Source organism: Motacilla alba, chromosome 1, assembly GCF_015832195.1.
Source record: "Motacilla alba alba isolate MOTALB_02 chromosome 1, Motacilla_alba_V1.0_pri, whole genome shotgun sequence".
Taxonomy (NCBI): Eukaryota; Metazoa; Chordata; class Aves; order Passeriformes; family Motacillidae; genus Motacilla; species Motacilla alba.
The window spans coordinates 85,368,997-85,583,108 of NC_052016.1; the positions used below are offsets into that span (position 1 = coordinate 85,368,997).

General features: G+C 41.1%; 2 protein-coding genes and 1 long non-coding RNA gene across 3 annotated transcripts; all 3 read left to right on the top strand.

Moving 5' to 3' along the window:
- Positions 1-418: 418 nt before the first annotated feature.
- Positions 419-31,653, top strand: TM9SF2 (transmembrane 9 superfamily member 2). The gene is made up of 17 exons (XM_038139705.1): positions 419-1,465; positions 6,249-6,316; positions 7,347-7,440; positions 8,135-8,262; positions 14,188-14,317; positions 15,857-15,981; positions 16,823-16,934; positions 18,820-18,899; positions 18,992-19,100; positions 19,223-19,355; positions 19,626-19,745; positions 21,910-21,967; positions 22,614-22,773; positions 24,235-24,386; positions 25,416-25,527; positions 26,135-26,306; positions 30,293-31,653. The coding sequence occupies exons 1-17, from the start codon at positions 836-838 to the stop codon at positions 30,358-30,360; spliced, it is 2,451 nt and encodes an 816-aa protein (XP_037995633.1). The 5' UTR covers positions 419-835; the 3' UTR covers positions 30,361-31,653.
- A 15,607-nt stretch (positions 31,654-47,260) lies between these two features.
- On the top strand, positions 47,261-213,899 carry CLYBL (citramalyl-CoA lyase). Its single transcript, XM_038129558.1, has 9 exons — positions 47,261-47,351; positions 135,477-135,666; positions 185,626-185,814; positions 189,362-189,463; positions 191,213-191,306; positions 192,680-192,847; positions 197,884-198,008; positions 213,241-213,340; positions 213,470-213,899. The coding sequence occupies exons 1-8, from the start codon at positions 47,299-47,301 to the stop codon at positions 213,334-213,336; spliced, it is 1,017 nt and encodes a 338-aa protein (XP_037985486.1). The 5' UTR covers positions 47,261-47,298; the 3' UTR covers positions 213,337-213,340; positions 213,470-213,899.
- LOC119698087 lies at positions 47,604-53,793 on the top strand. Its single transcript, XR_005256058.1, has 4 exons — positions 47,604-47,729; positions 48,256-48,450; positions 49,555-49,733; positions 50,490-53,793. It is a non-coding gene; the product is annotated as an uncharacterized LOC119698087 (long non-coding RNA).
- Positions 213,900-214,112: the final 213 nt, after the last annotated feature.

Here is a 214,112-nt window from a genome sequence, read left to right on the forward strand (position 1 = left end):
ATTTTTTTCATATTTTTGTTAAAAAAAAGCCTTGCCCCCCTCCTTCCCAATAACAACCATATTCTACTGCATCTAGAAGAAGCTCCTGTTTTTAAAGTGCTTTGAAGTTAACTTTATATTCTAATAACCCCTTCCTCACTTAGGAGCTCTTGAACTGAAAATGATTGGGAATTTAAGAGTGTTGGTACAGGGGGCTGGGCATGGCAGTTCCCTCTTCCCAGTGAAACCCTTGAGAAGTAAGAAAAACCACCAAAAACAAACAAACAAAAAAAACCAAACCAAACAAAACAAAACAAAAACCCAAAAAAAAAAAAACCAGACAAAATTTATTTTTAAAAAAAGTTTTAATCTATTTTTAAAAAGACAAAAATTATTGTTAAAAAGCAAGGACTGCAGGACAGGCATGAAGGCAGTGCAGCCTGACCGGGATCAGTGGACCCAGGCTTTGCTGGGTTTGACTCCCCAGGTGCGGGGGTCCCACATGCCAGCTGAGCACCATTCCTGTCTATCACCTGTGGACAATCACTGAATGCGACAGGTTGCAAGGGACCACAGTGGGACAATCTGGTCCAACCAGGGTCATCCCAGAGCACACCGCACAGGACTGTGTCCAGGCAGTTCTTGGGTATCTCCGGTGAGGCAGAGTCCACAGCCTGTCTGGGCAGCCTGTTCCAGTGCTCAGTCACTCGCACAGTAAAGAAGTTCATCCTCGCGTTCAGGTGGAACTTCCTGTGCATCAGTCTCTGCCCGATTCCTCTCGTCCTATTGCTCGGCACCACCGAGCAGAGCCCGGCTCCATCCTTTGGCACCCTCCCTTCGACACTGATAAACACTGATGAGGTCCCGTCTCGGCCGTCTCCTCCCCAGGCTGAGCAGGCCCAGCTCTCTTAGCCTGTCCTGGGAAGAGAGGTGTTCCAGCTCCTGGATCATCTTTGTCTCTTCCCGCGCTGACCCCCTCCAGGAGCGCCTTTCTCTCTCGTACGGAGGAGGCCAGACCCGGACACAGCGGAAGGCCAGGGCGGGCTCCCCTCACGCGCTCCCCGCTCGCTGCCGAGGCTCCGCTCCGGGCGGGGCCGCGCTGCCATGGCAACGGGGGCGCGAGACACCCCGGAAGCGAACGCGCGCGCCGGCCCCGCCCCCCCCTCGGCGCTCGGTCTGGCGGCCCCGCGCGCGGCGGGTGACGACGTGTCGCGCGCGCGCGCGAGGGGGGAGCCGGAAGCGGCGCGGCCGCGTCAGGGCGGGCGCGGGGGGGCGAGAGACGGAGCCGCGACCCCGCCGCCGCCCAGCGACCCCCGGCCCCGCCGCACCCTGCCCCGTCGTCCTCGGGCCGGACATGGCTCTGCGGCGGCTTCTCCTCATCGCCGCCGCGCTGGCGGCCGCCACCGCGCCCGCCGCCGCCTTCTACCTGCCGGGCCTGGCGCCCGTCAACTTCTGCGAGGCCGGCAAGGAGAAGCCCGAGTGCAAGGTGAGCCCGGCGGGCGCTGAGGGGAGCCCCCTGAGGCCGCCCGGGTGCGGCGCGGCCTGGGTGTAGTCCCCCTGCCGCGGGGGCTGCCTGGGGGAGTTTGTCCGGAGGGATTGGAGCCGCCCCGCCGTGCCGTACCGGGGCTGCCGGCGGCGCGGGGGCTGTGGCTGCGGGGCTGGTTCGGTTCCCGCTGTGCTCAGGTTGCTCCCAGAATTGTTGGGGTTGGAAGGGACCTCTGGAGAGACCTGGTCCAACCCCCCCTGCCGAGGCAGGGTAGCCGGGAGTAGGTGACACGGAAGGCGTATGAATGTCTCCAGAGGGGGAGACTCCGTGACCCTCTGGGCAGCCCGTTCCAGTGCTCTGTCACCCTCAGCGTAAAGAAGTTCCTCCTCGTGTTGAGGTGAAACTTTTTGTGATTTAGTTTATGACCATTGCTCCTTGAAAAGGAAATTGTTGAGAGAGAGGAGCCAGGGGAATGGCAGAGGTGCTTGCCTGGCTCAGCTCTGGCCCGCCTGGGAAGTGACCACGATCCCTCCGAGGGAAGGAGAGAGCTGTCGGCTCGTCCTGTGAGATACGGCCACGTCAGGGAAGTAGGAAGCTCCGGCCGGTTATCTCTTGGGTCCTTTCAAATCCCGGCAGGAAAGCTGCAGCAAGTAAGGATGGCAGTGACAGGTGATGCCGAAGGGTGTGTGTGTGATTCTTGGCAGGAGCGAGCAGCTGGTGGCTGGAGCAGGTATCAGAGTAACCATCCGGAAACACTCTCCTTGCTGCGTCTTCCTGGCTGCAGGAATCTGAAGTGTAGGGGCTTCTAGGCCCCGGAATGTCAAGTGAAGCTTAAGCTTACCTTCCTGTCTGCAGAAGGGACAAGCAAAGTTTGCATAACCAAGTAACTCATTTGTAAGGGTATTGGTGGGGAGCATTAATGTAAATCTCTGATGAAAAATCATCTTTGCTCCTTTGGGGCACCTTTTGAAGTTGTTTCCTGCTGCTGCGATGGAAATTACATCAGACTGTGCTTTAATACTTGAATGAGAAAGTTCAAGACTAATCAGTTTTATGATCCATGGTCTTACTATTGTAGAAAGCAGCTGTCTTGCACTTTCTGAGCTCTCAGCTTCTGCCTTGCATGAAACACTGGTTCATAATTCTTCAGAATAAGAGCCTGCTTAAAACAGTGTGCTTTTGGTAAATACCATGTGCTGACTTTATCCTTCTGCTGTCCTGAATCAGCAGAGCTGGGAATAAGCCAAGCACACAATGCAGGCAGTTCAGTTCAGTAGTAGTAAAATATCCTGGGGACATTCTTTTATAGGACCACAGAAATGATGTTTGGAAGTGACCTCAACAGGTCACATACTGCAGTCTCTTGAGTGTGGAGCATGAGAGGACAGAAAGCACCACTACACTACACTGCTGTTGTCAACTCTACATCAAAGCTCTACCTTTGTTTAAGCAAGCTTTGGAAACATCCAAGCACGGAGTAGCCATCTCCTCCCTGGGTGACCTGTTAGAGTGCTGCACCACCCTCTTAAGGAATGGGGTTTTTTCAGGCTAAAGCTAAATACAGGCTAAAGCTTTCAAGCTGCAATTTGTGTTTTTTCACAACATCCCTGGAAAACATTGCTGCGTTTGGATTATTCCTGTTTTAAGCTTGTAGAAGGCAGATTTATTTTTTATGTCAGGTGGACCACACAGTCTACTACCTTTTGTGTCCAACCTGAGACGCTTATGGGGTGGTCTTTCTCAGATCCTGAGACACTTATGGGGTGATCTTTCTCAGATCCTGAGACACTTATGGGGTGATCTTTCTCAGATGTCTCTGCATTTTTATTCCTCATAAAACACATACAAAATGTTTGTCTTCTCCTGAGATTTTATCATTTAATAAATGTGACACCAGCTACTTGAGTAATGTAAATGTACCACCAGCAGGCAGCTGAACACCTCAACAGCTGTAGTAATGCAAAAATTCTTTCTGCAGTTAGCCACCTCTTAGCAATTTCCATATTAGACAGAGGCATATGGAGAAGTCTAAAGCACTCTTCACATCTAATTCTCTCCATGTAGTCTGCAGCTGAATGTACTCTGGTTCCTGGTAAGGAGAAACAATATATGATTGGATTATTGCTGTATCATATTTATGTAAGTGGATAAAATTAAGCTTCCTTGGACAGGCTTCATTTCTCACAGGTTTCTTGCAGTCATCACTGTTAATTGCAATGTCAGTAATAGTGCATTTTCCTCTGCCTGAGGATTTCGATCCACATGCCAGATCTCAATACCTACTATTTGTCTGTTACGATCCCTGTGATCTCCTGTCCTGTTTTGGTGAGACGGGATGAGATGTTGTTAATGGGGCATGTAGCTAAGAGCAGTAAGACCTGTGGCTTTCCCCCTTTCTCCAAGTTTCCTGCTAATCTGCTTGGGCAAGCTCAGTTTGGCTGCTTCTTCTGGTTTTGGTTAGAATATCATCAGAAATGGAATGCGGTCTATGCAGACTTAAATAGTAATTCTTGCCTAAAGATTAAGAATCCTTACTCAGTTTTGAAAAATCCTGATTGCTCTAAAAAGGGTTTGGTGTTGTGTGGGAAATGGTTTATCAAATATGCTGATCTGCAGTAGTGTATATAATTCTTAGGAAAAATTGCAGCATTCATGTAAATCTCCTCAGATGAAAGTAACTAATTTCAGGCCATGGTCCTGTGGCCAGCTGAGGCAGTCTAATTCCCTGCTGCTGCGAGTGAGGGATTTCATTGCTGTCTTCTCCTGGGCAATGTGTTCCTGTCCTCTGCATTGACTCAGCTCTGTTACTTGTTGTGGTTTTGAGCTTAACGTGGTAGAAAACTATCCAACTTTTTCCCAGTCTAGTTTCCTGCTGTGTTAGGGAGTTGAAGTGCCTTACAGGATTATGGCAAGCATACGCTACTACCCAGAGGTGAGCAGCAGGTCTGCATGGCTTAGGGCAGGGGAAAGATGAGCCTGGAGGTGTGTCTACACTTAGTGGGTCATGCTAACAGCTCACAGAACTTCCCGTGTCTCCCAGGACTGCATCCTGACTTGCACATGGACAGCTAAGTTATATCAGTAAAACACAGTACCCAGCTGAAGTATTTGAGCTACAGATACACGTGAACATTTCCGTCTTTTCTTTTCCTCCAGAATTTCTTGGTTTGGCTAAACTAAAGAGTGAATTTTCATAGGGAGGAAATGCTCTTCTGTTGGTAAGAAAATAGATGGCTTGCTGTTGAAAGGGAGAGGGTTTGTTCTTGAAGGCATTTGCCTTTGTTTTGCTCTTCAGCTCTTGTCTGATTACACAGTAAGACAGCTCAGTTTGTGTTGTGGTTTAACCCTAGCTGGCAACTAAGAACCACACAGCTCTTTGTTCCCTGCTGACCCCAGTGAGATGGTGAGGAGAAATGGGGGAAAAGTAACTTGTGGGTTGGAATAAGAACAGTTTAATTGGAAAAAAGTAAATATACTCATACTACTAATGATAGTAACAATAATAATATTTTTAATGAAGGGGGGGAGGGCATGAAACCCAGGCAAAACAAGTTGCATAATACAATTGGTCACCACCCACTGATGGACGCCCAGCCCATCTCAGAGCAGTGATTGTCCCCTTCCAGCCAACTCTCCCCGTTTATATGTTGAGTGTGGCATTCCATGGTGTGCAGTGGCCCTTTGGCCACTTCACATCAGCTTCTCTTGGCCGTGTTCCCTTCCAGCTTCTTGTGTACCTCTGTGCTGGCAGAGCATGGGAAATTGAAAAGTCCTTGACTCAGGGTAAGCACTACCTAGCCACAACTTAAACTTCAGTGTGTTATCACATTATTGACTCATTGAATATAAAACACAGCAATGTACCAGCTACTAAGAAGAAAATTCTATCCCAGCTGAAGTGAGGACAGCCTGCTGTGATACTAAGAGCTGCTCTTCAGCATTTTTTGTATAAGTCTTTTGCTGTTTAAGCCCATTGGATTGGTTTACTGTGCAAGCAGATAACTGCCAAAAGCAGTTATAAGTGTAAGGCTAACACTTGAAATTTATTGCAAGACTAGAATAAGGGATTTTGAGACTAAGAGGGAAGAGTGAGAGACGTCTCCCTTTCCATAGGAGCGGAGTAGCCCATCTGTAATTAAAGTGTGTAGATCAAACTAGTCTGAAACCACAGCAGACTGAATTTCAGGTTCTTACTCAAGAGTTGATAGTAAGTGGAAAAACTTCTACAGGAAGGTAAATATGGGTATCCTTGCCTTCTCTTTGAAAAGATGTTCTGTTCAAACTTAAAATGTATCAGTCTGAATGCATTGTTGACATTACCATAGTTCAGTTTATAGTTACTACACATGTAAAATTATGGAGCATCCTTAATTACAGGGAGAAATACTGGTCTCATCTGCACTTTCCTTTATGTTCTTTTAAGACTAATTACACAAAAGTTGTGGTGGTGACTAATATGACTCTAACTTGGTACATTAAACTCAAACACTGGCAACTGTGCTAAGGATATTATTTTTGTGCATGATTTTCTGTTATCTTGTAGTTGGAATGGTTATGTTAGCCTTTAAGTGTTTTTGTCATGTGGTCACTGCTTTTGTGATGGTTAGATAGGGCTTTACTTGTGCTCCCAGCAGATATAGTTCATTACACATCAAGATGTACATTACACAAATCTTACATTTCCAGCTTTCCTTAACCTTATTCATACAAATCTATTTTTATATATCCATGGGAATTGAAGGAGTGCTTTAAATGTAACTGCTGATTATCTCTGCTCTTTCAGTCTGGAATCGAGCTGTTTGTGAACAGGCTTGACTCAGTAGAGTCTGTCCTCCCCTACGAATACACTGCGTAAGTATATGATGCCATTTTAATTGTCAGGTTTTCCTAAAAGATGGATTTAATTTACCTTATAGTATTATCTACTTCTTGTTACAGCAGTGTGCCACTCAGGCATGGCTATTTATTTTACTAACATAAGTTTACATATACTGAATTTTCGATGAGCAGATGGATGCCTACATTGCTTCCTTTGTCTCAGTTGTCTTTGCTCATACTTCAGTGCATGGATTTATCGGCCCTCATGCGGGTTGAATCGCTGTTGTAGTGTAACTTAGAGTTAAAAATATATGGTACTTTACTGCATCAGTTGTCACTGTAGATCAAAGTATTACCTCTGTCTTTAGTAGCCGGTGCCAGATGAGTTAAAGTGGTAATGAGGTGCGAACATCCCATCAATTATCTTAATGAGGTGTTAAATGTTTTCTTTGAACACATCATAGGAGTGCACAAAATGTATCAGTGCCTGGTACAACTATGTAAAGTTTTTGCTATAAAGAATATTTTGACTGTTAATATTGAAGAACATAAGCATCAGTTATGTCCACACTTTAAAGAGCACAAATGTGCTATATTTAAAAATAGACTGGAAAAACGTGGAGGATGTGCTGTTAAATGTGTTGGTGAATAAAACTGTAATAACCTGTTTAAAAGTGTTTCTTGCAAGGGAGCTGTCTCTGTTTTTATTTCCCCTCAAATTCCAGAATCTGGCCTGCATGCGTTTTTCTCAGAGTCATTATTAAACTCTAGATGAAGATTTAATTCTTGTCTAAAATCCCTGTTCAAATAGGAAACTTCTAATTATTCAAAGAAACTTATGCTACAATGTTCTGAAATAGCTAATGAAGAGACTTGAATCTGTTTCGTCTGGTTTATTCTCAAACCAGGATAGTGAATTTTGCACTTCACGGGTTAGATGAAGAAACTGTTGTCTACAGGGAGAGCTGTATAGCTCCTTCACTTGTGATGAACATGTTGATTTGGGAAGATTATTTGCAGCTGATAATATTGTATTCATTTTGGTAACTTTTCTCTAATTCAGGTTCGATTTTTGTCAAGCAGAAGGAAAGAAGCGTCCATCTGAAAACCTTGGCCAAGTCTTGTTTGGAGAGAGGATAGAACCGTCTCCTTACAGGGTTTGTTCTCTGACAGTAATGTGTGCATTCAAATGTAACCAAAGGAGATCAGAATCTTGAAGATGATTTTCACAAGGGCTTTATCTGAGAAAGCTTCAGCATCTGAAATTCCACACGATAAAAATCTGTCAGTTTAACCTAATTGTAACTGTGTGTTTTGCATTTTGGGGCTGTAGTCTGAAATGCTGTGCAGGTTATCTTCTCCCTTTGGGATCTGACAAAACGTGATTTTTGCTGCTCAGCACTCTTGTTTCTTAGAACCAGTTCTGAAAATATTGCAGCCATGAAACAGAAGAATTATAGATGGTGTTAGCTTGCTGGTCTTTCCTGCTGACTGAACTCTCACATTCTCTTCTACAGTGGTAGTAGGAGAGAAAGTTACCAATTGAAGCTGCCTGTGACAGAATGGCTGCTGTGAGGTCAAATGACTTATCTGGTAAATCATGGCAGAAAATGTGTGTTAGTCAGTAACACGCTCTTGCTGTAGGGCTTCTACAGTGAACACAGGAGGAGTTGATAGCACACACCAGTATAAAAACCTCCTCTGGAGGGTTGATGTACCTAGTCTCAGTAATTTGTTAGGTGTTTTCATTATAATAGTATGGGCAATGAAATGTGTAGGATAAATTGTTATGTAGTGAAAGAAGACAGTTTGTTACAACTTTTTTGCTCACGAGTCTTTCATTTTTCTTAGTTCACATTCAACAAGAAGGAGACATGTAAATCTGTTTGTACAAAAACATATGATACCACAAAGCCAGAAGACAAACAGAAATTAGATTTTTTGAAAAAAAGTATGCTACTGAATTATCAACATCACTGGTAAGTTGGTAAGTCTAAAATTCATAGATTGGTTAGTGTAGTGTGTTGGTGATAATTTAGTTTATACTTTTGTATTTGCAAGGTAATAGATGGAACAATAGGTATGTGCACTTAATTTCTTCCCCTTCTGTTTTTGCATAAAATGTTATATTGTTTGTCGTCTTCATTAAAAAAATTCCTTCACTTGAAGGATAATCGCTAGCAGCAATGGAAATGAATCTGCTTCTAAACACAAAGCTTTGTGCTTACTGTAAAATACTGCTGATTTTTTTTTCACCTGTAAATGTAGAAGTTAGTCCTGCCTTAGCTTGAGAAAAGTCTTACAGGGCCTTTGTTCTGTTGCTATGTTATCTTTGTTTTCCTTGAGAGCCCTTGCACTCACCTTCATATGCTGTGTCCAGGAGACAGGATCAACAGTTCTGAAAGACTTTTGTGCAATGTTTGTTTCTCTTCTGTGGAAAGAAGAGAAACATATGTGGAAGGGAAAGGTGGCCAATGAGAACTAATTAATTAAATAATTTTGGGGAATGCATAAAGGCTTGGTCCTTTCCTATTCTTTGGGCCTCCCCGTAACCATCTGATAGACCTTGGAGCATGCTGGAGCTCTGTTTAAGCTCAGACATTGAATCCTCATCAGATGGGCCTTAAGGGTGGGGCAAGGCTGAATGTGTGTGCTGAATCTCAGAGAGATATTCAGTTTCCCAACACTGCACCCACATCCAAGAGCTGTGAAATGTTTATCAGTAGGCTCAGTCTTGACACTGGAAATGTCCCAGCCATGTTATCAGTGTTTATTTAGTGCTTGACGTGTTGGCATGCTCTGCCAACAGCAGCTTTCAGGTGCAAGAACAGAAGGAACAACTTAGGCATGAGTTTCTGAGGCATGTCTTTGCAAGAAATGCATGAGCATCATTAATTGATGTCGCTCATAGTTATGCCCTAATTCCAAATATGGGCCTTCTGCTTTATGGGAACAAATGTGTTGGTCTTCATGTAATTGGACTTAAAGTTTTTGGGTAGTTTAGTAAAAATGCAGGTTGAATGTTGCCACTGTCATTAACTGTTTTTCTGTAATGTCACATTCCATTCCTTCAATTTTGAAACAGCTAGAAAGGCAACCAAGTGCATTTTCTACTGCTCTCAAGAACTGATATGGGATATCCCTTCGTGGGGATAAAGGTTTCTGGAAACCTTTTGAAAATGAGTATAGTAGGAATTTGATAGGTTATGTCAGAAGGGTTCACAGGCAGTAGACATATATTCAGGTAGGTGAACAAGGAAGCCATAAAGAAACTCTGAAATGTACAGCTACTTTTGCAGGGATTTGAAGTGTGTATGCCTAATGCTAAAACAAGTGAAACTTCAAACATGCTGGATTTGATTATATTCCTCTTAAATACTGCATATGTTTGTAATGTTTGCACTACTTTGAATTTCAGTAATGCATGTGAGTCTGGCATAAAAGACTCAGCTATAAAAGGTTGTGTATGTTTTGGTGTGTAACTTAAAAATAGCTTCTCATGACTACGAAGCTTGAAAGAAGTGGTTTTTTTTTTAGGAAAGCCCATAACTTAAGCTGATAGAAGCTGAAACAGAGCTGTGTAAAATTAATCATACAAAAAAGTACTTCAGACTGGTTTGTTGGGTTTTTTTTCCTGTAGAATAAATTGTTTAAAAAATATACGTAGTGTATTCAAGTAGACTTTTATTTTTAACCAGTGTCGCTAACTTAATAAGGCTATTGAGGCTTAAGTAAGATATAATTTTGTCTTTCAGTGTGAGAACTTCCCATGAAATTTGGGTTTTTTCTTAATTCTTTTAATGGCATTTTTTACTTTTATTTTTCTCTGCTCACTGCCCTAAGACCTAGGAACCAGTGAAAAATCCCTGGTTATGTCTGTATGTCCTCCTTAGCCACAGCTTCACAAAGTGGCTGTGCCTGGATTTTGTGATTAATGATGCATACTCCAGGAGTATGGCACAGAGGTATGTTGTACAGGGATGAACAAGGCATCATAAGGGAGGATTCAGTAGAGGGTTATTATCCAGCTTCAATTTATCATGAAATTCCTGGGGAACACAGATGGTGCAAAATACTTCCAAGGTTTCAAAAGCCACTTAATAAGATTAGGAATTGACATACTGAATTGGACTCAACAGCTATACTGATATCTTGGCTGACAATGTTCATCACCAGATGTTCTTGAGAGACATATAAGAGCACTGTTGAATAGCATATTTGCTCCACATGTATAATCTCTTCAAGTCATTTTAAATTTGAAGATTAGCTGTGAAAAATGATTTGCTACTTAAACTACCAATTTGTTCTGGCATTGCTGCTGCTGCTTGAAGGCAGCTCAGTATGTCTTTGCTGCATAGATGCAAAGGAAAGCCTTTATCTAAACCATGCTTACTTGCAATATGTTAATGTTCCCTTGTTTTGATTAGGAGATGAAAACAGTAACAAAAGCAAGCAATCTCTCTAGCATGTTATGGAGATAAAATTTCAAATATACAAGCACAGAATTGAGTTGGAAAAGTTCTCTAAGATCATTGAGTTCAGTGGTGGATTGACCCTGGCTGGACACCAGGTGCCCACCAAAGCTGCTTTGTCACTCCCCTCCTCAAGAGGACAGGGGAGGGAAAATGTAGTGGAAAGGTCAAGATAAGGGTAGGGAGAGATCACTCATCAACTACTGTAATGGGCAAAACAGACTCAAATTGGGGAATTTAATTTAATTTATTACCAGTCAAATCAGAGAAGGGTAATGGGAAATAAATCCGAATCTTAAAACTCCTTCTCCGTACCACTCTCTTCTTCCCAGGCTCAGCTTCACTTCCAGTTTTCACCACCTCCTTTGCACAGGGAATGAGGATTGTGGTCAGTTCATCACACATTGTCTCTGCCACTCCTTTCTCCTCAGGGTCAGGACTCTCCACACTCTGCTTTGCTCCAGAGTGGGGTTGCTCCCATGGAAGAGTTTTTAATGAACTTCCCCAATACAAATCCTTCCCATGGGCTACAGCTCTTCAGGAACTGCTCCAGTGTGAGTCCCTTCCATGGGGTGCAGTCCTTCAAGAAGAGTCTGCTCCAGGTGTGGGTCTCTGATGGGTTCACAAGTCCTGGCAAACGTCCTGCAGAGGGGGCTCATCTTTCCATGGGGCCACAGGTCTTGCTAGGAGCCTGGTCTAGTGTGACTTTCCCATGGGGATCACAGCCTTCTTCAGGGTACATCCACCTGTTCTGATGTGGGGTCCTCCGTGGGCTGCAAGCAGATATTTGCTGCTCTGTGGTCCTCCATGGGCTGCTGGGGAATATCTGCTGGGGAATATCTGTGCCTGGAGCATTTCTTCCCCATCCTTCTCCACTGACCTTGGTGTCTTCAGAGTTGTACATATTCCCACTCCTCTCTCTAGCTGCAGCTGCTGTTGTGAAGGGTTTTTTCTCCCTTTCCTTAATCTGTTTCTCAGAGGTGCTGCCTCTGATCACTTACGGGCTTGGCTTTGGCCAGCAGGGAGTCTGTGTTGGAGCCCGCTGTCACTGGCTCTCTCAGACATAGGATTTCTTACAAAAACCTCTGGCGGTTCTTACAAAAACCTCTGTATCCCCCTGCCAACCAAGACCTTGCCACATAAACCAATACAAATGTTAACCTAACACTGCCAATTCCACCACTACCATGTCCCTATGTGCCATATCTAGGCTTTTAAATGCTTCCGAGGTTGATGACTCCATCACTTCCCTGGACAGCCTGTTCCAATGGCTGACCACCCTTTCAGTGAAGAATTTTTTTCTAATATCCAACCTGAATCTGCCCTGGCACAACCTGGGGCCATTTCCTCTCTTCCTATTGCTAGTTGCCTGGGAAAAGTGGCTGACCTCCGCCTTGAACATCAGTAAGGTCTCTCTTGAGTCTCCTTTTCTCCAGACTAAACAACCCCAGCTCCCTCAGCCACTCATCTTAAGGCCCTTCCCCAGTTCTGTTGCCCTTCTCTGAACACGTTCCAGCACCTCAGTGTCTTTCTGGTTGTGAGTGGCCCAGACTTGGACACTGGATTTGAGGTGTGGCCTCTCCAGTGTTGAGTACAGGGGACGATCACTGTCCTGGTCCTGCTGGCCACACTATTGCTGATACAGGCCAAGATGACATTGGCCTTCTTGGCCACCTGGGCTCACTGCCAGCTCATGTTCAACAGCTCTGGACCAGCACCCCAGGTCGTTTTCTGCTCTGCAGTTCTTCAGCAACTCTTGTCCCAGCCTGTAGTGCTACATGGGGCTTTTGTGAGCCACGTGCAGAACCCAGCACTTGGCCTTGTTGAACCTCGTGCCATTGGCCTTATGTAATATGGTCAAAGTGTAAGGAATCTAAATCTGGAATAGCTCCTAATTTGGACCATCATTGTACCCTGTAGTAGCATGGTGAAGTGAGTAGGAATTGGTTGGTGCTGTTGCTGCTTGCAACTGCGATGGTCTTTGGATCTCCTGAAAATCTGGCAACTCTTGTTTTTGTAGGGCCTGTGTTCACCTCTTCTATTGTGTCAATATAAACCAAGAATACTGCAGTTTATTTCTGCTGGGTGGCTACTGGTAGGGATTATGCAGCTCTCTCCATGTTGTGTGGATAAAGGCAGCACATGCCACTCTCTTCTCCCCCATCTGCTGATGAGCTGTGAAACGTGGTGCTAATCGAAAGGCTGTTCCAATATGCAGCAGATTAAATAGTGCTTTGATTTTGTTACCTGAAGTCATAATTCCTGTTTAGTTAAGTATTTAAAAGTATCTTTAAGACATTTAATTGTAAAGACATTCAGGAACTTGGTAAATTGTACTAAATTTGTGTTAACTTTCAGTGTTAAATTGTGTTTACTTTCAGTGGGATGTCCTTTTTCTGGTTTAGTGATGCACAAAATGTGGCAGTTGTCTAATGTCTTCATATATGAAGTTTATTAGTATACCTTTGAAAATATACCTTGGGCAATTAGTGCTGGCAGATACTGAATTTTAAGTCTTCTTTATGTGACATATTTTGGGGATTAATCTTTTAGCTGTTTAAAACACTTCATAAAACACAAATTGGTTTAGGGCCTTCTAGTAGTTCCTTTTATGAAGGGACAGAATCCTTTCTCTATGCTTAAAAGTATGGTTTTTTGTTTTGACATTTGTATTGTTAGTTGCATGTTAAATACAGTTTGTATGTTACTGTCTTGTAACTTTCTGCAGCTCATCATGGGAGTGTGCATATCCACAAAATTTTAATTGAAACTGACCTATAAACCCCCTGGTTTTAGGTAATATGAGTATAAATCTTGTGAGGCAATAATATAAAAGCAGCAGGTTTGAAAATTATTATTTCCCCAGTTTTGGGGCTCGCAATTTTTTGGTAATGCAAATCATCTAATTAAAATGTTGCATACTCTTTGGTAGCTATAAATGAGGTTAATTATTAGGAATTCACTTAATAGCAAAAAAAATGTTTTAAGAGTGCTATGAAAACTGTATTTTGCAATGAGGAAGCTGGAGAATTAATAATATGTGATGTAGGCTTTTAATTTTTTTTTGTTTTGTCTTAAACTTGAAATTGTCAATTTTAGCTAGTTTAGCAAATTTTATTATTTTGGCCATTATTTAAAGACAAAATAATAAGTTAAATTGTTACAAATTTGGACTGGGTGAGTTTTCAGCTTTGGGCTGTTTTTGTATGGGGACTTCATGAAACAGTGCAGTGAATAGAGTGGTTTCAGTTGAAGAGCTGTAACTAGTTTGGAACTTGGATTGGCAATCAGTGCAATTCCATGGGTAGTATTATTTCTTTAGCTAATATTCCAGTAATGAATGTAGCAAAAGTAGATTAATGTTAATCTGGTTTTGTCTCCATTACACTGTGTATTTTGAAAAATTGTGAAGTGTCGCTATGTCATTTACAGGATTGTGGACAACATGCCTGTGACGTGGTGTTATGATGTGGAAGATGGCCAGAGGTTCTGTAATCCTGGTTTTCCTATTGGCTGTTATATCACAGAAGATGGCCGTCCAAAAGATGCCTGTGTTATTAATGTATGTTTATGCAATTATATATTTTTTAATATCCCCTTCTTACTAATTTAGAGACCAGCATTTCTCCTGTGTCATGTTTCTATGGTGAGCCCATGCTATTTTAAGAACACATGTTGCCTAAAAATAGGCAAGTGTTTTGGTCTCTGCAAGTACCTCAGTTTGAAAGCTTGATGAAAGCCTAAGAACCTTGTCTCTTATGCTGCATAGTGCAGAAGAGCTCTAAAAAGATTAAGGGGTGAACATGCCTAACATTCAGTACATGTGGAGGGTAAAGGTGAAGGAAAGCATGTCATCCTTCATTGCCTAAGAAATGGAAATGTTTAAAGGCTTGGACTTGACATTTTTGTGGGATAGAAGTGTTTTCATGGAAGCAGATTTGCATAGGTGTGTTTGTACCTCTGCGTACTTTTGGAAGGTTTGCTTTCCCTAAAACTGGGAGCTGATGGAAAAAGAGACAAGATTTCTGCATGATCAGAGATTCTCTTGTGATACATGATATAGTGGTGGAGATCCAGATAAGTGCACTGAAAGCATTATGGAATAAGAAAGAATACAACAGAAAGGCCGGAAAGTCTTTAGACTACCATGACCTCTTCCATGGCAAGGTCACTGAGAACTTGGTTTTTCAAAATGGTTGGTTTTATTTAAGAGATCTTACCAAAGGTAATTGTTTCTGTGGTTGCCAGTTTTGTTTACTTGCCTCCATAATGAGTTGGTGTCAGAGTCTCCATATGAATGGATACATTTATGATCAAATCTGTAATCTGACAATATAATTTTAATTTTATTTTAATACTTGCTTTAAATAAAAGGAAAGTAACCTTTGAAGAAATAATTGATGTACTGTAGAAGAACATTTATTTATGTAACTACTCTTATAAGTGGGGGGTGCCTTATAGAAAGGGTGAGGAAAGAACCCTTAAGAGGTTCTAACTGAACTTCAGTAGACATAGCTGTTAAATTACTTGTGAGTTTAACAACCTCTTTAACGAACTAAATTCCAAGGTGATGTTTCCCTTCACCTGAAGTTTGCATTCAGTATTCTTTGCTGCTGCTTGCTGTTCATCCCTGTGCATCTTTGGTTTCAAAGGTTGCTCTGTCACAGAGAGCATTTATTTGCATTGTCTTGGGAGGTTCTGTTTAATTTCTGGAAAATATACTGAATGTTTTAAAATAGCTGATGCTTATGAAATGCTTCTAATAACAAAACTTGTCCCATAGTTATCTATTCAGTTTGCTACTTAAATAAAATAGGATGTCTTCAGTTAAATTGATTAATAAATATATATATTAAATATTTTAAATAATTTCTCTACTTTTCAATTTTACTAGACTGTTCTTAGCATTAACTTTTCTAACTTGTTTTTAATGCAAGAAGGCACTTTCTGTCTTTATAATTTCCAGTATCTCACATTCATGTTTAAAACTTCTTGACAGAAAAACTATATGCAGTCTAAAATTCTGTTATGCAGACTTCTGTCTAAGGCTTTGTGATGTCTATATTTTTTATTTGTTTAATATAACCTTTTTTCATTGCAGTCAGAATTTCATGAAAAGGATACCTTTTATATTTTCAACCATGTTGACATAAAAATTTATTACCATGTTGTGGAAAATGAAGCTCTGGGAGCAAGACTAGTTGCTGCTAAACTTGAACCAAAAAGGTTAGTAGTTGAAAGTAACTTGTCATCAAAAAGTGATCCATCCCAAGACACTTGCTTTGATCTGGGAACCTGCTGCTAGTGAGAAATGCTTTCAGATATGTGACCTGTAGATTACCTCTCCTGTTGATTGATGTAGTGTAGTTAGGACAGTCTAATGTAATTTTGTTCTGAATTTGATGGACCTTGGTTAACTTTTTCCTACTTGGACCAAGAAAAGATAAATAAAACCTGTAAGTGTTTGTGGGATGTGTGTGTGCATGCATGTAGAACCCTAATTTCCCTACCAGGGAACATTCTGTCTTGTATCAGAACAGGACACCAGTGTCTGCTGCAGCCTTGACTGGAGTGCAAGATTTGATCTCTTCAGCAATCAGGATTTGTATAGAAAGATTTCACTGATACACTCATCAGTTGTCCTCGTAGCTTTTGCACAATTGTTGTGTTATTTCTTAGCATCTTGTCTTTCATGGTATAACTGAGCTTGTTGCATTGTTGATTCAGTTGAAAGTATTTTTTCCTGAGAGAAGTTAGTAATTCTGGTGGTGTAACTTTTTAAATGTTTTGGAGGTTCATAGCAATACTAAGGCTTCTTTCATTTTTGGTACTCTGCTTTAGAGACTGCTCTTTTTTAGAAGAGACAAATCTTGTTCAAGAAATTCAAGTTTCAAAAATTCCTGAGCTTAGGATATGTTCCTTATAAGTTCTGAAATTTATTAGACATTAAGTACAATTCTTATATTTAAGGGAAGAATCCTTGGTATGCTTTTCTAAGATGAATGAATTCTTTCTTAAGAAGGTTGTCAGTGAAGTGGCTTTCATTCTGTGTCTTGTCTTCCTGCAGTTACAAGCATACTCATCCAGACAACCCCGATTGCTCAGGAGTACCCATGGATATAAGTAATAAGGCCAGTGGAGAAGTCAAAATTGCATACACATACTCAGTTACTTTTCATGTGAGTATTAAGATTTCTGTGGTAGTTACCTCTCAAAATCTTGCATTAGTACTCTGAATTATAAAGATGGACAATTAAAATTGGCTCAGAATAGTAAATTTGTAGTTTTAAAGCTTTATTTGAACTGGAATGTCAGAGGTGGCTTGGGATTTAACCACATACATTACAGTTTTGCATACCAACGTGCAGAGAGTAGATGTGAAACACCGATGTGGTTTTTAAGAGTCACACTTTCCACATCTGCCTAGGTTGTCTGGTAGATTATTTTTCAATCCAATTTCTTAAGTCTGAGAAATTGTGTGTTACATGTAGGTAGGTTGAAGCTGATAGTTTTCTGCCCTCCTGCTGCAAAAGCTGCCTTCTCTTCAAGGTCTTCCTCCCCTGGAATCCTTCAAAACATTAGGAAGCTGGTAGTCTTTGTTCTACTACTCTCTATTTAAAAGCAGAGGAGCAGTATGTCAGGCAACTGCAGGCAGCAGTGGTAGCTGAATATTTCTCATTCTGCTGACAAACAAGAGAGGGAGGTTTTGATTTTGTTTTCATTTTCTGTAGATGGAGATTGCTGGACAAACTGTTTATCAAAGTTCCCTACTCTTTCTCAAACTGTTTCTACTCTGAGTTCAAAATAAAATAAATAGTATAAGAAGTATACTCAGGAGGGATTATATTATGTATATTGTATATAATGATATTTTGAGAAATTATATCAGTTGTGGTGCTGAAATGAATTTGTATACTGAAAAGCAAGTATTTCTGGAAACCTGTGAGAAGTTAGTAATTAAGAGTGACCTCAGCTTCATATTATTTTATTGTTTGTCCTTAAAAATGGCATGCCTAGCTGTGTGTGTGCGATTGTCTTGTGCACAGTGTTACATCAATTGGAAGTAATCTTTTGAATTTGTATTGGGTTGGCAGACCAGGTCATCTCGGGAAGACAAAGGAAAAGGCAGTTTAGGTATAAGGAAAAATGCAGTTCTGTCTTAGAGTCATTGATACTGGGTTAGAAATTTGTTGCTTCCTTTGAGACATGGTTTTATTGTCTCAGTGAACTATATATATGATCTTGACTACATTTTTTACCCCAATGGGTTTTTTTTCAAAATCTGGCTTTACTGGAAAGTACTCTTGCTCTTGTATGTTAAAAATTGCTGAAATAACAGCCTGTCAGACACCTAGCCAGTTTTGTTAATTGGTTTGTGTAATAGCCATCTTCACCTTGAATAGCACGGTCTATTCCTTTTTTTTTCTGTTTACTCTGCAAAATGAAACAAAGAAATGTTCTTCTAGAAGTGTTTTTGATCAATGAATGTTCATTTTGAATAAGTTTAATCTGTTGAAATGCCTGGAGGAATAATTTGCTTCCCTCTACTAGCAGTGTAAGTTCTGTAGTATTGTCTCCCCACCTGTCCCGCAGTAAAAGCTGTTTGGGATTGGTATGTGGTATTAAAATGAGGTTGTGTGAAAGCAAAGGATAATTTGGACAGGGCATGATCTAGAGAGTGAAGTATCATGCTGGAGACTATATAGCATAGCTTAGTTTCTTGATATATGGACTTACATGTGCTAAAAAATGTATGTTCTTTCATTATTCTGCTAGTACATTCCAGATGAACCAATACAGTTCTTGAAGGGAGGATGCACAGTTAAATTAATTTGGTAAGCCTTATTGTCTTAAGACAGGTGCTCAGAAAATATTTTGGTTTAGATTCTATGGTCAAATCTTAGGTTTGCTCTAGGTAGCTGTTATTAAACTGTTCCCTGTAAGGCATGGAACTTGAAATTTCAGTTAGTCACGAGATTTAAGATTGCTTTTCTCAAATATCAACTTCTAAATGTACGAGTTGGATACTGACTGTATCTGATGTTCATGTGTTTACTCTTTCAGGAAGAAAAAAATATCAGGTGGGCATCAAGATGGGATTATATTTTGGAATCCATGCCTCACACTAACATCCAGTGGTTTAGGTAAGGAGGAAGTTTATTGTACTGAAGTGTTTACATTGCAGTTTGAATGAGGGTTTTCATTAATTTTCTTTTTTTTTTTCTTTTCTTTTCAGTATTATGAATTCCCTGGTGATTGTCCTCTTTCTGTCTGGAATGGTAGCTATGATTATGTTGAGGACGCTCCATAAAGATATTGCAAGATACAATCAAATGGATTCCACTGTAAGTCTAAAATGTAGCTCCTAAAATTATTTTGAATGTCATTTTTCTGGTTAAATATGTGGCTGTAACAGGCTATTTAAGTTGCAATCTACTGTATTAAAATAGATGTATTTCTTTTACAGGAAGATGCTCAAGAAGAATTTGGCTGGAAACTGGTTCATGGTGATATTTTCAGGCCCCCAAGAAAAGGAATGCTGTTGTCAGTTTTTCTAGGCTCTGGCACACAAATCTTAATAATGACTTTTGTTACCCTGTGTAAGTAAAGTGGGGAGGATTTAGTTGATTGTACATGATTTGTCACTGCTAACTGCATGGTGCTGGTAAAAATAGCAGTATCATTTTGTCTAGAAATTTCATTAAAGTCATTAGAAACAGCTGAGCTGATATAGTAAACATGAGCTGATATAGTAAACATGCAACTTAGTATGCACAGATTATAAGGTAATTGATGTACTGGCTTTAAGTCAAACATATAGGCTAAGGTTTCTAACATCATTTCTAAAATTGTGCATCTCTGCTTCACAGTTTTTGCTTGCCTGGGATTTTTGTCACCTGCTAACAGGGGAGCTCTAATGACCTGTGCTGTAGTTTTGTGGGTACTGCTTGGAACTCCAGCCGGTTATGTTGCTGCCAGATTCTACAAATGTGAGTAATAGTTACTGAAAATGACAAGGCTTAAGTTCATTAACATAAATTATCATTACAGTACTGATTTTTATTTTGCTGCACTGTTTGTAGCTTCCATCAGGACAACTTGGGGAAATGTATTTACCTTAACAACAGAAAATGTATAGAGCACTTAACATAGTTACACTGGTTTTGATGTAATCATGCCTAAAGATCCTGAATTGCTCTTGCTGCTGTGTATTTGTGAAATTAAATAATATTAGTACTAAGGTCATTACATCTTTACATCAGACTGTTTTGTGCTTCTGTTTCCTATCACTGTGGGGACTGTGTAAACCTGCATTGAGTTTTAGCTGTGGAGATTGCTTGGTAACACACACCTGCACCCCCAAATCGTGAACCTCAGTTCTTGCATGCCTGAGATTTGTGACCTATTTTTAGCTAGCTCCCAGGTAGTTTTGAGAATAATGCTTATTGCACTGTGGCTGGAGCACGGGGAGAAGGGCTGTTAGGTGTTCTGTAGCTGTAGAAATCAACCCTGTGGTGTCTGGGCCCCTGACAGGAGTTAGTTGATACTGTTCTCCCTCACTGATCCCAGCTATTGTTTCAAGACCTGTCTGTCTGCCAGCCTCAGATGGTTTACCCTTGTATCCTCTGATTTATTTTAAGGTGAAGCATGGCATTCTGCATACAGCTTGTTTTAATTACCTTACTCAAGGTGAAAGTTTTTTTTGACTGAGAGAAATGGATCTTTCGAACTAGTTGTGAATATATGGGGCTAGAGGAGAAGTTTATTTCAGAACTTCAGCCTGGCAGTAGATATTGGAGATCTTTCTTCCTACCGTTTTGTCATTTTCATGTGGGGAAAACCAGTTGGAAAAGTGAGTTTGTATCTTGTAGGGAGTTTTTTGCATAGTGGTGGTGACATGAAAGTGAAGTATTCCTGATATCCAAGCCAGTTAGACTTAAACAGAAGGAAATTTTAGTACTAAGAGCATAATTAAGGATAGAATTATTCTTTATATTATGGTGTATATTGTGTGTTTTGAAGGATATTTTGAAGTGTATTGATGGTAAATTGAATCCTATGTCTTTGGTGGAAATGTAGTTATTAAGGATAACATTTAATATTTTACTGATTTGTAATCACTTAGTTGATACTTTAATGTTGTGTACAATTACTAAGATAGTGAATGACTGATCCAGAGATATTTTTATTATAACAAGAAGTGGTTTATACCCTGTATTAGAGCATGTAAATATGAATGGGTTTTTTTTTTATATAGTATACAAATAATGTGACACATAAAACAAAATGCAACTGAAATGGATATCCAGTTTTAAAAGTTGGGTTTTTTTTTTCAAAATTGCATTTAAAAAGTGAAACCTGAGCTGAAATTAAATGGTTAATCTTAATAACTGCTGTCACGTTCTACCAAGTTTTTATGAAGAAATAGAAACTTAATTAAAATCACTCTAACCATAATCACTTCTGACTCTTGAAATAAAGAAGCATGTCATTATGGCAGTGCTCAGATGAAATTATCAGCTTCACTGCACTCCAGCAGGATATTTTCATTTGAAAGTATTTTGACTAGAATTTTTATCAGCATAGTGCAAATTCATAAAGATTTTCTTAAAAAAGCTATCTTTGGTCTTTTGGTATCACCACTGCTTAATGCTGTTAAGTCTCAAGAAAACATCACTACTTCTGTAAGCGTGTTAGTTCTGACTCTCCTGTAAGATTCATAGGCAAGAATTATTTCAAGAAAAACTGTTAAGCTTGGTTTTCATGTATTTATGTATCTTTACCTACTGAAACCTGCAGTCAAATGCTAGAAAGCTTAAATTTCTTAATCACTCCAGGTTTAAAACATTTTTTAAAGATTTAGAAATACTGCAAATCTGCTCCCTCCTTTTAGTAGATAAAGTCGTCAGAAACACAGTTTTAGTTGGATACCTTTCCTGACCTTGGTCCGAGACGTTTTGCTTTGAAGTTCTGTGGTTAAGCAATAGGATAAGGAAATCTAATTTTATTACTGAATATTTAGTTTACTGGTTTTGGGCATGATAGCACATTATTTGAGTATTTGCAAGCTAAGTATAACAGGTAAATGGACTGGAAAATTAATAGTTGAGCTTAATGCATGTTTTAATGTCTGTCAAATGTTTTAATATGCAGCATTTGGAGGTGAGAAATGGAAAACAAATGTCCTGCTGACATCATTCCTTTGTCCTGGGTAAGTTGAGAATATTGTCATGATTAAGAGAATTAAATTGCTTCTCTGATGTGCATAGCTAATTTTTTAGGTTTCAGCTATATAAGTAAATCTTACATTGTCCCTTTATTCTGGGAGCTACAAGAGTATCATGGTGCTTTTGACAAAGATGAGTATGTTAGTGCCATATCATCCTTAGATATTTTTTTTGTAACTATTTGTTTACTCTCTCCACATGAAAAGTTTGATTAGGAAAAAGCATTATGATAGCAGTACGTTTTAGCCCCACTTTTTCATTGTTTTCTTTTATTGTCTGGACTGCACTATTCTGACCACGCTGTAGTCAGTCTTCTATAGTGTCATATGATGTATAACCACTCTGATAATTTTTTCCACTTAATCACAGCAAGCAGTCTTACCCTGAAGTGTAGTTAAGACAAGCATATATTTGAAATAGCTTAGTTGGAACGTCAGTGCCTGCTGGAGTTCAGTCCCACTAGATTAACAAAGAATTGCTTGTCTGATCTCTTTGTTTTCATATTTTGTGCGTGTCATTTGGTTTTAGCAGAGATTCGTGCTAAAATCTCAAAACAGTGCCATTGTTTTGTCAAGGTTACTAAATGTTCAGAAGTATTTCTGTGCTCTAAGTGTGCTCTGTGTTTTTCAGAATTGTATTTGCGGATTTTTTTATCATGAACCTCATTCTCTGGGGAGAAGGCTCTTCAGCAGCTATTCCATTCGGTACCTTGGTTGCTATTTTGGCACTCTGGTTTTGCATATCTGTACCACTGACGTTTATTGGTGCCTATTTTGGGTTTAAGAAAAATGTAAGTGTTTCTGAGAAGTTGTTTTTGTAAGTGTATACATACAAAAACACACACAAATATTTTTCTCTGTATAGGCCATGTCTGAGGTAGCACCTAAGCTCATTGCACTGTTGGCTTCAATTCATGCAGTTCTAAAGCAACTGAACTTAGATAACCAGTCTTGGTATTCCAAGGCTGTGACACATGGTTGGTGGCAGTGATACTTCTCTGCAGCGATTTGGGTTGTCATTGTATTTAATTGACTGACTGCTACAGGTAAATCAGTGATTTGAGCATTTTTATTTTAATTAGCATCTTTTTCATATGCTAAAACAAGTACTTGACCCAGCAAGCATGAGGGAAAGCAAATTATGCATTTCTGGGTTTCATCATATATCTCTTGTTCCTGTCTGCCCTCACCACTGAGGATGTTTCCTGGTCAAATTGCTAGAGTTCTGTGAAATCTGTTTGCATAAGTGTTCTGTAAATGGCTATCTCTGCTTGACAGACATTAATTGTAATTTGCTTCTAAACCAATCAATTTGACATATTTTTATGTGGGCTCTTTGTGACCAAACATTTAATAATTTGGTGACTAAATCATTAAATAATGAGATTTGGTTTTTTTTTCTTTTTTTTTTTTTCTTAAAAAACTGTTTACTGTCCCTCACAAATAAATTTCTATAAGTGCAGATACATTTGTGGGTTTTCTCCTGCATAGGAAGCCAGGATTCTGCTGTCTGTAGATCTCCTGTAATACCTTCAGAGACTGTTGTTCTAGTAGTCACCTTTTAATTCAGTGGTTTTTTTCTGATAACCATATTGAAATTCCATCAAGTTTCCCTGCATTGTACAGGTGTGTACATCTTCTTTTAAGGAAGGAAGATTTGATAAGCTAATAAGGCAATGTTGTAGGTGTCACAAAAACTTGAAAATCTAATCAGAAAGGAAGCGTCTATTGATGATTTTGATGTAATCTTTATGAAAGGCAAAAGATGCAAAGTATGCAGGTATCTCACAATGCCTTACATTGTTTTCTCCCACCATGCTGATCCATGTGTCTTGAATTAGGATTAAATTGCCAGATTGAGTCCTTTCAGTGAGCTTATCCTAGTGTGATTTTGAAGTAAATCCTGAAAGACAACATGTAGGAATTTTTAGAAGGTGAAAGCAGGAATCTGCACCACCACTACCCCAGCTGAAATATGGTAAATCATCTCAGGCTCTGTAACAGATGATAGATAGGCAAACATTGAAAGGGAAGTCCAAAATATCTGTCACTATGTTTTCAGTAAGAGCTGTCTTTTAGCAAGTTGGCCAAGCAAGTGTTGGTAACTGAGCTGGAGCAAAAGCAAATGCAGTGTAGCTGGGCGTGCACTTGCCCAAAATAAAGAGTAGGCTTTTTGCCACCACTCATTACAAAAAGAAAGCAAAAAGGTTTGATATTTTATTTATTTAACTGTTTGTTATTTTCGTTTGAAGGCTATTGAACACCCTGTTCGCACAAATCAAATTCCACGGCAGATTCCTGAGCAGTCGTTCTATACAAAGCCATTACCTGGTATTATCATGGGAGGGATTCTTCCTTTTGGATGTATCTTTATACAGTTGTTCTTCATTCTCAATAGTATTTGGTAAGTTCATTATAAATTGAATTTTCTCTGTCATAAAAAGTGGTAATTTCTTTGTGAAAGTTTTTCTTCAAGATGCTTTCCCTGATTATTTGAGGATGCAGTGTTACCATAATACTGGTTCAATAAAATTTAAATGTTAATATCTTTTTAATATTTTGTTATTTCAAAGATACTCGGTGCCTGTTGTGCTTGTTGGGGTGTACAGAGAGGTGGCTGTGATATGCTTAGCAATTTACAGCTGACCTACCTTCAGATAGTTTGTTGTTTTCTCATGCTACTCTTGTGACTTCATGTGGAAGTGGCTCTGAAGCTGATATGTGGCATATAACTTGACAGCAGTAAAGTTAATTAAAGTAAACTTGAGATTTTTTGGTAGCTATTATTAGGCTAGAAAAGTATTACTACTCTTGGGAGGAAAAAAAAGAACCAAGAACAAATTCTTGTGAAATCTTTATTAAAAAAAGAGTGTTTATTTTTCAAAAGAAAGCCCCATAAACTAGTCCAGTATAAGTGAATTTTGATGTGAGCTCACTGACAAACTAATCTACTGTGAGGAATTTGTCTTCCTTCTGGCATAATTTAGTTACTGGATCTTGTTAAACTGTTTCTGAACCTTGAATAGGTGCCTCTACCCAACACAGACTGCTACAGCGTTTGACATTTCTTGTTATTTTGGAGCTTTGCCCCTTTGATTGAAATGTGAGGTGAAATCCAGGTTCTTCTGAAGTCAGTGGAAGAGGTCACGCTGACTTCACTGGAACTGTGATTTTGCCATTATGTTTAGTAATTTCTTTCTATAAAATCTCAACCGGGGCATGCTTTGGGCCTTGGTTTCTCAGTATTCTCAGACTGAGCTGCCAAGGTTCCTATTCTTCAGTTAGAAAATAAATTAGTCAATTGTATGGCTGCACAATTGACAGTATTTCAATAGGAAGGGGAAATACTTAAGATGAAGGTGATGTTACTACCCATGAAGAAATAATAATAACACAATGGCCATTTTATTTTTTTTTTAACTCCCTTTTATAGGTCCCACCAGATGTATTACATGTTTGGCTTCCTATTTCTGGTATTCATTATTTTGGTTATTACATGTTCTGAGGCTACAATATTGCTCTGCTACTTCCATCTATGTGCAGAGGTAGGAAATATTTCCTCTGTTTTCAAACCTGATAATGTTCTAAGAATGCTTCAAAAATTTTAATGCTTTTGTAATTGAAAATAAGTATTCCAGAATTCAACATGAACACTAGGGCTAGATGAGATGTACTTAAACAACGTCTTTAAAAAGTGAGACAAGCTACTTTTGGCAAAACTTGTAAGAAATATTAAAACCTTGCACTGGGTATTGCTGAGTCAGATATCACATCTTTAGATACTCACTCCCTATTTTCTGAAGGTGCTAAATTAATCCATTAATTTTGTTCAATCAGAGTGCATTTTGGACATGCCTAACCTTGGGAAAAAAAATTTCTATGGCGGGAATTAAGTACGTCTGGCTTATTTGGGGTTTTAGTATTTTGGTTATTTGCTATTGATATTTAGGTTACTTATCTCTAATTTTGAATGGTGTAATTAAAGCAGTATTGATTATATAAAGTTCTTCTCCCTCTAGATAAAAACTCTACAAAAACTTAGTTTTGGATAAAGTCATAAAAGAGAAAGCAGCTCTGCATTCACTAGTAGGGTCAGTGGGCTAGAGGCGTACACAATATTTCTCACACATTTGTATTTTTTCTCACTCCTAGGATTATCACTGGCAGTGGCGTTCATTTCTCACTAGTGGCTTCACTGCAGTTTATTTCCTAATATATGCAATACATTATTTCTTTTCTAAACTGCAAATCACAGGAACAGCTAGCACCATTTTATACTTCGGTTATACCATGATTATGGTTTTGATCTTCTTCCTTTTCACAGGTAAGTGTACTGAAGCTGAATTTTAAATTTTGAATCTGCCTTTAGTTTTGCACAGTAGAATCTTTGGCAAAACTGATCTTGATACAGAATTATAAATTTATGTATGCCTTTGATTTTTTTCAGGTGTAGCATATTGCAACTATGTGATTACAAACTTTAATAAAAGAAATAAGTGAGGATGAGGCAAAACTACTGCTAACCTGAGGTGTGGCCTACAATTAGGTCTACAAATATGTGATAAATGTTTTTCCAGACTTTATTTTTATGATAGTCATATGACAAACTCAGTTTTTAAAAATTAGATGTCTTCAGAGAAAGACACTTCAAATCACACACAATTGAGTATAAAGTCACAGTGTCAAGATAAAAACTGCAGATTCTGTGGAATAGCTGGAAGGAAGAGAGAGGAGTAAAGGTTCACAAAGAATGCCCTTTTTTAAAATTTGCTCTCTTCCAGAATGTATTTACTTTTATCCCAATTGCATTGAAGTGGCGTGGGAGGCAGACAGAATTTCTCTAACATTTTTTTTATCAGTCTTGTCAGAACCTTGTATTCTTCATTGTGAGCATTTGGAAAATACATCTGTCTTAGGTGCTGCATTTCAATTTCCTCTTCAGTAATTGAGATGAGGTCACAGAATTTTCCATTGTAGTCTTCATTTAGACAGAAATAGCCCGTGTTTAGGGTGGAAAAATGGCAGTGGAAAATGCAAGAAGTCTCCTTTCAAACTGATGGAAGAAGGCAGCAACCGCCAACTCCTCAAAAAAATCTGAAAAAGTCTCTGTTCTGCTCCAGCAGAATGCAGTCCATCCTTGTATACTCTGCCTTACAGAGCAGTACTTCTGAGACTACTTTGACCCGATCAATGGTTTAAATAATTTCAGGCTTCATGTTGATGATGACTTTTAATGATTCCAAAGGCTTGGATATGTATCTGTGTATATACACTATCTTTTGAGGCCTCCTAGACTACAAATGGCTTGTCATCAGAGCTTTTAATACAAATCTCACTATGACTATTAAGGAGAATTTTCATTTCCACTTAACCTAGGAAAACAAAAATAGTGAAAGAAAAAAGAACTAAGAATGGTGTTCATTTTAAGTGTAACTGAATATTTCAAAGACATGTCCACTTCAGCTAAGGAAATATTGAAGCTGTTTGTGGACTGGATGCAGATGATGAATGGGAGCAATGGCCTGCAAGAATTTTGGGTCATTGCCTGTTAAAAGGAAGAAATGAGACTTGAGTGCATTATATAATCTCATTGAAAAGTGATCAAGCTGTGTCCCAGAAGTAGTCAGTTTTATCTTCCATCCTTCATTTTAAGTCAGTCCAATGTATTTTGGCATTGCTTGCTGATTGTTTGTAATTTCTACATCTCTACTTTTATTCACATTTCTGTAGCAGTTTGCAAGTCATTCTCAATGCATAGATCAGACATTCTGCCTTCCTTGCTCAGGTTTTCTTCTTTCTCACCCTGCTTATCTCTTAACCTTTACTTCTGGTCTGGGTGTACTGATGGTTTCATCACACTAAAAAATCCTAGGATGTGTGGTTGTTCAACTAGAAATGAATGTGTACTGCTGTATGCAGATCAATTTTAAATGCAGTGCAAACTTACAAAGTAGTGTGAAAAATAGTAATGCCTTATATAAGTGTAAGGTCAATTCATTTAGTTTCACCAGCTTTTCCAACAGATGTTCAGCAAGTCTGCCTGTAAACAGTTTTGCCCAAAACCAGATTTGTGTTTACCCTGTCTCCTTTGTTCACTCTCTTCACTTTGCATGCATGCACTAATTCTGGAGCAGATTCATTGAAGATAAAGGGGATTTACAATAATTTTCTATGCTGAGACATGGTTTAGCTGCCTTTTGCATCTCAGATACCCACATAATTTCTGTCTTTTGCCCTTATTCTTTCGAGTCAGTCATGTCACATGACATTGTCTACAGGCATTAAGATGTGTCCACTGCATCCCCTTTTTCCTTTGCTCACATGTTCACTTTCAGTTAACCAAGTGGCTGTGCAGCACCTGCCAGGAAATTTTTAGGGTAGGTTCCCAAGCATGCAAAGATGAGGTGGTTTATTCTCAGCCCCTTTCAGCTGCTTTTTGTGGCAGTCATTTGTTTGTAATTGGGAGAATGGAAATGCAAGTCATCCTGTGCAACTAGAAATAAGTTTTCAGAGTCTGTATGCTCTTGGATTTTTAAATTTTCAATTTCTATGTTGAAATCAGGGGAGGATACCCTTGAGGTAATTAATTACACAGAATTGTAAAACACTGTGCTTAACAATTTTTTTATCTTCTTCCCTCAAGATTATGTGCAAATTACCTTTTAATTTGGGGAAATAATCCTCTTTCTTGAGATTTGAGAAGAATTTTGTCCATTTAGGTTGATATGAATGTAAAAGCAGATTACGTTCAGTTCTCTGAAATTTACTGAAGTGCTCTGAGATAAGGATTTACAGAAGAAATCAGAGGTAGGGTAAAGGTACAGGCAATTCTCCATTTTTTCAAATAAAAGAACATATTAGCAATTTAGCAAAAACTGCTCCCAAAGGCAACTGACTTCCCATGTCAGGATGATAAAAAAGCTAAAAAGAAAAAGTCGTAATTATGGTATGAAAACTATTCTGCTGCTGCTTACTCATCTGTGAAAAATTGTCAGGATCGGGAGGAAGGGCTTTGATGATGCCCTGCTGCTATGTCAGTGTAACACATGCTTCAGGCACTTGCATCCATACTGCATTCCAGGTCATTGATCAGACTCAGCAGGCAGAATACCGGGAGCTACATGACAAATCTTTGATTCACAGCTGGGATCACAACTACGTATCATAGTAAATGAATCACTTAAACATCAGTAGTTTAGCAAGCGTAAAGTGAAAAAAAAGGACCATGATATCATTCATGGTTCCTTTCAAGCTTTTATAGACAACAAGTTACCACACAACTTTGGTTGCCTCTCTTACTGGATCTAAAACAAAGGAAGTTTTTTTTCCTCTAAAGAAATTTCTTGACGCTTGTATAAGTTAAGGATATAATTTTAGAAGAAGTACTTAGGTAAAAATCAGATAATCTTCAGGGCTTTTTTCCTGTCCTAGTTTTTGTGGGAAATTAAGGTTCCTGTAACAGGTGTTCTGAGCTGCTGTTTAATACAGTATCATTCTGATTGAGACTGAGTTTTGATGTAATCCAGTTAGATTAACAAAGCCCAACTATATTAACTATTTCACATTCAAAATAATATTTTTTTAAAAAGTTCTTTTGGAGTTACAGAAAAAGAAGGGATGAAGCCACTGTTTTTATTCTGCTAGAAGGATAATAAGTTATCAGAGAAATGGTCTTCATCCTCCAATTTTAGTTCAAATCTGTGTGTACCTTTTGACTGTCGTAAGTGTTTCAGAAGTGTTTATTTTTAAGGTATGTAACACATGTTTTCAGTAGGTCTACAAGTTGTGTAGTAACTACACTATGGTTTGAAATTTGTATTAACTCAGTCTATGGAGAAATAAAGGTAGTGCTCTAGTTTTCCAAGATCTTAAAGTATTGCTAAGTAATGGGAACTCTGATAATGTTTTTATGTTTAATAAAGATAATAACAACGTTCTGACAGCTGAGCAGATCAGATAAAGTATGTGTGAGTAGTCACTGAGAAAGGGTGAAATGGAGCAGTGTGAAGGAGTGGGACTGCAGCATACTGGAACAGCAAGGGCAAAAAAGTAAACAGAAATATCTTTCTACTAGAGTGTTCCACATGATCTATTCTATGCTTCTGAAAATAATGAGAGGTTACAGAGTAGTTGATGCCTTTAAAGTCTGGGTACTGTCTGTAATGTTCCATTATCTGATCTGATTGATGTACTGAAGGCTGAGGACAGCACATCACATGTACATACATCCTGACGTATAAATTACGGATAGAATTTAATGTCTCCTGTGTCAGTGTTCTAACATGTCATTTTCTTTTTTCTCTCCTTTAGGGACAATTGGATTCTTTGCATGCTTTTGGTTTGTAACCAAAATATACAGCGTAGTGAAAGTCGACTGAAGAAACCAATGTAAAGAGTTAACACAGAAGAGGTTTAATCTTCATTAACGTAACTTAAAAACCTGGTCTCGTTGATGAACTTGAGCTTTATCAGAAGTATTGGCTTCCTGTTCTGTGAGAATGATACTGAAATGCACCTACTTTTCCACTAACACGTTTGTATTGTGACTTAACAATTCGTTTTCATTCAAACCTTAATGAAGATCAGAGTTACAATATTTATGCATTTGTAAATACAACTATACTTTAAAAGAAGTGTTAAATTCTAATGGCAGAATAGAAGTGGCTGTATTACACAAGTTAATGATACTTCTGATCAAAGTACAACTGTAAATAGGTTTTTCTAGCTTGGTAGGTGGGATGATTTATTTTTCTTTGAGGGAAATGAGAACTTTTTATTATGCTAACTTTGAAGGATGACCTCTTAAGAAGTGTTGCTTTTAGTCTGGATGTGATTTTTATTTTTTACTGGTGTTACGTTCATAAATATTCTGATTTCTGTGACTTAATTAGTTTTGGTGTTCTTGGCCTTTTAAACTATGTGCCTCTGAGTCCTTGAATTTATAAATTCATAATCCAATAAACATCGTAAAAATGTCTTCATTGACTTATTATATATTAGAAGTTCACAAAAAAAATGTAAATACAATTATATTGAAGACAGATGCTTAAAGATTGCATAGAGTATTTTATGGCATTTTCTATGGTTTAATGTATATTGACACACATTAAGATCTGCCAGAATTATTATTTGTGCTAAATGGCTGTAACATGGACATGTGATTGTGGCACATGGGAACTAAATTATACACCCATTTAACAAAACCTCTGCAGCATTAATCCAGTCCTTAACCCAGAGAGTGCTATGGAGTTGTCACTATGTTGAGAAGATCTTACAATGCATGAGTCGGCATTCTCTGCTGATCTTGCTTTTAGATCTCAATGATGCATATTCTATAGAGCAACTATTGCTGACTGTACTTAATGTAGGTTAAAAAATAAAAGAAAATTACTATTTTTGCCTTATATTAAAAGACTAATGTCAATTTTGGATGACTGGCATTAAACCTATATTTGCCTTTTTTTGGAAATGGAGTATTTTGTTCAAACCTTGTTTGGTAGTTTTAGATTCATAACACAATTTGGCTGGTAAAATTTTATTTAAAATTAAACTTCCTGTTCCAATTGCCATTCATAAAGTAGGGGGGTTTTATTCTTACCACTTTATTTTTCTATAGGACCTTAACCTGATGATGCTTGAATATTAGACCAAATAAAAATATCCTTGGTTAAGGTAACTTGTCATTATTAACCTCCCAAAAGTTGGCACATCAATGCTTCAGGAGGCATTCCCACAATTGCAGTGCTCCACATCCCTTCCCAGATGAACCACAGCACTTGTGCTATGCCTGTTGCCAGAAACAGCTCTGCTCAGATGTGGACAGGTTTGTTCTTGTGCCCCTCCCAACATGCAGTCACTAGGAAATGCTGATTTTAGGTAAATCTTCCTTACTTTGTGTTCAGAACAGGAAAAGGGTGAGTATGCTAAGTGTTTGCTCTTTACTACTGCAGTGAACTGTAGTGTGACTCTTTATTCAAATGTTTAAAACTATAAAATTGAATAGTCTTCATATCCCTGGTTTTGTGACCACCAACTGTATAGTCACTGCCTGAAATCACCAGTAGTTTTTACACAAATAGGGATACTTCATTTGAGAAACATGAATCAATTGTCTGTTATTGAAATTCAAATTCAAAAAAACATATTTTTGTGATATATTTACAATTGCTGTTTAAAAATCAGATTAATAGAAGTTAGATGAAACCACTGTGGTGTGTATGTGGGTTTGAAGCTGATGGCTGTATTTTCCTGGGGATTTTTCTACAGACTAGTTGACAATTCATGGCAGCTTCTCAAGTATTTTATTTCCAGCTTTAAAGGCAGTCTGTGAAATGTGTCACTATCTTCAGGAATGTGAACCTGCTGCATACACAGCAGTGAGCACAGAATCACAAAATGGTAAAATAGTCCAACATACTTTCCACCCACCCCGCGTTTGGTTGGGTTATTTTCGGGGAGGGGGCCGCGTTTTGGTTTTTTGGTTTTCTCCTCTTAATTGAGTGTTTGGTTAGCACAGTGTTTGGTTTAGTGTTTCTGCTCCAGGAATTGAGCAAGAACTTTAGTAAGCTTAGCTGGTGTGGGACACATATGTCCATGAGTTTTTGCCGTGAAGTTACAGGCCATCCTCTTTCTGTTTGGGCATCTTTACCAGTTTGGTAAGATGCCCAAACACGTTCATTTCTGGGCAGTTGTATCTCCAGCTCCAGCAGCCCATCACAGCTATGTATTTCCTTAAAGGAAGGGAGATTACTTGTGCAGAGATGTTCTTGTCCCAGATACACTGCTTCCTACAATTCACCTCTAATTTAATTTTTTTATTCTCAGTACCCTGCTGTTTCTCCTTATGTCAGCCACTAGTGATCTGTTTATTTCCGTATCTCCATAAATATGTGTTCCTCAACAGACTCATGAAATAATTCTCTTGTTACTTTAAAGAATTACTTCGGGTATATGTGCCTACACAAGTGTGTGACACTTCAGATTAAAGCACAAACCTTCAGGGACTACTGAGAGACTTAATTTATCAGTTGATTACTGTACAGCTGCCATCATGCACTATTTCTTCTTATGTGAAACATCTGGAACTTGCTGTTGATGAGATGAGAGTAGTTAACTCTTGTAAATCAGATAAGTCAGAAGATTACAAATGAAGCCTGTCGTGTTTGGGTGATGGCACATCCTTGCCACTTGCCAGGATTCCAGGACTTCCAATGAAAATGCAGTTGAAGTTCTCCCTTCCCTCAAGCTATTTGAGCATCGCCTGCCGGGCACAGCACACACACAAGTACAGGGTGCAGGAGCAGAGGCAAGGGCATGATGGGAAGGTTTGACCAAAGCAGTCTACTGGAGGGATTTAGCATTAGATCTTTAAATATGCATGATCCAAAGTTTCTGAAAGTTCACAGCCAAAAATCTTGGCAAAGAATAATAAAGTAATTAACCAAATAATTCACTGGTGAATATGCTAACATTGTGACTCCTGCATGTAGTATGGGCACGCTGCTAGCAAGGGCCCTTTAGAAATCACTACATTTGTAAAGCCTTGCTTTACAAGGATTAATTGTCCTTACTCAGAAACCTGTTCTGATAACTTCAAACAGTTTTTCTAAGTTCACAACAAAAGGCTGCTTCAGATAGGGACCCACAGGGTGTCCTGAGAGGCTGTCCAGCCTGGGCAGTGAGATGGGCAGAATGGCACATTCCAGCTTCTCAGTTCAATAATGCAAACATTTTCAAAGAATTCAGCACAACAGCTGTTTTGCTCATGCTGCTGCAAGACTCAAGACTTGATGTGGTTTGTGTGGATGGTTTGGTTGGGGTTTGGGGTTTTTTTCGGGGGTAGGGGGAGCAGGGTTGATTGCTCGAGGTTTTGCTCCAGGGGTATGTTGGGGTTTTTTTCAGCAATTAAGTCAAGTTCATCTCTCTTTTGGGGAAATTTGTTACTCCAGCTTTCTATGACTGTCTTTTGATTTATTTACAATTACACATTTGGTTGATGTGTGTGAAATCATTAAACTGACTTGGCTACATGATGTGAAGAAGGGAAATGAGGAAGTGAGAAGAAAAGTGGTGTCCCAGCAGGGCAGGCACATGCATAGTCTGGCCTGTGCTTGTCCTCTGCATTGCAGAAGGTGAGCAAACTTCTCATTCTCTGGAGGTTGGTAAAGGTAGGTGGGCTGTGTTCAGCTCCCACCTGTTGCATGCACCAGTAATTAGTTGCTCTGGGATATTACTGAAGAGGTCAGTAGGCTTTCAGCATGGCCCATCCTTCTTCTCTTTGTAGCCCAAGGATACAAGAAGCAGTAGGGTTGTGACATTTCTTCTCCAGCCTTGCCTAGGAGCTACAAAATGGAGCAGTCAGAAAATCAGATCTGTTTCCTACATTTTTCTGCAAGTTCTCACAAGGAGCCCTCTCCACTTTCCTGCTGGAAACTGCTCTTCTCTGCCCAATGGAGGAAGGCTAGCAAGACAGCTGAGAAGAAACTGATGTTCTGTTGCTCTATCTCCTTCTGCAGGCTGTAGTGACAGCAACAGAGCTAAATCATACGTGTTCTCCTGCTGCGTGATGTCAGATCAGGGCAGCCCCAAGGCAGGTGGAGGGCAAGGCAAAGGAGAAACAGCAGGTGGCCTTAAATTTGCTGTTTATCCCAGAAAGCTGGGTGATCGTAGTAACAGTGGATCAAAATTGGAGAGAGGCTTCCTTCCCTTCAAGAAGGACAATATCCATACCCAGGGGGCAGAGTCCAAACAAAGAATTGACTGATGTACCAGGAAAATGATGGCTTATTAAACTAATTTCTGTCCATCTTTTACCTGTTTCAAGTGGGGGTTTTTGCTGGAAGAGACGTCTTAGATCCAGAACTGAATTTCTGAATAGACCAAGACTAGCAGACAAATGTAGGCAGGTTAAGAATGTCACTAGATCCCCAGAGATTTTCTTGACCAATAGATTATGTTAAGGTTACTGCGTCTATCCTTCTGACCCTTGAAACAGCTTTACCAACAGGTTTGTGAAGGCCCGTTGCTGCACAGAATGGGACAGAACTTGGAATCTCGGTTTTGTTACACGGGACGCTGTATTCTGTCCCAGCCATCTCTGACACTTCAGAGAATTGCTGGCAAAATAACCTGACCAAGCCACCTACCATGTACTTCGATGCAGAAATACACTTCACATTGCTCCAAGTGCACAATTTCATGAAAAAATGCTAAGTTCTTGGGCTGCAAATAGATGACAGCGAGGACAAATACTCCCTCTTGCAGTTTCACTCAACTTTGAATCTCACAGCTTGAGCAAACACAGATAAAGCTGCAGCACTGCTAGTTAATATACGGTATCTAGCAGAAATCCATCTAAGTCAGGGCTTGTCACACCAGAAGAAGTTCATGGAAGAACAAATAAATATGCTCTTAAAAGGTTTATAGGAAGCAATAATAAGAGCTGTATTTACCACAGGTAAGTTTCAAAAGAAAATCTGGGCTGTCTGGAGTGAAAGGGAAAAGGAGAGGGCAGACTTGCCCAGACGCAGCGCAAGCAAGAGGGTCCAGTTTGGTATGGACATGTTCCAGCCCTTCACATTTACTTGTGTGGATGCAAGCATTTCTTTCTCTTTTACTTTTTAGCACAGCTTCAATAGAGTAGTGAAGGCATAGGAAGAAGCAGCTATTTGCTTCTGTGTCTTGCCAGCAGGGGCAACATCCACAGCTGGAGTAAAAGAGATTGGATAGGGCTAACAAATTAGATAGGGCCAACAAATTAGAGAGCAATAATTATTAAACAAATAATTATTACCCACTGCTTTCATTATAACTTTGGGCCATTTATTCCATCATCTTACTGCCTGCCTTGGGAGCTCAACAAAATGGTCGGGTGTTCGTTGGGGTTTTTTTCCTCCTCTCCATTAGCTGCTGTTCATTGTCACAGGAACTCATGTCAAAATTTCAGTTACAACCTGCAGGTTCGTCGTAGCAATCAACACCCGGTGGTCTTTGGGAAGCAGCATGGAAAGCTGTGGTGGACGATCACAGATTGCTGTCAGCAAATCGGTAACATTACAAATCAAATATCTAAACTTTGGCATTTCTGAGGGGCCAGGTTTAATCCTGGCAATGAACACTGACAAGATTTTCATACTTGGAAAAGACTGAATTCATACTATGGTTACCAAGTGCAGCAGTCTCATTTTCAACTATTCTGTTAAAAACTGAACAACTGAAGGCTACTTCTAAATATCCCAATGCCGCAGTGGTTAATGAGGCCAGCCGTCGTTATCTGGGAGATACACAGGCGGCTGTCATAGTAGCTGTCACTCACAGCAGCATTAAGTATAAACCAAGGCATTAAAATAACAAACAGGAGAGGAAAGCTGGGCTGCAGAAGGATTATGCCGGGTCCTGTCCGTGCTGAAAACACCACATGACCTTCTTCCCAAAATGGCAGGCAATCACTTGGTTGCGTGGCAGTGAGTGATCCCCTGGTGAAACTCTGGAAGGCAGCCTCTTCTCAAAATTATTCCTGCTAGAGATTTTTCTTGTCTGCTTAGACCATGGATTTCTCTTGGAAGTTTATTTCACTATTTCTGAAGACAATCTTTTTTTGAAGACACTGTGCTTCCACCATGCATGACAATGACTTTCTGTTTGGTGTGTGGTCTACATCTAGCCAAAATTATTTGTCATTTTTACTTTCAGTTTAACTTAGGTTTAATTGTCTTGATTTAAGCCTCTTGCGCTAACACTAAGCTGCTTTTGTTTTTACTTTGGATCCAATAATTTTAATGTTTCCTCCATATGGCAGTGAGTTTTTGAAGGAAAAAACAAGGTTTGAGATGAAGTTATTTGAATGGGATTGAAATTTGGAAAGTGAAACTAAAAATATAGATAAGATATACCAAGTTAATGTGACATAAATGTAGGGAATTCCTGTGTGATACAGACATATTAAAACATTGACAAAAATTTTCACTTCTTTTGTATCTATAGTGGATGCCTTATGCCTTCAGCAGCTGGGTAAGTAGCACAGCTACTCCTTTGGGGTGAATGCCAGAGAATAACAGTTATAAAATACATTTCAGTGATTCTAAACAATGAATTACAACTTCTTGTCAAAAGTATTTTTGTCGAGGATAACTGGCCTGTGGGCTTATCTCTGAGTGTGGTATGTTTTGTTAGCCAAGTTCCTTTATAGTCACTTGGACCATTAGCACAGGGAGGAATACGGGTGTGTCGACCCAGTTTTTTAGTCCAATAGGTATATTGGTAAATATTCCCCCTTTGAGAATATTTAAACATTTGTTAAATTGGTAAAACTAATATTGTTTCACCAGAATCTGAATTTGGGTCCTCGTCCAGTTATGGCTGTGCCCTGCGAGGGCAGGCTGGAGGGGCTTTGCTCCCAAACATGCTAAGTGAGAGAATACATTCCAGTTAGATCTGCAGGCTGAAACATTTCTGTGACCACCCTGAGCTCATTTCATTTCAAGCACCCTTGGGTAGCCAAGAGCTCCTACTTAAACCAGCTGATTTCAACTAAACACCTTGGGGAGCAATCATATGATCCCTTCTCTCAAGCCACCCACCAGGCCCTGCAGGTCACAGTAGGCCATTTATGACCACAACTGGAGCAAATCTACCTGAACAGTCTCTGTAACGTTTTGCTAAAAGCACAACTCTCTTTTTCCCTAAAAAAAATGTGTGAGATACAGGAAGTGGCATGTTTCTGCATCTACTTGCACTCCTTTACTTGCATTTAAGTCTCAGGTTGCTCTCCAAGTTTTAGGTCTGGGCTCTAAGGTGGGAATTTTTTCAGTCCTGACTGGTCTAAAGGTAGCCCAAGTTGTCAGAGGATGTATTTTGTGCCATGTGATAGCCATATGGCAATATCTCTAATGATGGATGATTCTACTCTACTTGATGGCAGAAAATATTTGTGTCATTAAAATCGTGGTGACAACTACTTGTCACACCATGTCAGTCACAAAACTGGAATCAATTTAAACAGAGATTAAATGGAAAATGTATTTCCAAGGTACTCCTGCAATGTCAGTCACTGTGAGGCTGCTGAGATGCAGGAGATCCATGCTCCTGATGGGCATGATAAATGTGGATGACAAAGTCAGCAGATACTTCAGTTCAGGATCTGGGACCAGCACTAATTTACATCTGCCTTATCCACGTGGAGAGCTACAGAGAGCTCCCAGCTTGATCCTGCTGTGGCATGTGGCATGGAGCACTGGCACGAGTCAGCGGGGGAGCTACCTGGCAACTTTACCCAATGAAATGGACACAAAACCCTACAATTTGAACCCATGCAAAGGGGAAGGGCAAATTTAGTCGTTACACTTCTAGCTGAGACAGAACATGGAAGGCAAGGTGCTTGTGTAAATTTGAAAGGGATTCCAGGTTTTCTCAGTGGCCTGAGCCCTCCTGAACACCTGTAAGGATCCTGAAGGAGTTCTGCTTGAGGTCTGTGCTTGAGGAAAAAGTATAATAAATTGTCCCACTGTTCATGTGATGAAGAGTCCCTGCTTTTTGCTGGGATGCTCTGGTACCTGGCTTATTTGAGGAAAACAAAATAATTTCATTTGATGTTTTGCACATCGAAAACATTCACAAAATCTAATCACATTTGCCAAATCCTTTCTTTCTGTTTATAAAAATGAGGATATTACCTTATTGAAGTAGAGCGAAACACCAGCCTTTGGATGTTTAATGGTCTTTGGAAAACAATTTTATTTTGAGATCCACTGCTTTCTGACATGACAGAAAGCAGCAGCATTGAAATGATGTTTCAGACTCTATAAACAGAATAACATATTCCAAATATGCACTGTATTCAGAACATGTATTCTTACCTTCTTGGTCTCAGCAAATTTACTGGCTGAGAAAATCTTACTGAAAATCAGTGAAAGCTCTGTTTCCTAGTTTTCTTTTTTTCTGCTTTTTTTACCTTTTGGCATTAAAGGACAATGTACTATGTATAATCTTCTACATAAGAACTTCAGAAATGTTTAAAAATTATGCAAAGTCAGTCCAAGTGGTAGGTAGAATGGCTAGTTTCAAGTTCTCTATTGTGGGAACCCAGGACATCCCCCTGGATGGCCAGAGCCGCTGGCAGGGGGCTCTGAGACCCTGGCATGCAGCCAAAGACACACGTGGGGTTTTGATCTTAGCCTGTGGAGCAAGTTACTAACTCTGTATGAAGAACTACAAGCCACACACACAAGTTAGGTATTGTAGTAGAAGTAACCACGAAGTGAAAGGAAGGATTTTTGAGTGCTGTACTGGGGGGTTTTAAGCCTTGTACACAGGGGTCCAAGTTTTGTACATGGGGGTCAGGAGATCTAAGATGGAGGGATTTGGGTGTGCCCTGTCCTCCTTCTTTCTCCTTCCTAGCCTCCATGTCTTTGGTGATGTTGGCACTCACAGATTGGTTTAGAGTAGAAAGCCACCATTCAATATGGATAGTAGGCATTGGGGAAAAAGTATAAACGTGTAATACGTAATATATGATATAAAAGATGGCACCAGCCCCCTGGGAGGGCAGTGTGCCTTTGTCTGACCTGCTGAACGGGCCACAGCAGCTCAGGGAGAAGAATCTTTTAGATAACCAACAATAAACAACCTTGAGAACAGACAACAGAAGACTACTGAGTCTTTCTTTGAAGGCACGGGTTGGAAGAGGGACTTTTCCATCTTTCGGGGTCACCCCAATCCGGGGGTGAAACCCCCCACTCTATGACTTCTTTAAATGTTTTTTTTCAACTTTCTGTCTTTTCCTCTAATGGAGCATAATCTCTGACGCCAGCAGCAGCCAAATCTAAATGGCTAGTATCACAGGGCTAAGTTATAAAACACTTTTTAACTAAGGAGAAGGAAAGGCTAAGTTGTACAAACCTTTAGTTTAGAATTAGATAGAAATTGAACATTCCTTAAATGTTGCCTCATGGAGAGCTGTGCAGGTAAATCAAGTCAGCTTTTTTCTACCTATTTTCTCCTCCAGTTTCCCAGAGCTGATTTCCCAGTTCTTTGGCCAGAAGGGCTCTTTAGCAGATGCACTGAAAGGCTGCCATAGGTCCTTCTTTTCCTTTATTTTGATTTACATGATGCTTTTTAGGATATGCGGGTCCCAGTCCCTGTGATGCCTTGTGAAGGCTGACCTGGAACAGAGACTAGATGGAGCTAAAGAATAAAGTAGGTATTTAGTAGGAGGCCTCAATGGACACACCTTGGGCAGCACAAGAGCCCACTCAGGGCTACACCCAAGATGAACCCAAAATGGTCACCAAATGGATGACCAGTCATGGGGTCTCACATTTTTATAAGTTTTGGACAGTTAGCATATTTGAGTTATTGTCCAATTACAGCTTTAGCTCATGAAGTCCCATCCTTCTTGTTTTTCTCTCTTCATTCTGCTGTTGTTTATGCTCTTGGGCCTGAGATCTGGATCAGCTGTACTTGGGTCCCCAGCTAGAGAAGGAATTGTTTTGTCTACCTGCTCTGTGAAGAGAGCTTACTATCCCCTAATATAAAGCTCAGAAGTACACACTAAAGCAGCACAGAATCTGAAAAATATAAAAGCTAAAACCTGCGGCATCACCTGCTGCAGGACCCTGGGCTCGAGCATTCATGGCCTCAAGTGCCACAGTCATCCCTGCTCGCAAGTCGTGCTTGCTGCCAAAGCGACGTCTTGCGCTGCCTGCATTTGCTGTGCCCTTCTGCTTGGGGTTTCATAACCTTCTTACAAACCACAGCATCACATGCCCAGGGGCTGTGCAGATGTAGGAAGTGGACCTGAAAACTAACAGAGACGATCAGCTGGCGGATAGTCCGCGGAACAGAAATCTCCAGCGCAGTCACGCTCACAGGAGTTTAATCTGCTTGATATGAAAGTTGTCTGAACCTCCATTCAGAAATATCGAGACTCTTCTGCTAAGTACAATAGGGACCTGGACTAGCGGCAACAGGACTAAAACATAAAAATAAACAAAACCACAGCTAAAACTGTGATTAGAAAAAATTTTTTAATATGACTCACAGTGTAACTGAAATTTAGTATAAACATGTTCCACCTTCTGCCAAAAAAATGACTCTGTTCTACTTACCTGGTAAATATCATGATTTCTGTGCCCAAATTTTTTCTTTGCATGTTGGCAACTGAAATTTTATTTCGCCTCCTAGTTTGCTTGAAAATGAGTGCCAAGCAGAGTTCAGCTCTCCCTTACACAGAGTGAGTTTTAGAGACAGCACTCCACATACAGATACATAAACAAACAAGCCCGAGGGTCTCTGCCTTTTAGACACACCCATTTCCCTCCCCCTTCAGCCAGTAAACAGCTTCTGGCTGCAGATTTGATCCTTTATGGAAGAGATTTTTAAGATGCTGGCTGATCTGTCCAGCACCCTGGTAATCCTCAAATCATCTGCTCCCCATGCTCACGAGGAGATGTCACCGAAAAGGCTTGTTGACAACCTTCTGCTGCATTAAGGACAAGTCTGTAAAACTGCCACTGTCTTACTCAGTTCAACTTCACCACACGGTTGCATAAAACTTTGTCTTCTGGCAATTTCACCAGGACTGATGACAGAAGAAGATGGTATGGAAAAAATAATTTTGGTTTCCAGTTCATTTTGGCTTACATTAGATTGCCACTGATCTCTATAACAGTTTGTGAACTTATTTAATTTTGTTTTTAATTACAAGTTATTTATTGGAAGTCTGAACATCCTTTCCATGCGCATTCTCATACAATGAATTTTAAACATCCAAATACCATATTTTATATTTGTATGAAGCTAAAATATTTTAATTAGATTTATGTCATTTATTCAGTTTTTACTGTTTCAAATTACAGTGATTAATTCTCAGGTCTTAACAACAGCTTGTATGGCAAAAAGTCAGTAATTTAGTGATAAAATAAAAACTGTGATATTATAAGTATGAATCCTTCAATCAAATTTTGCATTGAGTAATAAGTACTAATCTCAGCTAAACTGTTTTGTTACACATACAGCATACTCTGATCCCAAACAACTCCTTAATCCACTATTTTGATAATAGCCTATGGATTAAGGGATCTATACTGTATACTGACACAATGTATTGAGTTCAGGTTCTATAGATGAACATTTCTCTGATCTATTTTAATGGCACACAAGCCATCATAGCATTATGGTGTCAACAAGCCTGCAGATTATCTCCTGGCTTTCAAAGCATCCTGCAGGAAAGCGAGTTTAATGAATCTCCAGAAAGGTGAAAACATTATCAAATCTATAGGGAGACAGGACTTTGAAATAAAAATGATCATATAATAACCAACAAGCATTTTTATATAATCAACTGTAAGATACACAGAATGTTTGGAGTTTTGAAATCCGTCAAAATAACAATATTAAGAAGGACAGTCTGCTTTCTTGGCCACTCCTTCTCTACATGTGCATCATAATTTTCTCCTGGCATCCTCATTTCCTCTCACAATTTGCCAGTATTTCATGTAGGAAACCCATCATGACGCACTTCACTCTTTTTTTAATTAACTCGCTCCAAATAGCCGCGTGGTCTGTTGTATTCCTGCTTCTGAACTACAGCATCACCGCCTCGCTTTAAGTCAAGCCACTGTGCCTGAGCAGAGGCTCTCCAGCACCAGTGCAAAGGAGAGGAGTGTCCCCACCACCCACCTCACCTGGAAACGTCACCATGTGCTTGAGGTCCTTTCCCCCAAGCTCTGCCTGTAGTCAGGGAAAGGACACACTCCTGCTATAGGAGTTGCTGTTGCCTGCTCATTTGAAACCCAGTGCAGAAACCACACCTCTTTTTGTAACAGATCACCTGCTCCCACCTGGAGAACTGGCAAGCACATCTCTCCAAAGTCTCTTCCAAACTCTTGTTTTCCAGTTGTGTCCCCTGTGTCCCCCCTCCCCCCACTTCTAATATTTCCCAGCCAGTGTACAGAGCACATGGGGTGTGTTCTGCTTCCCAGCATGAAAATATTTTGACTTTTCTGATTTCCAGTGATTCCATGGAGCTACTTTTCAATAATCTCCTCCCAAAATTGCATGGTACATAACAGCATCTGAATTGTATGGCAACAAATTCACTGTAATGTCCTCCTGACGCCTGGAAACAGGAATTCTTCATATCTCTTATCAAGCATTTTCTTCAATTTATGGCTGGACCAGTTCTCCTAGTTTATACTCTCCACAGCTTCACCTCAGCTACTGGCCCTTTGTTTTTTCCAGATGTTTCTGTCTTTTTGGACTTTTTCTGTCTGTTGATGATGTTTACCAGTATTCCCAGCTTACTGGGAAAGGGAAGAGTTGGATTTCAAAGGTGGAGAACCAGACTTGGACAAGCAACCTCTAGAGAACATCCCAGGTAAGCAGGGGTATTTACCTTTCCTGAGATGTGGAGAGGATCCGAGAGCATAAAGCTGTGGATTTCCCCTGGTTCAGTAGGATGATGGTAGCAGCGGCTCTCTGCCCTTCCCAAGTGGAGGAAGCAGCTGCCTGAGTGGTGCTTCTGAGGCAGATGAGAAAGGGAAGATTTGGGCCCTTCAAGACCACAGGGAAAGCTTTTCCTGACAAAATGATCCTGTCTCAATATACCAGGGCTATTCAATCCACTTTCACCAAAATCCACCTTCCATCACTCTAAATGCCCCAGATGATGTACTCCACATGGATTTATAGTGGATTAAAACACTCTGCTCTGCTGGGATACAACACACACTGCAATTCTGTTGAACATAATGGTGCAATGAATAGATGCTGGACAATTAATTTTTCATCGTGAAAATGCTGGCTTATTTTTAGTTGTATGATAACACAGTTTTGGGGGAGGTTCCCAAAACTTTTTGGTGCTGGAAAGCACATTCCTCCTTTGGCTCTCATCCCACGGGAGGAGATGTGTAACATGAGGGAGTGCTGTGAGCTGTCTGGTGGCACAGGAGGCACGGCAGGACAAAGCTCCCTGGGTGATCAGTGGCCTCCAAGCCAGGAGGCAGCAAACACTTGGGCAGGTAGGAGTTCAGGCCCAAAGCAGCAGAGTCACCACAGGAGCACTGTAACACTGCTGGCCAGCAAAAACGAGTGCCTGTCAGAGAGAGGCACAGGAGCCTCAGCCAGATTGGTGCCAACAGCTATTTGTTTCCCATTCTTGCACAACGAGCTGAGGAGGACATCCTTTTGTGTTCACACAAACACAAAGAGGAAGGCACAACATGCCTTGGCTGTTATGATGCTCATTTCTCTCTTGAAAATCAAAGTAAATGAGTGTCAAGAGGACGCTGACATGCAATAGCTTCAGGCAGCAGCACGGCTCTTTTTTTCTACTAAGATGCCAATAAAAAATCTCTTTTTATCATCATGGTTTATTAATAGTTCTACAGTACTGCAGTAGTACACTGCTTCTTTTTCCCTTTCTCATTCAAAAATACTTGGTTTTGTCACTATCAGACCATTAAGAGATCATCATAGGATTAGAAAATGCTTGTAGAACAAGGACCACCACATATCCTGCCAAAATATTTGGTTTGCTCTTTTGTAGCAACCTCATTCGTTCAACATCTCAGAAGATACTATACCAAGATTACAAATAGGGTGTTTGAAATCCAGCAATTTTAAAAAATACTGTACATTAAATGTATACTGTGTTTGGTGTGATGCTTTATTGAAATATGAGAAGAAAAACTGGTAGGTAGTTGTCCTTTTTTAGAATATTTTTCCTAATCCATTAGAGTTGCTAAATGATTTTCACCAGCGCAGTCCATGAGTCATTAGACCTTCATAATTTATTATCTGAGAAATTGCAGGATCCCTCTCTTTGATTAATGTGTGTGCAGTTATCTCACGTTGAGCTGCAACATTTGTGCACATGAGATTCTGCAAGGAGACACAAAACCCAATAGCACCCAGAGAAGTATCATAATTCTGATGAACAGAATTAATCCCAAGTTAGCTCAGCAATCCTTTTCTGCACACATTCTTCACGCACACACGTCTCCAGGGGTCTTAGCCCCAACCATACTGCTGCTATAGGACTCACATCCTCAGAAGTACCTCACACCTAACTCTTGAGGATGCCAGTGAGCGTTAGGCTCATAAATACCTTCTGAGCATCCTGGAAAATGTTACATTGGCTTAATCCAATTAAGTGAAAACTTAGCATCTTTAAAAGGCTTCCCATTTAAAAAGGAGAGACAGATGCAGTATTTTTCCCAGAATACAGAAGGGAAAAGATGGTAATGAGATTTAATTAATGTCCCTGTGCTCCCATGATCATTTACAAGTCAAAGGGATGCAACAGGCCAGGATACTCCGGGTTTGCCAGCACCGGATGCAAAACCCTTGTTCAGCTGCTAATGCTGAAGAAAGGTTATTTGGACTCCTGACAAAACCTGAAAGCTGCTCATGTCAGCACAGTGTCCTGCCTCCCCCTGATGTCACACTAAATGCTGTTCCTGCAAGGAAGATTCTTCTCCTGTCTCTGGTGACCAGGGACAGGACTCCACGGAAAGGCATGATGTTGTGTCAGCGGAGGTTTAGGTTGGGTATTAGAAAGAGGTTCTGCCCCCAGAGGGTGGTTGGGCCCTGGAACAGGGAAGTGGTCACAGCACCAGCCTGACACAGCTCAAGAAGCATTTGGACAATGCTCTCAAACATATGGTGTGACTCTTGGGATGCCCTGTGCAGGGCCAGGAGTTGGACTTTAATGATCCTTGTGGATCACTTCCAACTCAGGATATTCTATGGTTCCATGATACACATTTCAGGGGTTCTGCCTGGTCTGGCTGTTCCCCTGCTCACATCCTCTCCAGGCTGCTGCTCTGCTCAGCTCTGCTCAGCTCTGCTCTGCTCTCTCTTCGGGGAGCCGTAGAGAAACAACAGCCAAGAGGTGTCACACAAGAGGGTCTCTCAGGTGTCACACATCTCTTTTTTTTTCCCCTCTGCAGGCCATCCTCATCAGTGAAGTGGGGAAGGAGAGCATTTTGTACACCTGGGAGTCTTGGAACTGGAAGGGGAAAAGGCAAGAGAGGTGCCAGGAAGGAAATCTGTCCCTACAGAAATAACAGAGGGGCAAGGAGACAAGTCCAAGGTTCTCCTCCACCATGTTGTGCAATATCATCCTTCATGAGGAAGTTCCCAAAGATTGGTAGGAGGAAAGAGCAAAGGGAAGGAGGCAGCAGTGACAGGAGGGAGAAGGAACATTCTCTGCCACACTCAGTTCGCTGGGCCTGTGCTGAGAAGGGTTAACGCTGTCATGCTGCTGGTGATAAGGAAACGTTTGTTATCTCAGTGTGTCAGATTCAAGTGGTATCACCCACGACTTGCACGCAAGATTACATAGGGGAGGGAAGCTGAGTGCAGGTCACGCTCACGGTTCAGCACAGCTCTGCAAAACAGCATCTTTTATTTTTGCTAGGAGGGGAAACTCAGGCTTTGCTGGCAATACATCACAGTACAGTGACGCTAAGCCACACTGGAAAATTTCCACACAGCTCTCTGACAAAGAAAAGCCAACTGTGTATCAGGAAAAGAACAAAGTTAAACGGCAAAACTCAGTGACCCTAGGAAAGGAAAAAGCCCTTCCACGAAGACCTGCAATGAACCTATGTGGATGTAAATCTGGGTTTTCCAAGGAATGGGGGCACTGGTTTGGGGTGCTTCATTATCCATCTCCTGTTTTTATGAAAGCTGCTGCAATTGAGTGTGTTGGGGGTCTCTCTGTCGTGGCCAGGGCAACGTGTTCAGCAGCTGTGGAAGGGCAGGAAGGAGAGATGACAGGACAGAGAGGTGGCATGATCCAAGTCTGTGTCCTCTGGAAATGGAGCTGAAATATCTACAGTATTAGAGGAGCTTGCTGGGATTATGCTTTGTGGTTCTGGCACATTCCAGCATCATGGCAAAGAAAATTCTATTACATGCTCAGTCTAAGTTTGGACTGACGGAAAATAGAATCAGAATCCCTATTTCCTTTTCCAGACCCATTTCTTCTCAAGTTTGTTTCTTTCCTACCCCGCCCACTGCTACTTCCTATGTTATCTTCCGTCTTGTCTCTTTATCCTCTGCGCGAACGAACAGTTCCCACTCACGGCAGTCACTCGCGCCCTGGCAGGAGCGGAGCAGGAGCATCCCGGCCACGCCGGGCTGCGGAGCCTGGAGGCGCTGGAGCAGCGGGACACCCGGGAGCGCGCCTCCGCCGTGACGTCACAGCCCAGCGCGCGGCGCGGGCGTGCCGCGGGGCGCCGCCGCGGCCAATGGGAGCGCGGGGCGTGTCCCGGCGCAGCCAATGGGAGCGCGGGGCGTGTGGCGGCGGCGCGATGGCGGCGGGGCTGTGCTGGCGGGCCGGGCTGCGCGCGGGGAGGCGGAGACTGTGAGTGACGGCCGCGCGCGGGCGGGGCGGGGCTGGGACCCCCGGCGCCGCCTCCCCTCCCCCTCCCCTCCCCTGCCCGCCGGAGCCGCGCCCGGGGCTCCCCCGGGCCCCCCTCCCTCTGCCGGGCTCTCCCGGGCCCCCCTCCCTCTGCCGGGCTCCCCGGGCCCCCCTCGCCGGGCCGGGGCTGCCCCGGGCCCCCCTCGCCGGGCCGGGGCCGGCCGGGCCCCCTCCCTCTGCCGGGCTCCCCCGGGCCCCCCTCGCCGGGCCGGGGCTCCCCCGGGTCCCCCTCGCTCTGCCGGGGCCGGCCGGGCCCGGGGCGGCGGGGCTGCGCTCAGGCACGGGCAGCGTGGGAATGGCAGTCGGCTTCCTGCTCTCGTGGTCGGTGTCCCTGCCCACGGCAGGAGAGTTGCAATGAGGGGGTTTTTTAGGTCCCTTCCGACCCAGACTATGCCGCGGTTGCTCCGTTACCGGAGCGTGGCCCTTGCCCGGTCGTCCGCTTGGGTGCAGCTCCTGCCTGCAGGGTGACCTTGGGTCTTTCCCGTCCGTGCGCCCAGCCCTGGACGGAGCGGGCTCCTCAGGGCCCCCGGGCCCCATTCCCCGCGGGGGGAGCCGCGGGCCGGGCGGGCTGGATCCCGTTGGCTTTCCCGCTGTTTTAAGAGCATCCCGTGTCGCCCGCTCCATCGATGGCCCGGCGTAAGTGGTGATGTGGGCAGAAGCGGGGCTGTCAGAGGCCCCCCGGCATCACTCATCCTTGGGATATCCTGGGGCCCTGGGAGGCCCCCGGGAGCCCGGGGGTGCGGAGTGCCCGTGCTCCTGTGGGGGCAGTGCCTGGGTGAGGGAAGGATGTGTAGGCAACATATGTCCATTTGGCAAGGGCCCGAAATCAGCAGGTGCTTTCCCACAGGTGGGTGAATAGCTGTCAGGAATAGCGGGGATTTCGGCAGGATGCTGGGAAAAGCTCTACTTTAAATAGAGGATCGCCCTACACGTCCGTGTTGCAGGATCAGGCTCCGAGTGACAAGTGCCACGGAAGACAAAGGCTCCGCTGCACCTTCCTCCTGGAGAAGTGCAGGTTTCATGCCCAGCTTTCTGCCTGCAGGTGTGTGCCTGCCTGTTCCCGGTGGGCAGAGAGTGACTTCTGCCAGAGGGAGCGACTGATGGGTCTGTGCTCATTTAAGGCAGGTTTTCAACAGCACTGCTAGAAGGAGAACACATTTTTTTTTTTTAGTATTGATATTAAGAAGGCAATCAAGTGTTAATTCATTTTAATATCAATATTTAAAGCTTTAAATTCTCACATTCTCTGCTGAGACCATGGCTCTGTAAATATTTTATAGCTGAGTGACAAAAGCCTATGAGGTCTGTAAAACTGTAACGTAGATGTTGCTGTGAACATGCAATATTGATGCTGGTGTTCTTGGGGAGCCTCAGGGACAGCTGGAGTGCTTTGTGCTGTGCTAGAGGCGCACTGAAGAGCCCAGTAAGTCCATGTCAGTCATTCCTGCCCAGAGTAATGTCCTGCCTAGCACCCAGGGTCATTTTTCCAGCCTACCTCCTCCAGGACACTTTTACAGCCAGTTTCTGGGGAAGATGCATGCATGTACCTGCCTTTTTTTCCCCCCTTGTTTTCACCCCCTTTCCCCCATAGCAGTGCAGAATCATAAAAGCTATGCCTTGCTATTTCTGGTCATGAAGAATTTTGAATATTCTTACTGTGGGGGAAGAGGAATCTACACAGTGTGAGGGCAGGGGTGATGACATCTGTGTGTGCACAGCACCTGTTCGGGGCTGGGAGAGGAGGCTGCCTGCATGCCCGTGGTGAGGCTGCTCTTCCAGCTGTAGCTCAGAAGGGCCTTCCTTGGCTGGTGCTGCCATGGGTTGGGACATGGCTGCCAGGCACCACAACACCCTTGCATGACTCCCAGAAGATGTGATGGCCGCCCTGTGGTGGGATTTGACTGCTCCTTGTCATCAGTGCTGCTGTGGAGCCCAAGGGGACACTGGGCAGGTAGAGACTACAGAATTTTGGGCATCCAAGCAGCCAGAGACCAGAGCAGGATGAGGCATGAGGAGTCCTTGCTCACTTTTGAGCTAGGCAGCCATGGGGCTGTGTGCGCTGGGAAGAGAAAATACAGGGATGACTTCAAATGTCAGCAATCGATGAACACGTTGATTTGGTTTAATTAGCTCTTGTGTCCCACAGAGTCTCTGCCATGCTGTTGAGCCAGGACCCTAATTACAGCAGGTACCTGCGATGTGGTGTGGCTGCCTTTCCAGCTGCTGCCCTCCTCTCTTCCTGTGCATGCTGCTGCCCCTGTGAGGCTGGGGGGTGCAGTCCTGCCCGGAAAAGGTGGACCAAGTATTTGTGTTACTATCAGGCAGGTATCCAGAGCTGGTTTTTCTTATTTGCCATGTTCCAGAGCCTCTCTGGGGCTCTCTCTGCCTGCGAAAGATTTTGAATTGGAAAAAGTTTTTTAAAAAGTTTAAAAACCCCTTCATCCAGCTGTTTTTAGCAGCTGTTTTTGCTGTTGTTCTCTCTTTGCTTGGTGATGATGCTGTAAGAGAAGAGCATTGCACGTGTAAGCACGGTCACCTGTTTGCCCTCAGCAAGCCAAGCGCACGTCGGCCTCATCCACGTACGAGAGGGTTTTATTACATGTGTTCATTCACATGGCATGTGCCAGGCAGATCCATACCCACGTGTCTGCACTAAATCAGTCAAAGGCAGCATCCACATCTCAGTGGAACGCTGCAGAGTGTGGAATATGCAGTGTGGGCACGTAGAGCCTGTTGTGCCAAAGGTGCGGACACCGGCATGCCTGCTAGGAACAAAGGAGCCTGACGAGTACTAACCCTGTATCAGATCTTCTTCAGAGACTGTGCCTATGTCATTTAAAATTTCTAGCACTGGGAGTTTCTTTTCTCATCATCAATTGCCATCTTCCCTCCCAGGAGTCCACCACTCCTGTGTCTTGTGTTTCAGGCTCCAAGTCTGTGTCTGCTTGGTAAATTAGTGAAGATGTTGTTTTTCATGTATTGGACACTGGAGGGTGCTAATGCAATGGGAGCTGAAATTGCTCTGGCAAATTAAAGGGTTCTCTTTTGTTAGTTGTGAAATAGTTTTATTCTTTGTTGCAGGGTTTAAATGGAAAGACATGAATTGTGGTCCTTACCAGAAGCTGATCCTGTTCAGCGTGTGCAGAGCTGTGACCAAGAATATCAATAAAGTGTTATGTCTGTGAGGGATTTCTTTCCTTAACCTCAATCAAAAAAAAAAAAAATATCACTCATTTTATGTTCTACACATTTTTAAGTGTGTCTTTCAAGATTATGGCCTCGGGGTGAAAATTATTTGAAAGTGTGACTTTCTAGTGATAAAAACACTTTACCTGGCAGAATTGTTGAGCCACATGTGAAGAGTCTGCTTTTCTACAAGGTCATTTTGGTTCACCACAATGAATATTGTTGTGTTCCTAGTGAGGTGAGAACTCGACAGCAGCTCACATTGGGGAGGGCACCCATTGAGGACACCCTGAGCACCACTAATCAAGTCCCTGGCACTGCAGTCCCGTCTCTGGTGGTGGACCTGATGGAGCCTCAGTCTGCCTTGCAGCCAGCACGGCTGGGCTGTGTGTGAGGGCATTCCATCACAGGGAATGTGTGTAGGATGGGGCTTTCCATCAGCCATCACTGCTAGGCCAGGTGAAGCCCATTACAAAACTGAGCCTTAGCTCTGGTATTTCAAATTCACTCAAACATTTTTGTCAGGTTAAAGCTGCATTGAGAGGTCTTAGAGAGAAGGAGGCATTACCTGTTCACTCTGCTCCAGCTTTCTGCTCAACCTTGCCTCTGCTCTCCTTTGCCCTTGGCAGGAAGACACGGGGCCAATATAAGGTCCCTGTTGTGCACTCTGGCAACTCCACAGTTGGCATGAAGGACTGTGAAAGTACTGCCTGAGCCAGTTTTCATCCTGGCAGGAGCAGAGGTATGATAATGGATAATTAATGCTAATGAGAAGCGGGGTGCAAAGCTGAGCGTGTCCAGCTAATCACCGCTGGCACCTCAACTGGTCTGCTAAAACCTGTGCTGTTCTGGACAGTCCTGTGTGGTCCTGTACCAGCCTTTGCAAACTCATTACCCACATGAAAGCCAGTATTTGTAAAATGTGTGAGCAAACAGAACTGGGTACAAATACATATTCCTTAGAAGCCTTTCTTGTTTGATATGCATGGCAAATGAGTTACTCCTCTGTCTCACGCCTTTTGCAAATGAATTGGGCTGTCCTGACCTGGAAAATATTGTTATCTTGCTGTGTAATATCAGTCAGGTTTTATTCTCTCCCAGGTGATGAGGTTTGCTTACATATGGTGCATTTTTTATTTCTTTTAAAAATACTCAGTTTTTTTCTGAATTCCTCTTTGAACTGAAGATGTGTATGAGCACTGGAGAAAGAGCCTGTGAATAAGGAAACCAGAATCTCCTGATACCAGTAGGGGCCTGCTGTTCATCTTGCAACCAGAAGCATGGACAATTTCACAGCAGAGTCACTGGGGTGTTTATCAGAAGCAGCAGAAACGTACCCAGTTAAAAGTTTACACTTCTTTTGCCAAGAGTTTTAGGAGCTTACCAGACTAGGGTTATAAGGGGATGTGAGCAGAAAAGCTTTTTAAAATCATTGTAATAAGTAGTGGTACTGAAGACACTCTGCTTGAGAATAGTCTAAGCACACAGATGAAGTCTAAGCAGACAGAAGGAGATCTGGTTGACAGTGTTGGTCTGGTTTAGCAGCTTTCAGAGAAGACTGCTTCTTCCATCGCAGCTCCATGCTTCCGAGCAGAGAGCCAGGGTGTGCATCCTGGTGTTGTTTCCAGAATCAGTGTGCTAACTGTGGTGCCAAAAGGATTTGAATTTGTGCATTTTATGTAGATGGTGTCCTAACTTGGAGTGGGGGACCTTTCTCCAGGAGACAAGGTTAATGGACCTTCCACCAAACCTGTGTGTGTGATTGCATTGAGTTTAAACACTGCCTGTGTTTAAAGATGCCATCCACTGGCTGTGGGATGGCATCTTGAGGTCCAGTGCCATCTCTGCTCGGGGACCCTGCATGGGACAGGAGGGTGTGTCTTCCCTTGGGGGGTGCTCAGTGCCTTCCCTCATTGAGCTTGCACACACTGGTGCAGTATTTCTTGGCTACTCAAAAAGGCTGGGTGAGTGGGATCCCTGGAGTTTTCATACCTGTTGGGGAGATTGGGCTGTACTTGAAGTCTCTTGTCTTAAGAACCATTCTGGCAGGTAAAAGCCCCTTGATGCTAAGAGCTTTGTAAAATTTCTGCCGATGAAACCCCATGTATCTCCTCCTGTCCTCTGCTCATCATGTGAGTTTCTGGTGGTGGTTTTTCATGGACCCCTTTCCTACACCCCCCGAGTTCTGAACTTCCTTGTTTGGAAAGGAGAAACACTCAATTTGCCTTATTTTGTCAGCTAAGCTGTGCACGAAGGTGTTTCTCCAGCTACTGCCCTTTTATGCTCTTCCCTCTTCCACCCCACAAGGCTGAGGAGCACAGCGGGTCTGCAGAACTTCGACTGCGAGTGGGTCTGGAGGTCAGCTTGTGGTTACTTAGCCCCAGGATGTTGAACAAGTCTCCTTCGTATATTTTCCCTTATTTTCTGGTCAGACCTATATTTACTTCTCAGGTCTCCCTGTGCCCTCTAAATCTCCCAGCATCACTGGTGTAAATAGGATTTGCCTGTTCCTGTGAAATGGGCATCTCTGTGGCTGCTTGCCCTGCCTTCTCTAGCTCTTTGTGGGACAGGGCTGTCCAGTTGTCATCGTCTGCATGCCCAAACCAGCCTTCTCCTCTGCCTTTTTAATTAAAAAATGGTTGGCATCGGGGGCTCTGCAGCAATGAAAGGGGAACGATGAAACTTTGAAGAATTTGGGGCATAAAGTTGATCTCTAAATTTTAATGTACTCATTGCACTTAAGCAGTTGATACATTTTATTATTGAGCATTCAGGTGACCTAATTTCCCTTAGTACTGTACATTTAGCTTTATACATCTGCACCTAATTTGTAAAAAAGGACTTAATGAGAAACTTCAAACAGTTTAAATGTCAATTACAAAGAAAGCGAGGTTTTAAAGTTCCAGTAATCTGTCCATATTGGTCATCGAAACATGATCCCAGGTGGACGTTAATTCAAGACAGATGGCATTCCAAAGGCACAATTACAAAGAGCTTATATATTTTCAACACTAACAAGCTGTCACGCTATGTTGTAGCTACACTTCCACTACTGTATAAGCACAATTGCTGCTTTATCTGCTGTGGACTTGGTAATAAAGGGGTTTGATTCCCCACTCTTGATATTGTCAGTGGGATTTTTGTGGGGGTGAACCGGAGAGCGGGGTTAGTTAGTGTGAATATCTTTCATCCGCCCAGCCTGTTGTGTCGGGGGGTGGGTGGGGGGGGGTGTTTGTTTCTATGGTTTTTGTTAAGTTGGTGAAATGCTATTCAAGGAGAGGAGAGGAAATGTTGGATATGGGCATAACAAGACTAGTTCATCACAGCTATATTTCTATTTCCTGGCAACATTAATTAACTTCAGCCTTATCAGCTGCTGGTCAATAGCTATGATGATTTGTTAAAACCCCCAACATCCTGGATGTTTTCAGTTAAAAAGTCATCGGAAAGCCTTTGGAGTAATGCACATGTTACTTGGAAAACTGAAGTCCAAGGGATTAATAGTGGCTTGACTTGCAGCGGTGTAAATGGGCAGCAGCTTGGCTGCAGCCAGGCAGGAGTGCTACCCTGGGAAGAAGGCAGCTGGAAATATTTTCAGATTTCTGAAAATATTCCTAGGCCTAACGGCAGAGGTGGAGGAGCAAGGTCAAGGATGAAGCAAGGTCAAAGCGGGGTTTCCATTAGACTGAAGCATCAACATGTGGAGTAGTTGATCTAGTAGTAGATGCCCCTAGCCATGGCAGGGGGTTGGACTAGCTGACTTTTAAAGGTCCCTTCCAGCTCAAACTATTCTATGCTGTAGATGGCAAGGTTTATTGTTGAAGGACAATGGTATCTAGTTGGTAGTTGAGGTGGGCAGTGATCCGTGTAACTGAATGATGAAAGTTAATTTGGCATAATTTCCAGACTTTTTGTTTGTTTCTTGAAACCAGGTCACTAAAAAGCAAGACTAGCATGTCTATGACTAGACGGTGTTTTTATAGGCTTTAAAAAATCTGTGCTGTTAGCAGCAAGATTAATAATGCTCCCCAGGAAGGTTTTTAAGCTCCTATGGGCACGAGTGTCCTCTAAGAGGTGCTGAGAATTAAGAGCTTAAATATTTCTGCTCGTTTATCTACCTTTCATTGGTAGGTGGAGAAGAAAGCAGGAAGGCTAAGATGTTCATCCTCGGAAGGCAGGAATTAAATGGTAAGGTTACACTCCTTAATTTTTGTTTTTCATTAATGAATGTTATAAATGCATTTTTTTTAAGAGAACCTTACCTAGCTTCCATTTTTGAAGGAGCTGTAGGTGCTATTTGAAATATGCAGCTCACCAACAAGTGAATTGGACTCTTGAGCCACACTTGAAACAAAATATCAATTTTACCTGCAGTTTTACTAGGTTTCCTGGTTTATGCAGTGGCACTTGAATGGCCTCTAGTAATTGTTTTTAGCAGGAAAAAAATTCTAACAAAAATGAAAAACACAACTCAAAGCTCATTAGCACTGTATTTGGCATGCCATGAATCATTAAATCTTTATATAAACGCAGAAGTAATTTGTAACAAACAAAATCCTTTCTTTTTTTGGAAAGGCTTTCTTTTGATTTTTTGTTCATACTGCTTAGGTGCAGTATGTTTTCCAAACACTGGATATTATTACCAGAATAAGAGCAGAACCAATCAATGCTTTAATTAAATATTATCTATAATCCTTGGGTGTCAGATATACTTAGTTGTGATAAGTGAAAAATATTAGGTGCATAAAAAAAAGACTAATGAATACCTAGATAGGGTCTTTTTAACCTAATTTTTTTTTAACCTAAATATGATGCTATCATGTGTTGCTGTCAAGTGGTTTCCCCTTGGATTTTCCCAGTACTTATCAGGGAAACATACTGAAGTCTTTTTATTTAGATCAGGCTTTGCTTTGAGAGTAACTAATTGTTCAAGTCCAAGTGGGAAACTTTCTTGCACCTGGAAAATTAAGAAAGCAAAAGATGTCCACATCCTTTCCCTGGTGGTTCTTCACCTGCGAATTTGAACTGCAGCGGTAGTAAAAGTTTTGTGGACCTCATTTTATGTGAGATCATTAAGCAACAGGAGAATTCAGGACTAGCTGCCCTTCATAATTCAGGACACTGAAAGGTGCCATTTATAAGCTAAAAGTGCCTGCAGGAAGGCAAAACAGGCTTGTAAAACCCACGCTCCAAACCCTGAAAGGGAACCGGTTTGTACTGCTGGTTGCAGCCTTGGAGTGGCAAAATTGCAAAGGCGGTGGTGGGGTTTGGTTTAAAAAAAATGGAAAAACACCTGCCTTTAATATTTCATGAAATAACCTGAGTTTTCACACTTCTTGTGTTGGTAACTCTTTTTTCTCAAAACAACTCCAAAACATCCCAGGCAGTGATCCCAGTAAGACCTTAGCAGTTGAACTGCCCAGCTGTTGGACTTACCGTCTTCCCTGTTACAGCCCACTGTTTTGCTGAGCTGTTAATTTGGCTATAAAATAAGTCTGTCCTGACTTTTTAATAATATTTTGCAACTGGTGGCCTTTGCCCATGATATTGGCCAGGCATTTTGTAGGGAGAGCTCCTGCCTCCTTATTGCTTGAGAAGGAGTAGCAGCATGTACAACACTTGAAAAGGGTTGATATGGTGATATGCTGTTGTTACAACTCTGAACAGGCAATGTAATCTGAAAAACTCACAATATACTTTATAGAATTAGAAAGCCTGAAAGGCAGCCCAAAGAAACACTGAGCCCAGTGTTTTTTCCCAGAGCAGGTACTGCTTTCCTTACCTGCTCTCCTGTTAATCCTCAAATAAGAGCTGGAGCTGTTGTTTTAAAGTTCACGACCAAAATGTAGCAATTGCTACCTGGAATGAGCCATCCATATTGGTAATCTGAAATGGCTGGGGCTGAACTCTTCCAGTTAGGCCAGAATAAGCCAACTATTCATGGCCACATTAATTTCCTGTGACTGAAGTTACCTGGGTGCCCATTTGCACCATCAGAGCCCGAACGCCAGTGGAGACAAGAGCTGACTGCACATCAAGTCTGCCTGCAAAGCGGGCAGAGAGTCTTTGCTTTGTTATCTGGACTAGTTCCACACCTGCCTGCTTGTGCTCACCCATTCCAGCAGCACCTGGCTGTGCAGTGTGGTATCCAGCCTGTCACCCCTCCTCGCGTGGATCACGTAGGAGCCAGTGGAATGGCTGCGCTTTGGAAGCACAGCAGTATTATTCCGTTTTCTGTCGCTGCTTTTGTTGCCTGGATTGACGTGCTCAGGGCCCCAGACACTGCACTGAGCTCATTGTGACCCCGCGCCTTTGCAGAGCCGACTGCAGGACTCAAACCTTTGTAACCACTATTGAAAGGCAGTTATGTGACTGTTTATGTTACAGCCAGGTGCTTTGCTGCCTGTGGACATGCTGTTACTTGACAAAATGTAGTATTTTTTTTTAATTTGTGATCCAAATGTGATGAATATACTTACCTGAGGACCTTACTCTGTGTAAATGGCTCGGCTGCCTTCAGCCACAGCTCAGATTTCTGTGGGGGACACGAATCAGGTTTTTCTGCCTCTCTGCAGGGATGTGTCCATGACAGCATTCCTGTTATTTCTCTCTTTTCTTTGTGAAGGACATAAGGTTTCTAGATGGCATGTCAGTAATATATTTTTAATGACATTTTTTGGGAATTTATTGTTCAAGTTCTCTAACTTGTAGTACATTTCTGAGTTCTGCGGGCTCCTTTATTTAGGCTTTATATATGAATGCATGTTTTGTGGGCTTATTGCCTTAACCACTCACTTGTTTTGTTAAATCTCTAGTGATACTAAAACACTGAAGGTGCTTTGGGTTGGGTCAGCACCAAACAGTGACTGCGACATACTGGAAGTATAAAATCTGTTTTCTTACTGACTGGTTTTTTTTTTTTAGAAGTTGATAGATGTGAAAACCATTTAACAGTTGGGGTTTTTTTACTTTCCTGTTAAACTAAGCTACTGAGGAAATCTTCCTACTGCTACATGCTGCAATATGTCAGAAACACCGTTATGTTATAGTTGCATCATTATCTAAAGGAAAAATTGAGTGTGGGTTTGAAGTCGACAAGTGATGAAAGTAGCCCTGAGGTTGTCAATTAGAAAGCTAAGGCCTGGAACTGATAAGTTAATGGCCAGTCCCCTTCACACCCCCTGGCTTTGCTGCCTGCTCCTGCCTCACCCTGCAGCAGCTTTACTGCTTGGAACAGAAATAAAAGGCTCCCATTACTTTGTGTCCCAAAACGTATCTCACTGATCCTGTTCACTCAAAGTCTTGGCTGATTGTGTTCTTAGTATGGACAGATAGTTAAATGAGGAGAAATGAGATGCAGCAGATTGAAAATACAAACTCAAAATCATCCCTCTCTTTTTTATTTTTTAATTAGTTTGTTCATTTTTGTTTAAATGTTGAACTGTTAGCACGGTTTTTTCAGACTATCCTCCTGCAGCACGCACAGCAAATTTAGCAGCAGTGCATAATTTTAACTTCTACCGTATGTTTGTTTGCAGGTTTTAAAACCTCAAACCTAATGGCAGGCAGTTGGAACCCATGTGTGCCTGCTAAAGGCAGAGGGCAACATGTGTGGTTTTTTGTGAAGGGAAATACTGGTTACCAAAGTTTATGATATAATGTAATATAATACAAAGTGTTTGTATTTTGCTTGGGCAGGAGGGAACTAATGTGTTGCCATTTCTCCTGGGGAACACATGGGCTTAGATAAATAGATAAACCATGCCAAACAACAAACAGGACTCTCTCAGATTTTAATGATTATTGGTGTGCTGTGTGGTGAGAACAGCAACTTTATGAAAAGAGTACTATTAGAAGTAGATATAATTCAAACAGGCATTGTGCAAAACAAACATCTTCAGCTTTTGAAACTTCATGTACAATGTAAGTTTTTAGGGCTTGTAAAAGTTTGCAGTTGGGCACCCTCTCTGCAGCCTGAGGTTTTTCTGTTATTGACACTGCTTCAGTGGCAATGGAGAGCCAAGATTTTTCCCACATAGCCCTCTTTCAACCTAGAAGAGATAAGTAATAATCCTGAGTTTGAGAAGGCAGTTTAATTTGTAAGGACATGCAAGTTTTTGACCTTTCTGGTAGTTTCACTGTAACCAGCAAACATCTGTTGAATAATAAAAAAATTGTAGTTGCTCCTTACCTGACACAATCCAATGAAACAGTGCTCTGAGCAGCCCTCTCTCTTCCAGCCAGATTCAAACCATGGAGTAAATCTTTTCCTAGCTTAATTCACAGGAAAAGAGACGTGACATTGTGTTAAACAACTTGGTGTGGGATGGTGTTTTCTCCTGATGTGCCAGCTCTGCCTGAGACCCATGGAGTTGAGCTTTTCAGTAGTTTCCCACAGAAGCAGTGCAGAAGAGGTAGTACATGATTTTCCAAAGGCACATGTTCCTTCTGTGCCCTACTTTAACTTACTCCTTGAGATACATGTTTCACAGTACCCATAAATAATGAAAATTGCAATGACACTTTTAATTAGAGGCCTTGTTTTCTTACACATTGTGACGCTGGTGTTTATAGAGCTACAGGATAACCTCTTGTGGTGGCCTGCTGCAAGAGAGGTTATCTCAAGATGAAGAGCGCTGTATCTAGTTTAGCCTGGCTGCTTCAGGTACCACATCTATCAGAAGGCATAATTCTACAGTTCCCTCTTAAGATGATCTTTCCCTTGGATTGCACTTTTGTCTTTGCAGGAGTCTTCTCCAGTTATTTTTTGAATGAAGTTCTGAAAGTTAATGTTGTTGGGTAAGAAAAGCTCCTATCTTTCTGCATTTTTCTTCTCTTACCCTTTTGCATACAATTTTACTCACCCGTCAGCCTGCCAGCAGGGCTGTTGTACAAGGTACATCCACATGCTGTAAGGAAGCCCGTCAGCCAAATTTTGGTGGAGCCAGTAACTGCGCTACAGAAGGCAGATGCCGAAAGTCTCCATCTCTCTCAGTGGGTTGGGCTCTGCTCCTCTGGGATTTTACCCCCTCCCCTTTTGTTTCTGTTATTGGCTGTGTGTTTTCTCACCCATGACACTCGTGCAGCTTGAGAGTCCCTCTCTTGCCACGTGTTCCTTTACTTTTGTCATGCTTTAAGCACATCCGTGTGTTTCAGTGTGGATGGTTTGTTAGCTTACACCGGTTGCTTCCACAGCACATGAAGCACAGCATGCTGAACAGTGCCCATCTTAGGGTAAAGGCTGTGGTGCCCTACAGAGAGGGTACAGGTTGAATTTGGTTTTGTCTCCCTTTCTCTACCTAAGGAGGAAGAGTCTCATTTTAGGAGGAAAAATTTCGTTTTTGTCTGCAAAGCTGGACATAAATTCTTGACTCTCGAGAAATTTGGTTGCATTGGATCATGTTTGTCTGAAGGCAGGGAAACCTGGCATCAGAGCTTTTGATGCTATAAACTTTCTAAGGCTAAAAATCAAAGGGGCTCCTTTCCACCTATATACTTTACCTTCTTTGCCAAACAGAACCTGAGCAGTGCTTCCTTTCCTTTTGAGTGCTCTCAAGCCCCATTTCACATTCATCAGGTAATGCAGGAAATGTAGGTAAATGTAGGAAAGAAATGAAAATGACTCACCAAAGAGTGGTGTGGCATTTCCTAACATTTCTTTTCATTCCACTAGAGAACCTTAAAATAGGGAAAATCTTGCCTAGATCCAGTAATTTGGAATGAATAGAACCATGTCTTATACACAACAAATTAAAAAAAGAAAAAAAAAAGAAAAAAAGAAAAGGAAAACACAGTGACACAGTGCTTGCACAAGGACACATTCAGGGTGTGAAAGTTGACTTGGGATTTCCAGATTTGTAATTTCTAAGACAAAATTGAAGTGCACTGTGGTTTTTATGCACTCACAATGGATTTCCTTTGAGTATATTGAAATGATACACAGCTCAGTTAAGTCAACCTTTTCTTTAATGTCAGTATCATCATCTAAGACACATGCCATTAGCAGCACGTCTTCCCACAGAAACTCAGCACTGGTGTTCCTGAACAACATAAACCAGAAAATGAGTGTGCTCTTAAATGGCTGCATTTCTTTGGGCATTTTTGCTTTGGGTATTTTTTTATCAGCTTCTTTGACTGCTTTTGCCTGGAAAATGGTATATTAACCTGAAAACACGACCAACAAATGGCAGAATCTAAGAAACAAAAATAGATGTGATAGTTTAGGTCTGGTATTTTAATCTATGACTGTATAAATTGACATTGATTATGCAATGGTAATGGCAAAATTAAATGGTTTTGAACCTAAGCATAAACTTGCTGGGGCAAACCAGCAATATTTTGGGCCTTTCTGGTATTGCAGACTGCAAATATGTTGGGAGGCCTTGGCATTAGCGACAGGAATTCTGACCCCTGGCCAGATTGATCTGTTGCAATGCCTGACAAGGTCTGCAGTGTGGAGAGTGGGGCCTGCAGGATGTCTTCACTCCACAGCCAGGAAGGGAATTAGTTTAGGAAAGAAAGACATTGAAAATTTTTACAATTTAGACACTGCCAGATTCTTTTTCAGACCACTTGCAGCCTGTTTACAACTGATAAAAATTATGTTCTGGCATCTTTATATAAAATATATGAGATGTAGGTCTTGCTGCTTTATTAATTTATGCTGGGTATATTTATTCTTAAAAATATGGCTACTAAAATTACAGCAAATCCTAAATTTACTGTAATCTGTTTGAATAATAATCCCCCACCTCCAACCAAAACAGAAACAGTGCTTCTAGGTTGTGGATCAAACCATTCAGCTGATGAAAGTCAAAATCTAAACTGTGGAAGCCCAAAGTGTTTGAAGTATTGTGTTGGCTTTTGAGATCAATAGCCTCCTCTGCAAGTACCAAGAGAATATTTTCTTCAATATATTCAATTAGCTCAGTTAAATGACTAATTTATTCAAACTTGACCAATTGGGAGTTGAAAGAAGCAAAAAAGCTTGTTCTTCTCTACCAATCTGTGAATAAAAGCTAATTATGAGAGGATTAGATTTGCTAATACTACAATATTGGAGGATATTAAGACCAAATACTAGATTGGTGCTAATTCTAGCTAATACCAAGTTATTTTAATAGATAAATTTTTAAATCTAATCAGAATTTTTTTACAAGCCCAGCCTCTCTCACATAGTGCTATGCAAGCAATAAACCATCTCATTATGTTTTAAATTGTATTACAGTTTTCATCCAAAAAAACATAAATCCTAAGTAATCACAAAGAGATCAACTAGTAAATAAGAATTGTGCCATACATGATTTTCTAATAAAAACAGTAAAATTAATCTGAAAAAAATGTATAATGAGGTATAGAAAAGTTTAAATATATATCAGCAGAGCTACTCTGTCCTTCTGGCTAGCAATAAGAAGTGCCAAATTTAGTGTAAAAGCTATATTTAGTTACAAAGCAACATACTTTAGTGGTTACAAACTGAGAATTAACCTTTCTCCAAGAAAATAACTGAAACCTTTACATGGGAAAACATGCTTCAAATTAATTATCAAACTCAAGGTTTCCTATTTGGTAGTATAGTGTATTTTTAAGAAAAGTGTCTTCAAAGATTTAATCCTGCTGAAAGACATCAATAACTGAAGTACCTAGAAGCAAACGTAAACATCAGTGCAAATTTGACATAAGGATTCAGAAATTCAGCCAAGAAAGCGATGTCAAGAAAATGTGAGGATACAATTTTTCAGTCCTGTCCATAAACATTTGGTACACGGGACACCCCACAATGAAATTTAATTACCTCTTCTGCTGGTAGGAGCACGAGAAAAAACCTTGCTTCAGGCACCAGCAGAATGAGGTACGGAGGACACAATGGGGCGTCTCGGTCATCATGCCTTTGCGGCAGAGACGCTGCCGAGCCCTGCTGCCTTTGGTCCGTGGTGTCCCAAACGCTGGGACAGAGCCACCATGGTTCCTCTCCATCTACTGGTCACTTTGGAAGTTGTTCTGTAAATGCCAATTTGTAACCTGCCATCAAATTGCTTTGAAAAAACACTGCTTTCAGTTGCTGTTTAAAAATCATTTCGGCAATTCCCCACAAAGAGAGTCCTCAGGTGGTGCTGAGTTTCTGAGAGGTGGTTCTTCTCCAGCAACTTACTTGACAGTGTGGCTGGACAACTCTCCCTCACCTCTTAGCCAAGGTGAATGACTGGAGCAGTACAGACCAGTGCTTGGTGCAGTGCTGCCAGACCAAGAAGCAATCTCAGGGTGCTGCGGCACCCCATGTGTGCACCTGCTGCTGTGTGCCTGGGTAGCTGCTTTATGTTTCGAGCTCCCATGAAGATGGGTTCCTCATCTCCAGCAGGTCCATAAGACAGCTGTGTAACTTAGAAGTGGCACACTAGTAAATAGAAAAGGAATTTATGCTGGACATTTTGCTGGGTAGAATGGCCTGTTTCCCCCAGCTCCCCATTTTCCCCAAGGCTGATCACTTCTGTTGCTGACAAGCCTGGGAGAGAATTGTTCTTAACTGGCCACCCAGCCTGGTGCTCACTACTGGAGGCACAGCAATGCAGCAATGATGGGTGTTTAAGGGATGAAAAGCCCAGATGATCATGTTTACATCTCCAAAACTATTAAGATGAAGAAGCTACAGGTTCATCCCAGCCTCTATTCTTCTCTGCAGCCTCCCTTACTGGGCTGTGGGATCCCCAGCCCTGCTTGGGCATTCACCGTGACAGCGACGAGGCTTTACATCTTTACTGAACTGTAACCGCCAGTGTAAAGGGTGCTGAGATAAAGGCTGTGTGTTACCTGCCCTGTGTGTCTGCCAAGGCTCCAGATTTTTAAATACGCTATTTCTTTGCAGCCCCTTTCAAGTGAAAAGCCAGGTTTTGCCATCCCTCCCCCAAATATATTCACTGTGAAATTTAGCACAGTATTTAGGTGTCTCTGGACTGATTTTCAGGACAACTTGGACCTTAATTTTTTTTTTTCCTGTGATGTTTCTAAAACTGGCAGAAGAAGGACTTTTTTTTTAAGCCTGCATATGCTGCAATGAGTATTTTAAAATAAAGATTTTTTTTAATCTGTAAGCATGTTTAATGCTTGTATAAGGTGCCAGATTTTAATTACAGTTGGCATTTATAAGTGTGGTGCTGGCAATGGCAACCATATTGCTGAAAAAAGGCATAAATTTTGACACTGGCAATATGGGAACCCAGCATATGAGACTGTAAACCTCATTGCTTCCTGTTTTAATATGCTGCTTTAAGGGAAGGTCTTTTAACGGTTAATATTTAACTAGAACATTTAGGGCTTGATATAAAGTTGTTCTAATTTCAAACTATTTAGCAATTTAGGTCTTATCAAAGATCAGCTTAGGTAATAACTTTCTATTAAATAGCCTTTAAATAAGCATGCTTAAAGTAGGGAAAATAAGATGCTTCATTACAAGAAATGAGGTTGGCATCTACCAGGTTTTCCATTAAGTTCCAGGTCACAGACAAATAAAGGAAGTATGTTAGAAAAAAAAACCTTTTTAAAAATAATTAGGGAGATGTCTGTTTTGTTCACCAGATGGAAAATCAGTAGTTGTGGGTGGTCTGTGCTGGATGGGGCATCTCACAATTGGCAGAACTATGCCTTTAACTTTTAAAGTCCTGGGACAAAATGTGAAAGTAATTGACTGTTCCGAATGCTCTCTCTCTGGATACCTAGCATGCTTTTAAAACCAAGATTTGGTGAGTTTCTGACTTTTTTTTCCTACAAATGCTCAAGCTGTTGTGTCTAGTATTAGGCCAATTGGGTATATTTTTGGTAGCTGTTTAGTGGGGCTGTTGTCTTTTGTGTTTATGCCTGCGTGTGCCTGGACCTGCCTGCACACAACTGAAATGCCACATCTTTACAATTAATTCTCCATTAACACAAGATTTTCATAATATTGTTGGTGTTTGCTGTGTTCAGGATATATATAACTGTTGGTTAACATTATTAGTTTCTTTCTTCTAGTTCATTCAATTTTAAGGAATTTAAATCTATCCACTTACCAACATACTAAAGAAAACAAAGTTACAATCTCATTTTCACAAACAAGACGAAAATTTCCGGTTTAAAATAATTCAAGCATTTGCAAAAGTTTTTAAAATCCTTTTTTTTCCTTTTTTTTATTAATGTGAATAAGTAAATGCAAATGTGTGGATAGGATGTGTAAGATATGCATATTAAATACTGTCATTTATGAACATAGTAGAATCTTCTTGGTGCAGTTTTGTAACTTTGCTTGCTGTTTCAGAACTCATACCTTATAATTTCAGATTAATTTGAGAAAACAGTATTTTGAATGTGGAAGATGGGTTAGAAAATCCTTGTATTCACATTAAGAATAACAGATTTTATTATCTGCACTGTCATAAGAATGTACTCTGTTCAGTGGTGACCTCTCAAAGAATGAGACAGAACCCATTTATGTCACAGGAGGCAATTGCTTTATATTTACCTTACTTTACAGACAATTTTTTGCAGTTATCTATATGAATGGTCACAGGGAATTGTATGTGTGTGTTATATCTATATTGTAGCCTGTGTTAAACCGATCCCCACACTTATTATGTAGAAGCATTCTTGAAGATAAGTGAGGCACTCAACTTAGTGCCTTCTTTGTAAAATCCCTTTTGCTATGCATGACATGTACTCTGTATTTTTTTCCTTGCAGTAAATTAAAAGCTTTTTTCTTTCCATGAATCTCCTTCCAAGAAAACACATACAGCCTAATAACACTCGCCTTGAGGACCGTGCATTGCCTCCACTACAAAGCCGTGTTTTCATTGAAGAGATAATTATAATATGGTTTAATGTTCTTGTCAACCCTGAAACACTGTCCCTAAAGAGTGCTATTCTGCTGGATGTCTTTTTGAAGAGAGCTGAATGTGGCTAAGAGAACATACACATAGCCACACACTTGTCTGATAAACCAGGACACATTTTTAATGCAATAAATGCTCTCTAAAAAGAATTATATGTTTTCTAAGGTGCCAATTCAGAACCGCATCCATCACTGCTAAAAATACAGAACATTTTCTTGGATTTATTTATTTTACTTTCTTCTCTCCCCATCCCCCATAATATTTATACACTTTAAATCCATATGAGAACATAAACTCACAATAATAATTAAAATGTTTTTAATGCGCTTTGAGGCACAGATGAGTAAAAAAGCCCAAACTGGAACACAAATGGTTCTTCCCGGGCAACAAACACGCTTGGCTGTTAATATGCTGTAATTTTCTGCTTTACTTAGTAAAAACAGCAATTACTTATTTGTTCCATATCCCCCCCAGCACAGATGCTCCTCAGTCTGTCCACGTTCGAGCACCAAGCGGGCTGCGTGCGCGGGGCCGCGCGTGCCTGCGCTGAGCGCGACGCGGGGCAGGCTCGCTCCCCGCATGCCGCACTGCTGGCAGCACTTCTTTCTTTGCCACGGATGCTGCTTTGCCACCAGCCCAAGACAATGGCGTGCTGGAAGCGGCTGGGGCTAGGAAGGCCTTGCTTTGAGCTGTCTCCCCTGCTGAAGGCAGACGTTTCCAGCTGCTCTGCCAAGCTGACCTTGTGCAAAGCTGGACAGTCACACCAGTTAAGGCGGAAGTCCAGTTGAAGAAATCTTTTACATCATTTTCGCTGTCTTGTCTTTTGTGGTGGTCTGGTGGTTGGGAATGGTGTCTGGTGCTGGTAAAAGCAACGTAGTCTCCAAAGCAAAAAGGCTTTGAGGGAAATGGAATCGCAGGATGGCAGAAGGCAATGCAAGCCCCTTGGCTTCAGGCTGTCTGGGATTTCCTCCTTGGGTTTCCAAGACCAGTTAAAGGCTGACACACCATAAAAAGTACATATGACCAAAAAAACCCCAAAAAGCATGGACAGCACAGTTTCCTCGCTCCTCATATGACTGTTAGTATAGACAAGAAATTGTGTGGCTCAGCACAATGCAACCTGCTGCTGAATCAGGTGCCTGGGATCTTGAATTTAATACCTAATTATTTTTACAAGCCACTGTAAAATGAAGAATATGAGAGAATATGTTAATTAATTGAAAGGCATTCTAGTAAGTATTTAATTAGCATAATTCTGGAAAGGTAGTACAAAACAAACACAATTCCTGGCAAAAGTGTATAATTTGAATCTTCATTGCAGCTATCATAAGCAATCAATTTGTTTGCTCTGAAGCCAATGGGATTTATTTTTTTCCTTTGAGGAGGAATTACAAAGTAAGGCCTTGAATTAATATTGTAAATAATCTCTCTAGAGAAACTTTTCACCGCACAAATTTCCTAAACAAGCAAATGTTAAAACGTTTATGGTGCACAGTTTAAAAATATCCCTGAGATTTTTCCCCACAGGTTTAGATGTTCAAGATAGAAAGAATAAGCAAGTGTTTCTAGCAGAATTAACATATTACCATCACACCAAGTATGTTTTGGTTTCCTCATCATTTTTCTTTCTTTTTTTTGATGGAAGAAAAAAATAGCCAAAAAATACAAAACCTTAGTGAATGAATGCAGATGCAAAGCGGCACAAAAATGAAAAATGCTGTTTTCCCATTGCCCCTTCTTTTCATGGCTTTAAATTTGTTACTATACACACTCATTTTAAAGTTTCTTTTCTTTTCACAAGATATGCTTTGTTCCCACCTAATCTTTTTTATGCAAATCAGCACTTAACATTTTGTTAAGTCTTGGGCTTGGGGTTGTTTGATTTTGTCTTTTTTCCTAAACTACCCCTTTTCTTTTTTGTACAAAAAACTCATTGTGGGATTAAATATCTGACAAAAACATACTGGACTTTTTGCAATAAGTGAATATACATTTGTTTGGCAATTTTATTTCCTCTTTCTTTTTTTCCAGGCTACATATTCAATTTATTTTAAATTTTGTTTTGTCTTGTTTTAGCTATGGTGATGTCACATATAAATCCACTGTCACATTAGATGCTACTGCAGTCACAGCTAGAGCTTGGTGATTTCTGTCCAACAGACAAGTATTTCTGTTGCTGTGTGTCCTCACAAATCCCCCTCTCTGGGAATGACTGTGTGGAGGGATACTCCCCTCCAGCCTGTTCTGTGCAGTTCTCCTCCTGCTGCCCAGAAGCACTCCTGCCAGGGCAATGCTCCTGCTCTGCTCTTAACATATTCTTAATATTCCACTCACCTTTTCCATGGACCCTTGCAGATAAGGAATCCTTAAGCCCTAAATGCTCTCAGTGTTTTATTTAAAGTAATCTTGATTTCTAGCATCTAATGTTTGGGAAGGCACTTAACTTCCAGTTCACATCCAAATCTTGATATGGAGAAAGCAACTGCATGGAAGGCTGCATTGTTGAATGCTGGTTGAACCAAATCTGGTTTCAGTGTGTAAATACTCTCTCTGACCACATTTCTTCTGGAAATTCCCATTGGCTGCATACTATTGTTGTGAAATGTAAGCTGATTCACTGATGTTTTCTTGCCTTTTAAAAGACTGGAGCAAAATTTTGCTGAAGTTCTCTTTTGATATTATTAACATTGTTTTCTTTTATGATTCTGGCATTCTTTCAGCCCCTGTATCTCCCCACACACAGCATTCTTAGAAGTGTTCTTTTATAAGGGGAGCTGGCAAAGTCTTGCAGCAGCTCAAAGCAGCTTCATTAAGGCTGGAGAGTAAATATTCAGGAGTTAGGAAATGTCAAAATTAAGATAGCTGGTGCAGTTAAGTTCAGCCCCCTTATATATTTGCTTGATAGCACAGTCTTTTAAAATCAAGATCATACATAGCTTTTTCCACAGGACCCCTGCCTCAGCTAGTGAACAAGATGGACGATGCTGAGTTAATGAGCAGTTATTCAATATTTTGTTTTCTCCTAATTTTTCAATGTGTAGCCCTAGGCCTTATTTACTGCACACTATTGAAACCCTGCTGTGAAGACAGAATTGGTAATTTCCTTATGAGGTTTTCTATGGCACTTATTGCTATAAATATCTGAATGCTTAACAAACATTAATTAATTTATCTTCAGAAAATCCTTATGATAAAAAGGGCTGGTAATACTTCTGTTTTACAAATACTCAGCTAAGGCATACGGGGATTAGAGTCATGAGTGTCCCATAAATATGGGTGCTTCATTGTCAGCTTACAGTTAAGGAAGTATAGATCTCTCTTCACCTGCACTCTTTTACTTTTGAACACCCAAATAATTTTAATTCTGGCCAAGTAGAAACTTCTAAAGAGACTCACAGACCATCACGGCAGCTGACTTCACTAGACTTGAGAAGGGGTGGAAATACCTTCTAAGTGAGTAGGGAATCACCTAAACCTAGACAAGGGGAAGTACTGCAAAATACCATTCCTTAAATCACAGCCTTTTCATGGATTTAGTATCCTTACTGTGGCTTTCAGGAAAGCTGTTTCTTCTACTCAAGATTCAGAGCTCTTAGCTCTTTATATTAGAGTCACTTATCTAAACTCCTGCATCCAAAAGCAGTTTGGAATTTGACTTAACTAGGTAAGACCCTTCCAGAAGAGGACAGAAACAAAAATGTTGACAGGAATGTTCTCTTGCTTTAGAAGTTGCTCAGTGATAAGGAGCAATGGCATGAATGCATTTTTATTTTTGAGATTATTCAAGCCTGTATTTTCAAAACATTGCTTTAACCAGTAATGGGTTAAACCATGACTTTCTAGATGAATAGGTAGAGGGATTCACTTGGTAGGGGGCAGACCCAGTTTCCATCCTTGTTCCAATTAGTTATCAAAGTAATTAGTGTTAATCAAGTATTGGTTACAGTAAAAAAGTCGCTTTTGGTCTGAGACTGAGTCTCATGAACTGTCCTCAAAAGTCATGCTTGGGCTTCTGTGGATCATTCCCCTCAGATGCAGTGAATATGTAACTGCATGCCAGTGAGCAGGGCTTCTGCAGCACGTCCACCAGGAAGGGCAAGACCTTAAAAAACCTTAAAATGGACACACAAACAAATAAAAAACCTCTCACATTCCTACAGACAATAATCTTCCTCATCAGTCACGATTAAGGTCTGTCCTGTAGAACATCTCTGCAGGAATATATTATTGAAGAGAGTTTCATAAACTGTGTGCCCCGAGGGCTGAATTTGGAAAACACAGTAAAGTCAAATTGGCTACTTCCTAACTTTCTATTAGTTTACCTCATAGTATTTGCAGAAATATTTTAGTGGGGCTTTTTGCAGACTGCTAAGAGGAGATTTTAGCCTGAAATGATACTGGATCCCCCATGGCTTGTCAGCATGACTTCCAAGCTGTAGAGCACCAAGCTATGGGGCCAATGTGCAGGTAGTGCTGCGGTATTTCATTGACCAATATGCATGTGGTACCAAGATATTGGGCACTGATACACTTGGGATCCTCTGCACAGGCGTTTTGTCTCCTCAGAGGGCCTAGGGTCACTGAGCCCCTGTCCCTGCCACTTTTGTCCCCAGAACACGGTCTGTACCCTGCGCTGTCCATGGGTGGGAGGTTGCCATGCTGCTTCTTCAGCACAGAGCCAGGGCAGGAGACAGGAGCCTGGTCCTCCTAAGAGCAGGGTACAGAAAACAAGACCGCAGAGAGTGGAAGGAAATGGGAATTGCAGTGCCTTTAGGGCCCCTTTCTGCTGCAGTTTTTAGTCACAATGTCTGAGCCCCCACTATGAGCAGATCACAGGAGCTGCTGCCTGCCAGAGTCCCATTTACTGTCTAACAACTGAGTTATAGTTGGTGGAGCTATGACACTTCTTCTGGATTATTCTTATGGGGGGAATCTCTACAACTAAAGATGCCCAAGGGCAGCAGGGCCATTGCAGGTGATGTGATGCTTTCTGCTGCAGAAGAATCTCACTCTCTGAAATTGCCTGTTATCACTGTAAACTTCTCAGAACTTTAGCCCAAAGCAGACATGTAGCTCTGGCATTTCCTTTCCCTGCTTGCAGGAGAATAGCATGCAACAGAAACTGAGAACTATATGGCAACTTCGGCTACAATATGATCCTACTGTAGATAGCCCACTTCCATGAGGGAAACTGAATGTGGAGAATGATTTGCTGTGCTAATAGAGAAACTTTCTGCAGACTTCATGGAGGAAAATGGCTATTTTTCCAGTCTGCTTACATTGCAAATTCCAGAACTTTAGAAAAATGAATTCAAGCTGTAGGCAATGATACCCCTCTCCAGTGCTCAGGTGCAGAGCTCACTAGATGTGGAGGTTTGAGGGGTTTTGATAACAAAAAGACCAACGTTGCTGATGCAGACCCCCTGCTATTGGAACACCACGGTGTTGGACTAACAAATTAGCACATGAGAAGTCTGCAATTGCGGAAAAACACAGGTGTCATGATTGTAACAATTGTTTACATCTTTCTACAGCAAAAAGGCTGTTTAATCATGTTGAATTACAACCTCATGTTCAGATAGTGGGCTCTCACATTACTGTCTTTGTGAAGATGAGTTGTCACTTCTCTGATCTAGGTTGCTCTCACAACAAAGAGACACTAAGGCTTTCTGTTTGAATTAGAAGAAACAGAGGAATTTCATTTGGTGCTAGGCTGTGCAACAGTTTCCCTAAAGCTGAGCCTTTACTAATTGGTACTGAAATGAAAATGCATCTGTGTGAGAGAAGGGAATTCACAGCTCAATTTTAATTATTGCAGAGAAAGCGGGCAAAACTGTGCTTGGGCTCGGCAAAAGCATGGCCTAGGAGTAGAACGCTCAGCTCGAGCTTGTTAACTGGAACTGATGTCCTGGAACAGCAGCTGGTAGCTAGGTCATATCTGTGCACTTTGGAGCCAGCCACACAGGTTGAGAGTGGCACTGCTCCCCTTCTCACTGCCGCTCCAGGAGAGGCGATGGCTCCCGCAGGTCTGCCTGGGAGAAGTTCAATACACACGAATGGGGCTCTCGGTGGCACTGATGCAGCCCCTTCCCAGCAGCGCGGCTCTGCAGGCAATCGCATCCGGCCTGGGCGATCCCAAGCGCCCCAGACTGATGCCATCCCAAGTTAGGTTCAGAGGAGGACGTCTGCCTGCAGCCTTCAATCACTGAAAGCAGTAGGTGTCCTGTTGGTATATGTTTTATGGCCTGTGCTTAGCACAGAGCTCCCTGGAAAGCATTTCATGTTCCTCTTCTCCCTCTCCCTAGCTGAACTGCATAGGCTTTCCTCCCACATGGGTACTCAGTCACTGGAAACATCTCCTCATAATAAAAGTGTTTGTTTTTTACATGTCTCCATGAAGAGCAAATTCATCCTCTGACTGATGTGCTACATCTCTACTAAGCTCTTGTTTAGATAGCATTCTAACTTACAGAAAAACATAAAGCAAAGTATCCAGGGTTTTGGAAAATGACACTATTTTCCTCTTCCTATTTCTGTTGTTTAAAGAAAAATTAATGGCTTTTTTTTCTTTTGTTTTTCTTTCTTTCCTTTATCTCCTCTTTTTTTTTTTTATCTTATTTTCTTGTTTATATTAGTTGCCTTTGTGAAAATAGAGGGCCAGTGAAACACAAACAATAGACCAGGCTATATTTCTTTGCCTCCCAGTTTTGACTGGAATAGCAAAATAGCTTTGACAGTGGGTTTGGGGTTTTTAAATTTATTCTTGCTTAATTAAAATTAAAAAATCAAGCAGCCTAGTGAGTAATGACTTTAGAGTACTCCTGGAGGTTGTTTGTAAGCAGCAGTGAGATGGTGATGATATTCTGTAGCAGCAGTTCGTAGGCTGTACCCTTCTGGTTTGCATAGTAGTCATGGGAAACGCAATCCTGAAGTCATACCCCTTGTGAAATGTGGAATTACTGCTCTCCCCAACACTGGCTGTTACTGTAAGGGGCAAAACCAACCACAACTGGAGGTGCACAGAGTAAGAAAAGCCTTTTGCAATCTCTTTTCTGAAAGACTTCTAAAATTTGATTTTTGTTAGCAAATGGCAATACATGCTGGTTCTACAAAAGTATTTTTTAAAGGACTTACAAAAACTTGAAAATGTGGTGACAAAAATACAGGTGTCCATCTGATTCTTTGGCAAACGCTCACTTCCACTCTTTTTCTGCTCTGGAACCGTGGCATTGTCTTTGTCCTGCATATTTAGAGGGACTTAGGCAGAAGAAAACAAGAAGGGCTGAACTTCACAAAAGCTGTACTTGGCAGTTATCTTTGCCAATGCTGAAGTCTATTAACTGTTGATTTTTTTCTCTCCAATAAAAAGTAGAAATTAAATCCTACTGTGCCCATTGGAGATGTTTTTCAAAGGAAGAGTTACTGATGAGCTATTCTTCCATGATTGTGCTGGTTTCTCCAAATAACAACATTGCCGTGTGTTTTTCTCAAAGTGAGTAATTTGCATAGCATGCTTTTGGGGGTTTCTGCTGCTGCCAAAGCTAATTTAATACTCATTAAAGTACTGAGCAAGTCTAATCCAAAGCCTTATGTGCCTTCAATGCAGGCCCATAAAATGTGCAGATTTGCACTTGCCGGGCTGCTCCAGGGAAGGCATGCTGTGGAAGGAGGGGGTTGGTGTGCATCCTGCTATCACAGAGCTGCCACTGCATAAGGGGGAGTTCGGACGAGATTCCCATCACCGTGGGCAGGGGCGTCTATTCTCTGGTAGCAATCCTAGCTGCAAATGGAACTAGGGTCCAGCTCTGAGGATGATGATCCCACCCCAGCAGGCTGCCCAAGCCATGTGACTGGAATTCCACCAGGAACAGCTGGTGTGGGCTGGTGTAATGCCACGGTTGCCCTCTCCCTTGTGCCCAGAGAGGCACTGGGCTGTACCCCCACCAGCCCTGCTTTTCAGGAGTGGAGCCCAACACCAGCTCGCCCCTGACATTTCAGTCTCATTTCAGGGAGGAGTCTCTGCAATGGCTGAAATCATGGCACTGCCTTTGCTTCACATGGGGCCAAGGCTTTACCCAGCTTGTTGTAAGTGCCGAGCAACCCAGCTGCCCGCACTGTACACCAGGGCTCAGGCCAGCCTCTGCGAAAGCGGCACAGGCATGGTGCGGATAAAGCCACCCGCCTAGGCGACGCCAGCTGCGGCTTCTCCCGCCGGCATGAGTGCTGCCGAGAGCACGGAGCGGCCGCGACTGCCATCGCCTGCCCAGTGACCTCCGCGGTGGCAGCTGCGATGCCGACTCCACTTTCGGCTCGCGTGTGCGCCCCACACCTGGAGGAACAGCGTGAATTAGGACACGGCGGCGCCATGAACACCTGCGCAGCTGTGCGGTGGCGAGCAGCTCCTCGCCGGGGTTGCCTCTCTCCGGACGGGGCACGGACCCTGTCCCGCACCTCACCTGCAGCTTCGGGGCTGTCTTGTGGCAGCTCGCGGTTGTTTTCCAGGCCGGGAAGCGGGGCTGTCCGCGGCAGCTGCCGGCAGGCGCGGTGTGGGCCCGGCCCGCGGCCCGGCGGCCGGGGGCGCCGCTAGATGGCAGTGCCGGCCCGGCGGAGCGGCCGCGCCCGGCCCGGGGCCTGCTCGGGGACCGAAGCTTCTGCCGGCGCCTCAGCGCGGCTCTCCGGGCACGGCTGCCGCCGGCACTTAGCTCTTCATCTACCTGTTTGTTAATTTATTAATTTATTAAATGTAACGGTTTTGTGAAGTATAGAGAAATTGTTCCCTGCCAGCTGCGGAAACAGCAGCAACACAGGGCCCTTTCTAACCAGCCAGAATCTCTTATGTCCCTCCAAATCAAGACATTCTGTGATTGCAGGAAAACATTAATTCTGAGGCTGTTCCCGGCCAGCCTGATGGAGAAGCAGAGATAAAAATGTCAAGTGACACTGTCTAAACACCATAGACCGACGTCTCCTGTGTTACAAACTGAGACGCTGCCACTTAAAGGAATCACGTTGTTCTATTACAACAGAGATTAGGGCTAGACAATTTTATGTGTGAACATATTAATATAATATTCAGGAAATTCCCAATTTTCTGTTGGAAAGGAAGGAACAAGTCTCCTTGAGCCACCACCTCCATGAAATGATGGCTGGCTGAGGCAGCTCTGCTTCTGCTGCTCGGTGAGATGTTCAGAGCCTACATGAGAGAGTGATTCATCTCTGTGCTTCTGGGTTGAGATAACAGCATCGAAAACCCGGCTGTTAAGGTTAACCTGTACACTGCATAAGGACAACAGATGGAAATTCTGGTGTAGAGCCACTGCAAAAAATAAAAACATGTTCCAAAGGGAAAAGGAGCTTGTATTTCTGTGTTTGAACCTTTGATCTTCGCTCACATCTGAAGGGAAGAGTAGACCTTTTGCTGAAGACACATGGTTTTGCATCTGTGAAAACACAGCTGTATAGAGCAAAACAAAACTGGTGCAAAACACAATGGGTTTGCTGTGTCAGTTTAACTGGTGGTGCTAAGATGCTTTAAAAATAGTGGTTTTTTTTTTTTTTGTAGACTCTTTCAGAAAGTCTGTCTTTACACAATTGTTTGTTGAGATTTTACTCTGAGGATTTTAAAGTTCGTCAGTGATCAAGAGACAGCTGCTACCTAAATATTTAAAGCAAACTCATGGGAAAGTCTGGCAGTCCCTCAACAATCCTGTTTTAACAGTTTTCAAAGAAATATAAATGACACCATCAAAATTGACAGAAAAATCCATACTGGCAAAACCACCTTGATTCTGAGAAAAAAAAAATCCATCCGTCATCAATGTTGAAATTCTTAACGAGGTACATGCCGTATACAGCTATTTCACGGTAACATACTGCTTTATCTGAGTTGCCCCAAAGCACCCCCTGAAAGTAAAGGGACGTGTCCCGGTGTCCTCGGTCACATCGTTTTGCATTTGAGCGTGATGGCAGAGCTGTTCCCGGATGCCTGCCTGTTGTCTCCCGCCTCCCCGCATTTGCAGCGACACATCGCTGTCCCAGCAGCGTTCCCTGCAGCCCTGCTGCCTCGCTGCATAGCCCAGCACTACCTGTCCCCCCGCACCCATCTGTGTGTCCCCCCAGCACTGCCACGAGCACACTTGTGTCAGGAGCCTGGCAGCATCACTTGTTTTCTGCCTTAAATCCCTACTCACTCCAGTTCCAGGTTTGTTGTGAAAGACAAAGAGGAGCTAGAAATGAGGAACGCTAAATGCGAAGATGCAAAATTGTTTCTTTAAATATACAGAAGTACTCTCTTATTTCCTAACCGACAGATTCCTTTTTGGACAGAGAGGGAATCTGGCTTTGTTTTTCCAATTCTTGACATCATCACAACAACATTTTGCTGTTAAAATTTATCCATCCTGGAGCCTTACGATAAATTTTCAAATGTGTTTGGGTTCCTAAACATGCAGCTGCCACTTAATAGGATTTTCAAAAGAGCATAAGCAGGTTAGACATCCTCCCATCCACTGAAATCGGTGGGATTTAGGTACCTATATTGCTCAGTTGCTTTTGAAAATCCTGCCAGGTGCCTGTCTGCATCTTCAGTTGCCCTGGAAAATCTGGTCCCCATCTATCTCTGTGACACCACCCCACCCCACCTCACCCCCACAGCTCCCATGAATATTTGTCTTCTGTCTCTGTCTCCTGCACTCTTGGCCTGTATTGATGCTGGAGTCTCCTCCTTTGTAGTTCCTAACACCAGGGACATCCCTTTCCTTTCTCTCCACCGAACTGGCTCTTCAGCTGGTTAAAAGCTCAGCTGAGTAGCTATGAGCTTTCCCATATTTTTCAAATTAGTTTTCCTCTCCTGATAATGATTTTTAATTCTTTCTTGGTGTTGTTTTGACTGTGTAAAGCATTCGAGGGTAAAAGACACGGTGCGAATGGGAGTGAATGTGAGGGGAGCTGCCTGTTATGCCTCTGTTAGGCTTTTTGTGTCTCTAGGCTGAATGCAAGATGGGGAATTAATTGCTCCATCAGCCTGTCTCTCCCCTTCCCTCGGAATGGTAAAGTGGTCAATGGGTTGTATATTTAAAGACGAGAAAAATCGGTATTTTAATTTCTGTCTCGACTGCGGTGACTCCCTGGCTCTCCTCGTGCGAGCAGTTCCCCATCTGTAAAATGGATCCCCGGGTCCCCGTTTGCACGGATACGGAGCACGGGTAATTAATTAGTGTTTGTGCAGCCCTTTGAAAATGCTCAGACAGAACGTGCTGGAAGGTGCTGCGGGTTGGCCTGGGGCTGAAGAGGCTCACCCCGGAGCCCTGCCGCTGTCACAGCCCCACGGGGCCAGGACGGGAGCGGAGGATCCAGGGAGAGCTGCCGGCCAATTCCTTCGCCGGAGACATTTTCCATTTTCTTCAAGGAGGAAACAAATTGGAAAGGGAGTTATCGGTGTGCACGCCTCCCTCACCGCGTGTTGCCTTCTCCTTTCCCAGGAATAACAACAGCTTCATTAGCAAGCTGACAAAAAAAAAAAAAAAAAAAAAAAAAAAAAAAAAAAAAAAAAAAGAGAGAGAGAGAGAGAGAGAGAGAAGAAAAAAGAAAATAAAGGAAAATAAGGGACGTAAGAGAGTACTGAAATATTAAGAACAGGAATAGTCCGGGTAACGGAGAGACACAACAACTCTCGTCTTTGCCTCATGCAGAAAGTTTCCTCTTTGAAGTAGTTTCTTCCCTCCTCGCCCCGCCGGGAGGGAAGGGGGAACAATTGTGGAGATCTAAAGCCAGCCAGGAATGCTGAGCTGATGGCTTTCCTGCCTGCCCCCTGCCCGCACCCCTGCACACATTCCTCTCTGCCCCTGCCCGCACCCTGACCGAATCTCAGCCTGCCCCATCCGCGTCTCTGCCCGCCCCTTCCCTACCCCCTCCCAGCGCACTGCCTGCCACCGCCCACACTCCTGCCTGCCGCTGCCCGGGTCCCTGCCCGGATCCCTGCCCGTGTCCCTGCCCGTGTCCCGGCCCGGGTCCCTGCCCGTGTCCCGGCCGGCCGTGCCCGTCGGGGCGGGCCGTGGCCGCAGTTCGCGGGGTGGCCGGTGGGTGTCGCCCCGGCCCCGCTTTGCGGCCGGGCCGGCGCGGCGCGGGGGGTGAGCCCGGAGCGAGCCGTGACCGTCCCAGCCCGGAGTGTCCCAGAGAGACGCTGCCACAGACACGCGCCGCGGTTTAAAAGCGCTTTGAAAGGGTGCTTCGGGGTCGGCTTTTTGGTTTTGGTTCGGTTGGGTTTGGTTTGGTTTTTTTACCGAGGGGGTTGTCGAGTTCTTCCCGCGTGGGGAGTATTCCCCTCCCTTCTCCTGAGCGTGGCGGGCGCCTCCGACTTGTGCTGCCAAAGCGGCTGCTCGGAACGGGCGCGATTCGCATCACGCTGCTTTAGCAAGGATGGAAATGCCACCGGGAACAGCGAAGAGGGGAAATTTTCTCTTTTCGAGGTGCAGGTGTGCAGGTGTCCGCTTGCCTTCGGCAGCGAGGACAAGAAATATTTACATCCTGCTAAAGATCATCAATGCACATGAGCAAGAACTCCCTGTCTGGCTTGAACCAGCCAGTGAGATAAATGGATATTTGCTCTTTTGCAAAATACACACTCAAACCATTTTTATCCCTTGAAGTTTCTTGCATATCTCACAGGCACATTTTTTTCTCTGTCTAGGATTGTTTTTCTAGAGCATTGTGATTTCTCCCTTTTCTTTTTCTCATTTAAAAAACTGAAACCAACCAAAAGAAAAAAAAAAAAAACAAAAAACAAAAAACAAAAAAACCAAAACACAAAAACCAAAAGCAAAACCCTACCAAAACAAAATGTAAAACAAAAATATAAAAAAAACCCGAAAACAAGCAAAGAAAACCCAAACCAAAACAAAACAAAAAAAAACTCGAAAAAAACCCACCCCAAACAAAGCAAAACAAAAAAAAAAAAAAACCAGAGAAAAATACTTTTAAACATCTTCCTATGTTATGGGCTATTCACGTTTTGCAATGTATTCCCAGTAATTTGCAACTTTTGAAAGCCGGGCATTGTTCATCTCAATTTATTGAAATGCACAGATATGTTAAATAGGAAGGGAAAGAATCCCAACCCCGGTGACTTCTGTTTGGCTGCATATGCAAAGAGAGGGCAGCTTGACTCTTCCCTCGGCGTTTGTTAGTCACATCCTCTTGGCCATTGTTTTGCTGTTTGTGCCGGGAATCCAATTTATTTAATGGTAAAAAGCCAGGGGTTGTTTGGTGTTTTTTTGGTTTTGGTTTTATTTTTCTTATTCTATTAATTTTGAGCTGATCTGAGAAAGCGAAATAATTAAAAAAAAAAAAGTATTAGCCATGCCAAGGAGTAGCTCTCGAAGGGAGCTCTAGTTGCCTTGAGGGGGGGATGAGGATCTCCTAAGTGTCAGCATACAAAATGTATAGCGTTATTACTCTTCTTTAGTAATTTCTGGTTGTATATTTTATTTTTGAAGATCTTAAAACCCATCCTGTGGATAGGTGGTGAAAATTTGGCCGTTATTTCAGGCACTGGGCTGCATGTACAGTACTTCTTTCCTTTCTGTAAGCCTTAGGAGGTGGTCCCCTGGCTGCTGTAGGTTGCCTGTTTCTTGAAAATCTAAGTCCCCCAGAAAAACTGTTTATAGCAACAGGCCTGTTTCCAAAGTCAAGGGGGGAAGGAGGGGCCATCGCTTTCAAATTACCTTTTTTTTTTCTTCTTTTTTTTTTAGGGAAACAGAAACAAATAGGTTCCTTGTGAGAAAGGTGGGAGTTGCCTAAATTGAGAAACTGTCCCGTCTTTGAAAGCTCCCAAATCCCAAAATTATTTTATTAAAAAGGACATCGAGGAACAAATTTCTGATGTTGTTATGGCAACAGAAATAGTTGGGTGGCAATGTGGGTATCCAGAACGTCAAGACTGTAAGAAACCAGCAAAATAAGAAGTGTGTTGTATTTGGAAAAACAAATTGAACGATGGTGGCCAAGTCTTACACTTCTTTCATTCAGTGTAATCCCCATTTTCTTCTGTCCAGCCATGCCGACAGTGCCTTAACGAAGGTGCCAGCAAGTCATTACAGTATTTATTGGCCTTAAATGCGACCTGAGATTTCAGTTTGTTATTTTTTGCCGTTGACATGCTAGAAGGATATTTCCTTGGGTTTTATATTTATTCCTTCTTCAGTGCCTCCAACTTTTCTTTTCTTTTCTTTTTTTCTGCCTTTCTATAGCGACACGTGCTCCAATCCCTTTTTGTCCCCGTGCTCCCTACCTCGCCTGCCACAGGACCGTCGGCAATCCCCCTGTAAAAACAACCGGACGTACTCCCCTTAAACCTCCACGATATAAAAATTTCACCACCCGCTTTCATTTCGTTCTAGCTCAGGGAGTCCTGAAACCGCAGCCCCGTACCCCCTAGTTTAGAAACAGTCAAAGTATTTGGGAAGCTCGCGGGTCCCTACTGTAACACGCTCCAGGGACCTTTTGTACAGCAGCCGAATGAGATGAATTTGCCAAGTTTCAAATTTCAGGGGCAGGCAAGACATTTGTAAGTCGGTGGTTTTGTTATTCTGGAAAAGTTCTTTGATTTGCAGGCGCTTTTTTTTTTTTTTTTCCCCTTTACCTTACTTTTAATAAAAAGGAGATGGAGTGTGACATTAAGCAATTTTACAGCATTAGCAGCTTTGGGCTGTAAACAAAAACAAACGAATCCCGCTTACTTTCAGGCTCAGAAGTTTGCTGTCAGTCGGTCCTAAACTGGGGACTCGATCCTACGGGACGTTATTCAAGCAAAACACGGCTTGAAGTCTCGGAGAGTTGTGTCTGAGTAAGTACCCGGGAATCAGCCCCTCTGCCTGCTGGAAAAGAGAAGTGCTGGTTATCTCCTTTTAAAGTTCTTTAAAAGAATGCGGTCTTTTAAAATGCTGTCGCAGACTTCATCCTAAAGCTTTTGATTTGCTTTCAGATTGCCTTGCTGAGGCAGAGTTCCTGATGCAAAAACTGGAGAGCAAAAGAGAAATTAATGTTTTTGGGGTTTTTTTAGTAAGGCTGGGTTTTTTCTTTCACATTTAAAAGCATCTCCTCCTCCAAATAAAACAAACCGAAAAGCCTTTTCCCCCGAAGCATGTGATTTTAATTTGATGTGATTTTTGTTTCAAGTTTCTTTAAAAATTAAAACATATCCCACTCAATGATTTGAGCTTCAATTTTCAGCATTTTACAATGTAAGATTACTTGACATTATTTAATTGGACATGAGGGTGTAATACAGGAATTTCCGTTATGTGATGGATTAATTGTTTTCCTAATACTTTAAAGGCTGAGATCCAAACATTTTTCCATTCTATTGCAAAATTAACTGCAATAAATCTGTCAGACCCAATTATTCATTTAAAACATTCCACACTGATTAAATCTGCACATTTGCCTGCGCGCAAGTGCGAGCGAGGGAGAGGAGGTGTGCGCGGAGGGGGGAGTCCAGGTTTATTCCCTCTCCTTCTCAAAACGGCATTGGTGTTAGAAACGAGCTCTTTAAATTTAACCTGGAAAATGTGAATAGCTAAATAGTCTAACGAGAGGTTGAAGAATACGTGGATGCACGCCCTTGAGCCTCCCTGCTAATATCTCCTCCTCGCTGCCGGGTCCGGACAGGCAGAAGCCTCACATTTGGATGCTTGATGCTGTTTGAAAAGATCATATTTTACTTCTAGTGAGGATGGGGTTCTTGATTTTTGGTTTGGTTTGGTTTGGTTTTTTTCCTCAGTTTGTTGATGTTTTCAAAGTCTCTAAACAAAGTCAGATGTGTTAACAGTCTTATTAACAATGTTAAAATGGAATTAACAGCTTGTGGATACCTCAGGAGTACAATAGCATGTCAGCCTACCCTGCCCCCTTATAAATCGCGTCCCGCTGTCTTTCTTTTGTTTCGTGCCCAATCAGCAAACTAAAGTTTTGTTGAGACAGAAGGGCAGTTCAAGTGTTCCTGCTCCGGCGGAGGAGGAGCGGCGGTGGGCTTTCTCCTCGGCCCCGGCGAGGCCCCCATGTGAGCGAGCGAGGGAGCGAGCGGGGAGACGGAGCGACCCCCAAACCTGCAGGCAGGGCTCCGCTGACCCGCCTGCCTCCCTGACCTCTGCCGTCCGGTTTTGTCAGTTTAAAAGGCTTTGCCGAGGTTGTAGTTTACTTTTATGGGCCTTTCAGCGCGGCTACAGAAGCTTTTGTTTATTTTAGATGTAGCGCGGTTCAGATTTCTATTAATCTTCATATAACTTCGGTGGCTTTGCCTCTTCTGTAAGGGCTCGTCGCTGAAGTGGTGCCGTGCCTGGTCTGAGGCAGCCAACATCGGCTGGGTAATTACAGCGAGTTTGGGGGACTTCAGAAATAATTTGCCTCTGAGAGTGGAAATTAGCACCAACACATGCTGTTGCTTAACGCAATTTCACCATCATTTGGGCTCAGCGCTAAGGAAAGACTTTTGTTTTACCTTTTACTTGCTTGAGTTTTTACTTTTTTACAATAGAACTCTTCAGAAGCGTCACCCAGCCAATTTCAGCATTCAGTGCAAAGCGAGCATTTAAGACGATCTAAATTTTTTCATGGGGCTAGGAATTCCTTGGGTTAATTTGCATAGAAAATTTATGGGGAACTCTTAAGTGTTTTCCTTTATGGTAATTATATTTTTACTCATTCCCTCCAAGAATCTCCAAGTATTTACAATTCCTCCTAGAAGAGCAGAGCACTACCAGACGGGCATGCATTTAGAGTCCTTTTACTGGTCAAAAAACTGCAATGTGCAGACAGGTTGCAGTTCACCTAAGGCCTGCAAAACATTTTCAAGCCCAAAATGGAAAATGTAGTCCCTTCTGTTGGGGTACTCAGGCCCCGTGTGCCTTCAGCCAGCCCCACAGGCTGCCCCAGATCTGGCGTTCCCACCCTACTCGTCTCCCTGGCCCCACAGCTGCCCACTGGATAGGGAGCTGGAGATGTACCTGCGCTCTGTGGTGCTCCAAAGCAGGCAGCCTCTGTGTCCAAAGGCTGCTGTCTGGAGCACTAATTTTGTCTCTGTCAGCCTCTCATACTGTGCCCGCTCTGAATTTGGCCAAGCTGGACTATGGTCTTTCCCTGCTGTCCTTGGGCTTCCCAGTGCTGGCTCCCACTGTGTCCCCTCGTGCATCCCACAGATCAAGGTACTCTCCTTTTGCTTTCCATGTGGGTAGCAAAGGGATGCTTGGTGTCCAGTGTCACAGCTGCAGCTGGACTGCCTGGCCCTACTTGTCTCTTTCCTCTCTTGTGTGTGTCCACCCTCAAACCCCAGCCTAAATCCCTGCTGCCCTCCCTTCCCTGCCCTTCAGTTTACACAGCTGTTCTGTAAGCGGAAGAGATGATACCAAATGCAATGCAAATGGATTGGTAGCCTGTGGGCCATTTGATTCCACTCTGGTGCACACCAAGCATGGGTTGCCCACCACAACACATGAAAATGTTTGCCCTTTCTGCAGATTGTGTCCTTGAGAAGGTGTGCAGTGACAAGGATTGAGTTCCTTATTTTCTTAACTAACCAGCACAAAAACTCTCTCACAGGGAAACTTGTACCAGTTTTGCACTTATAAAACCCAGTATATGGTCTTAATATGGAAAGAACCAGAAATTATTAAATTATAGAGGAAAAAATGTATCTTATTAGTAGTATAGCTTAATTTACTGTATTGTAAAAATATTATATTTAATAGGCCATACAATAATATGTGAATATATAGAATATGATATTTTCTTTCAGCTTATCGGAACTGCTCTGTGCCTGTTTTTGCACTCTGAGAGTTTTACATCAAAAATCTACAGAAAAAAGATGCATTTTCATCTTATTTTAAAGTTGATTAAGCTGATAAAACTGATGAACAAAGAAAAATTTTAAGTATGTGCTAGTTATAGCGAAAAAATGAATGCCCATTTTTGGGAAGCAGATTCATTTTTATGCAACATCTGTTGAGAGAACAAACACATCTTTTGTCTGACTCCTAGGAAATTCATAAACAGTGTTTCTTGAGAAAATATTTGTTGTTGATTGAAACAGTGCATTACAAAAACGACATTAGTACTTTGCACTTTTTGTGATTTTCTAAAACCTGGGCATCTCAAAGTGTCTCAGAGAAGCAGCGCTCCCAGGAAAGGTGCTTAGGAATGCCTGGGCAAGCTCCGCAGGCCGCCCTGTGCACACGGGTGCTGCACTTGCCCTCAGCCATCCCCATCACCAGGGCATGGCCTGCCCATCAGTTACTGTGCTTCTGTCATTGTGGCGGTAAATCTCATTTATTTTAGTAGCAGACCGACAGCAGTGGAGGAGTGCAGAGTAGCAGGGCAGCCCTTGCTGGCCCACCTTTATGGGGCACCAAACCCAAACATCAGAGGTGCTGAGACTTTCCCGTGAAGTGACTTTGACAGCTTGCCAGCTTACCAGCGTCAGCCCTGGCGTCATTTTGTTGTACAGAAGCTTGGTCTCATGTGTGATTTTTCCAGGTTCTTTAATTTCTCTAGTTCTAGAGAGATCGTCTTCCTGCTAGAAATCTCCTGGAAGAAGATTTAAGAATAACCACATTTCCTCCTTCTTATTTCTATTCTTTATAATTTGTAGCAAATTCCTATTTTGAGGAATATAGTACAGTTTGTTAACTTTTAATGTGTGCAAGTTTTGTATATGGAACTATGTGGAAACTCATCATCTGTGTTGTCATCTTGATGAGCTGTCAATGATGCCCACAGGAGTTTGCACGAGTTCGCTGAAAAGAGACCCTACAAACTACACAACTTTTTTTTTTTTTTTTTTTTTTTTTTTTAAGGAAAGAACAAGCAAATTTAGTGCCACTTACTTAAAAGCAATTTTAAATGACAGAATATATTTTCCATTTGCTTGCCCATTTGGGTCCAAATAATTCTCATACAAAATTGTGCACAAAATTGCGCCATAAGAACAGGATCAAAGAAGTGCTACATTCTTGATCCAAAGCAATGTACCCACATATTCCATATTACAAGTGCAAAGAGATCTACTGAAAGTAAAATCAAGATACTGAAAAAAAAATCTTTCCAGGATTTAGCCCTTACACAAATGTCGATTTGAAAGAAGCTAAAACATTGTACAGTATGATGCTATCTTTTATTGAAGTCTTAAACTACTAACTAGCACCTTTTGGTTGTATTTCCTGCTGATATGTCTGGGGAGCCTCTTGCAGCTGTTGGAGGTCAGCAGGAGGGGAAGAAGGACTCAGTTTTAGTAAAAAGTGGCTAATCAAGAGACGTGGTGCTCACTTGTCTGGAGAAGATAATGAGGCAGACTCAAACCCCTTGGAGAAGCCCTTTCCCTAAGACCTCAGAAAAGACCCATAGATGTCCCCAGAAATCTTTCCTTTGCCCTTAACAGTAGGAAAAGTGAGCATGTGGCTTTGGGGGAGGAGGAGAGGGTATGGCTTTGATGGGTGCCAGTATTGGGCTTTTTCTTCCTTTGGGTGAGCTCCACATAGGTTGAGCCAGTGTGGGGGTCAGGGTATGTGCCAAGGGCAGAAGCTGCCAAGGATGGAATGTCCCATCTTTCCTGCAGAGCAAAAGAGGCACTGTGACACAGAGCACACTGTCCTGAGCACTGGGGCCTGACGGTGCTTGAGAACCAGGTGTTGTCCATTCAATCACTTGCCTGGTGCTCAGCTGAGTGGAGGGAGGCACTTGGACCAGACTCCCAGGAGCTTCACCAGAGTATTCCTCTCCTCTATACTTAAATCCACCTGGCTAAGCTTTTCTGAGGCAAACAGTTGTGTTCATGTTCAGTGTTCATCTGTCCTGGAGGATCTATTTACCTTTCCCATGCCAGGCAAGTTTTACTGAAGGCATCCTGCAGGTTAACCAGTTGCAGGTGACTTTTTGTTTTGCATGGCTTCTGCCCTTGCAGTGAGGTGGCCAGAGGGAGGTGCAACTGAGGAGGCTGCGTTTCATCCACAGGCAGATCTGCCATGGGGCAGGTGCAGGTGAGCCTTGGCTTAGGAAAGGAAGGAGGTTGTGGGTGCCAGAATGGCACTTTGGCTTTCCCAATCAATGGAAGAGTCCTATCACATAAATTCTTACTATCACTTTATTTCTATGAGAACATACTCATGGTAGGAGCTGCCTCACAAGGTGTGATCTATATAGGTGTGTGTCTCTAGAGATTTTTTCCTAGAGGAATAATACTTTAATAATGTATGTAAAAGGTACAAGATGCGTTTTGAAGATGTAATACTTTCAAGTCTGTATTCTTTCCTACTGCAAGATGATTTTTAGATTGGAAACTTGAGAAAATCCTGTAAATGAGGCTGTTGGTTTATTTATTTATTTGTTTCATTTCAGCTGAGACAGATGGGATTCTCGGATCATGCACTGTTAAGCCTTCCTTTGGAATTCGCGCCACTGTGGCCACAGAGCCCAGATGGTGCTTAAATCTGTCATTTTTTAACAACCCGACTTTCTTAATTTTATATCCAAACACATTGAGCATTCAAAGTGATTAATTACTGTCCAGATATGTCTGTGCTGCAGCAATTTACTTGTGTATGCCAAAGATCATTTCGTTTTGGAGTAGGTAGTTTGGTGAGGGCTGAGTGGGTGGCGAGAGACTCACCAGCAGACACTTTATGTTGGAGTAGCAGCATGGTGCTCCTTATATCACCCTCCCATGGCAGCAGCTTAGCAAAAAGTTTCTGTAAGTAAAACAGAGTTTTGTTCACCTGGACATTTTACAGCTTCTCTAGGGAATTTTCACTATTGCATGGAAGTTTCAATCTCACCAAATCTATTTCCCATCAAAAGGGATTTTTTTTGTTGCCTGACACATGCCAACATTATTTTTTCAGGATTTTAACTCCAGACACTAGAGGCATGGCCAAGATTATAATGGCCAGGTATTTAGCAAGAGAAAGCTGAACAGTTTTCATCAAGAAGCAGACCTTGCTCCAGAGGGTTTTGTTTGGGGTTTTTTTTAAGAGGTTATTTTTCTGGAGGAGTTTAAATATTATTTGCAAGTCCAACACTTGCATTAATTTTCATGCTTGCAGCAGGCTGCCATCAATTTTTCAATTTTGGAAATGAGGGAAGAGCTGATGCTGCATGGTCCATGCCACTCCAGCTTTACAGCAGACATCAATATAGCCTGTCAAAATCCTTGAGCCTGTACCCTTTGACTGAGCACTATTAGGCAACCACCAGAACAACCAGAAGGTTATTCTTGGATGTTACTGTATATTGTTCATTTGATTGTGTGGGTTTTGGTGCAGGTGGAAGTGCAGTTTCAAAAAAAAAACCAGAGAAGTGGGAGCTTTCTCCAGCCTTAAGTCAACCAGAGTTTCTAGGACTTCCGTCTCCTTTGTGGAGGAATTGTGGTGCTTGTGTTATGTTAAACACCGGCAAAGCAAATGTCTAACTATTCCCATGCTGGGGGACACTGGTCGGAGTCAGGCTGTGTCACTTCCTCTTCACTAAGTCTTTATACTTGCACAGTCTAAACTGTTCACGCTGCTGTTTCGTGTCTTACCCATCGTGCACGCCACTGCTGAGGGCCACTTCATGCTCAAGAGCAATTGGCACTTCTTCAAGGTGTAGAAGTTTAGCAGTGATGAGGTTCTTCTCAAAAACCTAGAAAAGGAACTGCTCCTCACCAAATCGATGCACTTCAAAAGGAGAGTGAGAGTGTAGTCAGTCTGAATGTTCCCTATTTGATAACGTAGCTTCTGTTACTTAACTGCTGCTATAGGCTTTTGTTCCTCCAGCAGATACATCTTGGAATAGACATTTCCCGTGTTACATTTCAGTTGAATTTAATTACCATTAGTAATTACTGACTGGTGTCACTGTTGCAAAGTTGACAATTAATATTAAAAAGCTAATGTATAGGATTAAAAAAAGAAAGCTCTTTAGAGGAGGGAGGTTCCTCACCACCAAAGCCCAGTGCTGCATCATAGCATTGCTTCTGGAGTAGTGAACTTCACCTCTTTAACATCCAAATTTTCCTTCCATCTTCTAACACTTTCTAGGAGGTCTTACAGTAATTATATGAAGTTGCAGCAATGCTTTGATTTTTTTTTTTTTTTTTTTTGTGGTTTATGATTTAATAAGGCAGGAGAAGGCTGAACAGGCTCTGGTTTTTAGGAGGAGAGATTTATTGGGTTTCTCGGCAAGGAGTTCAAGTTACTGTGTGTTTCCTCACTCTCTTACTGGTGATATGGGTATCTAGCATGACATTTTTCAGGCAGGCTAAGGGTTAGAAAGGATTTTTTTCGGTCCTTTCTTGTTTGTACTCTGCAGTGGACTGAGAGGTCCTTACAAAGACACTATCTATAGCATTGAAATATTTGGTTAAATTTTAATGTAAGATGTAAACCTAAAGTTTATATTAAATGGACAGATAAGCCCTTAACCTAACCCCACTCTAAAGAATCTGCTCTGCATAATTAGTACTAAATTAGAATAATTCTGGTTAGTATTCCTTTTTTTCTATTTTTTAATTTTTATAAATAATTCAACTTTATAGCAACTCTATAAGCTATAAATAACATCAAATTAATGAAATCAAATCAAGTAAAATCAAATTAATTAAATCTTAAGTTTCCATTAAGCAAATCCCAGTGGTGTGGTGGGAACTTATTCTTCACTCAGAAGGTTCAGTTCTCTACTCGTGTTGCTCCTGGGTATCTAAGTTTCAGTAGCCTATTAAGTGCCTGTACTAAGCATAAGCAGTCACTTCTGCACTTTCTAGGTGCCCCTAAAATGTAATATATGTCATTTCTTAGACAATGGAAGGGATAGTTTTGTGAATTTTTTTGCTCTCTTTTATTTAATAGAAACACAGGTCAATTTACATCTCTAGCTTCAACCCTATTTTCTCCTTCCCGAATAAAGAAAAATGCCTTAATTTCCATGGGAAAGTCATGATTTACATTCCCTTTATTTGCAGGAAGATATAGAAAATCATTGTGCTGTAGAAAAGGTGCTACCAGGTGTGCATTTTTCAAAATACTTCACGGCAGTTTCACTCTGAAGGAAATTACTGCTGTTGACCCATTAATATTGCGTGTTTGGTTTTGACACAGAGATAACTTGGAATATCTCTACACCATCTTCCTTAAATCTTGTTAGCCAAAGAGTGACCTGGCATTGCTCACCACCTTCTGACACTTCAAATTCCTGGGTGTGTCTCCTCCTTGATGTGTACCCCTCTGGAAATCCAGAGGTTTTTGACTGCTCAAAATATAGAAGTCCTTTGGAGAAGTAAAATTTAAACCAGGTTATCTAATCAAAATTTCAAAACACAATAAAATGGATGAAACTCCCAAGACCTTGGTTCCTATTCACCTTTAAAAGAGAACCCAATTCACAGACTCATAGAATCACAGAATGGTTTGTGTTGGAAGGAGCCTTAGTTTCACCTAGTTCCAACCCCCCTGCCATGGGCAGGGACACCGTCTGCTAGACCAGGCCCTGAACACTTCCAGGGATGGGGCATCCACAACTTCTCTGGGCAACCTGTGCCACTGCCTCATCACTCTCACAGTTAAGAGTCATCAGATTCATCTTATGTCAAATCTGTCAGCTTCTATTTTAGTTATTCAATGCTGAAGGACAATATTCCTATCAAAATCTATGTTAGGCTATGATGCCATTTTCACCAGTCCTCTGTCAGGGCACGATATAAAACTTTAATGGGAAAACTGCAAAACAATTTGCTTTTTTTCTGGAGCATTCTTTTGTTGTGGGAGCAAAACATGGTGAGGAAAAAGGGTACCCACTTTGCCTAGGGCTCCCTTCTCCTTTCTCTGGGAGCACCTCTTCCAACACCACAAATGCTGGACTCTCCAGGATGCTGCTCTGATCACAAAAAAAAAAAAAAAAAAAAAGCTGTCTTTCACAAGTGAGTCTTTTAAACCTTTTGCTAATGAGTTCCCAAGTGCTTTTTGGCCATAGATATTAAAGCTTGTGTGTTTGCGATTTCCCTGGCAAGCTGCCGTTCGTAAAAAGGATATAGTGTTTTCTTGGTCCTTTGCCCAAAGTAATTTTGCAAGGAACTGTAAGTGCATTTAGTACATGTCATTCATTGGAGAGAAGTCATTGTAATTGCATTTGATCACAATCAGTTTATGGCTCTTTTATCATGTTTTCATGCTGCATATCTACTCAAACATCATAGCAAAACTTAATGGCTACTGTTTTACTTCTGCGTAAAACATTTTATGGCCTTTTTGTGCAGCCCACATTAGGTTTCAATCACCACTGCCCCATAGAGAGAGAAAAAAGTTGGATGAAGAACTATCAAAAGTCTTTAACTACATAAAATTTTATTTTAGGTCAACTTCCCATAAAAGATATTAAATGTATTTTGTGGTTTATTATGCACGTTAACAATTTTAGAGGAGCTGCAATATTTCGGGGGAAGCAGTATGAAAGGGGGAAGTTAATTCACAGAAGATGTTTTACATTTGGGGTAGTTTTCCTTTGTAAAAGGATGGATTCGAATGTGGAGGGGGTGGCTGGAGAGTACCGCTGGTGCATTCTTGAAGCAGCTTTTAAAGCTCATTGTTGCCTCCACAAAATTCAGATTCCTGAAATTCTGCTGAGCCTTTTTAATCATTGCTTTAAATTTTTGATGTTCCATTCATAAAACCCAGTGCAATTCTCGTGCCTTAAATTATATCTTTGTCTCCCTGAGTGCTGCTGAAGTTCCCAGCTGAAAAGTTTAATTAAAAGGGAAACTTTGACATGCTGCTGAGAAGATTAGTTCGCATTAGAATGGTGAGATAAAAGAAAATTTACTTCTAATCTAATTAACACCAATTAAAAGATGTAAAAGAATTTGCATCAGCCAATTGTTAATTATGCATCAATTTGCCTTTCCTGTGACAAAAAAAAAAGCAAAACATGACCTGTTTTGTTTTAGGATACCTATAGTGTGATGATATTGCCACAGTAATTTTTCATGTGAATTGGCTAAGATGGTAACACTTGCTTTGCATCGTCCTAGTGCTTTGGTTTGTGTTCAAGACTTTAGCAGAAGGTTATTTTAGCTTAATTGGTCTGTAACTTGACAACTGTATGTAGGGATAATGGAAACACAAAAAAAAAAAATCCCAGTGTTACAGAAACCTATTGCATGTGTGTGTATGCTTCTTCTCCTTAAATGTGATAGTTTGGAGGGCATGCCTGTCCACTCCAAAGTCTGTCTGTGTATTTACACATGCTTATATTTATCTTGATTCATGTTTTTAAGATTATAGCTGGGGTTGTCTGGTAGTAAATACAGGTTTATTCCATGTACCTTGACTATGCTTTTATGAATGATGTAGTATTTTGGGAGAAGTGGTATGGCTAGTGAGCTTCTCAGTTTGCTTCCAGGTAGAAGGCTGAAGGTATTTCATCACTGTATGGAAGGCACTTGCTGCATTCTTAAAGTGTTCTTTTTTCCTTTTATGTGCATTTGATTTTTTAAAATTTGTTTCTAGTTTTGCTTTTGCGGCTTTACAATTTAAACAAGATGTTGAGTTTGGTATGAAGAAAAGATCTAGAGAAGACTAGGGACTGGAGAGTAAGTCCTGTGAGGAGCATCTAAAGGAGCTGGGCTTGTTTAGTCTGCAGAAAAGGAGGCTCAGGGGAACCTCTGTAGCTGCCTGAAAGCAGGGTGTAGCCAGGTGGGGATTGACTTCTTCCAGGAAGCAGGTGACTCCAGGACAGGAAATGGCCTCAAGCTGCACTAGGGGAGATTCAGATTGAACATCAGGGGGATTTTTTTCACAGAAAGTGTTGTTAAACATTGGCACAGACTGCCCACGGAGGTGGTGGAGTCACCATTCCTGGAGGTACTCAAGAAATCACTGAATGTGGCTCTTAGTGCTATGGTCTAGCTGACAAGGCGATGATCAGTCAAAAGTTGGACTTGATAATCTCAGAGGTCTTTTCCAACCTAAATGATTCTGTGATTCTGTGACTAAGTTGCTCACATTCTGTTAGCTACATTTCTTTTGATTGAGGTTGTCATATTACTATTTTTTATATAAAAGTACTCTTTTTTTTGTAACACAACCAGACATACAATTAATTTATGATCGTGGTTGCTGCTTGTGCCATCAGAAACCTGGAGATAAATTTAATACAAGTTTTCTGAATTCATGTTTGTTATCTTTCCTAATGCTTTTACTCTCTGCCTATCTGTGCAGCTGATGGTGTAGATACAGTTTGCCTTCAATGTGGCAAACCTAACAGGGTTGTGAGGATGTCAAAGCTCTAAGCAGAAAGAGGGCTGGGTATGTCCACAAACCAGCTACTGAGGACAGCAGGTGTGTTTTGGGGTCTAAAAGAGCAGTTATGTCAGCCTGCTTTAGGAGGGATGTTTGGGAAGGGGATTTTATAGCCACATTGTAGGTTGTGGGGACAAAAAAGAACAGGGAACTTGTCAAAGGGAATAGAAATATTTGTGTTATAGAAATATTTGTGTTACAGTATTGTTTGCAATCAAATGGTATAGAGCTGTAACAATGTCTTAATTAAGAATTGCCCTGAATTTGCTCATAATATTCAAAACCATAAGTAATTCCTCACCACTGTAAAAATGTATCAAGTAACTCTTCTGTGTGTCTTCGTGTTATGCCTTGCTGAGCTGTTCTTTACATTTTATATTGCCTTTTGTGAAAAGCATCACAAAGGTTCTTTCTAAAGAAAACAAGCCAGGAGCTAGAACATTAAGAGCATATTATATATTTGACCAATCACTTTTATAAAGTCTGATGCAAGTCTTTAATCTGAGATCCTTGGAGAATGCTTTAGTTTTCAATATTTCTATGACCTTCTCCAGGGGACTGAAAAATTACTTTGAAGTAACAAAGTGGTGCATGGAGTTTTAGCAGTGTGATTCCCATTAAAGTCAGTAGGAGCCAGGTAGCCAAAACTCAACACAACTATGAAAACACACTCCTTGTGCAGTGTTAAGTAGTAAAGCAATTCTGTAACATGGCAGTGACATTTTACTGCATTTGCTGGCTTTATAGCTCCACTCAAGGCTTGCATTTTTACTGAAGTTTTACTGTTCAGTGAAAATAATAAAAGAATATTCAAAAGCAGGTGTAGGCTATTCTAGTAAAAGGCACAGATGTAGGGAAAAGCTGGCAAATTACCTATATTTTTAATGTGAAATGGCAACATCTATTTTGCAAACTCTAGTTCATCACCCGCACACTGGCCATGCTGAAAGCATTTGTTTAAGGTGCCTGAAAATATTTCGCATTGTCTCAGCCCAGGGCCAAAATCAGCCCTCAGTGACCAGTGGTGCTGGAAGGTGATAGGGACTTCTCATCTCAGCCATGCTCCTGTCCAAGGAGAAAGATGAACCAGTGCTTCCCAGAGGTACTGACAGGCAAAGCAACCATCCAGAAGAGAAGCCTGATCTGATTAATGCAATTTCTTTCTGAAATATCACTACATTTGTTGAATATTTCTATGGAATGAGCATTTATTCAGTCTTTGAACCTCAGCAGAGGCAGAGCAGCTTGGGGGGGTTAGTGGCCCCCAGCTCTAGCTGGGGTGGTGGGAACCATCAGGATGGTGGGAACCTCCAAGAGGGCAAAGTGTTTTCTATTCCATGTTGTTTCACCTATGGACCAGGAAGACAAGGCTTTCTATGGAAATTACAGACATTTTCAAGACTTTGAACTGGAAATTCCAGTATTTAACTGGAAATTCTGGTATTCCAGTAGTGCCCTGATGATTTCTGTTGTGTAGATCTCAAGGAAGTCTGTCACCAAATTTTAATCATTGTCACCAGTTTCCAGTAGTGTGGCTTTACTTTCAGTTCATGCAGTAAGATTTTTAGTATTGTTTGTCAAAGATCTCCATATGTGGTATTTTGTATGAGCTTCTGATTATGCTCCAAACCCTGATGCAATAAGTTTCATGCTGTATAAAAGCTGTATGTATTCTTTTGTGTTAACCATGATAATCTGTCCTACATTTCTTTCTAGGAAAGGCAACCCATGAAATCAGAGGTATTGTTTATTCTCATTAATAACCTTTTAGCTCTTCTTGTTTTGCAAGTGCATAGTTTGATTCCATATTGTAAAAGCAAATTGCTCCATGCAGTGCTGGTTTTTTCCCTCTGGAGCTACATTCAGAAATCCACAGGGTTGTCCTACACCAAGGACAATTTAGAAATAATTGATAATACACTATAGCATTAACAATGCTTGAGAAAATGAGAGTATCACAATCTGTAAGCAAAAGACAATTCCAAAATTTTCTGCCAAGGTTATATTTTCTTTGTCTGCTACTTTGCAAGAAGAAAAAGTGTCAAGAAGAGCTGGCAATCAGAGCTCCATTCATCTGCTCAAACGTGGGCTTTGTCCATGCTGACCTTTGTCCAGCCTGAAGTACCTGGAACCAGCACATCTTTTTTGCTTTCATATGTCCAAAATCAAAACACCCTCTAAAAGGTCACAACACAATCAAGTTGTTAAATGCTGATGAAGTTAATTTACAGCAGTGTGAGGCAAGAAGTCAGCTGTTCTATACATCTTTCCTAAAATCAGAAAGGAGGATTTAAAGCTTCCAGATCTTGCATTTCACAGCAAGGTTCAGTAGCCATCTGGACAGCCTTCTAATGACATCCCTACCTGGGCCTGCCATGCCCTCCTGATCAAGAAGCAGAGCTGTCTACCAGTGCTGCTGGCTGGGATGTGCTCCTTGGTGCTGTATTAGCTCACAGATGTTGATTCTGAGAGGAGTCCTCCAAGATTCAAGACAGGATTGGAATACCTGATGAGGTGTATTGTCACAAAAGGTTGTTGAGGAAATAAATTTATAGCTAGCTTATTGGTTTCACAGGAAACACTGAAAAATCAAAATCAACTACTCCAGAATCTTGGGGCCTGAATTCATCTCTGACTGACATGACAACAGCCTATAATACTCAAAAGATAAATCTAGCCATTAATATGACTACAGCTTCTTGATATAGCCAATAATATGCTGATATTTGCATTATCACCCCAAAATTGTGAAATGTGCATGCTGCATCACATTACCTCAGTAATACTGCATTTTTTAATGCTGCTGGGCAAGTGTATTTACAGTGCTCAAGTTATAGCATATCACATTTTATAGCATCAGGTGTTTTGTCATTAACACCATCATTTCAGCTTTTCTCAAGCTGACTAAAAAACTTCCAGAATTAAATAACATGGAAAGATAGCAGGTAGTGCCCATATGTCCTTAATTCCCAAGTTTTTATTGCGTGGGTCCCAGTGCAGTTTACCAGGATCTCCCCTAGTGGTTTTTCATAGAGAGGTGGTGGTAATTAATCTCTAATATGGGCCTAGAGCTCCCAGAAGCTACAGGCTACAGGATATAAAATGATCCAAAGCACAAACTGCAGACACAAAAATTCTGTGTCAAAAGAGGAGTTTTGTAGCACTTCTTTTTCGAAACAGGACTCTGCATTTGACAGTCATAGTGTTGACTTCCATGGGTCCATCATTTATGTGAAATAGATTCTCTGAGCTTTCTTGAGGGTTTTTAAAATATCATTTTCATACCTTCTGAAGAGGCCATAATGATGAAATACTAACTTATACTATAGGAACCAGGCACAAGGCCAAGGACTTGCTCCGTTTTCCTCCTCTGCTAACCCATGCATGTTTATACTGACCTGTTGGGAAATGTATATTGATATTTCTTGCTACGTGGCAATACAAAGTAACTCTTCTCACATGGTTAATGAAAACTGATGTTTCTGTAATTTTATAATAACACAGTGTATGAGACTGCATCTGTATTTTCATGTTAAATTCAGTTATTAGAAAAATCTTGCCTTTGATTTGCAATATATAGCAAGCATCTGGAAAACAGAAGAAATAGCAGTATCATTACATTAGCTTGGTGGACTTTTCAGGCTTACAGATGTAAGCAGATTATGATTTTATTTAATAGACTATTATTTTATCATTCATTTCTCTTTAATTGAGAAGTATTTTGAAGTATGCAGAGACGAATTGAATTTTCATTACATACCTGGTTAGGGATCACTCTAAATGATTCTTTAAGCAATTTGGAAAAAAAATACTCATTGAAGACTTGTTAAGTTGTGTGAGAATATGCATTAAATGCTTATCTCTCCTGTGGGTCTGTAGGTATCAGCTACTTAGTTTACTGTGTGAGGTTTAATGCTTTTCTTCTAATTTCTAATGAACTTTACCACCAGACTACTTGATCATGACTAAGCCTATGAACAATGCAAATGGAATTGCCCCCTGATGGTGAGGAATGGGGCCCAGATGGCCCTTAAAAGGTGATAATTAGGAAATATAGCATATCTGAGTAGCTAGAAAGAGAGAAATTTGTTGAAGACAGTCAATCTGTTTGAAGCAATGGTCTTTCCCTTAATTATATAGATTTTCATTTAAAGCCACTTGAAAGTAAATTTTCCAAGAAAGTTTTATTTGCAACTGGAAACTAGAAACCACTGATTCTGCTTCTCTCTGTTTAAAATTCTCCGTGGAATCTGTGTCCTGTTGTCTTCAAAATTTATATGACAGGCTGGCTGTGTGTGTTGAGACAGTATTTTGGGTTGTAGGTATTCTTCTGCTGCAAAATGGCAGAAAAAATGGGAAGCACCAGAGCTATAGATGTTGATGTGTTGTAAAACATATATATTGCCAGAATTCAACTGTAAACTCTGCTGGATGAGGATTTACTTGCTTCTAGAATTATTTGACACTGTTTTGAGTGTTTCATTGCCTTTTGGGAGTTTCATTAAAGCTCAAATTTTTATTTCTCTATTTAACTTTATAACTTTATTAAAACACTGTCATTTGGAAATATATTGTTGCTTTATATTATGGTTCAGATGCTAATGAAATAGTACCACAGGTTGTTTAAGGCTTTCCATTGTAGCTCTCCTTTTACAGCTACCTTATGAAATGAGGTTTTATGTTGATTGTATTTGCTGTGTTGTGAGAAAAATGCCTGTGGGGATGGGACATCCATATTGCTAGCTTCTGGGACGATGCCACAGGGGAAAGGGTCAAGTTGTCCATCAATCCACTGCTATTAATTTCCTACCTTCAGTAAACCCTGTCCCTGAGAGTGATGTGACTCAAGCAAATATCAAAATTTCAGAGAATGGGTAAATAGATATAAAGGGAGAGCCATATCACATGTTCTTTAACACACATACATCCTGACTTGAATTCAAGAATTGAACACAAGCCGGTGGGAAGTGGTTAGCAGTAAAATCTGTTGGGATGGCCTGCTTGTCCCAAGCTTATATCATGATTCACCATGGCAGAAATAATTCTTTATTACAAAGGTTTGGAGCCTTGCTGACTGTGTTTTATTGCTGTGGGAGGGGACAGACTTGCCGACAAGCTAGGGAAGGTGCTCCAGGAGGATTATTCTGTTCTGTACAGTTTTTGATTCTGTCTCATATTTTGTGTTTTATGAAACAGTACCATGTTCTGACTCTGTCACATTGAAATGGAAATACAGGGCTCAGCAGTCACTGTATTGCCTGGGCCCAAAAGGGCTCTGATCATCATTGCCTCTGTTACCATCCCTTGTGTTGTGTATTGTCCTTGGTTTCTAAACGCATTTTCCTCACCTTCTCCTAGGCTGAATTGGATCATTGAAAGGTCAAGTTTCTAGATCTTTAAATATCAGTGCATTACTGTTTCCTCTTCTGCTGGAGCATCCTCTTGCTAGGAACCAAAATCTAGTGCTAAAGAAAAGCCAGCCTGAGAGGAAAGCTGCAGGAAAATATTTTCTCCATTTTTTTTTTCTTATTTCCAAGACTAAGATAGTCTAGTGCATAGGATGATATCTGCATTCAGTTACCACTTCTATGTCTGAAAGTCTTACTGCAGAAAGTAAAAATATTTCCAAGACTTTGAATACACTTGTTTGATGATACAGATAATATTAAATTGCAGTATTAATATGAAGTGCAATTAAAAACATAGTCTTTGTTGCCAGTTTGGGGTAGTTTAATCTGACATTGTTGTAATAAATCCATAAGTTGCTTGTCAGGCTCATAGTTGTTTGAGCTCCAAGATTTTTTTTTTTTAATTCAGAGTTTAGAAGCATGAAAGCAAAGCTCGTGAAATTGTCATTTTAGGAGAGTTTTAAAACTGTTAGCTATTGCATAGAAAACAATGTCAGTTATTAAGAATAGCTCTGGCTGGCAGTATTTAAATTCAAATGAATATAATTTTAGGAGACATGTGACTACTGAAGTGCCAAAAATGTACCAGCTGTAAGTGTGTGTGTGTGGGGGCAGAAATAGTAAATAAACACAGCAGACTTTGTCCTTCCTACCTCACGTATGACAGCATACTGTAAATAAAAGTACAATTTCAGCAAGGCCTGGGATGCACAATGTGCCTGACCCGGGAGTGGTCCAGACACAGACCCCACTAATCAGCATCCATATCTACAGCCAGATCCTGCACGCAAGCGACAGCAGTCATGGTGAGAATTGCCTGTGGCCTTGCATAATTTAGATGATTTTGTGGGTGTTGGAACAGCACTGTGTATTTGGATAGAAGCAGTTTAGCAAACACACAAAAGAGGTTCTTGTTCTTCCTGAGTGCGAGTTTCCCACATGCTCAGCTGCATGTCCACCCGAAGCAAGCAACACATCCAAGTGAATGGGGTTAAAGGTGTGTAAACAAAAAGCAAAGGAGACAGACAGCTGATGTCTGCACCCAAGGAGCTGTTTGACTGTTCATCAGTTCCAGAAGTGACTTTTCTTTTGACAAGCTTTGTGGTTATCTTCCCACTTTTCCTTCTTTACTTGTTGCCTACTCCAAGAGGCTGTGCCTCCTTCCCTGCCATAAGGGAAGGCTTTGCTGCCACCCCATTGTGTCTCCCAAGTCTCTTGATTGCTGCATATTCTGTCTATTTTAAGCCAACTAAGAAAATCTCATCTGCTAGGCATGCTTGCACTGCTTCCCAGTGCTTCTGTAGGGCCAACATTTTGGGTTCCCTTCTGCTTTGAATGGAATAGTTGGGGTTATTCTGCTTCTCTTTTGCAGCTGGTTAAAAAAAAAAAAAAAAAAAGAGAAAAAGAGACACTCTTACTGCCATTAATGTTGTTTGTTATTCAAAAAGTGGTTTTAGTCTTTCTATCCAACCCAGCCTACCAAAAAACTTCCAGAACATTCCAGATTCTGTCATTTAACAAGTAATTTATTGCAAGGTTAATTTTACATGGCAGGAAGGAGAAGTCAGAGGTGGAGGGTTACTGCATGGTGCTCTGATGTGATTCAGTGTGCTTGCTCTGTTTATTATAATTGATTGGGAATGGTTAAAGTACCTAACAGCTGCCTACTATATTGTGCTGATATTTATATGGTACTTTTATATTCTGTCTGAAACCATAAGCACAAAGGGCTTCTAAAGAATTAATATAAAACTTGCTTGTAAAATTCCAAGGTTTATAGCATGATTCGTTTGGTGCAGACCTGTTTGGTTTATGTGGGTGGATTCTACTTAACTCTGCACAATCCTTTTTCATGTTTCTCTCATACAGAAAAACTTCAGGTTTTGAAAAGCTTAAAACATTTCATCTTACTGAGACAAGCCCAACATCTTTTTGTGGGGAATTATTTTGAAAGAATGTGACAGATATACATGCAAGATTAATGTGGCATAGATATCCTGAAGTACTTTAAATCACTTAGGTAACCAGTGGCCACTTTTCCCTAGCACTTGAAGCCTTTTGTTTAGGATTAACTCTTTAGAAGCTTGCTTGTTTTTCCTGTCAAGCAGACAGCCCATGGTTTGATCCAGGACATGATACCAGTGCAAACTGGCTCAGGACCATCTTTTCCCTTCATCCAGTGACCACACTTGTCATGAGACAGGTCTCTTCTGATACTTGCTCCACAGCTGAAGTTTTGGTTTCTTGTGTTTTACACCTAATCCTGTGTTTGAGGCTCCTGGTTTCCTGCTCTGGGTGTGGTAAACCACAAGCTCTTTTCCTCATGAGCCTGTAGCCATTGCAAGACTTTTTACCACCTCCATCCAGCTGCATTGGCCTTTTGTTGAAAAAGCCCAGGAAGCTGACGGGAAAACTGCAGCTCTTTTAGGTGTCGGCAAACCTGAATGTTGCAAATATTTCCTCTGGAGCCTCTCCCACTACTACTGTGGTCATTTCACCAATTTCAATGACTTCCTGGGAGCCACTGATTTCAGTTCCATAAAAAGAGAGCAGGCAGATTAGTCCCAAGTCACTGGCTTTGCTAAGGGCAAAGGAGGTGCAATGTGAATTTTTTCCAAGTCCCTTCTTACTGCAGGAGCCAGTGGGGCTCCTTGGACATTTCTACCTCTTGGAAGGCTGCTCTTTCTCCAGCCCATAGCCTCTTGTCTTCAGGATTGGTGTTTGATTGTGAAGCTATTACAACAGGTGGGCCAGACCTGCCCCATGACAAACTGAGCATGGCTGAGAAGCAGGTCTGTGTTAGCTGTGTGTGGCACTGAGCATTAATCCTACCTGATGCTGTAACCCCACCCAGTTGCCTTGCTTTGGTGTTGTGTCTGCTGGAGCACTCGAGTCTCTGATTTCCTCTGTGAATGAGGTTTCAATTAATTTGCACCTGAAACACTAAAACTCACAAGATTTCAGCACATGTAATAATAATGCTGAGAGTATTCTGGCTTTGAAATGTGGGGTTACCACATTTCCAAACTTTTCTCTGCAATCAACGAGTCCTGAGATTTACCTCGTTTAAAAATCATCATGTAGGTCTATGATTCTTAAAAATGAAGGATGAACAAAAAACAGCATACCATGGTTTTTAATGCCTAGAAATCCCAAGGGCACAGTGAGCATCCTGTCTGTTGACAAAAATGAGAACAGGCAAATACCTCTATGAGTGTGGTTATTTGTGCCCATTTTCTCTTCATGGGCTGAATTCAGTTTTAATGACTGCATCAGTGTGGCAAGATCATCCCTGCTTATTCCCATCCTTCCCACCTACCCCCCTCCTGGTCTGGATGTTATTACACAATGTTAAACATATTCTTTCCTGGCCATTTGCAAAAGAATAGGAAGATTACCTTATTTTCATGTCTATAGCCTGAATCACAGATAACTTGTTCCCTGTTAGAAGTACTTATACTTGAAAATAAGGCTGTGGTTAATCTGCACCCACAGAAAACCTGTATTAAATAAAGAGGCAGAAGCAGGGTGGGATTAGAGAAAGGAAGAACTAATTGGTCACACAGAAGGAGCTCTTGGGCAAGTGGAGGAAGAGCAAACTCTTAATCAGATGCATTCACCTTATTTTGTTTTGGTTTGTATTTGAACAGCTAACCCATGGACTGCTGACCTGAAAATCAGAGAGTAGGAATTTGTGGTTTGAGTAAGCAGCAAAGCTGCCTGCTTTAACAGAGTGCTCCGTAGTGGGATATAAGGATTGTCTTCACTGGGAAAAGCAGTTTTGAGTTCAGGTAGCTAATATACATCTGCTGAGCTCAGGTAAAAACACAGTGAAGAAGAGGCACTTGGGTTTTGTTCTGAGGTCATACCCTGACTCCACATGGAGTTAACCTTCTGACAAAAATGAAGTACCTAGTTTCCACTGTCTTTCTACCTGCCCATATCTGCCATGCACAAGTTATTTCAGTGGGGAAAAAAAAAAAAAAAAGACAAGCTGCTTTTTTATCAGGGAGAAGCCTGAGGTGATGGAATCCTCAGCCTTACAGAAATATAAATGACCAGGCTTTGATTCCTGCAGAAGGTTTAAGGCTGATTATTTTAAGAACTGTTGAAACCTGAAGCCGCAGCCCTCTGATTACAGTCCTAGTCTGTATTTGACATAGTGCAGTAATGATTTCTAACATCTATTTTAGTTTGGATTTAGGGAGAGAGAGGCAACCTACATTGAAGTATATTACCATGCTCTGACTTGTGTGCATTGTGTAGGAGGTTTAAGTCAGATTATTTTAAGAACTCAACAAGCCTGAAACAGCATTTTTATGATTATAGCTTTCTATCCCCCCCTCCTCCCGCATCCTTTCCACCCAGAGCAGTAGTGAATTCTAACATCTCTTTTAGCTGGCTTTAGAGCAGAGCCAGCCTACACTGAATTGGCCTCTTTTGATGCTACAGTATTGACTGAGGGGAGGGACAGATGGAACAAAAATCCTAATTGCCCAAACTTACAATAGGTTCCCAGCAGCAGCCACCACAAAAGAAATGTTAATGCAGTAAAAGGTAAATGGAAGCAAGCTAAACCCAACTTGTGGACAATTCAAAACCTACATCAATTTATTTTAAACTGCTTCCTGCAGTTTGTGAACACCTTCCTTGTCATAGTAGCATTATATTTGTTTTTATATTAGTCACCGCTCTGCAGAAGTCTTATCGTGCTTCTGCAATTTGTAAAGTAACTGGAAAATGTCATATGGAATGGGGAACAAATGACTTCCTATGGTCCGGGCCAACTCTCTTGAAGTTATTTTTTGGAAGTGGTCAACTTCCCTTGCACAGTCTTCACAGCTGCAGTTGAACACTATCTTTTCTAGCAGTGAGAGTTGAGGGTATCTGCAAGCACAACAGATGGCAGTAGTATTTTGATGCTTCAGCCATGAAATGAGGGGGCAAAATGTCATTATTTATCCATCCATCTCACAACAATTCTACTAACATGTCATTCATCACATTTATATTTGCTATGTTTTCTGTTCCATTTCCATTTTCTGATACCCTTACCTGTACATTTGCCTTTTGAAATGTAGATCCTACATCATGAGGGGTGCATTGCAGGAAGTGTGTGTCCCTGTTCCATGCCATGAAAAACATCCCCTCATTAAATAGATTCTAAAAATTAGTTTCTTTGTATGACCATAATTACCTTTTCTAAAAATGGATATGCTGAGGATCATTTTGCTGGTTTCTAAACTTCCACACTAATTCAAGATAATTCAAGATACAACTTCAATATGATTTTTCCTGGAGTGTAAAGGATCTGTAATCGCAGAGCAAGCCTATCGCCGGCCGGGGGGCTGTGTACAAATCACGAACAGGACGGGACTGCTAGGAATGTGCCTTCAGCTGTTTTATTTTGCAGCATCAGTCTCATTACATGGGTATGACAATGGGAAGATGCCAACACCTCGCATCCCAGGCAGCAGACAAAGAACTTAATGTTACAACTTACTTTGTAAGTTTTTTGACCAATCACACAAAGCAACAGCATATTGACAGTGGTTCTATCCAATCACTACAAGCACACGTACCTTTGGTTAAAATAACGCTTATTTCAAATGCAGTACATGCTTGTAAGCCTTAAGATACAATGCACAGAGCTCCATTATTAAGCTTAGAACTTCCTAATATGTCTCTAGATATACTTTTCTGCAGCTTAGGGAGTTATTCTAGACAAGCATTAATACACAGACCATTGTTCTAGTTGTCCTTACTTTTCTACTTCTTACATAATTTTTCTGCTGACCTGTCTCATGGGTCACATGCTCTGCTGTCTCTGAGGCCTGTCTTTTGCAGCTCTCCCAAACCCCTCTGATTTTATGGATTCCCACACAAGCCCCCTTATGTTAGACCAAAATTTCATTATTTGGGAAGATGATCCATTCTCTAAAGAGACATGAATCATAAGTAATTAATATATAATTTTCTTAACTTGTGTTTGGGATGATTGTCACAGACTGTCTGGAGTCCACTGTTCTACAGCTGATGGATTCCTGCAATTGCACTCTCAGGAGAAGCAAATACCACTATCCTTTAGAATTAAAGTGTGGTGGGAACTGATCCATATTTAGCCCAGAAGACTTTTATTTTGTTCCGCCCTGTTGATGAAAATCATTAATGAAAAACAGTAAGTTTACAACGACTGTGACTGGAAACAAAATCCTGACATGACTGACTCAGTACCTTACTGAATTTGGCGGTCAGGTTCCTTCCCTTGCCTTGTCACGATCACGCATGTCACACCAGCAAAGTCTCTCACATGGACAAGAGCAGAGGACAAAGCCCTCGGCCACTGGGCAAGGAAGAAGAAAGTTGTTAATGTGATTGCATATTTAATCAGAAGCTTTCTTAGTTGTTAGACATACAATTTAATAGACTTGCCATCCTGATAGTTTTCTAAGAAAAATTAACCTCTCAGATGGGACTGCATTTGTCCAGCCGTGGAGTCATGTTCAGTGAACATGGCTGGTGTTTCCCTGCTCCTCTGCACCCAGAAGGAGGCAGTCAGAGTCTTGGAGATGAAGCAAGAAATGCCTTAATTTTTGCTGGTTATTAATGTGAAAGTGCTTACATGAACATACATGTATGATGATATGTGCTTTTATTACACAAAACCCCCCAAAGTTATCTGTATGCTTTGACATTATTCCTCATGCAGCTCCAGCTGGGTTCAAGATTTACATTTTAATTATAAAGTGCTTTTTCCTACTTCTGCCTGATTATTAACCCCTTCTTTGCCTGGCACATGCACCACTGGTGGGAACACTGTGAAAACAGTCCTCCTCAGGTCCAGTATCTGAGGTCCCTGGAGGGATGCATCTGGTGCTACACAGAAGCCACTAGCAGAAACATCTCCCCTTCTCCCATTTCCCTTTCTGCCTCCTTTTCCAGGTGACAAGGAGTGAAACTTGGGTTCTTGTGAGCCAAATTACTTCCATCCCGTAGTGGCCCACTGCTGTGGGGCACTTGGTTTCGGTGCCCGGCAGCAGTGTCGCTCGCTGGTCCCCTCTACGCTAACAATTCAGGGTCTGTATGTTTAGTTATAAAAGTCAAAGGTTAAGTGACTTGGGAATAAAATGTCACTTAATGCGACAGAAACACGACAGAACTGAACCCGCTGAGGCTTGCGTTACTCCTGGGGTTTTCTTTTTGCTCGCAGGCTCAGTGTTAAGTAATTTTATTAACTGAGGAGGGGGAAACATATTATTTGCTAACATTTTTATCCTCATTGCAAAATTTATTGTGTGTTGCTTCATAAGGTTTAAAGCGACATAATTGTGAAGGCAAGGAAAGTAAAAATGAAACATGTTCGGGTTTTGGGTGGGTTTTTTGGTTTTTTTTGAAGGTGTTATTTGAAACATTGTGTGATTAGTTAAAAGATTAATTGTTGCTTGTGGCTAAACAGATGATAAATTTAAAAATTATATTATTACAGTGTGTCAGCATAAAAGCTCTGTGTCCCAAGTGTGTCGCCTTTTTATGTTTCTGTTGACAAGGTTCACATTTTATAGCACACTACCAGAAAGTGTTGACACATATTCAGATCACTGATTAAATGTTTTAAAAACGTGCCACTCAGAAACTAACCCTGATGGTCTTGGAGACCGGCATTTTGGGAGTCTGAATGCATTTCCCCTCATCAGTTAGGCTGTAACACGGTGAGCACTATTAATTAACAATTCTTTTTTTCTTACACTGTTGTACATTACTTAGGAACAGAGCAAATTATATTATTTTTTTTTGGCGCATATTTTTATGGTTGTCTTTAATACGGTGTCAAATTTATATGTTAAATAGTTACTCTGAAAGATACCTAGACACTGAAATGGGGGGGAAATCATCTTTCTCATGTAGGAGATTATGAAGATGTACTTTGGTTTGGAAGTTTTTTTGCTTTTGCTTATTGCTAACACTTTGGTTTGTCTGTCTTGAGACCATTGGACAATATTAAAAAGTACGACTCAGTGTGTTTGCAATTTCAAGCTGGAGATATTCTCCTTATTTTGAAGGTTTCACTTATAACTTGTTCCAAGTCTGATTTACCACCTCAGATGCGTTCTTCTGCATGGAATTGCCTGCAGATGGTCAAGCTTCTTCCAGACCCACCATTCAGTTTTGCTCTAAAACTTTTTATTGTCTGGTCTCACAAGTTGCTGGGCAATTCTAATTCCCACTGCTGTCACAGAAGGGCTACTTCTTCTCGCAGAAGACTCATGGAATAAAAAGCAAAACTAGTCTGAAAGCACAGCTTGGGATGTAGGTGGTTCCTCCCCAGACCTGTTCTCTTTTGCAAATTCAGGCTTCTTTGTAGTTTCTGCCCCCATCCATTTTCTGTTATTGGAAGCCAAGCAGCCTGTTTGCAGGGATAACAAAGGTGTGCTATTAGTTGATTGTCAAAGTCCCTCCTGTGGTTTGTCATGTATTTGAGCCTCTGGAGCCTGAGCCCAGCATGAGAATCCCAGCTCTTGCTCTGGGCAGCAGCTTCTGGGTAGCTTTTTCACTGTCTGTCCTTCAAAGGAAAATAATTAATCCTCATTAGAAGAGCATTACTTTTCATTTGAGATAGGCTGTGGAACTTAACCTGGTATTTTCTATTGGGTTTCTCTTAGGTTGTAGAAGTAGGAAACATGCTATCTATTAGTGTTTGTGACTCCTATTTCCTTTCTCAGTGTTTGAGACTACTATTTCTGGAGTGAAAATAGTTTAGTCAAGTAACAATATCCAGTTGGCAAATTACTTTTGCTATTTCATGGAAAAGGAATGTTTAGAATACTAAGAACATACCTATAATTATCTCATCTCTTGGTTCACTGGTAGATTTTATTGTGCCTATTATTGTTCATCAAACTGTATTCATATTATGAGTGCCATCTGTATTCTGTTTTGTTGTCTTGCAGTGCAACTATTCAGAGATATTTTTGGTTTTGTTCTCAAAAACACTACTAAAATTTTCTGCAAATTTGGAAGCTGATGAGCTGAGTGAAGAAGGAATATTTAATTGCACTATTTATAGCCTTTTGCATGTTTTGTTTCCAAAATATTATCTGTCATGAAAAACAGGTGAGGCCTCATCTTCAGTTTCTAGTGAAAACTCCCTATTAAATATTTTTAATTAAAAAACATCTGACAGAAGACTTCCTCCCATCTTTATGAATTGAAATAACCTCTTGTGGGGCAGATAAGTTCTGTTTCTACATCTGTAAGCCTTGGAAAGCATCATATATGTGCTCAAATAGAGCAGATGAAAGAGACCTATCAATGTCCCTTCTGCTCTTGATGTTGACTTGTCTCTTGTTTTCCTTTCCTGTTGTGCCACTGAGGAGCATTTTTAAAGGGTCTGGACTGTGATACACACCTGTCCATGGGGCCAATGTGCAGCCACATGCACAACAAGTCCCTCTGGTCACCACCTCATGTGAGAGCCACCCTTCTTGTTTTGCTCCTGCCATCTTGGGACCACCACCCTTCTGCTTGTCCTCCCTGCCAGCAGGAGAGTTGGTCGAGCTTGTACAACACTGGGTGGTAGGTATTTATTAAAGAGAGAAATCATGATTTTCCTCAGGAAGGTAGTTCAGCCCATCCCTGAGACAGCAATTGTAAACCATTCCATGGGAAGCTGCCTCTTTATCAACAGACTGCGTAAAGGAAACATAACTTGTGTAGGCTCAATACCTGATACTTAGTTGACTAAAGAATCTTAAAAGGCAAACTAATAAAATCCTGGCTCCGTTAAACCAGTGAGGTTTTGATTTTGTTGAATCCAGAAGCGTCAATATAATTCTTCCATAGTGCTCTGGAAAACCCCGCTCCGGCAATTGGATAAATGGCTGGGCACGGGGCACCTGAAGCAAACCTCTTGTTTGATGAAGTGACCGACACAGAAACGCAGGATCAGTGGGCTCAGCTTGGGGTTTCCCAAGATAAACAAGAAACCATTGCTTCAATATTGGCTTAATTTATATTTTTGAAAAATTAAATACCTTCTGAGCAATAACAAATGGAGCCATCACAGCGCTAACAGACATGAAAATGCATCCATCGCTTTGCCCACGCTACAAAAAAAGCCTGCACCCAAACTCCCAGTTGGGTATTATTTCCTGGATTTACTACAAAAAGAACAATGCATGTTTATTAAAAACAGAGTGGCTTTTAGCAGCAGCAGTAGCTCCGCACACAATACACCAAAGCACAACGGGGGCCTTCTCCCGGCAATTGATGTGGAGAAGACCTTTGGCAGAGCAATATGGAAATTCGCATTCAGTGGCTTGATTAATTTGGAGTTTGGAAGCCACCTTCCTGAGATGGATGACAGTGGCTTATTAAATAAATAAATAAGGAGCAAGCTGAAGTCGCGCCGGCGTTATAGCATCAGATTTATGTCATCTGCGCAGGCAGAAAAGGCCTTTGTGGCCGCTATTGTTCGGGCTGTCAGCGGAGGCCTTGGCAGCGCCTTTTGTCAGGACTTGTGTCGGGGGTAATGATGGGGAGATGACGGCGGTTGGTCTGTTTGATGTAACCCAGTTTTATGGACGCTGGAGTTGGCATCCGCGCACGCGGGCGGAAGAAAATAAGCGTGCCGGGGTGCCGGGCCTGCCTGGCCTCGGCTCCCCTCCGCAGAGCCGGCTGGGGAAGATGCCAGCCGCAGCTCTGGGGCTCGGCCCGCGGCCCCGGGCTGTCACCCGGCCAGTGGAAAGGGGAGGAAAGGTGGCCCTTGAGATGGCAGGTCGTGTCTGCTCCCCACCAGCACGGCTCCCTGCTCCGCAGGCTCTGGAGCTGGGGAGCGTGTGCAGGTGCTGTGGGAACATCAGAAGCAAGCAGCAGGGTTTGGAGCACATGTGCCTAAAATTATGTGGAAGTAATTAAGAGTTGTCTGGTACAAATCGAAATAACGTGGTGTATGATAGTAACCTGGCACACTCAGGGTAGAAGCAGGGTAGGAACATTAGAAAAAATGCTGCACCACAAGTTGCTGTATGACATTTTTAGAGGGGCGAAGGAACCCTGATGTAACATCTTTTCAGGAGAATCGATCTGCAATCCCTGTGGTTTTTGCTAAGATCTTTGTATTTTCATGTTGATATTTTAATGTCTTATCCGAAAAAGCAGAAGACTTTAAAAAGCAAAACTTTATCTGGAGTCCCCTGTGATTCATTTTCTCTACAGAAACATAAAAGAAGTTTATGTTGGTCATGTGGGAGTCACTTAGCTCTTCCATACTACACATGAAAAGTACGTAGATCACTACAAGTTATCAAAAATGTGAGCACACTGACCTGAAGGTGGAAGATAAAAAAAACCTTTCATTCTAGAATCAACTAACAGCAACCCACTTTATTATGCCACAAAGCCAATATAATGGGGTAAAAAAATTAAAGACTATTTACACCCACTGAGAGTACCTGTCCAGTCTGAACTCTGTGGCTACAGATGAGTTTGCATGAGGCCTGAACTGTTGCCATTCATATTACTCAGTCAATTAAAGTCAATTAAACTCCGCAAATGCAGAACGGAATAACTGAGAATTTATTATAAAGGCTTCTTGAACTTCCTATTTTGGCATTGATTTGGAGGCAAGTACCTAAAAGTGAACTGAGTTTGACATCAGTGAACCAGTGAGAAAGACTCTTCATCCAGAAGCCCTTTTTGAGGACTGGAGGGAGGGGAGAGAGTGATAGAACAAAGTCATCAAGGTTCCTACTTAATTTGCGAATAGATTTTATACAAAATTCCACAGTGTTAAACAAACAAACAAACGAGCAGTAAGCCTGGACAAACTCTTAGTGTCTCATGCCACTACTAACTACATACTAAAGAGATTTGCCAGGGTGGAATTACAGCACAGAAGTTTGCTATAAAATCCACTGGGCAGAATTTAATCTCCTTTGTATAATACAAAATCCATAAAAATACTGATCATTACTCGGGATGATGCCCAAACTTTAGTCTTTTTGGAAACAGGAGTGTTACTTCTTTGTGGTATGCATGTAATGGAGAAAACTGTTTTCTTGAACCAGCTTACTTATCTTAAATTGGAGGGGGAGCTGAACGTTAAGAAGAAATAACTTTTACTGGCTAGTATTGTCCCATTAGCTAGATGTGTGCTGCAGGTGACCACTTTGCATGAGGATTCCAGAGGAATGTTTGCTAAGGTCTGTGATGTTACTAAGATTGCATGGTACAGATTTGGTATTAACTGAGATCTGCAATAACGTAATTTCATTTAATAAAGTGCACATTCTGTTCATCTTTATGTGATTGGCTGAGTTCAGTGTGAGCAATGCCAATATGCTTTGAAAAACTGTGTAGATTGGTAAAACAGAACTGCTTTGGTAAGATAAGAAGGTATATACTGCATGAAACATTTAAAATTTAAGGTCTAAACATTATAGGTAACCATACAAGTCAATTTAGACTAAGTCTTGTAAATTCATGTTATATATCCAACTTTGGAAACTAATATATCTAACTAACTTTGGAAAGTATTCATGCTGTATATCTTTAACTTTGGAATATATTTTAGTAGCATTACATAGAATACTTTGTGTGATATTTTTAAATAACTCCTGCAAACACACCATCAGCTTCTCAAAATGGTTGATTGTTGCTTTGGTGCAGTTTTCATCCACAGCTGGCACAAGTTTTCATCCACAGTAACCTTCTAGAAACAGAAAGTCCTCTTTCCAAAAGCTCTTCACTTCTGTGTGACTTCAGCTGATGATTTGAGAGTTTTGGGTATTTTGGAAGAAGCAGTCCACCTTTTGCAGCATTTATCTACCCTAATTTACCCATGTAAAAAAACCACAAAAACAACAAAAACCCAAAATTGTTTTTGAAACCTCCTTCTGCTGTGCATGCTGTGACTTCTTGTTATCTCTGGAGCTATTCTTGCATGTGCTCAGTTGTGAGTGCAAATTACTGCTAGACAATGTCTCGAGGTGGTATTCAAAATGTTTTAAAGAAATTAGGGCATATATCAAAAGGAGGGCACCTAGTTAAGGTTTGCACTGAAAATAGTACACCAAAAAGCTGGAATGTTACTTGGGGTGAAATAAAGCCCATATTTTCATTTTGCAGAAGTGTCAAGAACACCTTCTAACCCACTCAAATATTGTTCATTCACCACCACTATAAATATGAATATAAGCCAGGCAATCACTCTGATTACCAGTGTAATGTTCAACACCTGCACACATCAGAGAATTTCTTTGGGTTTGGCAGGGTGTCAGGTATTTGTCTGAAAGCCTCTGATTATCACTGATTTAGCCATGCAGACTCTTAGGAAGAAAATATATTTAAACAAGATGGCTCTCTTTAAATGTGTGCCAGGAGTTAGCTAATGACATTTCTCTTTTTCCTATTCAGTCATGGAAATTAGTGGGAATTTTACCAGAGCAGTTTTATCAAGAATGTTGGGCATGTGTATTTCTAAAATATTCTCCTTTGATAAAATGTTTGGGTTTGTTTCCTGCTCTTTTATTGAGTGTATGGCTCTGATGTCCCATCAATCTTCTCAAATCTCCTTCTTTTCTCTCTATTTGACAACATTTCCTTTTGTACTGTTTAATTATGTAGGATTTACTCTTGTCTTGTTTGCTTGTTTGTAGCAAATAGTTCCAGTTGCATTTCTTGGGGAACAGGAAGGATTTTTAGGCAAGGATCTGGTCCCCCAGGTGCTGCGATCACCATTTCAGTTAAAGCCTGAATTCTTCAGCAGCCCTTAGAGTGCAGTCAGACATGCATTCCAGGAAATTTTGTCCCACTAGCTGGGTGTAAAAACAGAGCAAGGCTTTTACCTTGACATTTCCTTTGCAGATCCTCGCACCCCTCTCATCTGGCCAATCTGATTGAATTTTATTAGGCAAAAAAATGTAGCACCTTCTAATTGGTAAAATGCTTTTGCTAAAACTGTTTTCCAGATTCTTCATTTTAGAAGAAATGGACTAGAAGAAAAATTAAATTCCAAAATTCCTCTTTGACCTATGCATTAATTATATCTCAAGACCCAAAAGCAAACAAAAATTCATGGACAGCTATGTCTGAGAAGCAATGACTGCTTCAGGTGTGTACACCAACTAGTAAAAGATAATTCCAAATCAGAAAACACTGTGTTAAAGCAATGCACTGGGAGATCTTGGAGCTGTTTTGTAATGTGCTGAAATATTTTTTGCTTATTTCTGGGCTAAGTTTCTGGGTCCTAACCAAATCTTCCAAAAAGAGAATGAAAAAGAGAGAAAATCTTTTTGGAGTATGCCCTGACCTATAAAAACACCGCTCTGCAGGAGTTACAAATGGCTTTTTGGCTAAGTTCAGCAGCTGAAAGGGCCTCTACTTTTGTCTCCAGCCCTGACAATAGCTGTGGAGAAGAATGTCTTCTTTAAAATTTCTGAGGATCAAGCTGAACCTTCAGCTGCCAGAGTTTCGTCTCTCCTCTTCCCTGCACACTCTATCCCCTCCCCACTACCACCCCCCCCAAAAAAAAAAAAAAAGAAGTTAAAGGGCCTAATCCTGCTTCCATTGAAATTGATGTAACTTTGTCTCTTGTCAGTATTTTTTTTAAAGTAGGCTCCTCTTTTCCTCTTTTTGGGCTGCTGGAAGTATTTTTAGGTTACTTTTTAGAATACTTCTAGGCTGAAAACAGGTTTCATATTTTTCAATACAATATAAAAATAGCTAAGGAAAGGAGACAAGATTTCATTTCTGTAAAAACTGTTTGGGTTTGATAATAAGCTGTAGAAAGCTGGTGTTTTCTACATGGCTATAGACAGTATAAGCTCTCCTATTATTGGTTGCAAGCTTCTGCATCAGGGCTACAGACAGCTGTTCCCCAGCACTGGGGATCCAGCACCAGCAGGCTCTCTGGAGTCAGGTAGTAAAGCAGTTATTCCAGGAAATAGCTGAGCTGTCAGCAGGTCTCCTTGTTTATTTTTTTTTAAAGAAGTGCCTTGGTGCCTCTATTTCTGATATTACAGTGCTACCCCAACTGCCCTGGCAGTGTGAGCTGGGCTCAGTCTCACCATCATTCTGACCAGGTTCAAACTCCAAAAAAGCCCAAGCTGTTCAGCCATTTGCTTTTTTGATCAAGGATCCATTATTCTTCCTGTTGAAGCTCAGCAAGGAAGAAATGCCAATAGCTTTTTATATAGCAGAAATGTACCTGTGCCTCAGTTCTACCCAAACCAGCTGGTATCCTGGAGCACAGGACTTCTCAGAGAACATGGACAATAGGGGAGACCCAGGATCCTCTTCTCCGGAACAAACTCATATACACAGTGACCTGCCCCTCCTTTTGTCCACCCAAGTTTTAGGACAAAGAGGTGCCTGTGAGGGAACTCCTGCTGGACTGGAGATGTTCTGCAGTAGGGAGGGGACCCATCAGAGCACACTTTGTTTCTCCATCTCTTGGTCCTCACAGAGAGCTGCAGAGGAACAGGAATACCATAGGAACTGCAGGAATACCAGAGGAACAGGAATACCATAGGAAGCTGCAGAGGACACCCGAATACCATAGGAAGGGTTAAAAGCCTCCTTAATTGCAATTATCTTACATTGCTAAGACAGAAGTGTTGTGATGTAGCTGTAGCTTTTAAAGTGCAAGTTGTTAGGGTAACTTCTTGTTAGGTCAGTAAAGGGAGAGAGGCAGATCTTCCAAACCAAAGGCACCAGGATTTTTCTTTGGAAATACCTGATTTTCTTGGTTGATAAATAGAGAACACCTACACAGGTAATGCATTAGATTACTGATGTGAGATGTAATGAAATCTGCTTCTGAACTGGTAAATTACCTAAATTGCAAAAGTTGTGATGCCACTGTAAAGGCAGCAGTCCTCAAGCAGCTGGGAAAGCAGAAAAATCATTCGCTGCCCAAAATAAGTCTAATGGTTAGCTGCTGAAAAAAAGAAAATATTATCTTAAAAGATGTGAATTTCCAAAGGCCAATATCTCTGGATATATATCTGTGAATTTGTAGAACTGCTAGAAAAATGCATTATGCTTTGCAGAGGAATGTAAAATGGGCATCAGATTGGCAGATTTTGAGAGAATTATTGCAAGGGAGTAATGCCAGTTTTTGCATTATTCATATTTTTAATATCAAAAGCACAGATCTTCAGTTTAACAGTTTCTGGGTTTTATTTTAAGGGGGGAAATGACATATAGAGACTTCCGAGAGACTTTCGCAGTAGCAACAACCATTTTGAGCAGAGGCTGTGTTTGCTGGGTACAATACAGTGTCATGCAGAAAAGCTTAAATTACTTCTGAGTGAGCTAGCTCAGGAAGTCAGAGCAACGTAATTGCATTAAGTGCTCTACTCAAGCTAATGTTTTTTTCTGCTTGTACCAAGACAGCTTTGATATGTCTGATGGCATTACATTAGGTGTGTCAACTTGCCTAATGCACAGAGTAATGCACGGTGCCTAAAGAGCTGGAAGACCAAGATAGGTGCCATGAAAGGTTCTGACACTGTGTTACAAACTCGCTTTCCTACAGCAGGGAAACATCACGTGTGTGTTTGCAGGTGCTGTATGAAATCTATATAATCTATTTCATATAGTGGCAGGCATAATGTAAGGCCTTAGAGGAGGATTAAATCAGAAAGAATAAGGAACAAAAGTGGGATCATTTCACCTCCTAAGGCCCTTAAGGGAATGGAAAACAAGTGTAACAATGTGATGATTGTTGCTCCAAGTTGTCTCCTTGGTGTGACACCGTTGTGGGGCTCTCTTGTGTACCTATGAACTGTGGGATTTGCCTGTGCACCCCACCGAAGGCCGCCTTGGATGCACCCGGCGCCACTCCAAAATCACAGTTCACTGGGATAAAATGGAGAGCAGTGAATTTCTTTAAGGGTAGAGAAGCCCAGAGGATAATGCAGTCATTTAACTGCCTTGCCTGGCTTGATGTATGAAGTGGATTCTCGAGTAGTTCCCATAACATTTTGCTGGTGGTTTAATCATTACCAAGAGAAAAGCCTAAAGAATGCAGAGAACAGGACACCGCACTTGTGGGTTTTTTTCAGGGGTAGTGTTTTCTTCTGTTTTTAAGAAACGCATGTCTTTGATGAGATATGGCTGCAGGCTACCATTTTACATTTTATGGCTGCAGGCTACCATTTTACATTTTATGTCAGCTACCTTTTGTCAGTGGCTCATTATTGATGCTGTATTCTGTTTTAATTCACACTGCTCTGCTAATCAATTACAGCATTTATCCATTAATCAGGTGCTCTGACAGGGTCAATAACTGCTTTGCAGTTTTGTGGAGTGTTGCGCGTTATCAAGCAAGTAGCAACAGTCAGTGGATTAGTTTAGCATGGTGTTGTTTTCGCAGGCTGGTGGACCTTCAGGGGCATAAACACCTAGTGAGGCTTCTGGCAATTATCTGGGGTTTTTGGATTCCTTGTCAAAAACCTCATCTGTTTGCAAAATTTGTCCTCGCTGGTGGGTGTGCGAGTGCAAGTGCATGAATGCGTGCACTCACGCATGTGAGCCTGCCTGCACCCATGTGTGCCTGCCTTCCCCCATCTGTGTGTGTACAAATAGACATAGGTAGCCTGTAGCCTAAATATCCACCTTATAAAACGTGCCAGTTCAGCTCCATGGCTTGTAACAGCTATACTGGTGGTAAATCATCACCAGCATTAAAGGTTTTTTTTTTCATTTTAGCAAGTGGTACAGATAACAGAGGGGGCAACACTTAATTGGACAGTTACAGTTTTGGTAGTTAAGTTACCGTCTATAATGATGGTAACAGGTTTCAATTATCTTTTTTATGACAGATGTACCAACATTTAATTGTTTCTCGTCAAGTGTGGAAAGAAAAGACACTTCTGTAGATTTTTCAATTCTTCTACATGTCACTTAGCTGTCTGCACCATTGTTTAAGCTCCTTTCTCTCATCCTTTTTGCAGCAATGAGTTGTGTCATTCCCTCATGATCAGCACTTTTGTTGTCTTTGTTTTTTGCTGTACCTCAGAAGTCCATCTTTTCTTTCATCTCCTTCCCATTCATGCATGAGGGAACAGTTGTGCTCTGTTGTGGGGATGTTCCGCTGGATTTCAAACAGTAGGGTTTCTTTTTATTCTCTTCTAAGTAGTACAATGGGGCTGAATGTCTGTTGCAGAATGCACACACTAATATGCCAGGTTATTTGGTTTCTAAGAAGTCAATAAAAATGCTACATTTAGGTTCAGTACTTGGCTTGCTTTTTTTCTGCTGTTTGCCTTTCAGTCTTCAGTTATAAATCTGTTTGTTTGTTTCTGGTTATAAAATATAATCCTTGATATTAAATCCAAGCGTGGAATCAACAAACACTTAGGAAAAAATGTTACTGGCGATGGAGTATTTTCACACTAGCAGATTTGGCAGACTCTGTCTTCCCTGATAAGGAAGGGAAAATTGCCGCCAAATCTAATTAATGAGGTCTATAACAGGAAAGGAGAGAGAGGGAGTACAGGGCGGGGGGTAGATGCAATCATGAGGTCATCTTGGCAAAACTTTCTTGTTTCTTGGAGACTTAGCTAGTCTTCGCATTTAAGAAAAGGTAGCTTTAGTAGATTTCATTTTTAAGGAATTTTCTTTTTTGCTTGTGCATGTACTTAGTTTATAAAAACTTGTTCAAAATCCATTTCAACAGCAAAAGGCTAAAGACATAAAAAGCTAGAGATATCTTCAGACACTTTGTTCTCATACTCAGGAACAATCTTCAAAATCCTTCTTAATGAGGTCATAAAAGAAAAAAAATCGAACAAGTGGTACTTGTGTACCTCTCTAGGATGTGTCATAGGGGTCACTTGCCACTAGGTTATCCTATTTAAAAAGGGATTGGGATAGTTCAATCAAGCATTGCATTAAGAGAGAGACTTTGATTAATTCCTTCTCTTCTCTATTGTGCTATAGATAATTTCAGTAAATTTGTGATACTTTCTTCTTAGTCAGTGTTGAGGCTTAGCGTTCTCAATGCGTCATGCTGAGTATTAGCATTTATTGGGCCTATTTGGCTGAAGTAAAGACGAGTGTAGGCTGCAGACAGCCCTCTAATCTTTGACAAGTGAGGCCATTCTTTCAACATTACCGTTATCTCAGGTCATAGAGAGAAAGTGTTCTCTTGCAAGGTTTGCTGCAGGAACAAATATGTCATGTAAAGGAAGGGGAAGAAGAAAAAGTAAGTAGGCTGATGATTTATTACAGATTTCTTTTTAGAAAAAATAGACGTGACTTTTACGGAGAAAATTACTGTCTTGAGTAACTTGTTCGTTTCGTGACACAATGGGAGAGAACTAAAGGAAGGCAGAGCTGAGCCTTGTTACCAACTTGTGCTGTGACTAGAGACTTGAAATGCAGCAGAACTGCAATTCAGAACCCAGCTGTGATTGCATTATATCTATACTTCTTGAAACCTAACTTTTAATTTTTTTTTAAGTGATTGGCATTGGTGGGAAATTTCCTTTTTCATTAAAAAATAAAAAAAAGGAAAAACCCTCAAGGGACCTGTTTTGACAATGAAGAAATCATGTTGTGTCCTATTTCTCAACTTAACATGCACTTTTTTCCATTTAAATGTAGGTCTTTAGAATTTGCATGATATGTCTTTTATTCATTGTAAAAAATTTCTCTCTTTATGTTGTTTGGTGTAATCTCCCTTCTCTTCCCCGGCTGATTTTGAAAATGTGTGTGATAGTTGCTCCGGAGATTCAAGGCCCTGTTGGGTATACACATATTTAGGAGCTCTTTGAAAAGTGGATTTTTGACCTGATAGACCGTAACGGCTCCCAGGGAGCCACTATGGTCATTGTGTAAATCCTTCTTAGTTTTCGGTTTACTCACTTGATATACCGTAACGGCTCTTAGGGCCGTTATGGTCTTTTGTGGTAATCCAGCTGCTGCACATGCGTGTGAAGCTTTTGTGCCTGAAAATCCTGGGGAAGTTTTGTTGGGACCGTAGCGGGCACATCCAGAATTGCTTCCTTTCTGGTGGAATGGGATGAAATGGCTGGAGGAAAAAGTGATGGCTCTTCTTCCTTTCCCTCTGGCAGTTGCCAAAACCACTGGGGCACCTAAAGGACCAACAGACTGGCAAAAAAAAGTATACAAAAAAGCCACAAAACCTACTGTTGGATGCTCAAGATATCATATGGAAAGAGTGATTTGATTCAAAATGTTCACAGGAGTGTAACAGCTGATTTTTATTTATGCAGTTGTTTCATTTATGTCTAAGATGTGTCAGGCTACTGCCCAGTGGGATTTTTGACAACTGAGTTATTGACCCTTGAAAACGGGGAGTTGTAAGTGAAAGGCTGATATAGTCGTAACTATAGCAACACTGTCAGTGTTCCTGTAATTATTAAATTTTTTTAATAAAAAAATTAAGAAGCTGTTTCTTTTCTTAAAGAAGCCTCTATTACAAACTGATGATGCCACCACGGAGATGTGATATGTTGAAACAATGCATGTCAACTAATTACTAAAATAATTAAAGTACTGCTAAAGTATCAAAAAGAACCAAACATCGCTTGCACGTTTGAGTGAGGCCTATCGGTTCAAACTGTTCGTACCACACAGTGATGGCAGACAGGTTTAGCCATCGTTTTGTGCTGTGTAAAGCTGTTAGAAGGCTTCGTTTTCTTTACTTGTTCAACTTTTCATGGAGTGCTCCCCTGAGGGAGTCAATGTTTGTACTGAGGCTGCAGGCAGAGCTTCAGACATTTATTTGGAGTTAATTCTGTTTGTGTGGGACCAAGTGATTTGACTGCAATGCGTGTGCCTGCTCTTAGCATGGAGAGCGGCTGCGGCTCCCACAGATGCAGTTTTCCATGGGCTGCTTGGCAGACTTCAGGTTGCAATGCCAGTGGATTGTCAGAGCCTGTGCTACACCACCCCTCTGCTAAGAGCTGCCAGAGGTCACAGATCTCTATGCCAGCATGGCTCTAAGCACTTACGGGACATAGCTTCCTTGTACCACTTCCCATGCTTTTCTCCCGATTCTTGCTCAGTGGTGGCTGTCAGCTGATGTGTTTCAGGTGGGGCACCTTCAAAAAATGATGCTGCTGTTCTGGAGTAACCTTTCACCCCCATGGGGACGCAGCCAAAGACTGCCCATCTCATCTGAGTATGGTTTTCCAGGACTATATGCATGCGTGTTCTGGGGGGGAATCAAGAGGGTAGGGAAAGGCTGTCATATTTCAGCAGGACCTCCTGAGCTGCAGACCACTTGCAGAACACTGTTATGGTTTTCTAAGATTTGTCAAGTCACTAAAGCTTTTATTACTGGCCTGGAGTTTGTTTGCATTCTATAACCCACCTTCTCACAAGGATGAGAAATGTCTGTTTCTATATAAAACTTGAGCACCTTAATATTTAATGTAAGCACAGAAAGAATTTAATGTTGCCACAAATGACAGCAAGTCCTTTATTTTCCTATTCCTTACGATCCAAACTATTGATAGTACTATATTTAATTGAGTTCTTTAATTCCTTCTGTTGAACAATCAGTTGCTAAGCTTTCCTTAGCCAGGTTTTAGATAATGGCTTTTGTTTTTGCTTAGCCATCTGTCCCTGTATTAATTGTCCTTTTTCCCTAGCATTCACCCATAATTTTGGCAAACTGGTTCCTGAGATTGGTCAAAATTCCTTTTGCTTCATTTTCTATTGTTGGACACTGTTACCTTTAGCATTTCACACATTTAATAGATGCAGTTCTGGCTACTGAAAGGAAGTTCAGTCACTTGCACTGCGTTGCAGGGAGCTGAAGTTTTTTTTATTTTTATGCAACATTAAGTGCTGGCAAAACAATCTAGAGGCCTGAATTAAAATGATCTCTTGTATACAGGAAATCAGTGTGTAGACCACGTAAAAATATTTTTCTGTTTTCTCTATGAAGTAAGGTGATAGGTCACACTTTGAGGGCTTCAGAAGAGCTTCTTGTGGGATGACCATTGAAGTCCCCATTTCATTTCCATTCTCAATGCTGAACCACTGTGTTCTGTGTATTTTACACATCTTCCCCAGTCTTTTGCTGGAAGGCTCCTGAGCCAGACCCTGGTTGACAGTGGTGATTAGTCAAGTGATAGTACACAAGTGCTCAGACTCTTCTCATTAGGCTCAGCTTATTGGCTGGATCAAGATCTCACTGTCTCCTGTTTGCTTCCTCCTCTCCCTCCCTGGTGCTCCCATCCTTGACTCCTCTTTCCACTGCTTCATTCCTCAAAGACTTATGCCACTCTCCTCCTGTTTTCTTTAAGTGATACAGTTGGCTGCCCTGGGTTAATACATCTTCTCTGTCTCTGATGCTGCATTAAGAGACTCCTCAGTCCCTGCTTCACTGATTCTTCCCTCACAAAAATCTCCACTCCCTTGTCCTCTTCCTTTTTCTTCCCTTTTATATCTTTAACTTACATCTTCACCTTGCTCTTTTAATCTTGCCTTTGACCTTGTTTTCTTCAGACTTTCTAAGTGAATGCCTACTATGTCTTCTTTTTTGCATCCCTGGTTTATGGTGTGGTTTCTTTTCCATGGTCTCACCTCCTTTCCTTGTTCATCTCTCCCACAATCCTTCCTTGTCTTCTGTGGTAGCTCGGCTGGGGACATATCCTGGCAGAGTGTGCCTTGCCACCTGCACAAACCTAAAACCCCTTCCTCCTTGTGGTGCCCGGAGGCCATCTCATCAAGACCTTATGCATTTGTCACCCCTCTCCTGGCCAGCTGGGCCATCCTGCCTTGCTGCGTGCTGGCTGTTCAGGACTGCCTCTTTTGCTCTGACCCACCTCTAGAGCTGCCAGTTGCTGCCTGTTGTCAGCTTCAGTTTTTTGTGTGCTTGGTGCCAAGGTCCTGGGCTTTCCTCACCTCATTACTCTGCCAGACCTGTAAGCTTCTTGCAGTTTACAATTACCCATTTATTTTAGGCTTCTTCCTTACTGGCCCTCAAACATGAACCGTCTTACAAAATTCTCTGTCTTCTTCTTGTGTTTTTCAAAGCCATCTTAATATTCCTTGTGGTAGGTTAAACATTGGTTTGTTGATTGCTGTTTCCAAGCAATGGAAAAGGTGTAGAGAGTAATAAAAGTGTATTTGAAATCAAGATGTGAATGTCTGTTAAAATAACAGGGTAATAAATACACTGCAGCCACCTGAAACCTTATTTGTCTCTCCAGCCTCTTTTATCTTCACTTCTCCACAATTCAGTCTGTCCTGGTCTAGAATCTGTCTTCTGTTTGTTTTCTTCATAACAGGAACATTTTTGCAGAGGTTAGAAAATAATCAAACAGAGTCTTTTAAGTTTAGTATAATTACAACCACATGCAACTTAACTACTGGTTATTTATTTTTCATACTAATATAAGCCACAGCGTCATTAAAAAAAGATACTTACTAAAAGTTATAATATCCTTTTTGTGGATCAAAATCTAACAACATCTTCAAAATGCTCAAGTTAGCATGTATGGCTGTTGTCATGGTGGGAAAACAATTTACATTATATCTGCTTAGCACAGGAAAGAGCCTGTTTTTCTAAGGCCTCAGGTGTGGTTTTCACAGCCCAGACTGGGCCCTTAGGAGAGGGGCGGAGAACATAATTTAGATTGAAAAAGACCCTTAAGATACTTGTGGCAAGAGTGTCCCCCACCTTATCCTGGTGCTTCTCAAAAGAATAAAAGGAAAGAAGTATTATCTATTCTTCCGAACTTTTGTGGTTCAGTTTAATGTCTCTGGGTACTGCTGTGAATGCCTAGTTTAGCCATTAGTCTTTCTTCCCCTCTATTAACAAATACTGGTAGAGAATTGATGAAATAGCCCCTAAATCCTCTCCTTTGCCTCCAAAATAGTATGAGCAGGGTCAAGGAAAAGATGGTATGAGTGTTCACTTTTTCAGAGCTAAAAATGTTGAGCTCCAAGAGATGAAGTGGAAAGAAGGAGTGTCACTTGTGGCAAAAAATACATGGCTTGTTTATTCTGGCAGGGATTTGTCAAAGACAGCAGTACCATGAGGGGCAGCACTGCTTTGTCTCACTGAGACACAGCTTTAGTCTACAGTAGCTGTAAATATGTAGGGTCACACCTGAACTTGCAAGATACACAGGATGCCTACAGTGTGTGGATGCAAAGTGTGTGATGCAAAGACCTCAAGTCTTGCAAAAGCAAGGCAGGGCCATCGATAAGTAATGGTGGAACAGCCTTCAGTCTGGTATATTTGGGGTCCTGGGGAGACTTGGTATTCCACTGGAGAACTCCCACTCTAATGCCTTTGCGGGAGATGGAGGAACGGGTAGTTTATTCCAGCCAAGTATGAAGAATGTTTGAGACTAAAAGTTTGGGGGGGAAAAAAACAGTTTGATTATTCCTTGGATTTATGGAAGTCAATTATTTTTTGCCACTTTCCACTGATCAGTGCTGCTGTTGTACTATGCCATGTTGGGTCTTCTTATATCCATACATGTATACACACATGTACAGGTAGGAACACTTCTGTGTGTACATTTATATGTGCACAAATACATAAATAGATTGTGTCTGTAGATAGATATATAAAGGCACACAAATATATAAACACAAGCACGCACACATATAAATGCTCACCTCAGACTATTGTGGCTGCAGGCCAGAAGAAAACCTTATCTTTAAAGGTGGGCCTATTTTAATGTTTGCTTGGTGTCTCACATTCTGTTCTTGCTTGCACACAGAACTAGCGATGTCATTGTTTTGCATGTTCTCCCTTAAACACAAATGACACAAAAAGAAGGAGGAAGGCTTTGCCTGCTGGATGTGTTCTAGAGAAGAGAGTGAATACACCGCAATTCTTTTTTCGCCACATCTGATGTTAATCTCTGTCAACAAATTTTGCTGTTACTGAGACACCGGTTCAACTAAACTGTTATTCAGGAAGAAGATAAAAATTGAAACATCCATAACATTCTTCCTATCAGCTAGGAAACAGATGATGGCAAACAAGGCACCAAGTGAAACTAAAACTGGTTCAAACCATCCAAATTCCTTGTATATAATAACAACTTTGGGAGGTACTGTTTCTTAATATTCTTACAGATTACTGGCATGCGCTGCAGAATTAAAATATACCTCAAGGTCTTTGCACTAAAGTGCAAAAGCCTAAAATGTTACCCAAAGAAAAAAAGTTGGCTGATTCAGTAATGGAATAATTTTACTCTTTGTGCAGTACAGGACAAAAGACATATGTCATCTAACTGCCTTATTTCCTTAAGCCTAAACCTATATTCATGACACAGGTTGTTAAGGAAGACTTAAAGGAAAGCCAAGCAATGCCTTTATGCATTTTCACAGGGATTTTTTTGTCCTCACAAGGTTATATATCAGTAAGTTGAGAAAGTCTGTCTGTCATTCAGTTTTTATACAGATGTGGAATGCTATAACGCTTACTTAAAGGAACACAGCTGCTCATTTAAATGTCATAAAAGCTGTTATGTGGAAGTAGACTTAATCCTATTTCTCCTTATAGATTTTACTTTCCTGTAATCCAGGACTTTTGCTTATCTATAATGTACCATCATTATGAGCTAAAAGCCATTTTTTAATATGTGCAGATTGAAAGGGAGGAAGTGGATTTTTCTTCTTCACTTATTTTAATTAAATATTGAACAGCCTGTGTCAAGAATTTAGAGGAGGAAAACCCTCACTCTTAAACTAAGTTGGAAGAATTTCTTCTTCATGCATCTCCCAAGCAAGCTGTGTGCTTGGTGACTTCTTCTGTCTCTTTCTTCCCTTCCCTCTCTGCCAGCTTCTCTTCTTTCTAATGCCTAACTCTTTCCTCCCCTCTAGGCAGCCATTAAGGACAAGGCTGTTTTCTAAAATTGAGTTTTAAGGGTGGGGAACCAATGATGGAGATGTGTGTTGTGATGCAGTGAGATAGGAAAACCCCATTTAACAGAACTGCGATGTCTGGGAGAAAAGGAATAACCTGTGGAACAAAGCTGCTGGTGAGGGGAGAAGCTTTGGTTCTTCAGCTTTGCCTAAGTGTCAGTGGGCCTTTTCATGTGTTCACTGGCCACAGTGAATGTATGTTATAGCAACCATAACCACACAAGTAATTTCACCTGGGAAATACAGATAAGAAACTTCCACAGGGCATGTCATAAGATAATAGTGTTTGGACTTGCACTTGCACTTGCACAGGCCCATCAGGTGCCCCCAAAAAGAACTGCTGCCTGATAATTTGACCCATCTTTATTTCTTTTTTTTTTTTTTGAATGAAAATAAAACCTTACTGATTTGCAGAGAAGTTGATTTTCACCCCATCTGACTTTCAGTCTGGATGATTTTTTAAAGTGTCCATGTTGATGATGAACTGACCCTCAAATGGGATGGGACTTTGACAGTGGGGGATCTGAAACAGGGGCCTGGGAGCCATCGTTTAAGGATAGGTTTCTGAGTTTCCTGGGATGTGGCAAAGATAATCTGAAGAGTTCTGTGAAAATGTTTAGAGAATTAAATTATAAATGTATCTTAGGAATAGGGAAAAAAAAAAAAAAAAAAAAAAAAAAAAAAAAAAAAAGCTATAGCAATCTTCTGATTTAGTGTTAAAATGTATTCCTTGGCTAATGTTTATCCCCCACCACACATTCATATTATCTGCCTGGTAGGTTCAGCACCTTTATGGTTTCTGAGCTTGCCTACACAGCAAAGGTTGTGCCTGGTAGGACAGGCTGTCATGATATAACCAATGTGTTCCTTGAAATTGCTTCCCTGCTGTGGACACCCTGGGGTGGGGTTCATCTCCCCCAGGCACGCTCACCTCCTGAAGGGACATCAGGAGCTGCCTGAGTCAGGAGGAGGATTATGGCTGAATCTACCCTTGAAAGGTGCACCCAGGGCTTTGACCACTCCCCCCAAATATGCACTCATGGGGGTGGCAGGACCTGACCCACCAGCTCAGTAGAGTGAGGGGTTTGTCCCTTTCAGGGAAGCAAATGCTGATCACTCACTGTGGGGAACTCTGTGCATAGAGAGGTGCTGAGCTTGAAGACACTGGTGGGTGCTAAATTTGCAATTTTTAGTTTGCTGACCTCACTAAGGAGATGGTTTTGGATGGCCATTGCTGAGTTAGGGTTTGGCATTCCCATATAATAAAATTATCCTTCAGCTGCTCATGTGAAAGATCAAAATGAGCTGACAACTGTCACCTATTTATCATTAACGTCACCGTATTTGTTATTTCCTTTAATCCTGATTCCTGAAATCTCACCTTTAACTTTTTTTTACTTTTCAAGAAAATTTTTGTCTTTGAAAAAGCTTGAAAATACAAAGACACAGAACCAGAAAATAATGTTTCAATATGCACTTTAAAAATATTGCAATTTTTAATGCATCATGTTGTTCACGATTTTTTTAATTCTTGGTGGTCTTAGCAAATAAAAAATGAACAGCTTTTTTTTTTTTTTTTTTAAGAGATGTATGGAATAAGAGGCAGATGCAGGATAAATACTGAAGAAAATATAGATATTTCATTGTCCTCTGTACAATAACAGTAATAATGTTGAATTTTGTAATTTACTGGAAAAGGCAGGGGAAAAAAGGAAGTTTCATTATTGCATAATAAAGCACCTAAATAGTGTTTATTTACTGGATATCATGAAGGTTCTGTCTTTATAATGTTTTTTAATCCACCCACTGCTTCTAGTTTGGTATGTTTTAACATTGGATAATAGAACACAGATGTAGTTAAAGGCATGAAAATATAGAAATCAGAATTTTTGTGCAATCCTTGCTATATTTTGAAATTAATAAAATAAAAGCTGGTTTTCAATTGATGTCATTTTTAAAGGAAATTGGGCAGGGCTTATTATTGTTGCTACCACAACCAGTATAGAAAGAGTCCAACATTTTGCTGACATTGAGTAGTGCTAACAGCACAGAAGATTCATTTGATCTTATATAATGTTTTCATGGTTAATAAGATTTTCATATGACATTTTTGCATGATTATAAGTGCTGGAATCTCATTGCAGTAGGCATTAACTCCTGCGATTGAAGTTAAGGGAGATTTCTTTTTTTTTTTAATAGCTAATCAAGAGTTTAACTGCCTCTGGGGCATTTTAAGAAAATGTTATACTGTACTTAACGAACATTATACTACAAATAAGAGTGATATTCCTGTAATTAAAACAGTCTGGATATTGCTTAATGAATGTTTTTCTTATCTTAATGTGTAGGCAGAAAGGATTCATGTAGTTGCCTTTATTAACTTGTGGAGTTAGTTAAAAAGCTGGTTAAAACAGTAAGTCCATATCAGGTCAATATAAAATGCTTATGTAGGGATTTCATTGCTCTTATAAATCCACTAGTTAAAAAATAAACACAGATGCTTGTTTGTGCCATCCTGAGCCATATTGCAGGGTTGTATTTCTGCCTGTAGACATTTCCAAAGTTAAGTGTTGCCTGGAGCACTGCAGGATTTGTAAGTGTTCTTCTTTATCGTCCGTTTAGGAAATATTTTTAAATTTCCACCAGGCTTGTATTCAAAGCCAGAGAGCAGTTGGTTTTCAATTAGTGTGGCCACAATTGCTGTTGAACTAAAAGCATTGTGTATTCGTTCTTTTTTTCTGTCATATTGCATCAGCTTTGATGTAATTATAACATTTTCTTTTTTTTGGCTGTAATTGCAGCACATTGTAGTTTTATAGTCCTGTTCTTCAGCAATTTAGTATTTACTAATTGCTTGCTAAATTGTTCTTTGCTGCCCCATTATTTGGTGCAGAAAACATTCTGAATAAGTCCCGTTTAATAGAAAATAATTCTTTGACTTATTCCTCCTTTCACTTATGTGGAGTATAAAAAAAATTCTACAGAATAGTATTTGGCTAAACATAAATAATATTTTTATTCTTAATCTTATTCTGAAAATGTCATGTTACTTTAGTTTTTTCCTCCAGCTGAAATTGAGCATCTTTCTATTTTTAAAAGATATTCACTACCTGGATTGCATCCGTATACATCCAAGTCTCAATTTTGCACAAGTCTCTGTGCAAAAACCTGAGAAAAATGGGTTGACCCATGTATAGCCTAAGAACACATGGAAATAGAACAGTTTCATAATTCAAAATTAATCCCCAGTCCTGGAGGCACCTAAGCACATGGTTAACTGTAAGTGCTTGACTAGTCTTTTTGATTTCTCTGGGCTAGGCACATGCTCAAGTGGGTTTACAGGAGCAGTTTCAAAATGCTGAGAAGACTGCAATATTGTTTTCTTTTTCTTACATAGTAAAAATGTCTGTGTGTTATATAGTATCATAATTTACCTATGTTTCTAAGTACAGGAATCATCAAAATGTTTGTGATTTGACTAAGTGTAGACTGTCGTAAATTGCAAATTGAGATAAAATATGGTCTACCAGTGAAAAATTCCTAGAAGCGTGACGGGACCTTCAGTTTGTAAAATATCCCCACCACAACCAAAACTATGAAGACAACAGTTTGTAATAAAAAATCAGAAATTCTGGAAGACCCAAAGTGGATGACAAATGCCTTCTTTATCCTGACTCCTGCAGCACCAGTATATTGACACTCCATTCATTTCCTTCTGCTAAATATTGTCAGTCACAACTTCGGTGTAATTTTATTTTAACTCAGATATAAATCAGAAGTGGTTTCAAGGACTGTACTGTTTTCCTTTTCTCTCACGCTATGCAGACATGGATATCTAACCTGCACAGGCTCTGGTGAACAAAGTGACTCTCTGTTATGGATCATTTTAACAGGCAGGAATGGCACTTTATTGATTCTGACTTTATCAAGTGCCTGTTTCTTACTTTGTATATAACTCATTAGCAGCCTGCTCCTAAACTGCTCCGGAGTCTTTGGATGAGTCTGGGACTCGGACTTTAATCACAGTAATTAGCGTGGAATTTTTGAATCCTGGTCTGGATCTTGACCTTGCAGCATTTAGCCAATGCACGCACAGCTGGCCCGGTGGCCGGGGCTCAAGAGCTCAGTAGTGGGGATGCTCCCGGTGTCCTGGTGTGGGAACTGACGCGGAGGGAATGGAGGGGAGTGGGGGAGAAAAGAGGGGAAAACACGTTCAGGAAGAAAAGAAATTCTGCCCAAACATTGTCACCAATTTTTGTGTATGTACACAGAGATGGGTGGGTGCAAAGTCAGTGTGTGAAAAGGCTGGGGCAGATTTAGGAGCAAGGGAAGTACCTCATGGCAAGATGGAGGGGAGAACTGGAAGAGCCAAGAGTGGTTTTGCAGTGACATAAAGAATCTCGTCAAAATTCAGCTTTTCTGCAGAGGCCACCAGGATGGGTCTGATTGTATAAAAGTGCAACCATTGCAGATTTGTGGGTTTTATATATTCACTTCCTAAGACAGATTTTGGCGTGGGATGTTCCAGGACAGCTTTTTGGTTATATATGCCTGGTCCTCCCCCTGAACTGGAAGATTCTCAACCTCCAAAGACATGTTTTTTCCTTTGTGCCACACAGCTCTGATGACACTTGGTGCATATTTGTTTGTACACAAAACCCAAAACCAAATAAATCAAAACAAATCATACATCAATGTCACACATCCAAAGCATTATCTTCATACTTCTCAGTGCATACCTTAAAAAAGGCTAATTTATGTGTAGTTTCTTTTGAATCTCTCAATATCGGTATTGGATCTTCATCTTTATTGTGGGATGTTTTTGTTGTTTAAAATGTGTTGCAAATTTCTGTTGCAGCTGCTAGTTGCAATTCTGTTTAAAAAATGTAATGCAAGAGTTTAGCTTAACAAAACCATACAGCTAGAAAATTTTGTAATATCTCTTTACAGTGCTGTAGATTTTTAAAATGCAGCTTAGAAACTGAATTAGTTAAATAAATGAAAGCACTTAAAATTTTCTTAAAACAAACCTGTCCATACTTAGCGTTTATTTCTATATCTTTATATTTAGGAAGGCAGAGAAATTAACTGTTATCCTATCTGCATGTTCCTTAGTGGCAAAGTGAATGTGTTACAGACAGAGTGCTTTTCAGTGCCCTGCAGTGCTGTGGGTCTGATGAAGCAGCAGAAAGCATCCCAAGAAGCCAGATACTTTGTCAATGGTAAAAGCAAAGCGAGGTACGGCTCAGCTTGAGAATACTTTATGGGCATGATGAGTGATTCAGAGTTATCCACACCGTAAGGAAGGGAGCAAAGCCTCAACTGTATGTCACATATGCTAAAGCTCCCCAAGACAGGACACCAATTAACCTTGGATGATAGCAAACACACACACACACACAGGCTGCCCGAGAGGAGCAGCCTGTTGCCATTAGTAGGAAGCAGCAGCCCTTGTCACCCTGAGCCATTATTTAAATCTCTTTTAAAATTCACTTCTTAAGTCAAAGAACCATAGCACTCTCCTCTTCCTCACAAACAGGCTATTTTTGCTGCCCTGAAAACAGGACACGTAAGTAATATGAGAAGCCAGTGGTCCTTTTATTTTTATCCTTGCTGTCTAATTTGGCCATTTTGAATTGAGAAGAAAAAAATGCCTGATCTTCAGTCAAAGCAATTTAAAGCATGATGGAGCTCAGAGTGAACCAAAACAACAGGGTCAAATGTAGTTGAAAGAACATGGTGGGGTAAATAAAAAGGTCTTTTTTTTTTTTTTTTTTTTTTTTTTTACATTTAGTGCTGATGGGAGGAGAAAGTTTGGTTAACTATTTAACCTATGATAGCCTTTTATCATTTTATGGCTTAGGGGTCCATGATTTTAAGCTTTTGCCAGTAAGTTCCTGGTTTGTATTCAATCTTTTCTCTGGTGCCCAGTTATATGACTTACCTTGATTTACTGGAGATAGGAAAAAATTATAAATAGCAGATGAAGACACGTATTTTTCCCAAAATTACTTTCCAGCAACTTTATATTTGGTGCTTAGTTTTCATTTCCACTCACACTTCTCTGTGTCATGATTTATTTTCTTTTAATCAGTGGGGCTCTCCTTCCCCATTTGGTTCAGCTCTCTGTTTTTTGGCTATAATGCAATGTGTCCTGATGAGTTGGAGTGAGTGCTTGTGAAAGGTCATTTGGAAGCCCCCTTTTCGTTTCTCCCTGCTACAGTTTTTCCAGCAGGCAAGTGCTCTCAGGAGCAGCCCCCTCCAATCTGTCCCTTTTGATATCCAAAGCTGGTTGTTACGGGGGTTAAATTTCTTAATTCGCTGAGTTTTTGTGAGCGCATCTTCAACTCAGCACTCTCAGTCCCCGCAGCTGGGTGCAGACCGCCTGTCTCCCTTGGGATGCTGAGGAAGTGCTAGGGTTTATTCTTTCACCTTCTTCACTTTTGGGAGGCCAATTTTACACCTTTATATCTTCCATCAGCTTCAGGGGAATTAATCTTCACGTTATGTCTGTGAGACAGTATCAGCCTTATGGTGGGAAGTTTAAAATCAGACAAAGCCTCTCCTGGTAAAGAAAACTGCTTGTCAAGAGATCTCAAACCATGAGAGCTGGTGGCTTCTGCCTGCCCTGGAAAGGGCTTAGGTTTGGGGGGTTTCTTAATTAGTTTTTTGAGGGTCAGGGAAATGACCGTACTGAGTCTGGAACAAAGGAAGAAATGAAAATGTAAAGCTGAGTGTTTGGTATGCTGATAACTCCCCAGTTTTAATTTCAGCATAATTGGATCAGGGTTAGCAGCAGTTGTTACGTAAAGTTCCTTCCCTTACATTTTATTCAAAAGTAAATATCATAGCTCTTCACTTTTAACCTAAGTGTTTTTCTTTTTTCTTTTTCTTTTTCTTTTTTTTTTTCCTAAAGAAGAGCTGCTTGCTTTACCGGATTTATTTCCACTAGGAGAGCAGTAAGATTTTGGGGACCTGTATTCTGATGGTAAAGCTTGTGCCATGAGCTTTTGTTTTCCATTCGAGGAAATATTAGCATTTTTTCACATGTTAACTTTTTAACAATTACGAGGAATTTCTTTTCCTTGAAAACTGCTGTCCTTTTCTTTTTCCTCCCCCTTTCTCTCTTCTTGATATTTTTATTTCCCTTTTATATGGAGACTTGTAGATTTTGTCACTTCAAACGTTAGCTGTTCCTCCTCTTTTCTTTCACTTTACAATACACACTAGGAGATTTTTTTTTTGCATATTCCTTCGCTTTCTCTGTGAGATATTGTAGTTCACCAAATTTAAAACACTACCGTATTTAGAATCCCCGCAGTGCCATTTTAAGTATTTGGACCTGGAAAATGCCCCAAGTAATAACTACCTGAATTGCTTTTAATTACACAATATAGCTGCATCATTTTACTTCAGATTCTTTTTGATTGATGCTGTAAGGCAATTGTAACCATGGATGATGGGATTAAGTGCCTCTTGAAGTGACTTTAGCTTCTTGTGGGAACAAAGGGAAAGAAGAGAACACTTAGTCCCTTTTTGAGTGAACAGCCTTTTTTCACTTGCTATATAAAGAAATACAATTAACAAACATTATCCCCAGAGGTGAATTGAAATGTACATGCGGACAATAACCGCTCTTGACTGCAATTAGACATATATGATCCGAGGTATTTTGGCCATTCATTAGTGCTAATTGTTTGAGAAACAAGCCCAGAGAACAAATGATTAAAATGTTAGTGCCATAACCAGGATTATTAGCATGTGTGATAAAATGCATGCGCCGCAGCTGTACCAATAAAACTCTCCAGCGAGTCGCTTTGATTCGACAAACACTCAGCGCGGCTGCGAGCCCTCCGTATTTGCACAGGGCCTGCTGATGTTTATAACAAACAACTTGTATCTTCTTTTCTTAATTAGAAAGAATTACTATGCAAATTGTGGGGCTTTGTAATTCCATAGAAGTTTCCTTTGTTTTTGGCAGATTATTTGTGTGCGGTGGTGTGCTACTCCCCGGTAAATTCAACACAGGAAAACCATTTCGTTTTCTCCAGAGTGGGGTGTTTTTGCACATATTGCAGAAATAATTTGTAGGATGTTTTTGTGCATTAGCTGGATCTTTTTCGGGGCGGGGGGGTTGTGGGTCTTGGATCACTTCAGTCCTTCTTCTACAGCTCCACAGATGTCGTGGTGTGTAGTTCAAAAATACATGTGGAAATTATCCAGATTTTTTAATAGTTTTAGTGAAGGGTCTAAAAATGCTCTTTGCAAACACTTTGCTTATACAATGCCAAAGACTGTAGAAGGAAAGATTTGGCCTATTGAGCAATGAATATTTTTCTATGTGTTTGGCAGATCTTCCAGGGGTGATTTAATTTAGCAAATAAACAGGGAACAGAGGGACAGGTTAAAGTGCTGGAAATCACTTGTGCGAGTACTTTACTTTGTGAGCTATATGTTGTTGGCTCCAATGTCACTGCACAGGTGTGTGCATTTAAGTATGTGTATGAGTATGAGCAATGCTGGAATGTGAAAATGCAGTTTACAGCAGGGAAATTTGCATAATTTGGGGTAATTTTACTGTTCACAGTCACGCTGTACGGCTGCCATTGCAAACTGCAGTGTCTCTTAGTAGTCAAATAGGTTTTCTTTTCTCCTTCCTGAGGATGAACTATTCACTCTTGGGTGGAATGGTTCTCACAGGACCATGAGAAACTTTAACTTGCCAGCTACTTTTACATATTTGATGAAGACTTTGGTAAAGTGTTATGTTTGCTGAAGAAATTTAGTTTTATTTCCAAGACCCAAGAGCACTCAGCATGCTGCCAGATGCTATGAATGAAAATATGCTGCTGTAAAACAATTTAATGAGCATTACCCAATAGCCTAGTCCTTGTTTTAACTTATAGTGCTTAAAGGAAGAAACATTGTCTTAGCAAATTCACTTGGCTTTTGTCCATGTGTTTAGTTTAAAGCATAGTCAAGCTTAGTTTGAATCATTAAAATACTTGGAGCCAGGAAACATATGTAAGATTTTCCTCCTCTTTATGGCACAGGGTTAACAGTATAATCGAGACTGCAGTGCTGTGTGGGTTTTTTGTCCTAAAAAAGCAACTGCTGGGGATTTGTTCATTCTATCAACATAACAGAAGTCAAGATAATCAGGGGAGTGTTTCCTACCAGAGTTGCTAACTGCTCATATACAGAGCACCCCAAGCCTTGCCACTGTTTAAAATCAGTCTATAGACAAATGGATCTATTAATTAATCCATGTGTTCCTCTGCTTTTTTATTGTAGAACATAAAATATGACTTTGAGAGGAAAATGCACAGTGATGATTAAAGAATATATGCCAAAGAATATATGTCAAAGAATTAGCATTGATCCCATTTACTGCAGTCATATCTAAAGATAGGTATGATGTTGATGCTGAAAACTCTTATTTTATATGAATATTTCTAGAGCTCTTAGTTTTGAAAGGAGAAGGATTCTGTGTTGGTCCACTGACACCACCTCCTGCTGTATATATTCTTTTCCTGGCCATACTTTTTGAAAAAAATATTTCTTCTTCAACTTGCTAAGATATCTCGTAAAACTAATTATTTGACACATCGACAGTGTATTTTTATAGTAATTCATGTCCTGAGAAACCTGTTGTTTGAGCCCATGTGGCTACAAAGTTGTTTAGCTGAGGGGGAGATACCAATAGTCACCGGGCAGTAGCATTTCCAGCATTAAGCCTATTAAGTGATGGCTTTTTATTGGATTAAGTCTATCACTTCTGTGGAGTCAGGTGGTCTGCTGAGGAAGCTGTACTGCTCCTCCATCTAAACACAAGTTCATAGACTTGGATGGTGACACCTGACTAAATCTGGTCTGCAGGTAACGGTGCTTTCACCTACACAACACTACACACCATTGTGTGTGGGATGCAGAGCTGGGCTGCCTTCATGGGACTTGCAGCAGTGAGAGGGAAGACGGCTGGTCAAACAGCCTTTGGTTTGATGACAGCCCAGAAGAAATACTGGGAAACATGTGTGACAGAAGATACATCTCATCTCAGCATGCTCTGAGATTATGGTGTTAGCCATGTCTATCAGGTTTCTGGCAGGTTGGAGGGCTGGTGAGAGGCAGTCATTAAGGGTGCTTCAGGGGCTGCTTGGCTCCAGGCTGGAGTTAACTATTAATGGGCTGAGCTCTTTGACTCCTTTGTGCCCTTGGGAACCACAAGGCTGAAGCTATCAGAGAAAGAGAAAAGAAACTAATCACTTTTGTTCCCTCATATATTTTATGGGAAGGACTGCAGACTTCTTTACTGACCTCTGTGTCACACTGAAAAAAGATCCTCCTCTTTCCATTTGAGATAAACCACTCTTACACCTCATCCTTGCTCTCCCAAAGTGTACTACTGCAAGAAAATGAGATTAAGTGGATTTGTCCAGCAGCCACTTGAGTTGCCTCAAGTTCTGTTACCATCCTCACTTCAGCCTGAAGCAGGGAACATGAAGCAGCTTGTGAGAGAGAGGCAAAGAGAATACTTTGGAGGGGCTCAGTGGATCTCAGTTGCATGTCTCCAGGGGTTGAGGTGTAGGAGGTCTCCTCCTACACCTGAGTCTTGAAGCTGTTCCTGTTATTAACAAGGATAACACTGACACTTTTAATAAAATAATGTCTATTTAACTGCCAAGCTGTCCCATTTCTTAAACTGAATTAAGCATTACCAGGCATGTTGCAAAGAGCCCAGCAGTGGTTTTTGTAGGCTCTTAAAATGGATCCACAGAGAATATGCAGAGATGAGGCAGATGGGATGATGGAATTGTTTTCCTTTTCAATTTAGTTTACTGAGGTAAAATGTGATAAAAGCTTTTTTCATATTTTTAACCTAACTCTTATATTCAGCTTTAAGGGTGCACACTCTAGGGGAAGAGAGGGTTCTTCAACAGATTCAGCTTAGAAAGGCGAGTATTTCAGTGGTCTGTCAGTGGTCTGACATGCCACACTGGCTATGATTTAGATTGACTGAACTCGTTTCCAAGCATTTGAGAGTGTTAGTCATGTTTCCTTTGAAGAAAACCCACATGTGTGTGTAGCCATGTGTCATCCAAGTCTAGCAACTTGGGAAGCATTATTAAGAGGGGCACAGAAAAATGCATGGGTCCCTGACATGATGTGATAATGACATGTTCAGCATGGTGCTAGGAAAGCTTTGCATTATTCAAAGTGCTGAATAATATACATGGTAATGCATAATGGTGTTATATTGGTAGGATTATTTTGTGGTGTAAGTGCCTTGTGCTTAGTATGAAGGTAAATTGTATTATTTTGTCCTCATCTTTGATGTAGCAGAATAGGCCTGGGGGGTACAGCATGCAGTGGGGAGGAATAGGAGCAGGCAAGGGGTTTTTTTTTGGAAGGACAAGAAACACAGTGGCACCCTCTATAATTTATTTCTCTGTGCTTGTAATTATGGAGCAAAGCAAGCTCCCCACAGCACTTAAGAGCAGCCTCCTCTGGCAGTCCCACAGCCTCCAAATGCACTAACCCAGCTCCTGCCTGGAGTGAGTTAGCTGGACCCTCACCAGGAATATTGGCACGTGGTGGAGACCACCCCAGACCTCACACCTATGGGCCACAGGGATGTTATCCTCTCAAGCCATGTGGCACCAAAGGCTCACACCTGCACTGAAGTGTGGTGCACAAAGCATTTACAAATTTAAACAGACACCACAGCCAAAAACCATGCTGCTGATGCTGCTGGGTTTATGAACTCTGCCAATGGAAGTCTGTGCTGTGGATGTGAAGGTCTGAAGAGAGTAGCAAGGTTCCACACTGCATAGGGTTTTCGTTCTTTTTTCTTCATTTACCCCTCCATCCATCTTGCTTATTTAAAATTTGCATGTAAATACATTTGTTGATATAATGCTAAGGTTGCAGGATGAACTTCACAAACCTGTGTTTGTTTTAACCAGCACCCCTGCTTCATTCACAGCATGGCATCCAGCTCTTGGAGGAAATGTAGCAGATAGCAGCCTCCTCCCCAAAGCAGTTCTGATCCATTCCCAGCACATTCTGCATCCTACAGAGGAGTCCTATGACAGGGAAAAAAACAACCACCACCCTTCTGTATTTCATAGTTGCCGTAGCACCCAGAATAGGCAGTGTGATTAAAGCTGCATGGATAAACCTCAGCCCTGGCAGGTCTTCAATCATGATTAAGTTTGCAACTTCTATTGAACACGGTAGTTTTGGAGTTTTATATTGTAATTAACTGTAGTACTGATATTTCCCTAACTTGTCTCTTCCAAAAGGAAAAGAATATATAACTAGCCCAAAACCAGCCACTATCTAGGTAGGAATGTTTTGTTTTTAAAATACAGTCAAGTATGATTTACAGCATTGCTGCCAATAGTCTAATTTCAACAATGTCCTTTACAGGGTGGATTCTCCTCTGCCAGCTGGTGTTCCTAAGCTTAGTTATCGCTTTGCATCATCACACAAGTATGTTCCCAGACGGGCTGTGCTCTATGTACCTGCGGATGATGAAAAGAAGATAAGAAAAATCCCATCACTAAATGTAGATTGTGCAGTGTTGGACTGTGAAGATGGTGTGGCTCTGAACAGAAAGGTAATTAAAAATTATCTGTGTGATATAATCAGCACTAAAGAGAACTTGTGCAAAAACATTGCCTTTGCCTTGGGGAAGTGACAACCAGAAAGACAAAGATAACTCTTAAGATATTCAGAGTAATGTCACAGTGATAGGCTTTGTGAAGGCGTTGGGAAAATCTGGTTACCCAGAACTCAAAGAGATCCCGTGTGAGTAAGCAGGGAGGGAGTTTTGCAGGAATACAGAACTGGGCATAAGCTGTCATCACAGAAGAGTGGGAGATACTGTTATTATTGCAACACATTTCTTGGGGAAGAGGAAGAAACAGTCTGTAAGAAGAGAAGTGGGAAAGGAAGTGTTAGTTCAGAATCACCAGGTGGGCAGTTTGTTATTGAAATAAAAGCATCTTCAGATTGTGAGCAAAACAGCATGAGTCTGGGTTTGAGCCTTGGGGTGTTTGGAAAGATATACTTCCTGAAATTTTGGGGGGAAATGCTGTTAGCGATTCCTGTTTCTCAAGAAAGAAGTTAGATCCTGAGCATATCAGTGTTTGGAATGGGGTTGGAGAGCAGAGTGGGAGATGGATGTAAATGTGTCAAGTACCTGTGCCAAGTTTTTGTTAACATTAAACCAAAAAAGAGAGAATGATCTAGCATACATTCAGTTTCACTTGCAATCAATTTTTTTTAATATATGGAAACAACCATTTTAGTATGTCCCATGTCTTAGAACCGTAGAATCATTGGGAAAGACCTTTAAGATCACTAAGTCCAACTTTAAAAATAACTGCCAAGTTAGCCATCTCAAACAATGTATACAAGAAATTGGTGCAAATGTTTCCTAATGAAAGCAATTTCTCAACAGGAATATAAGTTTGCTGTCACATTACTTTCATATTTGTTGGTTTTCCTAACTGTGTCTCCATGCTTCAGACTACAGCAAACACTGTTTAGGGTTCAAGTATAAAGAACTTCTCCAGAAAGTTAGGAAAACAGGCTTGAAAATGTTCCCATGTCCTTTCAAAAATGTGGATGAAATTTTATTATTTTCTTTTTGTTGTGAGTTAATGCTTTCCAGAAGGACTCTTTTGGATAGTGCTTTCTTTAACCTTCAGCTCTTTACAGGTATGTTGGAAAGGAAACATTTTACAGAGTTTGAATGTACCTATTTTAATTCTGAAAAGTGAAAGTAGCACTGCTGGATGTTCCTGCGTGCTGCTGAAGATTATTCTGAAAAGCATTTTTCAGTTGCTAAAATTCTGTGTTGAAAGACTAAGATTATATCTCCTGTCACAGTGAATTAGTATTGTTTCATCACATATCAGAGACTGCTGCTGTAAGATGACACAAGATGTAGTTGTGTATTAAACAGAAGTATTTTTAGGCGCAGTTTAATTATATTAAATAATTTATAGCAGAAGCATTTATTTGTAATAAACAATAACAGAAAAACAACATTTTATTATCAAGATGACAAAGTTGACAGTAGCAACTTCTCAAGGGTGGTAAAATTCTAGCTCTGTTAAAGTGAAGTTGTGCCACTGGGTATAAGATTTCAAGGAAATTAGGAGGAAAACTGGTAATGGAAACTTGAGATGACAGATGAGCCCCTGCCTCAGCTTAAATGCAAAAAGAAAGCAGACAGGAGGTAGAAGTAGGGGCAAGCTACCAAGAAGCAACAAAAAGTGTGGTCCAGCCTCGTAGGGGCAGAATGAGGAAGTTCAGAGCTTGTCTGAAATCAAAACTGTTGAGGGATGAGCAGGACAGCAAAAATGGCTACCTCAAGTGTATTAGCATGAAATATGAGAATAAAAACCAGTGAAATGGATGCAGTGCTCCATGAAACTGCAGGCTTTACTGTCAGAGTCTGCCCAGTCTCAGGCCTAGAAGCAAAACTCTGGGGAGGGAGCGGCCTCAGCAGGGGAGGATGGAGTTCGGGTCTATTTAAATAAGCTGGTCTGTGGGACCAGACAGGACACACTGGAAGCCTCTCAGGGAGCTGTCGTGTGCCATCATGAAGCTGCTGTCTGTCACCACTGAAAGGTCAAGGCTGGGGGATGTTCCTGAAGCCTGGAGAAAGGCCCCTCTGCCCAGAAGGCCCTGGGTGCAGTTGTACAACAAGCTGCACAGGGTCACTGGTGTGTCCTTGCAGCACCAGCCATCCCCCAGGGCCGTGCTGGCACAGCTGCACCCAGCAGGTCCAGGGAAGGGACCTTCCCCTGCATCTGACAGTCTCTCTGTGGAGTCCCTGTGCCCAGCTGTGGATCCCAGGACAAGAGAGAGGCTGACCAATGGGAAGGAGCCCATGAAGAGCCATCCGGCCCATTGTGGCACAGGAGGAGAGGCTGAGGGACTGAGTTTCTTCATCCTGGAGAAGAGATGGCTGAGTTGGGTCTTGATGGACACTTTGCTTCCTGAGGGGAGCTGAAGGGGTGCAGAGCCAAACTCTTCTCAGAGGAACTCAGAAATGAAAAAAGGAAAAAAGGAAAAAAACTGGGCACAGGTTGCATGAGGGGAGATGCTGACTGGAGACAAGGGAAAAATGTCTTGCCCATGCAGGTGGGCAGAGACTGGAAGAGATTGTCCATTGGTGGTGTATCCTCCCTCCCTGAGGGTATTCAAGCCTTGGCTGGATGAAGCTGTGATTGGCCTGGTGTAGAGCAGTAGTTAGTGCTGCTTTGAGGTGCTCTCCTGAGATCTCTTCCAACCTGAATTAGACTCTGTGATTGCATGATTTAGTAGAGAAGCCTAATTCAAAGTGATTGGAAGTTTGAATTTCATTTTTAGATCTGCCACAGATAGTCAGGAAGAGTTTGAGACATAGGTTCTATGAATGTGAAGCTGAAATTATTATTGCTCTTGCAGCTTAATTTATTAATGTTTATGAGGTGTTTGGAGAATTTGTGTGAAAGATATGTCAAGAACATGCATTGAAGTACAGTGTTCAGGGGCCCATTGCAAATGGGTCATTTCAAACTGAGAGGGAAAAAACCACTAGGAAACACAGCAATGTTGAGTCTGTCCTTTATTCATTCTTCTTAAATAGTACTGATGAATTTGACTATTTATTGCTGTGTCTTATACTACTTAAAATGCTACTATGGACTTCCTTCAAACTGCTGCAGAAATGTTGAACTTGGGGAAAACCAGGACCTGACTGAAGGTTCACAGTGCCTTGGGCCAAACTTGCCTGTCTACAGATCTTCATGTGAACGAAGCCCAAGTAGCAAGCTTGAGCCACATCTATTGGGTGTATTTTAACAAGATGCTGTGTGGTTTATATTAGGATTAAGTTAAAATTTGACAGATCAATAATCTGGCATGCCAGCAGCTGTATTTGCTTGCTCATTCAGAAGGAAACGAGGAAGATGAGCTTCCTGTTACTGAAACTGATAACATTTGCAAAACTGCATTTGATTGCAGTAGCAGCTTTTGAAGCTGCGTCCATAAAATAAAAATATTTAACTATTTTCCATGCAGTATTTTCTCTCAATGAAGTTTTGAAAGACTTCCTTCCCTGTGCCTTACCCTCACAATTATGTTTTCTAATGGCTGACAGAGAGCACCAGAAGAGGGGAACCCATACCCATACACTAATCTCCTTTACCATTTCGGTGCCTGAATTTCTTACCTTCAAGAATTACAGCATTGACCACAACTTCAGGTGTCATCTCTTTCCCCTTCTTTTGAATCTTATTTTCTATCTGATATTTTGACTAAATCAGGAAAACAGAAAATACCTCACAGCATTCACAAGGAGAAAATATTTCAGTGAATTTTCTGAGGAGAACCAGTGGGAAGAAATGGCCAATAAGCAAAGTTGTTATAGTATGCTGAGTACTAACCCTGAAAGTAGAATTAGACCTGATCCTGGTATGAGTAGCACAGGGGCTTTTGCAACACCTTTGGGACCAGGCAGAGCGGTAGGAGGGCTTCAAAAATTCAGAATAGGAAAGGTGATAGGGAGATATGCTGGTGTTGCTGAAAATTTCTTTTACAAAGCTGGCTTTAGTCTTGCTGAACATACCCTACAAGTCATGCTGTTCTCTAGTCCTGGTTGGGGATCCATATGCTGTTTTTACAGATGCATAGTGCCATATGATGTAGACTGTCAGCTGCCTCTCAAGGTTTCTGACTCTGTAAGACTTTGGGTATTTCTACAACAGAAATTTAAATTTTGGTTGTGGGAACAATTGATTATTAGTAAAGGGAAGTTACCTTCCCTGAGGTACTATTCACAGACAAAGATAGGATTTCTTTGCCACTGATGTACATGTATATTTTAAAGAAATTACTCAGAATTACAGGCTTGGTGATATTTTAAAGTGAACAGTTCAAATAAAATTTCTAAAACTACAAAATTAGAAATAATACAGATTGCAGTGTTGATATGTCACAAATGCATCATGCTCTTAGAGACAAAAATAGCTTGTATCTATTTCAGCTCTTCACAGGAAAAGGTCTGAATATGCTTTCATTTTGACTGTAAAAAACAAAAAGGTTTTAAAAATGGCTGCATTGATATGCTTGTATGATTCATATAACCCAGCAAGCTGAATTGCATCTTATGAAAGATCTCTGTGTAGGAGCTGAGCTGTCTCAAGGGCTCTCAGCCAAGCCAGCAGTCCCTGCTGTAGCTTTCCTCTGTAGAGCTGCATCACTCACTGTGCTTGTAGGTCAGGTGGATCTATTATCAGGTGGAAAAATTCTATCTTCCTGTTGGAGTAAGGAAGATTTCCATGTCAGTGCATTCATTTTCCAAGGACACAGTGAGCTGCGATTTTGTAGGTAGTTCCCATGGGTTATGTAAAGTTACCACCCGTACAAGAGAGTTTTCTAGAACTGCATTTTTTTCCAGCAGGATCCTGTCTTGGTGGTGCTGTTCTTCAGAGCATCCAGGAGGTGTTAGCTGCCAGGCCAGCCTAGCAAGAGAACGGCTGGGGTTGCTATTATAGCCTTTATATATCTTTGTGAGTCCTTGGGAAGAGTTTTGGAGAATTTTAATGCCTCCAAATCAAAGCTATTTGTGGCTTTATCTTGTTTGTGGTCTGCAGGGCGGTTTTGAAAAACTGGGATAATACGGTTCACTCTGCAGTTCCCTTCAGTGTGCCATCAGGCCAGGCAGAGCACAGTCCCTCCTGCCAAAGATGACCTTTGAAAATTCTCTCAGGCAAATTTTGAAAGTGATAGGATTTGGCCTTTTCTTTCCATGGGGAACGCCGCTGTTATAATTAAGAATCAAAACAAAGCCCCATGTTCCCTCTGCTCATGTTTTTTTTTTTGTATCAGAGGTGTAAAAGCAATCCCTTGGAGTGTACATATGGCTGGGAAACGTCTGTGCACTCCTCTGACATAAAATACTTGAAAACAGGAAATTTTATTGTTGATCCTTGGGAACTATATGGAGCTCATTCATCCAATAAAAATTATTGATATTCAGGGCTTCACTGTAAAATTATGTCAGACTGATTAGAGTTTAAACTCCAAAGCTTTGTTTAACGTGAATCATCATTATGCTGCTTTGTCTCTTTTAGAAAAACATTGCTTTCTCCTCCAGCCCTTAAGCAAGGGAAGCTGGGAAGAGGAAGTCTCAGCTCTGTCGTTTCCCCATGTCCCTTCCTTGAGAGGGGAAGTGATGGCTCCTGAGCCACTGTTCTCTCCAGTTTCCTCAGCAGTGAGGGGAAGTTTGGTTGTGTTAAGAGGAGGTATAAGGAAGGACCTATTTTACTAATCCGAAGCCTGTCCTCTTAGAATCATAGCATAAACGTGATCCCACCTAACATCATGGGGCCACTTAAAAACTCATTGTGCTGTGTCATGGAAGAAGGAAAAATCAGTTAATTCTTCTGAATTGTCTGTTTTAAAAAATAGGATTAAAGCCTGGCTGCCTTTCAAAGTGTTCCATTATGAATAACACATATGTAAGAGATGACTCTTAGTTCATTACAGTTAAGAACAGATCATCCACAAACATGCTGATTTTATGGAGATTTCTCCCTGTGCAAATGCCTCCTCCATCTCTCTAGTGATCTCATCCTGGGGGTCAGAACAAACAACATGCCGGAGAGAGGGCATCCTTGCCTACCATTTTCCCCTTAATCTGAGACCTTCTGACCTTTTTAGTCCTTATCATTGACGACAAGGGGCTCTTGCATATAAAACAACACTTCAACTAAATTCAGGGGTGGAGGTAAATACATAAAATGGGTCAGCACGGTATACAAAAAAAAAAGTGAGGCTTTCTTTGTTGAGGTGCATTTCCTTATTGATGTTATTGAAGGATTTTATAGTATTAGTGGAAGAAAGCTCCAGTTGGTTTCCATAAATTTCTAGTAGCTTCAATTAAACCCAACAGTTTTCCTGTATTATATGATGATAATATCTCTTTTTTTTTTTTTTTTTTAATAAAGTCGTGTTGGTTAGGATTTATCAATGCTGCAGGTATTTCTCTATGCTCATAGTGAGACTGTTAGCTAGTACTTCCTAGGCACAGTTACATGAAACATTGATAACTAGGTTATTTTACCAGGTCTTTCCTTTATTTATAATAAATTAGTACTGTACCTAATTGTATTCCTCCTACAGGGAGAAGGCTTGCTGATAAAGTGTGTAGAGAATGATTAAATGTACACAGGCGCATAGTAGGGTGACTTCTTTTCAAAAGATGCACAAAATTAAAATGGGAATGCTGCTTTCCCCACTGGCTTGCCATTATTAAAAGTCTGAGTAGCATGGGAAATTTCTTCTGTAGGAATTGGGGAGTCCAAAAGTCTCTCTGGTTTATTGTAGGGGAGCTGAACTGTACGGTGAAACTCTGCAAGGCCTTTTTGATCCTTGAAGAGTTCTGATGAATATACATTTTTATGAAAGTTGTAAAGTGTTTTCATTTCCTCATTAATCCCACCATGGTCCTGGAAGAACTGCCACTCCTGAGTACTGACTGTGACAATAAAAGTTTTTGTTCCTATTGTTTTACTCTACAAGCCAATCATCTTCCTTACATAAAGATTTGAGGATTCATAAGGAGATCGCAATATTCAGCAATTTTCTCCTTAATGAGCTCAGTAATGCCTGTTTCTCTTCGAGCAGAGCCTTTGAATTGCCAGTTATTTCTTTTCCACTGATTCAGATGTATCCAATTAAGTTGGACTTGGACATGTACTGATGTAACTATTACTGCTGACAGAATGGTGTCTAGAAACTTAGGGAAAATGTCTTGGCTCAGTATTAATGGGGATTTCAGACAGGAATACATTAATAGACCTGGGAAAATATATTAAAACATACAGTTAATATTTGTATGAACTTGTAAGTCACAGTCCTTCACTTTTGTGTATAGTCAATTGTCTGCAGGTACATCAGCACACCTGGGTACTAAAGGCTAGCTGCAGGACTAGAATGGGTTGCTACACATTTCTGGACCAAGCTTCAATATTTCATCTGTTCTTGTAGCAGGAAGGACCTGGCTACACAGCCACTGAGCACCTATCATTTAGTTTGAAGCGACTTGTTGAGTTTCAAGTGCGCTACAGAAAACCAAGCTAATACTAAAAAGTTCCGTTTACATGGGTAGCAGAGAAACAATCTGTGGGATCAAATTTGAGCACTTTTTTTGTATACAAAGCCATGTGCTGTGCTGTGCTGTGCTGTGTGTGTGTTGTGCTGTGTTCTGCTGTGCTGTGCTGTGCTGTGCGTGTGTTGTGTTCTGCTGTGTTGTGCTGTGCTGTGCTGTGCTGTGCTGTGTTGTGCTGTGCTGTGCTGTGCTGTGTTGGTGAGGGCTCCAATGGGGTGAGGAATTGATAAAGGTACTGCCCCTGTCTCGTTCACGGGGGTACTCAGCACTTAACACCGTTTGCTCCAGATCTCCTTCACTTTTTTTTTGTTGGCAATGAGCAAGCATTGGAATGTGTTTGTGTATCCAAGTTTCTATTGCAATTAATCTTGAAACCTAGTCTTGAACTTCAGATTTCATTGTGCTTTCATAGCCGCTAGTCCACCTTGCTTATTCTTCCTCATTGTGAGGCCCACGCTTTGAAAACAGAGTGGTGAGTGAAGCATGAGGAAACCCAGAGACCCCTATTAACAAGGGACATGGACCAGAAAGTGGTAGGACACACAGAGAACACAGCCCTTGCCCTCTTTGGTAAACTTGTCTACAAGGTATCTCTATGGTCACAGGTAGTGGTACAGTGGCCCTGTGGTCTGATTTCGGCAAGATAGGTAGGGAGGGAAAGGTGGAAATGCATGGTATTTTTCCCAATGCATTGGTGCCATCAAAGCTGGACATGTCCCACTGAAGAGTGGGAAGAACCCCAGAGATACTCAGAAGATTATGGGGAAGTCTGTGGTTTATTTTACCAGGCTGTTTAAACAATACCTGTGAACCTGGGGTTTAGTAGTGTTATTAGGTAGCAAAACAAAGAAATGTGGTGAGAGGCTGGGTAAGAGAAAAGAATTTTTGATGTCAGGTGGAGAAACAGCATAACCATATACATGCAAGTTGCAGATGAAGGCGAGGGTGTGTGTTGCCATGGCTGGGCTTGGGAATCTTGGCAGATGTCAGCTGCCAAGATACCCAAAAAACCATGATGTTTAACATCTGCATCTCTGCGTTCATCTACTATTCTTCTGGAGACCAGATAGAAGGATCCTAGCGCTCAGTGGTGGGAACGAAACCACCAGTACCTATGCAAAAGCCTCATTTCCTTCCACTGTATGACCAGGAATCCACAATACTGACAGTGCTACGGATTCTGCTGTCCTTATTCAGATCACATATCACATTTCATGAATTAAGGACATTCGTGTCTAAATTAGTAACTCAGACTTAAGCCCTTAGGGAGTTTGAGCTTCTTCCTCCTATACACCAGCAAACATTGAATTGAGGGCATGTGAACCGTGCTGGTTGCGAAATAAGCATAGAACCGTCTAAAATCAGCCTTTTATTTCCACCATGAATCAAACCCATCCCATGACATCTCTTTAACTTAGAGTGGAGCAATTTATCTCTGTTCAACAGAAGACAAAACACATGGATTACGATTTCCTAAAGCCCTGGTTTTTACATATTCTGTGAATTACTTTCTTCTCCAAATTGTGAAAGATTGTAAAGCTCTGCTTTATACACCAAAAGAATACATCTTGATGGAACAAGCTGATACCCAAAATCTCTGGCTCACTGACAGTGGACAGCATCCAGAGCCACAAATCTAATGTGCCCTCACATACAGAATAGGACACAATATGCAAGTATTGCAATTTTTCTAGTCCCTGTCGTAAAAGCCATAACAAATGGGGATGGAGCATTAGGAACTACATGCATTTTTTTATTTCCATCTAAGCCTGCACAGCTCTGCTGGCTCCACAGTATGCGGTAGGCTCCAAGGGCATGAAAGCTCCTAATGCATCCCTAGGTTACACATGGCCATGCCCAGAATTTGGGGTCCAAGAAAGAAATTCTTTTACAAAGAAGTGAAAAACTTACCAGTTTTTTAAATTATTATTATGGGTAAGTCAAAACATCCAGCTGCATTTGAAAAGTTGCTGTTTTGCCAGTGGTTTTTATAGCTGTATGGAGCATGTGCAGTTGTTAGCATATCTAAATGTGCTGTCCAAAGCATAGTGTATAACTCTCCAAAAACAAGTGCACGTCTGCAAATCCAGCCTTCCACAGATTTGGATGTTAATGTCAGCTGCTTTGCTGAGGTTGCTCATCTTTCTTTTTGGCTGTAATATCACAAAATGAACTGCCTTTTTGTCTATCAATAAGGAAATTGATAAGCTGACTGTGAAGTCTGATCAGCACTTTGCATCTTTTTGAAAGCATAAATGAAATTCTAGTGTTTTCTGAGTCTGACTAACAATTTCTATCTTTAAGGCAGCTTGGTTGCTCTGAGATTGCTGCTTTAACTCCTGCATAACAGAGTGCTGCCTGCTGTGGATCGCTGTAATGGCTCTTTTGCTATCCTTCTTTCACTGCAGTGCAGTAGGGCTACCCTCTCCAGAACAATGTGCTTACCAGTTATTTCAAGACTGGGAGAAAATAATTATAAATACTTTTCTTTATTTTGATCACTGAGCTCCAGAAGACCATAAATCCTTGTGTTGTTCCTCATTTGGGAACAAATGGTTATAAAGATCCTGGCTGTTCATTATAGGATGATTATAAACCATGACTTGCTCATTCTTTTCTCCTTACTTGTTACAGCCTCTTGCTAGATTGCCTCAAAATAGCTGCTCCTATGCCAGACTTCAGATAACTTTATCTTCTAAGGTTGCACAATACAATTGTGCATTAAAAGGGGATATGTGCAACAAATTGGTATTTTCTTCCAGCTTAGTCAGGTTATTTGGTTACATTTTAAGCTTTGATTCCACACAGACCAAATCTTCCTCTCATTAACCAATTATTTTTAAATAGAATATTTATAGATCATAATTTAGTATGCATTTTCTTGAGAAAAAGGGCAAATTAATACATGTAAACATGGATGAATCTATTTAAATATGCTGTCCACAAAATCCTTACAATATGTAAACAACATTTGTTATGCCTTGGAGATAACATATGATTGGACTCACGAGACCCTATTTATCCTACCAAACAGTTTCTTTTATAACTTCAAAGGGAATTTTATATATTTATGGCAATAGCAGGGTGTTAAGTGCAGCTAGACTGAAATTATACCTCAGCTATTTAGTTAATGCCAATAGGGATTAAATTAGATTTTATAGCTGTTAGTAGAAGTCTGTTTTGTAGCTAACAAGTGGGATTTTTAAATCCTGGAAAGCATAATCCTATTATAAAACTGGCAGCTGAATTAACATTATCTAGGAAGCAAGTCTTCACGGATTAACATTTTTTGACATTAACAAAGAAAAACTAATGCTACAGGGATATTAGATGCTTTTCCCAAAAGTAGGGGAAAAAAGAAAGTGAATATAGGACAAGATAAATGGCACAAATAGTGCAGGAGGGAAAAATGGAGTGAAATATGCATGAGGTGAAATCTGGGAGTGGTCATGTTCTGCCTCAAATACAAAGGAAATACACTGAGTAGGAAGAGATACCACAATTGATAATTCATACACAACCCACACATTGATTTGTACGTGCCTTGTGGCTAATTCTCAGTTATCCAAATGAGCATGGGACAGCCACAGACGATTTCTCCTGTCCTGGGAGGCTGCCTCTGCATTCCAGCTGTAGGAAGACCGACAGCAGTGCAGAAGGAGCACTCATCCCTTTACTGAAAGGCCCATCAAGCTGTTCCACAGAGACCCTGCTGAAGTTCTCCTCACACACTTTGAAGAACAGTTCTGGGACAGTTGCTGTAGGCAGTGGAACAGGGGATGAGTGGGACAATGAACTTGCTTGTCCTGCAATACATAGACTGAACAGCTATAAGGGTATGTACCATGTCACATTTCAATTAAAAAATCTTTGTCTACATCATAGTTGCAGAACAAAACTTTTATTACTTAAAATTGTGAATTATGCATCTCCTGTAAATTATTTTAAATGTTCTGTGGTTTGAATCTGAGTCTTTACCTAATCACAGTTGCAGCATTGAAATAATGAAATTAGTAATCTTCTGTGTGGAGGGCTAAGAAGAATCCACTTAATAAACCTACCAGGCACAAAAACGTGACAAACAATTTCTTCTAGATTTTGCATCATCATATTCATTGTTGACCCAGTACATTTTATGTTTATTTATGATTTTATGGTAACTTCTTTTGGCTTCTATCTTGTCTCATAAATTTCTTCTTTCTTATCAAATAGAGAATTTCAATAATTACAAATGAGAGCATGAAATACCTAAGTGGCCAAACAATCCATCTTCCTCTGAAGGCAGTGCCATGAGGAAGAACCTTGGAACCATTATTTCAGTGGGAAAACAGGTCTCATTTGGCATCAACAGGACCAAGACTTATACCCTGTTGTGTGCATTTTGCACCAATGATAATGAACCCTACTAGGAATGTGAAATAGTTGTTCACCCTCTGTTGTGGTTTTTTTTCAAAAATCTGTCCTCCAAATGTGTTCTTTTATTCCATATGCAAGAGACCATTAAGCCTGGTGCTTTAAAGCACACAGGGATCTTCTAGTCACTGCCACAGCCCTCTGAGGTGCTGAGAACATTCAGAGAAATGGGCGTGCAACGTGCCTGTGATTTCTCACATCAGGAAGGACACAAACTTGATGTCTCCCAGGAGCACACAGTCCTTGATAAAGGATCTGTCTTTCCTTCCCCCTTAAGTAATGAGCAGTGCTATGGCATTTTTTTCCCAGGTTCCAGAGTTGGAAGGTATACAGACTTGGCCTGCAAGACAGGTTGTTTTTAAAATGTTCATCTATCTCCTCAGCTTGTGTCAATAGGCCTAGCTCTTCATTTTTCATATGGAAGCAGCTGTCAAGTGAGAAATAAAGAAAGATTATGTGGAATGAGACTGTTATATGACATGGGAGTTGCAGCCACATCATCTGACTGGATACTCATCATCTGCCTTCAGTCCCTGGAAGAGAGAGATGGAGATGCAAGGGAGCAATGTTCTACTGAGCAGAACACCCTTCCTCCAGATGATCCTATGCCTGCTATGACTGGCTGCTGCCTGACTGTGAAAGAGGTCATTGAATGGAGAGGGAGGGATGAAGAATGCTTGGCTCTGCCACCCAGCACTCTTCTATCTGAGTATGTGTTTTTCTGGAGTAGATGCTTTGTAGAAGCTCATTCAGGGCCAACATGTGGAAAACAACAGCAGCATCACCTGAACGTTACCCACCAGGGCACCTGACCTCAGAACCTGGCTTCATGTTGTCAAATTTGCTTATCATCCATGAGATACTGTGGAAGCACTGAGGAGAAAAAGAAATACCCAGAAATGTGAAGGTGGGTTGTGGTTTTCAGTGCTTGAGGCTGTTACAAGCAGCCCTGCACACATATGCTTTATTTTGTAGCTAGAGGTGATTCATACGCTGAGCAACCTCTGAGTAGTGCTTGATGTGAATTGACAGAAAGTAGCAGAAAGAGCAACTGGCTTCTAGCCTCTGACAGCAATTCCCATTCCTGATCTGCAGACATCACCTCTTCCTGCATCCACCTCTTCATTGAGGTGTGGTGCTACATAGCAAAACATTGCATGGCTCATGCCTTCATGGGGGTGATGTTTCCTGCAGGAAGAGCAGCAGCTCTTTGCCATAAGCAAGGGCTCTCAGAGACCTCCCTGCCCCACCTGTTTTGTTTCTTGGTGGTTTTTTGTTGTTGTTGTTGGTTTTTTGGGGATTTTTTTTTTTTTTTTTGGTGTATGGTTTTGTTGTTGGGTTTTTTTGGGTTTTTTTGCCATGCAACCTCTGGGATTTCATTGTGCTGCTAGTGGTGAACAGAGCCACAAGTCTCATCTGTCAAAGCCATGTCTTGGAAGGCAGACTAAGGTCAAAAAATAAAATAATAATAATGTATGTTGTGCACATTTAACAGGTAGTGATGGGAAGTCCAGATAATGACAGAGGCAGCATCTATGAGCTGGTTGTGTCCACTGTAGCTGGAGGGAAGAAGGCTCTTTTCCAGTGTGGTCTAAGAGTTGGTGAGTGGAAGAGAGGGTGTGAGGTAATGCTAGGGAAGCAAATGAGGTGCTGCTGAGGAACATTGGAACAAAGCAGCAGCCTCTCAGCTAAATGAAACCTTGCCTGAGGTTTCTCATTGGGCTGCCTATAGGTCATTTTTTTTACTCTCACTCTTCAAGAAAAGAGAACTTGTGCTACCTTTTAAATGAGTGTGTTACACACAGCAAGTTCCCTCCTTGTCAGCCAGACAAGTGGCACCCTGAACTCCTTAAGTGTTTAGTAAACTTAGAATGTGTAGTAAATCTGCTATGGCTATCAAGCCCAATTCCTTGAGTGAAGCAGAGCATTTACAGAATTGTGTCTTTTTTTTTGTTTTGTTTTACTGATGAATGTATCTGGCAGGGGAAACTAGAACTTCCATTTGGGATCATTTGTCGCATTAGCACATTTCCTTTGAAGTTGCTTTATGCAGCAGTGTCAAAAGCTTTCTCACATCTTGACTGCCCTCCACAGTCTCTCAACACGTCTCTCAAAGTAAGCAGCCAAAGCTGGAGATTGTATTTCAGGAGCAGCTTCACCAGTGCTGAGTAATTATAATGAAATAATGATGTCAGCTTGTTTGGTCCTGTCTTCTTCTTTGCCCAGGTAGAATCAATACATATCATGAACAACAGGCTTTGTTCTTACTTCATCATGCAGCTTCACAATTTCAGGTATTTTGAAGCATCCTTAGCACTGGAACATGTTATAGTTGCCTTGAGTTAACTTTAGACAGCTGCATTCAAGAGTGCTATTTCTAGACACACTGGTAATCCCTGAATGTACTCTTAAGAACTTGAAAGTTTGCCTTTGTGCCTACTCAACAATGTTTCTGTCTTCTTGTGGTGGCTTGTCGTCTCTTCCATGCCAAGGTTATCAGACATTTATCTCCTGTCTGAGGCCCTTGAGCAATCAAAATTTGCCTAGCAGACTCTGACAAGAGACACATGCAAAGCACATAAGCCATGGCCTTTGTATTTAAAAATGGCTAGGCTAGGAAAGAGGAAATAATGGTCATGTCCATGGTGGCATGGGTAAAAGACTTACTGAAAGCTGATGGATCAGGGTCAGAGGGGAAGCCAGAATACAGGAATGTCTTGATGGTGACTGATAAAGGAGAGACCGTGGACAAATATTTCTTTAAACAATTGAAGGAAGTATCTCAAATTCTTTCTGATTCTCATGGAGAGCTTTAACCATGCTAGAATCTACTGACGGGAGCATGTGATGGATCACAAGAAACCCAGACTTCTGGAATGCAAGAACGACACATTTTTGGTGCAAGTGCCAAGCAACTAACTAGGGGAGATGCTTTGCTGGAATCCTGAATGAAAATGAACTGTCTGTTAATAGCAGTTTTGGCTGCAGGAGCTGTCAGATGCTGGAGTTTATGATCCTGAAGGCAGTGAGGAAGGCAAGGACACAAGACTTCAGCTGGTAGACCGAACTGATTCCATATTAAGCTTCCCCTGAAGGCAAGGGAGCTCATAAGGGCTAGTCAGACTTCAGTGACAATCTGCAAAAAATGCAAAAAAAAATCATCTGAAGGGTGGAAGAACAGGCAGCAATGGCAGACAGCCACCTTGCTGAAAAGGGAACTTTTGATTTAACTCAAACACAAAAAGGAAGCATACAGGAAATGGATGCAAGAATGGGCTACCAAAGAGGAATGAAGAAATACTACCTGGATATGTAAGCACAGAATGAGGAAGGCCAAAGACTGGCTGGAATCAACAGCCACAGCATGCCTGAGGGAAGATGCTGACTGGAGACAAAGGGAATAAAGTCTTTGCCATGCAGGTAGTCACACAATGGAAAAGGTTGTTCAGAGCACTGGTCTATCCTTGCTCCATGGGGGTGTCCAAGCCCTGGCTGGGTGAGGCTCTTATCAGCCTGGTGTAGAGTGGTAGTTAACCCTGCTTTGAAGAGGCAGATGGATGAGGTGGTCTCCTTTCCTTCCTGAAATAGACGTGTGATTGCATTATTTTCTTGGTGGTTAGAAAACTTGTCCAGGAGGCCAGGAGCACAGGCCTATTTGTCCTTATCTGGAGTGATGACAGCATCACACTGCTTGCTAAATAAAACTCTGGTGCTCCATCTGTCTGTATGCACCCCTGTGGCAGAGACATTCTCCACCTTGCTTTAGATAAGTAGATATTAACTGGGCCACAGACCAAATCTAGGCCTGAAGCTGACTTTCTAGCTTAGTGGTCAGGACATGAAGCTAAGAGAGGGCAGACCTGGATTTATATCTGTGCTCCAGGGACAGTCTGTACATTTTGGTCTATGGCTTTTTTTTTCAAGCAGTACAGTGCATGTGTCCCTGTGTGATTCTATTCCTAGTTTACTGACATAATCAAGAAGTCAGATCCTCAACAGACATGAAACTGATACCATCACTACACTAGCAGGAAATTTTTCATTTCTGCGTTTTCCTTATAGCCTGCCAGCTCCATGAGCAGCTTGTCCTGTTTAAAGACCTTGAAATAATTAGTGCAGTTTTTACTGCTTTTCTAATTGTAACTACAAAGTTATGCATTTTACTTATAACTGCCAAGAGCTACTTTCTCCCTCCCTCTATACTCTTCTCTCACCTGTTGCAGTTCGATAAACAATTCAAGCCAGTTCTTCCTTTTGTTGGAAGTGCCTGGATAGAGACTGAAAGGATCAGAAAAATTAAAAAAACAACGTGCTTGCAGCTGCTGAATCCAGCAGCTGGTTAATACCAGTTTCACCATCAATGAGGCTGAGCAAGTGTTCCTCAGATCCCATTAACAGGTCAACTTCCCTTACCATTGGCCTGAGAATTATCACCTCTTACTGTCCATAGCCATATATATTGTTAGCAAATTAAAGGCAAGATTTCTCAAAGTCAGAGATTAAAGGCAAGAAGCTTGCTGTCAACCTTTTTTTCAACAGAAGTCGGGTGTTACGCTGTTATTCCAAATTCTGTTCATCTAGAGATGTAGCTATGAAATGAACAGCTGCAAGTGTGGTGTGCTTGAGCACATTGTAGAATTAAGTTGGAGACTTCACTGATGCATGTTTTATTTGCAAGTAAAAATTCAAAGCACTGTATCACTCAGCTGGGCTGACCCACATGTGAGGGTCTGTATGTGCAGCATGTTTTACTGATCCTTTTGTAGAAGGTGATGGAGGAGGAGGAGCAGCTCAACTGGGTTAAGCACAGTAGATGGTTTAGATAGGAGCTTCTGGCTACCCTGCTGCTCTTGCAGTTGATTAGCTGTTTTCAGTAATTATGCATTTCCATCAGGGGTGCAATGGTTATCACCTCTGGTAATGAGATTACTCCCATTTCATACAAGTGTAATGTTCTGCCGGTTCCCTTTTGGCACTTTACACGTTTCCGTGACTCGCGCTTCCAGCGCTTGACGAGGTTGCACACCATCTTCTCTCCTATGGACTCATTGAACCATGCAAATGGGTTCCCCAGCATTTGTCAGTGGAAGCAACCTATAGGCCTGCCAAGGTAGCTTCACAGCACGTTCAGTAAAGAGCTTGCTTGCAGTAACCACAGTGAACTAGTTCTGGGGTTTTTTTGTTTGTTGTTCTTGTGGCTTTTTCCCAAGTGGCTGCACCAGGCTGTCACAGAATGGGAATTACATGTTTTTCACTTATGTGAAATCATCTCTGTAAACCATGACATAGCATCCCAAAGCATGGCTTTGCAGCCCATTCACCACAGTAGGAAAGGCACCATCCTTTCATCACGATATTGAAAAACTTGCAGACTTAGCTTGGATTTCCTAAATACAGAGTACCCATTCCCCAAAGCACAGTTAAAAATCATTATTGTCAATTGTAGGACAAGCCAGAGAAGTGGATACTGATGTTAAATCTGTCTTAGACAATTGATTTGTCCATTCTTCTGGTGGAAATTTCCCTGGAAATTTTTTAAATGGCAAGAAAGAGAAACACCCTACAAAAGGAGAAGTACAATTTTGTACCTTCTTCTTCACTGAAGAAGGTACAAAATTGTAATGCACACTTCTGGAGGGTAACAAAAAGGAAGGAGTACGCAGTGAAACATTATACTGCACAGAGCTGCAGATTCCAGGCATTCCTTTTGATGGAGCCTCTGAAGGAAGTATAGAGGCTGTGTGTCCCTTTTGAGGCAGCTTTACAGGTCACAGATCTGGCCTAAACAAAAGTATTTTTTTTTCTAAACTACTCCTTTCATTTTCCTCCTCCTCATGTCAGGACTCCAGCAGAGTTTTGTAAGCAGTCCAAGGGCCATCCTGGCCGCATCTATCTCCCTGCCTCTGGGGACTGATTCCAGGTCATAGATCAGAGGGAAGGTAGACTTCACAGAGTGCCTTGGCACAAGCACACCTCCTTTCATAATTTTTTTTTTTCCTTCCAGAGTGTGGCATGAAAAGGGCAACACTGTAGGCTACCAATCAACCACCTCCTTAAAATAAACCCCATCATCACAGTATCTTTCATGTAGACATCCCAGGGAGTAAGCTGCATGGTGCAAAGAAGGGCATCTGGTTTTCACCCTGTTCTGGAAATCGAGTGAGTACATAAATGCAGGTTTTGCCAAGAAATACAAATGCCAGTGCTTGAGCAGCAGCCTTGGAGTGTGGAGACATCCTGGACTCTCCATGTGATTCCAGAAGCCATGTGACAAGTTCCTTTAATGCTTTTTACCATTAAAATTGATCCAAGATCCCAAAAGATAAGCTATGAAATTCCCCTTCTGTGTGAAGCTGCCAGATTTCCAAAAAGAAAGAATCCCATCAGGAGACCAGAAAACAACACTACCTATGCAGGAAACCTTTCCTGTCTCTTCCAGGAAAGGTCTTCATCCTGAAGGTGCTGCTAAAACCAAATGCTTCCAAGCAATGGCATTTAGGGGAAAAGACACTGATGGTGCCTTCTGTAAGAATGGTAAGACCTGAGACTCCCGCACCAAGAGGAGGCACAAAGGAGCTGCCAGAGGAAGCCTGCCGCTCAAGGAAACAGTCTCCTCCCTTCCCGCTTTTCCATGTATCGTTTCTTGCCCAGAGCCCTTGTTTGCAACATGCTAAAGTTAAACAGGGTAGTGCATTTGCTTTCTTTGGGCTTTAGAGAGTCAGGCTTTTGGAGGCCAGGCACCAGCTGTGACGTTAAAATTGATAAGATCTACATTTCAACAGAGTCAGACATTTAATTCACCCTTGAAAAGTCAGAAGCCATATTTCTGAGAACCTGCTATTTAAGAGAAGATTTGACAATGCTCTTTAATTCAATCTAATCTACTCATTCTAATTATATGCTCATTTCTTCTCTGAGAATAACATTAATATAAAAAATAATATAAAATTTGAGATTTTTTTCAGCATTGCATAAGATCACTAAGCCAGGGTCATGTATATGCTGTGAAGGCAAAACCAGATTTTCATTGAAAGGGTTTGATAAGGGACTTGCATTGTTGCAGAGGGAAACACACTTGGAAAATCTCACTATTGAACTTGTTACTTCATGTAAAGCAGTAGCTGCAATAATAAGAAAAAAAAATCACATCTAATTTCCTGAAAAGGTGGGAGGTGGAGAGAATGTATTTTAATAGCAGTTGTATCATTAACTCTTTGAGATTCCAGTGTCTTTCAGTGTTCTCTAAACACAGCTGTACAGTAAAAGTGCCAGTGCTGGCACAAGCAGCATCTGAGAAAGTTCCCCATTGTGCCAAGACTGTGACATTGCGTTCTGCTGGAGATCTCTCTGGCTTCGTTTCATGCATACCTAGCAGATTTAGCAGATTGTGAAAATGAATGTTTTCCATTCTTATGGCTGATTTTTGCATGCATCTGTTCACTCATCTAAACCTTAGTTACATGCTGCTATGAGAATGAAAGGGTATAATTTTTTCCTTGGAAATTGGGATTGTTTCATGCACCACAATTTCTGCTTAAGGATCCTGCACAGCAATTGTGAAACACTTGTCTCACTAATGTCTTAGAAAAAAATTATAGCTACAGGGATGCATTTCTCTCTCCTTCTACATGCATATCTGGGCTTCATGTAGTAGGAATTATGTGCATAAATCAAGAGAAAAGTACTCCCCCTAGAATGGAAAATACCTGTTGGCAGGTACCAAAAGATAAATATTTAAACATGGCATTTGCATATAACATTAATAAACCCACACTGATTATGTCGCAAATGCTGTATTGTAATTCACAGTGCTTACTTCCTATACCAGGTTGCAAGTTACTGCGAGTGCACGGAGTTTGCCAAATTGTTTGAATATTGTAGCTGTGCTATATTACAGGGCTTACACAGGCATTTATGTGCTGAACGCTCCTCATTTTATTTTTCTTGAAAAAACATTAGGCAATTAGGTCGATACAATGAGCTTGAATAGGGTTATGAGAGAAAATGGATGGATGTGACACTCCAAAATTAACAGTGATTGCACTCTTGCTTCTTAAAAGTTACCTTTCTGGCATGTAATATTTTTATGCTGTAATTTCTCTGTGTTAACCATTCTAAATAACCTTTAATATTATTTTTTTTCCATAAAGGAAGAGTTAAAATGGCTTAACCACATTCTCATAAGAGATCTAGTCAAAGACAAAGGCTGAGATTCAGATAGCTCTCAGTCCACCCAGCCCTTGCAACATTGCTAGTAAACAGCACAAATCTGGAGTTTTTCCTTCAAAATTATTTGTGTTCTGCAGATTTGTATTGCCTTTGTTGCAGAGATGTACTTCTGTGAGCCTTGTCCCCCTGCCACCAAAATTAACATGCACCATCTGAAAGGTAAAGACAAGGATACAAAGCCAAAAAGCCATCAGTAGGAGCATTGTGCCCCACAGCACTCTTAGCACACTCGCTTCTTGTGCATCCAAAGCACCCATAAAAACCTTTATATCACTCTTCAGAGACTGTAATTTCTTTTTCTATAGCATAAAGTTTACTGGTTCTTCTCTTTTCTAAGGCACCCTCTTTGCTGGGTAGTCACACAAAAGGAACAGAGCTAAAAAGTGAGTCACATTAGTCATGCTGCGTAAGGTCCAGTGAAGTGGATTTCCAATTATTGCTAATTTATTCAGGGGTAAATTGTTGCACTGCGAGGGGGCTAGCAGTAGGGGTGGGTGCAGAGCCCAGCGGGCGCCTGGCGGGGCACGCCGTGCTCAGGCTGTCATGGTTGCTGCATTTCCCAGAGCCTGGCTTCAAGCTGCGAGCACATACATGCAGAGGCCCCTCTGCCATCTCACAGAAGTACGAAGGAAAGCTTGTCTTTCGTTGTCCCCTTGCTCCTCTGTGCTCACTCTGGGGACCCAGACTGCACATGGGAGCTGAGCTAGACCTGGTCACAGGAACATCAGGGAACCCTTGGGCTAGGTCCTACCAGAGGCTTCTGTGAGGATGGGGTGCTTCCTGCTCATCTCTGTCACCTGAACCTGTAGCAGTGCTGTAGGCAACATCCAGGGCCCCAAGAGGTCTCAGGGTGAGCCTCCACTGTCACACGGGCTTGGCTGCACCCAGCCACAGAGACAAATGAAAAAGTGTGGCCATCAGCAGAAGTGTGCTTTAGCTGGCGTGCTGTAGTCAAGGGAGCTCATTGTGGAACACATCTCTCCTACCTTGTGCCCTGGCACAGTGCTGCTCCTTTAGCTTTGTCAGCAGCGTGGGTTCCAAACCATTGCACACCAGGCACTGCTCAGCTCTGCATTATCTTCCCTCCAAATTCCATGGCCCCAGTAAGGACATGTAGGAGTGCAGCCACGATATTTTATGAAAATCCTTTTGTCAGGATTTTCTTCTCCTGAGAAGCTGAGGCTTCAGGAACAAATGTAAACCATGATTATCTGCTGCTGTGGAATGCAACAGGTGCATTGTTGATTGGTCCATGTTAGGTGTTTCTACTTAATAACCAATCAAGGATGCAGCTGGGTCAGACTCTCTGGGAGTCACAAGACTTTGTTATTCATTCATTTCTATTCCTGTCTCGCCTTCTGATAATTCTTTTCTCTCTGTTCTTTTAGTGTAGTTTTAGTTTAGCATTTTTAATATAATATCTATCGTAATATAATAAACCAGCCTTCTGAAACATGGAGTCAAGATTTCTCATCTCATCACACGTCCTGGCTGATCTGAAAGCCACATAGGAGAATTTGTATTTCATTTTCAAAACCCTGTCTTGTGCAAGCTAGTACATATGCTGTCCATATTCTGGCACGGTAAGGTAGAACATGTCCCCACTCACCTCATAGAGCAGCTAGTCAATGCTTTCTTATGCAACTGGGAAGCTCATCTGTGTGGGCACCTCAGCCAGTATGATCAGAGCACTGGATAAAGACACCTTTGCAATTTTTAGGTACACAGCCTTGTGGTTGAGAGCAGCTGATTTGGTTTTAGGGGTAAGCTGTGTGTTTGTGGCTGGGTAAAGTAGCTGCCCATGGGAACCAAGTCTATCTGGGCGCTTCCCCAAGGGCCACTGTCTCTGCTCTGACTAAAGGGCATTTCCCAGTTAAGCTTGCCAGCCTTTCTCTGGAAAGGAGCTAGCTACTAATTTTCTACTAAGCTGTGTCTTAATGAACTTTTGAGGACCTTCTCAAAAGCTGAGGATATTTTCAATAAAGTTTAGACATGCTACTTTAAAAGTCTTATTTAGCCCATCCAAACCTCTAAGTCAAAGACAATTATTGTTTCATAGCAATTTTCTCTGCTCAGGAATCACAGTGGTACTTGCAGAGCCAGAAAGGCTGTATTTTCCTTCTTAGGCTAGGAAAAAATACACTGAAACAGGTGGGGTTCGGAGCTTTACAGGTTGGAATTAATCCTGCTGTCTCTTGCATTAATTTAAAATTTCCATTCTGTTAAACTCAAAGGAAAATCATGTTTCTTCAAGGAAACAAAATGCCCTTAGACTTTTTATGACCTTGCATGCTAGGGGGTAGCAACAATAAGAATAACCAATCTTATTTTACCACTTCCTAAATAGTCTGATGCTTTGCAAAACTTTCCTGCATATTTTTCAATATGTGTGCTAATTTGCCATAGAATTACAGGTTTGGGCAGAAGGTTGTAAAGTGTTTGCATTTGTGAGGATTTTGTTAAACTGGAATGCTGCTGTATTCTCCACTGGTCTGATATTTTACATAATGGAGATGTAAGTTTTCTTGCCTTCCCCTTTTTTTCTTTTTCCATTGCAAAATGTAAGAGCCGAGAAGCAATTAGAAATGGTGTTTTTCTTTTGGCAACCAAAAACTGTTAATAGTTGGAAAGTTGTGCTTGCGGCATAGATTGCTAATAAAATTCGCCTCTTCCTGCCAAAATCAGAGATTCCAATTTTCAACATCTCCCCGGTCTCTCTCTCTGCACGAGCCATTCACACCGAACTCGCTGCACTTCTGGCTGTTTTGCTCGTGCACTCTGTCAAAAAATATTTTCTGCATCTCTAATTTCATCAAGATATGCTTGACTGCGAGTGTCAGCATCACCGAGCAGTAGTGTTTAATTCAAAATTCGCTGCGTCCGTGGCTGTGGCAGCTGAACAACTGAAATATCAGTGAGGAACCAGACCACCGAGGTGCCGCGGTTTGTTGGCGTGTTTGTGCAATTAGGTGGGAAACGTCACTCTTGTGTGACTGCCCGTGCTTCAGCAGTGCTCTGTTGACCACATAGCATCCATTTCTAGGATTTACGTCAGGAAAGGGTTATATGTAAAAGCTCAGGATGTAATCGTTGTGTGTACCATATTATGAGAAATAAAAAAATTCTCTCTTTTCTTCTCCCTTAAGTCATAGTAACACATTTTCAAATAGCAGTCTGCAGTGATATTTATCTCATCATGCAATTGCCAAGGTATTTTTTTCAATGAGATACAGTCGGCCGTGTTCAGGCTTTGGTAGTCCTGAAGTCAGATGTGGGTAGGATGGCAAAGGTAAGGGCAAAGACTTTAAAAAATAGATGGAAAAGCATGGGGTGTCTGCCTGTCTCTTCAATATGGATTATTTTGGGGAACATCAGTCTTTTTTGAAGTGAAGCTTTAACATTCATGTCCTCATTTTCACTGTTAATTGTGATCTACCCTGGACACAATGGTGTTTTCCTCCTATCCTGGCTACTTTATTGTCCTTATTTTATTGCCCTGCTTTCAGCATTGGTATGCTGGTAGAAGTAGATACCCAGGCTGTCAAGTGAGTGACATCAAGGCATTGCACTTCTATTCACAGTTGGACATGGTATTGTACAGTGAGGGGTCACGTGTTGGGAGCAGGCGGCTGCCTGGACACTCAGAGGCATGAGGTACAGCTGGGCTGGTGTGGCCCAACATGGAAAACTGGCCAGTGAACTCAGTTCACGTTGTGTGTAAATTCAACCATTGCTTATCTTCCCCTGAATATATTTAGCAAGGGAATTGGGTTTAGGGGTGATTGTTTTGAATGATGAGCTGTTCATTGCATCTGTTTTCCTTGACTACTGATGTGAAATAATTGACAGATGAAATGTGAGAGGATAATTTCATGTTTCACACCAGTGAGTCCATTTTATTCGGTACCCTTCTCACATGATTGGGGAAGACTAGTGTCATATGAATCCTTTGCCTAACTGAATGGTGAATCAGCAGGTCAATGATGAGGTCATACCAAGACCTCCCGAAAAGCTTTTTATTGTTGTTTGGGTTGAATTGGGTTTTGTGTCTGAGTATGTTTCATGATGCAGCATGCAGTGTAGATACTTTCCTCTTGTTTCACATTTATTCCTGTTTGGCACTGCCAAGGATTGCAACTCTCTGACAGAAACAATACTTGGTAACAGCCCTTTGTCTGGCAGGTTTAGCAGAGTCACCAGTGGTTGGTCAGGCACAGACAGTGGCCGGTGCTTGCAGTCCAGGGATAAAACCTTTGTCTTGGAGATGAGCAGTACTTGAGCTTATGTTAAGGAAAATGGGTGCTTGGGCTCTGCCTGCGCCAGGCAAGCCTAATAAATCATGGGATTTAATCAGAAGACACAAATGAAACAAAACCTGTGGTAGGTTTTATCCTGATAGACGGGCCTGAAGTATCCTTAACTGCTTGCTTTGCTTCACATGCAACTGGCACATAGCAGAGGGCAGCCCTGTCTGCTGTGAAACGTAATGACTGATCCAAACCACAGCAGGTACTCATGGTGGAAATGAGACCTTAGTCACCAGAAACAGCTCCCCAGATCACCAGTGCTCAAAGGATGCTGCCCAGAGCAGGAGCTTGAAAAACAAGGCAAAAGTGTAAAAATCAGCCTCCTTTCTCCACTGCAGATTAGAGGTTAATTTTTGTGTCGTAATTCTGAAGCTTCATGGAGATCTACAAAATAGTATTTGTCTCATGTCTTTCAGTGGCAGTGCTTGACTCTGAAAAGATAACCGCATTTTCTTCTGCTGCCTCCATGACAGAAGAGGGTGGGGGAGTCAGAGCATGGCTGCTAATGTGAGCACAACACCGGTGACACCACCCTGGCATTCAGAGTGCTAATCCTTTCCGTATTTCTGAGGTGCCTGTCAGTAGAGTTTCCTTGATGCACCAGTGCTCTGGGAATAGAGCAGATTTCTAACTTACAGAGGGCTCTGCACAATCGCCACCTCACACACTCCTAGTATAAGATAAATACTTGCCCTACGTTTGTGCTTCTATCAATGGCACTATTCTTGTGGCTGTTCCCAGTCCCAGTGCTCGGTCTCCCTGCCAGCAGGTGTGGGAAGCTCAGCCAGGGTGGTCCAGCTCGGCACACTCTGCAAGAGGGTATCCTGTGTTTCTCAATAACAGCTTCTCCAGCCGGCGGATGAGCCCCAGAGGGAGTCCTAGACAGTCCTGCGCTGGGCAGAAGAAGTTGGCAGCCACACAGGGCCTCAAGGATGTCGTTTATAAAGCCGGGAAAAAATCCCCTCCCGTGGTGTGGTGCTCTGTGCCAAGGCCATCATCCTCCCAGCCAAGGCGGGCTGGATGGGTCTCCCACAAGAGCCTGTCAACCCCTTTCATTAGGCAGCCAGAGGGGCTGCTGCTGAGTGATGCACGGCACCTCCTTCCACCCCATGCGTGCTTCCTGCCAGCCCAGGGAACGAGAGGCTGCAATTAGAAATCAAACTCTGGTTTTTCTGCATGACTGTGCAGGGCATATTGGTATTAGGAAACACCTCCCACCCCCCCTTTATTTATTTAAAATAAACAGTTTGGGTTGGGGGGTTTTTTTCTGGCATCAGTGGTTTTGTTCTCAGTCCCCACACCCTCCCCCAGAGGCGTGGGTACATGGGGGATTATTTGGGATGTGGATTTCAGGGTTTTGTCCATCTTGTTACAGCGAATGCATCACCTGCGTGACTCAGTCATTCTTTGGCTGCCTGGGGAGAGAGACCTTCAAGAGCAGTTGCAACAATAATCCTGTCTCATTACGGCCCATGGCACTGCTGCTGTGCAAGTAGGCAAGCTAGCAGATCTCCTTCTTAGAAAATACCAGTCTAGCAGTGCGGAAAAACTACCTTCTATTACTGGGTAGTCAACACTCTACTGTGGGCTTCCGTAGATGGGGTAATTTAAATCACAATAATTAAAATGAAAAAGTGGTGCCAGGATAGAGCAATTTCCTTTTCCTTCATCTGATATCTCTAGCAGGAAAAGAAACTGCAAAAATCTCTGTTGATAACAAAAAAAAAAAAAAAAAAAAAAAAAAAAAAAAAAAAAAAAATAGCCTGTGGGTATACTAAATATTTGTAAAAAGCAGATTTACAAAATCCTAATGATTCTCTGTGTTTGTCTGGTGATAATTTGGGGGAAGATGCTCAGACTCTATGCAGTCAGTGGGTCCTACTTAAAGTCACTAACTCAGTTTGCCACTCTTGTGGTCTGCCAGGCTTTTCCAAACCATAGCCCATTCACTGGCATTTCCTCCATGCCACACATCTTCTGGTGAATACCCATGCTTCAAGTACAAGGGCTGGAATAAGTTTAGGTAAAGGTTTAGGAGATCCTCTCCATAAGAAAGATCTGTGAACTGTCACTGAAGACTCTTCCTATGAATTCATCTCTTCCTATAAATCCATCTAGGACCACTGGGAACAGTGATTCTCTTACAGCCTTTGTCCTGTTTAGCCACCATCATGGGGCAGCAGAAAGCTGCTTCCCTCAGCCCATCCTGCAGCCATGGCTTCCCCAGAAGCTTTCCCTTTGCCTGCTTCCAGGCCCGGCCAAGGAGCTCCCTGGAGCTACATGGGGTCCTCCAAATGAGGGCTTCTGGAGCTGGAGTTTGGCTCACTCACACTCCCACTGAGTGGCCAGAATGGCACTGCCGTATTTTAGAGAATTCACTGCAGGAACATCCTCCCAAGCCATAGATGTCCTTGCCAAGGAAGGGTAGTCAAGCTTATGTTTTCCATAAGAAAGATGTTTCCTGAATGATAATTTTTTTTTCTGTGATTCTCTGTATTAACATTTTTTAAGAGAAAATATTTCTTCTCACATGTGACTGTGTATTTTAAATATAATTAAAGGGAAACTAGTCTTTTTTTCTCCCTCTAAAGAGTTGAATTTATACATTTTAATATGAAGATATTCTCAGTAGGGAGCAGGAGCCTATCATTGGCTTCTAATACAGCCAACACAAACTGCAAATCTAAAAGAAAGGGCTATGGCAGAAAGGAGGAAGCGAATTTTAGATGCAGAGGGAGAATACAAGTATTTAGACCATATCTGTAGCTATAAAGCTAGAGATAAAAGGCTTTTTCCTTTATATTTTCTTTTTATTGTTTTTTTATAGTGCAGTACAATACAAACATTACAACCTGGCTGACTCCTGCAGAGATGCCAGGCACTAGCATCGTGTCCAAAAATTAGCTTTATACATATGCTAAATTAAAGATTGGCAGCCGCAGCAGCACAAATCCCATATTGGCAGCAGTTTGCAAATCCCACGTTGGCAGTCTTCTCCACATGAAAGAAGAGAGGAAATACAAAGGGCAAAAAGCCCAAGAGTCTTTCTCTAGCAAATAGCAGCGAATGGAATACAGAAACTATCTGCAGGGAAAAAAATCTCCAGATTACTGGAGATAAAAGAATATAGCTGAATCTGTGATGAGCTCGAACAAGGACCCATTTACACCTTTTGGAGAAAGAGACATTATTAGTAAGCAAATGTTATTTTGGTGGAAAGGGTGGGAGTCTGCTGCTAGACAGAGGACGGCACTAGCTCCTGCATGATCTGCAGTCAAGGGGGGCTGGATTCTTCTTCAACACTTGTGCAAAGATTCCTTTCAATCTCTTTAATTTGGCTTTTGCTAAATATATTGGACCTAAAGCATATAGGGTGAATTGGGTTCTCCTTTACAAATTGTGTGTTTTGATTTATCTGCAGAAAAAAAATAATTGCATGTTTTATGAACCAATCAAAATTGTCATTGCTTTTAATTCATTCATCCGAACATCCATAATTTCATGTTACTTCATGTTAATTTCTTGTTTCATGTTTACAGCTGTGTTCAGGGTGCATTTTACAGCAGCAAGTGGTTTCTCTTACATGTAAGGTTGGCAGCGCTTCCATGTAGGTCTGCTAAGCTGGGATGGATTACTTAACTGCTTCAACCTGCCCACCTATGTAATTTTGGCTGGTGTGGCTCCCTTCTTTTTGGACATAGATCTGGTGCACAGCTCCCCTGCCCTGTTGCATTTGGCTTTCCCACCCCCTGATGTGGGGCACTGGCCACTGCATCAGATAACCTGCCACGGAAACTGTGCAATTTACAGGATGCTGGTTGATTTTCAGCAGCTCACACAATACAGAAGCCTGTGCTGGGAGAAAACAAAGACCCTATAAAGGGGATCAGAGCTGTTCTTGGAGTCTCTAGCCAGCAGTACCATCTCCTGTGCCATCCAGACCATGCATGGGGAAAGCCAGACTGCAGGTGGATCTAGAATTACAGAGCACTCCGGTGTCTGTCCTGCAGGAGAGGCAGAGGCAGGGGTTCCAGCAGCTGCAGTGAGGACTTAGCAGCAGTGCAAGAGCTGCAAGATGAGAAGGACCACATACATAGCTGATGAACTCCCCTGCAAAGAGGGAGCCAAACCACTGCCATGGCTACCTGGAAGCTGGTGATTGCACAGCTTTCTCTGCTACACTACCAAACATTCATGACTGCAAAGTGAAAGCCAGCAGAGCTGTAGGGCCTCTCTTCCCACAAATGATAGACACACGGGTTGTCAAAGTGCTCTTCGTTGCATTGGCTTTCCAGCTGCATTAAGAGATGGGATCTAAAAGCTGGACATGGGATTTAGATGAGGAGAAAGCGTTGTTACTGTATTATTCATTAGCTGACCTCTGCCAGTCATGTTCTGGACAAAGGCCCTTACGTTTTCCACTGAGGCGCTCACTGAAGCCTGGCTGTGCTCCACAGTTGTGGTGGCTTTCTTTGCCAAGTCTGATTTTGCACGTTCACTCTGTGGAGTCTTTGCTCAACTCTGCAGCCCTGCTTTTGTTCCCAGGGTTTCTCTAGAGCCTGTAGGACCAGCTGTGTCCTTGAGTTGTCTGCCTTTGGCTGCAGATGCCAAGATGCTTTGAACAAGAAAAATTACCAAGTGGCACGGTCCAAGCAAATAAAAAAGCAGCTCTGTTTCACACAATGAATAGTGAGACTCATTTTCCTTTCGATAGTGTGGCAATGAACATCAGTCAAAAAGCAAGAGTATATTCATGAAATAATCCAGTCAAGGACTATTAATCACAAAGGACCTGCCGCTCGGTCCAAGGATCTCTCATCCAGTGTAGGTAAAAGGAGAAAGTTGTTTTCTTCTTACTCCTGGGAGCAGAGAATTTTTGACAGCCTCTGTGAAAGACAAATGCATCAAGACCAGCTTCCAAAATACAAGTTAGTGAGGAGAAAGTGCTTAAACTGACATTTTGGTGATGACTCTGACCATTTGAAGGCATCACACAGACCAGAGGATGTGACTTGGACCCATGCTCTTCTAGGCTGACGAATGTGCATCTTGGCTCATGCCAAGCATATCCTTATTCCGTGATTGCATACTGTGCCTGCAGTACATTAAACCAAAAGAGAAGAGTTCTGGGCAGGTTTGTCTGGAAAAGCTTGCTGTGCGGGGAATCTCTTTTGTTATCTCAAGTTCAAGTTTGATTTTTATAAATCCTGAAGCATTAGATGAAGTTCAGAGGAAGATCTGTAATTATGTATAGGTTTGGCTGTGTAAAATTCCTGGCTTTCACAAAATCAATATCATGTAATTCATAGCCATTAATCCTAGTGAGTAAGCCTGTAAGGAGGAAGTTCTTAGGCCATGGAAAGTTTAGGCCCTGTGTCTGCTCCAGGGAACAGAGAATTTTTGACAGCCTTTGTGAAAGATGAATGCATCAAGAGCAGTGAGAGATACAAAATACAAGAGAGTGAGGAGATAGAGCTTAGGCTGACTTTTTGGTGATGACTGGCCATTTGAAGACATCACAGAGACCAGAGGATGTGACTTGGATCCGTGCTATTCTAGGCTGACAAATGTGCGTCTTGGCTCATGCATCAAAGTTAAGGCACTCTCCTCATGAATCATCACAGACCTGTACATAAGGGGGAGTAACCACATCCAAGGGGCAGCCAGGTGGCTTTGGAAGGGTGGGAATGGAAGGGGAATAAGAAGGAATCCATGAGAAATCAAGGTAAGCTGAAGGAAGTCCAGTAATTTTTGTGCACACCCACAGCCTCTGATCTGGGCTAAAGTTACCATTTTAGAAATTTTGAACAGCCTTCACCTGGCAGAGGGACCTTATGTTGCATCAGTGCTTCACATCATGTGGTTGAAATTATTTTTAAATCTTGGGTGTTTTAATCATTAGGCACACTTCCCTGCTGACAACAGCTTTGGTTTTTGTAACTTCTTCATAGCTCTTATCCAAAATGCTAGTGATGCTTCTCTTTTATTATGTTCAAGAACTTATCACATTTAGTGAAGCGTTCAAATGCTTGAATTATTTGTACATGCCTTGCATCTTGATTGCAGTTAAACAAAACAATACATATTTATCTCTTTTAATCTCTTTTTTTCACTTTGCTCCTTTTTGCTTCCATTGAAACTTATTTCTATTCATTATGGTCTTTCTCATGACAAAGTGACCAGAATTAGAAGTAAAAACTGGAAGTGCTGTTGTTGCTGAGCTGTGCAGAGATGGAGATGACATGATACAGCTCCACTGGCCCTTTTTTTGATTACTGCACAGTCATATAGCACATTCCTCTCTCATTCTCATCCCTCATTAGCCACACTGCCACTTCAGCTTTGTCTTTCGCACTCATGGTCTGTGGCTTTGAATTTTGATTTTATCCCTATCTCTTCTTTATTTAATTCTCATCCTCTTGAACCACTTTTATTTCATGCTACAGCCACTAGAAATTTTTACTAGATGATGTTCACATTTTTTCCAAGACCATCAACATACATGCAAATTAGAGAAAAAATCCAGCAGGAGTACCCTGGACACTTTTCTGATTATTTTACTGTTTATTTCATCTTATGATCTGCTTAACAATCTTTTCCAGCAATGCATCTTTTCCCCCTTGAACATTAATTTTGAGTGCTCAGATCTCAGTGGTAAAACATGTAAATTGCACAGAATATGTGAGAAAATCTTGAGCAGTAAAATGCTGCTGCAATGCATAATTGTTGGAATTGTCCTCCTGACTCCACTGCGTTATTTTCCTTCTATTATATCACAATGGCATGAGCACATATATCAAAAAGCTGAAACGTGCAGGAATCATGACCGTCTACTCCTCCCCCATGTCCTGTCAGTTTCTTCATCCCAGATTAGTGTCTGTTGGCTTGGGAAGCAAAGAGGGAGCAGATGGACCACAAAATGAGATTCTGTAACCTTCTTACCCAATAGATCTGCTTTCTGCATGTATTCAGACATATTTACTTACTGTAGTGACAATTATCAGTTTTATTTCTTTTAAGAAAACCAAACAACTTCAGCTTGGTATGAAAGAGCAAACTAATTTGTCTTCTGGCACCATTACTGTCCATATAATTTCAAATCAATTAGGAGAAATGTGGCTGGATTCCTATCTGCACAATACCTGAATATGCCCATTAAATTCATGGACATGCTTAGGTATAAGGGGACAAACACAGCATGTACCTTCTGTGGACCTTTAGGTAACTTTTTATTCTTCATAACATAGGTAAGAAGAGCACAGTTGTTTATTTTCTGGTATACTTTGTTTGAATATATTATTTGGACAGCCAGATGAAGAATCTTTTTATTTGCGAATTAAGGGAGTTGGATACAAACATAACTAAATAATAATGACTACAAAGCTTCAAAACCATTCTGTGATTCTATGAAAACGCATCAAGTAAAGAATTCCCTTTATTCAGAAACTTGCATGTTTCCTGTGCCTCATTCAGTGTACCCATTGAGAGCACTAGATGTATTTTAAATGAGAAGAAATAAATAAATGTTTGGTTAGGGTGTAGCTATGAATGGAAGCTGTCCTCAGCCATGCAGCATGTCAGTACAACCATACACTGAGCTCAGATCCACTGCTAGTGTAATATTCTTATAGCAGCAGAAGTCTCTACCTCTGCCTCTCATATTGGCAAAATGGTGTGTGTCTCATCTGGGTTCAGGAGACACCGGCCCCAAAAACACTGAGGTGAGATTCAGCTTGACTGTTGTAGCTCCCTAGGAGGAAGGTGCTTCAGCTGTGGGATCTGGGTGCCTCCAAGGAACAAATAATCTCAATGCCACAGGCAGCCACTCTAGAATATAAAGCTCCTTGCAGATATACTGACCTCTGTAACAAAACCTCTAGAAAAACCCTTAGAGCAGACACCAAACTTGTAGATGACTCAGACTGGATGCAAGGAACCCAAGTGTATTGTGACAATGCATTTGGCCAAATACAAAGCGACAAGCTCCTGTAATGAAAAAAGTGCCTTCACTCTCATGTGGAGCCAATGGGACTTGTCCAACAAGTATATGGCACACATATGGCCCTGCACTGGAAGCACTGGGTATCTTCTTTAGGAGGAAAAAGGAACATGTTAAACCTAGTGATTAGAGCCCAGAGTTTTAGGGTGTTAAGGAACTGGGGAAAATAAAATCAAGAGGTAGACACTCCAAGTGCAAGAATTGCCTGGCTGCCTTATATACCCGAGTGCATTGCCAAGAGCTGCAGGTGTTCAATCAGGCTGCTTTTATTTGAGGTGCCTAACGTGGATTTTGAAACCACCATGTAGGCAACCCGGCTTGAAAATTGACCTTAATTTCTTCTAATTGCGTGTCTTATTCTTCATTATTTTTCTTGTTAGAGACAGAATTTTGAAAGGCGATTCACTAGTGCAGCTATTTTTGACTCATCGCTGCCTGTCTTACTTTGTGTTATTTAATGGGTTCCAGTGGCCATATGCTGCAGAGAATCCTGGAACAAAGTGAGTAAACTGGGAGGCATTGCTCAGAAGGATAAATTTCACAGTTGGAAACGCACTTAATACTAAGCCTTCTAACCAGTTTTTCCAGAAATCGCAAGCTTGATTGCCATGATATCTGAACATGGCATTAGCTACTCTAATGAGGAAAATAATTGATATGCTATGGAAATTAGATCTAATTAGATCTTGTTAAGATAAATATCTCAGTTCAGCTGAAAACTTGAAGAGATACATTTTGCAGCATTCCAGATTATAAATATGACCCTTGTTCTTCACCCCCCTCTGCGTCTTGGGTTACTACTGGTAGAAATGGATGTGAAAAGCCTCCTTATCGCAATCACTACATTCTATACCCACTTGACATGGAATAAGTGACAAAGATGCTGGATAGCTTAAACTTTACATAGCTTAAAACCCATTTATTTTTTACATTGGCTTTAGACAAAGAGCCAGATTTCAGAACTGTGCAACAAAATGAGTTATGCCTATTCATTTTCTTATATTAAACAAATATATTAATGTTTATAAATTTTCAGATCCATGGCAAACAACGTTCTTCAGTGCTCTTTACCATTTTCCGTGACTTTAGAACAACATGCATGCCAAATTATATCAATACCATCTTAATGGAGGACAAATATTGAATGCAAATGCTAACAAAATCAAAGTTCCTTTTAAATTTAGAAGGAAAAAGAAGAAAGAAAGTGGAAAAAATACATAAGTTGGGCCATCCAAAAGGTGGCTAAATTTCACTAGTATTTAGACCAAGCAGATTACTTATACCTCCATGTATACTTTTCAAGATACTGCCAAGCAAAGGGCCAAAGTCATCTCCCCTCTTCACTGGTGGAGTTGCCACGGGACTCAGAGCAAGATGAAACCTTGTGGGCAGCTGCTTTGTTTTCTTCCATCTTGCAAAAAAACATGGGTTCAAAATACTTACTGTCCCAGTGGGCTTGAGTTTCCATCTTGCACACAGACACTTCTGCAGTGAAGAGATGGGAATCAGTGTTCTGCAATAATTTTGGTTTGATAATTTTTCATTCTCACAGAACAAGCTATTTAAAGTGAATCCTTTAGAAGTGTGTCTTCAGATATTATTTTTTCAGATCCGCTGAGCTAATGACCTACAAGCCCTAAAACAACTTATCATGCAACATCACAGGCCAATTTAGAAAGGTAATATATCAAGGAGTCAATTTCCCTTATTTGATGCAATTCCTTTGCCATCAGCCTGGCAGAGCTGGCAGTTTTAGGCAGCTGTTTCTGTTCCCTGCAGTCACCAGTTTGCCTTCTGGGGAGCAGGATATGCTGAGGCCAGAGCCCCAGGAACACGGCCTTGGTGCACCAGTGCCACTGGGAGCCAAGGGCATGGGGAAAGCACAGGGGACCAGTCTGGGCTGGGGGATTTGTCCATGAGGACCACCACTCCAGGAGGCAGATCCACCAAGCGGTCCCTGCAGTAATGAGGGTCTGATGGCTAAAAGCACAAAGGCTTTTTCTAGGCAAATCCACTCCCTTTGAAAAACAAGAAAACAAAAATCCATCTGTATGTCCTGTTCATGGCAAGTCTTGAGTAAGGGGAAAGGAGAATGATCTGATGCTTGCAGTTATGGTTCCTGACAGCTTTTCAATGTGCCTGTGTCTTGATAAATACATACCTCTGTCCATTGACATTTTTTCTTGTGAGTGTGGAGGAAACTAGCTTGCAGGGCATCTACTGTGTCATTTTCCTGGATGAAGGAGAATAATAAGTGAGTAAAACAAGATGACTCTTCCTATGACCTTTAAATATTAATAAATTAAATATCTATTTGCATCACTCATTTTCTATTATTAATGTATTTCTCTTCTGTTTTTCTTGGTCTGCCTGGTCATTACCACCAGAAGATTCTGCATCTTCCATTTCAGAAAGTACTTGCAAGAATTGAGAAGATTCCCAAAGATTTCCTCCATGTATATATGTACATATATAGTCACTGGATGAGATACCATGCAGATCAGCAGCAGATGTATGCAGATTTCTTCTGTGGCAGTCTGTAGCAATGATTTCACTATTTAAGTCACACAACACTAATGCAGCATTTGGGATTTAAAAAAAAAAATCTATTTACTCTTTTTGTTACAAACCTAATGATTGCAGAAATGAGAAATCAGCCTGCAAACAGTCCAAATTTAAATAAAATCACCCCCACACTAGACTATAACAGTGGCAGATGGACAGAGGAAGAAAGTGTATATAGTCATATTTTTTGCCATTATAGTATAGACCCTTTCAGATTGCAGCAAGCAACTTGCCATCTGCAAATCTGAGTCTTTCCTTTTCTGCTGAGGCACTGATTCAAAAATCATGATTTGTGAAGTTTGAGTTAAAGTATTAAGAGGCTTATCTCTCATTTTAAAGGCATACTGATCTCCTGATTTTACTTCAAACACATGGGAAAAGCATCCTGAAAATTTCCCTCAGCTTCTTCTTAAGACAAAACCCAAAGCCACTGGCTCAGTCTTAGGTATGTGGTGAGGTAATGGGTTCTGCACATGAATAGCTTTTTGTCAAATAGTCTCTTATTGCTGTTGTTCTCTGGCTTTTGTTTGGTTTACTCTTTGAGGAAGCGATTTGCTCTATGCCTATAGGATATGTAGATCACACTGGGCACCTTCCTTACAGCATCACACATACTGACAGCAGCAATGAGCATTTGGGTTTAACGCTGACCCTCTGAAGAGGGAAGAATCTGATCACTGCGTAAATGTCATTGATTTTTTAGGGCCAGATCTTCATTTAAATGGCTGCTGATTTAGTGGGTGTGTCAATTTAATACAGATTTGCAAACAAAATCTGGGCAAATTTTAAAAACGTTTCAGTGTGCCTACTCGCCTCTGCTTTCCACTGTTTTATCTTACTTTAAGTTTGCAAAGGATGCGACCATCACAGAGATCAGACAAACATACACAATTTGCAGCCTACTGGGGTTTCTGATGCTTTCACACTATGGGAAGGGAGTTACTTCATCTAAGGGTCAGGACTCTTACACAGGTTTAACTTACCAATAACCAAAAAATCGCCTCTAGGTATGAAAGCCTATTTTGAACTTGTTTAAGAAGAGGAGGATGCAATTAAATTCTGGCAATTCCCTTTCAAGAGGTGCTGCAGTATGCTTTGCATTGCAGTATTTCTAATTTTCACCAGGTCAGGGTTGCTCTCTGTGAAGCAAAAAAGGAAAAGGTTTATTTTCCTAATCATACATGCAAAAGCCATGTACAAAATAAAATATTAAATACAGTAATTACAGTAATTTTTGTAAAAATGTTTTTACACAATAAACCTTTGGCTTTGAAAGCTCTACCAGAAGCAAAAGAAAAACAAACTGTAATGAAAAAATTGAAATCAGAGGCCACTAATAACACTAAAGGGAGCCCAGAAGCCAAATTAATGTTTCCACAAAGAAATACTTTTCTACACCAGGCAAATTCCTAGTAAGACCTTTACCTGGGTCTTTATAGACAGGATTCAGATTTCATTTTGAAGTATGTTTTTTACAAACTGTTTAGTGTTCATATGTCATTACCACTGTTGGGCCAGATTGCACCTGGCATCGATATAAACAAAGCTTTGGCAAGAATTCTTTCCTTTGGGATGGAGACATCTGATTTTCAAGCTGAAAACATGTCAGTGTTGCAAGACACTCCAAATAGCCTGTTTTACCAGTGCAGTAAATTAACCCGCCTGGTGTAGTGTTAAATGCTTTACAAACATCAACTGAAGGTGAGGGAGGGAAACACCAAAAAACAAACAAAAACATTTCAATAACTTGTTTGACTACGAGCGGTGAAAAAAAGTACGAGGAAAGCTTGAAGGGAGGGGGGCATGCCTAGGAGACAGGACAGCAGAAAAACCAATTTTCAGAATTTTGTCCTGTATTTAACCTAGAGATTGTGTGCCATGGTGTGGGAAGACACAGAAGGAGCAGAACAAGTTATGTAGATCATAGAAAAAGCATCTTCATTTGAAAAGCAGATCAGGATAACAGCAAACAGTGACTCTAACTCATCATTGCCTTATCTAGAGGAGGAAGGCTTTTTGATAGCTATCACATGAAAGAGGTTCACCTTTAATGCCACAGAACACTGGTGGACAAAGACTACGTAGGCAAAACAGAGGATGAAATATTAGGCTATCCCCCTTGCTTCCCCATTGTTCAGGATGAAAAAGCTGAGCTGAACTTCTGGGCACGCAGAATTGGCTGCGTGAAAGCTCTCGTCGCTAGATCGTGCATTTGTGCTAAGCTTGAATGGTCTAGAGGACAATGGGGTTCATCCTGCCTGTGGCTCTGCAGTGATTCTGCAATACAGATGTGAAACAAGAATAGCTGGAAAGTAGGTCCACATGCGTACGGAGTCGAACAACGGCCTGTCCTGAGAAACACAGGCAGAAGTAGTATTCTTAAATATATATACATATAGCTGTTAGGCTGAAGACATTTTGCTCCTCATCTTGCTATTTTAATTGTCCTAATAGCTGTCTATTTACAAACATGCATGTAAGTGGGCTAGAATAATTAATTAATATTCATAAGCATTCATAAAATGTGACAAAGTTTATGTTAGGGCAGATGTTAATTCCCTAGAGGATTACATTTCTATTAAGTGTAAATTTATATTAGTAAGATCCAGCATGATTGATTCTTGCTTGGCCAGCAATAGAGGGCTTAGCATCCATACTGGCAGAGATTATATCTGGTCAACAGGAAGGGAAAACTGGCCAAGAAACTGCCAACACAGAATCTGAAGCTGTGAAACCTGGTCAAGAAGAAATAAAGCCAAATAAGCAACAGATGAAAAATTATCTTAAAGCAAAGATCAAATCACTCAGTTGGAAACAAGAATCGTATTGGAAAAGGTGATGCTGAGAGCATGAAGGGACATGAGAATTTTAAAAACAACAATATTAATAAATTAAATGGAGTGCTGATTACTAGAATTTTTTTTAAGTGGACCTTAACATTAAAAAAAAAAATCAGTTTTAATATGCTCAAGGATGTCTGATAAGGAGCAAAGAGGACTTGTAAACTTTGCAAATCATGTGGAGGGGAATGCCAGAGCTATCAGTACTCAAGAGCCATGGACATGCTGGAGAAACCTCAGGAATGGGCTCCAAAAATTTGAAGGAACTGAAGTATCTTTCCTCTGAGGAGAAGCCTAGAGAGCTGGGACTGTTCAGCTCAGGGGGATCCCATCAGTGTATATGAATACCTGCAGGGAGGGTGCAAAGAGGACAGAGCCAGATTCTCCTCAGAGATGCCCAGTGACAGGGCTGGAGGCAACAGACATAAGCTGAAACATGGGAGGTTCTCTCTGAACATCAGAACACTTTTTCACTGTGTAGGTGACTGAGCACTGACAGGTTTCCCAGCAGTTGTGAGTCTCCATCCTTGGAGATATTCAAAAGCCATCTGGACAGAGTGCCAGGTGTGCAGCTCTGGGTGTCCCTGCTGTAGCAGAGGATTGGACAAATGACCCCCAGCAGTCCCTTCCAACCTCAGCAGTCCTGTGATTCTTAGACTTCGTCTGAAGCCTGGTGGGGAAGGTGATAGATCAAATGAAGAACCAGGAAAGAAGGAGACTTTGGTAAGACACAAACTTTACAACAGTTTTCTGGTACTGTTGTACCTTGCACCCTCTGATATTGGAGTGGTCTAGTGGGTTCAAGAAGGACTTGTTTCTGCACCCATGCTGCAGAAACCTGCTGCCTCTAAAGAGGGACTTCCTAGGATGATTGCTTACCAAATCAAAGAGTGAGGAGAAACATGGGTAGGGAACTTGCCAACAGATAAAGTCAAAGAGCATTAATGCCACTTTGTGTTTTGTCCTCAGAACAGAAGTGAAGTGCTCTAGATATAGGGTAACCGTAGGACCACTTTGGACTGTGAAAGCAAAAACACCTTAACCAGGAAAGGGCAGCAACAACCTTCTGCATCCAGCAGCATAAGCACACACCAGCACAAGCACTGCTAACACACTGGCAGGTACAATGCCTCAGTGGCCAGCTGGAATGAGGAAATGGAGCCAGGGAGCGTCTGAAGGTTGAGGGGTGGCTGCCAAACAGACACAATTCTTGGTGGCAGGCTGGCAGCACAGGGAGAAGCCACAGCCAAGAAAAGGGAGGGCAATATCACCTGAGTCCCACCAGGGTTAACCTGCACCTGACGCAGGTGATGGGAGTGGGGATTCTGGCTGGAGAAAATGTCTCTGAGCACTTTGGGGGGAAAACTACCTTCTGTTCTCAATACAAAACACATTATTACTGAGGCAATCAAAAATATAAACAGGTTAGCAAGTAAAGCAGAAGAGTTTCCCCAAAAAATAATTTTTTTAGGTAAGTAGAATACATTTTCACATTTTCACATTTTTCCTTTGGCAGTCCTTCATTCAGAACAAGAAGGAGATTCATATCAAGTCAAAAGGACAAAAAAATTGCTAACTGCATACTTTGTTCAGACAGTTACACAACAATAAAGTAAGTTGGGCAAAAATATAAGAGGAAAAGAAAGTGAGAAAAAAGGCAGTTTAATGGGTGTCAAACTTGTAAACACCAAATTCTATTTTATCACTGTTGGTTTAAAATTAATATAAGATAAACAAAGCAGCAGTACTGTATTAATGCAGTTATATTGCTGTAAAATCCTGATTGTCCATGAATTTTATTCACACAGGAGAATAAATTCTATTGCTAGTAGCATTTTAGCAAATAGTTTCATACCAGAGCATTGCATCAACTTAATGTTATTGGTGTCAAATAAATCTGAAGTAGTTAAATCAGTACAAAGTCCAGGCTGACCCCAGCATTTATTGAATGTTTATAGAAATGGTTCAAAGCTGAAACCATTTTCTTATTAGTCTTTTACTTACACTACATTTGGCAGAGTCATTGTCCAGAAAGTGAGAGAAAATACCTGATAAGCCATGTGTAAAGAATTTGAACTCAACCCCTAACAGTCTGCTTGAAGTGAATGAAATTCATGACAGATTTGGGCAGATGCAAGAGTAGCTAACAAAAGCACAGGTGAAGGAGCCCTGCATATCCAGGTCTGGAAAAATGTTATGAGGGGAACCACATAAATGAGGGCAAAAGTTGTGTTAGTCAAGTAATCAATAATTTAACAAGGTGATCTGCTTCCAGATGCCCCTGTTGGTTATGCTGAGGTAATTTTATGGGGAAATGCACATGGATGCAAGAATGGGGGCTTGTAGTGAGGATTGTTAAGGGATGTAGGCATTTGCTTCGGTCCTACCTACTACTCTCCTCATGGGCACAAACTAGGTGCAACAGTACTGCAACTGGGTGCTCAGCTGGCTGGGCTGTGGTGGAAGGAAAAACAAAAACAGTTCAAGAAGTTCCTTTTTCCATGTTGTCCTTCCTAGCTGCTTGTTGTCATCCTTTGCCATGTCCTTGTTTGCAGTGGTGCAATTGTTTGTTCGGCCAGGCTGTAAACAGGACTGATTAAATGGGCTGGGGTTAAAAACAAAATCCTACTCTCCCACACAGAAAAACCTGAGTTTCTCTAATGGGATTGCTTTAGTGATCCAGTTTGCATCTCAGCTCAAGAAGAAGTTGGTTGGAAATGCTTGCATAAGGAAAAAGCAAAGCATGGAATGGGAAAAAGCAGAAGAGAGTAGGAACTGCTTAGGTGTTGCAGAAGTAATCATATATTGGTTTGTTTTATTGTTTTATTGGGAAATATGCACCAACTTTACTGTAAACTTCACAGATATTCCAGAAGTCCCCCTGAGGAGCACCTTCTCAGTCAACCTAGGATTTAAAAATAATTTATTTCATCAGGGAAGTAAGTTGAAGAAAAGCTTAGGGAAGGAAATGTCATATGGTCTAGTAACTTGTTCCACTGCCATCAGGAATATCTAAACAAGGAGCTTAATCAGGTTTTGAAGAATACCAGTAAACAATTCTCATCATGTCTATAAAGGTGTGTGTTGTATTGTACCAGGACAATACATCTATCAGTGACATACAAATACCACCCTGCATCCTGAAGTATTGACAGAGATCTGACCTAGAAAACAACCACCTTCACAGGTGCCACTTTCAAACTGGAGAAAATTCTCAGTTCCTTTGACACCAATCACAGGTCTAGGCAGGGAAAAATTCACATTGTCAGGTTTAGTTTAGACCACAGAACACAAGTGAATTCATTTCTAAAAGGTTTGTACTCCTTTCCATGAATACATGAGTCATGGAGTTTATTTTTAATAATTTTATTTTGTATCAGGGATCACTCTCTGCCTCAGTTAGTCACTGCAAATACAGGGACACATGGGACATGGTGTTCTGGTGCTGTTTCCCCTCTCCCACTTCTGGGGTGTGGGGGCGGAAAGAAGGGAGGGCAACTGTTTTTGTACCACTGCCCATCCTTCAGGGACTCTGCCAGAAGGTGTAGTGGGCTTTGCCTCATCGTATGGAGCATCTGAGAAAATGTTGCCTGCAGGACGTGCTAAAACCTGAATTTGGGGTGAAGTGGGATTGTTGAGTTCCTTGACTCACCCCAGTCACCCATGCAAGTGGGATTTCTATCAAAAGCCAGTCCTTCTTCTGGTAGAGAAAGAAGGATTTCTGGCAAAATCCAGCTTAGTGGGGTGGATCTTTGTTAAGGTGAGCACTGGCTGAGAAATATAATTATAAAACAAGTTTGCTTTGCAGGAAGGCAAGAGTTGTGTCAATTTACTGCAAAGCTCGTTAGATCAAAGTTTCCTGTGTTGAACATCTCATAACATTATTCTCCCACGGAAGTAATTACTGCAATTACAGGCTACTTCTACAATGCTACATGTGTGGGATCCAAGGAGAGATCCCTGCTGTCCTCCCCTAGTGCGGCAGAGGTGCTTGTGCCCACATGGCATAGGGGCAAATCTCTAGAGCAGACTAAGTGCAGTGATGCATAAGTAGCACATGGGTGCCCTGTGTCTCCTCATGGGGTTTTGATGGAGTAGTTAGGTTTGTAGTATGATTGTTTTTTGGGTGGTTTTTCTTGATTTCCAGCCTATGAGCAGGGTGGCATGCTACCATAAGGTTTTTAAACTTTAACTGAGGGTGTGTTGCACACCCCGGGGCTTGTCAAGACAGCTCATGTGAGTATTTGGAGGGACACAGGCTTTGCTGGAGCTGTGTCACAGGAGCAGGGTGGGAGCAGCTGAACTTGGTGCAGGCCTGCCCAAACCACTCTCTGGGTTTGATGCCTGAAGAGATCTGTCTCTGAAACCACACCTGTATTGTGGTTTGGAGGAAATAGATGATTCAGTCCCCCAAAGGAGAGTCTGGATGTACATGGGCAGTTGTGCCTTCTGGGCAGCTGAGACTCAAAACCTTTGGGTGAAGCTGGGAACTAAATTAATCCAGAGGTATAGATTTTCTCAGAGAGTCTGTACATGAAAATTGATGTGAATGGCCTGATCTCACAAGGGCATATGCAGTACTACATGAGGTAATTTCTGCTTTTAAAAAATGCTTGTGGCATTTCAGGGTTTCAGAAGGTTTCAGAAGTCCTCTTCTAGGTGGCTCAAGAACCCATCTGGTGGGAGAACTGGGAGTGCTTCTCCCATCATAAGACACTTGGGTGACCAGTTCTGGTCTGGAATCCCCACTGCATGGAAAGACATGCATCTACAAGGTGACACCACTTGGCTTTAAAATGTAAGTTGAAAATTAAGAATTGAGAGCTTTTTTGTACCTTTACAGTTTTACTGTGAACACTTGGACTTAGGGCATTCTGTGGGGCTTTGATCACATTACAGAATATTAATTTGCTAATTTACTGATGCAGATAAGGCACTTTATGAAAACTGAGATAAGAGCTGTTAATCAGTGTTTGCACAACACCAGAGACACAACTGTTGTTTCAAGCCTTCTCTTTGAAACGCATAGTTTTATTGAGACTGTGGGTATGCTGGGAAAAGTTTATTCCGAAAAGGGGAAGGATAAAAGATGCCATGGCACACCTAACCTGATTTTTCTTAATGCCTTCCTCGTTCCTAGAAGCTGTTAAGCAGCTTGGGGCAGACACTGGTTCCTCCAATACAAGCAAGAATAAAGTTCTGGCCAGCTGGGATTTTTTCAGAAAACCTCTGTTTACCTTGGCTTTAAGTATTTTTTTCCAACCGATTTATTAAATAATTGAGGCAATAATTTGCCAATCTTTAAAACATTTGATCTATATCTCACTTAGAATCATCTGAAATCAGCTGCTGAAGAGGGATTGATAGTTTGCTAAAGCACATGTACTTTTGACAGACAGCAGTGCATTTCATTATCAGCATTAACAAAAAGATACACTTGTAAAAATAAAAAATAGATGTCTAAACGTACACATTTTCCATAGATATCTATTACATACTGCCAAGTAAATACATCTAAAATTCTAATATTTTAAAATAAAAATTAATATCCTGATAAGTTCAGATGAAAGGTAAGTATAATCCTTTTCTTAACTGATATATAGGATTGTATATTTTGTGGCCTTATTTCATCATTCAGTAGCTCATTTGGACTGTCCAGGAAGACTAATTAACACTAATGCTTCTAAAGAATTTTTATTTGTGATGCTAATCTGTCACAAAACAAAAAGTATCTTCAGAAAGCCGGGGGGAAAAAATAAAGAGACTACTTCTTGCAGCCAGCTTAAATTAGTGCTAGCTTGATTTGTGTTAATTGAAAGGTTGTTTACATCTCTTTTGTAAGTGTTTATAAAAGTTGGCAGACAGAAGAATAGCTGCCTACCTGCATGAACAAAACTTTGATTTATTTAAGCTGCTTATATTACTATTAATATTACTATCATTAAAAACCTCTTGGAACATTTCTGTACACATAATCTTAAGGTATAAGCCCGTCTCTGTGTTTATGTACACACAGACACACACACACATATACCATGCTGTATCATTTTTGCTACTGAGACATTTATACTCAGTTTTCATATTATGTGAATATTTCTATCTGCCAGTTCATTCTAGCAGCCTACTGGTCTCTGTTTAAATTTCTCTGAGATATGTGCAAATCAGAAAAATACCTTGATGACAACTTGTGGAAATGTCTTGCTGTTGCATTCATATCCACATCCTTGGACAGTCAGGCTCAGCAGAAATTTAGTACTGACATAGCTGAGCACCCCTAAAGCTTTATTGGGATTCGTGAGTCCTGGCTCCTGGGTGCTGGCTGAGACAACCTCAGGCTCTTGTTCACTGGTTCTCTACATTCACAGTGTCTCAGGACAGGCCACATGACCACCATATGTGGAAATTGCCCAACTCTGATGGTGTTGGATAGACCTCCACCTAACATCTTCAGGATCCACTTTGTCCACGCTTGTAGAAGGAGGGAGAAGCTTGCTAGGCTGACATGGCAGCAAGCACTCACAGCTGTTCCTGGACAGCTTTTAGAGATCTTGTCTTTTAAAAATACAGGGTAGCTATTGTTGATAAGTGCACTGATGTGTTCCCAGACCTTAAATGAAACTTCTAGAGATATAGGCAAAGAAATTTGGGTTCCTGAGCACAGCATAATTAAATTGCTGCTTAGTTCACAATGCTGACTGCTACTGACGTTTGCATCATTTTAGTGTTGCTAGACCATGTACTGCATGTAAGGACAATTAGCAGAGCAGAGAGAAAAGCAGCAGATGCTGGAAGTGCACAGAGTTAGGTGACTCATTTTGATGTCATGAAGAATCTTTTTCAGACAAGTGAAATGGTTGGTATTAAACAAAAGGGGGGAAAAAAGGACCAAATAATTATTAAAGTAATAATATGAAGATTTCAGGAAAGAGTAGCAGCAAAATCAGTGTCTTGCAGTACACTAAAACATATGTTTACCTGAAATACAGAGGAGAGACAGCCACATACATGATGGAGACTCTATTCTCCCTGCTCCTCCCCACTCCTGCCCCTTTTTTCCTTTAGGACTGGTTACATGGTGAGCTTGGTGTGTTCCATGTTGAACCAATAGAAAATGTGTTCTAAAATTTCTTAAATCTTTAGAAACTTGTAACCGATTATCTGCTCAGAAGTAAAGATAAGAAAATATTTAATGACCACTTCCTGGAGGCTTTGTGCCTATTTTACAGCGCAGTTTTTCAGTTTTTCAGTCTAACAAGACTAATTAGAAATACGTACTTGCCATTTCAAAGATTTATTCTTATGAGTACCTGAAATATGTAAGGCAGAAAGCAAGTCTCATGAGACAAGTACCTGCTGCTCTCAGAAGCGCTCTGCTCCACTTTTATGGTTCTCTTTGTTTCCTTAAAAACAAATGTAATTTTTCTTTTCTCTTGCCAATCCCATTTGTGAATTTGAAACTAAATGGCATTTGTATGCTGTCATTCTGTATGGTATCACTCCATTGATGGAGAGTTATGCATGAAGAAAATGTCAGACTTTCCCCCTGCAGAAACTCTATTATGCATAAAAGCTGCTATAGGTATATAATATATATGTGCTCTTCTGCAAAATCTTATTTAAGAGGTGCATTCGTATGGCGTGCACTAACACAAGTGACAAAAGATTCAGCAATGTCAAGTTCGGTAAACAAACCACTCCAAGGAATTAACATTAACACATAATTGTATGTTTTTACCATGTCAGCCATGTCACCAAAAAAGAACTCGAATTGTGATTATAGTAATTAATTTTTCCTCTCTTATTTGAAACATGTCAACTTATTATGGCATTGAGGATGATGATAGATTCTGGCCTGCCATTTTAGTGCATCATATATTTACATTTCCTTATGAAGAACCGTTACCAAAAGATGTTAACAGGATGAGATCTATATAAAAACATATATTTAAGTATGGCCATTATCTTTACATTAAGACTTGGAGGTCTTTAGAAAAAAAGAGGGAAGACTAGGCAAGAAAAATAAAGCAAAACAGAGATTTTGTCCTCAAAATCAGGTAGGTCTAGAAATCTAGAAAAAAAGTGCTGAAAAGCAGGATTGTGGGGAATTGTACCAGTTAGAATAAAAAAGAAGAAAATGTAATTTTTCCATCTGCTGTTAATCTGAACATCTTTTGCTGTATTAACAGAGTGTCCAAGGTGAGTGGGTGGCTGAACTTCTTGCTCTGTGGCATCCTTTCTTTAGCTCTCCTGTTCTGAAGTGGAAATTTCTATGTTTTGACATATAACATAAAGGAAAAAAAAAGGTGAGAAAAAGAAAAAAAGGAGAAATGGAAAGGGACTGATTCAGATGATGGGAAGCTGTTTCCAAATACTGTTACCAAAAGCACACATTCAGGTGCACAAATACAGTCTGGTTTTATCAACAAGCCCAAAGGGCTCCTTCTCTTTGCCGCCACCCCCTTCCCCAAGTCTCGCGCTCTGCCTGCCTGATCCCATCCGACAGTAGAGCTGATACCGCACTAATCCCCACAAGTTTGGGACTAATGAACTAACTGCTGGGCTGCCGCCACGGAGCTTGGTCCCAAACTATACTGTACTTCACACTCGATTTATTCTCCAGATGGCGAGACTGCGCAGCCCTGCCGCGAGGGACCACCTCTTCCACTGGAGTGTAAAAGTGGACGGATGTTGTTTTCTTTGCAGATTTGATAATTCAGAGCTAGAAACTCATGAGGACGCTTAGTTATTAGGTTTAATGGGTGCCAGTGGAGCCAGCAATGCGCGTATTCCCATTTTTAATTTCGGGGGGTGTGTGGGTGTGTGTGTGTTTGGGTGGCAAAGGATTTGTCAGCAATGCTGCGTCACCGAAACGTTATCTTCACCAGTTGGCGTAGATGCACATGATAATGAACCTCTTCCTGTGTCCTCCTCAGAGTCAAACAGAAGGGGTGCTAAAGTAGCCACCCTGACCAACCATTTTTTCCCTCAGTAAGCTTTCCAGCACAAATTTAAAGTATTTTAATAGTCTCACTATTTACCATGAAGCTCTCTTTTGTCTTTCTCTTTTGTTCAGTTTGATAAAGAACCCAATTCACATGGGACCAAGGAGGATACCACCATCCCAAGCTACTTGAGCACGAAATATTTTACTTCATGATTGGGTTTATTTCTTTATCAGCTGTTCTTTCATGACAAAGTATTATCTGATGTTGTAATTCTCATGTGAAGAACAGGGCAAACATTTTTCTCACCATTCCTTAAAAATTCTAGTTTTCCCATTCTTGGCAGTAAGGATATTATTGTATCAAAGACTACCTTTTCCTCTGTTAAAATTTTGGAGTAGTTCATTTAGGTTAGGATTTTAGCTGTTGCACTAATTCTACAGTAAGAATTGCCTCTACATTTCCCTGCCTAATGAGGCAGAAAGGGCTCTCCCTTTTCTCCATGCTTTTAGTACATTTGGTCAAAGGTTTTAGTATATAATTTTTTTATTTACCCATGAAATGTTTTATTGGGGACCTTTATGGGAACCTGATACTCCCCACTAACATCAGTCAGATTTCCTCATTGTAGGAAGGGTAGGCACAGAGTCAGCCCCCTCACAAGCTCTGGCTTTGGCAGCCAGGTCCCATCAGTTTACTCCACAATTAAAAACATAAATTGATTCTTGCTGTGGAAACTATAGTGACTAGAAGTATTATATCATGGAAAGGAAACATTTCCATTCCTGGGGTATCTAGGCAGACAGATCTAATACATAGCAGTTCTAAGAAAACACATCAATTCTCAACCCAACAGATGGCATGGGTGTGTTAACTAACACAGCAACATATTTTCTATTAAAATATGGAAAAAAACATCAACCCCCTCCCCATGTTTGTTGGTTGGTATAAATTCAGTGAAGTTGTTGGTTATTTTTGGGATACGTACCAGAGGGCTGCACATTTAGTTTATGTAAATTGATAACAGCAACAGCCTGTTAATAAGTGTTTTGTATGGAAATATACCTAGAAAGACACGATCTGTCTTTTTTGGGAAGGGAGTTTGCAGACTGAGGAGAAAAACAGATATGAGATGGTCTAGTGCTTATTATTATATTCTGAAAAAATCATAACAAATTAGGCTGCAAGTTTGCTGGAGATGTGCCTTCAGCTGGAATTGAGTGCTGCCTTAGAGGATACTTTGGGAAGATCTCTCTTTTGCAAACTGCATTGGTGTGTGCTGAAACGGTGATAATCTGACTTTAATTAAAAGCATAAATTGGTTTGGAGTGTGATTTTAAGCTACCCTTCTGCATCATGTCCAGAAACTTCCAGCCCAGCCCTAGAAACCCGTTACCCTGAGTCAGAGAAGGAAAACATAGGGGATTTGTATTTCCCGGTATTGGCATCATATGGTTGGGTTTACCTAATTTGGAAGAGCCATTTCAGACAGCCACGGGCTGGAGCTGTCTTCCAGCTGGACGAGTTTGTACTAAACTGTGTGCATGTTTATGTGGCTTTCCTAATGGCTCCAGACAGAGTCCATTCACAGCAGCTTGAGTGTTTTGGGTCGCATTTTCCAAAGATTCCCTCTGAATGTGCCCCTTGATCGCAGCCCAGGGATACATACATGGGTGCCCTGTTCCCGTCTGTCCGATTAACGGGCATATGCTCCCAGCCTTCGGAGGAGCACGGCTAGTAGCCCCAAGCTGAAGGCTGTTCGCTTCAGATTTCATTAACTTTCTGCTTCATTATTCCTTCCTTTTAACCAGTTAGAGCCACCAATTGCTTTTCTCTAAACTTACCCTAATTATCAGGGGTCCCAGCCCTGTAAATCAGTACACTGCAGTGCTGTCTTAAACTGGCCTGGGAGACCCTGCTCTCATCGGTCCTGACAACTGTAAGCTACTGTTCCCTCACACTGTTTAACTCAGACCACATTGGGAAACCACCTCTGCCCCTCTTGCCGGCAGAGGTTTGCATCCGTCTGGTTTAAATCTACTGTCATGTGCTCTCTTGCTGATTTGTATTAGCCTGGATATTAACTTTGATGATTCCTTTTTGTTGTTTTTTTCCCCTTGAGTTTGCCTTTATTTTTCTTGAAAAGCATCTCTATTCAGCAACTGCACATTGTTAAAGTTATTCCTGAGCCTCCATGAGTCAGGAGCTTTAAAGTTTTATTAGCCCCATAAAAACTCTTCACAAATGAAATGATAAGTGTGCATTTTGACAATGTAAATTTGTTAGGGGCTGTTGGTGAGTGGAAGGAATTTGGGGTTGAAACTTCAGTTGGCAGGAAGCAAGGAGCCCAGCACCTTCCTTTGACCCCTACCCCCTTCTCCAGGCCAAGAAATGCATTACATTTCAGAAAAGCATGCCAATATTCTTCATGCAAATCAACTATTAAACAGATTTGTAAATTTACATTCACAAAAATAGCAAACGGCCAGGGGAAGTGTGTGTCTTTGGAGATTTTTTTTTTGTGCCAACAGAATGTCCTTTCATGTGGTCTAAGAAAAACTTTGGAGTTGTTTCAGCATTGTTTTTATATGCAAGTTGTGAATTCTATTACTGCCTTTAATGTACTTTGAATGCATGGACAAAAGGAAAACCAAAGAGGTATATATACATGTGTACTTTTTGACATTCAGGCAAAATTACGGAGCTAAATTACAAAAATTATTTTTTAATGCAAATTTAAGAATATGCCATTTTTGAGAGAGCAGGCAGTTAGTGCAACACATTATGTTAGCATAAAGATTTGTGTTTGTTACACATGTTCAGTACTAGCAGACACAAAAGTCTTATTTTCTGCAAGTGGTAGCAACCCCATGCACTGAATTTACCAGTTATAAAGAAGAGTAAAGAGGAAGGTAAAATCGTGAGGTTCTGGTGATGACTGCTTCAATAAAGTCCAAGAGTGACAGACATTTTGGGGAAACCACTATACTGGCTGTCTGGCTTTTCCCCCATGTAATTTCAACAAGTTTTCTTCTCAGTGCATTTTTCTGTCAATAGAAAATATGCTTTCTTTTTCTTTTCTTGTGCATCTGAACTCATGTATACTGTAGAGAGAAGCAAGACTGAACATCGTGAAAACCCTTGAAGAGTTTGACTTAGGCCATGGTGAAAAGTGTGTCAGGATAAACTCTGTGTCCAGCGGCCTTGCAGAAGAAGATCTAGAGGTGCTTTTGCAGTCCAAGACCCTTCCTTCAAGCATGATGCTGCCAAAGGTTGAAAATGTTGAGGAAATAAGATGGGTGAGTACCAACAACACAGTAGCTTTTGACTGAAGCTGTTGGGCCAAATTCACCCAGGCACAAAGGTGAATGACTGGCTGCAAATGCCATATGATGTTGTTGCTTGGCTGAGGTAATTGGGCAGTGCATCCACTTAAATGTGTGTGTGTGATGTGCTGTATAAAAAACATATATGGAACACGTTTGTAAAGAAAACCAGGTGTATTTCTTCCACGGCTGACAAAGAACCAATATTGCTGTCAGAATATATTATCAATAGTAGAAGGGTAAGTGCCTGACTCTTCTCAGACTACCCTAACAAGCAAAATTATTGTCCGTCCAAGAGACTTAGTTGTGTGCATTGGAAGCAGGAGATGGGAAACCATGTTAGCAACATATGAAAAAATGGGTTGGGGAGAAGGTCACTCCTTGGGGCAACTGGAGGAACAAACAGGAAGCTTTTAACTAGTGTTTTTAATTAGCACAGATATTATTTCCTGAACAGTTCTCTACTTCTTCCTTTTTAATTGCTGACAGGTGTGTTTGTGTTTCACAACTGACTTTTCAGCCAATAAAAACTTGAAATGTAAATGGTTGGCATGTCAAATTACTTAAGAAAACTTTGAAATAGGCCTAATTATGCTATAATTGTTTTAATTGTCAAAAAAGAGGGATGCTTGTTTGGATATACCATTATTGCTATAACACACCAGTAAAGGAATAACGCTTAATTATTCACTTTATATTTTTTTGCAAACTGCTAGCTGAGCAACTAGCATGCGTGCAAGCTGTGATGAAAGGCAGGCAGGCGTATTAGGATCTATTTTAATCTCAGCACCTAACCTTGATCAGACCATGGAGATGGGCCTGAGTGCACAACGGAGCACAGCCGCGTATGCCAGGTGTGTGACAGGCCCCGTCCGTTCCATGGCACTGCCCCTTCAGCCTCCACCACTCGCCACGGAAGGTTCGCCATCCCCTTCCACCAGCGGGTAATTAAATTAACCAGAGTGCACCTCTCAGGGTTTACAGCCGTGTAAGTGTTAGACAGAACTTGTCAGTGATGAATATTCATGATACCAAAATGGCAGAGTCCTTGCTGCCACCAAGTAGGTTTTGCAGGGAGGTGGGATGCCGGGGCTCTTTGTCACCACATCCTCTTCCACCTTCCCTCTAGCTAACTTTTATTTCCATCATGGAAAACAGGCCAATCCCAGAAGCTTCTGCGTCACTGTCCTTCTTTTGCTTCGCTCTCCCTTTGCCCAACCTTTGCGCACAAAGAACATACTCTGCCTAACACCGCTGCCTTCTTTTCCCAATCCTCAAAAAATTCACTCCAGCATGATTTTTCAGCCTCCCAGAAGCTGTTTCTTTCCCCCCACGCACACCCGCTCCCCCCCTTCATTTTTATTTATATGCAGCAGAAAACCTGGAGGCTGATGCACAACTAAAAGATGGGCTTACTTGTTTTCTTTTGTGTGAGAATCTCTTGCTTTCCTTTTGTCCCTAGTGTGGGTACTTGTTTGACTGGCATGGCTTATTGGACTATAACAAGCGTAACTCTCCCTCCTTTGTGGCGGGACAATTCTCCCACAAATCCCGACCAGTGTGCATTCTTCCCGACACACTATTGGGTGTGCACTGGAATTGAAAGAATTGCTGAGGCCTTGCTACTTCATCCCCTCCCCAAGCTTTGTGGGTTTTTTTTTTCCTCCGCCTTCTCCTTTTTTTTTTCTCTTTCTCCCTGAAATGAACACTTTACCGGGCCGGAAACATTTAATCGTCTCCTTTTGAAAAAAAAAAAAAATTAATTGAAACTTCTCCACTCGTTACCTTTTGTATTGGTGCTTATTGCAAATCTTTTACAAGGGAGAGGAAGGGAGGCAATATTTAATTAAATGTGCTCTTTTTTTTTTTTTGCTTTACCTTCAAAACAAAAGATAGCAAAAAATTCCAGGAGTGTGACTTTAAAAATATTTTAAAATAAAACAAGAACACTGCTCTTTAACTTGCACCTAAAATATACACACAGTAGCACTTTTTACTTTCTTTCCTCTTAAAAAAATAAAAAAAAATTAGGTAAGAGTCTTAAGAACATATACTGAGACCATTATATTACCTCATTTTCTGCATTTGCCTGGGTGAACTTTACTGTTTTCTGTCACTGTAGTAACCTGCCATACTGTACAGAGTGAATTGAATTGATTTTTTTTTTCTTGCACATTTTTGAGTGGAATTCTCTTTACTAAAGAAAAGTTATCAAGAGGGCCATGGTGATGATGCAGAGCAGAGATGGGAGGGCAGAATTCTTCATTGGAGAAAGCTGTGATTTATTTTGGCCTAATTGTAAAGTTACTGCAAATCTCTGGAAAGCTTTTTTTTTCAAGATCTGGGTGATTAGATTTTCCTTCTTTTGGGGAGGGGTGGTGGGGGGAAGCTAAAAGGGGAAATAACACCTCTAATCCAGCTTCTGGTAAATAGGCTGCCAGCTTTTAAAATGAGTTTCCTTTCTATTAGTCAGAATATTATGCTAAGCCTTAAGCATTAGTTTTTTATGTTGCCATAGCAGCCTTATTCCTGCAGGGTTGTGACCTGCGATGATTACAGTACAAAGCTTATAGGGTCTTGAAACCCCCTTTGAAGATGAAAAGTCTTTGATGGTTTATATTTATGCAAATCTCTTAGATATGATTTACCCAACTGAGACTGAATGGAGAGATGATTAAAATTCCCTTTCCTTTGATATCCATTAATAGTTGAATATTCCTTAAATTTAAAATATATGCATAAGTGATTTTTGTCTTTATTTACTAACATTTTTGCAGTACCTGCAATATGTTTATCTTGACGCAAATTACTCGATCTGGACAGACATAATACATTTACAATATAGGGCTGAAGGTTTCCCCCCTCCTTTTTTTTTTCTTTTTTTTTTTTTTTCCCCTTTTGAAAGGGGAAAAATCTGTGCAAGAGCTTTTGTATGTTTCCAGATGATAGATTTTGGAATTTGGGCTACCCCACTGGCAGCTCAGAGCTAGCTGTGAACTGGTCTCATGGAAAAAATTGGCAAGCTTTGGTCTTCAAAGAATTAAACTTCCTTTTTAAGGCCTTCCTAGGTAAGCTAAAAAATTATGAAGAAAAGCCTATTGAACAAAAGAGTAACGGTGCCGTAATGAATAATACGGATGCCACTTAGAAGGCTGGGGAGCGCTTCCAGTGATGGCAGTGCTGGACCTGAAACAAAACCGGACCTCAGGTACAGCAGCACTTCATTGTTTTCCAGAGCCCACGGATTTGCATTTCACTAAGCCAGGGTGAGAGGTGCTAAGCTTAGATTTTTTAATTTTTTTTTTTCCTTGCAAACCAGCCTCCAAATTTAGAAATGTATGGGAATGTTGCAGTTTCAATTCATGGGCCTTGTTAAAAGCTGTTCTCATTTTTTTAGTTATCAGGTTTTGGAGTGGGGAGGGGTGTTTGTTACATTCAGGTGAATATTTGCCATGTTGACTGTGCATACATGTAGACTGTTCTTTTTTTCCCTCTGATAGCTCATTCTGTCTAGTTTTAGTTTTCAGACAAATTCTTACATCACCTAAAAGGCCGAACACTTGTAGAACCAATGAATTTTATCCCCTTTGTGGAAACTGCAATGGGCTTGCTCAATTTTAAGGTAAGAAAGTCTTCAAGTGTTCGTATTTTGCCATCTCAGCAAACTAGGATAAGCAGAATACTCCTCAGTCTCTCTCTGATTTCACCAAGGAAAAGAGGTTAAAAAATACAAAATGTATTGTTCAATCCCCAGAAACGTTTGCACATTGAACTCTGATGTTTGTATTGTAAAGGCCTTCATAAATTCAAAGTATTCCAGTGACAGAACAGTTCCAGACAGTCCACACCAAACCAAAACCTCTCTTCATTCCTGTTACTGTTTTGAGCTCACTTGGAGTAGAAAAAGGCCTCTCCAAAGATTTGGAATACTCAGTGTTGCAGGCTATTTAGTAGCTGTCAGACACAACTTTTGTGTAACACTTAGTTTGAAATGAGAGTTAATCATCATTTCGCTATTGCTAAACTTGCTTCTTTATAATAGTTTCTTCTAATAACATTACAACCAAATTCCATGTTATCGTTTCTTTGTCTGTATGATGGAGTGCCTAATGCTAAGATTAGAAACAGAATTAACACTGAAAATACGAAGAATATGCTCATTTTTTAGGGTAATTTTAGATCAAATCTAATTTATTAATTTCATTGTAATATAAATCACTCCCCAACCCTTCCTATCAAGTCCAGGATTTTCAGAATGGCAAGGCAATGTGGTAATGAAACAGAAGCATGCACAAGGAACTCTGCGTTCCCCTCCCAAGCTCTAAGGGAAAAGTTTCAGACCAGCTGAGGACACACAGATCAGAAGTACCTCCAGAAGTACCTCACAGGCAGCCTGATCGTTTGATACAGCCATTTATCTTACAGCACACACTAACGTATCTGTGAGCATGATAAAGCCATAACCAAATGGACACGCTCCTGTCCAGTGTGCAAACACAGAATTAGATCGTCTATCAAACCATTGAGGTTTTTCTTCACCTACAGTATTTTATAGTGGAGGTTTAATGTTGCAGTTGCTGATGCTGGCAGGAGAGCTCCCTTTTAAAGCACACTCTGTTACAGAATAATTCTGTGTCCCACCAGCTGCCATAGAAGAACACCCGTTAGTAGAGCTGGTAATTACATGTCTCTCTCCATGTACCTTAGCCTTAAAAGATACTAATATTATCCAAACAGCAATATAAAATAGCAATACTACTCTCCTCATGAAAAAAAAGCTACAGCAGAAAAAATTTTTTACTTTTATTTTAATGCTTTTGTGCAGCACTTGTTGCATTTTTAACTTCCTTAGCTTATTTTTAGTTATATATAGCCGGAGACTTTAAATTGGCAATCCTTCTATCTTGTAAGGAACCTAAAATAATTGTAAACCATTTACATTATTTATTTCATAAAAGAGTTTCTGAGCTTTATTTCAGTTTCTCATGCAGATATATTGTTTGTCAAACTAATCAAATGTAATACTTTTTGTTTGTTGTTAAGCAATATTTACCAAATGTTTTGTTTCATATTGCTACATAAATGTCTGAAGTAGTGGTCACAGTAACACCTGGGGCATAATGTAAACCAGAAGGTGGGGAACCTGTTATTGATGTCCACTATTCGCTGTCTGGGTGCTTAGGGAAAGCAAAATACTTTTTTCTTTTGCTGAGTCATTTTAAAGCACTGTGCATTATCGAGTATCTACAGTGGCCTAATAGGAGCAATATTCTCGGGAGGATTTTGGTAACGCTGCAGTGCTGTAACAACCTCTGTAGTCTCTCTGCATCCTGCATTTCTGTAGGCATTAATACTCTGCTCTCATTTGAAGGCTGTCTGTGAAGAAGCACTGAGAACAGGATCCCAGGCTGGCTTTCATTTGGATGCAGTTGTCTTTGGAGGAGAGGATTTCCGTGCCAGCATAGGTTGTTACTTGCCTCTTTGCTATAAATGTTTATGTATGGCATTTGCTTTGGAGAAGGCTGTGAAATTTCTGACAGCAATAATTAAAGTAATGACACTTGAGTCTGCCTTTTACGTTTTCATTTTACTCCTTCATTTCTTTTCAGTGCAGAATGTATCACTGGCAATTTAAAACATGGTCCTTGTGTTACAGGGCACTGAGATTTTCTTGTGTTTTTTGCCAGTCAGTACCAAAAGTTAATGAAAAAAAACCACCAAAAAAACCCAAAACAAACAGACAAAAAAACCCCCACCCTGCTAAGTTACTGAAATAATTTTAAAATATTGTATGCATAAGCAACATTTACATGCTTTTTGAACTACATTTGAAAGTCCTAAAATTCTGGTGTCCGCTTCACCACTTCTTTACATACAACTGTCACTCAGGTTTTGACATCAAGCACAAATACTCTCCTGCTACATTTTGCTTTCATAAATTTATTTTAAAGATGTCACATATCAATACAGCCACATATTCACATGAAAGCACTATTCCTAAAAAATAAAAAGTGCTTCACTATTTCTTTTATAAGAGGGCACTTAGCTTCTGATTTAATTTTAAGATAAAAGCACAGAGCTATGAACTTCTACATTAAAAATAAGTATGTTAATGTAAAAATCAGCATTGCTTTACTAAAATATTCCTTACAGACTGAAAATCTCTATCTAAATAGTAACCTTATGGTTATTATTGTTATTTTTTCCCACTAGCCTTCACATGAGTATGTTGCTTAGCTGGTAGCCTGTGAGCACATGAAGTCTCATGAATACTTTTGCTTCTTCTCAGAAGTCATCTACCATCAATTTTTCATTCAAATACTAAAGCTTAAATATTCAGCTTAGGACATCAGTTGTGACAAGAATCAGAACCAAGGAAAGTGCAATTCTATTCTCAGTGTGAATTTTTTAACCATTTAGTTGGACCCAGATATCAATTTGTGTAAAGCTTCTCTTGCTGTAATGCTTCTCACTGTACATGCAGTAAATATTAAAATCAAATAATTACTTTCATTTTAGTCAAGTCAGCAGTCCTTACCAGACAAAGCTTCCACTGACTTCAGGCTTTCAACTTCTGATTTAAACCAAATCAAAATCTGAATTTACAAGATAGTGTTTAGAGGGACATTATTTTTTATTTTTGCTAAAGCGTCTTTCCTTTATTCCTCAGAAGAGTATCATTTTGACTCTACAGTATAGCCTTATATCCCTCTTCTATTTTCTAAATCAGTTAAATATAATCTCGAAGTTTCCCCTTTCTTTTAACATAACAAATATTTAAAGCAGAAAGGTTTAAAACACTCTTGTGAGCTTTTCTTTGTTCTCGTTATTTTCTCAGGTGCAACAAGCAGTAAGGAAACTCACGATATTCTATATGCCAGGCAAAAAATCGTAGTCACAGCAAAGGCATTTGGCCTTCAAGCAATAGACCTTGTTTACATTGATTTCCATGATGAAGATGGGCTCCGCAGGCAATCAAGGGAAGGCGCCTCAATGGGATTCACTGGTACGACTTTCTGCCGATGTCTCAAAAGAACGCGGATCTTGTTCATTTTAAATAGGTTGCTACGTTTACTGTCACTCAGATAACTTGATTTTTGTTTCAGGGCACTTATTGAAAAACTCATTGATATCAAGCTCTTCTATGTTTATTACTATCTTAAAAATTGTGGCTGGAAATTTTGCCTGAAAAGTCACAGGCTGCTTTTTGAAACCGTATGCCATGAAGCGTGTGACCGGTTTTGAAGAGAAGTTGGGGTAGAGGCTGTGCAGTGATTCCTCCCTTTCCAGAGCACGGGAAAGGCAATACTGTACTCTGCCATGGCTCCTCCACAACTGGAGCCCTTCCTCTTTGTTTGAGCAACAGCAGCAGTTAAAAAATACTTTTTAGGCAAAAAAAAAATTGAGATGTAAATCTCATGCTAGCTGCTAGGGGAAAGTTACTTTCTTATTGTTTTCTTTGGTTTGTTTGTCATCTCCTGGCTTTCTCCCTAGTAAGTGCTGGTGACACCTACGGGTATTGGCAGACAACAAGAGCAGCAGGCTTCTTGCCCCACAGTCCTGTAATGCAGCCTGTTACCCTGTGATTGGTGTACCAGGTCACTCGGACACCTCATTGGGACAGTGCAGCCACCAAAGACTGGGGCTGCACTAGAAAGCAGCCATTTGCCACATGGATGGGAGAATTCTAACACACAGGACGAACACCACATTATTTTTCTCTGACCACCATCCAGGATACACATATGAGAATAGTACATCGTTTAGGTTTCCGTCACCAAAAGCATGGGTCCTAGCAATGCCACCTAGCAAACTCTGGTTTTAGAGTTAACTGTGCATAATAGCTTAAAGAACCAACAAAAAAATAAGTGCAATTTTAAGTGACCTTGGCATGCCAGCGAAAGAACAACAGTCAATGCTTTTCAGCACTAATTCCGCTTTACTGTCTGTTGAGCACTGACATTTGCAAACCCAAGCCTTGTTTTGGAGGTGAAATGGTTAGCTCCTCACAGCTACATTATCCACGGCCGTGTGGGCTTCCACCCTTCCCTCGGTTGCCTTTGAAGTTGGGAAAATAATAGAGCTGCTGAATGGTAGCACCTGCTGACGGCTACCTAGCCTCAACCAATATTTCCTAGCTTAAGGAAAGGCTTCATTTTTGAAAAAAACATAAACATCTGAACCTCCTGTTGACAGAAGATGGAGTTGCAGGTGCCTAGAACCTTTGAGAGCACTCTTTTTGAACACTTAATGCACATTTAAATGCTTAACTGAGGCTGTCAATTTAGGAAATTTAGAAATGTTCTGCATAACCAATGCTGATGGTGATTTGGACTCCACTGACTTTATGGTAGAAGTTGTCTGACCTTTGAACAGGGTCCAGACAGAAGACCAAATAAAAAGGTCACGCAGCACTTTAGGGTGTAAAATTACCTTCTGTCTTGGCTGTACATGTGTCATACTTGCCTTTCCATACACAGAGTAAGGGTCCATGAAAAGTACAGATTTTATTAAGGTGCTCTCACTGCACCTGCCCTTTGCCTCCTGCCTTTCTGCAGCTATCATCAACACATTTCCAAAATTCAGCAAACAGCCTGACAATCAGTCCAACTGTAATTAGAGATGGGGCAATACTGACTCTACTGATTTGGTGGGGGGGAAAAAATTAAAATCTGTTTGAGCTAAAACAAAACAGCATTTTTCCTTTTCCTCTGAAAAAAAGAAAAAAATATTTTAGGTCAATCTAAAATATTTCACTTGTTCTTTGGCTTTTTGCTCTCAGTTTATCTAATATTTTTATAATCTTTCCTGCTTCTTTTGACTGAAATAAAGTCTCATTTCAAAACTGATAGCAAAATCATGTTTTACCAAACCTATGCAAGTGTTTTTTCCAAATTTATGTGAGTGAAACATTTTAACATTTCCAATTTCACATTCATCACAGAAAATTACAAATGGGCCTCAGCTTAATCCATGACCTTTTATAAAACAGAAGTATGCACATTGTATTTGCCACTGACAGTCCTCTGATAATGTGAAAATACTGAAATGTCAAGCTAATAACAAATTCAAAATGTGCAATTCTTCTAACTTTTAAGTGTAAGATCCCTCCCTGCTACTTTTTTTAATAAAGAATCAAAATCATTGAAATCAACAGAACTGAAATTAGATGAGTCTTGCAAATTGCTCTCATAGCTGGAGAACACTCATTTATTTGCATGAACAGGGCTGAACTCACCACCCTCAAAAGCAATGTAAATCCAAAATATTTAGCAAAGTTGTGTGTCCTTATGTGTCCCCATATTAGGCCAGTAAAATTGCCCTCAGTGTAATCAAATAGCTTCCCTCAAGATTAAACAAGCAAAATAATATAATGAAGAATTTACCAGGTATTTAAATAATATTGCGAACCTCACTGCTTATTGCAGCCAAGTTTTCTTTTCTAATTATCCTAAAATCAGCCTGATTTTCCTTCAGTGAGTGTATAAACATAAAATCAAATGTTTTCAAATGTAATCCAGCAAAATTAATAGTCCTTTCATATTTATATTATTAAAAATGTATATATTTGTATATCCTTAGACATCCATCTAGATGTTTTACACTACCAGTACCTGTGGACTTTAAATCAGTGTGTTGCCTATATAAATGGGCACAGGTTTTAGGAATGTCTGTGTAAAAAATTAGGTAAACCTTGCCATAAGCTTTAACAGCTGACTTAGTCGTTATAAAAAGTCCTGTGCTACATGCTGAGAGAGCAGATAGAAATACGAAACAGTCTAGGTGTCCTCTCCTTTTCAGTCTTTTGTAGAAGACTAAAATGACACCATCATACAGTTACCTAAAAGACTTGACAAGTATTGATTTAAAACACAATATATCAAGTGGTACTGTAAAAAGGATTTCGTGGTCATAAATTTTAATTTCTTCCAATTTTGCACTCTCTCAGTAACTCGTCAATAAGAACAATTCTGTTTAAAATATTTACTTGGTTCCTGCATGGCATTGTGTCTGTTACACAGTTGTTAGGATAGGTAGCCTGTGACCAAAATCAACCAAGTGCTATAAATCAAAAGTTAGATTATATTCTCCCTACATTGTTCAGTAGTGTTTTAATGATTAAAAGAATAGTTTACTACTATAGATATCTTTATCAAAAGCACATCTTTTTACAGAAATATTTTACACTTTAAAAAATCATATATATGTATTTTTAATTTTCTTATAATTAGAGATTGACTTCAAATATAATTTAAGATATACTCAACATTTTTTTCAAAAAGTTAAGCTCCTTAGGATTATTTAAGAAATTGTTGTACACACTTCAATTTTGGAATTAATGGTTTAGCTATGGAGAATTTGTTGTATAACAAATAAGGAACATCATCAGCTTATTAATTGTGATGTTTTCTTAAAATTGCTAAAAAACCTCTGAGTAGACTTAAGATAAAACACATTAGTTTAAAAAAATTATTTGTATCATTTCTTTCAAAAATTATGGTTCTTAACAGGGTTTAAATTTTTGCCTATATTTAAGGTATTTTAAAAATGGTTGTGATATTGAAATTTGAAACTAATATTTTCATGTCTGTAAAATCATAAACTAAACTTTGTTCAAGAAGAAATAAAATTGGCTACTTATGGCATTTTAGCAAAGGGACATAGCAACACTAAAGCACTACTATTTCTTTGCTCATTTAAGTAGAGTTTCTTTGTACTCCAGGTTATCACTCAGACCCACTGCAGCCTGATGAAAGTAATCCCAGGGATTTTTGCAGTGGTTATTTCATGGAAAATAGGTGCATTCCTGCTCTCAGGCATGAGACTTCTCAGATCCAGTGATGGGCTGATTCCTAAAGTACAGCTGGCTTAGTGGTAGTAAGACCACGGGAGCAGACCCCATTGTGCAGGGAACTTCCTTGGGTCCTGACACTTCCAGCTTGTCCTGGCAAAGCGCAAACATCTCGCTGGCGCAAGAAGCTGCGGCGGTGCCGGGGCTGTGGGACCCTCGGTCTGCAGGGCACCGCTCACTTGCTGGCAGGTTTGCAGGATCAGGCTCATCCCTCTAACTAGTTTTGTTATCTGACACCGAGGAAAGTAATTTCTTCCGAAGGAAGCTGGGAGTTACGCTAGCCTCCCTTTATTAATGCACCTTAAAAGCAAACCACAGAAATCCCAGCGGTCTGTGAAATTCCCATGGAAATGAACTAATAATGTCAAACGCTGCACTTTTTAAAGTGTCGAACAAATTAGACATGTATTTGTTTTAAGGTAGCTAAATTCAATCACAGATTAAAAGGGATTATGTGGCTGTCTATTCACATTTGAAAATCTCTAGTGAAAACGACAACATCTATTTTTATTTTCTTAACTTATTTTTCTACAAGAAAGGATTAAAAAAACTGCTTCATAAAGCCTCAGGGCAGTGCTGGTGGTTGTTTGCTATACCAGTGACTAAATAAATATTGCAGCCTACCTGCAACTACCAATAATTGCAGCAACAACAGTTTAAACAACATTGAGGATTATATGATTACAAGCCAATACTGAGAATTTAGGGAATGATCCTTAGGGTACTGGTAACTTTTCGGCCCTACAGATCTCTTGCCATCTTCTTCAGATCTCATTTTCTGAATACACTTTAATACAATTTATTTAAGAGTGGCTCGAGCTGTTATTTGCATAGTCAAATTCAGACATGCATTGTACTTAATTGTTATTGACTGCCCAAGACAAACAATTGCACTGAAACAACTGAGGGAAGATGTATGGATCAAAATGGGGAGGGAGGAGAAAGAATTGTGGGTTCTTTCAAACTATACTGAATGCAAGCACAGCACAAGGTATTTTTACTTTTAAAATAATCTGTCAGAAAGGTATCTGCCTGTTTTCCGGTTTTAAAAATAAAATAAACCAAGTAAAATAATTAGTTAGAGAGCAAGAGAGTCTGCAAGGCATATGAGAGCCTCAAGTGGTTGGAACATTTTGCTTGAACATCTGTTTGTCGATGCATGATTCTGGTGTTATTAATCTTCTTTGTAGGTAAGCAGGTGATTCACCCCAACCAAATTGCTGTTGTCCAGGAACAGTTCTCTCCGAGCCCTGAAAAAATAAAGTGGGCACAAGAACTGATTTCTGCTTTTGAAGAACATCAGCGATTAGGCAAGGTAAATATTTTGTTAATATGCCATAGTGGAACCAAATTTGAATATTATTTAAGATTCTATTAGAAAGGTCAGTGATAGCTCTTTGCTTTTATCTTACAAAGTGCTGTAACTGAGAGTATTGCTTGTGAAATCTGTCTCTGGATAGGGTATATTATAAATGTATCACTTCCCAATATATTTAAAAATAGAATGGCTATCTTTTCCTTCCTCCCCCTTTTAACTTTAATTCTTTCATTATGCAGCCTTTTGAGTACCTGCAAGTATCTACAGCATCGGAGAATTAAAACTGCTTCTCCATTGTGCCGCATATCACAATGTTACTGTCAGAGGGAAATATTTGCAAGCAGAAGTCAAGTAGCCTGGCAGAGGACTCAGACTGCTTGCACAGACATAATTTATGGAAAGAAATAAATGCATCAGGAAAGCTTTGGTTTCTAAAAAAAAATCTCTGCTTTGGTAGACCTGTTTCACTTTTGGGGGTTTGATCCCTCAAACATGCCCAGTAGTAATTGAATGTACTTTTGAGTGAAACTGCTTGCAGATTGTGGTTCTTAATCATTAAAAATGGGAATGTTTTATGTGCATTTGTACCAATTGCTGGACCTGAATTTTGGATAGAGGAGAAAGCAAATTAACACTAGAATATGATTGTTCCTAATTTAGTGCATCATTGAGTCTCACGTTTCCTGCTCTGTGGGTTTCTGCTATGTAAATATTGCGGTGGTGATGCACAATCTGTCTCCACTTTGTGCCAGTAATACTTAAATTAGGGGTCGCCTGAAGGAAGATTTTATGCTAGTTGCGGCATTGTCAGTTAATTATCTTAAAGGTTATTTGCTATAATCCAGTTTGCCTCTTTTTGAAAGAAAAAAAAAAAAAAAGTTGCAGCCAAACATGTTTATCTTAGTCTTAGCCAAGCCTGGGCTAGTTAAAAAGGAAAGTCCCAATGTCAGAATGGGGAGTGCAGATGAGTGGGAATGGCTCACACGTGCTTGTGTGGCATTCAAGTAGGAGACAAATCCCTCTGGTCGAGAAGTTCATCTATAAGACTGTGCATAGGGTCTCACTTTCACTGGTGCCATATAAATGTTTTCTGCACATTCTTTCCACTTTCTAGTGGGTTAGAAAAAAATGGGATGTCTGCCTTCCCTGTTCCCCCCGCATTTCTCATGCTATGGATGTCGTGCATTAAGGATGATGCAAAGGTCAAAACAGATATTACGCTTTCTCCTCAGACTTAAAGTGTGACAAGGTATTTGCTATTGCTCTGCCCTTCTCCTTGCTGTGCTATTGCATCCCCTTTGTGGTACCTGGCTGTTTCAGTACAGCCATGGTATGCTATGCTCTTTGGGTGCTGTCCAGAGCAGTGATTTCAGGGTCCCTATTAGGATGCTGTATGCCTGGATCTCTTTGTTCTCTCCACCTCAATTTTGAAATGTAGCTCCCTTTGTGCAAACAGTATAGAAATTAAAAAATGTGTGACTGGTTTTGCCCATTATTCCGATTTACAAGGCTTGGCTCCTTACAAAAGGCATTGTTACAAACATACTGCTGGTGCAAATGTGTAGGCAGGTACACGCAGCAAGAAAAAAAGTCAAACTACTTACTCAGCCAAATGTTTGTTATGATATGCTTAATACTATTCATTCAGCTGAATTTAGTGTCACTAACTCATCTAAGGAGCACCCCTGTCATATGAACGGTCGACTAGGAGACTGGACCAAATTTAACTCTAGTCCCAGTATCACACAATCATGAAGCCAAACATGTTACACAATTAATAATCTAATGTTAGGCAAGCATTAGTCTTTAAATTTATTTTGAATCTGCTATTTTACTGACATAATGCTGAGGTTTTTTGTTTATATCAGCCATTCAGGGGGGTTTATTTGAGTTCAGGGAATTTTTTTCTCTTCATTAATGCTTTTAAAATATGTTATAAGCTTCAGTCATCAGCTGCAAGAGCAAATTTGCTGAGGGTTTGTGGCGCAGGCTATTTTTTGAACCAACCAGGCTGCATGCTCCATATATTTTTTGCATGTAGCCATCTATCAACAAAAAAGGACTGGCAGGTTAATATGTGAACTTCTGGATCTCGTAGCACTGTCGTATTACTGGATTTTATAACAGAATTGGAAAAATAGCTTTCCATGTAATGCTGGAAACCCATTAACTGAGTTTCTAATTTGCTGTTATGACTGCGTCAGTGAAAAGAGCTTGGACTGTCTGATTACTTAATTTTTTTTCCAAAGCAAACATATCTCACTGAGGGATCCTCTCGCTCCACATCCTAACGACATGCTAAAATGTGAGTAATAACTCTTCCCCTACCACCTCCTGGCAAATGCTCCACACAGCGGTTTCAGTAATCCTCGTGTCCTAATGAAACACCTCTTCTGTTTTCCTTTCCCTTTTATTATATTAAAGTGTTCATGTCAGTAGGACTAAAAATATGGCTGTGGTTAATATGGTTGAGACTTGCATGGCTTTACCATGTTATTAATCAAAGTTGAAAGCCTGGAAAAAATAAATGTGAGGGATTTGTGCAGCTGTTTGTGTGGTAGATAAGTTACTGGTCTGCAGTCTCTGGGATCATAGTTTGCTATTAATTTGGTTTAAAGTTTGATGCCCTTAGTTAACAATATTTTACATTAAAATACAGTAATAAGCTTTTATAATCTTTTCTGATTTGAGACCTACAATTACCATAATAATCTTCTTTTGAAAGAAGGCTGAACGAGGCTACTTCATCCTGGATGCTGAAAAGCTTTGACATAGTAGCCCCCAAATGTGAGTACTGAGGTCAGGAAAAATTAGGATCTCAGATGAGCACTGTGGAATTAGAGATGCTGTGGCAGTGTCCAAACAGAAGGAAATTAGAGAGCTAACCAGCTAGCCAGAAGTATTTGGGCTTGCCTTATGGAGACAGTCCTGTTCGAGGGGCTGCTTCGGTTTGGTTTGTAGGTTGTTTTGCTTGTGAGGCTGTTTTTTACATTTCTAATCCAACTTAAAAATGTCATGTCCAGGAAATAAATGGTAATGTTGTATTTTGGATGAGTAGAAACAAATATTGAAAAAGCACATTTTGTATTTTATTAAACTATTTATTAAGTGTTCTCCTTTGTCAGAAACTTTGAGATCTGAAACTGAAAAGTGCTTAAAAAGAAAAGTGTTCTTTCCAGGTCATTTCAATATTTTTCCAGTCGAACTGCATTACTAGGGATATGATTTTCAAAATTAAAATATTCATCCTAAAGAAAGCTGGTATAGCTGTTGGAAAAATCTAAATATAAGATAGATGTCTGAGTGCTCAAAAATAAAAAAGAAGGGTGATAAACATAATTCCTGTAGTCTAAAGGACAGTTTCTATTAGAAATTTCTAAAACATTTGTACTGCATTAAACAGGAAAGCGATCTTATAAATACAGATTAACTGAATTTAGGGGGGTAGAGTTAGTGGGAGAAGTTATTAGCCTATTTTAAGAAAAAAATCTGATTTCTAACAATGAGGACATAATAGTCTTTACTATTTAGGTAACTCCTGAGTTTACATTACCAGTACACTGGATACAGGACTGTAGCTCTTCTATAAGTAGTTAGTGTTTATGTATGACAAAAATGTAAGATATTGAAAATGCATTTTTAAGCCATTCAACATGTAAATACATCAGGCACAATATCATTACTGAAATTGAATCTTCCCAAATTGCCTTACTTTTAAATAAAATTCAAATATAAGAAAAAGCAGAAGAATAAAGTAAAAGGTTGATTACACATTTATCTCACATACTAATTTACAAATGCTTTCAAAGCACCCACATATTAAACTAGGGAATAACTGAATGCTGCTGCTCAGGTCACTTGTCAGGTAAGGATTATTTAGAGTTAAGGTAAGTGTATCACAAATCCAAGTTGTAATATGGGTTGAATATTTAAATCCCATAGAGCAAATCAAAATAAATATTTGTGTATGCCACATACAAATGCACAGAGAGCTTCCAAAAAGACCTTTAGCATATGTTTCTTGCATTGTGTTCTGTGCCATTGTGTATCATGTTCCCAGCAGCTGAGGAATAATATATATGAACTCCAGTGATTTGGCAAACTATACAGTTTCATTTACTGCCCTTTCCAGGATTATGAAAAATCTTAGGAATGCATTTATTTACACAGCATCAACCCAACAAAGGAATGGAAATTTCCAGCAGTGGCTCTCTTATAATGCTCTTTGTTTAGGAAAAGCTACCCCAAGCCACTGTATCTTAGAGACGATGCGCCCTCGTGCTTCGGCCAGCTCCAGCTCCCACTGCCTAACAGGGAGGTCTGCCCCGACTTTCTTCCCCCTCCTGGCTGTGCTGTGGACCCCAGGAGGGCTCCCCAGCCAAGTGGGATCCACCCTTTCTCAATCCAGCCCGTGGTTGCTAGGAAAGTGGGACCATGTCCAAGGGATGCCTCTTGGAAGGGATGCACAGGAGCATCCCTCTGGCATGGGGCTGTATCAAACCCCATCAATCCACAGGGATTATATTGCACCTTACAGGGCATTATATCTTGGGGCTTTATGTAGAGCTGGGAGTGAGGGAGCAACCCAGGCCCTCACTCCCCTTGCCCAGGACAGATTGCTGAGTTTCAGTGCCACCAACCAAGCTGGATCCCATCCCAGGGCAGCAGTGGCAGCACAGGGTACCTCTGTGTGTGCAGGGCAGCAGCACTGTCAGCCCTCCCTCCGAGAGCACAGGGCATGAGCTGTCCTTTATGTTAATCAGACAATGTGTATTCCTTCCTCTGCAGAGTGGGGGATTCAGGAATTTGTGATAAATTGCCACCTTTAAGGAGCACCAGCCTTAAGAAAACTAGGCTCAGGTGCATCTCTGTGCAAAGATGAAGAGTGCTAGTGGGATTTAAGTATGGGCCATGGTTATGTTGTCTTTTTAAAAAGTAGCCAAATTAAATTTTAGAGTCAAAACTGAGATCAAGAGAGCTCATATTAGCACTCAAAAATTCCCTATACACTTTTAGTATTTGAAAAATGCTTTATAAATGTGTTTTGTGTCATGGTTGAAGGCTTTTCTCTTAGAAAGATCCATCTGGGGTGGATTTTGAACCTCTACAATTAAGCAGAAGGGGCTGTATTAGCTAATTGCTTGTGCTATACTGGTTCCTACATTGGTGCAATCAGTCCTGAGGGAGTTATGCCAGGTGGGGAGAAAAGGAGACAGATTTTACTACGCGGGGCTGCAAAAGCTTCTAAGCAGGGCAGGAACTCATACAAAAACATTTTCTTGCCAGCTTCCGCCCTTTCCACTCCCCAGCGGGCATTCAGTGGCTCTTAATCTGTTTTCCTCCACTCATTAAAGACCTGTGTCCAAAACACAGAGGGAGAAGGACTTAGATGGCACATTGCTATGTCCCGCGGGGAGAAGTTTTGCCATGAGCCAGGAGCAGGATGGATCTGTGCACCTCCATAGCCTTTCCACCTGCAGGTAGCCCCTGGAGGGGGCAGCTGCTCCTGTCCCAGGGGACACAGGCCCTGCAGAGGATGGCAGCTCTCTGGGCCTCCTCAGTAAGGCACGACTCCTCCATCCTTGTCGGCTCAAGGAGGTAAATGCAGGGTGAGTTGCTTTTGGAAGGGCCATGCTGTGTCGGCACATTCCCAGTGCAGGCACTGCTTTGCTATGAGCATGGAGTGGGAAGACACCCAACACTGCAGACACCTGCCCACCACCGTGCCAAAACCTGCTCTGCACCGAGCAACACACCAAGGCAACTACCCACCTCCAAAATCCCTGTTAAAAAGCATTAACGAGTGCTCATGAGCCTCATTTCAATTTCCAAAGCAGGCTCTAACTAGAGAGGTAATGTTCTGACCAGATGGCTCTTTTTAAGCCTTACTGAGGGAATTCAGAAGCCTGTACGGCCAAAATATTGTTTCAGTTAATTTAAGTAGCAGCAGTCTTGCTGCCTTTTCACTCCTCTCTGTGCTAGCCAGCTTTTTCAGGGACCTGGAGTGGCTGCCTGCAAAAGCTCTGTCGGTTGAAACAGAGAATCACGGTAAAAAATGGCTGGTCAATCCTATTCAGAAAATGAATCTGAAATTAGAAAAAAACACAGAATACAAAAATATGGGCAATTCCATGCTTGTTGGCAGAACAAGCCTCACTATTATTATTTTTCTCAACTTCGTTGTATTTTACAGCTACCTTTCCCTCCAGCATCAAATGTTGTCTGTGTGCCCTGTAGTCATTTACTTTCAGATTGCATTTTCTAGTTTATTTTTAACAAATTGCTTCTATGACTATAAGCCTCAAGTTAATTCCAAATTACTAAATGAAGGGCATCTGAGGATCCTAAAGTCTTAATATCAGTTACTTTTCACTTTTCCATATAATAACCATGATGCTCACTAGGGAGAAAAAATGCATGGCTGGATAGGCTGATTGTCCAGGAAGCTGCTTTTGTGCTATAAAATAAAGATTCGCTTGGCAGCAGCAAGTGTGCTCTCTAGGATTCTTCCGTTCCCAATACAGTATAAGACAGAGAATGAAAACCAGTGGAGAATATTCCTGATTTCTAGAACTTTCCTCTGCTTCTTTAGTTTTATTCCTTCCTGCTCTAGAGGAGCACACAGGAAGGCAGCAACCACAATAAGAAGGTAACTAAAGAAAATGCAAAGACAGCAATAAAAAACCCTCCTATCTGCCTTTCATTCAGGGACCTTAAATAGATTTTTTGCTCAGGCAGAGGGAGAGACTTTGGTGGCCTGAGGAGTTTCTGGCACCGGTCCAAGCAGCATCCCCAGGCCCACCCCAGCTGAAGGGGCTGTCCCTGGTGGTTCAGGGAGCTTGGGGGACTGTAAGATGGAAAACCAACTTGTCTGGCTCACACAGCAGGGCAAAACCCTTATATATAGGCTGGAAACAGTACTGCCAGGTGGAGAAGAAATGAAGGACCTTGTAGGTCCTTGTTCTTCATCTTTCCTGCCCCACTGTGGACTTGAAGGATCACAAAGTCCTTTCTACCTGTTGAGCTTTAGAAAGGGTTTCTTCTGTCAGAGTTCTTGCACTGCTGCTCAGGAGTTATTTGAGGCAAAAATCAATCTCTATTTCATGTGGTTGTTGCTCTTTCTTTCTTGACCTTTTGTGTCCTTCCATCTGCTCCTAGAGGCAGAAGCCTATCTCAAACAAACAGGCCTGCTTCTGGCTTTACAAACTGATTTATCCTCTGAACTCACTGACTACTTCTACTCCAGTGGAAGATTATGCTGGCAAAAAAGAAACAAAAGGTAGTGATTTCTAATATTTTCTACATATCAGCCAAAAGGCTACAGAAACTTAATGGTGATGATACTTTGCAGAATGCCCTCCCTGTGCACACTTCAACAAATCAGAGACCCACTGAGCATCTCCTCTTGCCAAGAAGGTATCTTTGGCAAACCATTTTAGGGATCACTTATTTTCCTCAAAGATTTTGTGTACAAGTGTATTTCCACCCATAATGTTTTTACAGAAAAGGGGTGAATGTGAAAAGGTCCAGAGGAGAGGCTATGGAAATACGTGGCCCAAAAAGCTTTGTCTGTACAGCTCACTGCCTGTGAAGTCTTCAGTTTGTCATATGTGACTGCACTGGTTATTTGGCCATTTCTACCAACTGCAAAGACACTTAAAGAAAGCCAGAGTTGTGTGTGAGCCTGCTCTGAAGGCAGGACAGGCCTGAGCAGAGAAGAGAGAGAGGCATTATCTTGTCACAGCCTGGAACATACTCTCAGTTGACCCAGATTTCACTGAACACTTCCTAGCAGCTCACTAACCTTTGGAAGTTCATTATGAGAAGGTAGAATCATGACCCAGCTCTTAATGACAGCTCTTTGGCTACAACTTACAGAAGAAAAAAAATTAATTAAACCTGCATTCAGGACCATCACAGCTGTTAGCTCTTGACTTCCCCAAAAATATGGTCTCAACCTTCTGTTTCAAGAGAAATCATTCCTTTGTACTGAGGATAATCACTCCTCCCCCAGGCACAGACCCAACGCCATTTGCTGTGACCAGGTTCCTCTTCTCCTTTGTTCATTACCTGTAAGCAAATCCAAGCGTTCTTTTTAAGCCCCAAAGCAAAGACTTCCAAATTTCCTCTGCAGGGAGTCACTTAAACAACGTGTGTTTTCATTAATCCCAGGGGAATTATCTTCATGAATGCCATGCTTTTTAGGGGGAGCCTCTGCCATCCACCTGCTCCCTTCCCTCCTCAGAAGACCAAATCTGCCCTGCTTGCAGAACCCAAACCTTTTACTGCCTTGTAACAGCTAATATTGTACAGGATTAGAGGCAATGTTCTCAGACCCAAGCAGATTGTAGTGCATTTATTCCTGGTATTTTTGGTGTCTCCAAAAAGTCATAACTAGACCTTTGGATTGCAGAAGCGGGCGAGACACTGAACTACGATGGAAAGAACTCGTGTCTCTCAGATTACTGTGGATCAAAGATTTCTTGTGTCTGTGGGCTTGAGGCCATTTGTCTATATGGGTTAGGAGGTACACAAGGTTTGCCCAGGCCAGCTGGCATCTCCCCTTCTGCTCATTTCCATTTAGCCTGGCATCTGCCCGCGAGTGCCAACACAGGTCAGCGGGGCTGGAAGGGCACTTACATAATTACTTATTTACACAAAGGCTGTATTCACACCAGCCTCTGGCCCGTGCTACCAGAGCAGTGTGGGAGCTCTGTTTGACTCACGACATCTCCTAATGATGAAGGGGGTGGAGGAGAGAAGGGTGGCTGGCTTGCTGGTTCCTTTATGCCCATTTCCCCCATGTCCTAGGTGCATATCCCCTCCAAAGACAGTCCAGTAGGATAAGGGGATAACTAGACTGCCACACACTCTGTAGGGATTTGGTCTGCAAAGGAAAGTATTGCAAAACTGTTGACAAAAGTAGTTAGAAAATACCCAGTGCCCCAGCCCCCAGTGGGGCACTATTCCTAACTGTGTGACAGCAGAGTTCTCCCCGAGGACCTCCCCTCACTTGTGAGACTGTCATACAATCAGTAGTCCCCTGAGTAGAGGAAGAGGGGTTTTGAGCAATTTCATAAGCGTTAGATAACTCCTATTTTTGACCCATATTTAATTCAAAATTCAGCAGCAGGTGATTTCTTGTCCATATTTCTGTTTCCTGGCACATTATCTTGTCTTGCTTTTCCTTTTTTTTCACTGGCCTAACTACCCAGAATGTCCCCCATGCCAAAGCCTTACCTACTCCCAGGACCCCCTAGCCCCTTAAAGCCTGCCATCTAAGTACCCTGACTAGATTCCCAGAGTACGCTGCCTTTGAAAGAGTCAGCTGTCTCTACACAGTGACCTAGGACAGCCCATGTATGGACACACACAACAAATTAACCTAGCACTATTAGTTATATTCTTTCATCTGATGCAAGGCAATTGGGTTTTTCTTTCTGCTGTGGATGAGCCGCGATCTTAATGTAACCTATATAAATATCTTTGGGAAAAACCTGGCAACTGTCGCACAGGAATTAAAGCTGTTGGTCACATGTATGATGAGATCAAGGCATCAAATCAAAGGTTTATCAGCAAAGGCTGGACAATGATTGAGTGGAACCACAGCAGTGGTTCCAAAAAGAGAGCACAGAGATGTCAAAACCGATGCTTGCGCTTAGAGTCCCATCTGCCAACACACAGGGAGCCAGCAGACTTTTTGCAACTTACAGGAGTTATTTGGTACTTCAACATTTACATCCTTTCTTATTTTCATACATACTTTTGCACAAAATCTTCATATTCAGTACCAATGCAGGTGATTAATAGATTACAGTGGTCGAAGAACTGAGAGTCTGCAGTAACCCTCTTAGTGAGCTCATTGCAGTCATTGGGATGGATGTGGTTAGAGGCACAGGTAACCACAGACAGAGCAAATGCTGAGGAAAAAGCTGAGAGCATTGGCAAGTGCAGGAGTACATCTGATTCTTCTGTATTGCCAGCCAAAGGGGACTAGCTCCTCTGATCACTGTCCCACATGTCCCAGAACAATTATTGTTTGACTTTAATTAACTCAAGTACATCCATACACAACTCAGACATAATTGTGTCACATTAGTAAGAGGTGCCTTAAATGTTCTGTATCATGATAGTTTTACCCTGCTTATTTCTCTCCTTAATCCAGCAGTACATAAAGAAAGAACATACAGTGAGAGTAAAACCCTGTGTAACATTGTGTATCATATAAAAAGGTTTCAATACAGATGAAGAAGTATAAAACTTTACATTCTCTGATCTTATGGAAAAACATAAGGGTACTGCACTTGCCATCCTGTACATCCCCTGTGCAGTCAAAGTCAACACAGTTCCACATTTAACACAATTCCATTATGCCTATGGTAAACACTAGCACCTGTATCATTTCTTCCCCTCTCCTGTTTCCACCAGAGAATACTGATCCCCAGACAACACTGAAATAATGGACCCTGAATCCTGTCCATTTAACTCCTAGAAAGGTAAAAAGTTCTTGCCACTAAAACTCGTATTACTCTGGTTGTGAAATGGTCTTACAGATTTACCAAGCGCTTAACTACTTCCAAAAATTTCACAAAGTAAATGTTCCCAAATACAGGAGAGACACACAGAAAAAGAGGAGGTCTTCATGTTCCAGGAAACACTGCATTAATGTTCTCATCTTTTGCCACGGCAAATGACAGACCAACACTTAGACTCTTTCTGTGACTTGATACGTGTCATTTCTTATAGATAAAGGAAATCTTTTAGGATGACATATAGATAACAAGAAGACATATAGATAACAAGAGCCATCTTCAAGATTCATGGCAGCATGCAGCCAGGGTTGTATTCTAAGTTGTCAAAGAAGAGCCCTCAATTACATGTTGAACTTTGCTAGGTCTGAGCTGTGCTAGAGTGGCTGCATTTATCTAAGAGGAAGTTCATATGATACAAGCATAAAATCTGCCAGACTTCTGTGCTACAAAGTTTGGTTCTGCATCAGTTCAGTCTCTCCACAACCACTTGGAAATTTGTTGCATTTGGGATTCTTATTGCACAACTGATTTGCCCTTGTTTATCATGAGCCTATATCTTCATGTCCTGACCTGTGAAAATTACTGTTCTCTGTCAGCTATGCCTTATGGCTTCTCTTGCCTGTAGGCTGGATCCTTCCATCACTTAGAGCTGACCATTGTCAATTTCCATTTGTCTATAATTTTAATTCACTTGCAGCCGTTTTCTATATTTGCCAAATCTTCTCTTTCCCATCCTCACAGCACTTTAGGATATACTGACATTTGAAGTAGAGCTGGTAAGACCTTTCTCAGCCTGGTCTGCATCTTGCATAAATTGCTGTTATTTTTCTAAAATGTTACTACCGTCCTAATAGAGCACTAAATGTCACTGTGAATAATACTTCATGCCAGAAGGAAAAACCTTGAGTCTTTCCTTGCTTGTCACTCAGTTGGGAAGGACTTTTAGGTAGTCTGAATGATGACCCAAACAGGGAACGCTGCCCATTCCCTTTCTTCCTTGATTCCTCCTTGGTGGTCTGCCCTGACAGAGCTGTAGAGCCATCAGGCTGAGGGAGCACAAGCATTTTGTATTTACAAACCCTTCTGCTGTGTTGTGCTGCCTTCACAGCTGTGCAGTGTGGACCAGCCACAGTGCCCTTACAGCTCCCATACACTGCAGACCAAAGGCACCCTGCTTTGCCTTCAGCACGTTCTCTGGGTGGCTGCATGAAGGATGGCACCGAATAGGCACAGCAGAATCTGTGCTGTGACGCTCTAAACGGGGCAGAGTCTTTGGTCCACAAATCTGCCCATTCCTCAGTAGGGCTGCACTTCCAGACTGCTGTCTGGGGAGTGCCACAGTTGTCCTCCATTCCCCCACTTCTCATCCCAGCTGAGTTATTTGCATCCAGGTATTGTCACCCAGAAGCTGTGCCCATCATCTGCAGCTCTGCCTCCTGGATGCTCCTCGCCTCCACTTCTCCATCAGCCTTTACCTGGAGAGCCTGTCTCTTCCCAAGGCAGGTCTGACACGTTTGATTAGCCTGATGGCAGAGTCCCTTAACAGCTTTCTGAAAAAGCTCCCTCTGAATGATTTATATGATTGCACGGTGAGCAAGAACCACAGCCACCAAATGCGATGATGCAAATCCCAGCCTTGCTTGACCCACCTGCCATTGTTCCTGTTCATGCTGCAAGCTTCCTTAAGAGCAGGCCCTTGGTCCCATAGCAGAACTACTAGAAATCTAGTACAGACTGGAAGTGTGAGATTGTTGAGAAAATTAGCCAAAAACAAAATTTAGATCTATGGCTAAATTAATCCCCAGATTAATGCTATCAAAGCAAATGGTGTTTATAGAAAGTCTTGTTTTCTTTATATTCGTGTGAGAGAAAATCAAAAGAATACTAGAGGCAAATTTCGTCTAGCAGAATTGGAAAAGAGAGCGCGGGGACAAAGCTGTAATTACTGGTATTTCCTATCTGTTGAAACCTCTGGGTGCAAAGGGAGTCAGTGAATAGGGTATATTCAATGGCATTAAAATTAGTTTCTTTTTCTGGACTTTAGCTCAACGCTGCAAATTAGCAGGGGGAAAATAAGCCTCAGAGTGAACAGGCAGAGAAGCCAACTTCATGTTACCCTTTTCTGTTAGGGAAAAAAAAAAGGCATTTTTTTCCTTCAAGAATTCAAATTCCTAGCAACCCGCAGTACAGCTGCACACTGACAAGCAGGAAATGTACTGTGTTTCTCACGTGGTTCAATATTTGTTTGTCTATGTACACACCATTATCCTGTTTTCCTTTTAAACATATTACTTTAATGAAGAGTGGACAAGCTTGCTGTTTAATTAACTCTTGCTTTATAAAGACATTCTGGCCCAGATTCATCATGGTACAGCTTAGGTATCTGCAGGGGTATCTGACTTTAGGTCATTCTGCATCCAGTCAGTGGAAGGGTTGAGACCCTCCCAGCCATGGTTTGGACCACCAGAGATCAGAACTGACAATGCTAGGCACCCATCTCTTTCTGCAAACCATTGCAGGTACTTAGGATAACTGTACTCCTAAGTCAGCCTTTCACAGAGCTAGGAAGGATGATTTGAGGCTTCAACATATTTCTGCTTATGACTGTCATCCCACATGCAAATTTCTTCTGTAAGCAATAGCTGTTACTGAATTAACTTTACTCTTTATTTTGCTACTGAATTAGCTGTTACTGAGTGGGCATTACTCAATGCCTACAGGAAAAAAAGAACAAGTAAACAATGTTTTTCCTACAGTTAAAAAAAAAGTACCTTGCAGTTTGTGATCACTGCATAGATCTGAATTATTTCAAATAAGTCCTATGTCATAAAATGTTACTTAGTTCCCAACTTTTTTCACAACAGTTAATAAATTGAATAGTTTGAGACTGCATTTTCTTTAGTTTTAAAAGTATGACTGAAAATTACAGAGATGTAGCTATAATTAGAAGTGGTATATTATTAATAGTAATAATAATAACATTTATGTTGGTGTTGGGGTGTGGTAGGGTTGACTGTTTGCTCAGTAAACAAAAAAATTCAATTTGAAGCAACAACCCTTGAGTACCTGTCAGTACCATTCTCCAAATCTACCTGAAATATTGGAAATTATAGTAGGAAAATCTACTTTGAATAAAATAATCGTTTTTACTATTATGTTTTCAATGGCTTTAATGCAGCCTGCTCTTACACGCAAGAATACTGATTTGTGTTAGATTACTATTTAGGGTGTATTTTTGTCTTAATTATTCCAGAACAAGCTTTAGTATTTAATTAATACTGCTTCAGTTTAGCTAGATATGCTACTGGAGCGACACACTTCCTAAATATTTTTGTAAATAGGTTATATTTTCACTTTACTTGCTGGAGTCCTCTATGTAATAATTATCAAGCCTCAAATGAAAACCAGGAAAAGGTTTGCTCTCCTGAGCATTTCTCTCATGCTCTGCTCATGCACAGACACGTGTGCTGCTGTGAACTGTACCTTGCTCTTGGTTAGCCTTGCTTACTGTCAAACCCAAGGCCAGCCTGTGATCCAGTATCGACTGCAGCAGGACATTAAAAGGGTGTGCAGTGCTTCTCAGAGCCACCCTATGCAGTGCTGGGGCTGTTCTGAGCTCTTCTGAGAGGAGATTGCACCTTTGCACTTGGATTTTTGGGTTTGTTGGTTGGGGTTTTTTTAATGGGTCAAACTACTGTTGGAATAGCAAATAAGATTTTTTTTGTTTGTTGAAACTTCAGCATGTCTTAATGCAGTGTTTTATCTTCTAAATCCTACCTCAGAGACACGTGGGGATTAAAGTATCTAAGGGAACAAGTCAGGTTTGGCACTATTTAAAGCATATGTCTTCTGCTTAAGATTTAACTATGATTCATAGTTAATTGTTTTAAACTTGTCACCATGGTACCAACAAAAAATCCTGAGGAATACAAAGTGACTTTTGAAACCTATCCTCTCAGACTGCCACTGCTGAGGCACACAGACTAGTTCTGCACCCATTTGGGGAAATTCCAAATGTGGTGCTCAGGTGGGCTTTACCTTGGCTCCAGAGGAGATTTGGGCAATATTATTGTGCCCACTTGGTTATTTCAGCTTTCATCCCAGTCTCTGGCTCTTGGTGCAGGCCCAGCCTATCTTTAGCACTGGAGATCTAATGGAGAGGTGCAGCAGCAGCCCAACCTCAGCAAACCTTCGAGTCAAGAAAACTTCCCTCCACCTCCACAAACACCCTTTGCTGTTTGCTGACAAAGGAAAACTTCTGGCTTTGCCCTCTGTCTGCAGGCAGTTTCCTGCTGGCCCTGTGGCACAGCCCTGGATGGATGCTGGATGGTGATGCCAGAGGTGGGGAACAGAGCTGCCCCCAGGTGTGGTGTCTGCCAGCCCCTCTCCCCAGCTGGCACACACGGCCTCGCTGCTCTGGGCCCTCAGTGTTCGCCAGCTAGAGAGGCTGAAACAGGCCAGCTGCACCCCGGGCTCCTCTTTTCTCTCTCTTTCTGCCTCCCCTTTGGAGAGCTTGTTGCCCTTCACATTTCTTTAAATGCACTTGCCCTGTCTCAATGAGTTTGTCTCCTAAAACTTCTTCAGGATTCCTGATCGAGATGATGTTTCTTGGCAAACAGATGTGTTTGTAAAGAGCAAGGCGCACCAACTACAATTTCCAAAGGTGTCTCAGGAAGTTCATATTCTCTCTTTTCCAGGGAGCATTTACTTTCCGCGGGAGCATGATCGACATGCCATTACTGAAGCAGGCACAGAACATTGTTACACTTGCCACAGCCATCAAGAAAAAATGAGCTGGTAAATGAAGCTCTCGCCATGGGGCCCCAGTAGCTGTTTTAAAAGATGACTATAATACTTTGTGGGGGGGAAGGGGGGTGTAAAATTAAAGACGTCAGGCTTAAACAGAAATTCATTTCCATTTTGCAGATCTGTCATAGTTTGCTTGCTGGAATTGCTAATTACTAAAACTGTTCCCAACTCAAACCGCTGCTCACTGCTGCGTGGCCCGTGTTCTACTCAGAGCCTGCAATGAAGTTACATCATCAAATCTGTGACATCACAATAATTACTGCAAATGGGGGAGGATGACTTCACTGAAGGAGAAAGGCAAAACATGAGCCCTCAGCTCTGTTAAAAGAGCAGATGGAAACTAATTCAATTGTTTCTATTTCTTTCTGTGCTTCTTCCTGCTCTGATGCAGAACTCCTGGCAGAAAGGAGAAAGCCTCGAATAATTACGCACCAGTTGAAATAACTGCAATAAAAATCTTTACCCTGTGTGAGCTTTGCTTTCCCCCCACACTGCCCTTCTGTAAATGTGCAACAGCCATTAAAAATAATGCTCCAACAATGCAGGACTCTTGACTTTCTTCTCCTTTTTTTAAGCAGTCTCTATTCAGAGAGTTTCCTCCTGGAAGCGTCCAGCTCGGGAAGGGTTGGACGGCAATAAACTTGTAGTTTTTGGAGACACAATGCAGCAGAACTTGTGCATATGGTCTCGAGTCAGATTTACATCACATTAGGGATACGGCTACAGATCATGTGGGCTGTGTGGTTAACGGGCTTAGTAA

What these genes read in the sequence shown, in the direction of transcription:
- TM9SF2 (XM_038139705.1), top strand. Translation starts at nt 836, where the DNA reads ATGAGGTCCCGTCTCGGCCGTCTCCTCCCCAGGCTGAGCAGGCCCAGC. An exon ending in CTCCCCTACGAATACACTGC is followed by an intron (nt 6,317 to 7,346) that starts GTAAGTATATGA and finishes TCTCTAATTCAG; the next exon opens with GTTCGATTTTTGTCAAGCAG. An exon ending in CATACTCAGTTACTTTTCAT is followed by an intron (nt 16,935 to 18,819) that starts GTGAGTATTAAG and finishes TTACTCTTTCAG; the next exon opens with GAAGAAAAAAATATCAGGTG.
- CLYBL (XM_038129558.1), top strand. Translation starts at nt 47,299, where the DNA reads ATGGCGGCGGGGCTGTGCTGGCGGGCCGGGCTGCGCGCGGGGAGGCGG. An exon ending in ATGTTGAGGAAATAAGATGG is followed by an intron (nt 185,815 to 189,361) that starts GTGAGTACCAAC and finishes GTCTAGTTTTAG; the next exon opens with TTTTCAGACAAATTCTTACA. An exon ending in TGGGCTTGCTCAATTTTAAG is followed by an intron (nt 189,464 to 191,212) that starts GTAAGAAAGTCT and finishes TCTCATTTGAAG; the next exon opens with GCTGTCTGTGAAGAAGCACT.